The 210,238-nt window shown below is 39.5% G+C and overlaps 7 protein-coding genes and 2 long non-coding RNA genes across 9 annotated transcripts; 8 read left to right on the top strand and 1 right to left on the bottom strand.

Moving 5' to 3' along the window:
- Nucleotides 1-1,681: 1,681 nt before the first annotated feature.
- Nucleotides 1,682-16,104, top strand: LOC140930363 (polyunsaturated fatty acid 5-lipoxygenase-like). Its single transcript, XM_073380045.1, has 15 exons — nucleotides 1,682-2,377; nucleotides 2,735-2,779; nucleotides 4,456-4,581; nucleotides 5,353-5,450; nucleotides 6,068-6,200; nucleotides 6,405-6,500; nucleotides 7,375-7,471; nucleotides 7,587-7,704; nucleotides 8,274-8,366; nucleotides 9,007-9,067; nucleotides 10,180-10,285; nucleotides 11,572-11,657; nucleotides 12,356-12,529; nucleotides 13,092-13,255; nucleotides 13,865-16,104. The coding sequence occupies exons 1-15, from the start codon at nucleotides 1,883-1,885 to the stop codon at nucleotides 13,977-13,979; spliced, it is 2,007 nt and encodes a 668-aa protein (XP_073236146.1). The 5' UTR covers nucleotides 1,682-1,882; the 3' UTR covers nucleotides 13,980-16,104.
- A 3,959-nt stretch (nucleotides 16,105-20,063) lies between these two features.
- LOC140929894 (uncharacterized) lies at nucleotides 20,064-28,019 on the top strand. The gene is made up of 3 exons (XR_012164812.1): nucleotides 20,064-20,170; nucleotides 20,423-20,584; nucleotides 27,908-28,019. It is a non-coding gene; the product is annotated as an uncharacterized lncRNA (long non-coding RNA).
- A 3,863-nt stretch (nucleotides 28,020-31,882) lies between these two features.
- Nucleotides 31,883-33,211, top strand: LOC140929337 (uncharacterized). Its single transcript, XM_073379136.1, has one exon. It carries the CDS (start codon nucleotides 31,963-31,965, stop codon nucleotides 32,953-32,955), a length of 993 nt encoding a protein of 330 aa, XP_073235237.1. The 5' UTR covers nucleotides 31,883-31,962; the 3' UTR covers nucleotides 32,956-33,211.
- A 1,684-nt stretch (nucleotides 33,212-34,895) lies between these two features.
- LOC140930362 (uncharacterized) lies at nucleotides 34,896-74,383 on the top strand. Its single transcript, XM_073380044.1, has 38 exons — nucleotides 34,896-35,269; nucleotides 37,239-37,310; nucleotides 37,821-37,892; nucleotides 38,759-38,910; nucleotides 39,764-39,991; nucleotides 40,746-40,966; nucleotides 42,029-42,200; nucleotides 42,950-43,278; nucleotides 44,518-44,668; nucleotides 45,886-46,263; nucleotides 47,139-47,429; nucleotides 48,691-48,975; nucleotides 49,861-50,121; nucleotides 51,320-51,493; nucleotides 52,708-52,860; nucleotides 53,245-53,427; nucleotides 54,095-54,217; nucleotides 54,961-55,040; nucleotides 55,455-55,628; nucleotides 55,789-55,857; nucleotides 56,547-56,673; nucleotides 57,413-57,541; nucleotides 58,928-59,009; nucleotides 59,349-59,445; nucleotides 60,081-60,130; nucleotides 60,776-60,899; nucleotides 61,598-61,689; nucleotides 62,533-62,635; nucleotides 64,226-64,379; nucleotides 65,137-65,206; nucleotides 66,158-66,224; nucleotides 66,738-66,817; nucleotides 67,734-67,863; nucleotides 68,575-68,613; nucleotides 69,670-69,756; nucleotides 70,638-70,840; nucleotides 71,612-71,948; nucleotides 73,154-74,383. The coding sequence occupies exons 1-38, from the start codon at nucleotides 35,076-35,078 to the stop codon at nucleotides 73,385-73,387; spliced, it is 5,967 nt and encodes a 1,988-aa protein (XP_073236145.1). The 5' UTR covers nucleotides 34,896-35,075; the 3' UTR covers nucleotides 73,388-74,383.
- Nucleotides 74,384-77,716: 3,333 nt separating this feature from the next.
- LOC140929336 (homeobox protein rough-like) lies at nucleotides 77,717-82,859 on the bottom strand. Its single transcript, XM_073379135.1, has 2 exons — nucleotides 82,383-82,859; nucleotides 77,717-78,265 (listed from the first exon to the last, which is right to left on the bottom strand). The coding sequence occupies exons 1-2, from the start codon at nucleotides 82,672-82,674 to the stop codon at nucleotides 77,895-77,897; spliced, it is 663 nt and encodes a 220-aa protein (XP_073235236.1). The 5' UTR covers nucleotides 82,675-82,859; the 3' UTR covers nucleotides 77,717-77,894.
- An 11,796-nt stretch (nucleotides 82,860-94,655) lies between these two features.
- On the top strand, nucleotides 94,656-97,644 carry LOC140929335 (homeobox protein EMX2-like). Its single transcript, XM_073379133.1, has 2 exons — nucleotides 94,656-95,015; nucleotides 97,254-97,644. The coding sequence occupies exons 1-2, from the start codon at nucleotides 94,751-94,753 to the stop codon at nucleotides 97,544-97,546; spliced, it is 558 nt and encodes a 185-aa protein (XP_073235234.1). The 5' UTR covers nucleotides 94,656-94,750; the 3' UTR covers nucleotides 97,547-97,644.
- Nucleotides 97,645-99,029: 1,385 nt separating this feature from the next.
- LOC140929334 (uncharacterized) lies at nucleotides 99,030-101,102 on the top strand. The gene is made up of 2 exons (XR_012164716.1): nucleotides 99,030-99,090; nucleotides 100,976-101,102. It is a non-coding gene; the product is annotated as an uncharacterized lncRNA (long non-coding RNA).
- Nucleotides 101,103-104,877: 3,775 nt separating this feature from the next.
- On the top strand, nucleotides 104,878-177,994 carry LOC140930359 (uncharacterized). Its single transcript, XM_073380041.1, has 68 exons — nucleotides 104,878-105,086; nucleotides 106,658-106,677; nucleotides 107,894-107,938; nucleotides 108,518-108,580; nucleotides 109,693-109,797; nucleotides 111,010-111,054; nucleotides 112,020-112,073; nucleotides 112,920-112,973; nucleotides 113,080-113,133; nucleotides 115,105-115,212; nucleotides 117,956-118,000; nucleotides 118,764-118,817; nucleotides 119,361-119,405; nucleotides 120,805-120,903; nucleotides 121,649-121,702; nucleotides 123,275-123,319; nucleotides 123,746-123,799; nucleotides 124,837-124,881; nucleotides 125,445-125,498; nucleotides 125,963-126,016; nucleotides 127,044-127,097; nucleotides 127,652-127,705; nucleotides 128,189-128,242; nucleotides 129,144-129,188; nucleotides 129,995-130,048; nucleotides 132,280-132,324; nucleotides 133,708-133,761; nucleotides 135,297-135,350; nucleotides 136,482-136,535; nucleotides 137,100-137,153; nucleotides 137,267-137,320; nucleotides 138,712-138,756; nucleotides 139,672-139,770; nucleotides 141,130-141,183; nucleotides 141,307-141,360; nucleotides 143,111-143,164; nucleotides 144,125-144,178; nucleotides 144,912-144,965; nucleotides 145,324-145,377; nucleotides 146,416-146,469; nucleotides 147,797-147,850; nucleotides 148,721-148,774; nucleotides 151,005-151,058; nucleotides 152,529-152,582; nucleotides 153,071-153,124; nucleotides 154,500-154,553; nucleotides 156,261-156,314; nucleotides 156,629-156,682; nucleotides 157,862-157,915; nucleotides 159,228-159,281; nucleotides 160,278-160,331; nucleotides 161,316-161,423; nucleotides 163,753-163,806; nucleotides 164,524-164,577; nucleotides 165,583-165,636; nucleotides 166,266-166,319; nucleotides 166,949-167,002; nucleotides 168,017-168,052; nucleotides 169,062-169,079; nucleotides 169,644-169,661; nucleotides 170,071-170,097; nucleotides 170,367-170,534; nucleotides 171,434-171,457; nucleotides 172,229-172,367; nucleotides 172,771-172,874; nucleotides 174,611-174,694; nucleotides 176,019-176,243; nucleotides 177,409-177,994. The coding sequence occupies exons 1-68, from the start codon at nucleotides 105,002-105,004 to the stop codon at nucleotides 177,544-177,546; spliced, it is 4,233 nt and encodes a 1,410-aa protein (XP_073236142.1). The 5' UTR covers nucleotides 104,878-105,001; the 3' UTR covers nucleotides 177,547-177,994.
- Nucleotides 177,995-184,086: 6,092 nt separating this feature from the next.
- Nucleotides 184,087-185,987, top strand: LOC140930358 (dickkopf-related protein 3-like). Its single transcript, XM_073380040.1, has 3 exons — nucleotides 184,087-184,628; nucleotides 184,771-185,144; nucleotides 185,408-185,987. The coding sequence occupies exons 1-3, from the start codon at nucleotides 184,464-184,466 to the stop codon at nucleotides 185,454-185,456; spliced, it is 588 nt and encodes a 195-aa protein (XP_073236141.1). The 5' UTR covers nucleotides 184,087-184,463; the 3' UTR covers nucleotides 185,457-185,987.
- Nucleotides 185,988-210,238: the final 24,251 nt, after the last annotated feature.

Raw genomic sequence — 210,238 nt, 5'->3', positions numbered from 1 at the left:
GGGTAGCTGCTTTGTTGATGACAAGTGCTGCAGCATTTGTTGATCTGAACCGTGTGTCACTATTTTTGGTTCGTGTCTAGTCTGCGTGACAATTTAGGGTGAAATTACCTGGCGAGCCCGAAGACACGCCCTCGTAGGAGAGGTACAACGCTTATTTGTTGCTGTTTTTTTTTTCACCCTCTCACCACCTTATGCCCTCATCGAGACAAACACTGCTTAAAGGACATTATACATTATTATTCTACACAAGAGATGTCTATTCTGATTAATATTTCCTCCCGTGCTCCATACCTATTTTTAGTTTTTATACACATGATGTTAACCAATGTTATTAGTAAATGAAAAACAACAAAGAAGCGCCCTGATCTCTAGTTCAAGCGATGAAAATCGAAATCGAAGAAGGAACTTTTCGTAGTTCATATGTTATCGGTCATCTCCTCTTCGCCTCTTTCAGAATCAGTTTTGTGCTATGGCGCGGTTCATTTGTGACTTCTTTGCTGACCCAGATCTTTCCCAGTGACCTGGCATAACAGCTTGTATATTAGTTTGTAGTCGTGGTTCTGACGTTTAATTTTCAAACTTGCTGATAGTAAACTGCGGAATTCCTGTGAAGTTGCAAGTTGCTTTCGGGTGGGGTTGGGGGCTACGCAAAAACGTTTAATACAGTGGGGCTCCCCCCTGAAGTTTAATCCCCTACCCCTTGATATACCAATTTTTTTTCACTGAAAGGGTACCCCTTTCGGATACCTTCTAATGGTAGCCCTTTCACATACCTACTAACAGTAAGTTTTTGGTCTATGTAGCTTTTTTTAAAATAACTTACCATACGATGATGCAGCTAGCGTCTGTTCAAAACTGATTTTAATCTAAGGCCCTTTTGAAGACCTAAATGACAAATTTCTCTTTCTTTCTTAAACTTCAAGTGATATCCCTTTTCTTTTATATACCTGAAGCCTTCTGGGCGGACCCGCCCCGTATGACTCCTAAAATGCATTCAGTTTTGACCGTATGTGATTCACAGATTCCAAAATTACTCAAAGCTTCAAGCTACCAACCCAAAAAAAATTGTTGTTTACTTCCCTCCAAATGGCAAAAACGGGAGTGAAAGATGATACGGTGTTCAATACTGGCTTTTTTCCAAACCGGAATCACCACTGGAATCAGCCTTCTTGGGAAGTTGTACTCAAGTTTCCAAAATTGAGAGTTTTGCTGAAAACAACAAATCGCTGAAAAAAGAAAGATAGATCCGGTACTCCTGATTTTACATGATCTTAAGATTCTTAACGTACCGTAAAACAAACGGTCATATGTGTTCCTCCTTTTCGCAGAACTTAAGTGACGTCAAATAATTCGTCACGATCATGAATATACAATTTGACCTCAGTTGACTCTTGCCCGTTGAAAAATGATCACGCTTTATTGAACTTTTGTATCGTTTTACGTACTTTACATAGAATGTTTAGTTTCTTTAAAAGAGTGGAAATTTGAAAAAGGCTTCTTATTGCCTCCTAAGAACAAACAAGAATGTTATGCTTTTCACAGTTGGAGATAAAATGCATTAGACAAATGAAAAATCTATTTTCTTGACAACGGAAAAACACGGTCGTAAGATAATCCCTCGTGACGTCACTAACACCTTCACTTGACAGATTCCGTAACAATTTTCCCACTTATTTGAGTTCTGTGTGCGCAACAAGTTGCCAGGGAAGACCTTCGCGAAGATAGACGAAAACTTGTCACTGAAAACTAAATTGATAGGGCTGTTGCGTTCTTTTTCAACTTTTTCGTAAAGTCTTTTCTGAGGAGTTTAAACTCATTGACAACGACTAATACTTTGCGGGAGTTAAAGAACTGCTGGGGCCGATCTTAGCAAAACAAGAAGATGGGAAATTCTTGCAGTGGTTTGCCTCCAGATTGTGAGATTATTGTGAAAACTGGAGATGTTAAAGGTGCAGGAACAGATGCAAATGTATACTGTGCTCTTTACAACGAGGACAAAACTCGCTCGCGTGACTTAAACCTTGACTGCAAGTGGAAGAACGACTTCGAAAAGGGTGCTATTGATCGGTTTAAAGTTCACTGTGGACTCCCTCCTGGTCCTTTGCACAAATTGGAAATTTGGAGAGATGATAGCGGCATCGGAGACGACTGGTACGTCGAGTGGATCAAAGTGAAAAAGCTCAATAACCCGGACGAAGAAGAACCAGTCATCTTTCCTTGCAATCGCTGGGTGAAAGCCGAGCGCAAGTTGGTGTTGACCATTTACGACTGTGTTTTGCCTCAGTTTGACGAGCATGTTGAACAGAGAAAGCAAGAGCTAGAAGACAAGCGGGATGTTTATCGAATGGCTCGCAAAGCCCCTGGCATTCCTAAGCAGGTAGAAGTTTTCGTGTATTCAGGTATAATTAATCCGTGTAATTTACAGAAACGATTAATTTTTCGAGGGTTACACAACAACAACAACAACTATGCAACGCGCCTGTTCGAATTGCGTGTCAAAAATAGTGTAATTCCAGAGCGAGAGTTTTAAAAAAGCTTGAGCGAGATATTTACTTCTTTCTTTTTCCTAAATTGAGAGAAAAAGTATCTTTTGCTCTTGTTTGTTATGCAATATTTATCAATCGATGAACGGATAGCTGCTAATATTATTGACATTTCATAAAGATACCGTAAACGCAAATGTTTTGATTTTGTTTTGATTACTTCTTTTCTAATCTTTTCCCAACTGTTGTAGATCGAGAGTTGTCCAAGAGACGAGAGTTTTAGCAATGATTACAAGGTATGTTGTGTTTTTATAAGGAAGACATTTTTATTTTAATTCACGTGTAAATACTAATGTGAGTAATTGAATTTCCTTTTAAAGAGATGCGTTACGTAATGACTGTGTTAAAGTTTATTAGTGGCCAAAATATTTATTATTATTATTATTATTATTATTATTATTAAACATTTGCTTCATGGTACCTTTGAGGATTGTTTGTTGCTGTGCAAGCTTCTTAATGTCTTTTTTGTGGCACAGTTGTCAGCTTTTCTGTGTTCTGATTGTCCTAAATTTTTGGATTTCTTGAATATATGATCTAAGACACTAGCTTAGTTCAATAGATCATTGACAAAGGGGCACACAATCTAATTTGAAGAATAATAAAAGTAATGAACTAGCTCTTATTCTTTGTGCAACTTATTTGCATATCTCCAAGGAGAGTTTTCTAAAAACAATAGTATTATATGAACAATAGGATTGGACGATAGAACATGCAAATAATAATAATAATTTATTGCCTGCTTAAAAATAATGCCTTTACTTCTCACAGTTTAATGGCAAACTTGAGACTTTCAAATTTAGATAGCTCCACTGAGTTAAAATCTTCTGATTCCTTGAGCAAAAACTTGCTATCTTTTACTAGCTGTAAATAAAACAATGATGAAACATTATCTGTGTTATCCAAGTTCAGTTTAGACATTATAATCTCTTACAAGGCCATAAAAACCTAAGTGGTTTAAGGTCACATGCCCATCTTAAGATAATTTTTTGATCTGATAGCAGACTAACCCTCCAGGCTATATAAGGTAGTGCCGGATCCAGACGAGACAAGGTGGGGGGGTCAGTCATCCAGACTCTTTGATAGGGGGGGTCTCCGAACAAAATTTTTGACTATAAAAAAAGTGATGACTTAAATTACAAATAACTTTCTTTATGTTTTGAGACTTGAAATGGACATATCTTGTAAATTTTAGACTGGAATGCCATCTGACGAGTAATCTGCTGGCTCCATTTAGCTTTTGCACTCACATGTATCAGTTAACTTAAAGAATTATGTACTACGTGTTAACCTAGAGTGAGGTCACTACAGGGAAATCTCAGACCAAGGCCTGGGATTTCAACACCTCAAGGCTGAGGTCTGAGATTTCTCTGTAATGACTGAATGGATGATGTTAGTTATTTATTTATTATATGGTCAGTATTTAGCCCTATATTCTTAAAATGAATACAATAAAAAACACGGCAAGTTTTTTTCAACATTCCTGCATAAGAGGTCACTCAAGGTCATTTTCACTGAACTGAAATGAACCTGGTGATGCAATTGAAACCACGCGACACAGTTTCTTTGACAATGAGAAATTTTGGTCCAGAGCCCACGATCAATTTAAAATGAATAACTGGTCAGTCGAAAAACACGTCACATCCATGAGTTGTACGCTTGAGCCCACGATACAGTCATGTGACACTAGTCAGTGGATAGCCTTTTTTAACAGCTGTCATATGGATGTCTGCTATCAAGTTTTGTCTTTAAAAACCTAGATTGCATATGCCTTGGACACCTGGCTAGTAATGCCCGGTCATTGTAGGGAAATCTTGGCCTAGCAGCCAATTAGAGTGCCCATACTACAAGTATATAGTATTGTAGTCATAAACATGTAATAAATACTAACAAATCAATGTATTGCTTTTTGCAGTGGAATATTCAGCAGACAAAGTATACACTAGCTGTCAAATGCAAACTTGCAAAGTTGACCTCAGATCCTTGGGAAACTTTGGATGACTTTGGTAATCTCTACAAAGGAAGTCTTAACAAACCTTATGTAAGTTGGTGTTTACATCATGTGATTTAAATTTGGGACCAGAAAGAGGAGGGAGAAAACTGGGAAATGGAGGGAAGAGTAGGAACTTGTGAAATGAAAGTGCAATATTTACAAAAACATGAATAAGAACTGTAAGGAAACGGGTTGGGAACCAAGCCAGAAAATTATAAAGTAGGTGTTTGTAAGGCCAGCAGTTTGAAAACCAAGATACAAAAAATTTATTACTTTCTTCAAAAACTGGAAATCCTTTGAAACCGTGTCCCTCCAGTTTGTTTCTTGACTGTAAAGATTCCTAAGCTGAACTGGGTGGACAGGAGCTTAGAAAGAGAAGGAAAGTGGGTAAGTATAATGTAAAAGAGGCCAGCCGGGTGGGGTCCAAAACAGAATCACTAGAGGAAGTAGTGAAGATTAGGAAAAGGAAACAAGAGACTGGTAGATGAATTTGTGGTGTAAAGAAATGGAAAGTGAAAGAAAGTGGAGTGGGACTGGGAAATCAATGAGAAAAATTATCGGGTGTACAGGGAATGTAAACTAGGAGAGGATGGTTGCGAACCTGCGAACTGAGAAATGGAGTTGGGATGGAGTCTTGAGAAATACAGGAGTGAAGCAAAGAGAAGACACACTAGGATTTTTAAATATTCTTGTTAGTGAGGATCCTCAGGTTCTTATTAAGCTTGACATTAATAATGAGAGCAAGAATTTCACAAAGGATAACCTCCACTTTGCAAGCTCATTGGTGATATTGTACATTGATGTCATTTGCTATTCCAGGGATATTTCAACTGGAGGGAAGACTCCAACTTTGGCCGTCAAAGACTGCAAGGCTGCAATCCCACTCTCATCAGACTTTGCACTGAAATCCCAGAAAAGTAAGTACTGGTATCTTATTATTGCTTGCAGGGCTGTAAATAAGGGCCAGTACCCGGCCAAAAGTGCCGGCTAGTTAGCCATCCTTAGCCGGCTACTTTCATCCCCTTCTACCATAACTGCTAACAAAAAATGAGCATCATCAAATAATTGTAAAGCATCCACGTTCCAGTTTAGAATGACATTGAATGCATATTTAAACAGGTTTGTATCCGTGAAATGTTAGAACCATGTAATGTCGTGGAATGCCTGTGACATTTCATTGGCATTGTTCCTAGTGTTGCGAGTATTCTGACGAAACAAAATAGCATCTGCAGTGGAAAATACCTCTTGAAACCCCTGGAAATGCCATTTCTGAGGCTCCAAATTTCAAAATGTCCCTAGATGCCTCAGCCCTCAAGAACTTGTGCCTTTGGTGCGAGTTCCAAAGCTACCTATGGTTCATTATCAGCCCGCTACTTGAAAACGTTTTGGCAGCCCTGTGCTTGCAGTTTACATGTGCTTTTCTCATGCCTGATTGACTTTTTCCTTGCAGCACAGAACACATTTCGAGAAATATTTTTGGTGATCAGCAGTTTTCAAAGTTTCATGGCAAATTTTGGTATTTTTTTTTTCGTAGTTTTAAGGTCACTGCTGAACTTGTTGAACCTTTCCTGGAGGGACTTACTTTAGAAGAAGCCATGAAGAAAAAGAAAGTGTATATTGTGAACCTGAAGAGACTCAGTGACATAATGTGCAGGTTTAACCGAGTGGTGAGTGTCTTAATAACTGTGTGTCACTGTATGTCGTAAACCCACTGTGAACAAAAAGCCCAATTTCCTGATAAGCTGTCCCTTCTTGAAGCATGGGAGAGTGGTGCTGTCTTTTTGTCAGCATCAAGGCTGTCATCAGCTGAGTTTTACACCAGTGATTTTGCCCCTTACACATTTGTTTTGTTGTCCTTTTTCTATTTTCAGATCTGCAAGCCAATGGCATTATTCTTTGCCAATGGCAGAAATGAGTTGATGCCTGTTGCAATCCAGTTGTTCCAAAAGCCATCAGATGATAATCCAGTAAGTAAATTGTAGTACAATGTTCTGACTTGAACTTTTTGCAAATTCTATCACAATCTTGAGCAATGCCTATCCAGGTTTAATACATACTAAAACAGTGGTTAGTGTTTTTTGCGCACTCTGATTGGCTACTCAAACTCGGGATATCCAGTGCCATTTACCTCTGAGCGATGCCAAACTTGCTTAAGTTATGAGCAAAAGGGCTTTCTGGTAATAATAATAATAATAATAATTTAAACATATTTATGCAGGATTGCTGCTTCAGTTTTAGGAAAAAAAACTGCTATCAATGCAGGTCCTGGTGTGCTACCGCATGAACAAACAAAGAAAGTTCAAAAATAAACGAACAAGCTGTTCCCAAAAACAATGGCCGTTATCTCACTCTATTATTATATACTAAAACAATATTACTCACCTCAGTTTCATCCACCACAATGACTAGATCGCTAGAAAAAGAAAAAGAAAGTTCTTGTCCTGTGTTCGGTGCATAACTGTTAATATTCACCACTTCTCCATAACTCTCTTTAATTCTTCCACACTTTGTCGTGTTTCTTCCTGTGACCCTTAACCCTTCAGTTCCCAAGAGTGACCAACATCAATTTTCTCCTGACAACATCAGCAAATCAGGAAGAGTAAAGGATATGAGAATTACTAAATTGATTACCAAAGGGAGAATGCTTTGATATTAAACCAAATTCTCTCAACTGTTCTTTAAAGAAATGTATTGAGATCAGCCAGGAGAATTTGTATGTGGATCTTGGAGCTTGAAGGGTTAAAGGCTCAAGAGTGATCAACACCCGAGTGATCCTGACCCTGATCATTGCAAAGGATCATACCCATATTTAATATAAATTTTGTGTTATGATGGTTGTAGGTGTTTGTGCCTAGTGACCCAAAATACACCTGGATGATGGCAAAGATGTATTACAACAATGCTGACGCTGCATTTCATCAGTCTTGCACTCATCTTGGTAAGTGATGGATACAAGGGACATCGCCCCGTGGTTTTTATTCTGTTACAATATTATTAATTTTGCTGATTACACTGAGCCTTTTTATAGTGGTTGTTGATTTTTTGAATCGCAGGCTTTACCCATCTTGTAGCTGAGACAATCTGTGTAGGAACTCATCGTCAGCTTTCACCTTCTCACCCGGTCTTCAGGCTACTAGCACCTCACTTTTTGTACCTCCTAGCTATCAACTCGTAAGTATGCAGTTAACGGGCGTGTCTGTAGTGTTACTGACAAAGCAGTGTTGATTCAGCAGCTGCCAGTTTGGCCAGTAGATTGACTGTCTCCTCCGTGACTTTGATGACGTGGATTCATTTCTCTCTCTTGATTACTGTGATATTAGTTGCACTGCTTCTCTCTTGATCACTGTGATGTTAGTTGCCCTGCTTCTAGGTTTTTCTGTTAATATGGATTTTCTGATTTTCGCCCTCCACAAAGACTAACATAAATTTAGAGTCGGTCAGGCCTTTCATAAAGTAAGGTTGATTTTGTAATCATTTATAGTTCATTTGAAGAGCTAGGATTGCAACTGTCCTGTCATGCAATAATCATGTCGTCTTTTGTAGTTTTAACTCAGATTTTTCCTATTGTTTTGCAATAGAGTGGCCTCTAATCCCATTTTAAAACACCCTTTTTTCATGATTTAGTCCACCTCCACATCTCACACCCCAGGTTTTATATTTAGTTCTAACAGATATTAAAACAAATAAATATGTACAAAATACAAGCAGTTCTAAGATGTTGTGATTGTTGTGTTTTGTAGACTTGCCTTGGCAAGACTAGTTGCGCCAAATGGATGGATTGATAACACCATGACAACAGGAGCTGGAGGGCTGATGGAGCTCGTTAGTCAGACGTGAGTTGAGTAGGAACAGAATCGACTTTTAACCCTTTAACACTCTATGCTGGACTAAATGAACATTATTTTGTTGGGCTGGTTGTGCTCTAGCAGAGCCCGGTTACCCCTGGCAACTCAAAAATATTATTTTTTGCATTAAAATCATTATGCTGGGCACCTTGGATTTCCCAAGTTCAGAGTGCCATTAGGCTCCCTTTAATTTTTTTCTTAGAGCATGGCCTTGATTTGTATTTTCTGCATTTCACATAATCTTTATTCCATAAAGTGAACACTTGCAAAAACACCCACCCACATTCTGAAAATCTCACAAATCCTTCTAGTAGTACTGCTAATTTAAAAAGGATGACCAAACCATATGATTTTCTGGACAGACTCAAAGTTAGTGGAGCATTTCATCTCAATGTGAACTAAGTTAAGGAGTAAAGGAGTTTCAAAGGCAAGGTTGTACCAAAGAAGTCTGTAAGCAAATCGGCCTTGATTATAGCTCTACACTGTAATTTTCGAGTGATGCACATTTCACATTTTACAGTACAATTAAAGCCAGGATACAGATAATTAAGTTTCGATCAAGCTTACTTGAGGCTGGCCATTTTGCAATGTAAATAACATATGACCACAACTCTTCTTTAATTTTTAGTTGGCAGCACTGGCGAATGGACACAGACGGATGGCTTCCTGCTGATTTAGCCGCCAGAGGGGTAATTATCACTAAAGAATATGGGAGATTTCTGTATTGATATTTGATTTTTGAGGCCCATGATTAGTCTAATTTTTTTTTGTTTGAGTAATAATATTACTGTTTTGTGCGTGGTAGACTTTTCCTTTAATGTGTACTTGTAGGCTCATGGAATCTTGTACCAAAGCAAACTCTCTCTCAATAGAGAGGAGAAGTGTGTTGTCACGTTACCATGGTAGCAGAATTTCTGGATCACAACATTAGGGAGCTTAACCGACGACAAAATCGAAAGCAACAAGAATGGTGAAAAGGCAATAACAAAACAAAAACAAAACCAACAAAAATTTTCTTTTTCTTTTTCTAAACTTTTGGATTCAATCCTAGATAATTTTGCCAACTTTAAAAAATTAAATAAAATTGAAGAAGATCAATAATGTTTGAAACAGTGCGAATTCACTTTTCAAGTGACATTTTCGGTTTGATGTCATACAGAAAATTTGCTACCATGGGAACATGACTTAACGACCTCGCTGTATAGAGTGATACAGCTTTAACAGGGTGTGTACTCAGTAGGGGCGAATAGGGCGGGGGGGGGGGGGGCCTTGCCTGCTGTACCCCCACATCTTATCATCTTATCTTAGGGTCTGGATGAATGCAACCCCCGCCCCTCCCTCATCCCCAACTTACCTGAAGGATGGATCTTCCAGTGCTCTGCACTCAGATTGTGGAAACCTTCACATCACAACACGGAGTTAAACATTAATTTGGTTTTCAACAACACAACTATATTCTACATAAAAAATCAGTATCAGAAATGAATTTGCTATCATGAATGTACATTACGAAAAGTTTCATAGAAATCTACTTTATACTCTGCAAAAAGTTCAATGGTGAAAAATGCAAAAGAAATAAATTGCGAAGAAATTCCAGAATTAAGTAGTCAATTGGCTGTACATGTCTTTTTAATAATAAAGTTGCTAGTCTATAAGGTTCCCCAAGTTTGAAGCGGTTGTGACAAATTGCTCATAGCAAATCTACCACATTCTTGAACTTGGTTTATGTTCTAGCCACAAATTGTGTAATTTTATTATCCATTGTGTAGATTTTTATTGTTTTTCTTTTGTTATTCTTGAGATGGAAGACACTGAAGCATTACCAAACTACCCCTACAGAGATGATGCTTTGCTGATTTTTGAGGTCATTCACGACTATGTGCGAGAGGTTCTGGAGGCATTTTATGGTACGCTCAGGAATTGGGTTTTAAATTTGCTTGCAGTGAAAACTGAGAATGAAAATCGGTGTCATATCGGGGCTGTCAATAAAGCACCAGCTAGTTAGCCATCCTTAGCCGGCTACTTTCATCTCCTTCTACCATAACTGCTAACAAAAAATAAGCACCATCGAATACAATTGTAAAGCATCCGTTTCCCAGGTTTGAATAATGACATTGACCGCACATTTAAAGAGATTTAGATCTGTGAAACGTTCAAACCGTGCGATGTCGTGGAACGCCTGGGACATGTCGATGGCATTGTTCCCAGTCTTGCCAGTATTCCGTCAAAACAACATGGCATCCGCGGTGGAATAAATACCTCTTGAAAACCTCGGGAAAGGAGATTGCCGAGACTCTAACTTTCAAAATGTCCCCAATGCCTCGGCCCTACGAAACTTGTGCCTTTGGTGCGAGTTCCAAAGCCACCTACTATTCATTATCAGCCTGCTACTTAAAACATTTTTGGCAGTCCTGGTCATATATACATATCTTTTGCAAATTTACTGGTATATGTTCAGTACAGTCCATTTGGAGCCCTTCACAAATTTTTTGCATTGCTAGAAAGAACTCTGTCAGTGCAAATGTTTCTTATGAGTGGGAAGACTGCAAAGTTAAACTTGAGGAATAGTTGTAATTTAAAAGCTGTTTTAAAGTTATTTTTCGTGGGAACCTTTGGAACAACTTCAAGTTAATGCGACCTCTATTAGGCCATAACATCCTGGTCATAATAACGAGAATCAGATGGTCGTATTCACGGGATGGTCATAATAATAAAATGACCAGTGTTTCTTACGTTTAGATGGAAAGACCTGTGGTCGTAATAATGAGGTGGTCGTATAAAGGGGGTGGTTGCAAGGTGGGGTTCCCACTGTATTTCCATCAGGTTCATTTTCCATGTATCCATCAGGAGGGGGGCGTAACGGGGGTACGAATACTTCAAAACCGCACAGAAATAAGTATGCACACCGCATTGAATTTACCCGAAAATTTCTAAATACGGCAAGCTGCTTGGTTTTGTAAAACAGCAATACCGCAACTTAAAATAAAAATTTCCGCAAAACCGTATCACCGCAAACCCTTACACGCCCCTCCATCAGGCCCCGCCATCCGTTGGATAAATCACTATCCAGCGGATAAGTATTAGGGGAACCCACTGCGTTATCCAGTGGATAGCGCTATCCATCATTTTAACATCTGGGGAAGATGATGATGAAACAAGGTTTCATAAACCATTTACTGCCTGAATATTTCAGATTCCCCTGAAAAATTAACAGATGACTGGGAAATTCAGAACTGGGGACATATGCTGGCAGATCCTGAAGATGGTTTGGGAATCAAGGTAATGTTTTTGAAACACAGTAGCATTACGGCAAACAAGTGAGTTTCCGCAGTAAGTAGCTTGTTCAGTGGTAGAGTTAGTGAGCAGATAGTGAGCTGTGACTGCTCCTTAGTAGGAACAGGAGAAAATTGTGTGTGCTGATATTAGGTTTTATAGCGTTAATAGGGAGTTTAACAAACGATGTTATTGAGCAATGCATGTTAACCGGAGCTGAATTTTTGCATTCTTGGACCATGATTTTGAGAAAATCTTCAGGCAAATCGTCTATATGAGATTAAAAAAAAACTTAGTGATACAAATTTGGTAACGTCAAGGCATACCGGTATTAAGAGAGGAAAGGCCTCACTTCCGGCTGACGTGCGTTGTTCCAAAACTCCTTTACTCAAGCTGTACTTAACAACCGCAGAAAGAGTAGCACAGTTAGTAGAGCACTTGTGTGCAGAGCGGAGGTCATGGGTTCTATTCCAGGGCCGAACCAATACTTAAGGTGTTAAAAACAAAAGAAAGTACTGCCTTTTCCCTGCAAATGGCAAGACCTTCGCGTGGCTCCTGTGAACACGTACAATAACGGTCCCGTCTTCGGACGGACACTAAAAAAAAAACCGCCCTCAATTAGTACTTTCGTGCTAGAATCATTGATACACAGACAAAGTGCATTTTCCCCCTAATGTTTCAACGTGTACAACTGTAACTTTCAGGGTGTGTTCGGAGATGGCAAGTTCAGTGACTTGGAAGACTTGATCAAAGTGGTAACCTCAATCATCTTCATCAGCAGTGTGGGGCACTCAGCTGCTAACTTTGCTCAGTATGACGAGTATGCCTTCCCGCCCAACTATCCTGCTTTCCTGCGGGGAAAACCACCAACATCAAAGGTACTTGAACCTTTAACTCTTCAAGTAGCCTGCTTGGTAGGCACATAAATGGGAGGAGAGGGAGGGCGAGAGGGACCAAAGTGCTGAGGAGAATAGGAGCCCTTTCCCTCTCTCCCCACCCCTTTATCCTTTTCGACGCCTGCTACACAGGCTACCATTCGAAGCCCAAGAGTGACAAGCGTTAATTTTCTCCAAACAATCTCAACACATAAACAAGAGAAGAGGTTATGAGAGTTAACAAAATGATCACCAGAGGGAAATTAGTTTGAATTTCTCTCAAGCATTAGAGCTGTCCACGTCTCTAAATTGATTATTAATTTGATAAAATTTAAAACAAATAAAAAGAAAATATTTAAATAATATAAATTTATCCAGGTCTTTAAATTAATGTGCCCAATTTTACATGTTACTGTTGCGTGTACCGTTATATAGGAACATTGAACAGAGCATTTAAATTTCTCTGACCATGTCCAGTTCCCTCGCTTTAAACTTCTGTAATAAGGACAGTTATTCCACAAAGGATAAACGAGTTGATAATTGGTTGATTTTGTTCTGATTACAGGAACCTCTGACAGAACAGGATATCATTGATGCTCTTCCAGTCAAGGACATGACACTTGACATTATCATTGTGACAAAAATCCTCAGCGATCGCGGCACTAACGCACTTGGTGACTTTGAAGTTCAGTACATGTACGATCCTAGAGGAACCAAGCCAGTTGAAAAGTAAGAAAGACTACCAGAGAATTTGTTCTCGTTGAGAACCTGTGTTTGCACTTGTCTTGCATAGGCTTCAGTTAACTGTAGATACATGAAGCCCTACGATCTTGGACAAAAAGTGTTAAGAATTTTGTACTTTGTTACCCAATGACCCCCCTCTTCACCCCACCCTGGTCGTTATTGTTTTGTTGGGGTCGGAAATGATCCAGCCGGACTTCAACATTTTTTTTTTGGTGGGGAGGTGGGTGGGGGAGAGGAGGGGGAGTATTTCTTTGTGGTTGCCATTGCTTTCAAGAGCTTTATCTTGAAACATGACACGGCAACGTCCATTTTTCTTAACATTTCTATTCAAGATTGTGGCTTTTACTTGAAAATAATAAACGACATCAAAGTATAGCTTCGTTAGATTTTGCCCTCTACTCAAGAAATACAGCTCGCTCACAAGTGAATGATGAAACTCGAGACGACCTCGTTCCCAGGTTCTCTCTCCGTAGGGACGGATAGGAGAGAACTCTGGGAACGAGGTTGAACTTGAGCTGGTATTATTCTGGTGGTAAATGGATCAATAGACACCAAAAAAACTCACTAACCATGTACAAATTGCTCTGATTGCAGGTTACGGAAACGATTACTTGAAGTTAGTGACATCATTGCCGAGAGAAACAAGAGTCGTCCATTCCCTTATCCCTACCTGGACCCTAAAGAAGTCCCTAATGCTATCAGTATTTAGATCCTTCATCGCCCGGAAATGGCTAGGAATTCAGTACACTAAACGCTCCAAGAGAACAAATATAAGACGCGCGCTTCTCGAAACTCACGAAGACATTTTGTGCCAGAAAGGAATTTCTGAGATTCAGTTGAAACTTTGTACTAGCCCGAAAACAACGCAATTTGTTTTTAAAATGTAGAAGGTGATTTTTTTGTATTGTAACGTACATTTTTTGGCGCGAAATGTGATTGTGATCTGAGAATCGCACTTTGGGTCTCTTCTTGTAAATCACATTGTATGTATATTAATTTTAGTGAATGGAAACTGTCGGAGGAATTACTATAGAAAGAAATTCTATTTTTTTTTTTCAAAGTTGCTCTGTTAAAAGCAAATTTTGGCAAATTTTAAGGTGATTCGACACTGAAAATCTTGGGATTCAAATTTTTTTGTCACTCCTTCGACTGTTTAAAATTCACATCCAAATTGTACGGAGCGTTTACCATTTGTATGAAAAACCCGGTAATTCCGGGGAGAATTCAAATGGAACTGTTCATCCCGGTGGAAATTTTCCGGAAAGAAAGGAATACCTTTCGAGGTATTACCTTTTTCCCGTTCTTACCAAACGACTGAAATTTTTCGTACCATTTGTCTGGTTAATCAGTGCCGGGCTTCCTCTTGAGGCGGAAGGTGAAAAATGGCGATCTTTTCCCAGGAGGGCCATGGTGTTTCGCAAATAGTACAATTCTAACCAATGCCTCTTTTCGGAAACGTTTTCAAGTCCAGTACCATTTGTCAGAAATTTTTGCCGAAGTTTCCTTACAAATGGTAAGCGCTCGGGGTCTATGACACTAGGAATTGCTCTTATTGGTCAATTCTGTGCTGTAGTCATTTCTCAGTGCTTGTATACTGCTGTAGACTAATGAAGATATTAAACAAATTTTATCTGGGAGCACAAACCATAATAATTTTTTGGTGTGTTTATTTTTGAAAACGTTGACCTATTCTTGCCATCTACAGTATGTCTATTCTTGTCATCCGTAGTAACAGACGATAGCAAAGATGTTTTGATAGTAAAATATAGTCTTAAATAACAAACCTGGGTAGAGTGACAGTCCCTGTAAGTACTACTATGGCATGTGCATTTCAAAGATACCCGTTACATATATAACGAAACTAAAACTAATATGCATACTTCAACCACCGTTCTAGGACTCGGATTACGGTTATATTAATAGATAAACTGATGGATGATTCTTTTGCGTAATCGCGAAGTTTTTGTACAATACCACATGGAAATTATAGTGACAAATATGCTATGCGTTCACTTAACTTTTTTACTAAAAAGTTCAGATATTCTTTATTCTTGTTACCATTTGTTATGCATGTACTATTAAATAGTTTATTTTGTATTTTTATTGTCAGTACTTTACACTATTTGGCAAATGGCTTTACAGCCCTTGCACATGCCTAGGGTAACAGTAGTTGCAATAAATATTTATTATTCTTCCACGCGGTGAAGAGGGTTCTCTTTACATAGATTTAGAAGGATTTAGAACACAGTCAAGTTGTGAGTGGTTTCCAGTCGAAGATGGAAAAAAACGTTTAAGTTTGCCCTGGTTTCACACTTCTCCTGGTGATTGGCTATTTATGACTGTCGTGATTCTTTTTTAACCAATCTCCGAGGCGAAGCCAAAAGCAGTTGTCAGTTTGCGTTCGTATTTTCCCGCGCTGGGAACCAGTTACAAGTATTTTCTCAGTCGAATTCTGATTGGTTTTACATTACTCCTTGTGATTGGCTGTCTGAAACTATCGCGATACTCTTTTAACCAATCACTGACGTGTGACAAAAAGCGGTTATCACGTCGTTTTTTCCCTCGCTTTTATTCCCGAATTCTGCTGTTTTCGTTGTTCTTGTTGTTGTTGTTTTTTTTTTTTCGTCTTTAGAGATTGGTTCAATAGCACTTAACTGGAGACCACTCTATTTGTAGTGAATAAGGAAAGTGACCGAAGCAAACACAACGAATCATAGCAGTTAGAAATGAAGTGAAGCATTTGGAAGTTAGTGAAAGTAGATAAATGTGATAGTCACTTTAGACTTTGATACACTTTATTGAAAATAAAGAAACTGCCTACTTTGTATAAACAAGTTACACTCTGGTGTATACTGAGTCTGCACACGTTACATGTAACAGGCTACCTCTTGCACTTTCTAGTTACACGTTTTATGCAGGAGATGTCGTATGTATTATTCTCACAGAAAATTTTTTGCTTGTGTTCCTGCTCGCTTTCTTTTTCACTGCCGATCATTTTCACCATACTGGCCGCTAACATTTTTCGTTTCCTCACAACCGTCTTAATATTTTTATGTTGTGTTTCTAACGTTATACTACCACAGGAGAAATTTCTGCAATTTGATTGGCCTAGAGCAGTCGTATTTCAGCTTAATTTGAAATACCTACATGTGAAAATTACGAACCTTTTTGGGGAGTAGTATAAACAAATAATCATGATTTGTACGCGACATTTGGCATAAATACTACTCGTGATATTTCGTAGGCTTAATGAAACAAGAATATATATAATATTGGCAAAACACCCTTCACCACTCAAAAAGTAGAATTTTTTAGATCTTTTAAAAGCGATCATACCACTTCTAATTACCAAGACTTAACGAGAGGAACAGCTGAAAGTAAAATTACGAATAAGTAATCACAAACTAATGATAGAACTTGCTAGGTACAATCAAACTACCACAAATAATAGGAATTACCTTTTTTATGGATCCAGTCAAATCGAAGACAAAATTCACTTTCTTTTTAATTCTTCTAAATACTCTTTCATTAGGAATAATTTTTACTATAAAGTTAAGATTCTGATTCCAGATATTACCCAGTTATCTGTGAACGCATTGATCAGTGAACTGATAAACACATCTATTATTATATTAATTTACAATTCATGAAATATTTTTCAGCGTGCTTTAACTTTCGCGACGAATTATTAACAAAGTAGGTTAAGGTGGCTCGATACAGTTTTCAGGGTCAATACCTCCCAAGTTTGAGCATAAACTGCGTCGCCATAAACAAAGATTTGGAAAAATTGGCACCACGTTGTATTAGATAAAGACGGAAATTTGTTATGATCAGGGTTGCAACGACATCGTAGTTGTCATAGCAACTAAATTACGCTATTACCTTATTTTACTTGCAGCAGCATATCTCGGCACTGAGAACTGTTCTTCCAAAATCGTTCACGGTAGCTTTTTCCTCCAATAGCCGCCTCGATGTTCGTGAGGTTTTAAGCGAAATCTCCCCCTTCATTCCTTTTTTGAGCTATTTTTTCAAAATAGCTCATATGTCAGTGATGTGAGCGTACGTATCTTTGTGGCTTTGTATGTTCGGATGTTTGTTGCAAGAGCCAATAAGGTTGAAGGTACTATGAGTTGATACTTAGGAACCAATGAGATCTTGGCATCTATTGAAAGATGGCATTGCTAAAGGTCGAACAAGGGCAGCTTGAGACCGCCATCTTGATTCTTCACAATTTTTTCGTCTTTTATTACGGCTACAGGCGTTTGGAAGCATTACATTAAACATCTTCATGATTCAAACGCTGTATACAGTGATGCAGCTGTTTAAGGGTTCATATTTTAGTGTGGATGCTGCTTCAAGGCATTTCTGACCTAATTGGGCTATCGGTACGACGCACGTATTTATGAGTTCTGTTTTACCTGCTTCAACTGGGTAGAGTATAAAAGATCATATATTTGCAAAGCTCTTTCAATGAAGCAATAATTGATATTTAGATATGGACTTTAATTCGAAAGTATACGCTATAAAATTTAGTTTTAGAAGTTTGAAGGGCAGCTTATTTTTTTGAAAGCTGTACCGAGTATTGTCAATTCAGTAAACAAGCTTTAAAAATATTATTCTCTCGCTTACAAAGTTCAACAGACCTTTTACGTTCTGGTAAAACAGAAAAAAAGAATAATAAGTGAACAAGATGATATATCGTTCCTGCATACTAAGTATTATAGTTATTGAAACGAATTTTAAAGATGCGTAACTTAAGTAGAAACAGTAGCGTTAGGAAATAATTGGAAGAAGCTAGTTGACACAATAATTAAATACTGCTTTATTGAGTGGAGTGACATGATATGAGCAGAAATTTATTTTGACAGTTTGATAATTTTCTTGGAAGTTAATAAATGTTAGGCTATCAACCTTGACGTTGCATGAAACATAATTTAATTGTAGATGTTGTAATGAAGCCGAGGTGATTTCTTAAAATCGTTTGAGAAAATTTTGTAGTAAACAATTTGCTTTTTTTTTACGTACGAATTGTAAAAGGCCAAAGACCAACATCTTCACATGCAAATTGTGTGCATCAGTTATTTTTATAATTCTGTTTACTGGATTACTGTGTGATAACTCGAATTCCCTCTCGTACGAACCACAAAAGGGGGCAAAGTCCAACACTTTCACCTGCCAGCTGTGTGACAGTACATCTCATGCAGATTGGATTTTCACAATAATAATGGTAACTTGAACGTATGAAGAGCTGTTTCGTTTTGTAACCAATGCCTTAAAAAAGGCTCTTGTCTTTTAAGAAGCAATAGCTTTTAAAACATGAAGAAATATGTTGTCGGAGTTAAAGACTGTTTCACTGAGTAGAATCGCAGGTGAAAACCTCGTGAATTATGATGATGCAACTATCTACCACAATGATAAAAATCCTGGTATTTCGTAACTATTCAGTATTCGATGAGTCACATTTTGCCTCAAGAAACTCCGAGGAAACCTTAGAGTTTTCCTTCTAATCAACGTTTGGTGAGAAGGTATTTATTTTACTTTAACAATTTGTTTAACTAACACCAGATGTAACAGGGAAAGACAGAGGAAAGTGAATATGTAGCATGAGGATCGACTCAGCTGAGCGTTTCGCGTTTTCATTTATGTAGCGCAATACTCAATTTCGCACAAAAACCCAATCTACATTTAAGACGAAAAACGTAGATTCATCACTCTTGGCAAGGTTACGCCGAAGCATTAAAGTTACACTGAAGCATTCAAAATAGCTCATGCACGTTTAACGTGCCTATGTTTTTTTTTTTTCGCTGTCGTCCCAACTTGCTCAACGAACTCATGCGGAAACGCTTGCTACGCAGGCTAACGGTCACTTAAGATGACTTTTGAAAATATATGTTAAATAGCATACGAAACATAAAGTTTATAAACATGCAAAAACTCACAATGTTTATCACCGCTGTTTGTGTTTTATTTTTGATCAAACTACGATGGCCCAAGGACAAAAGTCTCAATGATAAACTTGTTGTTGTTGTTTTGTTGTTTCAAATTTCACTCGCCTAAAGGCTCTTAAAATTACGTATAACAATTTTGAAATATCACTCGTGGTATTTATGCCAAATATCACTACAAATCATGCAATTACCTATACAAATTAAGTAATGATCCGGGTAAGATAGATAGTAATTTCTTTTGTTATGGGGCAACGGTGCTTTCCCCACATAGGAATGTTCTCATTTTTACACAGATAATGCATAAACCTACATGAAGGCCGTTTACGTAATAAAATGCATTTGCAATCCACTTTGAAAGGATGTTTTTTTGTGTTAAAAGATTTTGACCAATCATAAGAGTTGAAAATAATAGCCAAGAAAAGTTCACAAATTAACATGTTCCCCACATAGGATTTCTTTGTTATTCAAACTGAGACCAGATTTTGTTATATGGAAAAGGGTTGGAAAGTAAAGATGAATATATGTACTGCTTTATGAAGTTTTGTTAACTTTTGCTGTTTAAGCCAATCAGAAGTAAGTACAGACAATAGAAAAGTTAGCACCTTTTTTGCATTCCAACATGTTCGTTGCCGTTCAGTGCTATCGTTCTTATCTGGACCGCTTCTTAATCACCTTTGTTTTTTTTTATCTTTCGCTCTAGCTCTTTCCCTGTTATCGACGTCAGCGTAGACATTAAAAGTAAGTCGGAAAAAAAAGACTGAGCTTTGTTGTTGTCTTTTCTGGGTGGCCAAGACGACCTTAATAGACGTCTATCAGCATCCAGGCTCCACACAAAGTAAAAAAATACCCATTTCACATTGGTTTGCCTGTGGTACGGACGGGCGTACGGTCACGTGACTACCCAAATTTCTCGGAAGCCGAGAGGAAAGGTGACTGTATTCGCAGGCTCATCGTAATTATTTTTAAGTCCATGACAGTGATGAAAAAAGTATGACATGATCTGTATTATTCTCAATTTACTCAAGCTAAGTTTACTCACAATTCAAGTCGCGCTATCATCATACAAGCAATGTCTGAAGAAACTCTTCCGATTTACATTTTTTGAATGTGCGGTGAAGTGTACATAAGCAGATAAGTATAGGTCTATTACAGCTTGAAAATTAGGGCAATGGCACCCTTCAATATGGATTCTTTTTTCTTTCAGAATATCCGTCCCCAACAAACTGTTTAGTTTGGAACAGAAGCCGGTGAAAAAAAAAACAGAAAAGCTTGCAAGTGAACCAGTCGTCGGAAGATGCCCTAACAAGAGAAAACAGATGTTAAACATTCTAAAGGTACTTGGCATTTGAAAGCTGGAATCAGTGTGGTAATAACTAAATAAATTAAGCGACACTTAATCTACTTTGTTTACGACGTACCAATTAGTCCTCTACCGTAAACTGTTGCTTATACTAGCTCCTGTCTGGGCTTATACATCTTCGTAAGGGGTTTTAGGGGGCTTCTAAAAGGAGGGGCTAATATCCTAGGGGTTTATAACCGGAATAGAAAAAGCGCTTCGAAACAAGCCATAGCAGTGCTGCTCAAAATACGTTTTGCATTTACGGGTTTTTAATTAACCTCCAAATCGTCACAACAAATCGAATTCGTTTCAATACATTTGGAGGAGGGCGGTTATCCGTCGAAGGGCCTTATAATCGGATAATTACACGTACAATATGCCTGTAACTGGGAGGAAGCTTATAAGTGGGGAGGGATTGGGACTCACAAGGGGCAGTTTACAGTACTCAGACAACCGTCTGACAATCGGCAAAAATGCTGATTACTATTAACCGTCAAAAAGGTTCAAGGGACTTCAGTCCCCACTAATTTAGGTGATCATCACGGGATTCTGGCTCTTGAAAAATATGAATCTCTAAACTGGAAAAACAAGCAAGTACCCATGTTTTCAAAAAACACTCTTTTTAGACATCACAAGACCTTACAACTTTCTTTAATCTGAAAAACTTTTGAAATTTTATAGGTGAAAAGCCAAGGCAACCTCAAAAGCTCTAAAATTTACCGTCAACCGTCAAAAGTGGAAAAAATTTACCGTCAAGCGTCAAAGCTACCACCCCACTGAGACCGTCTCAGTTACGAGAGTGACTCATGGAATAAAGTTCTTAACAATAAAATTCATGAGAGAGGGTTTATGAAATTGCTATGATTGAACTTTGGAAGTTTTATACACTTTCTTTATTTATATAGGAGCCATAATAATATGAATCAAACGATGATAACTGTGTCTTAGGCTTAATTTTACATTATTTTGTATATACAACTTATTTCCCTGTTTAGAGAATCACTTCGTACAGGTATAATACACTTATACTACCCCCACGGAAAATACTAGACATGCCAAAAAACCATTGTGTGGTTCCAGAAAATATCCAGACCCCCACCACGGAGGGAATTGGAAATTCCAGGGGGGTGGGGGGGTCAGAGGCTCAGGAAATTCCAGAAGGGAGGGGGGTTGGACCATAAAATCACTTTCCAGGGGGGCAATATCATTTCCTTTTCGACCTGAGTTCGAACATTGCTTCTTACCGACCTGGTAGATCATTTTTAGGACATGAATAACTTGAAATATGTCACTTAAGATTGTTCCTTTTGATCTTAACCAGGTTTCCTCTCTTCCAAAAGCGTTTTGGATGTAATTTCAAAGGAATTAGACCGATTACAACTCGTTTTATCGCATCGTCGTATATTCGGCCGCCATTACCCGTTACCAGTCTTCCTCAAAACATCAACGCGTGCAACACATCACGCAACACATCTCGTTGCGTCAGTCGATTGATAGATCAGAAGAGTGGCAATTTTGCCTCACGAAGCTCAAGCTATACATTGTAACTATTTTAGAATGTAAAGTTTTTATTCTCCTTTTCATTTTCCCTTAATTTTGTGGTTGAACGTGTGGCATGTTCATGATCGATTCTCGCTGAAATGGTGTCGATTTCACCAAACACTTATACGGCCATCGCGCATCACGTCGCATCAGTCGATCGAAAAACAGTAAATTGAACTTGGTTTCCCTTCAAGTACCTTCAAGATGCAGGGGTTATTCATTGTTATCATTTCAGAATTCAGAGTTTTTATTCTCCTCTTTGTTTTGCATTCATTTTGTGGTCGTAAGTTTGCACTGAAGTTTGACATTGACATTTCCGCACGAAATTAATTCTATCAACATTACGTCCTTGAGATGAATAACAAATCGTAAGCTTGCCCTGATTAAGGTAAATTCACAAATATAACCGACTTATTAACTTTCTCTGTTTCATTAAAGTAAGAGATGAGCAAAAATTACAGATCAGGTTACTTTGTGGTGGTGCATGTAGTGTGTTTAAATGTTGCGAGATCACTCAAATAAATGGAAACTGAAGCATACAAGCTTCTGATGGAAACCGTTGGGTACTAACCATAAGTTGCCTCATTCTTCTCGCTACTTTAATAGTCTTTTTTCGTGAAAATGAACTTTTCCAGAGGGGTTGGGGGGTCTTTATCACGCTTGTGGAAATTCCGAAGGGGTGGGGGGTCATCAGTTCCCTGCAAAAATGGAAAATCCAGGGAGGTGGGGGGGTCCTAAGTGAAATTCCCTCCGTGGTGGGGGTCTGGATATTTTCTGGAACTACACATTCATTAAAACTGGTGAAGTCAATTAAAATTAAATTGAGCGTTTTGTCAAAAGAGGTCATTACTTGTGATCTAAAATACTAAACTTTGACGGGCTGTGCAAGAGCTCCAGTAAAGGAAGACAACACTTTCAGTTACACGAAAACTGGTTAAAGTTATCGCCAATAGTGCGCATTAAATACATAGGCTTTTTTGGAGACTTCAAACAATATCCTCGACTTACTTACTTAGCCATTTCTTTCGTCATTTTCCTGAGGTTGTGGGTGCACTCTACTCTCAGCCCTTCGACGGACGTTTTCCGGGCTTCGTGTTCGTAATATGCGCCTGTTAAGATCCTCTTCTCTTTGTATCGCTCTCTGGTTCCGGGCGTCGATCATTCCAGAACCCTGCACTATCAAAACCCTTCGTTCACGGTATGTTATTACAGCCAAACAAATCTTTGTGAAAAAGTACAGAACAATACACATCAGTGTAGTTGAAAGGACGTTTTCCATCACTCGATCGGCAGAACAAGCACTGTTCTTTCTTTTTGTTTACTCGGACCTGTCGAACCAACAAATCTCAATTGTAAAGTCTTTCTTCGCTCTGACTGGAGTGCAAAGTTGTATTTAGCACTATCTGCCACCTTCGCCCAGCTTTATGACCAGTCTTCGTATTTATATCTTCTTGGCCGAAGTGACCGGCAAAGTGTCTTGACTGGAAGGTCTAAACGGCCAATGCAGATGCGGAGCTGGAAGCACTGGCTTAAGTGGATCATCAACGACTTAATTCCATCTGGCTGCCTCCATAAAAATGACGTTCATTCGAATTCAACACTTGTCGTAACACCGGAAGGACTAAAAACGGCCAATGCAGAGCTGGCATTTTTCAATAGCGGTGTGTTTGTAAATTATTCCAGTAGTGTGGAAGCGCAATTAGTGTGGAGGAGAAGATACGCTTCTGTCGTTGTTCTCTTATTGACTTGTCCAATTAATCTCTCCTGTTTAACGTTGATTGGCCGGAGAAGGGCAAAATCCCAGTTATTGTTCTTTTCGTGTCTCCTGGTCCTTCATTGCCTTTTTCCTTGTTTTTATCAGCAGTACAAAATCGCGACGCAGCTAGTTTCAGTGATAAGCTTAAGGCTATTGATTCTTTATTGTTAACAACAAAGAACCAGTATCCTTTTCACAGAAACTGTATTAATTGAGTGGTTGTTTTTCCCCCAAGAAGTTCGAAGACCTTTTATAATTCTTTGTCTACCAATGATGAACCTCTTAACCACAAAAACAACTTTTTTACGTCACGAAGGGAAATGTATACGTCAAGGAGCTAGACGGTAAGCAATTAATGAATAGTTGTCTTGAATACATATTGTTGCCAACTGGTAAAGCTGGAGAGAAAAACAGGATGAGGGAAAATAAGTGTATTATCGGCCGAGGCTGATAACGAAAGTATTTTTTCTCTTTTTGATATGATTTTTGGCAAATTTCTTATTTAAGTCACCTTTTTAAGAAACTATAATTTAAATAAATGACTATTACGAACCCCCCTATGACATGTAAATTTAATTTAGCGGAGATGTAACTAATTTTCTGACTTTTCGCACGTCAACTTCTCGATGACGACGTTAACTTTGTTTATGAGGTAACAGTTATGTTTTTTGTTGACCAAGTACGTTGAATTACTTTCAAGATTAACTAATCTATTACAAAGTGTGATGGAATCATCGGAAATTGCGGCAGGAGTTACAAAGTGTTATTTTAATTACAACAGTACCGAAAAAGAACGAGTGCGTTTAAACAAAAATTTTTAGTTTTGTTGCAATTCTAAGAAAACAGAGAATCAAAGAAAGAAATGTAAATGAGTTAAAATCATAGCATTATTTTGGTTGATTGACAAGAGCGTGATGTTCGGAGAGACTTCATTTGGCTAAAACGGACAAACTTAAAACTGCATTTACTCAATTATCGGGGGTAAATTTTAAGGCAAGCTTAATCTCTGAAGCGGGGACGCTTTAACCCGATTTTTATTTTTATTTTTTCTATTTCGAGTAATGAGTGTTGAGCATCCGAAAAATTCTTCGTACAGGTTGGTTATGTCCTGCTTGGTGGCTTGTTATTACAGTATTGCCCTTACTGTCTACTTTTATGTAGCTTTTGAAGTCTTTTGTTAATACACCAATCACTGAGTTAAAAAAAATCGCAACCGGGAAAAAGCGCACCCGTAAAGTCACAACTTGACCTGAACCCACAAGACGGTCAAATGACTGAGGAGAAAATAAAAACGACGCAAAAAGTAATGTTGTCAAAGTCTTGTTTTCATTTGTAAATTTTTCAGCCGATCCAATAATCGTCCGGTGCCGTGTGAACCAACCTGAGTTCAAATTTTTTTTCAAATCAAATCTTTTAGATCCGCAGTAACAACCCAAAGTAGGATTTCAAGATATAATTTCACTTATGAATAAGTTCTCTGGGGCTTTTATTTATTAGATGACTATTTTAATAATAATAATAATAATAATAATAATAATAATAATAATAATAATAATAATAATAAACAATTATTGCATGAGGTTTTTGAGATATCCAGAATAATCAAGGTCGAGGTATGGGTTATCGGCCAAGACATAGATGATAACTCTTACAGAGACCTTGATTATTCTAGATATCACAAAAACCGAATCTAATAATTGTTTTATTATACATTTACCGAATTCTTTCTTTCTTGCTTCCACATAAAATGTTTTCAAAGTTTGTGCCAACTCTTTCTTTTCCTCAGGTTTTCTCAGTTTTTTCTCTTTCACGTAATCAGCAAACAGCTCCTTTGCCACCTTCGTCTAGCTTTTTGTGTTTGGTGAGTCCTTGTCGTCAACTATTTTTTCGGTGTCAATCAGAAAAGAGATAGTGAGTTGAATGTATAATAATCACTGTAAAATCAAAGAAACATTGCTTATGTAAGAACTGAAGCCGGCTTTCAATGTAATCTTCAGTAGCGGGAAGCTGATGCTTTTATTAATTAGCTGTTTTTTTATAGATTAACTTTTAAGTTTTGTGCTTAATCTTGGTCCCAGACCTTTTTCTCTATTATATAAGTAAAGTTTTCGAAATTGTAACGGGTGCTTTTGAAGATCCAAGAAGGAGAAATCCAAAGACTACTGCAAAGCTGATTCAGAACAACGAGTATTGTTTTTTTAAACATAACAATATTTCGGCTGGCCATACCAGCCTCCTTCAGGTTTACAGATGTTACTGAACTTATGTAGGGATCAATATTATATAGATGGAGAATGTCGCAATAAAAATTGTTTAAAAGGGAGAGGCGGAAATGAAGTACAACACAAAAACTGGAAAGGAAAAATACTAAGGATATGGATTACAATAATTCGTCCTTGCGGTTTAGGCCATGAGGTTCAAGAGGCATGGCCTTACCTATCAAATGCGACTCCCTGGCCTTACGAACTGAGTCACGTGAAGAATGAATTTTCTCTAGTGGGATTTACTGCATGTCAGTATGACAATGGTTAGAGTGAGAGAAAAAGTGTTCAGAAACAGTAGTGGGTTTAGATTTCATGTTAGTTTTGTCGACTGCACGTCTGTGTTCGTTACATCCTTGTCCTTGAGACGTCGCTTAGTTTCACCTATATATTGTAAATTACAACGGTTACATTGAACCATGTACATCATAGCCTGCAATGCAGGCGGTTTCTTCGGGCGCGCGAATGTTTTGCTGGCGAAAGCGTATGTTGAAACGCGAAAAGAGGGGAGAAAATGGGGCGAGTCACTGCAAGCAAATCTTGTCCTGATGCCAGTGTAGAAATCGCTTTGACTTTCTTATTGCGTAACACTCGCGACATCCCCAACCGTTCCAATTCCAAAAGACTTAATTCTTGTTTCCACAGCAGAGTTAAAAATCGCTCTTGCGTCTGCCATTTCTGAATTCAGAATAATTCTTTCCCACAGTTGCATACAAACGAAAACGGAATAAACAATATAGACTTACATTTGATTGACAGGCATCAATCTACTTCCCCTAAGCCGCACCAATCAGGGGCTCCGTTTGCCAGCGTACGGCGTTTCCCAAAAGAACAATGATATCGGGCAAGCGTATTTTTTTCTCCCCTCCCCCTCCCCTCTGTACTTCTTTCGCCCCAGCACCTACCCTTAGGGTTACTATTTTTACTACTCTCCCTAATCTTCCTTCATCATAACAAAGGCATAACAAAGATGGCGGTTACAACAGTACGAACAAGCAGCTTTCGCCTGCCCAAAACACGCCTGCACTGCAGGCTATGTAGACCACGTTTTTACTGTTACAGGTAAATTTTTGAAGTGATGGATCGTGTTTCACCTGTAGCGTAGAAGGTATAACTTGACTTCTTGTTCTTGGGTTCTTTATATTTTGGCTGATTAGATCTCTTTTCTAGAGATCTAACGTTTACAACTAGCAGGATCTTCGTCCAAGGTTTTTGCAGTTAATTTAATCCTTTGCTTTTGAGGATGTATGTTGAGTAGCATACGAAACGTCAAGTTTATAAAAATGATTAAGTTTAGTATGTTTGTCACCGCTGTTTGTGTTCTGTTTCTTATTCTGCCGCTTATAAACTCTGGGCTTATACATATTCGTAAGGGGTTTTAGAATGGCTTGTAAACGAAGAAGAAACTAACTACAGAAATTCTGATCAAAGTACGCTTTGTATAGTGGTTTAAATTAACCTTCAAAACGTCATAATCAATCGAATTTTTGGAAGCGAGGGCTTATATATCAGGGGACTTATAATCGAATACATTTTTGGTTTACCGGTTGATGCCGGGCCTATAACCGGGGGGCTATTAGCGACGGTTTACGGTATTGGCCATTACGGAGTTGCGGAGTAACCTGGGTCAAAGTTTGTCTCCCAAAGCAGTCCCATAGTGCAATTCGTCACGACACAGACTCAGGCTCACACCTGGCCTCACACGTAGCCTCAAAATAATGAACAACGGAATAGAAAGATCTTGTTTTTATTCTGTTTCTGAGACAGTTATTTTTTACGTTCGTTACGTAGAATATCCTGTTTCATTCTCTATACGCTGGTCTTGAATTGGTGGTCGCCACCTGCCTCACCTGTGTTCAAAGTGTCCACAAGAGTGATGATTTACGAGTACTATTTAACGACCTAGCCCGGGTTGCTCGAAGCATGGTTAGTGCTAACCAGCGTTAAATACCATGGAAACCTATACATTTTGATACCTCTTAACCAACGGTTAGCGCTAACCAGGCTTCGAGCAACCGGCCCCAGGGAAGTGGTTCATTCGGGGAGAGATATTACTTCTTGTGTCAGTATGGCTGCTTGTCAATGCCTGGATGCCTTTCCTTTAACTTTGGTGAAGATGTCAGGCTCTGTGAGCTTAACAATTCATCCTCAACAAAACACCTTCGAGACTTCACTGTGCGACTTGGTTTCGTTTATGTTCATTGGATTACGCTACCCATAAGTCAGTAAGTCTTCACAACGCTCGGTGCGCAAGGTCCAGTCGGTCTAGACACAGGCGGCCCAAATGTAGTATGTGTCAAATGAATATATTAACATTCGTCGAAAGTCCCATGAACTAAAATTGTCCAAAAGTCAAAATATAACAAAACAAAGCTAAGATACCTTTAACTGAACGTATCCTAAGATACCTTTAACTGAACGTATCTCTTGTCTTTCGTCTTACTCTTGAGCAAACGATATAGAGAAATTCAAATCTGCGGAGATGGTTAGACAAAAATGTTTAGCGTCGAGGCAATCAGTAACACAAACATTTCTTCAAAATCACACAAATGCTATTCCTTTCATCAAGAAATATGTAGACGAGTTACAGCCATAATTTTTCTTGATTGACAGGGTCAATATTCGGAGAGAAACCATTAGCTATCAAGACCGACAAGCCCAAAACTGTATATATACCACTCAATTATTATCGTTGACATTTTAAACAAACCTCTCTTCTGCGTCGAGAAGTTTTGGCCGTATTTATGTTATCTCGAGGAATGGGTGTTGTGAATCAGAAGAATTCTTCGCACAGGTCAGTTAAGGCCCGTTTCCGAACGTCGTTGTACTGCCGTGCCGAGCTAAATCGATTGAATGAAATTCGACTTTAGCACGGCAGTAGCTAGCCTGAGAAAACATCCGTTTCTTCTCGGTCTTCGTCGATGGAGACGTTTCGCGCGTTTCCTCCTCGCGAAACTTCCCCGGCAGCGAAGAGCGAGGAGAACCCGGGGGGGGGGGCACTTGGGTATTTTTTGGGTGGGTATGTGCCACCCGGGACTCCAAATTGGCACTCCGTTCTAAAAGAAAAATTCCCCTAAAATTGATACCCCGTTCTAGAAATGGGCCCATTTTTTACACCCCGTTCTAGAATTCGCCGTAAAACTGATACCCCGTTCTAGAAATGGGCCAATTGTTTATACTCCGTTCTAGAAAGTCTGTAAATTGAAATAGCCCTGTTTTTTAAAAAGATATTTCTTTATTTGTTCGACTTATACGTCAAATAAATGCTTCTTCATAATCAGCAACAATTTTAAGCAGAAGATAAAGCCGCGATCCACAATTTTTTATACCCCGTTCTAGAAAACGCTTCTGAAATAGATACCCCGTTCTAAATCAGGAGCTTCAAAATCACGACCCCGTTGGGCGGCACATACCCGTATAGGTAATGTATGGGAGTACCCCCCCCCCCCCCCGGGGAGGAGAAACGGATGTTTTCGCAGGCTAGGCAGTAGCGCGACGTTTGAAACCAAGTCGAGTGCGACTGCCGTGTAGCACGGCAAGCTTTGCCGATTGCTACACGACAGTAGCTCGACTTGGTTTCAAACGTCGCACATCTGCTGTGCCGAACTCAATTCATAAATTATACATACATTAGAAGTAATATATCAAACATGAGACGCTGTGTTTCATCACCAGATGAAACACCGAGAAGAGAGTTGAAAATACGACGCGTAGCGGAGTATTTTTGACGAACTTCGAGGTGTTTCATCTGGTGATGAAACACTGTGTCGAATGTTTGATATTTCTTCTCAAACAAAATCATTTTTGAAGGAGAAATTAAGGATGCAAAAATGAGCAGTTTTTCATCCGATATCCAAACACTCATTAAACATTAATTTCCTTTGAATTTTCTTTGTGAATTATTAATGAGTTTGAGAACACATTTTAAAAGTTCACTAACCGCTTTTTTTTATTTTAAGTTTTGTTTTCCGCAACAGCTATTTTATTCGACTGAGTTAAATTCGACGTCTAAAACCAAGTAGTGCTACAGCCGTACTGAAGAACGGCAATAGCACTACGTTTGGCCTTTTTAAGTCTAACTTAGTTGCTTGTTATTACTATTGTTGTCGTCACTGTTTGACATTTAGAGTTTAAGTAAATCGCGATAAGGACTAAGCGCAGCTACAAAAAAACAACTCTGATGAAAAAAACGGCGCTAAAATTCTTCTTGCCGGAGCCTTGTAAATGCGTTTGTGGGTGCTGCCTCGTCCATGGACGAAGGGCGAGCGGTAGATTTTTTCTGTTTTCTGCAGCAAAAGTGAGCAAGGGAGCGAGAACTCGACTTGTTTCCCCTGCAAAAAATCGCATCAAGTGACGTCATTTTGGCGCGAACTATTTGCGTCCCTGTCTCGTGTGTTGTCGCGTGCGTGTGTCGTCGCGAGCTGTCAAAGTATGTCAAAACAAATAAATAACGGGAAAGAATTCGGAAAAGAGAAAGTAAATAAAGGAATGTTCAATACAAAAAACGAACAAAAGTGACATGTTGTGATATTTGCGAGCTTTGTCTCCAGACGTTTCGGGCTCGTTGCAAGGTTTGCACACGCCATGAAAGAAAACATAAAAAAAAAATAGGAATTTTGTAGTGCGCACGCTCAAAAAAAAACAAGTCGGTAATGTTTTTTCGCTCCGTGGCTGCCAGGAAAATCCGACCTTGGTAAAGTACTCAAATAGAGGAACGTAATTATAAAACGCCCCCTACAGCTTTGTATTTGAATACGAGCGATAAAACGAAATCGAAAAAAAGCCCGCAAAAAATACACAGTTCAAGTGATTAAGTCACGTTTCATGTGGAGTGATCGGGTTTGATTAACGGCGCATCAGTAAAACCGTTGGTGATCGGATAGAACCTACAGGAGGAAAATTCCTCATGTAAATTTGGCGCGCTGCAGGGGATAAAAGTCCTTCGCGCTGGGACCAACTAACCACTTATGTCTAGGATCGATCTTGTTAGCAAAATTTGCCAACAAGTTCTTTTCGCAATTGCCGCAAAAAAGATTTAAAGAAGACTGTTATAAGAAAAGTATAGAAGAAATAGCAAATTTCGCAAAAATCGCAAAAGTAACAAGAATTTTTCTTGCTATGTGAAAAGATTGAGTAACAAATACGGCAAAAAAAGAAAGAACATCGAATTTAACAAAATTCTATACTTACAAAAAGAAAAGGTCAAGAAGGGCTTCGAGAAGTCCGCAAATTTCCCAAAAATCGCAGAAGTAACAAGAATTTTTCTTGCTATGTGAAAAGACTGAGCAACAAATATGGCAAAAAAAGCAAGAACAACAAATTTGACAAAATTCTACACTTAGAAAGAGAAAAGGTCAAAAAGGGCTTCGAGAAGTCCGCAAGTTTCGCAAAAACCGCAAAAATAAAAACTATTTTCCTTGCTATGTGAGAAGATTTTATTACAGCATTTTGGAAAGAAAGATAACTGAAACAGCCCTTGACAGTCAAGATTATAACCAGAGAGAACTAAGATGTCAAAGTAAGCAATCTGTTTCGAAAGAAAGACAAGTAAGTGTAAATTCGTTTTCACCGTTCACAGAAAAGAGAAAGCGAAAAAATCCTTTTGAAGTGGATGAAACAAAAACTCTGGACTTAGATTATTGACAATCAATTTAATACTACTTTTGAAGGTCCATATAGTAACTTTAGTTTCTGAGACGTTTTTATGTTCGTTACACAGAATATCCGGTTTCATTCTCTACACGCTAGTCTTGGTCGTCGCGACCTGTGTTCAAAGTCTACACACGAGAGATGATTTTCGATCGTCCTATTTAACGACGTGGGAAGAGCACGCCTTACTGGGTCACATGATAGTGGCTAATACGGGGCGGGATATTACTTCTTGCCTTCATGGCTGCTTGTCAACGCCTGGATGCCTTTCCTTTAACTTTGGTGAAGATGTCAGTCTCTGTGAGCTTAACAATTCATCATCAACAAGGCACCTTCAATACTTCACTGTGCGTCCTGGTTTCGTTTATGGTCACTGGATTACCCTAGCCGTAATTCAGTATGTCTTCACAACGCTCTGTGCGCAAGGTCCAGTCGGTCCAAATAACGCATCCGGGTATGTGGGAACGTCCCTCGAGGGCAAAGTCCAACTTAATAATGGCATTCAAGAGTGGACAGTTCCTTATACAGGTATGTATTCCATCGAGGTGTTTGGTGCTTCAGGAGCGAACGGGACCTGTACTAACTGTTCAGGTTGGAAACATGGAGGGCTGGGAGCAAGAATCGCGGGATTATTTGAACTGAGACTTGGGCAGAAGCTAAAGATATTGGTTGGACAACAGGGACAGGTCAGCTTTGATTTCCCAGAAAAACCAGGAGGAGGTGGTGGAGGCACATTTGTCACACTTATCGACAATTCGCCACTACTTATTGCCGGAGGGGGAGGAGGTGGAAGTATTTCATTGGACGGCGATCCCGGGCAAGCTGGGCAAAATGGAACAAGGAACGGCGGCGCATCGGGGTCTGGAGGTCGGAAAACAAATCCAGGAATAATATCTGGGACTGGAGCGGGCTTATGGGGCGATGGTGAAGGTATGTTTGGGCAGGCACGCAGCTTCAGAAGTGGTGGCCAAAGTGTCCAAACAATCGGCTCATTAGGGGGATTTGGTGGAGGGGGCTATGGTTTGGTTCTCCCCGGGGGGGGAGGCGGATACTCCGGTGGAGGAGTGGAAGGGACTTTCGAAATAGGAGCCGCAGGAGGAGGAGGCTCCATAAATAACGGCTCCGCGCAGATAAACGAGAGCGGGGTTAACAAAGGAGATGGGAAGGTCATTATAACTCTCAGCACTTAAAAACTCGAGCTGTTTCAGTTCACCACTTTCCTAATGAAACATGTCAGGAACTTTTTGCCGAAGACGGATAAGAAAACTATAAAATGTAGTTCAGTAGTCTTTATGGTGATATGGTTAAGGAAGACGAAATAAAAGAGATATAGAGGAATATACCTTGTCTAGTTCTTTCAGGTAGTCTACGTAAGAACTCACTTAGCTCATTCGACTGTGGCTGGCTCTATGATTAAACGAAGAGGATAGTTTCTCATCAAACTTCATCAACAAAAATCACGGATTATGGGAAAAATAGACCCTTTTCCTGACAGAGGCGGCGAAGTGTTTTGAAACGTGGTGGGGGGGGGGGGGGGGCGGGGATGCTTATCTTCTACTAAGCCAAGATGCTCTTTGCGTTGTTTGTTGGCACGAGCAATCTTCACAGTGTTTAGTGTGTCCGTAATCGATTTGCAACAATGCATCAGTAGGTAGTTGAGGGTTCAGGCGGTTCTGACGGCTCTGCTTCATTGTGCTTCTTTGGTAGTCCTTGAGTCGTCTGAGGACAGAAAATGTGCGCTCTGAAGTCGCTGATGTCACAGGTATTGTCAAATACATCCGTAAAAGTTTTTTTCGGCTCAAAACGGGGGGGGGGGGCTCTGCCCTACCCAATTTTTTTTTTGAGGGGGCTACGGATACCCCTGCCCCCCTACTTCTCCGCCTATGCCTGAGTCAGACTGAAGTAAAATATATGAACGTCATGAACCCTTTTTCCAGAGATAAAGAGTTTGAAATATGATTTTTATACCCTGTTTTAGAGTCAGGCTAGAGAGGCAAAAACCACATGCACATCCTGTTGAGAGGTACATCTGTACACGTACTGAGTGGAACCTCTATATAACTGAACGAAATCCTCGTTATAACGAACGATATTCTTCGCTCCAGAAATTGTATAGGGGCGCCCAAGGTCAATTTTCGGAAATTATCTCTTCGGAAGACGATTTGAGATCTAGAATTTTCGCGAACATTTGTTGTAAAACTTCTTGCCTGCCTGCCTCTCCCAGGATTTTCGAACATCTAAAAAATGGTATAATTCCCTATTTCTAACGGATTTTTACCCTAAAAAGGTCGCCTAGAATTTTCGGGAGCCATTTTTCTGGCTGAAATTTTCGAAAAGGTAAGTTTTGATCCCTCTAATTTTCGGATCACTAGACTTTCAGCTTGGAAATCCGAACAGATGAAAAATTTTTAGGGGATAAAAATATGCCTATATCTACCGTTTAAATACTAAAATACGTATAACAATGCTATGTGGTTTTGAACTATATTCTCGTTGGGTGCCCCTGATTGTAAAATATGTTTATAGAAAAGAACCTTGATATAACGAAACGAAACCTCGTTATATAGCGAACATATTTTCGCAGTCCCTTGGCCTGTCGTTAAATTGAGGTTCCACTGAAGTCCCACCCGACCTCAAAATCTCCGCAGCCTTTTTAGGCTTTTTTAATTTCGGCATCTGATGAGCCTAGTTTCGATTGTGTGAGCTCCGTTCCTCCTAAAGTCCCAAACTTTTTTCCCGTCAAGCTATTGGATTTGCAGTCTAGGTATCAATGTCTATGCAAGCCTTAACTTGGATTTTACCATTTCGCACCTTCCTCTCTAAAAAAGATGGACTCAACCGCATACTGTCCACACGTTTCACGGATCGATTTCACTAAGTACTGTTTCGATGTCTTTCCGCTATGCCCGCAACTGGAATACAATTCATTCTTCTTGCGAGGGTATCGATATCAAGCGCCATCTTTAAAAGTAGATTTAATAGCTATAGGTGATAAATGTTTACTTCCTTTAGTTTTCAAGGAAGCAAAAGAATTGCGTTACGCGGCTATCAGATAAAGTCACGCTACCTTGTTGACACCATTAACCTCTCGATCTCGCGATCACGTTCAAGAAATTGCTCTTTAATTTCTTCTCGGGTAATATTTCATCGTCTAGTAACCGTGGAGATTTCATTTAAAAGCACAAGAAATTCAGAACTGGCAGATTCTAAAGTCTTATTGTTTTGGAGAGTTCATGAAAATTACATCCGAGTGTTTGTTTGAGTAGTGATTTGCATATGATAATTGACGCCTCTATTCACTGAAACAAACATGGCGCTTCGCTTGCTGTTGTGGCTTGTTGTTTTTATTGTTCCTTCTCCAAGTTTTGCTTGTCCAACGAAATGTTTATGTACAGAGCAGGGCAGCAGAGGATCGGCAGACTACAAAAGGATTGTCGATTGTGCAGGAAAACTCGGTGATTTGAATAGTATTCCTTGGGACATACCAGATGACACAACGAATCTGTGAGTGAACTGTTTTTGCGTCCGTAAATATTTTATCATGTTACTTTATTTTTATTATCAGGTGGGGTATTTGGTGCTTATATTTTACAGTTCTATGTTAATATTTAATTTAAATCTGGTGCGTAGTCTTCGAGGTAAAATCATGCTACCACGAGCAGTTAGTAAAAATAACGGTTGTTACTCGACGCTATATTGCTTGTGAAAATATATCGTCACAAAACTTCGTAAAATTTTCACCTCACGTTCATCGTACATTTTCATTTTTTAAAAGCAATTTGTCGTAATTTCGTCTTATTTTGTACTATGAATCTGATGAATGTCGCACAGGGCACAGGCATACTCTGTAGATTTCCCGCTGTTTTGAGCTATTGTAGTTCGAGCTTGATTCTGAAAACCGAAAACTGCTAAAACGATCAAAACAACTTACAGCACAAATCAGCAAATCTGTAACCAGCCACATAACTTTCGTTACCTATTTTAAATTCCTCGAATGGAAGAGATAAATTTGAAATATATTCTCTGCGTCCAAAATTTTATTCGCGTAACAAACAGGATACCGTAAAGGAGATAAATAAGTCGTCGATGATAATAAATATGACAGTTCGTGCTAGTTTGATAGTTTGTAACTTTCACACTGTGTTTTATTTGAAAGTTACATCTCATCTGAAATGAACAACTTCAAAGTTATTTTAAAACCTAGTGAGGAAATCTTGAAAAACCTCTTCGCTGTAGAGGGCTTTTTATTATTTTTAGCCTATTCGCACTATCCAGGTATATTTGTGTTCTTTATTCAAATTTTCTTTTTTGGTGGCCTGAAAGTCAAACGCACGCGTTCAAAAATCCGGTTTATACCATATAGAATATTTTATTACATTTACAGTAACATTAGATCAAAAAGTTTTTAATCCATTGTTCAGTGGTCGATGATGTACGTGTTTAATGGTCCGTTTTAATCTCTTCCGAGGTTAAAACCATGGGAATGCAGACCTTCCCAACTTAATAAAAGAATATTATCATATCAGGTATTTATTGTCCTCGAGTTCCGAGATAAAGTCGAGTTATTAAATCGCGTGTCTTTCCAAGTGCTAGTAACTAATCAACGCCAAAGGGGTACGATTGATTATTGTACCCGAGCCAACCTCACCGCGTACGTGACAATGCGCATTTTCTTTGTGCCAATATCATGAATATAGCGCTTTGATAATCGTCCAAAATGTTGGGCCAGTATTGGTGCGATATATTTAGTCCAACTTTCTCCTGCTTCTATTTACTTGAATCTTATATTAACTTTGCTGTGATAGTCAAGCCAATACACGGCCCGTAGTCACTCAATTTGTAGGCGGTGTGCATCAGCTTTTGATCGTGAGTTGTTTTTCTATCCAAGGCGTTATTTTTATGTTTCTAAGTCAAAACTGTTCCATTTAAAAAAACTGCTTTGATAATATCAGCCTGGAAAAGGGTAGATTTTCATCCAAGTTTCATTTTACATGTAACAACTTCCCAGCAACTTGTAAAAGGTGTTTATAAAGATCATCTTGTAAAATTTAACGCGTCATTAAACAACATGATTAGTTTCCTAATAAAATCTTTTTTTTTTTCTTTTAACACTTACTTTAAACAAATTATAGCTGCAATCAATCTTATCTGAATCACGGGTGTATCATAAGACATTCAAATTTCAAAACATGCGTGTTATAAATTTGACGATTCTGCCTGAAAACTATTCTACAAAGCTTCTGAGCTAATCTCTCCTTTCCTTGCTGTTGTAACATATTGAACCACGTTTAGTGGCATTTGCATGATATTCGTGAATAGGTCTTTAAATAATGTAAGAGAAAGCCTCCTCATTTATACTACTACCTTACCCTACTCTAGACGGGCATCACAGCCCCCGCTCCCGACACTGATCTACTTCTGCTATTTGAAACGAGTATTTTGAAATATGTTTTCTTATTTTTACTGTTTATAGAATCCTAAAGGACAACAAAATTGAACAACTCAGTGAGCAAGCCTTTAAGACCTTAACAAAACTTGTTGTCTTGTAAGTGAAAAGTCCATTGACTCCCAGTTCGCTCGTTCATTTATTTCTATTTTAATATAAAACCTTGTTGCCATCTGTCCACAGACTTTTTTCTTTTCTTTTTTTTTCGAGGAATTTCAGGACCACAACCAGTCTTACGCTGTCGGACAAGAGATCCCACACGCGCGCTTTTTCGACTAGAATGTCTGTAGACAGGCTACCATGTTAAACAATAGAACCATGCGATGAGAATTATAAAAACCAAGTTGGCATTACTGAAAAACAAGCAACCGGTGCCTTATGAAGTTGGAGAACATACGATCAGCCGTACCAAAAGCGGAGCTAAAAGCACGTGACTTGTGCCGTCAAGTGTGGGACTGTGGGCAGAACAAGCAATATGCACTAAGCATAGACCTAATGCAAAAACACAACCAGCGCTGAACCATTGCTGAGAAATACACCTAAGCGCTTAAAAACTTGTAACACCGTTTCGTTTAACAACCGTTTCGTTTAAATCTGTTTGCTTTTCAGAGATCTGAGTAACAACCGTATTACAGCAGTAAGGTCGAAGATTTTCAGCTACCTACCGGCTCTAAAAGAATTGTAAGTACTAGTGGCGGTTTCCGCTTGTGGGTTTCGTTTCTTCCTTGATAGTTTGTCCAAAAAGATTTGTAGACTACGAGTAGTCCTCCATTTTTCCTCGGGGATAGTGGAGCGAGCGAAACGCGATCACGCGTGAAAATCACCCCACGCGTGTCGCCTTTTCTCGCGTAGGGTGATTTTCACGAGCGCTCGCGTTTCGCACGCTCTACTATCCCTGAGGAAAAATGGGGGACTACTCGTAGTCTAAAAGTTTTGTCGCCACTGCAGTTTCTGTTAGTATTTTTCGCTTATATATCAGTCTTTAAGGAAACTTGTCAATGTTGAAGGTGCCGAAAATCAAGCAACTGGTCATTGGTGCGGCCAATGCCCCCCCCCCCCCCCCCCCCCAACACACGCCTCGAAGTGAAAAACTCGTTTTTTCCGGGGCTGTGGAGGTTACGGAAAGAATTAAGCATTAAGTTGGAGCCAAGCTAAGAGAGAAAACACATCAGCCTTATCTTGATTATTGGTTTTTGCTCCTAATTAGTCTTGAAAAGTTAGTTTGTTGTGTCAGAAGTCTTTAGACCTTTATAGCAAGAATTCGAAAACTTCTGTCGCCAATTTTCTGGTCTGTAGAGAGATTTGCAGATGAGTGTCGTGACACCAACAGGCTGGGACGTAAGTAACTACTCTGACTTGGGAAATCGCCAAACCAATCAAAACCTGAGGGAAAATGATGGAAATCTCCTGTAAGAAAGTCACGTTTTTTTTATTATTTTAAACCTGATTGGTTGAAAAAGTGGCGCGAGAAAGCGTGACAGAGTAAATCTTTCTTTCCACATGCAAGTAAAGCGTGCCCTAAATCGGATCACTTTTTGCATTTACAGGTACTTAAGTGGAAACCAGTTGACCTGCGACTGTAAACTGTATGGAGTGTTCAATGCTTCGCAACACTTACCAACATTTACAGGAACTTGTTTCAAGCCGGATGAATTGCGCGGCAAGAATATAAAGTCACTCAAGCTGTTGGAATTCTGTCGTAAGTACTTTAAAAGCGGCACACAGACTACTGGCGGGAAACGTATGAAAGAGTTTCCTTTTTGTGGCATGTCAAGACCTCAGACCTCGAGGGGACAATAATGACAACGCGTGCTGTTCCGGCACAAACTCCAGTGGGCTTGAGTTTTCGACATGTTTCGAAGCCCAGTTAGTATTTATTTTAGGTTAAGAATCGCAGCATATGAAATCTCGGTATGATAACTAACCTAATCGTCTCTTTTAAACCTCTACACAGCTAAGTATATAACATTTTTACATATAAAATAGCCATTGGCCTAGGGTTAGATACATTATGCAAGCATAATCATGTTTTGGAGCATCGAGCATAATGCCCATTATTTTCAGCAAAAAGAGAATGATAATGAAAAAATATATATATTTCCGTAACTATGATGAGACATTTTTACTTCCAAGTGCTTTTAGTAAGGATAAACGTATTTCAAGGTTTGATTGCTGCTTTCAATGTCTTGTTGCAACGTTGCATCATTTTGTTAGGCTGCTAATTGTCTATCCATAGCTGCCAGTTCGAAATTTGTAACTGATGCAGTAAAATGTTATATTCATGTCTGCGGGAATGGATAAGGGAATCAAATACAGCCAAGATCAGTCGAGAAAAATGGTACTTTTCGAGCATAATTTTAAAGCATAATGGTGTCGTTTTGAGGGTGACACCCAAAAGCATAATGCTCAAATTTTCGAGCATAATATATCTAACCCTACATTGGTCCGGAAAAGTTCTTACTCTTATACAAGCCCTTGCTTTTATATGTCATGGATGATTTTGTTCACTCCTATTCTGTTTTTTTTTTTGTTGTTGTTGTTTCTTGAAACAGGTGGCTGTGACGCGGAAAAAGCGCAAACAAACGCGGATGCTGACGGAGAGTACTTCATGCAAATCGGCACGGACTGTGATACGCGTGTGCGCTTGTATTGTCGAGGAATGAGCACGGATAGTCCTACAGAGTACATTTCACTCCTTTCTGGTCCGAAAGACAACTATGCCTATGTGTATGGCTACAAACAACCTTATGCATCTAGAGAAGAGTGCGTAAAGGCAGACGGTAAGTTTGTGTTCGCTTTTTGCGCGGCAATACTGTTGTAGTAAGATTAAGAAGGTTTTTTTGGCTAGTACGAGGATGCTCGAAAAACTGGACCAAATTTCGTCCTTCCATCCCATAGTGTAATTCGACACAACTATAACTTAGTCACACGTGCCAACTCAAAATGTCTCTTTAACGTTGTTACCCTTATCAAAGTGTGTTTTCTTCCCTCTTTCAACTTGTACTTATACCATTCATGCAATATTATCTATCAAGGACGCTAGTCGAGGAAGGGAGATTAGAAAAAGTGAAAGGCGTATGTTCTCTGTAAAATGAAATAGTGCATTTGCGATTTCATCTGTTAGAGAGCTTTAGATTCAAGGACGAGGACAACATTTCTGCGTATTCTCAAAAATAGTCACCCTTGAATAATTTTACTTTATTTCACCTGAAAAGTTAACACGGCTATTTTTGTTGCAGGAAGTTAAGCCCTGCCCCAATCGCAAAGTAAAAAATATTTGATAACTTTTTCCTGCCACTAAAACTCGTAGTAGAAGGTCGACGGCTATCGCGTTTTCCCGCCAAAATGACGCTGGTTCCCGCGCGGATTTCAAAGGTCTCCATCTACTGTGATGATAAGGCGTCATTCACTTCTTTCTTTACGAATCGAGGCTGAACGTCATGAGCGTCAGCAAAAAAGGCTATAGCACAGGGACAACAAGCTTTTTTTCAGGGTAGGATTTTTCATACTTATATATTTTTTTTTCTCTGTTAGGGGCCTCAGCTTACTCGGAAGCTGGATTCACAAACTTCACTAAAGTTCGTCTGGATCTCAGTACCATGACCTTTGTAGCTGACGACTTCCATTACTCAACAACAAGCTCTGGTAAAAAGATCAAATATGGCGAAGCTGGGGATTGCTTTTCTGCTAGTAAAGAGTACTGTCGCAAAGGAGAATTTAAAATTGATCTTACAGGAACTGGCTTTCGTCTAAAGGCGAGTTTTCTTATTATAAGTAATTCCTATGAAAAATAGAAACGAAAGTCTTATTTAAAAGAAGGCACATTTCTCTTCCTCATTTGTGAATAGTTTTCTTCAGAATTGGAATAACGCTGTAAAAAGGTGTCGTTGGTGTTAGTGTACTCAACAGTAGTTTTAAATACGAAATTGAAATACTAAAAAGAGAATCACGTTCGCAATTGCTAGGGATACCCGTTTTCTAGCTTGCATAGCAAGCTTTTTCAATCGCGTTTTTGGGCAAAAGTTGGAGCGAGAGTAAAAAAAGTTAAAGAGGGGGGAAGGGAAGGGAAGAAGAGGACACTATTCTCCCCTCTCCTCCCCCATCATTCCCTTTTTTATGCTCTCGTCCCAATTCCCCACTCCAGAAACTATAAGGGGAATGGGTACAAGCTTTCGGTGCAACGATCTCTGGGATCGTTCGGGTGCACAAGCGTTACTTCTGATTGGTGGATGGTATCCAAGGCAACCATTAACCCATCTCCCTATAGTTTCTAGAATGGCGAATTTATTCGACGAACTCGCGCCTAAACGCTTGCTACGCAGGCTACCAGTTTTCTTAAGATTATAAAATTTCTTTCAGCAGGACTTTCGTTTTCGTGTATTTTAAAGAGTTGGTGGACCTAAGGGAGAGACCTGGGGAGTCAGCCCTCGCTCCTTAAGTTTGAGACTAAACCGAGGCCTTACTTTGGATACACCATAAAACGTTTCATTTACAATACAAATTGCAATAATAGAACCGTCATCTTCGGTTTGTTCTATATGTTAAGGTACAAAGACCCAGGGTGTCGGTTGTAAGAAGACAATTCAAATGACATAACTTACCGCTTTCGGTCATTTTCTTTATTTTAAACCTGGCACTCCAAAACAAAGAGGGTTAAGGTGGATTTCCCGTGCATTCAAGCAGTCGTTAATCACACTTTGTAGATGATAATCAGTTAATTTTGGCTTTATTACTCTTTTTGTACAAAAAGTGATAGAAATCATTCAGTTTATGGGAAAGTTGCTTGTCTCATCCTTAATTTTGATTTGGCCTTTTAGGACGACGTGGTCTGGGAACCATACGGCACTCCGTCAGGTATGAAGAATCTGCTAGACGTCGATGAGGATCGCAGGCGCGTGTTTGGAGAGTGCGGGGGCTACTGTGGAGGTTGCAGGGCTCGTGGTGGAAAATTAAAAGTGGAAGTGGAAAACTGTCAGAAGGGGTTCGAATGTAAGACATGTGCTGCCTGTCAACCTTTTTTAAAACAGTGAAAGGCTAAGAATGTAGTGTTTCCCTTATTGCGTTCGACGTTAGGAGAACGCAACACCTAATCTTGGAATTCCTTGGTTATCCTGGGGTACACGGGGTTGAACTTTTCAGCTAGATTTTTTCGTCGTGTGTCCGCATTTTGGGCGCCATTTTGAATTACGTCATAATGCGCGTGCGCATCACTCTGGCTCGGTCAAGCTCAATCAAACGATGCAACTGGGCGTCGAAAGCACAGAGATTTATTAGTTCGGCGAGGGAATGAAATTCGAAGTTGTTTTTTAAAGCATAATTATACTGATAATCTATGCCATCCTTTTTTTGGAAAAGCACGAGCGCCAAAACCAAAACGAAACTGGAACTTCGATAAATCTTGGAACCACAGCAAACCGCGTCCAACCAGCATGACTGCACATTTTTCGAAAAAGGTTTGATTCGCCACTTTAAAAACGAGGAGACTGGCCGAGTTGACTTTCGTAAGGACTTCTGGGGCTTACTTGGGACAGAGAAGAATTGGCCAATAGCTGACCGGCCTGTCCCCAGTAACGATCGCATAAACAATTGCGGGACACAGTTCGGCACCAGTCCCCTTATCGTTTCTAAAGGGGTGAATTGCAGATAACTCGAATCCATTTAACATAGGAAAGGTGGACTTTATTGGTTAATTGATTCATTGATCAAACACAACTGATTTTCTCTTATTGCCCTTGCAGCTTGTTATAAAGGTCTTGGAATGGAAGATCGCTCCATTATAGACAGCCAAATTACAAGTTCAACCTTCAAGACTGACGGAAGCAAAAGTTACAGACCAGAGTATGGCCGATTAAACAACAAACCTTCAGGGCTGATGGGTGGGGCATGGTGTGCGGCAAGATCGGACACGTCCAAGTATCTTCAGATTGATCTGAAAAAGGAGATGACTCTATCTGGAATCGCTACACAAGGTCAAAATGACGAACCTAACTGGGTTGCAAAGTATTCCATTGAGCACAGCAAAGATGGAAACTATTGGCAACCTTTCAAAGAATTTGGAATTAAGAAGGTTTGTGCTGGTTCTGTTGTTATCACACTTCAATAGCGGGATGGTTGGCCTGTGCACTGTCATTTAAAGCGGAAAACATTATGAAACGGGACGAAATTTCTCGTGCGCATCCTAGTCACAAGGCCTTCTCGGCTCGGTCAAACCTAGACTCTACCGTGAGCTGTAGCGGCGACCGCACTCTTCCAGACTTCGCGTGTAGAACGGGGCAAGAAGAGAGAACGCCTAGGGACTTGGCTGCATTGTGCGAACACGTTGTGTTCAGTATTGATGGGCGGGACAATTCCCTGATACTACAACCAGTCTCCGAGAACTTTAGACTGGTCTTATAAGATTCATAAGATTTTACGTTTTGTTGGTTTTCGTAGGAAATTTTTCGAGAATTGCGCCCGTAAAACCAACCTTTTCGCCTCTCTCATTTTCTAAGGGAAACGCCCTGGGTACGAGGTTGCAGTAATACCTGACGAGAATTTTCTCAGGAAAGGTACTCTAACACCAACGCTGCTAAAACAGGTTATACTATTTTGCGCTTTTTCTCAGGAGCGGTACTCAGATCTCTAACAACAACTCTGCTAAAACAGGTTATGGTATTTTGCGCGTGTTTATTTTCGCCAATGAGCCAATATGGCTGGAACTGAATGGACAGTAAACGAGACCAATGTTCTTAAAGTCGTTTACAGTCAGTTCCTCAAAGAAATAGTTGGAAATTTGATAAATGATAAAAGAATTTCCTCTTAGGTGATCATTTCGTTAATTCTGAATACCATTTTTATTGATGATGTATGGATATTGTTAGGAGAAAATTGATGTTGGTCACTCTTTGGAGTTAAAGGGGTAATTCCAAAGCAGTTTAGCCGCAGCCCACTGCTCTTTATAACGATAACTCGGGTGCGCAAGCTACAACCCCGGACAAAACCTGTTGAAGCAAATCGCGAAAATGCCTATTTTTTCCTGTCATCCTGGCAAAAACTGAAACCTCCGCCAAATGAATGCCCGATTTCCCCCCTCCCCTTATCCAAAGTTGTTTAGGATAGCATGGCAATTACACACGTTGGTTTGTAGTCCAAGACAACTTTGAGTATGGGGTGGGGAAGGAGGCCTAGTTTTTCTGTTTAGAGGGGACGGGAGTAGGACGCAAAAGTTAGAAAATAGATGGAATTGTCTCAACAGTTTTGTCCGGGGTTGTAGCTAATGAAGTTGATTGCAAAAAAGTTAACGACGGTTCCTGTTCGTTACTTTCAGGATTTTCAAGGAAATGTTGACCAGAACAACGTGGTGAGTCATTGGTTCAATCAGCGGTTTCGTGCACGCTACGTGAAAATTGTACCAAAGTTAATCAGTAGTCCCACGAACTCAATCTGTATGCGCGTTGAGCTCTACGGATGCGTTACAGGTAAAAACATCTTGTGAATTCCCGTAGAAGTAGCCTGTTCCAGACTTCAAGATAGAAATTTGCCGAGTTTGGGAAAACTGACGCGAAAAATAGGGGGGAGCTGGGGAGAGGGGATCCCGCGCGTCTTATTTTCGCTTAGTTTGTTTTCGCGACGTCCCAACTATCTGAGAGCCTGGCAAAGGCTTTTCTGGGAAACTGCCCACCTACCTCTCCCCTAAGCCAACATTTTGCCTTAAGTGAGAAGCAAGTGTTAATGTTGGCTTAAGGAAGGGGTATGTGGGCAAGTGATCCCTATTGTGAGGGACAGTATTTTACCGAATTTAAATCCTTTTTTCCTTCTAACGTACGCTAAACCAACCAGACAAGAATTCAGAATGTTTAACATTGACAAAAAATGAATACGAAATATGCGCTCTTGTCAGAGCAGCGATTTCGTTCTTACCTCGACATATTTAATAGCCTGCAAAGCGGACGATTTTTGCTCAAAATTGTCCAGTTTGTAGGTGCGCTAAGCTCCGACGTGCGAAGCTTTATGCGCGCAAGCCTTCCACATGTGATTCGTGATTCGTGAGAAGAGGAGAATTTTCTGCATCTTTCTCCAGCCCCACTCCACGTTTTGACCCTCGCTCCAGACCTTTCCGTTTGACTATCGCTCGCATTCTTGACCAACCCCAAAAAGAGCTGTTTTCCAGTCTAAACAGAACTTTAACAGGAATTGAAAAACCTGAATGGCAACTTTTAGCTATTGAAGTGTACGAAAGCAATTGGGGGTTAGGAACTCATTTCAGTGATAGTAAAGCGGTGATAATATTAAAAAGCGTTAGAAACTGATAACAGTGAGCTATTAACTTTCGTAGTTTTAAACCCGTATCATCTGAAAAACGGTAAAAATAATTTTCCCTTTGGATTCCAATAGCCTTCGCTATATTTTAAAGTTAGTCTTTAAAATTTTCTTCTAGTGTTGCACAGAGGGTTTGCGTGGTAACGGAACGAACCGCAAACTCGTTCCCAGGGTTTTTACCTCAAAGTGGGAGCGCCGGGGAAAGGGGTGTGGGAACGATGTCGAACTTAGCATCATTGAATAACACTCACATTTACGTATGGGTTCACAGAGGTTATTTTTTTCTATTCCTGACATTGTGTTGCGAAAGAAATGCTTTAGATAATTTAATTGCCTTTTTGAAATTATACAAATGCCTCTTCGTTTTTTTTTGCAGATGTCGTTTCCGTCGTAATACGTAGCTCAACAACGAAAAACTGCTGGAGTCCACAAGCCAGCTCTAATCCTTGCGAACCTGGGGATGGGACCCAGCTCTCATTGAAGTCTTTCTGTCAGGGGGAGGGTGTGATGATGTCTTTGCGCCGTAATGGTTCTATAGCGCACAGTTGTAGTGGAAAGTGCGTGTATCGTAATGAGGGCTCGTTCCTCGCCCTCAGAGATGGACCATGTGATACTTTTACCAAGCGGGAAGAGAATTCTGGAACCTTCTGGCTTATCCACCAAGCCAGTGGCTTGTGTGTCAACTTGGATGCTGCGAACAACTTGGTTTTGTCCAGCTGCAATGCGAAGTATTTGTTTGAGATCACGCAGTCAGGTATGGTCCCAGACAGCGTTGCGTGACGAGACAAAAACGGCTGCGTGAGACCCTTTTTTCCTTCTCATCGTTCCTCGCGCTCTTTTTCTACCTCTCTGCTCAACCTTGAAGTGGCAGAACGGAGGCATCTACGGGGGATTGACAGTAGCCAAGATAGTAGTTTCTTTCCAAATTGTTAAAATAGCGCTGGTATCCACACTCTATCTCCGATAACCACTGGTGGTTGAATTCCAGGGCCCAGTTGTTCGAACGCCGATTAGCGCTTAACCCGGGGTTAAATTTAACCCGGGTTTCTCCTTCTTGTGTTCAAAAGCATTTTCTCGGATAATTTTCTCTGTTATAATTAGAGCTTTCAATCATCAACTTGTAGACAAACAGAATTAAAACTGAACTTCTTTTTAAGCTTTCAAAACTGAATTCAAATTTCGCACTAATCCTGGGTTATCTTAACCCGGCTTCGAACAACTCGGCCCTGATCTATGACGTATTCTACATTACTAGACGTGACCCCCTCCACCCCCAAGGCGTTTAAGAGGGTAGTGGAGAGAGATAGCATAATAATGAGGGGTATAAATGATTGACAACTATCTCATTCATGTCAGAGCAAAGAGATGGCGATGATGATACTCAAATCAATCAACGAGTCAATTGATTCAAAACAATGAAGATGTGAATTTCTTATTTTTGAACTGTGGGATGAAGAAATAAATGTAAGGAAGATCATTGTAGTTGAAGAAACAAGTTATAAATTTCTTCAGGCTTTCTTTTCGCAACTGCATAAGTTGCGTCTTCAACTCGGATGATCTTCCTTAGATTTATTTCAGACTTAGTTCGTTAGAAGGACACAGGCTTATTACTGACTTCTTCTGCCACAGGTCTCCAACCAATTAAGCCGAAGTCCAAAACGGCTAGTGACCAGTACCTCACGCTCAACAAAGCAGGCTGGGTTCATTGTAGCGTTGCCGCAGATCCACGCGCGAAGTTCTTCTGGAGTAAAGCAAACCCCTGGCCATTTGGAGAGCGCCTTGACGAGTTTGAATTTGTGCCATTTTCGAACGGTTCGCTCTTTGTGAGGAAGGCTAAGAAAAGTTATGAGGGTGATTATTATTGCACGGCTGTTAATTCAGGAGGATATGAGTCTACAGACATAAGTGTCAAAGTGGGAGGTAAGAACACGGAGATTAAATTTTTGACCGGTCGAAAACTCGTGTGTTTAGGTGCTCCGTTCACACGTAACTAAGCTAACCTTACGAAAATTTGAACGCTAAAATCGGGGTCCAATTTTTGGCCGGTTAGGCGCACTCAGTTGCACTCAAATTTGACCGGCGTGGTGTACACGCCATAACCGGCTTTATTTTTTGTGCGGGAAAGGCGCGGTTGCATGGATGCGTGGTTACTAAGCTGGGAGCACGCCATTTTGGATTTGCTATAGTAACGCTCTGCGCATGGACAGGTGGTAAAACCGCTGACAAAAGTTAAAATTCGACATGGTTTGTTAGTTCCGTGTGAACAGAGCAAAAAAAATTGAACTGTTCCCATGTGAACGAAGTTTCCGGTCAAATTTTTTAGCCGGTCGAAAATTCGTTCAGTGTCATGTGAACGAAGCCGCGAATCAATTTAGGTTTTTGGGAAACTGCCCACCTACTCCTCCCCTTAGCTAACATTAACACTTACTTTTCATTTAGGGCAAAATGTTGGCTTAGGGGATGGGTAGGTGAGCAGTTTTTTGATTCGCCTAATTAAGGGTATTATCTTGCTAATCTACCGTCGGTCCATTGGTAAACGCACAGAGAAAGGAGTATAGTGCAGAATTCTCTCTTGCTGTTCCTATATTCAAATTAACATGATGATCAACGGAACAGATATTTGTAACTAATATTGTAACCTTGATGAACAACAACATATGCAACTCATTAGGTTCTAAGGAAACAGAAAAAAGTCTGACAGATTTGCTTGGTGCAGAAAACAACCCTATGCCTCTTGTGTTCAAAAGGTAGACAGCGTTATCGACTGGATAAATCTCTATCCAGTTTTCTCTATCCGTAATTGGTTTCCCTGATACTTATCCATCGGATAGTGACTTATCTTGCGGATAGCGCAATCAAACGCATTTCGTCAAACGCCCAGAATCACAAATTACAAATTTAAAAGATAAAAATAAAGTTATCGGAAATCTCCCAAGAGGAGACTAAAACAGAATGATATCATGAAAATTTCAATATATATTCTTTTAATCAAAACGTATCGAAGAAAGGCGCTATGCACACTTGCTTGTTGGCTTTGTCTTTGGTCTATTTCTTCTTTTCGCGTTGCAGTAATGTTCTCGCGTGAATGTTCAGTTTACCTTCTGGTTGGAAAATTGTGTAAATTTCTCAGTGAAAAATAGGCAGATTATTTGTAAGCTTATTGGTTGTTTTTCCATTGCAGAGCCACCCGTTTTTATTGAGGTTCCGAAAGACTTGCAGACTTCAGTCAACAGGACCGCCATGTTTAATTGTAGAGCCAGTATTGGAAGTCAGATCACGTGGTTTAAGCGCATGAAAGGATCTTCTTCGCTATCATCTGTACAGAAGCTGGGCAAGCGTTTTAACGTTTTCCCTAATGGTTCTCTGAAAATACATCCAGTTCAGAAAATAGACGAAGCCTTTTATCGGTGTCGGGCCGAAAATCCAGTAGGATATAATAATGCTTCGGCTTTCCTTCGTGTTCTGGGTATGTACGACTTAAGACCTATTCTCGATTGACTTGGGAGCCTTTAAAAAGCAATGTCACCTAAATTTAGTGCTACTTAGCGCGCTAGCAAGCTTCCCGTCTCTAAAGGCGAGTTAAGCGAGTTTCGATAGGACGCGCGAGCGAGCAGCTCTCGCGTCGCCTTTCCCGTGTCACTCGCGGGTGTCTTCTCACGAAAATTCCCAAAAGGAGATATTTCTCGCAGTCTTAGCGCTACTTGGGAATCCAACGGAAGGGTTTGTGTCAGTGGATATTACAATGGTATACGAACGAAAACTTGACTTAAAAAAACCTTTTAAACCGAAGCATATACAGTGAATCCGCAATAAAACAATTCCACGCTAATATATCCTTAAATTCCCATCGAAGGACCACGGAAGAAAAACCTTTGGTCCAAAGAAAGTTTCAACAGTTTTTGCGAAAAATTGGATTGAAGGAGGCCGAGATATTGTCATTCAAAGCTATTGAATTAAAGGATTTTAGCGTGGACTTTCTGGTTTATCGGCTTTCTAGCTTTTTTCTGCGGAAAAAGGAAAAGGGAAACCTCTCACAAAGGCGGGAGGGATCAAGGGCATACCTGCACCCCCCCTCCCCCCGCCCTTCTCGGTATGGCATCATTCATATAGTAGGGGGAACTGAACTCTCCGACCCTACTCTCCAAATTTTGTACAACCGTACTTAGTTGAAGACACTTTCAAGAGTTTTCGTCTACTAGTATAGTATTATTAGAAAAGACCTGACTCCCACTCTAAGAATTTCCAAATATACTGAGAATATTCGAATGTTTGTAGGCGTCCAAATCTTCGCTTTTTATTATAATAGCTTTGTTTATTGAATTTGAAAACTATCTGTTCTTTTTGTTTCAAGTTCCTCCAAGATTTACAATCGTACCTCGCGATGCCGAGGTGCCATCTGGAAGTAGTCCGATGTTCAACTGCCAAGCGAGTGGGGACCCTGTGCCGATAATACGCTGGAGTAAAACCGGTTGGAGAAAGTCTCCAACCCAGCAACTAAAGAATGGCAGTTTGTTGATTAGGAATATTCAAAAGGCAAACGAGGGACGTTATTCTTGCTTAGCATCCAACATTTTAAAGATAATTAAAAGGGAATTCACTATAACAGTTTACAGTAAGTTTGACTTCTTCTGTTGAGATTCTTGAGGCTCAAGAGAATTAAGTGTAAATCAGTCAATGAGTCATGAGTCATTGGGCGTTTTCCATTCAACCCAAAATTCCGGACATTTTGGTTGGTACATCAAATGGAACGGACCACTTCGGTTTGGTCCGACCGGAATATTCGGGACCGGCTTTAAAGGTAGTCCTCTTCGACCGATCTGGTCATTTTGGGCGGTCGGACCGAGAGGTCCTTTTCCATTTGGCAAAATTATTGTCCCCAGTACCGCTCTTTTGTATCCTGCTTACAAGAACAATAACCAAACGCGCGGTGGATTGGGTCGCGTCTGTGCAACCGGAATGTACCGTTCCACTGGGCACGTGGAATTTCCGAAATTTCAAATCGGAACTTTGTTGAAAGGAAAGCACCCAATATTTCGAATCTCTCGGTTTGGTAGATATAGCGACAAACCACTTCGGTTAACCCTGATCACTAATATCAATATTTATCCCCAATTACTATTGTCAGTGCTTACCCCTAATCACTATGGCGTCTTAAACCAGACCTGACTTATAACTTGACTCATGACCCATTGACACATTTGGCACATAAAACAAGATTTTTCAAGGCTGGAACGTTTATTGTAGTGTTTAAATACCCTGGGTGGCAGGCGTCGATAGGCCGAAAAGGGGAGGAGGGGAAGTAGGAAAAGGTTTGGGAGAAGGGGCCCTTCTCTCCTTTATCCTTGTTCTTTTTTTCTTTCCCTCCCCTCGCCCTTTTTGAGCCTTCCACACAGTCTGTTTTGACCGCTTGATTTCTGACGTGTTGTTTAAGTAGTAAGATCGTGATGTATTTTATCAATTTATTTCTGAAGCTTGCTTACTTGTCTTAAAGCATGACATAATTGTAACAAAATTTAGAAAACGTGTACAGTTATTAAGGTGATGGCTATTAAATCAGGGTGGTAGTTACAATATTATTAGCCACCGATCGCAAAATTTTTTTTCAATCTTTCGAACTATTATCCTGTGATCAGGCGGTCTTTCTTCCCTTTTGTTTGGGAGACGAGAAAAAAAAACGCATGATCGCAGGTTATCAAACTATAATCTACTTCTACCCAGCAGATGTTTCTAAGAATATTTTGATTTTGGTAGCATTTGCTAGAGGCTTAAGATTTTGTAACTGAAATAACGTTTTCTTTGTCAAATCGCAGCCTCATGTAGAATAGACCCTCAACAAAACGCATTCCACGAACCAGATAAGACGTTCTTTCGCGTTGGTGAAAAGGTCACTTTTCGCTGCAATCCTGGGTTTGAAACGAAACAGGATACAAATCTAACTTGCCAAAATGATGGAAATTGGGATAAGAATCTTCCGCAGTGTACTGGTAAGTTTAGCTTGTTCCTGGCGTACAGATAGCAATGATGGTGAAAAGAGAGGGGAGCAGGAAAAAAACATCGAGGGGGCTTAAAGAGAGGGCGTGATTATGCCGTTCTCTTGTTTTTCCCTCTCCCTCTCTGCCGCTTTTGTTTTTCTCTCCGCTCTCTATTTCGCGCCACACTATCCAGTGGCGGAACAGAGTATCGGGGGGGGGGGGGGAAGGGGCGGTCATCAGGACCCTGAGATAAGGGGGGGCGGTCTCAAAACAAACTCAGTTTGGTCTAAAAATAAGGGGGGGCACGGACCCCCTGGCTCCTCCCCTGGATCCGCTACTGCTATTGGAACGTCTGTAAAAGGCTATGGTTACTGATAAAACAATGAAGCAAAGACATATGTTGATAGATTATAATCCCGGGGTCAATACAGAGGAGAAGTGTGACGTCACGTTACCATGGTAGCAAAATTTCTGGATCACAACAATAGGGAGCTTAGGCACCGATGACGGCGACGGCAACAACTGACATTGAGGGACATGGGAACGACTTAGTCAGAAATTTAAATATTCTGATGGCACGGTTTAGAGCGCGCAGAAGCTCGTGGGATATTTTCGGACTATTTATGAAATTGTCGCGGGATTTGCGGCATTCTACGTTAGCTCAGTCGTGGTGTTCGCTTTCGTTTTGTTATGCAAAGTTTCTTTTCCGGTAGTTTATATTCCTACTTACGTATTCAGATGTGTATGTTTTTGGAATAATCTTAATTCGGTATATAGCTTATGCAATTAGGTATTTTTTGGACTAACACTTCCAGCAAACCACTATTTTATGTTCTAGGCTAGAACGTGTGCCATGCCAGATACGAAAAATCACTAAAAAAAAAAAACACCCTTGAGTGGTGGCCAAAAAATGTGTGGAAACGTATTCCTCTCCTATTTTTCATATACTGTACTATTACTGGGGCAAAAAAAATCATTCGTTATACCGAGGACTTCGTTATCTCGAGGTTCCACTGTTGAACTGTGAATACCTTGTCACACAGACTACTCCAAAAAGTGACTAATTTCTAAGAATATGACATTGATGTAACTTAACTAGCCTGCATCTGCATCAGATGACTGATTGTCGCATCCTAAAAATAAACTTTTGGCATTGAATGTCTCGTGTTAGTGGGATCAGAATTTGATTCTTTTGTTAAGTTTGTTTGATTTGTCCTCTTCGCCAGACATTGACGAGTGTGCAATCCTTGCCTCCATCCTTTACAAGAATTCCACCATACTTCGGAGTTGTCACGAGAAAGCTCGTTGCCTGAACACCGTTGGCTCATATAAATGTCAGTGCACCACTGGATATGCTGGCGACGGATTTGCCTGTGTTGGTAAGGCTTTTGTTCTCATAATTATCATTGCTCGTTATACATCGTCCGTCTGAACTGTCATCTCTCTCCAGGCTTCTCTCCTTTGACGTAAACAGATGAAGAGAAGCACCTCGATAACAAGTTTGTCTACGCTTCACACAAGGATCCAAGGGCTCAAATTGCAATTTTCCCGCGCTTTTCATTAGGTGTATGTTTTTCCGTGCTTTGGACCGGCTGCGTCTTATCGGCTCATCGCGCATGCTCGGCTGCTCTTCCATGTTTGTTAACGGCCGCTTATTATTCCTCTAGTTTTGAATAGTTTGTTACGTTACCTACTCGCTTGTATAAAAGTTGTGGTCGCTTGAAAACTTCTTTGTTTACTTTATGCCCACTTTTTATTTGTAGCTGTTTGCATGCCACCAAACCAACAACCGAACGGAAAATGGACACCAATGAAACCTAACTACCAGATCGATGAAACAGTTTGGCTAGAGTGTTTGACAGGGTACAAGCTCGCAGATCAAACGCTTTCAAGTGTTACGTGTGGTAAAGACACCCTATGGAGTATTCCTGGTCCAACTTGTCTTGGTAAGGGGAGAGTTTTCTTCCTATAGGAAACTATGTTGTGTGAGTTTCAGGAAATTGACGAATCAGACGGCTAAGTCACAGAGAGGCGTAAACCGCGCGGCGATGGCTCCTGGATAAACCGCACTTGCGTAATCACTTGCGCGATCTTCAGTCGTCTAGGGCGTCGTTTTTTAAAAAAGGGTTTTCCGAGTGTAGGATAAAACTGCAGTAGAACACACCTCGTCCGAAGGTCTGGCCATCTCTGGGAGTTATTCAACATGTTGTTTAATTGCAGAGTAGTTGTTGTTACGTGACTAAAACTGCTAGATGTCCTTCAGGATTCTCTTGCGCATTTACCTCACTCGCGCCTCGCTCGCGCGACAATCCCGAGAGACTGATAGCAGTCTACCCGCGACCTAGATCCATGATGCTCAACTACCTGCGAGGTCTTGGAAAACTTATCCTTGTACAGAAGAGTATGGGTGGCGCTCTGCGATAGCTAGTAAAGAGAAATCCAGCGTGCTTGTTTACACAGACACGATTTTGTGGGTCATTTCGGTTTACTTCTAGAGTAGTGTAAAGAGAGATTGGCCTGCGGACTGTTGAATCAGTTATCCGTCGCATACTCGTTGTATCCTACCCAGAATACACTCAAAGATAACACTGCTTGATTCTCTGTTATTTCTAGACATTGATGAATGTACAGAGGGATCTCGCTGCCACAAGAATGCTGATTGTAAAAACACTCCTGGTTCGTTCACATGCACGTGTAAGAAAGGGTTTGAAGGCGACGGCTTTGTAGAATGCGAAGGTAAGAAAAAGAATATAATGGTCATTTCCCTCCCCAAACCATATCATCATGACTTAGTGGTACCATAACTACCACGCTACCACACGCCAGATGTTCTACGAAGCAGAGCACCTTCGGTTATGTTCACACTACACGGTCGGCACGGAAATTACACCGGATAGGGCTTCTGTTCCCACATAAGAACGTTGAGCTGCGCCGCGCCATCTCGTTAGCCGTGGAGAGTCCGATATCTGATAGGTTCTGAGCCACACTTTGGTGCAGTGTGAACAGCGGAAGTGAATGAGCAGCCAAGAGGACTGGAACCCACTGAGTTGGAAGTAAATATTCTTTAGTGAGTACTGGGATTTAGAGCACCAAACCCTCCCGGCCAACTGCTTTATTTCCTTATCCTAAGTACCCCAAACGCCTGCATGTGTACTGCACTTATCCTGGTCGATTTTTTTTTTCACTCAAGGATGTTAGAACGTTAGAGTGACGAACCGGTCTTTCAAGTACGGTTTTCGGGTAGATGTTATTATGCTTAAAGAAATAATATTTTAAGAGTAACATACAAACATGCAAGACAATTTAACTCAAAACAAGAAACTGAAACCCAGGTGTCTATCATGCAGTTTTTTTAACTGCCACGTTTGATTTTTAGACACGAGGAAAGACAATGACACAGACCGAAAGTTAGGTTTCGCACTGTTGATTGATCTTGAATGATATAGTTCATTGATTATAACAAAAAAAATATTTTTCAGAGGAGAGAACTCGATTTCTTACCGGAACAACTGGGAAGACGTGGTCATTTTCTGGCAAGATGGACGTTTTAGTCGAAAAGGTAAAAGTAAAACCGCATCCTTGTTGAGGTAATGTTAAGCTATCAATATTATATCCAGTTTTCTTTTCCCTGTGGTTTTTCTTCCAGCTTGTTCGAAGAGAGTTGAACACACTCACAAATTGTAATTATAACGCGACGGGATTAGCTCTGTCCGTAGAGCGCTTGACTACAGAGCAGCGTGTCATGGGTTCAATTCCCTGGGCCTGCTAATACTCAGAGACTTAAAATAACTGAGAAATGAAGGTATTGCTCTTGCCCGGCAAATTATTGTTTCAACTTTACTCGGGGGAAAGTTAACTTCGTGTTAGGTTTACTTTTTTATTTTCTCTCCCTGTACCAAAGTCTTAAAAGCCCTCGTAAATGCAGTGTCAGTAACGTCCTATGACGGTGTTCGTGTGTTTTATTCTTTAACAGATAAATCAATTTCAACGAAACAATATCACAGCTGACGATCTGCTGGGCGTCGTGCTGAACTCATCGGCTCCAGGCCCCCAGCAACTTCTTCCAGGTGACCTTCTGGTTGCCGTTAGAGGAATGCGTGTTGCTCTAAAAAGCATGGACCCTAAACAGAAACTGTCCTCTGCTAAGGTACTTTAAATCTGACCCTTGCCACTCAAAATGGATAGCTTGCTCGCAGGCTAACCAAACACAAGAGGATAACTTATAAGAGTAACAGCTGAAAAGTGCTCAAAATTAAATGTCAAATGCTATCGCTGACGTTAGCCTGTTTTATACTTTCTTCTGTCAGCCTACTCTTCAAATTGCCAGTAATCTTTTGGATGAGCGCCATAAGGAACAATGGAGTGAGTTACAGAAGGTAATTACCATGCAATACGTTAGTGCATATTGACAAGATCTAGCTCTATCACCCGTAAATCTTCTTCCTTTCCTCCCCTCCCATGGTTACATTTACAGAAGATTAAAATTAAGATACTCCGCCTAAGCCGAAATGCAGAAAAGATGATTTATCACCTCATTTAAAGAAATTAACGGGACAAAAAAGTGTAGTCTTTTCTTGGTTTTCTATAAATAAGAAAGGTTTCCCCCCACGCAATTTGAACGTTGCGCTTCAGCTCCAAACCGGAAATGACGCAGAAGTGAAGAACGCAGTCACACGATTCTGCAACATTACAGGAGCCGATTACTAAACGAATGTTTTGAAGAGTTTAAAAGAGATTTTCTAGTCGATATTTTACCAAAACATTTATAACGCCACGCTATTGTATCATTGGTCGGATGGATGTTCTGACACCCCTGACTCGTCCTCAGTCGTCTTCGTAACGTGCACGGTAGCAGAAGCAGGGGTTGATGGGAAGAGAGAAGAGATCTCCCTCGCTTTCCTCCTTCCCATCTAACCCTGCGCACAACTACGGAGAGGTGAGAGAAGACTGGGGACGAGTCTGCTGGCTCCCCTCCCCTCCCTCTCGCCTTATGATCGAGTGTATCAGTTATCTCTGCGTTTGTAAAGAAGCGATACAACTGAACTTGAATGTGATTTTTTTCTAGGAAACAAAAGGCGTCACTGAAGTCATGGCCTTACTAGATGAATTTGCCATAGAACTGGCTGATGGTCTAGAGAAACAAAGTTCGACGAATGACAGTTCTGACATAAATATTAAAACGGAGAACATTGGTGAGTAAAAAAAGTGTATAGACCTTTAGATTCGGGGATAAGATTTGACGTAAAGATTTGTCGCGTATTCTCAAAACATCGACACTCCGAAAAGCTTCATTGCACTTTTTTTACCAGAAACGTTTGCACAGTTATTTTTATTGAAGGGGGCTAAACCCTTTCCCAGTCGCTGGATAAAACTTCCAACATTTGAAAACTTGTTTCCTTTACTACGACATTGACACTAAAACCCATAGCAGAATGACGAAAACTATCAGCTTTTCCCGCCAAAATGACGTTGGTTCACGCGCGCACACTACTTGTGAAATTTCTCGCTCTCGTAGTCGTCCTCATCGCAGAATTTAAATGTCTGTATTAATAGCGAAAAGGAAACTATTGTCATTAGGATGTTGTAAGGGTGATAGAGTCATCAAAAGAAAAAAATCAAATTTGCCTTCGTGAGTGTAACCGTGAAATTTCTCAAATATCTCGCACTGAGGGGGCTTTCCGAAAGTCAGAACTGGCCGGCGAGACCGTTTATATTGAAATGAAATATTTCGAAATATAAGTCTTTTCTGGAACTTTTTATTAAACCCATGTGCCTTGCATACACCATTTAGAATTAATCTGATCTCGCTGGATAGTCCTGATTAATATTGGAATTCTCCTGACGACTGGATTTGTCTGGCCAGCAAGTTCTGACAAATGGAAAGCACCCTGAGTCATTTTTTTAAAGTTTTTCTTCTTTTCTCTTCTTTAGAAATGAAGGTGATGGTAAAAGAAGCCAAGAACATTTCAACCGATGTCCAGTATCCTGAACTAGGGAAAAAGGACAACGGACCTTCTGCGCAGGTTGTCTTGCCCCGAGAACTGTTCACAAAATACGAAGGTAAAAAATTTTTTTTCCCCGTAGAGGAAATTCAAGTCCCGTCTTTCATTTCTCCTTTATTTCAGCTTACGACTTTCACAATTTTCGTAGAGCGCACAAATCTGTTTGTCAGTGTGCCATTGAGTTTTTCTGTCGACTTGGAAAAGTAGGTTACTACGTCTTTCATCGCTATTACGTAACACTCGGATGCAACCGCGACCACGACCTGCAGCTGGAACGTGAAAAAAGAAATACCTTATTCTCACTTAATTTCGCGAAAAATCGTGAGCCATATTTCGCGAGTATTTAATTTCGCGATTTTTCCCAATCCGCGAAAATGGTTACTGCACGATCACGACGTGAAACTACTAACAATGTGACGTTTTGTGGAGTACGTTAACACACACTTTTTTTTTTTTCTCTTTCAATTCCGAAACTGAATGAGCTCTCTGAATATTTGACTCTAGGAAAACTCGCCTGCATTTTACAAATTTGGAATAATCACGATAACGAACGAACGCGAGTGCACTTAATTAGTGATGTTTTCGCTGCCGTCCTTGTCGTGGTTGCTTAAACACCGTGCTATTCGCTAGTAACCCTTCGCTTCTTTGAACCCTGATTTGTGCGCTTTATATTCTGCGAATGTTCGTGAAACTAGGCTATTGCCAGCAATTTTCCAGCAATTGCCAGCCTTGCATTGTCATGTTTTTGTGATTGGTTCAACAATCTCTTTTTAAGACAGAGTAAAGTGCACAAACTACAACTTTGCTTGGGGGCGAAGGGGAAAGGGAGGAAGTTAGGCCTAGGCCAAACGTCGAAATTTTCATGAGACGAACCAAACTCTTATTTGGGTCGACCTAAATCAAGTTCGTCTGTTGGGTCAGACGTCGAACTTTGGACGCGTCAAACCGATCAACTGAATCAGATCAGTAATAAATTTTCTCCCGAACGAAGCTGAAGTAGACGGATAGAACGTCATTTTACGTTTCTGGGAAACTGCCCACCGACTCCTCCCCTAAGCCAACATTTTGCCCCAAGTGAGAAGTAGGTGTTAGTGTTGGCTTAGGGGTGGGGTAGGTGGGCAGTTTCCCAGAAACGTAAAATGAGCTATGTGTTGGACGATCCACACCCACTCAGACGAACTTAGCTGAGCCAGACGTCGTACTTTTCATGATTTAACTCAATCTCGACCCAGAGCTCTTCTGCGCATGTAGAGGAGAGAGATATTGAGAATGGATTTTATTCACTAAGTTTGGTTCGTCTCAAAAAAAGTACAACGTTTGGCCTATGCCTTAAAGGCGTATCGTGTTACTGAAGCGTCTTAAGACTTTTGACCTCCGTTGTCCATTATTAATCTAAATGTTTTCTTGTTTTTTTACTCTTGTTTCACCCTTGTCTTCATTTCAGGTGACAGTGTGGTCAAAATAACCAGCTTCTTCTTCAAGGACCTGGCAAAACTAATGCCAAAGAGAGCAGAGGGGTTCAAAAAGTAATTTCATCCGAGCAATAGTGTTAAAAATAACTTTACTTTTATCGTTATAAAACTAACCGAGAAACGGAAGTGACTTTCCCTGAAACGACCACGCGCCTGCTTAAAATCAGCCTGTAACCACTTTTTTTCAGTGTTGTAAACTGAGAAAAACTCAACTAACTTGACTTATGTCGTTGTAAAACTAACTGAGAAACGGAAAATTACTTTCCTTTAAATGGCCATGTGCCTGCTTAAAACCTACAACCACTTTTTCTAATAAACTTGATTTGAAAAAGTCAAGGTCTTAATGAGTCTGTTTATTTGTGGTAACGATTCATGGTATTTGTGTTTTTACAGATTCGATGCAAGTTCTCCGATGGTGTCCAGTTCACTGTCTCCGCTTCCGTCGGGCGGGAAACTGGATCCGCCCGTCAGAATAACTCTGTCAAATCAGGTACTGAGATCTTACCAAGTTGGGAAGAGACTCGTACCCATTGTAGATGGTTTGAACGCAGGAAAGTGTTGTGTCACAAGTACAATAGGTGAACAAAAATCATTTCCAACACTTTGTCCTCAGTTACAAGATTTCTCAAGCTTTACCGATCTTATCTACTTCAAGACGGAAAAAGCAAGCTTATCCTCCCCTCACCTCCCCCAAACAATGTTGTGTCACGCCACCTGCAGCAACAAACGAGTCAACATAGGTCGGGGGGAGGGGAGTGGGGGATGGTCCAGATTGTATGTATTTGCGAACTCGCCATTTGGCGACAGTGTCTGCGGTGAACGATTTTTTGGTCACTAACGTTTCGACGACATGTGCGGATGTCATCATCACAGCCATAGTGACAGACTCTCACCTAGTCGCCGTTTATGTGTCTTTTTTTTTTGCTGTTTGTGGCGGATGCTATTTTGTCTTCGCCCTTTCCCTGACCCTCCGCGTGACGCGATCGAACCCCAATCTCCGCCTACCCCTAAAACACATTTATACATGTTTAAATAGTAATAATTAATATTTGCGTGTATACTGATAAGAGACTACTCTTTGACAGTAGCAAGTTGCTTTCTAACTGCGTTTGTGTTGTTTTTAAGCCCGTAGAGAAAGAAGCGGTCACCAGATGTGTTTACTGGGACTTTGAGAAGTAAGTTGTTTTGTTTGGTTTTGTTTGGTTTTGTTTGATTGAAGCGCACCAATCGGTCATACTCCACGTTTTCAACAACATTTTGCAAACAATCAAGTAAGAATTACGGTGGATGCTACCTATGCGGCATTTTCGGTACGTCGAGTAATTCAATGCGTTAACACATAGGAATGCTTTATCCTATGATTTTGGGCACAAGGAGGGGGCGTCTCTTTAATTTAAGGGAGTATATCCTTCCTTATATAGATATTTATACTTACTCGTATCTGCGACGACAAGGGCGGTTAGCGAGAGGTGGAGAGAGTGCAACTGGTGTGATAAGAAGGGTGTATGTGAACCCAAGTAGTACCCCTTGGATCCGCCCCTACTTTACTACCTGCTTGCGTTATTAGAGGCCTTGCTTGATACAATTCGTCGACGTTGACGGCGATTTCGGATCGCGCGAGGAATTGGTTTACGTCGTATTGTGAGATTTTGCTGTCCTCTCCGTTCAGCCACTTTGTTGCGTAAACGCCTCTGTTTTATCTTGCGTTCTCCTGTTTCAACGGCTGCGATTATCCCGTTCATTGTTATTTTTTTAATAGAGAAGCTAATAAAAAAGTTACTTTTAGAACACTGATTGTATGCATGGGATAATGTTTTCAGGTCCAAGGAACTAGGTGGAAGCTGGTCTGCCGATGGGTGTAAGGTGGTGTCAAGCGCCAGTAATGGTACAGTTTGCGAATGTAACCACCTCACAAGCTTTACTTCGATTTCTGTTTATGACAAGGTACAACCTGAACACTTAAACTCGCTTCACATGCTCCCTACTTTCTATCCTGCAAAGCATGCGTTTTCTATTATTGTTTGAGTGGTAGAATTTGCTAGGGTTATGTGCGACTACCATGCTAAGGAGTTAAGGAACCGGGGCGAGTCAAAGGACACAGATAAGCGGGTGAAAAAAAGGGTAGAGCTGCCTCTCCTATCTCCCACATAGTTCTTTCAGCCAAACGCACACCCAGGATTTACCTTCCCCAGTGTTCCTCTGTCTTTAAAGTGTTTAATGACTGATATCCATAGGAGATACTGTAAAGCTCCCTCTCTCTCCTTCCCCCTACCCCACCCCCCTCAATAAAAAGCCTACAGTGTAAGCATGCGTTTTCTATTGTTGCACGCGTGGTTGAATTTGGTCCGGTTTTGTACAACTACAGTGTTGAGTCACCAAAACCTTAAGGAAATGGGATGAACGAGTCAAAGGGCACAGGGAAGAGAGTGGCGCCTCCCTACTGTCCCCTATATAGTTATTTCAGCCTAACGCACACCTTTTACCCTTCGTAGTGTTCCTCTGCCTTTAAATCGAAAGTGACGGATACACACAGGAGATACGGCAAAGCATTCGTTCACCACTCCTTCCCCTCCCCCAAGAAAAGTATACAGTGTAAGCTACCCATTTTCTTGACGTTTCGTCGTCTTTAATTTCTTTACCAGGAACTCGCTCTTACTCTCATTATTTACATTGGCTGTGGAGTCCTGTTGTTAGCCGCGCTAATTGCAATAATCAGACACCTCTACATCTACTGGTTAGTAGCTTCATCATACATTTGTACTATCTGTCCTCATATTGGCTAACAGCCTAGAGTTAGTTTTGTAAAACAGCAAAACTTTCAGATTAGTTCAGTATCTTCTAGCAGATAACTGAGATGAGTAATCTGTAGATTGTGCGCAATGCAAATTTCTAAGAGCAATGCCAAACTGCGTTCCGTTCTATGGTGTGTTTGTCGCTATTTTTCTCAAAACAGTGTACAAGAAAGAACTACTGGATTCGGTTTTGTGATATCCGGAATAATCAAGATAAGTGTTAACACCCGAATACTTACCTCGGCCTTGGTTATTCCGTAAATCACAAAAGCCTCATCCTTTAATTGTTTATCATCTGCCTTGCTCATTAGTTCTTGTGACATCTTAAGTTGGTTGACAATGACAGATCCTTAATTTTTAAATCCAGTTTCCTGTTAATCATATCAGTGATAGTTTAGGACTGGAATGAAGGCCAACGTTATGGTGCACACAAGTTAAGCATTTTCGAGAAGAAAAAAAATTGGCCTGACTTCTGTAATGTACGCCGTAGGCTTTGTAAGAGACGCTCTCCCCGCCTCCCTCTTTTGACGCTTTATAGGAAAGAGCAGAGAGGAAAACTTGGTAACGAGGTTGAAAAAGAATCTCCCCTAAGCATGAAAATACAAAAGAACGTCCTCAATAGACAGACACAGTAGTCGTCCTTACAGGGTGGTCGGAAATATACGGCCATGGGCTGTATGAAGTTTGGCGTCTTGGGAACAAAAGAACTGTACATGTGTGATAGTTTTTTGAGAGCTGCCTTTAAAATACGATTGTAACTAATTTCCCATCTTTGTATTCTTTAGCAAGTGCCACGCGGAGCGTTCAATCATTCACGTTAACCTTTGTTTGGCAATTGCCGCTGGCACAGCTCTCTTCGTTGGCGGGCTCAAACTGACATCAATGAAGGTGAGTGATGACAAGAAGCATTTTTCAAAGTAGCTTTAATCTCTGTCTCGTTAGCCTACATCACAAGACTGTAGCATAAGAGAGGTCGCGGGAGCAAATCACCATTGAGATAATGGCATCATTTGGTATAGTGACGTCAAAGCGTCACTTTACAAAACCAAATTTATTATTATCATTATCATCATCTCTCAAGGCCGCTATTACAAGTCAAATGTTTAATACTTGTCTTTACTCAAAAGCTCAGTATAACCCCAGATTTTTTAGTCTTCGGAGTCCAGATAATGAGCCGCGATAATTGTTGCGAGTTGCTGTTATCTTGAGACTCTCCTGGCGCTTGCAAGTTTTGACAAGCTGATCATAGTTACAACACCAGATTTCTGATCTAACCTTAATTTTCATCGGCCAAGGATAAGCAATAATTATGGAGCTGCCACTTTTGCTTTTCTTGGATCTAAAATCTTAGAAACCATTCCCTCTGAATTGAAGAAGCTTTGTTATAACCTTTTTTATAAGCAACACAAACTTTACCTTTTAAATATCCAGTAAGTAGATTGACTTCCCTGCCAACACTACCAATAATCATTTCTATTGTTTTATATAAGATCGTAAGTACGACTTTTTGCACTTTTAATTTTCCTTTCTCCCCTTGTACGTTACTCGTAGTTTTATGTAGGTGATTAACGCCAGTTAATTGCGCGTGGCAGTGACCAAATCGATAGCCCAAGCTCCTTTGGTCACTGCACACATTTCACCTTTCATGATTGATTTGTTGTTCTATTTGTTGTTCTTGCTTTTGTTATACTAGTAACCTCTTGTAATAGTGCAAAAAATAAAGAATCTGAATCTGATTAACCATGTGGCTTCATCGCAAATTTGATGCACTCCTTGATACTGTCTTATCAAATAAAACAGCAGTAATAACTATCCCAAATTTACGGTAACACGCGCGAAGCCGTGCAAATAACTCAAACCCAGAGAGAATAATGTGGCATAGAGGGAAACGCCCAGTCTAGCCCTTGGGATGTGTAAATTTTACCAAAGTTATTTTTAGCCCAATTAAACGTTTGAAATTAATCGGAAACTGGTTTCTGGAGAGGTCCACAAAATTTTATTCAATGTCACAAGAGGAATAATGGGACATAATACTCTCTTGGTGTGTCGCCATTACAATATTCTGCATTGTTTGATTTGAGGCAGTCGTGCGTGCATTTGATGACGTTTCAAAAAATCGATTAAAATGTGCGGACGCCCCAAATAAATAGCAATTTGATTCACCCCTTGATGATTTCTTGTCAAAGAAAAAGGCTTGAATAACTCCAAATTTACAGTAACACGAGGCCGTGCAAATAGCTCAAACCTATTCTTAGCCTGAGTAACATGGCGGTTTTGTCGGGCACACTACTGAGCGGCGGAGCGGCAAAGCGCGCGCGAACTAGCCCCAATCTCCTCGCAGTTTCACTGCCCCGACCTTGGCTTGTTTGTGCACCCAACCAAAACCGCCACGCTACGCAGGGTATCCTATTCTCCCACATCATGTGAGGTTTTGTCTTCTATCTAATGAACGCCACTTAACCAGCTTTTCTATTTTAGGTGGTCTGTCTAGTGATCGCAGCATTGCTTCAGTATTTTTTTATTGCCATGTTCTGTTGGGCCGTGTGCGAAGGACTTCAGTTCTTTATGACGCTTACAACAGGAAAGAACAAGAAATCATCCCGGCTAAAGTACTTCTTTATCATTGGATGGAGTAAGTTGAAAAGACAAATTTCTATTGGTGGCTCACTTGTCTGCGAATACAGCCGCCGCTCATCGCTCCCCGTCGCTGGGACGTTTCGTGACTTGTTGCATTCTATCCTAAAAACACAATCTTTTCTTCAAGGAAAAAGCGCTTTTGACCCTTTCTTTGTTGATTTGTTTCGAAGTCTTCCGAAAACAAACGACTGGGTATCATGTGGTTTTTTATAATCACTAAGATCGTTTTTTTGGTTTTAAAGCCAATTGTATAATTCCACGTGGGGCCTATTGTTTTGGGAAAACGACACTAAATGGTCCTCGAAGGGTTTTATGAGTATCAAACTTACCGGGGAGGGGGGGAGAGGGCTGAGTGACTGGTTAGTAGGTCGAGGAGGCGAAGAAAATATGGTATGGTAAAATAGAGGACTGTAAACAGTCTCTTACCAACAACACTTAACTACAGTCTAACCTCTCCTTACGGAAACCTGTATAATAACGACACGTCTCCATTACGGGCAGTTCGTTTGGTTCCAGAAATGCCAAAAATCATACATTCCCTACCTCTATAATACGGACACCTCCGTACAGCGGACGCTTGGTTCTGTCCCTTTGGTGTCCGTATTAAAGAGGTTAGACTGTATTTCCAGAAATAGCATAAACGCCTCCAAGTAGTCCTCTCTTACAGTTTTGCTAGAAACACATATCAAAAAATTTTAGTCTTCTTTTTCCTCCGACACCGGTTAATTATGTCTTCGTTTCTTCTCTTTCAGTTTTTCCCTTGATTGCGGTAGGAATTTCGCTGGGAATTACCCGACTTAGTGGATACGGAGATGGTGATTGGTGAGTTATATTTTTGTTAATATCAACAGGGCTTACGGGTTGCCAGTGGGATGATAGACCTTCTTAGCTTGAATGTTTTGTTTTCCCATTAAGACCATGCGATTGGTTCTCCAGAGAACAGTTTCTATCCACGTGCACCTGTGTATATGCATGATTTATTAAAAGACAAAAAGCAAATTCCCTTGAGTACATCACCATCATCGTACAAGCTGAAAAGGTCTATTTCGCTAGGGGAGAGTGCTTTTCCGCTGCCCAGGGGAGGAGCGCAGGCGCATTTTGCCGCGAGGAAATTATTGACGAGTTGCGGACACAAGTCAAGGCGAAGCTCTTGCGCGCAAAATTCCGCCAGCTATTTTCAGTGATCCACTTTACCGAAACTCTATCGCCACATACAACACTCTACCCCCACTCGCCGAAGAGTTTTTGTGTGTTGGAGGGAGGGGGAGGGAGACAGACCCTCGTACAAGCTATACAATCAGGTTTCTCTGCTGGATATCTCGCTGCCCAACGTTTAAGAATTTGCGTACCGATTAATGAAGGTGGAAGTCAGCCACATATATTTTCCACAGAGTTATGCGTTGTATAATATGATCTGTTTTGAAATAGGTTATTGTAATCAGGCTGATGGTTTAGTTAGCCATATTCAGGGGCGGATCTAGGGGGAGGGTGCAGGGGGTGCGCACCCCCCCCCCCCACCTGAGATGACTTGCGGTTTTCTAATACAACTGGTATTCTGCAAAAAAAAAACTATGTGGTTTATTGGTGTTGAAGTACAGCAAGAGACGAGTGCACCCCCTCCTAAAAAAAAAAGGTGGATCCGCCCCTGATATTAGTCCTGGAATAGTTATCAACATATCGGGGAACCAGTTGGTCTGATATTGGATGGGTGTGGGTATAATTATTGGGTTTCAGTAACACTTAGATACTCTACTGTTCTAATGCTATTTGCAGGTGCTGGCTTGATTACAGCACTGTTTTGATGTGGGCCTATGTTTGTCCTGCGGCTGGATTTATCTTTGTAAGTACATATTTTCTCAATAAAGTGGCCTGTTTCCAATACATGGGTATTCATTGCTTAGTTGATAGAACACTGCAGCCCTAACGCAGGGTCCATGGGTTCAAATTCCGTTCAAGTGCCGAATTGTTTTAGAGTTAATTTGCAATTTATTAAATTTTTATTGCTCCGCGACGATCATATCTTCATTTAAATATTAATGGATATTAACATTGTTGATTATCATTACCGTAAGTCAGTCGGTCAGTCCTTCAGCCATTCAATAGACCTTCTTCTCGTCACTCACTCCTCATATTCGCCACCTTAGAAACGAGAAGGAAGCTTGGCCCAGCTAACTTTCGCAAAGAATTCTGGGACTGTTACTGGGGACAGGGCAAAAAATTGCCAATAACTGACTGGCGCGTCTAGTAACAATCCTTATCCCAGAAACAATTGCGGGACACATTTCGGCTCCAGTCTCCTGCTCATTTCTAAAGTAGCGAATGATTGACGGAAACAGTATTTAATTCATTTCAGGTTAGCCTCGTGGTGATGGTTGCGGTTTTCTGTGCAAGAGGAAGAGCAAATGCCGACCCCACTGACAAGAGAAAAGTGACGTAAGTCAACTTCAAACGAGAACTTCGATACTTGCAAGTCTTTTTACCAATCTAAATATGATCTTCATTGGGTCATTAACAAATATTTTTTCTAATTTAGTGCAAGGGTGATTAGAGTGACAAGCACGATCAGCTTTGCAGATTTCAATGTGTTTACTTGATATATTTTTGCTGATCAGGTCTTCTATACATCCTATGTTCTGCGGGATATAAGTTAGCGGTCCTTTGCAAGCGGTCCTTTGCAGCTAATGTTTATTTGATAAAAAAAAAATGTTTTATTTTCATGTTACCACAACCACCAGATTCCTTTTAGTTTGTTTTTTCTTCTTTAGCAAAGAAGGGCTATTTTTATTATATAACAATAAAAAAAGCCAATGGGAAAGAAAAACGGATAAACAAAAGAAAAGAAAGAAAGTATCTAAGAACTAAGTGATATCCGAAGTTGGAGTAACATACAAGATGGCTTATTTTTTGTTCGTTTGACGAGAAAAAATGTGTAACTTTTCAACGCAACAGCATCGGGGATTGTTTCAGTGCACATGCGTTAATTACCGGCAATTGGATAATTGTATCCACAGGAAACCATTAACTTAGCCTGCCTGCAGACTTGTCCCTTCTTATTTCCTTTATTTACTTGCTGCGAAATAGGAGACGTCTGCACACAGCCTACCATGAAGCTGCTTGTTTTGTCCACCCAAACTATCTTGTCAACCAATTTTCTTTCAGTGCACAGGGAGGTGCATTGGCCAGTTTTTGAATTATTAAAACTCATGGTTGGCAGTTTAGAAATGAATCGCATTGAGATTCAGGGAATAATAGTTCATACGTTTTGTTTCCCTTGACCTCGAAGAGAGGTATGAATTATGTTGTTTCGAAACTAGCTTTATGTAATCAGCAGTATTCTCTCTCTTTTTAGCCTCTCCATCCTGCTTCTTTTTATTTTGATCATTGCAATCGCCGGGACCTGGATACTAGCTGCTATACACGTCAAACATCATGAAACCAGCTACTGGCAGTACGCTTTTGCAGGTGCATGCGGGTTTCAGGTAATATTTCAGTTATGTCTTCGTTTGTCACGCAGTACAAAGTAAACATTACGTGGTTTCACTTATAGCCTCTTTTGCAGACGTACTTTAGCTCCATCACGCAATCCTCTCTAACGTGAGCATTGCATAAAGAGCCAACAGGACTTCGGCTAGACTGCGAGCAGTCTCTTATTTTTCTCTTTAGTCACAGTAGTTCGAGAGCGCGCGTGAGGAACGAGTGGCGAAGCCGCGAGGAACGAGGGCGCAAATCCGAGGGAGAAAAAAAAAAGAAACTGGGATGGGATCTTTGATCTGGCGATCTGCCGATTTTCACGCCTCCTTGATTGACAATTGACACAATTTCACTTGCTTTTACCTGTAAGAGACTGAGATTGTTTGTTGTTGACCAATTGAAAAGTGGCGAACCAATCGGGAATTCCTGTTTCACTATAATGGTAATTCAAAATACAATAAAAACGTCCGCAGTCGTCCTTTTTTCCTCTCTCCGCCCCAGTCTTTCATCCTTTTTGCCATCAATTTACATAAATTCACTTTTTCGCTCCCCGCGCATGGTCCTGAGGAACGCGTGAGGCTCTTAGTTGCTCTTACTCTCCTGTTATCCAATTTTGAGGAAAAAACCGACTGTTTTGCAGTCTATAATACACTGAATTACCTTACAATTACACTTTTATGACTTAATTTTGTTGCTTTTGTTTGTTTTTTTTTTTTCAGGGAATTTTGCTGCTGTTGTATTGCCTTATAAACCAGGAAGTGAGTTAAATCGATTAATTTAAAACCTGTACTACGAAGACACTAACTGGGGAAAATCTTTAAACTTAAGTAAAACCTCTTTGAGCAAGGACTTCTCGTACTAGCCTGGGACGGAAAACAACCGACATTTCGCGATGCCACTGCTGGTTTTCCCGCGAAATGAAATCTGAGGAACGAAGTGGTGCTTTTGATTGGTTAAGGCAAATTTCCCTCGCTGCACGACCAATCAGAAGCACCACCCAGATTTATGTATTGACACGTCATCGGTATGGAATTTCTGCTGTCTTTCCTCAGACCTCATTTCGCATGGAAAACCGTTGGTACTGTCGCGAAATTTCCACGATCTGATTTCTTGATTATGCGGCTGATTTTTATATTTTTGTTAAATGAAATTAACCCACGTAAGGCGAGAAATGGTAACCGTGCCAAAAGATAGATTTTTTGTACCCTTGTTTATGAAGGAAGCACAACTTTTAGCTGGTATTAAACCGTCAATGTCATCCCAGGAAGAACATATCCTCTTGACTGTTCTCAGAGGATATCAAATCTTAAATTTATTTGCTTAATCCCTAAACATCATTATTCCGTGCCGCCAATTCACTTTTTTTGTCACGTGTTTACCGAAGTGCGTGGTCGCGAAGGCCTGGAAAAACGCCGAACATTAAGGTTGTACACAGCCCTTTCTTTTGGTGTTAGTTTGGCTTGAGCGAGCGCTTGCTATAAGGGGCAGCCATCGTGGTTTCAGATGTACCGAGTGGGGTAAGTTTCGGGTTTCGTAGGGTCAGGGAGGGTAGTTTTTCGCGCCTCTCTCCACTCCACTATACTCACCAATGCCCGCCCTCTCAAACCAAGATGACCGCCAGTTATAGCAAGCGCACTATCTCACTGCTCTTAACGGAAATTGGATACTCTGAACAGTCGTCATGTTTTAAGGTAAACCGTTCAAATCTTCTTTAATAATCGCGGTTGATTTTTAAAATTGTTGTCGATGCCACTCTTGAAATTGTAATTTTGTAAAGACAGCTTACTAATTTCCATTTCTTTGATGCATTTCAGATCAAGAACTTTGCGTGTCTTTCCAAACCTAAGAAAAACCGACCAAAGGAGAAAAGGAATTATTACAGTACCACCGATACCGTCCAGGTTAGCTTCACCCTGATAACTACTCTGGAAGCATCAGAACTCAAATAATTCTCACTTTTGCTAAGCAACCCGGGGGGGGGGGGGGAGCGTCCTACCGGGAGGCTCCGCCCGAAAGGGGTACCTTTTTCAGGCTTCAGGTATATGAGAAGTAGGTGATTTATTGGTTGAAGTATCTGTCATTGCCGTCTGTGAAAGGACCTAAAAGGGCTAACGTCGCATTTTATAGCTGTGAAAAATACAAAAAAATTTCTGGTTTAGTCATTTATTTAAATTTAAAAGGGGCACCATTTCTCAATAATAATAATAATAGAATAAAAATATGAGAGGGGTTCCTTTTTTGTCGAAAATGGTTTCATTAATGGAAATTTTACCCAGCTTACATGAAAGGGTGGACGCATAGATAACCAGATTTTTTTACCCAGGGTGCTCCGCTGCGCGCGCTTCGCACGCGCTAGAGCTCCGCTAAAACGAGAGCCCCTCTCAAATAAGCGCTCACTCCCCTCCCCTGACCCCTTATTTTTTTAAATAGTAGGGATACAAAAGTAATGCGACGATCTGCGTATCGTTGGCGAGAATGATCTCGAGGATGATGAGATAATCGTTACCGATAGATCTGTGTGTCAAGTGTTTAATGTTTCTACGGTATGCTTGATTACCGACTGCTGTTTTAGCAAACCAAAGACATTAAAATCGACTTCACGTTTCATTTTTAGATAAGCTAAAAAAACCTATTCTCCGTTGAAAGGAAGACTTTATAAGCACCCCCTTTATAAAGCGCCCTTCTTTCAATAAGGGTCCCTCCTTTCAGCCGCAATTTTAAATAAGCGCCCGAGCACTTATTCGATGAAATAACAAAACGCTGATTTTCTTCTTTCTTCTAGTATTTCTCATCTGAAACTACCGCAGTTGATGGGAAAACATACACAGTCACTAGACCATCCATTAAGGAATCCAATACTGATCTGCGAGGATCATCCAAGAGGCTGTCCCGCATAGGTTCAACAACAGGGGTGTTTGAAAGTGAACCCGAATATCCCTCCCCCATAATGGACACACCAGCACACATGGACAGCGCAGTTAAAAGGTAATTGCCAATAATTTAGCGTAGGGAATCTCCCCCGCATTAATGCCCTGCGTCACCGAAATTACAAATGGTTTAGCCACCATCTAGGGCCTGGTAAGACCAAATAAGGTTATACTGGCCGTGTGTTTAAGATCTTGCCTCAATTCGAATGGTCGCTTCATTTGGCGCTGACTTTAAGCCGTTGGCCTTGCTTCTAGCCTGAGAAAACAGCCGAGTTTTCGCGAAGCTACCACAGGTTTCCCGGCGAAATTACGTAGAGTAACGAACGCAAAAATTCCTTATTGATGACGCGACTCTACTCAGTTTGAAATTTAGGTTAGTGCTTCCGATTGGTCGTACCTTGTTTCCTTCATCCTTTCGTGTTTTTTTTTGTTTTTTTGTTTTATTTTTTGCGAAGAGGGGTTGAAAGAACCCACACCGGTGTTTGAAAATGGTTGGAAATGCTTCCCCGCTGTTGTGGTCTACATGTGCCTCTGTTATTTTTTGGTTGGGAGTGTCGTGACGCCTTGAATGCTGACCTCCGAGCTTACGGCAAACAAATCTTACGACAGATACGACATGTATTTTTTGGCCTCCTCTCTTCAGTCTCTTAAGTCTCTGTTTCCAACATTTTCTATTCCTCTTTAAAGGCATTTCCCTGGTAGATTTTTCGGGTGTAGGGGCTTTTCTACTGTCGATATCCTTGAATAACTGGACACAGTTACTCTTAAGAGAAAGCAAATTTCAATTTTTTCGTACGAAAAAAGTGATCAAATTCTCATTTCTTCCAAGGTACATCGAAGACCAACCGATCCCAGAAACTCCCGCGGGTGAACTAATCCAGTTGCAATCATTCCCATTCCGAAAAGGAAGTTCATCAATCCCGGATTCGGTCAGGGATCGGCGCCCGGACGGTGCCGAAGAACCGGAAGTGTTTGTGACGAACTTCTTCGGGGAACGCAAAGGTTCGAAAAGCAGTGTGCGTAAAAGTTTGGATACCTTATCCAGTTGTTCAAAGCTGCAACAAATTCCGGAGCGACAGCCCCTGATGAGTGCATCGGACTACCCTGCAGCAGAGTCACCACCTCCTTACAACAGCAGACCGAGGCACAGATCGCAGGAGTTTAAGGTAACCTCACACACAGAATGTAGACCTTTTAACCGTTCAATTCCCAATTGTGACCAACATCGATTTTCTCCCAACACTATCCATACATTGTCAGAGGAAAAAGTTATGAGAATTAATAAAATGATCACCTAAGAGAAAATGGTTTGATCTTTGATCAAATTCTCTCAACTCATTCTTTAAGGAAATATATAGAGATCAGTTTGGAGAATTTGTATGTGGATATTGGGGCTACAATTTCTTACTGCCTTTACCCATACACAAAATACTCCTGTAGAGTTATGAAGAAGATGTCATACAAATTTAAGGGAGCACTGACCACAATAATTTTTTGGTGGGTTTTGCAGGCATTGCATTGAAATTTGAAAAGGTTGGCCCTACTTTTTCATGTTTCAATCCATGTCCATCCTTGCCATCCATTGCAGCAGACGACAGGAACAGGTTCCAAGCCTAAGTACAGTCTTAAATAACAAAACCGGCCCATTATTTTTTTTAGTTCAGTTGATGTAAGAATAGTTTTAGCGTTTTTAACAAGATGGCAAAGAACATGACAGAGTCCTATTAAAGAACACTATGCAAAATTGATCACAAGAGACAATCAAAGGGAGAGTTTTGAAGGCGACATCCAAATAGACTCAGAGTTCTCAAGATTACTTGAACCTTTAGCTTCGATTGCTATCCCTTAGCCATTTTGTACATCGTGCATTTCTTTTTACAAATTCTCAATTTATAACTTACCTGGTTTTTCGCCATTAGCGTTCAATTTACGACTTCGAAACCGGATGGTGGGGACAAGGGAATGTGTCCCCCAAAATTAAAAGACATTTACTATTACGTGTTGCGATTTTTATATTTACCTGTGCTTCAATTAATGGAAGCACAAGTCTGGAATCTCCTTATGGGTATGGCTTTTTGCTCATTTGGTCTTGACTGAACCGGCCACCTAATCGAGGACTATGCAAACCACATGGACCCAGTGCAAAAGTGGCTGCTGGGTTAATATTCTTTTGTTGTAATTAAAATTAGCCTGACTCGACCACGTTTGAGATAAGGTGTTCTTTTGAATTTTGTACTTAAGAACGAGGCTAGTAAGGCTGACTTGAATATGAACAAAAGAATATGAATTACTGAGGCCATTTTTGCGTATGGCCTACAGTATCTCCAAGGACATAACGTCCAGTCTTAATACTCGTTGCGTTTCTCCCTAGAAGTTAACCTCATTTGAAGAAGATCACTCCATCGATCCTAAAGATCCTGCCATGGATTCCTCACGCAGAAAGTCGCGTCGTTCTCGCCGACGACTCGAAGAAGAGTTTGGTAAAACCGATCGAGAATCGATTGAAAGACGCAAAAGGAGCCTACGGTATTCGTCTGGCTACCTCAGCGGCGTCACTGTCGAGCAAGAAGTTCCAAAAACGGATAAACCCCATGCAAGTCTTTGATTAGACTACAAAACAATAGTTCGTATTTATAGCGTAGTCAAGGATGCGTGAACAGTCAAAGGAATGGTCTGGATCGAGGCTGAAAACGAAGACTGTGACTGGGGAAAGACGCGAAAACTGCGAGGGTGAACTCGCGTGTGTAAGCCGACTCTGACCCGACGGCGTTTCGCGCCTTGAAAAACCGATTTTGAGAAAAAAAAAAAAAAGGAGACTGTTTTGCAGTCCAGCCTTTGATAAACAAGACTGACCTACAACAGTAGTTTATTTTTAAAATCAAAGAAAAAAGGACGTTTTGCGCCAAAGATGTGTGAACTAGGCTTGGTTTATACAGTTCAACTTGGTTGTGCGTACAAGTAATTGTTTAGTGAAGAGCACCTTACTACAGGTTTCTACATCCTGCTAACTGATTTCGTGTGCGGCATAATAATATCTGGGGCTTTTAAAAAAAGTTCCAGAACGTAGAAGGTATACGTCATATGTGTGTCAAAGCTCCGTTCCTCTCTCCGAAAACTACAAGGGGAATGGGTACAAGTGTTCGGCGCAATGATTCCTGGGATCGTTTCGGTTCACAAGCTTTGCTCGTGATTGGTTAATGGTCTCCTTGAATAACATCGACCAATCATAACTAACACTTTTCCATCCAAAAGATCCCGGTAGTCACTGCACCCAAAGCTTGTACCCATTCTCCCTAGAGAGTTTCTGAAGCGAAAAATTGAAGGAAGCGCAAGAAGACGTATACTGGGATCGTCATTGTGCTACAAGCTTTATTTCACTTGCAACGCGAGCTGTATTATCCGTAAGGAACACTAGTCGCCGGAGAAAATAGCACATAGCTGTAGCAGAGAAATTATTGCGTGAACTGCTCATATCGCAGAGGATGGTTCGCCTTGCTCGAGCACAGCTGGCATTTTGTTTCTCCGATTTCCATATTATTTATAAAGAAAATCAGGCATTTTTTTATTATTGGTAGTCTGAAAGACGATAAAATAAAGAGAGACTAAATTGGAGTGTACTTCTTTGAGTTATGTAAGTAACAGTTACTTCTCGAGCCCGAATGGGCTCTGAGTCAATAACGCATGAGGCCGAAGGCCGAATGGGGGGGTGGATAATTGTTTTAGTAAAATCCAATTAGTTGGTCAAAAATATCGACACAAAATAACTTAAGCTAGAAAAACGCGATTCAGCCGTCGTTGTTTTGGTTTTCAAAACCGGCGCTTTTCGCTACTGGTGGGTTATAACATAAAGTAGCTGCTCAACCAATCAGAACGCAGCATTGATAATACACCACTAGTTGGATTTCACTAATGTTTGTTATCGGAACGTGTATACTATCATTTTATTGAAATATTTTATAGTTGCATAAGATATTTAGCAAAGCGTTAGATCGGTCATAGGGCGCTTTCCAAAAGTAAGAACTGGCCGGCCGGACCAGACATTTTGGCAATGAAATAGGATTTTTTCAAGAGGTTTTGCTGAAAAACCATCTCCTTTGTGTATAATGTTTAGGATTTGACTGATCTGAATGGTTAGTTTTAATCAAAAGTGAAATACTTATTACGATGGGAATGGGCTGGCCGGTCATTTCTGACAAATGGAAAGCGCCCTTAATTTACCACTCCAGAAGTTATAGGGGGAAGTGGCAAGCTTTCGGCGAAACGATTTCTGGAATCATTTCCCGGTGTGGACAAGCGTTACTTGTGATTGTGGTTACTTTAAATGTCATCGACCGATCATAACTAACTCTTGTGAACCCAAACGATCCCTGAAATCTTTGCGCCGAAAGTTTGTACCCATTCCCCCTATAGTCTCTATACTGGGGAATGGGTTGTTTGTACAATGACATCATTTGACTAGAATTACCATAATCCTTCAGGTTATTGTTACTAAACTGTAATGAGAAAGTGAAAAGGAAGCGAACTCTGGTACTTGAAGTCAAATGATGTCATAGTGAAAGAACCCAATAGCCCATTTTCGAGTTGCCCCAAGCCTCTGTTTCAAAGCGAGGCTACGTGCGAATCTATTGATATGAAAATATTTTTTTTATTCTCATGCAAATAAAACTTATTTTCATAAGAAAGGTTTCGCACTGAGCCTTATTTTGAAAGTAAGAGTTTTTCGAACTAGAAAATGGGCTGTTGGAGGGCTGGAAAAAATTTCCCGACTGCTCTCGCTTAAGTTGCTCTGCTTTGTGACTCGTCAAAAAACCTTGCTCAATTTTCATCGGAAACCAGGAAAGAGAAGGTAAAGGTTAAACTGATAATTCATTGCTGGTTTACACGTGAAGTCAAAGTGGCGATACCCACGCTGATATCACTATTTCCAACCAGAAGCGTATGGGTTCCGGAAACAGACCATTCTATTTTATCACTCGTTGCAAATTTGTAATAAAAACAGTGAATGTTTGTAAAAGGAATGGGCTCATGCACAACCTTTTAGGCTGGATTCATTTGTAAACGTGGCGTATAGCTGTCGCATTTACCTGTTGGAATTTTTTTATTGTTTTTAGGCTTAAAAACAATAATTACTTCCAACAGGCAAATGTGACAGCTATACGCGTATGTTTACAAATGATCCGCCTTATCCGCCCTTACCTCGGTGTAAGAACCTGTGAACGTTTTCTTTGTTTCTCACCTTTTGTTTTTCTAGGTTCGATTGTGCTGACTTCTTTGTTTTCTTTGTTTTAAGTCAACTGTGAGTTTTACAGTACACTCAGGATGAGCCACATTTTATTTGTTGTGCAGGAAACTTTCGTCTTGGGTGCTTCGAAAACTTGCAACAGGCCCGTAGAACAAAACCACTGCGGATGTAGTCGTAGTAAACTCGAAAGGGGACCATTATCAATATATTACTTCCGAAGTTCATGGTCTCATAGCGACTTTGATAAGTGCGGTGCTAAAAGCAAGATGGCTACCAAACAGAGAGAGGAAGAAGTCTGCACGATGCACAATGCACACCGCTTAATTTAACAAGGAGGAAAGAAGGGACACCTCGGGACTAAGCAGGTATGGCTGTTTAACGTACAAGTTTATCTATACGCATTCAAATAATGGCAGTTCTTTGACACTTTTGTGTAACATCTTTTTTCTTTTAATATACAGTGTGTACAAAACGAAGGCTACGTTAGCACGGCGACGGACGGATTTTCAACCGGTTGAAAAATTTGACCGGCTACTTTGTTCACACGAAGCTATTCCATAATTTCGCTCTGTTTACACTGAACTTTGAACGGCTAGGCGTCTAAATTCTCGTACGGTTTAGGTCGAATTTTCGGTTACCGGTCGTTTCGATACAAGTTAATTCCTTCAAAGTCTTCGAGATGTAAATAGTTTCACGTACTTGGCTTAAAGAACGAAGAATGTTCACCCAAAATGTTTTTCTATTGCAAACTTTTCTTGAAGTGATCGAAATTTTTGTGTAGTTTAACTGCTTGAGTTCGTAACGAAACGTCTGACTTTGTATCGAAACGAACTGTTTCCGAATTTTCAACTGGTCGAATATTTGTCCGATGCCGTGTGAACTTAGTCGAAAACTGTCATTTTCGTGTTAATTGAAATGATATTTTACAATATAACTGGCAATACTTCAGAATACATGAAGCGAATAATTCTGGCCATACAATCTTCATAATATTTACACATTTTATGAGTGATATCTATCAAGTAATTGTTGAAAGGGACAATCTCGCGCCAAATTATCAATCGAAACTAAAAACTGCGATTCCGAATAAAAAACAACTATCATTCCTACGTACAAACCTAGATTAATTTTTGGCCAAATACGTGCTCTAAAAAGGCTATGATCTCAAAAATTTTTCTATTGTTCAACTTTTCAGTTTTTGTCTCTCTTCTCTCTTTTTTTGTTTGTTTGTTTGTTTGTTTGTAATTCTTTGCTTTGAAAACTCTTGTTTCTTTCGTAAATTATTTTTAGAGCACGTTCTTCGTCATATTCTCCTGATTGTTACAGCCTTCCCTAGAGAAATTGAAAACAATGCTCATGCAAAATTTTGGGGGGCAAATAAGGTTCATTATGGGAAATGTGCAAGTGGCGTATATGAGGTGAGACGGCCGATGCCTTGTTTCCCCGTAAAATTTCGTTGTGTTTGTACGAGAAGGCGGGCTGGCCTGGTTTGCCTAGATCCCCGGATGTTCGAGTTCGAGCCGAGATCTCGGCAAGCAGGACAGCACACGCCCCTCCCTAAATAAACACAACGAAACACAACGAAAACTTTAAGAAGAAACAAGGAATGAGCCGGACCAGACCAGTTAACAGGGCCGTCTCACCTCATTTAAACAGAGAATTAGAGGGAAGGGTTAACGATTCAGTTTAACGTAGGAGAGAGGGATGCGGTCACCAAAAATGCCTCTCATAAATGAGTTGTTTAACCCAGAAGTAATTCCCTGATGGACAATTGATAGAGAAAGGAATTCACTTTGGTTTAAGACGAAAACTGCCCACAATTTGCCAAATTTACATTTGAAGTCACTGTTCAAACATTAAGTCCCAAGACTTAGACAACTCTTTGGCCGATAGAACCAGGCACCTGTGGAATGCTGGGATTGTTCTTGTAATAGTGGGTAGAGTAGTAATTGAAGTAAGAAGGGGGATATGTGATTCCAGCACCGGCTGCGTAACTTGCTATTCTTAGCTGCTGGTCCATTTGAGCTTTTTCCAATCGCTTGTCTTTTGCGCGGCGATTTTGAAACCATATTTTCACCTGTGTTTCCGTTAAGCTGAGACAAGCGGCGAGTTCGAAACGTCTAGAGCGTGTTATGTACTCGTTCTGATGGAATTCGAGCTCGAGTTTTAGTGTTTGCTCGCTGGTAAAGGTTGTTCGCTGACGTCTCGACTTGCTTTCTTTTCTCTTGCGTCTTTGAGGAGCTGAAATAGAAAATTTAAGTCTGCTTGAATCAAAGTCGGTGAGTCGGTAAGCGGTAAATTAAGTAAGCACGATAACAGGGTTTAGATGAGGTTTACTCCGGTGTTGGTAGTAGTGGTGGAGGGGGTGGGGCGTTCAAAAGAAGTTTGGCTAGAGGTAAGCCTAAAATACCCTGAAAACCATGCAATACCCTGTTCAGTGCCACAAACCCTTTTAGGCCAAATAAGGGAGTGTCCCCGGGGGGTTACCGTCAGTGGAGAAAACCGAAGAACTCAGAGAAACTGCCTCAGAACACGGTCGAAACCCAACATAATGACAGAAGCTCGACTCACATATAAACGTAAGACGTCCTGCGATAATTGAAAATATTAATTCTAAGGTATCATTTCTGAAAATAGTCTTACGAATGAGAATTTTGTGGTGATTTCTTGAATGCCTCGAATTTTAACTGCAAAATCCGGTAAGGTAAAGTCTTTGTAACTCTTGCTATGGCTTCAAAGGTATATAAGAGTACTGGATCACTGAAACATCCTTGAGTGTCTCAATGGGGTGATAGCTTTAAAGGTTGTCGGTTCATTTTTGCTAATTTTGACGATTGACGGTTTAATTTAACTGTTGTGTATTGGAGGTTATCTTGGCCTTTCACTTATAGAAATTCGAAATATAATTAAATATAAGCCGAAGTTGTTAAGGTTTTGTTACGTCCAGAGTGTGTTTCTGAGAACATGGAGACTGTTTTTCCCGCTTTAGAGATTCATGAGGAGTTAGAAGTCCGTGAAGATCAGCTGAAATTCTGATATTTGAAATACCTAGAAAAATTTTTACGATAAACATTATTCTTCATTTTTCACAGTTGACGGTGAAAAATTACCTTTTTCGACGGTTAACGGTTAAATTTTAGGCCTTTTGACGACTGATGATGTATTTTTTACCCCATTGAGATAGACCTTCGCCCTTGCATTCAGCTGTTCTGCTGTCTCACGAAACTTATCAGCAAAACCTTTCCACTGGAACATATTTTCCAATTCCCACATTATAAACGAAAAATCTGTTGAAACCACCGAACTGAGTAAAAAAATAAAAATAACTCCTGTAAATAACACAGCAAATACAATAGGAGACACAGATGGACAAACTTTAGGAAGATTGAAACGGATTGCAATTTTCGTTTTTTTTAAAAAGATGTTAGAGCCCAACATTTTTTTCAAGGGGTCATCTTTGTTGTATGTAACGTTCTTTATAACGCGTGGGAGACATATTTGCTGTACAAGAAAGATGTAATGATTTTGTCATTCACAAGTAACTGGTTTCTCAAGTTCCTAGGGAAGAAGGACGCCCAATTAACATTAATAACAAAATGAACTAGACAACCGGGCGTGACATGGCCTCACGTTATCGGTTTTCTCATCTAAAAGTGTTGCTCCTCCCTGAGAAAGCGGAATTCTCTCTTGCCCTCTCTTTACTAGAAATACGTAAATCGCAGAACCTCGCGAGGCAGAAGCTAACGACAAGAAGAATCCAACAGGGAAAAGAAAATACACGAAAATAAAAACAGATAAGACGAAAGAAAATAGAGAGGGAGAGAAAGAGCTTTTGAAGGAAACTGTTCACTCGAGAAGGAGTAATCTATAATCTAAGTTCGAAAGTTAGTTAATGATTTTGTTTTGACTCTTGTATCAAAAAGCCAAAAAACTTTATTTACTATGTTATCCTCTCTTGTTCATTGACAATTAAACACTAAATGATCGCTTCAGCTTTTCGTATGACAGTCCGGAACTTGACGCAATAACTTTCCTTGCTTAAAACTGAACCTAATCTAAACTCTATTTTCTGAAAATTGTTAAGCGTGTCATATTAGGAAGAATCAAATGGTTTCAACAGATTTTTCGTTTATAATGTGGGAATTGGAAAATATGTTCCAGTGGAAAGTTTTTGCATCCGGAAATGTAAAAACAGTGAGAGCTCTTTGGGACTATTGTCCAATACAGGGAAAATTAAGGGGCTTAATATCGAGAAGAAAGACGAAGAATCTGTTTGTTTCAAGTATAGGGGAAACGATACAATAATTAGATGGAACAAATGCTATTAGTGTGTTGCCTATAACTTTTAACCTATTAAGTAGCTTGCCGTCTTCGGTGAAATCTGTGAAAAATTTAACATGTTTTTCCCATAATGAGCTGCCCATTAACAATTTTCAACTTTCCATTATCTACAGTAAAACAAGGAGAGAAACAACAAAAAGTCGCCACTTAATTATATCGATGAGAAACGGTGTGTGTTCGCTTTTGTTTACAAGCACGCGCGTTAATGGTTCTTTAAGAAAGCGCGCAGAAACCCGATAAAGAGATTTTTTACAAACAAAACTGTCCCTTCCTGACCTTGGAATTAAAAACAAGACGTCATTGCGTCATCTGTCATCTTTAAAACTGTTCTCAGGATGCAAAGACTATTCTTTAATGAAAAGGGGAATCAGAAAGGGTTGTTTCTTTTTCTTGACTAACCCAGTAATTGCTATGATTACGTGAAACGATTGACCTCAAATATAACGCACCGTTTTGTCAATATAACTGTTAAGTTGGGTCAAAATGTAACATCTATATTAAACACCCAAAGATTAAAATCATTGCGTTTAGACTTTGGCTTTGAGGCCTAAAATCCATCAGTATTCGATGGGAGTCAAACACTCTAAGAACTTTGAACTTAAATGACCGTGAAATTCCTGTAACATACACTTTTGAAACAATTAAAATACACTATATAAATTTCGCGTTACCGGGAGTCCAACTGTTAAACTAACTGTTTGATTGCTCTCCCGTTTCATGTGCTTTTAGACGCGATTAAAATTGAGATGAAATTTTAATGATGAGAGCGGTTAAACTCGTTTTCTGACTGTTCCAGTGGGTTGAGGACGGTTCTGAAATCTTTGCGGAAAACTTTTGGGCATATGTCATGTTCAGGAGAGTTAAAAAGACGTTAACTTACCGGATTTTGCAGTTAGAATTCGAAGCATTCAAGAAATCACAACAAAATTCTCATTCGTAAGACTATTTTCAGAAATAATACCTTAGAATTAATATTTTTAGCCTAAACCACACCCTAAGAAAATTCTGTGAGACCAAAAATTACAAACTTTAAAGCAGTTTGATCGCAAAATCTACAAAATACTGAAGCTCTCACTTCAAAATCAAGTGCTCTCAATAAAATGTTCGATTAAACTAGATATACATTCAAGTAAAAAGGGTTGATTATGGAGCTACATCTCATTTAGTAGGCTTTTGGTTTCGTGTATCGGTTAGGCCAATGATTGTGATAAACGAACAATTTAACGTTTAACTTAGCGATATATATAGTTGGCAAATTAAAGAAAGCAGTCGATAGTGCCCGTAATTTCTTGCTTATAATTTGTAGTCCAGTTTTATTCTTTCATATTTAGTCTATGACCAATTAATCAGAAATGAAAAAAAATCGTTAGTGCACTGAAAAGGCTAGATTAGAAAAAGTGTAGAAACAAAATACATTCTCGTTTAATTCATTAAGATTGTTTCCTAAAGATGGCTACTAAGGTAAAATAGAGAGAATATAGAATGGTTTTTTCATGTTAAGCAACTCTAAAATGTACCCAGAATTTTTAACTTTATTTTCCAACGAAAAAATGGTATATTTTTTGTTTCTTGGTTCACTTCTTGTATTGAATGTCGTTTTTCTATTACTGAGAAAAGAAACAGGCAAAAAAAGACAGCGTTTTGCAAATGTACTGACAAAAAAAGAGTGTCTGGTTATAAAAATCCAATTTGATACACATAGTATATTCTTTTATTGCGCCGTTGGCAACTTGAGCGGAACTAAAAATTAACCTTACCTAGCAAAAGTAAAACCGGCCACTTTCATGACAACGCGAAAGGACACTTGAAGACGTTGTTTTAAGAGTGAAATGAAAGAACAGAAAGAATTTTGGGGGGTTCATGTTTTAAAACCTGAAACGGTTGTAAAGAACTTTCATTGAGAAAATAAATGTATTGATTCTTTGTTTAAAGACTAGTTTAAGAGCTTCGTGTGCAGTGAAAACGGACGGAAAATGATAAGAAGAAATCGCTTTACAAGTAGAAAAAGGTTACTTACTTTTAGGCAGATAAACTGAGGGAGGCACTGAAACAGCGCCTGCCATGGACTGCAAGGGCATGAAGCGTGGCTCTGGCGGTACAGGCTGGCTAATGGCGGTGTAACCTGATACGGCTGTTTGCTGACAGGGTTGGCAGTTACATACACTCGGAGGAAACTCACGCTTTGGCAATGGCGGAGCCACAGAAAATGCCGACTTTCGTTCGTTCTCTTTCTCCAGATCAGCCGTCTTAGGGTCGAGGGATTTCTTCCCCATTAAGGAATCGACGCTAAACGCTGAGGAATTCTGCATACTGGCTTCTGGGAACCTGTTTGTTGCCTTCTTATGCGATGGGAAATATGTTTGCTCAGTTTGAGAAAGGACGTTTTATGTGGACAGGAAATTCAAAAGGAGCCTTTTATCGATATGATGGGATCTTTTGCGCGTTATTCACCATGGGCCACGAAGACAATGATTATGGTTCATTATTCCGAGACTTATTTATTAACAAAGATTATTGGTATCCCATGGCACTTATTTCTAATACTGGAGTGTTATTGTTCAATTCCAGGCGTCAAAAAATGACATATTAAGTTAAGATACTATCTTTATCTTTAAACTTTTATTTAGTACATATTCATGATAGGAATGCACAAATTAGCGAATGTGAGTGAGTGTTTTCCCACCGTTTGTTTTATTACATATGGAACGATTTATACCCTTTTAAGCTCAAAATGAAAGTCGCTTGAGCAGAAACAATTGTGTGGGTATCACTTGATGCAAATTGCGCTTTTCATGAAAAGAAGGAATTAAAAACAAGATACTTTTGCGATTGTTTTCATAACGTTTTAGTGCGTTTGTGACGCGAAAACCAGCGGTTCCGATTGGTGGAATTGGCCAGGTGAGATCGATTTCTTCATCTGATTGGCTTTTTTTGACGCAGATGGTACAGCTGTAAGAAGGTACAATGGACATTTGGGGATGATTACAGCAATTTTCGCCTCATTTTATTGTATTTATGCACTTCATAACAATTATCTTGTGCCATTTGCAAGCGAAAAACGAGAACCTTTCAGCCAACAGCGCATAAGCATTTACTAACTCGAAGTAAATCTCGCAAAATAAACATCTCAATTTAACACGCCTTCTCGCGACTTATGGCGCCGTACAACTTTCAGAACTTGGTCACAATAGTTTAAAACCGTTGATTATAATTCCACTATGGATTTATAACATAAATACTTTTATGAATACCTTTTCTCATATTTTTCTTAGCTAACCCAGTGAAGTGCTATTTTCTTTTATCTCGATTCAGCTCCAAAGCAACATATTTTGAAGTTTCTTTGCGAGATACGAATACTTTAAATCGTGCCATTTCTTAATACTGTATTTGCCTTCTCGAAAATGATCCCTTCGTAAAGGGTAATAAGTCTATATTCAAGTCATCAACTGAAACAGAGTTTATTTAGATATTTCATTTACTTAATGGACATCTCCTAATCTGCTAATTAAAAATGGAGGACTTTGTTTTAAATTTGTCAATACAACACTACTTCTTTTCGTTTAATATGCTTATTTCCGTTTTTGTGTTTACGAGAAATCCTTGTTTATAGCCATTCCACGCCTAAAAAGCAGAAAACGTTCCCCCGATATTCTTTCTAACAACGAGAAAAGAGAAACACAATATCCTTTCGAATAAAAGGCTACAAAAAAGTTTCCCCTTAATGGCCCGAATGTTTTGAACTGCCTACGGGGCGGAAAAAGTAAATTTACCAATTTATGTCGGAAGCTTTTTATTATTTATTGACGCAAAATTGCCCAAACGGAAATTTCACCTCTTTTTATAATTTTACAGACATTTTTTTAGCATTATACTTCCATGAATTACCAATAATCATTAAGTGACCCGACCTGACTAACTTAAAAGTTCTGTCGGCTGGTTTGTCAAAACCAAGAAATCCATACTCAGTTTTTCAGCTTGCCGTATTGTATCTGAGGTTTATCACGCCGGCAAAGAATCGAATGCAAGTTTGCAAAGCTAAGTTGTTAGACTTGATTATTCCTGAGGGTAAATTGTTTGATTTTGCTGGAGTCTATAGGGTTAAATTCAAAAAGAAAATTAAACAATTTCCTTTTTATTGGCATATCAAGAAGATACTAATTTGAAAAAGAGGTCGTTTTCCAGATTTTGAAAATTATGATTTCTTGGCAAGACTAAGATTGATTCACAAAACTGCCCGAAATTATTTTCAAGATGTGAGATTAAAGATTAAGCTTTTAATAATTATTGGGGACGGTTTTAAAAAATATTTAAATAAAGCGGAAAGAGAAAGATAAATTGCTTTGTATTTGTGATACGTGGTAGAAGATGAGGGACAATCGCTCCGCGGTCGTATTGATCTAGGCTTTGTAAAATAAATTCCGTATTTACTTCTCTACCTTTCCAATTATTTTATTCTAGCTTTACGAAATAATATGACCTAAAATCAATTATCAAAAAAACACATCCAAATATTTTTCTTCTGTATATCTAAAGTGAAATAAAGATCTTTAAGTTTTCTCTAATTTGCACATTTATACCCTTTTAATAGTATGATTTTTACTCAAGGAAAATCAAATAAGATATTAATGTGAATTAAAAAAAACACACAACTCGTAACTATTGAAGTTTAAGCCTCAATTAACCTCGCAGATATAGGTTTGAAAATTGATGGAAATTGCTCTTCTAACTTTAAATGAATGTTATTTTTTTTTCAGCGTTCGTGTTTAATGTAATTTTTTCCACACTTTATAGTGATCAAACATTTAATTTAATCCATTTCTTCAAGCTTTTATCATCACTTTCCGCGATAATATAATATTGCCTGCAATGACTCTGTTTTTGTTTGTGCAGCTTTTTGTAGGATCGCAAGTGAATGCGTAATAAAATAATATTAAACATGAAAGCTAGATAAATTACCGATTTGATCTCGATCATTTATTTCAAAAGTTAAATTAACGGCTGGTAAATGCGACTTTGTATAAGAAAAATGTTATATCGACTTTGCACTGAAGAGGATTTGAAACTCTTATTATTTAGTTGTGTTGTTTTCCAAGAGGAAGTGCTAAAATAAGTTTCTAAAAAAATACGTGATGGAAGCGACTCTAAACATAACACAAACATTTGTGCGGACTTTTGCTATTCTCTATGATGTTATCATTTAATTGATCAGAAGTCAGTGCGGTTTTAACTGATTTTAAAGTTCAAAGAAAAAGGTTGATAGCCTTTACACTCTGCGGGGTTCTTTTACTAAAGCTCGTCAGCTCATTATGTCCTAACAGACTGCTATTCAATCAAACTAATTTTGCATCACCTGGAAAGATCAGCTGAAAGCTGGATTTACGATTCTATTTGGGAGAGTTTTCAATCAAAACGTCTTTTATTTGTTAAGTATCAAAGCGTAGAAAGAGGAAGAAAACTCTTAAAAGGAGTTAATTTATTTTCGGTGTCTCTCTCGCAGTTAAGAAAAATATCAAAAAAACCTGATAAAGACAAGTGTTTTAGTGTTTGTTAAAAGTTTCAACTATATACTTCAAAGGAAAATGCACTGAATTGCAACATGTCGGTTCATATTATAGTTCATATGTTACTTTAATGACCCAAAGTTTGTTTTTTACAAAACATACCCCCTTTTACCTCCGTGAAGTTGCTTACTTATACCGAATAGTTCTCGCTTTAATATCAAACAACTCCCAGCACGCTGAACTTTTTTTCAAAAAGATCTACACCGCGGCCCTTCTTTATCTCTGCAAGCGTCAATTTTTTAAAATAAAATAACATGTGTGATATAATTTAGAACTAGTATCACTTAACGCGGGAAGTGGTCATACATCGCCGTGGGTCTCCCGGTAGTTTTTTTAAAAGCTTGCTGCGAAAAGTGCCGTTTTCACGCAGAAATAAGTGTTCAACTTTGTAGGCGAGTAAAAGGAGTCAATTGTAAGCCCTGCTGGTTAAAAATATTTTACTCCGCGGAATTTTCCTTGGGAGTAGATCGGGTCTAGACTGAAAGCTTTTAGAGTGATCTTGAAACTAAATAATCCAATACCCTCCACACAACAATTTACGTGCAAAGGGTCTTTAAAGTGATAAAGCGATACTTGCCATATTTCTCCTGGCTTATCAAATTAATTGAATTTGAAGATTCTGTATCGTTAGACCGTTTAACCTAATTGAATCCATATATCAAGCTGAGACGATGCCAAAAAGGGGATGCTTTTTGTCGTAAGGAGAGAGAAAACTCGAGTCTTAAGTCTTAACCCTTCAAAGATCACCAAGAGGTTCAGTTAACAACGTTTCATGCAATTATATGTTAAATGTAACATGTTATTTTATTTTTATGCCAGCAAGTTGTAAACGGAAAACCCAATACTAGTAGTTGTCTGACAGCGAAAATAATTGGAAAGTACTAGTGGTTTAGTGAGATTCATTAGAAATGACAGCTGCATCTTTTAGCCCATTAACCGCAAAATTGGCCCCCGTTAAGTACAATGCACAATTGAGAACTCATCGAAAAAAATCGGGATGGAATTATCTATGTGTTCTCGAGGTGATTAAAGAATTGCCGTTTTAAATAAGGTTACGTAAAAATAAATATCGATGTATATCTGACCAACAGTCACCCTGCTCTTAGCAAACTAACTGATAAATACTTGTCATTTTTCAGAGCGAAATGAATGCGTCATTAGATTAACGCAAGAATATTTTTTTGCCAGAGAGAATCGCAAAAATCATATTATTTGATTTATTTTTTGTTTAAAAATGAACACGCTTGCATCTGGCCGGCGTTTAAACAAAGAAAGCTTTAGTTATTAAGCTAATTGTCTGTGACGATCTTTTAGTGAGTGATTACCATTAAATCTGATCGACTTAAACTAAAAAACTCGTAAAATTGTTCTTTTAATAAACATTTTACGTTCAAAGTGCATTTTTAAATTTGAGTACATTTTAATGACGTTTTTAAAATGTTTAAAAATTGCTTTATAAAACAGTTTGCCAATCGTTCTTTTCTAGCTTAGTGTTTAAACAGTTTTTCTTTAATTTCGCAGGTTTGAAGAGTATCTCTCAATGAAAAGATTGTTGTTTCTTTGTTCGAAACTGACGTTAACATATTACCGATTTCTACTTCGTATTGTTATTGTGTCGACCTTATTGAGATTTAATTTCATCGATGTTTCGTCGATTCGTGATCAGTCAACATTTCAAACAATATAGTTATGAAACATTTTGATAAATAACCAAACTCCAGAGAAAAATTTCAAAAAAATGGTTTATTGCGTCAAAATGTAATTTTGTACTTCACGGTACAATGGAAGAATCACTGTGTTATAGTTTGTGCTTTTTCAGTTTTCTCGAGTGATACCTGAATTTACTCAGCAAATTTGTAACTCTTAGATGTGGTAAGGTGAAAGAGAGTCGCCTGGATTTGATTAGCAAAAGATCTAGACTAAGTTAAAATTAAAGCCAACTTAAAACGTTACTTTTCTCAGTTTTAAAAGAATTAACGGAAGTTTATTTTTTTTCTTTAACGTTTTATGTTTTGTTTTTGGAAGAACTACTTCTCCCTTAGAAAGCCTGGCGTCTCTTTAATTTGTGAGTCGCGTATATAGTTAGAAAAAAAAACATTTTATCCTTGAGTCTTTTTGAAACATAATTACCGTAACAAGGACGCTCAAGTGCCGTAATTTCACTATCAAGCACTATCGAGATTTTCAGTTCTACGAAAAGTACTGATTTATGATTTTCGATCAGAACAAACTTAAAATTTTGAATATCAAAAATGATTTTGTTTGAAACGATCCCCTTTACCATATATGGTCATATTGTTTATTTCCATAGAGTGTTTTGACTGTTTGAGGATAGGCTTTGTTTGAGAACTCTTTTTATCGTTAAAAAAAAAACATGGCCAGAGAAAAGCACCATTCATTGTGTTGTTTCAATCTTGTATGAGGACAAAATCCTTAAGTTTAAACGGACCATCATTTAATTAAAAACCGCTGAGAAGACTTTGCTGTTGTGGTGTTAGTTGATTCTTAACTTTTGAGCACAGTCTCTTGACGAAATCCACAAGTGAAAGCTATTCAACACTTGCTGATTCTAACTTTTGTTGTCTATTAATATAGACTATTAAAGGAGAATGGTCTCCTCAACCATTCTCTGCGAACATGCCGTTACTTGTGCATGCCGACTTCTAGATTCCGCAATTCCACAGTTCAAATTGAAAACTCTTGAGCAATTCAAGATTATTATGCTTGTTTGTTCGCTTATGTTTTCGGTAATATAAAAGTTAGATGTTAGATGTTTCTTTTATTTTAAAAGAGAATGTTTTAAGATGGATTGCCACTGTCGAGCAATTTTTACATGAGTACGCGTAAAAAATTTAAGTGCGTAAATAAAGGGGAAGCAAGGTATGAAATTTCACGCGTAAACGTAAAAGTTTAGTGAGTTCAGCTTTAACGTTTACGTGCGAACTTTCATACATTGCATCTATTTTATTTACGCACGAATAAAAAAACGCGACAGTGGAAATCCACCCTTAGAATTGAAAGGCCTTTTTAAAAACCGCACTCTCAGTTTTTCCTTCAATAGTTCCTGGTGCCAAAAGTCGAGTTTGTTTATCATAACTTGTCAGTTTGGTCTTCAATGAAGGAAATTAGCTCTTATCATAAGGTTAAAGCAGAGTATTTTTTTTTAAACGTCCGGTGTGAAACCTGCGGGCAAGAATCACATACGCGTACGAGAATCAGTGAACGTTTACACCGGATGAGATAATAAACAAAGTTCATTCATTGGCAGATTAATCATTTGCGTTTTAAACTACTTATTGTGTTTAATATTCCATACTGTTAGATTTTAAGAATGCAAAGTTGGCGGCTGGCGGAGAGCGATTTATTTTCTTGAAAGCTGGAACTCACCCTTGTCCCCAGGGTCTTCTTGTTTTCAAATATGGCGACGTGATATTGGCACCGCCATATTGAAAAACGAGAAGACCTGGGGACGAGGTTGCGAACAACTCAACCTAGTCTCCAGGGCCTTTTTCGCGTTAATTATGAAAAGGCAAGTTCAAAAAATAAAGATGTAGAGAGCGTTTTCACTCACCTGTCTGGTGGTTATGCAAATTTATTGGAACAAAAAAAAGTTTTTACATACGAAAAAGGTTGAACTTGCACAGTATTGATTTGGAAAACCAACATGACCGCCGTTTCCTTGTTTTGGAACACCAATATAGCGGGCATGGTGACGTCATGTAAAAACACTCTATTCACTATTTGCACGAGACTGAGAAAACAGCCGATATTTGGCGACGTTACCACTGGTTTCCCCGCCAAATAACGTCTGAGAGACGACCGCAGAAATTCCATACCGATGACGCGTAACTACCCAGATCTGGGTAGTGCCTCTGATTGGTCGTGCCGCGTGGGAAATTTGATTCAATCAATCAGAAGCACTACCCAGATCTGGGTAGTTACGCGTCGTCAGTATGGAATTTCGCTCGTTTCTCAGACGTCATTTGGCGGGCTACATTTGCACATCTCCTTGTTTTTCGGTATCACTTTAGGTTTCTGGGAAACTGCCTACCTACCCCTCCCTTAAGCTAACATTTTACCCTAGATAAGAAGTAAGTGTCAATGTTTACTTAAGGGAGGGGTATGTGGGCAGTTTCCCAGAAACCTAGCCTGCGAAGCGCAGACGCATTTCCGGTCGTCGCTTCTCTCCCTCCGAAAAATAGCTCCTCTCTTTTAGAATTGATAACAAGGATTTTGATGCGCTGAAAAAGAAGTCGAAAGATTATTACCTATTGATTAAAAGCAGAAAAGCACAGTTTCCAAATAATTCACGATTTCTGAAACATGATTTTAACTTAACCGATGATCAACTGAAAAAAGTTTTTATCCTGCCTCATAATCTAGCCTTCGAACCATATGTTAGAGCTTTTCAGTACAAGATTCTTAATTCTATATTATACACTAACAGCAAATTATATAAGATAGGTTATACTGCGGATGATAAATGTTCTTTCTGTGAATCAGAACCAGAAACGCTACCTCATTTCTTCTTCCATTGTGTGTACTCCCAGCTTTTCTGGAAACAGTTCGAATCCTATTACTATTCTTTAACAAAGGAATTCTTTCACCTTACTCTGCAAGACGTATTGATAGGAATAATAACCTCTAAATGCCCCTTACTCAATTATTTGTTACTGATTGCTAAGGTATATCTTTGGGATTGTAGAAGGTCTGAAACGCTTCCAAATATAACTGGTTTCAAGCTAAAGGTCAAAAATAAATATGAGACAGAGAAATATATATGTATTAAAAACAATACAATAGAAAAATTTACTAGGAAATGGGCGATAACCTCTGGCTCTGTGCTTCTATAAGTTAGGTTTAGTATTATTATAATTGTCGTTGCATTATATTGTTACTTTTAAGATACTGTGTACTAGTAAGTAGGCACTGTGTAATTGTTATGCTATGGTTACTGCGTAAGTGTGTAAGTAAGTTTACTTTAGTAAGTAGGCACTGTGTAATTGTTATGCTTTGGTTACTGCGTAAGTGTGTAAGTAAGTTTATTTTAGTATTCTTAGTGTAATAGTAAGTATGCACTGTGTAATTGTAGTTTTATAGGAAATAAACAGACATATTAAATAAATAAATAAATAAATAAATAAATAAATAAAATTTTTTCGGAGGGAGAGAAGCGACGACCGGAAATGCGTCTGCGCTTCGCAGGCTACCAGAAACCTAAATGGTTCCCATTTCTCTTTTATTTTTAAGACCCGGGAATCGAACCCGCCATCTCCCGCTCTGCAGTCGGGCGCTCTACGGACTGACCTGGTCCTGCTGTGGTTGAATGTAGAAATGCTTACTGAAGCCAGATGTCACTTTTGATGTGTAAATTAAAACAAAACTGGATGAAAGGGTGGCAATACGGCGAAGGGCTGATTTATTTTAGGTGGTTTATTTATCAGTTTACTTATGGCCCTGAGGAAGGCCAGGCCAATCCTTGTCAGCCAACATATTGGTCTCTACGAATTCAGCCCTTTGCCGTCTTGTCAGCCTTTCCGGCAGTTTTGGTTCAAGCCTTTATTTCAGCTCCGTGTTAGTAAAAGTCACGTTCCTTCACTGTTACCGAACAGATTGTTTAGGTTCCGTCTTCACATGCGTTTAGGTGTTCCGTCCAAACTAATTCGCTGAGCGTTTTCATCTAAAACGCATCGTTTGAAAACGCTCTCGAAAGTCAGTCAAAACGAAAGCGCCTACGTATCGTATTAGCCATTGTAGACCCCCCCCCCCCGGTCCTGGTCGAAAACGGTCGAAAACGCATCAAAATGAAAACAATGCCCAAAAATATCAAAGCCTTTTGTGTTTGTATAGAAGTTCAACTTACGTCACGACGTGAAATTCTATCGTTTTGGAACGTTTTAGTGTGGGCAGTTTGAAAAGCATCAAAACGGTTGTGTGGACGCGAATCGTTGGTCGATGCGTTTTTGATGACAGCGAAAACGCATACTTTTGAGAACACATTAGTGTGGACAAGACCTCAGATACATGTTTTCGTACTTGTGGTTTTATATAAAAAAGCATGTTCGTTTTAACTAACCCATCTTCTTTTACCATTTTTCGAAAATGAATGAGTTTCAACCAAGAGTAGCACCAAGTTGACTGGTGCTGTTTTAAAAGCTCTCTTTGTATATTTCCCAAAATCTCAAATTCAAATTGGATTGATCCTGACGATGAAAGCGATTGCGTGAATAAAAATAATGCAATATTACTGTACAAAGTTCAGAGACCTCGGCCTCCTGGCCTCCGCTGCACATACTAACAGAGGAATCGTTTCCATCCAGTTGTACAATTCACAGATTGCCAAATCGACCCTCACGCTTTTTTCAACTTTTGACATGTCCAGTTAGGAAAACGTCGCCGACACTGCTAAAAAGATCGCTTTAATATTAGTAAACTTGCCAAGTTTCAAAGTAACACGTCTTAAGCTTGCGAAGATACATCACCGAAAGTCGCGAAATTTTAAAGACTGTTTTATGGTGGAGGAACAAACTTGCTCCCCAACATACAAAGGTCTTGAAAAATTTACGACTTTGAGGGGCTATATGTTCGTTAGTTTTCAACAAATCACTTTCAAACTTTTTTGGTAACTTTATTGATTTAAAAGCGCTTTTTCCAGAGAAGTTGACAGATTTTGTCTTACTCGTCCAAAAATAAAACGTGGTACTGGTCTATTTTGCTGGCGGTGAACGTAAAGACCCAGCGGATATGCAAGAAGTCATATGCCGTAGATTAATTTGCCTTTGATTGCTATGACATTTTCATTTAACTATCCTGTTACTTCCATTTCTCATTTGAGATGTTCTAGTTAATTAATTGTTCGATCTCTTTAACAGTCTATATCCTTGTTCTGATATACGACGCCAAAAAAATAAAGGGCAATTACGATGTACAGATTGTCCCTTCAGGCGAGATGCTGCCGAAGGGCATTTAAAAAATCGAGACTTTTCTTGTTAAAGCTGCTCATCAAGAACAACAAGGAGAGCTTAAACGCTTTATTATTGCTTACAAATATTTTGTAATCTCCTTTTGTAAACTTTCTTTTTTTTACTTCTTCTTTGTTTGTAAGCTAGTGGTATTACTTAAATCAACTACGTTTTGTCACGAAGGCTCGCTTGCAAGTTCATCGAAATCTCATTAGCTAGGTAAAATGGCATTTCTGTTTGCAAATTAAACTAACAGATATGCGTTAATATTGAGTATTTTAGACTCGTTTAGATCATAATTACTACATAAAATTTAATTTTAGCGTTTGCTTTTCATCACGAAAGCAAAATTCAATAAATAAATGACCCGAAAAAAAGTCGAGACGGAGTTTCCTGTGCATGTTTCTCATTGAGCAATCACCGACGAGTTCGAAATAGAAATGATAAAATTACATTGCTAATGAATTAATCTGAATGGAAGATTGATTTTTGCCCTGGATACGCCTTTCAAAATAAAACGATTTTGGTTAATTAAGGCACAAATGATAGAAAACTCTTTAAAGTCTTCACCTGTACAGAAAGACAAAAGCTAATTAAAATTGAATTTCCATCGCTAATAAAAATCATAAAGAGCACGAGATCCGAGAAGAAAGAAATCTGTCGTGAACAAAGGACAAAGCTTATTACCAACGGATGATTAAAAGGAACGCGATTTCCTGTTTATGGCCTTGTCGTTACACTACTGTAAGTTAGACAAAGAAAGTAATTTCGCGAGCCCACGCTTTAACATTTGCATGAAAATCAAAAGAGACTAAGTTTGTCTCTTTGTGCGTGATTGTCGATCGACGTTTTAAGTCGCGGGTCTACAAAACAAACAACTTTTGTGTAAGTCCTCTAAATAAGGTATTCGAACTTTATGCATGTGTACTTTGAAATGTATACACAGTTTTGTAAAGTTTATTAGCAAAGACGGGCGGTGGAGTTTTGATTGCTGTTAAAGTCGCTTACACCTCTCAGGATTGGTCAACGGCCGATTGCTATTTTCTGAAATATCAATCACTTTTTCTTTGCATTTGTGAAAGCGTGAGATATTTATAATCTCAAATTTCGATGGTGAGCTTTTATATATATGATGCTAACAAAAAGTATGATATCTTTTGTAAGTCTCTCTAATGGTAACATTTCCAATGTTTGACTTTTTTAAACTGGCTTCATTTCACCCTCCCAAGTTGAGAATTTAAGTTGACGGGTATGTGCCATCTACAGGAAAAGGAAGGAATTTCATAGTGCGTGATGTTAACTTTGTTTAAAAATCTATCTAAATCCTAAGGCCAACAAAAGAATTTAGCAAACAGTAGTTCTTAATCCATGAAACTTAATCTTTCTTTCCTGGAATTAAAAGTGGCGTTGTCTGTTTAATTTGTCGCAAAAGCGTTTTAGAAACGCTTTAAAGGCGTCAAATTAGATTCGCGGTTCTATTGTTTAATTTCTGTGGCAAAAATAGAAGTTATTGATATTTTCATTGATACCCTTGCAGATCCACAATCAAAGTCACGATGTGGGCGATTAAGACCTTTAAGCAAATTATATCTAAATTAATGTTAATGAGGGCGTGATGGTCCTACTTTGAGCTTTATTCAAGGTTCATCTACTTTCATTAACAAAAGATTAGAAGCTAATTGTCGCGAACGCTGCCAATCACAGCAGCAGAGAGTAATTGAATTTGCGAATAGTGTGTGAACAAGAGTATAGTTACAATAACATTAAGTGAGTTTACATCCTTTCGTGAAAAAGACACCCCGTCAAGCTAGAGACAACCCAATTCGTTACTATGAGCGCATTCGCTTGACATTGCCGACAAAATGCAACACAGATCCTTTAGAATTGATGATATTTTAGGCGAAGATCTTTCCAAAGAGGCAGCGAAAGCGAAACAGAAGGAGGAAACTTCGCAAACCACTGCCGCTCGTAGACCGATTTTGTTGCCGAGGGTGCAGCCTATGATTTGGGGACAACATATGAGCCATTGCTGCAGTTCGCCGCATCCAAACTGTTCCAGTCATGTTAACGAGCCTAGCGCATTCTGCCCACCGTGGTATTACGACAGACATCTTTATGCTTATCAGGGTAAGATATTTAAACACTATCACCTCAATGTTTCTGATTTATAGTGGTCCATCTTCGTATCTGTAGTTAAACGTGGAAACCCGATTGGTAAAAAACAGCCAAGCCCACTCCAGCGCAGCTCCCTGCCGGATAGTTCAAAAGGCAAAGCTAAATACTATCAAGAACATCAATACAGCATACACTAACAAGAAGACGTTAAATTAAGCAAGCTTTGGCGGTACATTTTGTTCAAACAATTTTCACACAAACAATGAGAACTGACTAGTCACGGCTTCTCTGAAATGCGTCGTCATTTCATGGAATTCAAAAAAGTAGGATGACAAAGTTATGAGGTAGGCTTAATTCATGACATCAGGACAGGAGATTTGACCCAGTTCATCGGTTTCTGATAGTTATTCATTTTTCTTTTTTACAGTTCATTATAGATAGACTAGGGTCTCCATGGGGTGGTAGCTTTGACGGTTGACGATTACTTTTCTCCAATTTTGACGGTTGACGGCTAAATTTTAGAGCTTTTGACGGTTGACGGTTAGTTAGTGAAAATTTGGTCCATAAGTTAAAGTAAATATTAAGTTGTGTGTGAATTAATATTAACTGTTGTGTTTTGGAGGCTGCCTTGGCCTTTCACGTATAAAATATCGAAGCATTTTCAGGAGAAAACAAACTTGTAAGGTCTTGTAATGTTCAGAGAGAGTGTTTTTGAGAACATGGTACGCGGTTTTTCAAGTTGAGAGATTCTTCAGGAGCCAAAAGTCCGTTAAGGACGTGAAGATCAGCTGAAATAGTGAGACTTTGAAAAACCTTGAAACGTTTTGACGGTTGATATCACCCTGAATTTTGGACGGTCGACGGTAAAAAATAACCTTTTTTGACGGTTGACAGTAAAATTTTAGGCCGTTTGACGGCTGACGGTTAACCAAATTGAGCCCCTCATAGACTGCATATGAACTAAAACCCTTATTATATTCAATGTAGTAGGCATTGCTCCAGAGCAATGAAGATAGGGATTCTTAATGATCAGAAAACTACATCAGGCGGTTTTAGTACAATGTGATCGAGTAAGCTTTTTTCAAACTTATACAATAAATTAAACGTTGTGGGTGAATGATGGGGACATAATCTTCACGCAAAGCGTAGGATATCTAAATGAAACTGATCTATCGACATTTAGAACAAAGATGGTTACTTGTAATATTTTATGATTGAAATAGGATTGATTTTGAAGTAATGGGCACCAGAATACCAGGTGTTGATTTCCGATTTCAGTTTGTATTAATTACAAGCGTGGAACAAACAAGAGCTCACGAAAACCAACGAAACGGGTTGAGTTTACTAAAGAGAGAACAAGCTTGGTTTAAGGAGAGGATAGATTTCTTTGAATTATTCTGAATTATAACAAACTGTTCACAGCATAGACAAAGGTCATGGACAAAAATTAAACTGAGATAATTTGAAATTTGCACCATCTCGTTCAGAAGCATAGGACAAGCATATATAATGAATGGCTAAGCATAGTTAGTAAAATCCAACTAGTGGTCTATTATCAATGCTGCGTTCTGATTGGTTGAGCTACTACTAGGCTATATGTTATAGCCCCCCTATGAGCGAAAAGCGCGGGCTTTTTGGCTTAGCTTTAACTAGATAAAATTTTTTTATTCTCGATAAATTTGACCAGCTAGTTGGATTTAACTAAAACAATTATCCCCCTCGCCCTCATGGCCTCTGAGTTAATAGCTCATTCGGCCTTCAACCTCCTGGACTATTGCCTCAGAGCCCATTCGGGCTCGAGGAATAATTGATAAGTAGTTTATGATCATACCCTCCTTATATCGTATCTCTATATGTCTCTTCCCAGAAAAACAAAAAACACCTGCTAGCAGGCCAAGCGAGAGGGGTACCTAATATCGGGGTTAGAGGTTAGAGTAGAGGGAGGGAAAAGGAGAAAGAGCTCATCCGCTCAAATTCGCCTGCTTTCTTGTTGAATTTTGATTCAGACTTGTTCGTAATATGCTCGCGCTCGTTTACCAGTCCTGAGAAAACCCTAACGTTCTAATCTCTGACGCGACCGTGGTGAAAGCATAAAAAACGCTCAACTTATGAAAAAGAAAGACACTGCTAGCATAATTTGCACTTTGTTGGCTAGTATTGATGGGACCTGCACACAGTGGCCAGTTTAAGGCAAACAATTGAAAACATTCTCATTTACAAGAGCTAAAATTTTTCGTTTCTATTTGACAGATTACCCTCATCAACATTTTCACCAACGAAATCTCATCATGAATGGAAAACAGCGTCGTCCTCGCACAGCCTTCTCAAGTCATCAACTTCTAACATTGGAACGCCAGTTCCAGGCGCAGAAATACTTGACTCGACCACAGCGATACGAGCTTGCCACCAGTCTTATGTTAACGGAGACTCAAGTTAAGATTTGGTTCCAAAACCGCCGAATGAAGTGGAAACGTTGCGGCAAGAGCTCCGAAGGTAGAAAAACAAGAAAGGAAACAGATGTATCGGAACACGAAGATGACTAAAGGAAGTTTAATTATTTTCCCGATTTATTAACATGACACGGGCGCGGATGCTCGTGCCATGCGCTCATACCCAGTCTTCCGATTCACAACGCCGCGCCCCCTGCCAGCAGAGGGTTAGCGTTAGATGACATCGAGTGAAGGCAGATTGGACACCATATGAATTTTACACAACGCATTATTTCCATAATGGAACGAGACTGGAATATAGAATAGCTGAAGAAACCAAAACTACAGAGCGCAGGTTATGGAGAGAACACAGAAGAGAGTTAAGCACTGACCTGCAGTGATTAGGGTTAAGCACTGAACTGAAAACGGTTATTTCAAATATTGTAATGGGGTACGGCATAAGAACATGTATATTTTAAAAATTATTGGATTTGGCAGCTAGTCCTCGATGGTGTAGTGAATATGTATGTAGGCTATAAAGCAAGTGACCCGGGTTCAAAGCATCACAGTGGAATTTTTCTATTTCACTTTATATTACACAGTAAAGTTGGACTTAAGTTGTTCTTCATGTAATTTTACTGAAAGAAACAATCTGACTTCAGCCGATGTTACCTAATGCTAACCCCAGCAGAGCCTTTCGCCAACCTCGTTCCCAGAGTTCTCTCCTACCCGTCCCTACGGAGCGATCTGAACCTGTTCCTAGCCTCTCAACTGCATCACCCTTCAGAGAAGCGGGTTGGTCATAATTTTTTGCACATGCGCATGAGGTCACTCTTAAGACTGGACTGAAGAGAAAATTTAAGGATACTAAAATTATTTTTAGGCCTGCGAAAAGTGGACAAGTGAGAGATTGTGTGTTCAAGAGGTTGCCAAACATTTACCAGAGAGGACAATCCTCTCTTGACCTTTATGAAAATTCAATAAAGTGAAGTTTTCTTTGAAATCGCTGACTTTTTCGTGCTTAATCTGTGCTCTAAACCTATGTTTTGCTCAAAAATTGCTCAGAAAGACAAAAAATTGCTCGAGGTTGCTAGAACCGCAGAAAGTTGCTCAAAAGTTAGCGAACACAGTCGGAACCTGAGGCCTAATTGCGCTTGGCGAGGATGCGATTCCTTTGTTCACGTTCTCGAGAAAGGTTCCGATTGCTATGAAAAAGCTTTTCTTAAGTCACAGGCTTTCCCGGATGAAGTGTTTTTTTGCTCCGGTTGGATGAGACTCTCCTCATTATTCAAAAAATAGAATTTATAACTCTTTATTCGTGAGACATCGTCATCTTTAAGGCACGTTCGTGCTTCCGTTTTCCCTCGTGCAAGAGGAGAGACCCTGGATCGAGCCGAAAGAACGTTTGCTACAGTTGCCACACAGTCTTAAAATAGAGAAGATATCGCTACTGCTTTAATCGCTGGAAATACACGTAAAACCGTACTTTTAGAAACTAATCAATTCAACGATCTTTGAGGTCCAGGGGGTGCAAATGCGCCCACGTTGGAGGGTCTTTGATCAGCGGAGAAATATTTTTCCTTCCCATAATGCAACACCAAGCTTCGTTCTTTCTCTTTAGTGACACGACATCTTCTATTTTGTGGAGACTCTTTCCGGTAAGGAAAACTTTGAATTAATCGTTATTCTCTGTAGTAGTTGGTCTAAATTCACTTTGAAAACTCTTTCTAACCTCTACGTTAATATTCAAAAGGATTAAAGGCATAAAATGGATCAGATCACCAACGCTCTTGAACCATGCAAGCAGTTCGCCAAAGACTCGATGAGACTTGTGAAAAGATGTACAAAGCCAGATAGAAAGGGTAATTGTTAACTTGTTTTTTCAATTGTTAAGTGACGTTCCCAAAATCGTTTGTAATTTTCTTAGGCCTAAGCTTTAGCTGAGTATTTTGTTGAGAAAATGCTCCAATTTTTATCCTGATCGTAAGGTTATAAAGCTCTTTCAAACTTTGATATTTACCAGCGGTTTTTTGTTTGTCTTTTTGGTGGTCTAGTGAAAATCTTCTAGTATAATATGCTTTAGAAAGTTATCAGAATGCTTTTTTTTCAATCTAATTTTAGATCCTTTGTAATCCCATACCGTTATGGTGATTTAAACTCCAAGTTGCAGTTCTCTTATTCCTTTGTGTCCAACTTGGAACGGTACAAGTGATCAATTCATTGTCTTGGGTCTTGGATTATTAGTCCCAATAACATAAATGGAGTAATACCCTGCCACTTTCAAGCTGTATCCCTAAAAGAGCTGTTCAAGTTCAAGTTCAAGTTCATTTATTCACACTTATTCAATTATAATACAACAACAATAAGAAAAAAACAAAGTAAAAACAGAGCTATACATTGAATTAAACATAACAAAGGAAAAAAGTGTGTAGCAGCCAAAGGAGCCATGCTTTCGAGTTGGCTACTACCACAGAGCGTTTACAAGTGGGTGGAGGTCATACTCTCCACCCGCCATCTTGGTATCGCCATACGCTGAATACATGGATACACGATCCTTCCTTTTTCAGTGGCTTTAAGAACGACAAAAAGACATATTATGGGCTTTATTGTTGTTCTTAGTGTATATTGAAGTGGATACATTGATACTTCAAGGGCTTTCCAGTTGTCAGAACTGGCCACTCAGACTATGCCCGTCATATTAAGTATTTCATTTTTAATCAGAACCGTTTAGCCAGATCAGTCAATTCCTAAATGATATACATGGGGTTGATGAGTTTCAGGGAAAACACTTAAAAAGCGTATTTTCATATTGAATGACAAGTTTGGCTGGCAGTTCCAACTGTTGGAAAGTTCTCTTAGTCAGCATTTTGACAAGCAAAAAAAGAAGGAAACAGGACTCTTAAAACAGAACAAGAATAAACAGTGCTTATTATAGAAACACCAATGAAATACCAGGTGAGCTTTCGTGCAAAAACTCGATATCTTCACATATGTAAATAACATGTTATCTTCACATGTGAAAATATCACTATTACTATGGCTACATAATAAACCACACCTTTCACATCAATAAACTATTAAAGTAAAATGGTTTGGTATTTTATTGGTGTTTGTATAATAAATAGAACATTACATGGCCCCTTGGAGATACGAAATTTCTCTTCTCGTGTTGAAAAAATATTTCACTCGTTTGCCTCGCTCACTCGTGAAATATTTTTCAACACTTGAAGAGAAATTTCGTATATCCACGCTGCCATCTAATATCCTCTATATATAGTCTTGACTGAATTAGAGCTTTAGCAGGGTTTTCATTAAGAATTCTGGTAGCAGGAGAAAACTGTAATGTTACAGGAGAACATTTTGAAAGAGGCTCCACGTCTGAGTAAAAAAATAGTCATAGGCTACCAAACCTTAGTCTGAGAATTCTGCGTAGTAAACAGAGAATTCTCCAATCTCTGATGCCTAATGAACACCTTGCCTTAAACCACAAGAAGAGTTTTTCATATCTGGGCATGACAGTAAATCATCTCATTTTTTTTGCAGAATTTCAGAAGATTGCCCTTGCCACTGCTATTGGTTTTGCTATCATGGGCTTCATTGGCTTTTTTGTCAAACTCATTCACATCCCCATCAACAACATCATAGTGCAATGACACTTATTCACGGTTAGTAGCTTTCCTGTTTTACCTTCCAATTAATGAATCCAGTTATTGAGTTTACACTAACTGGGAACTTAAGTAACCACGACAGTGATGGTACTGAAAACTTTACTGTTATTAAATTCCATATTGATTCTTTACAATAATAATTAATGATGATGATGATGATGATCATCATCATCATCATCATAATCATCATCTTCATAATAATAATAATAATTATAATAATAATAATTATGATAATAATAATAATAATTAACAATTATTCTTTGAAATCGAGGTGAATAGTGGCTAAATATTTACCGAGCCGCGAAAGTGGCGAAGTAAATATTCCCAAAGCCACTATTCACCGAGATTGAAAAGAATAATTGTTTTAGTATATACACGCAAAGTGATCTCAACAAAATCAGAGAGGAAACCATTAAAAAGTACGATTTGATGGACAGATCAAATCACGCGTAAGTTTAAAAATAGATCTTTGCAGAATTTTCAAACATGGTAATTCACAAGTTTATCATTTCGCAAACAACAGCATAATGGCTTAAATAGAACCGCTAAAAGTTTGAACTCTTTCCTTACCCGAGAAGAAAAGTAGGGCTTTGTTGTGTTCTGTTGACTCGCCAAGTTTATAGCCAAAAGGGTTTGTTGTGTCGTCCTTCGCATGAAGTGCTGACAAAAGTGGCGGCTCCGTTGCTCGAGGTAAGACGTCGTCTTTCTGTATCATTTTTTTCCTGTTTACTTGAAACGTAGAATTTCTGCAAACATTTCCTTTTAAAATTTGTTTGTCATAAATAAACTTCGATTTTTGAGCCAAAATTTTCTCGCTAGAAAACGCTAAGTTCACGAACAGTTTCTTCAACGCAAATATACGGGAGTTGTAAACAATCCCGGTGAGCACAAAACTCAGCTACAGTAAATTGAAAAACGCCGTATTGAATCCTTCCAAGTCTTTTCTTGCCTTAAAAAAAGTCAGCACTAGGATTTTGTCGACTTTTAAAAGATCGTTCCCTCAAAAAATTTTCATTTCATTTTTTCACTCGCTAGGAGGTGAACATTGTTGAATAGCGATAGCGAACCAATCAGATTACTTAAATCACCAGGATCACTGAGTGTGTATATACTAATAGTATTTATTTACTTATGTAGTGCTATATCCAAAAGAATGCCCTATAGTGCTTCACAGAGATAAAACCTACCGGTACTGTATTTTTTCATTTATAAGGCGCACTTGGTTATGAGATGCACCCCAAACTTTTCAATGCGATTTTTCGATGTTTACCACAACTCCAACGACACAGTTTTCAGTGTCACTGATTATGGCCATACTGCATTTACCTATGTAAACAAAAGTAAAAAAGGTTACATGCATTGTATTTCTATCAAAAGGAAAAAAAATCACACCTATCAACACAAAAAGCAAATGTTTTCTAAAGCTGCGAATACCTAGGGAATCCGTTTTGTTCCATAAACAAGTCAGCCGTCTTGGTTGGGGCACATTGACATTGGTACATTCATTGGTAGGAGCAAGATAAAATTGATCACGTAGTACATGGCCCTGAATATTTTGTTAATTAAATGCCAAATATGGTAAAATTAAGCCCTTCTTTTTCAAAATTACTGTGATAAAAGAGCTATCACTGTTCTATTAACAGTTGTGGGAGCTCTGTTCAGAAAATAAAGGTCTGAAACAAGTGCAAGATCGCAGTGTAGAAATGACTGTCAAGAAACTGCCATCTTGGGTTAAGCACATGTTCCAAAATTTGCCTGGTTACCAAGCATTTACATTCAGTTCAAAACAATCGATGCCAGATGATTTGTTTTGAATACAAAATGATTCTTTTCTTCATTTAATAACAGCTTTAGAATATACAGAAGTCATTGAAAACCGATAGCAAAGAAGAGGATGAGAAGCTAGAGGTTTTAGAGTCAAAAATGAGACTCAATTTTGTTTTGTTGCTCAAAGATACTTGGTTTTACAATATGCACCCCGAAATCACAACAGATTAGAGCTATCAACCAACCTTCAGTCTCCAACTAAGTATTAAAAAGACTAGAAAAACAAAATTTACAACCATTATTATTAAAAAATTAGACTAGAACCTAGAGCTAGAAAAGGCTAGAAAAACAAAAATTTACATTTACTGTTTTTTTTTTACTTTTTTTTTCAGATAAGCAAAGTCAAGACTGTTACTGCTGCACAACCCAGCAACAGGCTTACCAGATTCCTCATATATTAAAATATTGTTAGAATAATATAGGTTACTCTTTTTTTTCATATCTAATGCAAGTGACGATTTTTAAAACTTTACTGTTAGTTCTACTGAAAAGACTTCATGTCTGTGACAGTTTGCTTCCGACACTATGTAAAATAAAGTGTGCTATTGTAAGATTTCTGCTTTTTATCTGACTAAAGGAAGAATAAGGTGATGGAAGCATGCTTTTTTTCTCAATTACACCTTCAAAATTACCCCAAAATTACCGTTTAGAACAGAGAGGACAAAGCAGAACATCTCCGTACAGGCGCAGGCCATTTAAGGAAGTATACCCCCCGGGCTTGTCTCTCGCCTCTCATATTTATTGTGGCTTTCCAAATCCTAGTTTTATCAAAGATAAAACACAAGCAGCAGTGATAAACATTTTGAGTTTTTGCATTTTTATAAACTCGACGTTTCGTATGCTATTCAACATACATTTTCAAAAGTGATCTTAAGTTATCGTTAACGAAAATGACGAGACTATTTTCAAAAATTGCAAGGGGACTGGAAATGAGATTAAGAATATTTTAAAAAATTCTTAACAATAATGAATACAAAAGGCAACAGCTAATAAAGCAACAGCTTTTTACTGCAGATGTTGACATTTTTTTTGTAATATTTGATTATATAGTCTCGTCATTTTCTTTGATCACTTTTGAAAATGTATGTTGAATAGCATATGAAACTCACGATGTTTATCTCTGCTGTTTGTGTTTTATTTTTGATCAAACTACGATGGCCAAAGGACAAAAGTCTCCATGATACAATCTTAGTTTTACTTAATTTTTTTTACCCATGAAAAAGTGAATGAATAGATTGAATGATACATTGGTTGTCCAAATCTATATTTTTGAACAAGGAAAAAAAAAAGATCACAAGCAGTCACGCAACGGTATCAAAAATACAAGCACAATCCGCCTTTCTTAATTGAAAGGCCCCTTCATCATCCAGAGTTTCATTGCACTATAGGAATTGTCACGACAGGTCAATGTCACGGCTCTAGCACTCGATGGCGGTCATGCAATCATGCCCGGCCTTTTTCTTTTGTACCCCTGTTATCTTTCACGCAATTAGAACACTTTGGATGGCCACTCCGACTTTGGTGAATAGAGGATTTCTTTATTGTGCAGAGCTAAGAGAAAAGAAAGGTCAACTGAAGAAGAGTGTCTGTCCTTCATCATATTACACAGAACGTCTGTTTTCTTTGACAGTACGATCCCGATAAAAAAAATTCCTGGATGTATCAAATGACCACATGGTAAAGAACAAAAGTGGTTTTTATGCCTTTTGGGACCTCGATTTTGGGAAAACAACCCAATATCTCCTCTTTTAACTTACTTTTTAGCTCCCTTACTTTCTGGATATTCTGTCCAATGGAAAATATCAAGAAAGGGCATAAATTTTTTGGGTGAATGGTTGTTGTGTTACATCGTTGTTGATCACTGTTAGTTGACACCTCGCATGTCGATCACTGTCTCAGACGACAACGGTGTGGTATTTCACAGGCAAAACAATACAAACCTTTATTGATCTCCGGGGTGTGATGCGATCTATCCGCGCGGCATTGACTGTCTTCATACACGCGCAAGGCAACACCAGAGGCTGTTCACAGAACCTTTATGTTTCAACCCTGTTAAGCTGCTTGGGTTGAAAAGATGGGGTTCTTCGCCTCTAGAATAGCGATTACCGTCTTTTTTACGTTATGGATTTGCAGAATACAAGCCCAACATGGAGAAATGAGTAAGTAATTTTAACTTAACAGTAGATTTGTGTCTCAGTCACGGAGAACGCAGCTTTTCCCAGAAATTCCTCAAATGCATATGCATGTTTATTTCAGAAATATCTATGCGCGACTTTTTAGTCAATTTTGTCCGAACGCGTTTATTTGCTCTTCTCCTCGTTTCGTGCAAAGACTTCGATTTTTTCTTTGTCAAATTCTAGCTCATTCTTTGGAAGTCGACCGATAATGAAAGGTTTATTGTATTCAGACCCACCATGGAAGGTCTTTTCTTTTAAGACGTCCTGGCTTTTTCGCCCTATTTTGTTTAGTAAAATCAGCTCAGTAGTTATTCTTTTTTCAATCTGTGGATTTCTAAGTTTGCTTCTTTGCAGATTTTAATTTTTAGAGTTATGTGTGTGCAAGAGTGATAAGTCTCGAGGTATAATGCGGAGTACTATAAAACAAAGCGGCATGGAAGCTCTGTGCTCGCATCGAATTCTCTTCTCAGGAAAGTCTTTTGATTTCTATTAATCTTACGTATAGAAAACAAAGCAAAAGCCCTTCATTTGGTTATTATAACCTTTGGAAAGCTGGAGAAAATGAATAAGATATCAGCATTCTCAGGGATGTTTCGGCTGGGATTTTTCTCCTATATCATGTTACGTTTTCGCATACCAAGTAAAAAGGACAATCGACCATTCAGTAAATTCAGGTTTTTGCACGAAGGCCTTACGGGGCCGTGGATGGAAGATGCTCCGTGTGATCTGATCACGAAAATTCCATTTTTGTTTGCTTTGCATGTATCCAGATCTTCACTTTGCTTCAAATTCTGAGATCCTGAAACAATTCATTGTTTTGTTCTTGCATATTGAAAATAAACGAATGAATAAAACAGGATAAAAACAAAACAGACATTAGTACATAACTGAGTGAACATAACTCGCAGAGTACCTTTATAAAATAAATGTAAATCGTTATTTTTAAGCAGCATTTTGGAAACAAAACTAATTGTATGCATTCCTTTTAGAAGACGTCTTTGCTGTTGCTCCACCGTCTCGCAAGAGACGTTTCTGTCCGTTTGATTTTCATTGTTTTCTGTAGATTTGCTTCTAAACCCAGAATAAATCAAATTATTATTATTAAGTACTCACAAAAAAACTATCAGAGAATTAGTTAAACGCGACTGTACTTCGCACAATAGAATCGCGTTTTCCCCGGGTGTTTTTTAAAAACAACGAGAGGCCACTGGGACCGAGCTTGATGCATCATCAAGTCGAGGCTGCAAGTGAAAAATGGCGGACGGGCATCGTGACTTAAGCTTTTGCGCTCTTGCTTTGAATTTCATGGCCTCTTTGCTTTCAAGAAGGTTAGAATTGGCTATTCTTTCAGCAGATTAATTGCTTATTTTGAAACAGTTGTGGTGTCTTTCAGAATGAAACACACACTCGTGCTCCCAGAACGTGTTTACTTGATTAAAGTTTGCGTTTTAGTGCAAAATTTATAATTAAACAGAAGACCTTGGGACATAAGCACTTTGTTATTTTGAAGTAATGTAAATATTAACTAATTTTGTTTGTTGTGTCTCTTTTAGTACCAACAGTGATAGATCCGGTAAGTACACTGTAAATGCTACATACAAAATGTAATACCAGGAAGAAGTAAGTTGATGTGCCTGGGTCATAGTTGTGGAAGAAGCACAAGAACTAGCAGCAGTTAAAAAAAGTAGCAGTATATAGTTTTTGGTGAAGTGTTTATCTCACACTTTTTCTAACTATTGAAGCCAACCGACCATCTAAGTACGATGAATCTACACTGTAGAAATAAATATTAGGTACAAGAAAGAAATGCTTGGAACAAAATGTGAGCTCCCAGTTGGAATCAAACCCACTACCTTCCCGATACTGGTAGGATGCTCTAACCACTGAGCTTCGGGCTTCACATAATTATAGCTGTGACTTCCCCAAAAACCTCCAACCCAGTCTACAGAGTATGGCAGGTGCACGCGAAAGATTTCTTAATAACATAAAAGAAAAACGGTCTAAAAACAACCTTGCATGCGCAAGATCTCATCGAGTTCTGCCATACTCTGCAGATGGGCCTTCGACCTGCTCAACATATGCCGCCCTGGAAGGTCAAGGATTTGATTCCCGCTGGGGGCTCAGATTTTTTTCAGAGCATTTTTTTGTTGTATCTAATATTTGTTTCTAGTTTTTTCTTACTAGCATAGTCTACTTGAAGTAATAATATTACTTCACTATGCTAGTAAGAAAAAACTAGAAATAAATATAAGGGTACAACAAAAAAAGAAAAGGGAAAAAACAGCTCCTTTGTTTTTTCCCTTGCTCGTGCTTATCTCCTTCAAGTTATACTGTATGCTTGTTGCTTAAGTATAAACTAGGCTTGAAGCTAAGTTGTTTGCGACACCTCCATTATGCAGTGCTGTCCCCAGTGATACGTATACAACCCGACAAAATTTATACAAACCTCGTGTCAGAACAAATACTGGTAGTAAAGGCAAATCAGTCCTTGGAAAACTACTCCACAATACCCAAGAGATCTGAATGAGTACGCTTTTCCAAAAAACATCAAACCTTATCTACTGACTGAGAAATATTTATTGTAACCAAACATTATCTTTAGTTCTGCTTTAACTCACTTCTTCCTCAAACTTGTCCATTTTTACTTTTTCTTATCTTTCTTATTTAACTGGAATTGTTACTGATTTGTTCTTTTTTTCACTTTTGGTACATCTAATTAATTTTTGGAATTTTTATGTTATTATAATGGGCTAAATTATGTAACAGTACACTGTGTTTATATTATCCAGGCATTGAAAGGTGAAGCGGGCCCAGCAGGAAGAAAGGGTCAAACTGTAAGTATGTAAATAACTATTTAGGATACTGTTTCAGTGATTTTGTTAACTCTGCATCCTACATGTACGTCTTGCGTCCCTGATACATTAAAAAACCCCAAAACAAAAATAATTCATGGCATGCACCCATAGGATGCAAAGATTGAACGATTTATCAAAGATGTTATTCTTATGACCAAATAATATTTTTATAGCCCAGTGGTGGCTGTGTTTAACATGGATCTACTATAGTAGTGGAGGCGTGTGTAGCCGAGTGATTAACACCTGGAACTCTGGATCTGGAGGTCCGGGGTTCAAGCCTCGCCCGTTGTGTTGTTTCCATAGAGAAGATACTTAACTCTCTCTTTACCCAGGTGTATAAATGGGTACCGGCAAGTTACTGTGAGGTGGGGGGGGGGGGAGGTTTAGGGTTAGGGTTAGGGGGTAACCCTAGACTAGCACCCCATCCAGGGGGGAGTAGCAATACTCCTAGGCATGCTTCATGCTACGGAAACCGGTAACCAGCCGTGTGGGCCTTTGGCTAGTGTGTGACTTTATCTTTGCTGTAGTAGTAATAAATTAAACTTTATATGTATTTAGGGAGAGCAAGGAGCTACTGGAGCAAGAGGAGAACCTGGTGCGCAAGGAGATGCTGGAGATGCTGTAAGTACTGGAGAAACTCTCCACGCCCTGTTGTTCCTTCTAACAGCCTATTGTTCTCCCTAAATTTTAGCTCAGCAGTTAACCGACCATTCATGGCTGGTAAGGCAAAAAATATGTGCCAGAGATGCACTCTCCTGGGGGGAGGGGGGTAGTGGAGTGAGGGACATGGTCCACCCTTGCTTGGAAATTTTGGAGCTAAGTTCTCTGGAACTTCATTCCCTCATTTTAGGACCTATTTTTATGCAAATCAGCCATTGTTATCTTTAGACAACCATTTAAAATGTTTGATTCCAATAATTTTACTCTGTCTTCAATGTTCTCTTTCCAAAATGCTTGGCCCATAAAAAGAAAAGCTGTGTATACTTTTAGTTTAGTACATTTCCATATATTAATTCATTTTCCTGTGAGAATCGGATCGGATCACAACTTGCATATTTTTTTAAAACAATTTATTTAATTTTAGTAAACCTTCAAGCAGTTGCAAACGCTAAGAAGTGTTGCTTCAGGTGGTAAATTTTTACCAGTTACCACCTGATAGGGAGAACACTGAAGGGCCTGGCTTTATTCCCTTCAGCCTTGGCCTACATGTAGGTCAAAAGTTCCAATACAGTAATAATTATTCTGATAGATATTGATTGTCTTTTTCTGATATCCTAAGGAACAAACAAAAGTATGCGAAATGTCTGCCAAAGAGGTTTCATTAATCCTTTAAGCCCCAATATCCACATACAAATTCTCCAAACTGATCTTTATACATTTGCTAAAAGAATCGGTGGAGAGAATTTGATAAAAGATCAAAGAATTTTCTCGTTGGTGATCATTGTATTAATTCTCATAACCTAATTTCTTGACAATCTATGGATATTGTTAGGAGAAAATTGATGTTGGTCACCATTGGGACTTGAAGGGTTAAATGGCTGCACTGTAGAATTTGGTCCACAGATTAAAAAGTAAGCTTGACAAATCATCTCCCCCTAACTTGGTCCACATGAAAGTGCTTTAATGATCTGAGTACATTCAGTGACAGCTTTCCAAGTGGGAATCATTCCTACTAGCTGCTACCAATTGGCACAATGACAAACTAACTGCTTTTGGGATTTTCTTCTCAACAGGGAGACCAAGGTCTCCGTGGCCCTCCTGGAGAACGTGGACCCATAGGTCCCCCTGGGCCACCCGGAAATCCTACCATCACTACTGTTGGTGTTCCTGGAGTGCCGGTATGTAGGAAGTTTCAAATGAAACAGATTATGGCTGCCTTTTGATAAAAACTATGCTGCTGTATTATTCACATGTGGTTTATTTTAAACTGCCCAACTCCGAAAATGAATCATATCGATTTCAAAATAATGCTCAGTCACTTTGATTTGAATGGTCACACTTTGGGATGTCATCCACAGAGTCAAAAGTTAGAGCCACCTTGTACAGTATTATAAACACTACCACTGGAAATTGTTCAGTGGCTTTCATATGAATGGTCACACTTTAGGATTTCATTCAGACTCAAAAGTTAGAACTACCTTGTACATGTACAGTATAGTAAACAGTACCACCAGAAAGTACTGCTCAGTAACTCATTTGAATGGACACACCATAGGATTTCATCCACAGACTCAAAAGTTAGAACCAGCATGTATGCATAATAAACAATACAACAGGAAAGTAATACTCAGGAACTTTTATTTGAATGGTTACACCGTAAGATTTTTTCCACAAACTTAACCCTTTCGTGCGCAATTGTACGAATTCGTACGATCAGAAGGGGTCTGCAGAAAAATGGTCAGCGTGCATTTGCATGAGTCCTGGGTAGCCTGTGTGGTAATGCGAAGCAAAATTTGTCATTTTACAAAGAAACATATGCAAATAGCGCCATTTTGTATCGACCAGTCAAAGGTTTTAGCCATTATTTCATAGTTTTAACACTGTTTATTCTTGCTTTCTTGGTTTCAAAATAAAGCTTGTGTGACATTGGATCGATGTTTCTTACTGGCTTTGATACATGTTGCTCTGTAGAGTAATCATGTGGTGATAAACTTTATAGGCAACTATTTTGAGTCATATTTTTGTCAAGTTTTTATTTGAAAAAATTCTCAAGAATAGGATATTTGATTTTCTGCTAGCGAATGCGTGGTAGCTTCAATTTAATGCATCCCCAAACAGTCTGCATCAGTTTTTGACTTCATACTATCAAGATTGATGCCAAGAAATAAATTTTTTGGTGGTAGTATTTTTAGCGGCCTTTTCCTTCCCAGGAACTTGTGCACAAAAGGGTTAAAAGGTTAGAACCATGTTGTACAAAATGACCAACAATGCTATAAATAAATCAACTACTGCCCAGTAGCATTCATTGAAATGTTTGTACTTCAGGCACTTAGTATATCTTCTTTATATGAGGGGCATAAACTCAGTAGCATTCTTTTCTTGCTGTACAGGGTAAACGTGGTGAAAAAGGACCTCCTGGACGAGATGGCCCACCGGTATGTATTTTGCAGGCATTGGTAATCCTTTGTAGAGTGGTAATTCTGTGCAAGTGGTTTTCCTGTGCACAGTGGGTTAATTTCTAGGTGAAGTACTATTGTTAACCGCCACCCAGTCTATTCAAGACAAATCCTAATGGTGCTAACAGTTTCGATGACTGACATTGAAACTGTCAGCTTCATTACGATTTTTCTTTTGGGCTATTAACCCTTTAAGCCCCAATATCCACATAAAAATTCTCCATACTGATCTTTATACATTTCCTTAAAGAATTAGTTGAGAGAGTTTGTTAACGGATCAAAGCATTTTCTCTTAAAGTGATCATTTTATTAACTCTCATAACCATTTCTCTTGGTAATAAATGGATATTGTCAGGAGAAAATTGATGTTGATCACTATTGGGACTTAAAGTGTTAAGAGCATTGGAATAAATATTTGAACTTGCTAGGCTAATGAATTTCTTCAAGAGTCAAAGCTGGGATTTTGGGCCTTCGTGATAAACTTAACTCTCAATCTTGAGTAACCCTACAGACTATGATTTTCCCAAAAGGAAAGAGTTATGTTACACACTTTTTTTAATTTCTATTCCCACTGGAAACTATAGCATGGTTAGTTGAGTTGAGTGGGAGCAAAATACACGCCAAAATGAAAATGTTTTCCTAAAGCTGTTACAAATACAAGACAAATAATGTAAGGGATTGCAGACTTGGAAGAGAAAATACTCTTAAAGTTGCTAGCTCAGAACTCTATCTTGGATCTCTCATTCCATTTGTAACTGGTGGACATAAATGTGAACCTTACAGGTTAGTCTATGGTATCTGCACTTGGCTATGCCATTTTTCAAGCAATCTTTTGACCACTACATTTTTTTACTTGTGCTTTCGATTTGGGTTATAATTTTTGTGTAATATTGTTGTGATAATTTTTGTCAGATTTAATAACAATTGAGTTATTTTCATTTTAGGGCTTACCAGGTGAGCCAGGCGCGATTGGTCCTCCAGGAATCCGTGGATTGCCCGTAAGTTTGAAATAAATAAATGTCTTTATTTTTTGCTTAATATAATAATATTATTTTATCCTTATTATTATTATTATTATTATTATTATCTTTTTTTTGTCAAATTGCATTAAGTTGAAATTTTAATGAGCAGACTCTGTCCTAAAAAAAAAATTGAAAAAAACAGAAAGTACCCTTGTGAGGCTGTGTCATGGCTGTCTAGTTCAGTTTTTTTTCCCAATTACTCCTTATTCACTATGGAACTTAACATTAGCCAAGAAATTACTTGCATGTTGAAATCACAGCTTCATGTTAAAAAAGTGACCTTCGTTGGGAAAACATACACCAATGATAATCCGTTATAGCTAATGGCTTTTCTAACGATTTGCCCAAATGCTCTAACGATTAAAAAAAGTAAAATTTGTCTCCCAAGCATCAAATCAATCATTACAAACAACAAAAATGAACTTTAAAAAACTGTTAACCTGACAAGTTTTCAAAAATCACAATTGCAATCCATTTTAATCTTCTTCAATTTTATCCATCCTTGCGTTTTTTTGTATAATTATACTGGGTTATTTATATCTTCTTTTAAATGTGTTGAGCAATGGACCATTCATGGCTGTTAAGGCAAAAAATATGCACCAGAGGTGCACTTTCCTGGGGAGGAGGGGGGCAGTGGAATGAGGGAATGAGGGAATGTTATTGTACAGTGTACTCAGCATAAATATTTTTGTTCAACAACTTAGATTTTCACATCATTCAGAGTCAAAAGTAAGTCTCCAGAGGGCGAGCAGGCACTGCGAGAGCCCTGCCCTGAACCTCAGAAGGAGAAAGTCTATTTATTTTTAATATTAACTTTTCCAGGGTGACCCCGGTGCTCCAGGCGAGAGAGGATCAGCAGGTCGAGCAGGATTGAATGTAAGATATTTGTCTTTGTCCATTATGGTCAGGTCTTCATTTCTTTGTGTTGTGGACTGTAAGTGTGTAGAATTTTATTTTCTAAGAATAATGTTTTATCATTTAGGGAACAAAAGGTCCTGCTGGATTACAAGGCCCACCTGGTCCACCAGGACAACCGGTAAGACCTCATAATCATATCTTTCTTGCCAGGTATTTTGAGTGGAGAGGATTGAGAATGTGCTTCACAGTGCACATGGTACATGTACTTACCTTATTATAGGAAATTAACACCTCTTGAAATGGATGCGACATTCGTGTTAATTTAAGTTGTGTCAATTTCTTGAATTAATGTTGATTTCCATGCGGAACGTTAATTTCCATTAATTTGGATACACTTCTCACAGTCTTACAGTGCGATGGGGAAAACCACGACACTTGAAATGTCTCAGGAATGTTTATTGTGTTAAGACCAATCACAGTGCAGACCAAGACACACGAACTGGTCACAAAACCATAAACTTGCGGTTTAGTTTTCTTATGCCTGATTGGCTCTTTCCTTGCTGGTTTGACTGTAACAGCTACCTACATGGTTTGTACAATCTTGAAAAAGTCTTGAATTTTAGTAGTTGTCTTGAAAAGTCCTTGAATTTGGGTTAAGGCCCTTGAAAAATACTTGATTTCTTTATTAGGTCTTGAAAAGTCCTTGAAATTCACTACCTTGTCTATGCCAGAAATCCGTTTTCTGTGAAATTATATTATCTTGCTGAGGAGGATCTGGCTCATCCTTGGTGTAAGAACCTTTAAAATTCACGGGTAACGTAAAAACATTTTTGTGCTTGAAGAATATTTCATTTCTGTTTCTGTATTTCAAATGCTATTTCTGTACCTCAGATGCAACTGCAAGGCATAGCCAGTCATTTTGCAAAGTGTTGTTGCATAAAGTAGTACCAAATAAAGTGATCAACCATGGCTGAAGAAGTTAAAATCGAAAAATGACTCCATGACATCTTTTAGCCAATAAGGTGTACAAAAGGGGGTGAAAGAATGCTGATTTATTGAATAAATATTACTCCTTGAAAACTGTAATTTGTCCTTGAAAAATCCTTAAAAAGTCCTTGAAATTTGTTTGTCTGAAGTTGTACAAACCATGTACCTAAGAAAGAGGAGCATTTTATCAGTGAAGAGGTCCACCAGTAACCGGGAAACTGTGGAGAACCCTTAAAGTGGTTAGATTTCTGTGTTTTACTGCCTTCATAAGTTTAGGGAAAGTACATGTACCAGGAACAAAGTTTTCATTTCAGATTACATGTTTAATTAACTTTGTTTCTGTTGTCTAAACAAGTTTTAGACAAGTTCTTTGTAAGCGTCGTGTGAATTTTCTTCATTTTGAAATGTTACCTTCTCTTTCTCCTTAAACTCCTTTATTTGAGAGTCTTTTTCCACTAAATTCGCGTTAATTTCCAAAACCCTAATTTCATGGAGCGTTAATTTACGATAATAAGGTATTGAAATTTCACATGTACACTTGAGTGTTTGCTGTTGGATTTTGGGAAGGCCAGGGGGTATTCTGACTGTAATTCTTTAATTATTTATTCAGAAAACACTGTCTAAAACAAGCTAAAACATGCTTACCCCGTCTTCATTTGCCTGTTTCTCAGCAAGTTCAGGGTATTTAGCAATTATTCCACAAGTGCACATTGGATTTGAGATGGTAGATAGCTACTGAAGCATGTAGCACCGAGTCCAAGTTGGCTATATTCATCTCAGATCCAACAAGCGCAAGTGGAGTAAGATTGTTTTATAAAAAATGCCCACGAAATATCGAGAATTCTTCAAGACTTCATTTGTAAAAACAATGATTTGCAGCTCGTTTTTAATTTTGAACAGACACGTACAGTTGCCATATTTGGAGGGCTGGTATAATGACCCATATACCATGATGGCTAAGCCAATCAGAGCTCTAGAATTGCATTATTTACTGATTCAGCTTTTAATAAAAAGGGATGCTTAGTTAAGCAGATATTCCTCAAATGCAGTTTTCATCCATTGAGTTGTATTCTTGCTGTTTTTGCCACTTTTAAGGCAGCTTAACCTTGTCCTGTAGGGTTCTCTTCTTTTCCTAATAAGCTTCTTATTGATGTATCTTTAGGGACCAACGGGTCCTGCAGGACCGAAAGGACAAGACGGGTTTAAGGGTGATTCTGGTTTTCCAGGACAGAAAGGACCCAAGGGTACCAGAGGTGCAGTGGGTTCTAAGGTAAGCCATGTTTCGCAGGTTATAAAATGCCCCACAGGCAAGGATGACAATCACATTTTTGTCCTGTGAGGATAAACCTAGCCACAACATTCCTGAAAAAGTGCCTAACAATCTTCCAGAATTGTTACAAAACTTGTCTAAAAACTCCTTTTTCATTCCTAAAAATTGCATGAAAAGCTCCAAAAATCCTTAAATACAGTGGAACCCCGCCTTACGACCACCCCGTTAATACGACCACCCCGTTATTGCGACCACTTTTTTGTGGCCCGAACAAAAACCCACTCATTTTCTTATCTGAAAATCCCGTTAATCCGACCACCTCGTTATTACGACCGACGACCACCTTTGGGAGTCCTGAATCGTTATTTTCTTTATAAAATTACCCCGTTAATACGACCAGTCAAAATGCTTGGTGGGGCTGCTGAATGAAAACAGACTGAATCTGACAAACAATAACCCATTACTAATATTTTATTGAATGTTTTTGGGCAAAGGTGTTAGTGGTGAGTATGACATCCGATAAATTGCTGTGTGCAGTAAAAAGGATGCATGAATAAATAATACAAAAGATTCGAAAGTCTTTACTTTGCAGCATTTCGAGGCTCTCAAAGTTATTTTGCCTTCTTGTTTCTGCTGCCTTCCACTGTGGCTTTTCTCTTCAAGTCCATTTCCTTATCTTTTCTCCCAGAACTTTGAACTTTGTAATAATTGTGAAAGTGTTGTAAGCTACAATATAGAAAACGGCTCTTTGAGACAAATATAAATCAACCTTTTTGCAGTTAATTAACAACCTTACAACCGCAATTCAATACAACTGAACAATGTAACAGTAAACGAAACCGAGTAATGAGAAAAAACACTGACTTCTTTCAGTTCCTTGTTATGAAAGGAAAGGGCTTGTGATGTAGTAGAATGTAGTTTAAAAGCATTTTGCACCATAATTTGACCCTACCCCGTTAATATGACCACCCCGTTAATACGACCAAATTTCCATGGCCCGAAGGTGGTCGTATTTACGGGGTTCCACTGTATTGAATGTTTATATATTTTTAATTATAGCATGGGATAGTCTTTAGCAAGTTCATTGTTCTAAACCCAAAAATGTGCATATTGATGGTTAAGTAAATGTCTATATAGAAAATTACTTTAAAAATAATCTAGGGAAATTTATAAATGCTCCAGTATATGTATGCTTTTACAGTAATCAAAGTAGTCAAGTTCAAATGAACTAAAGCTGGAAAACTGCAACTAGATTCATCCATGGTTTTTTCAACTTTTGACATGGATGATTTCGTGAGAATTCATTGTCGCTACTGATTAAGATATTTCACCACCAAATCACAACATGTGTGTGGCTTGTTTGGTGGTTGCTTACAGAAGCTTTGGCATTAACAGGGCTTCTGATGGATTGCGGAAAAAAAGTCAAATTTTGTGGGATTTTTAGGGACAAAATCGTGGAAAAATCAGCCGTTTTCGCAGGAATTTCACGGGAATTTTTGGGGACAAACTTGGCTGGAAAGCAATTGGTAAAAAACGGCGGATTTTGTGGTTATTTTCAGGCAAATTTTGCTAGAAATCAATCAGTTTTGCGCTGATCAGACCAGCATTTTGTACGTTTTTCTAACATTCTAACAAAGGTCATCATTTGCTCTTTCAACAACAATACTCTTCAGAAATGAACCAGTTTTTTGCAACATAATCTACGCCTGGTAGTTTCGGAACATTGTTTGCACATTTCAGTGAGGAAGTTTTGACGTAATATATCAAACATGAGACGCAGTGTTTCATCACCAGATGAAACACCGAGAAGAGAGTTGAAAATACGACGCGCAGCGGAGTATTTTTGGCGAACTTCGAGGTTTTTCATCTGGTGATGAAACACTGTGTCGAATGTTTGATATTTCTTCTCAAACAAAATCATTTTTGAAGGAGAAATTAAGGATGCAAAAATGAGCAGTTTTTCATCTGATATCCAAACACTCATTAAACATTAATTTCCTTTGAATTTTCTTTATGAATTATTAATGAGTTTGAGAAATAAATTTGCGAGTTTACGGCAAGTAAATACCCCCAGTAGCTGAGACAAGTTTCAAGATTGCTATAGAGACATGTATTTGATAACATTTCTACCGAATTTCGTTGTATTTTGCGTGTTCCTGTGAATTTCACGGGATTTCGCGGATTTAACCCAATTTCGCGGCTCTGCGACTACGCGAAATATCAGAAGCCCTGCATTAAGCAGCCTTGTAATTAGAGCCTGAAAGTTATAATTGTACAATATTAAGCAGCCCCAGCCACCTTTTGTCCTTCCCAATGAGAATTCTCCTATTATATTTCACCTCTATAATGTGGCGACCAAAATTAATGTTTGATGCACCACATACACATACAGTCAGAGACAGAAAATGACGACTGGTTGTTGACCTGGAATGGAACTTTCAGCTACAGACATTGGCACCTCAGTTTAAAATTCACTTGTTTGTTAAAATACCCCAGTAGTTTTGTTCAGTAGTAGAGATTTCTCTTGTATGAAAGTTGTGAGTACCTCTAAAGGTGTTTGTTTCAGAATAAAGTAAAGTTTCTTCTGAAGGTTGTGCTAATTTCTGACGAAGGTGCATTCAGCAACCAACTTCCACCGAGCAGTCATTTGCCGTTACCTTAAGGGTTGTTCCACTTAATAGAGGTTCAACTGTATTGCTGCAAGTAAAAATTTTAACCTAATGTTGCTTCCCCCAACATTTAGGGTGAACAAGGATTTGCGGGTGAGGCAGGACGTAATGGAACTGAGGTGGGTATAGGGAAATGGCAACTGGTAATATAAAGATCAGTTACCCCCAAAATCTGTCAGCCAATATTTGACAAACAGATCACTGACAGGCCACCAGCCGCTGGCCGATACCATTTGCCACTTTAGAAACAAGAACAAAGTTGGGTAGAATAAGGTTTCGCCAAGGCTTCTGCAACTGTTGCCAGGGCAGGGTTGTCACCAAGATTTCAAGGTGCCAGGTAAACACAACAAGTATGCGGGGAATCAAACAGCTAGGGATTCCTTTTGGTTCTATTTTTCTTCTATTTTCCAATAAAAGTAGCCGGGGGCCACTCTCTTAGTAGCCGGGGAAAATCCCCGGCCCTCGGCTCATAATGACAACCCTGCAGGGATAGCAAAAAAAGTCAGCCAATAGCTGACAGCAGGTCCCCAGTGTTTTATCCCAGAAACAATATTATCGGATGCACTCTAGTTCTCATTTTATACAGAAAAAAGTGGCCAATTGCAAAATGCATACTACATGTATGTCTCAGTATGTCCACTGTATAATGAATGCAAATCTTTGATGATTTAGTGTACAGTCTTATCTCATAGTTGGCTTGACTGCAAGTAATCTTGTATTTACATCAATTAGATGTTAAATTGAATGTAAACAAAGTTGTTTACCTCAAGTCAAACTTATGCTACGTACATTCCTTTTTTTAAAGAAGATTCACTGTATAAACTTAATGCATTTATGAGCATGAACAATAAAGTATTTTAAATTTTTGTTTATCATTTTTAGGGAGCAGAAGGTGAACAAGGAGAACCCGGGCCTGATGGCGCTGTTGGACCTACAGTAAGTTGCTGAACGTAAAAGTATGTTGTGTCACAGCTTGTTGCTATGCAGACTCCTATCCAGCCATGCTTGGTGTTGTCATGAAACACTTACTCATTCTGTGTTGTTTGCCATCTGTTGTTAGCCGCCCTGTGCTGTTTGCAGTTTGTTGTTAACGACCCTGTGTTTCTTGTAGTCTGTTGTTAGCTTCCCTGTGTTGTTTGCAGTCTGTTGTTAACTACCCTGTGTTGTTTGTAGTCTGTTAACTACCCTGTGTTGTTTGCAGTCTGTTGTTAACTACCCTGTGTTGTTTGTAGCCTGTTGTTACTGCCCCTTTGTTGTTTGGTATCCTGTTATTTTTCCATGGTCGTCATTTTCTTTAATAGTAAGGATAGAAGGAAGACCTGTTTGCCGTTTTGTTGATAACTCTGTATGTAAACTGTATAATGGGACTAAGGAATGCTTAATTACCACCAGGAGAACTTAAAGTGCCCCCCTCCGTCCCTCCCCCACTCATTGACGAACTGCCCTCCTTAATCCTTGTTGAATTTTTTCTTTTGACAGGGCCCCCCTGGACCAACTGGTGCAACAGGACCACAAGGCCAGCCAGTGAGTTTGCTTTCTTTGGCTTTTTATATTAAACAATACTGGATGACGCTGAGTTTGATGTGAAGAATTATGCAAATGGTGGAGAATGTTATCCACCAATGTCTTCAATATAAGCAGTTTTTGCTTGCTAACTTTTTGGCAATTGATTTTTCAGTTAATTCCGTGAGTTTGGCAAGACAGTATTTCATCGGGTCTCATTATCACGACTTCAGTAGGCAAAATATTTATAGGAAAAAAGGGCAGATTAATTTTGTAAATAAAGAGATCTCAATTGCATTTTAGTTTTTAAAAAGTTTGAACATTTAATTACATAAAATTTCTAGATAAACTCAAACAAGCAAAACACAGTTTAAAGATTCTCTTAATCTAGATTCTCTATTGTAAATGTGAAATCTCTGCAAATTAATTTTATTTCAGAACAGAAGATACAAAATAGAATGTACAAATAAAACCAGTTAACAATTTGTGAATTTGTCGATTCTGTGATTTGAATTTCCTATGTGGGTATTAAATTTTTCTTGTTAAACTTAATTTTATAAGTATTTTAATTCGGTGGTCTTTAATTTTGCAATTTTTTTTTACCATCGCTAAAAATGCGAAATTAAGTACTAATAAGGTACCCCATAATCAATGCTTAAGCCAAACTTCAAAGAGGACTCTTCTGTTAATACTTAAAGACAATTAACTTTAAGCATAATTGCAAATCAAATATCTACTTACAGTCAACTTGAACAGTTGATGTTATAATGGCCAGATTACATGATATGATGTAATGTTGATGTAGTGGCCAATTTACAAGTTAGCAGGGCCAAAAAAAAAAGTTGAATTACGGCTTGTCCTTTTGGCAAGCAGCTCTCACATTTTGCTAACTCAAGGCCACTTCTTTCTTGTCTTAGTGTATGATTATTTTTGTTAGAGGATGATTTGCCTGGTTCATTGCCCATAAGTAAGCTCAGGGTTGTCAGAAAGTTTTGCAGTAGATGGCTGAGTTGTCAAAGTAAGCGGCCAGTCCAGGGATATTTTATTTAAAAAACGCCATCCATAAAGAAATGCCAAGCAGAGTAGCCGACTCCTTTTGACAACCCTGGAAAGCCAATTAATAGTTCTTACCTAGCAAGAAAATCTTAACTGGTCCTGAATGTATTGAAAAGGACTTTCTTTCGAACCCTGGTTATTCTGTGGGCCCCAATCTTCTGTCTAAAGGCAAAGTACTTAACAGCTTAGCTTCAAGTGAAGTGCTGGTTGGAAATCCTCCTCTGTAGGGATCTTCTTTGCTATAGATTGTTACATGATCCATGGTGGTTCTTTAACGGGCCACAAACGAGTGCTGCAAGATGTGCTCTTTCCCTTTCTCGTCCTTTTCCAATTGTCTTAGCCATGAACTGCATTACCTCAACAGGGACCTCCTGGTGTTCCGGGAACAGCTGGCACCCCAGGAGAACCAGGTGAAAAAGGATCGCGAGGAGACCCAGGAGCGGAAGGAGAACCTGGAAAACAGGTTTGTGCATAACGTGCATTGCCTACAATGTCACCACCCTCAGAATGTGTGTTGTCAAGGTAACAAGGGTGGCACATTGGCAGGAGTACTCACTTCCCACCAGTGTTGCCTGGATTTAAGTCCTGGTGTCGACCAGACATCATTTTGTGTATTAATTTTTTTATTTTTTTTCTTTCCTTTGCCCTGAGAGGTTTTTTCTCCAGGTACCCTTGTTTTCCCCTCTCCTCAAAAAACAAATTCCAGTTTGACCAGGAATTGTAGACAAAGAATCACTAAGTAGATGTTCTACTTTTAAATCATTCTTTATTTTGTTATTCTATTTTATTTTATTTCATTTGCTTCATACACAGGAAAAAATAACGGATTCCCATTTTTGGATATTTTTGGGTATTTAAAGAATACCCATAAAAATCCCAAATTTGGCAAAGTGAGACAAGTCCCAACCAGGGAATTCCCAACCAAGTTCCCAGATTGGGACTTGTCTCATTCTACCAAATTTGGGATTTTTGGGGGTATTCTTTAAATATCCAAAAATATCCAAAAACGGGAGTCCGTTATTTTTTCCTGTGATAGAGGTTCTTTTTAAAAGGATTTTAAATTCACTTCTTTGTTGTTTATAATTTGTTACTTTCTTGACCTTGTTCATTAAGCAGTGATAGCTGAAGATGAGATACCTGGCTTTTAAGGATTAATATTCAATCCAAGGCTCTCATTTGTCTTTCTAATTTTTTTTCTGCACATACAGGGTTTACCAGGTCAAAGAGGCCCTCCAGGTCCCTTAGGAGAGTCTGGTGCAGATGTAAGTTATGTTGTTATTTCCAGCTTATTGTGTCTCTGTTACCCTAAGTAAGTTGTTTCTGTTTATTCTTCTCTAACCTTCAGTGCTGTTATGCACTCTCATTGAAGAGGCCTTCCAAGAATTAGAAGCAACAGGCGACATTCTGTTATGTTCTTTGGGACAGTGTCTAATTATAAGATTGTTCAAGATCAGTTCCTCTGGGTAGAAAAGTTAGCCATGATTCATCACAAAAATTTACACAGAACTGACAGCAACATTTTCGTCCTAGCTAAAATGTGACAGCCAAATTTTTCCGTTACCTAGCAACCAAGCAGTAGGCAGTCTCAGAAATCACCACAAAAGTGATGGCATACCCCCCCCCCCTCCCCCCACTCCCCTTTGAAGGTCTCACTGAAGTTTACATCATAAGGGACGTACCATTAGAAAAGTGATGGGGGGGGGGGGGGTGGGGAATTTTCAGCTTGCACAAATTTTTTTTTCGCTCACTGCTTGTGCAGGAATTTTTTTTCAGGTGAACCCCTCTGCACGAATTTTTTTTTCAGACAAATATTGCTTTTTTTTTTAACAGTGAAATCTTGATTCATCATCTATGTTTTTGTGCTTTATAAATTATTCTACATTCACAACAGATCAAAGGATACAGGCCACTTTAATGCAAAATCTCTTCGAAAATGTACACACAGTGAGAGAAGAGGAAGCCACTCAGAGTGGACGGCTTCCCTGTGCATTTTTTCAGTCCCTGCCCTCTGGAATTTCTCTCCCACAGCCCATCATAATGATGCCATACTCCATTCACCAATGAAAACCATACTTTGTGGTTCTTAATTTTTGTTAAAAGTACTGGTGGCAGTGTTGCTGATTATGTCGTTGACAGTTAAAGTTTTAACACTTACTACTACATGTGAATGCACTTTTTCATTGTATTATAGAATTCTTATTCATGGTGGTAAGACCCATCCTCTAATTTTTATTGTGGGCACAAATAATTTTATAGAATATTTACAAAGCTACCAAATTCTAATATTTATTTATTACAAATTTTATTTTATTATTTTTATTATAATACATGGAAACCTTGCCGTCAATGACTTAGAAAAAGCTATGTATACAGTGTATGTTGTAGGTACACTAGCTGCAATTTAAAACAAAAACAAGGTTCTAATATTGGTGTCTCCTTTCAACAAGAAGAAAGTGATTTTTGTTTATTCATATTGTGCCTGGTAATATTGTTGATTTCTGTAACTCAGACTTTCTGAAAGAAACTCAGACTTTCTGAAGAAGTCACAATTGGACCTTCCTTCTGCATGAATTTTTTTTCTTTACCTTCTTCTTTGCAAGAATTTTTTTTCTTGGCATTTTCCCTTGCATGAATTTTTTTTGGGTTCCCCCCCCCCCCATCACTTTTCTAATGGTCCGTCCCTAATCTCAAGCCCAAGGGTGTCCATGTACTGTAGGAGCTCAGGGAATGTCATAACCTACATGATATTTGGCTCTTTGTACAGGTGTTGCCTTGTTTTACTTAAGGAAAATGAAAAGTTAACTTTGATTTTTCTGTCCACATCTTATATTTAGGGTTCCCCAGGTTTGGATGGTGGAGAAGGACAGAAAGGAGCACAGGTACAAAAGTGAAAAGAGATACATTGTATAATTTTATTATTGAGTGAAATAATGATATTGTTTTATTAAAAATATTGAGAATTCTTCCCCAATTTATTTGTAAAAACAAACAATTTTAATTTTGTTTTTAATTTTGAGAAGACACGTACAATCACCATATTTGGAGAGCATGGTATGATGTCTCATATACCATGATGGCTGAGCCAATCAGAGCCCTAGAATTGCATTATCAAATGATTCAGTTTTAAATGAATTATATTAGAATAACATTAGTATTTCACTCATCAAGTTAATGTCCCTTTGTCAAATCCATCTACTGGTGTTGCATGCTATTGCAGAGGACTAAACAGCATGGGTTACATGTGAGAGGAATCAGCTATACATGTAATTTCACACTAGAGTAATTAAGTTTATCTTTCATTACAGGGTGATCCAGGACCAATGGGCCCACAGGGAATGCCAGGGCGTCCAGGAGCGCCGGTATGGAGAAAAAAACGTTGTTCAGTTGTTCAATGAGCAGTCTAGTTTCTGTTGCCCCAAGTTATGGAAAATAACTTTTCAGTGATCTGGGTTTTCTATAGGCACTGATGACCAACAAAATACATCAGCTAATAATTGCTCATAGAAGTCAGCTACTGTTTTTCCTGAAAGAAGAAGCAAATGTTGTTATTTAGGTCGTAGACAAAAAATTATTATTTATTTTCATAAAGGCTCACTGGTTTTATGTGAAGCTTAACACTGTATTTCAGTCAATTTTTCACACGTTTTTGCAAAGATATGTAATTTAATTATCATCATTTGTTAAAGGATTGTAGGTGATTGTGTGGCTAAAAATCAAAACTTAAAAGCCTTTTCTTTTTTAATGAAAAACGCGCTCTTTTCACTCAATTTTAGTCCCCAGATCACTGAAAATGGCACTTAAATGCTTTGAAATTTTCTAATGTTCTAGGGGAAAAACACCCCCAACCACCCCCCCCCCCTTCCAAGAACAGGGGTTGGTCACTCTATTCAAACCTGCTTTCTACTTCAATTTTTGCCGAAACCCCTGAGTGCATCCATTGCTTGTTCAATAAACCTAAACCAAAAGCCGCACTCAATAATCTCATGTTACTATTATGTTCTTTTTATGTTCTTTTTAGTTCTGTTTGTGTGTAACCCCTTGAAAACAAAATGAAAATAGTTTATGTTCAAAAATATTGAAAAAGTAGATCAAATACACAAAGCATATCACCATGGGACAGTATTAAATACACAGACAATTTAAGTTATGTCCACATTCAACACATAGATTGGCCTTTTCACACATTTAAAAATGACATTCACAACATAATTTTGGGCCACGGCACTGCTGTGATCCCTGCTTGAGAAAATTGGGCTTAATTAGATATCATAGCTGCTCACATTACACTAGATCAATTTCCAAGGCTTGGTCAAAGCTCACTCATGTTTAGTGTAAGTGTTTGAAGTCTCAGAATACCATTTAGCGTGTTTAAGTTAGCCTTCTGTTTTTATTTCAGGGAAAAGCTGGTGATGATGGTTCAGCAGGCCCTCCTGGTTCACAGGTTTGTAAACAGTGGCTTCTGCTGCCGCAACACTTTGCAGTGAAAGGGGAGGGGAAAGGATGGAAAAGGCAGAGGGATTTGGATTTAAGGAATGTCTGTTGTGCTCAATTACAGTATCATTTGTAAAGGCATTCTAACTGGACAATTTCCAAAAGTAATTCAGGGTTCGCATAGTCTTGAAAAGTCCTTGAATTTTAGGGGAAGTCTTTAAAAAGTCCTTGAATTCCATTTTTCCTTAAAAAGTCCTTGAATTTTCTTCACCTTTGAATGTAGCGGCCTGAATGTTTTCATGCTTTTTGGTTGTCCAAGACAGAATAATCATAGTTCAGAGAATTAAAGGTGGCTCGACTGGAATTCCCACGTTTACTTTTTTCAGGAATCAGTGTCTAATACAGGAAGTACATTGTAAAAACCTACACTGTAGGTGTGGATTTAATACTTGTTGATTAGCCATACTCAGATTCTTCAACAGACTGTTTACATTTGCAGCTCTTTCCACCATTCTCATTTTTAAGGGTTTAATTTGATTTGATCAAGTATTTGTTTATTCATTTGTTTTTTAGGGTGACAATGGACGACCTGGTCCCCCTGGACTTCCTGGTCAGACTGGTGAAAGGGTAAGTTGCGTTCTATTGGGTATTCTATACAAACAACAACAACAAGCCATAATATCTACATACAAATTCTTCAGACTGTTCTCTGTATAGAGCGTTTTCACTCACATGGTCAGCATCTATGCAAATTTGTGGGAACAAAAAGAAATTGTTTACATAAAAAAAGAGCCCAACTCCCATAGGATTTGTTTGGAACACCAACATGGCCACCATGTCATTGTTTTGGAACACCATTATGGCCACTGTGACATCATGTCAAAACGCCCTATATTTTCTCAAAGAACATAGTGGAGAGAAATATTATTGATAAAAGATAAAAGCAATTTTCCTTTTCCGTCTGTTCATAGTTTTGTCTTTGTAGGGCTGTGCAGATTATAGTGAATAATGCCTTGAGGGATCTAATCCCATACATGTAGGAGCTATGATCAAAATAAACACGTTTGTCCTTTGTGTACCTATTTTTTTAGGGAGATCCTGGAGCTGCAGGTGCTCCTGGACCACGTGGACCTCAAGGAAGACAGGTGAGTAACAATCAATATCATCCCTCTCAGTGTGCCAAAAAAGTTGTGTCCAGTTGCCTGCAGCTAGTGGATTTTGTTATCAGGCTGGTGAATTCTGGTCTTAGCTTGCCCAATGGGCAAGTGAAGTTTTGGCTTGGGGAATTTATAAATTATTACAGAAGAACTGTAATCAATCCTGCTCAACAAAAATTTTCTGGGGACGAGTTGAAATGACTTTTGGGCTAGTACATGCTAGCTATAGCTTGCTTGAATGGTAAGCTGTAAAACTGACTTTCTTTGCATGCTACCCTGTAACTCAAAGAGGTTGAATCATTAATAACCTGAAATCATATTTGATCTGTAAAATGTAGGTGTATAATTTCCATACCCTTGCGCTTGTCATGTAGACGTAACAGAGCAGTCCTTTCTGCTATAAACTAGTAATAACCAAAGGTTAGGGAATACGGTGAGATAGACAAAATGCTCTTGACCTGTGCTGTGCTTTGGTACCATTAAGTGCCACATGATAGGTCAAATTGCACATGATCAGATTACAAGTGGTAGCAAGTCAAAGTGCACGTGACCAGATTTCATTCTATGCATTCCAATCATTCTTAGTGGAAGTCCAAATAAACACTAGCTACATAAGTGTTTCTCGTGCATAAAAGCAACCCGGAGATTAGGATTGTGGGCTCTCCTGGAAACCCGCAATTATGCTGGAAAGTTTGCTTTTAACTTTAATGAGAGGAGAGATTTTTCTCCGGGTACTCCGGTTTCCCCTCTCCTCAAAAACCAACATTTCCAAATTCCAGTTCGACCAGGAATCAGGTAGATGAAGAACCACTATGTGGATGTGCTACCTCCAAATCATTATTTATTTATTTTATTTATTTATTTATGTTTGTCCAAGAAGGAGACCTTGAAAAAACATAACTGGTCCTTCAAAGGTCATTAAAGAAAGATCATAATTTCCTTATGTCCAAACTCTGTTGTAGTTGGGAAGAGATGTTATAGTGATGCTCAGTATTGAGTTTTATTTTGTTTCTAGGGAAGACGTGGCAAACAAGGACAAATGGGTGCAGCAGGAGCACAGGGTCCCCCGGTAAGAAATATCCACATACAAATTCCCCCAGCAGATCTCTATACATTTCCTGACAGAATAAGTTGGGAGAATTTGATAAAATATCAAAGCATTTTTCCTTTGATGGTCATTTTATCAATTCTCACAGCCTTTCTTGATAGACCTTTTCACAGTTTTTTTCAACTTTTGGCATGGACACGTTACAGAAGAGCCATCAACACCACTGAAAAGAGCTCCTTGAGATTAGTAAAATTGCCAAGTTTGAAAGTTATTTGTTGAAAACTAACAAAGATATAGCTCCTCAAAGTAAAGAAATTTTGTAGACGTTTGTATGGTGGAACAAACTTGCCCTCCACCATACAAACATCTGTAAATTTTCAGAGCTATATATTCGCTCACATTAGACATATCATTTTCAAATTTGGCAATTTTACCAATATTAAGGTGCTCTTTTCATTGGTATCGATGGATTTTCCCTAACTTGTCCATGTCAAAAGAAGAACAGATGCCACCAGTCTTGTGTGAAACATTATTTTGGTGTTACTAAAAGCCTGATGCTCTCTGTTTCTGTGTAGGGTGATACTGGTCCACAAGGAGCAATGGGACCCCCTGGAACACCTGGAACTGATGTAAGTATTGTATTAGGTGGATTTCTTGGTTGCCGTGACCCTTTGGCTACATGTACTTCCTCCCTTGTATTAAGGGGTAGAATTAATGGTAAAGATACTGTGCATGCATATGCAAAGGGACATTTTGTGTTTCAAGAATGCCTATCTTATATGTCAAATAACTACTCACCAGAAGACACCTAACTCCTTAAGAACAAGTATAGTAATAGCTAAATACATGACTGTATTAGTAATACTGTAATTCTTACTGTAAAATTCTAGATTTTTTGCAGCTTTGAGATATTTTTTTATTTTTCTTTGATGTGCTGGACCATAAAGGAGAACAATGATGAATTTGGGGTTCTTTTGGCCAAGAAAACTGGACTGAAAGTTTATCCATGTTTCAATGTTTTAATTCGTTGATGTAAAGGCCCTCAATAAAACGTTAATTATTATGCTCTTCACATTTTTCTTTTGAGTTATTTACAAGTTTTTAAAACATAGGGTCAACCTGGTGAGGCTGGATATAATGGACAGGATGGATTGAAGGGAGAAAGGGTAGGCAATATTAAGTTATTTTTTGTTAACGTGCACCACCCCCACCTCCCACCCCTGTCCCTTAAGCATCTTTGCAGCTTAAAAATCAGTCTCCCATCCGGCTGTGAAGGAGAGTATTAATGAAGAAGACTGGCTTTTCATTTTAATGAGGCCCTGCCAGGGGGGCGGGGGGGGGGGGGGTCCATGTCACCCGTCTGAATTTTAAAACATCTGGTGTCTGTGTTTATAAATGGCCGTCGCTTATTGTTGGCTTTGCCGTCACTGTCAAAATTTGGCCGAGGGAGGTTGTCTCTTGTTGCGATTTCATTTTACACGCTGTAGCTACTTTTTGGGCCATGTTGCTTGTCGGTATTTACCCTGGCAGGGCATCTTTAATACTTCCTTCTATTTAATGCAACACATGCCGCAAGGTCTAAATTAAGGACAAAGATAAAGAAGACAGTCAAAAATAGGAACTTTGAGAATTTCACACTCAAGTTCAAAGCTTCACCAGGAAAGCCAGGAGCTTCACAAAGACCAACTTGCGGGAAATAGCAGCTATTACTGACAAGGTTTGGTGACTGAGTCGATCTAACAGTTGTTTTGAATGTGGCCCAGAGGTTTTGCTTTGTTTGTATCTGTATCATGCTAAGGTTTCATCATTTATGCTTGATTTTGTTGTCATTTGTTATGCTTCTCCTCAATTCTGTGGGTTCGCCCGTTCAGTGAGCAAGGTATATTGATGTCAGCATTAGCAAGATTCATTAAACCTTTCAAAGTTCACAACTTGCGTAAAGTTTCTTGCCATACATACCTTTGAATGGAGATGTAAACTGAAGCCACCGCAAAATGCAAACTTAAATAATGCCAAAAATCCAAAAATAAAAATAATCCTTGTTAAAATATTTCTTTGTTTGTGCAGGGACCCGATGGCGTTCCAGGTGAAGATGGATTACCCGGCCCAAGGGTTAGTTTCATAAAGTTTGATTTGGGGAATATCGGTTCATTCTTGTGAAGCTTATGCAAAGCCTGGTTGGCAACTCTTCTCAAATCATTCGTACCTTTTACAGGTCCCAAGGAATGGCAAAAAATAATAATAATAAAAAAACTTAAAATCCAGCTTGTCCCTTGGGCAAGCAGCTCTCACATTTTTGCTCGCCCAGGCCCACTTGTCTTAGGGTGCTTTCCATTTGTCAGAACTGACTGGCTAGACCATTCCCGTCATAATGAGAATTTCACTTTTAACCAAAACTATCCAGCCAGATCAGTCAAATCCTAAATGGCATGCATGAAGGAGATAGTCTTTCAGTAAAAACTCTTGGAAAAAGCTAATTTCTTTGTCAAAATGACTGGTCCGGCCGGCAAGTCCTGACTTTTGGAAAGTGCCCTAAGTGAATGATTCAGTTTGAGGATGACAACTGCCTGGACACTTGTTCATTGGGCAAGGAAGCTTGAAAGGTTACTTGCCAAGCAAGAAAATCTACTTGTCCCGAATGACCAGATAGGAAATTTTTTTCAGCCTGGAGGTGGTAGCTTTTGCAAATTTCTTGATTTCCAAATTTCTCATGTTGATCAAACATGTTTAAGTTGTGGTTAATTTTTTATCTCAGATAATTATTTTTCGGTTTCCTTTTGTTTTGGGGTATGGTAGTGTATGCTAATGAAGTGTGTATGCTAATTCTGTTTTTAATTCCAATTGCATCCCTGATCATGAGAATAAAATGATATGGTAACTGTTTTGTTATGTTAAACAAGATTCTCTGTTCATCTCAGGGTGCTCCAGGACCTCCCGGTTCCCCAGGATCAGATGGCAGAGATGGAGATAAGGTAAAGTGATAAATAAATTGTCGATCTGGCCACGATTGTACAAACATTGGATAGTGCTATCCATGAGATAAATCACTATCTAGCAGATAGAATAATTGGCCTTCCCTAATGCTTATCTGCTGGATAATTATTTATCCAGTGGATAGCGCTATCCAACATTGAACAAGCGGGGCCTGGTCTAAGAAGAGGGAAGGAAGTCACAGATGTAAACAGAAGAGGTCAAAGGGAAACAAATATGCAGGGCCCGGTTCCCAAAAGGTCGACTATTCCTAACCCGGGATTAAAATTTTGTTCCACTTTTGTATTTCCACCTTCCGATGCATTGCTTAGAGTAACATTTTGTGTTATCATTTCTTTTTTTTGAAGTAAAGGCAGAACACTATTTTTGTAAGCTCGAGTTACATGTTCTTAGACAAGAAAACCTTGCTTAAAATTGGGCTTAATCCTGGGTTAAACTTGACCATCTTTTGAGGAACGGGGCCCAGGTGTTTTAGTGTCAGGAAAGTTAGATGTTGGTGACACTGCTGTTATTTTTTCTTCTGTATGGGAAGGATGCAACCCTCCAAGCTGCGACCACTTTAGGCGCAATGGCGACTAAAATTTTGGTTCTGGCGACATGATTCGGAACATAGTCGCCAAGTTGGCGACCAGGGAAAACTGATACTTGAACAAACGACATGGATGTTACTCGACATGGATTATAAGTTACCGTGTACACTTGTGAAAACAGTATATGCCGTTTAGAAACATTGTTTTGGCCGAACAATACCCTTCTTAAGCCCAAATTAATTCTTAACCAATTATTTAAACTTTAATTATTGATATATATTTTGGCGCCTAAAAAAATCCTTTGGCGACTGAACCTAAAAAGTTGGTCACCAAATGGCCACCAAAGGTAAAATTTAACTTGGAGGGTTGGGATGGATTGTTATGGTGCACTTTCCATTTTTGTTTGTTGAAGCTGGGCTGGTCTATGTTGGAACCGGATGTCCAGACCAATGAATCAATTGTTTTTCTGTAAATACTTAGAATTTAACATTATAGAAACAAAAGATAATTTTTACAAGGTTTGTGTTTGATAGGCTTTGCAATTTGAGCAAAAGGAAGAAAAGACTTGCTTAAAAAAATGCAAACCAAAGGCCCTCCTGCCTTTCTGCTTGTCTTTATCAGGCAAGGATTTCAGTTTGCTCTGCGCGAGAAGAGTGATTTTTCATGACAGAAGCAAGTCCTTTCTAGTGCTCATTCCTCATGTTGAACTCTTTGTTTGAACAAAATCTTGTTGTCCATTTGCACAAAAATAATGAAAAGCAGATTGATCCTTGCAAGGGCAAAAGGAGGCTTAATGGAGAGTTTTGCATATGAAGTGTGCTTTATTGTTGTGTGATGGATCCTAACTGAGATTGTCAAAAGAGATGTGCATATGGAATAATAATAATGACTCCAGTCTCAGTGGACTCTTCACAACTTAGCTGCCTGGAACTGCCCTGTACCTGCACAGACTTCTAACTTGTGTTGGAGTCAAAGAGATCCTCTAAATCAGGGAGGCAAGATAGAGTGAGAGCTGTAAATTGGAATCATGAGCAAAAACCTGTCGTGGTACTTTACTTGCAAACAACATTTTGGGTTATTTGAGGATGGTGACCAGAAAAAACCTTGACTATCTTTTATCTACATTTTTTGTTAAAATTTGAATGAGCTTACATAGGCACAAGAAAAATGGAACCTATTATGACAGAATCCATAAGGAAATTGAGTAATTTTAATGTTCAGTGGACAAAAATCTTTACCAGAATATTTTATGCCATATTGCATTCTTTTTTTACACTTTTTCAAGGGCTATAGATGTAATTAGTTATCTTTAATAGCACCAAAGACAATTTCTTATGGGAGCCAGAGAAAATAAATTTTGAAGTTCGCAGGAATTGAGAAAACACAGGTAAAAACATCATTCGTAAGATTTCATTTAGTGAAAGTTAAAGCTTTTGAAGTTTGTTGTCTCGAGCACCCATAAGAACTTAATCTTTGGAGTTATTTCATATAAGTTATTACAATTTATAGCCCTCAAAAAGTGTAAATAAAGAATGAAATATGCTTGAAGTTATTCTGGTACAAGGTTTTTGTCCACTTTATATTAAAATTACTCAATTTACTATTGGACTCTGTCTTAAAATGTATAGGTAAAAGTAGAAAGACTGAGATAGTTAACATGTCTAATTATTGTCTCTCATTAGGGTGCTAGAGGAAAAGATGGCGAGGCTGGTAAAGCAGGACCGCCGGTATGTATCATGAAATATTTTTTTGTTTTTGCAATAACTGTAACAAATTCTTATGCTCTCACTGGCTAGGATAAAGTCAAGCTTCCTTCCTGGCTTTTCTGAGAATTTTGACTTTGAAATGGCTTAAAGCTAAAGTTTGTAAATGTGTCATTTGAACCTCGTGCATAAATTTGACTACAGTCAACTCCGTCTTAGCAGACACCTCTTTTAAGCAGTTTGTTTATAAAACTCTCTTTATTTCATTCTCTATAAGATGGACACCCCTGTAAAACAGACACCTAGAGTTGGTCCCTGCCTTTCTTTACTCTCTTTATTTGACTCTCTATAAGATGGACACCTCTGTAAAACAGACACCTAGAGTTGGTCCCTGCCTTTCGTTACTGTCTTTATTTGACTCTCTATAAGACAGACACCTTTGTAAAACAGACACCTAGAGTTGGTCCCTGCCTTTCTTTACTCTCTTTATTTGACTCTCTATAAGACAGACACCTTTGTAAAACAGACACCTAGAGTTGGCCCCTGCCTTTCTTTACTCTCTCGATTTGACTCTCTATAAGACAGACACCTCTGTAAAACAGACACCTAGAGTTGGCCCCTGCCTTTCTTTACTCTCTCTATTTGACTCTCTATAAGACAGACACCTTTGTAAAACAGACACCTAGAGTTGGTCCCTGCCTTTCTTTACTCTCTCGATTTGACTCTCTATAAGACAGACACCTCTGTAAAACAGACACCTAGAGTTGGCCCCTGCCTTTCTTTACTCTCTCTATTTGACTCTCTATAAGACAGACACCTTTGTAAAACAGACACCTAGAGTTGGCCCCTGCCTTTCTTTACTCTCTCTATTTGACTCTCTATAAGACAGACACCTCTGTAAAACAGACACCTAGAGTTGGTCCCTGCCTTTCTTTACTCTCTTTATTTGACTCTCTATAAGACAGACACCTCTGTAAAACAGACACCTAAAGTTGGTCCCTGCCTTTCTTTACTTCTTTTATTTGACTCTCTATAAGACAGACACCTCTGTAAAACAGACACCTAGAGTTGGTCCCTGCCTTTCTTTACTCACTTTATCTGACTCTCTGTAAGACAGACATCTCTCTAAGATGGACACTTAGCGCCAGTCCCAAAGGTGTCCATCTTAAGAGAGTTGACTGTAACTGTAAAAAATACTTGTTGTCCCATGGGTTGGGATCATGTCATGTCTCCTGCCTGAAATTTTCACTTCAAAATGGTTTCAAACATTCAAACTTTTAATGTATCAAACCTTGTGCGTATTAACGACTGTACGATTTTTTCCCCAATTGTATAAGTTGGGCAAATTAAGTGAAACATTTAAAACGACCGGCATTCTTTTGTTGATATGTTTTTTTTTTCTAACAGGGACCTCCCGGACCAAATGGTATCATGGGACAAACTGGACAGAAGGGAGAGGAGGTTGGTTGGTGTGTCGATTAGTACAAAAGGGAACTTGATCTTTATTAAATTATGTAGACGACAGGGTTTTCCAGATGATTGGAGGTAGAAGGAGAAAAACAATAGGCACACTGTACATGTAGGTGTCAACTGATTATGTGGAAAAGTGCGTCTTTCTCATGGCAGAACTGTGTGTAGGGGTGATACGGGAACGGGGCAACTTCCCTTTCAATAAGGGAATCCGGGGGCCTCCCCTGGAGAAATTTTTATTTGTGGATTCCTAAAAAGTGCATTGCAGTGTAGTTTGAGCGACCAGGGAAAGAAATTTTAGCCAAGAGGATGATCACCTTTATTGACTCACTTTTTGCATCAATCAAAGGATGAAATAAGATGGATTTATTCTCTCAATTTAATTTTAAAAGGTTTTTTTTTATGAGTATCCGGCGCCTCTGTGTCAGCTAGACGGCAATTTTAGTTGATCGCCAGAGCTTCTGGGGAACCCTACTAAGACAGATCTCCACACTTTTTCCCACAGTTTTCCCAACTTTATAATATGAAGTATATTTTTGTTTTCTTAAAGTTGAAATAATCACAGTTTGGTAGAGGACTATTATCATCATCATCATCATCATCATCATCATTATTATTATTATTATTTTCTTGGTAACAATGCATTTAACCTTTGAAAAAGTGTTTTTTTAATCGAAAGGAATTGTAAATAGTGTTTTGAGGGAATATTTTTTTTAAGCGAGTTAATTTTAAATAAGGTTTTAATAGGGTTTTAACGCTTTTTCAAGCCTGTGTCTAAATGTTACTAAGATTGAATTTTGCCCTATAAACAGAGGCATAATTATTACCTTAAATGTGGCTATATCCCTTGTTACTTGTTCTATGTGCTTATGGTATTCCTCCTTTTAATTACCAGTAGTGTTAGTTATGTTTATTCTTTTAAGTAGACATGCAGTTATAATATAAGTTACGTTAGCGCCTCCGTCGCAAGTGGAGGTTGGGTGCCCATGGGCCAGGGGACTGCAACCGCAATTACACCCACAGGCCTACCAACCTGCAACCCAGCCACGAGCTCCTCCCGCACCCAGCCCCCCACTATAGCACCCGTCGACCTGAGGCCAGAAGCCCAGTGGAAGTAAAATGAACAAACCCCCGAAACAAGGAAAAAAAGCCGAGAAGAAGGGGGAGACCTTAAACCAAGAAAGCGGAGGGATGGAGGGGAACCAAGAGAAACGCTACGCTACTAGAACGCCACGCCACGCCACGCTAACAAAGCTTCGAGTACAACGCAAACACAACGTAGGCACATGGCCTGCGCATGCACTAAAGCGACATACCGCTGAACGGGATTCTGCCCCCATGCTCACGAACAATAATAAAGGCTACAAACGCAAACATAGTCACGCAACAGCGCTAGAGACGGGCAACACGCCACCAAAGAACTCCAAAAACGCTCGAGACCATAGCTCCTAGTCGTTAACTACATTAAATATGATTTAATAGTATATAACTAAATTAAGCTAAGTGCATTTTTTTTTCTATTGTAGGGTGCAATTGGAAAACCGGGTACTCCTGGGCCCCCAGGCCCTAAAGGACCCCAGGTATGAAGGGATCAATATATGTTTCAGGGAAACTGCCCACCTACCTCTCTCCTAAGCCAACATTAAAGCTTACTTCTCCCTAAAGGCAAAATGTTGGCTTAAGGGATGGGTAGGTGGGCACTGAATGGATTTGTGTTGTTTATCTTTTGCGCATACCGTATTTATGTAAACGCTGCGGCGTTAATTAAATTTTTGCGTTTTCAATGCGGCGTTTATCCAAGGACAGCGATTATTCGAGGGCGGCGAGTGTCGTCACGCAACGCTCCTCGCGTGACGACACTAAAAACGGCTGTGTAGCAGACTAAAAGAAGCCCAGAGGAACTTATTATCACCCCATTCATACGCGATATCAGCAGAGAGATTCTCCTGTTGTGGTCTTCATAAGTTGTATTGTACTTGTCAGACTCCTTGTTGAAAGTAACTAAAATAATTTGTTTTAAAGGCAGTCCGTCTTTTATGATGAAATCCCTAACTCTGGTGATTGGTCATCCAATGGCCGTACAAAGATTTGAAACTCAACTCCGCTAAGAGGAAAAGGCGATTTCGGACGCGCGAGGAGCTTCTCCCTCGCTCCCAAATTCCCTTTCCCTCCAACCCCTCCTACCCCTCCTCCGTCTCGCGTGGTCTCATGCCTAAATTCCCTACCCTTCCTCCATCGCGCGCGGTCTCATGCCTAAATTCCCTACTCCTCCTCCCTCGCGGGCAGTCTCATGCTTAAATTCCCTACCCCTCCTCCCTCGCGCGCAGTTTCATGCCTAAATTCCCTACCCCTCCTCCGTCTCGCGCGGTCTCGCGCCCAAATTCCCCTCCCTTTCCTTTTCGAACGCCCGCCATGCCGGCTACACAAGAGCATTCCAAGGCGCCCTATACCTTACCGGAAGTGTAGAAGAGCATTTCAAGGTGCCGTATATCTTACCGGAAGTGTAGAAGAACATTCCAAGGTGCCCTTTACCTTACCGGAAGTGTAGAAGAGCATTCCAAGGTACCCTTTACCTTACCGGAAGTGCAGGAGAGCGTAATCATCAACATGTTTATCCCGACTGAAAGCCAAGTTTTTCTATCCCCGTCACCTGTAAAAAGAACTCCCAATAAATATCGTTGTTTGGTTGATGTGTTGTGTGTTCGTGACAGGGAGCTCGTGGGGACTTCGGAGAACGTGGAGAAGCTGGACAAGCAGGCGCTGATGTGAGTAACGTGTTTGTTGGACTGTTTTTTAATCATTTGAAGGTTTTTTTTTTTTAATCAACCCATCTCCGGGTTTAGAACAAAAAATGTGCCACAACCCTCATATGTAAATACAGGTGAACCTCCGGCCATTTAAGTGATCGAAGATGTTTTCTGTTTTTTGGCTGTACATATAAGGGCTATCAACTCGATGTAGGATGTTTCACTCTAGAATAACTTAGTCTTTCACTCAAAAGTCACATGCATGTGCCTTTGAGTTAACTGATGTGTGGATTATAAATTTATTGTTTGATTTAAATGATAAATTTATTAATGGGAGCTTCGCTTTTAGCCCTGGCTAAATATATGTATTACACTATAAGGGGCTGCAGCTACCTCTATATACTTAGTTGCTAGTAGAAAAGCGGCCCTTCGTTGCTCCACAAGCAGCAGAGGAAATGGGAGATGTCTGTACGCACGCTATGTGATTGTGCCACTGTTAGTTAACTGTGTAGTGCAACTTCTAGTAACTATCTTTTTCATGGTAGGTTCATTTTCTGCTTTATTTTAATTTTGTGATCTCAGGGTGCACCAGGTCTTAGAGGTTTCCCCGGCCCAGTTGGTACTCCTGGTCTAACAGTAAGTGAAAAAGATGTTTTGATAATACATTCAATCCATTTGATCCATAATATGGCATTGCACCGTAAAAAAAAAATGTAAACTGACTCATGATCAATGTTTTCTGTGCACAGGGAGCCCAAGGAGAGCCTGGTCAATCGGGACCACCAGGACCTGACGGAAAGAAGGTTTGTTAATCATAAGTTTTAATGGGCACTGTCTTTGAAATCTAGTAAAGGAAGATGTTTTTATCCTGTCACTAAAGTGATGACTCTTAATTACATGTACTTGCTATTATGCTTCAGTTTTGCAAAACTGAACTGAAAGGAAAAATTTAAGATTATTGAAAACCAATGTTTTTCTGTCATCGTTACGGCATTGTCAATGCAACCAGTGTCACTGAATACAGCAGCATATCCGCATATCTGTTTATTGATGTCCATAGAAGTTTCAAATTAACTTCATACATACACATACATACAAAAATATTAATATCCTCGCATATAACATGGCTAATCGAGGCGGGAAGAGGAAAACATAAAGCAAATCACTAGGAAGGAATTAAGAAAAGGAAAAGACATGGAAGACATGTATATAAACAGTACAAAAAGATGAACTGAAGTTGTTATAATACAACGTTACAAAATTACAAACTTATTTTAAGGTGATGTTACACGAGACGATTCGCGAAGACGATTTTTAGCGCAACACAGCGTAGCAACATTGTTGCGACATTGTGTCGAATGGTTACAACCTTGTTCCAACATTGCAACGCTGTGTTGCGCTAAAACTCGTCGTGGCGAATCGTCCCGTGTAACATCACCTTGACCTTATGTTATCTTGCTTAATTTATTAATTAAAGTAGATGTGTCAACATAAGTATCCTCAAATTCTACTAATAAAAGGAGCTGATGTAAAGAAGCCTTAAATCTGTGTTCGTGGAGTACTCGGATAATTTGAGGAATCTAGAAAATGAATATCTGCAGCGATTTGTCCTGGAATAAGACTACCAGTCTCTGAAAACCTAGTATTGTAGCTATGCACTTCTACACATGTAAATCATCTGTTACTGTCCTCCAAATTAACATTGCAAAGCATTTAACAGTTAAATGTATGATTTAAAAACAAATTCTCTTTCGCAAATTGAATCTAGACTTGTGTTCGTAGAAAGTTAAATGAGTTTACCGTGTGGCACGAAATTTTTGTGGGGCCGGGTTCTTATTTCTGCGATTTTTCCAGCGATCCGCAAAAATTAGTTCCCGCAAACATTTTTCCGGTTAAAATTTACTCCAGAGTAAGTATTCTCTAACCTAAATTCGCTACACAAATATACAGTATTAAGAAATCGTGTCTGTTCAATCACAGTTTGTCTCTTTCATTCAGAAACAAAACGACGGTATACAACGAAATACTGGTTTACTGTATTGTTTGAAATATGTATTTCTTTTGCACATACTCGAAAATTCCGTGCCACACTGTTTGTCTCTTTGCAGATGAAATTATCCGTTTATACTGTACTTTTTGAGCCTTTTATTTGAAAATTGAGCCCTTATTAATGTTACTGATCATTATGTGGCAGGGACCACCCGGAGAACGAGGGCAAGACGGGCTCCCAGGAGACCCTGTAAGTGTTTCTAGTCCTTTCTATAAGCTGAACTGGTGTGAGAACAGAAGTGACCGGCTACAAAAGGCCTCTCAGTCTTAACTACTGGCATGCCTTGCAAGCGACAGTAAAGATCTGGAAGCGAAGGGGCGTGCACACTGTAACTTGTGAGCAACTTGCAGCTAACCAGCCTGCGCTATAGACGTTTGCAAGCCAGCGCCGAAATCCTGTACCATGGATGGCTTATTAGGGTGTTCATTAAGCATCGGAGATCGGAGAATTATCCAGTTACTACACTGAATTCTCCGGCTAATGTTCGGTAGCCTAGGACAGTTTTTTATTCAGACGTGCAGCCACTTTCAAAATATTCTCCGGTAACGTTACATCTTTCTCCTCGATTTGCCAATAAGTTTAAAAAGAAATTCGAAACTGACTTGCGATAATTCGTTGAGTCCACTTGGGCCCAGAACAAGAATCTTGGCACTGCTGAGCTGACGCTACTTGCGGGGATTACAATATACCGTAAAATTCCGAAAATAAGCCCCGGGGCTTATATTTTTCAAAGGCCCTTTTTGAGGAGCTTAAATTCGGGGGGGCTTATCTACGGAGGGAAATTTGCGTTTCAAAATTGATTGGACTAGCTTTATAGTTGGAAGGAAATTTACCGTTGTTGCTTTGTATTTGAGGGCAATTTCCAAGTACAAGCTCCGGGGGGGGCTTATATTTGGAGGGGCGATTTAACGGAGGGTTTTTTGCGTTACGGGTTTCTGGGGCTTATACATGGAGGGGCTTATTTTCAGAATTTTACGGTAGATTACGTTGGTGAGGCAGGCTACCAGGTAAAGGAACTTGTGCATTCCTTTGAACATCCTACAATACACTGTACAACAATAGCTTTGTCGTGATAAATTGTCATTATGCCATGTTATTTTTCAGGGTGCCGTTGGCCCTCAAGGAGAAAGAGGCCCTCAGGGTGAATCAGGTGCAAAAGGTGAAAAAGGAAGAGCAGGAGAAAATGGCGTTGATGGAACACCTGTAAGTTTGCTCATTCATCTTCTTTCGTAGCTAGTATATTTAAAAATTACTCCACGAGTGCGCGTTGGATATGAGATGGTAGATAGCCAACGACGCACGTAGTGCAGAGTTGGCTATAATCATTTCATATCCAACAAGCGCAAGTGGAATAATTTTTTTTTTTTAAAAAAAACACCCACAAATTATCCAGAATTCTTGCCGCAAAAACAACCTATTTTCATCTTGGTTTTAATTTTGAGCAGACGCGTACCGTTACTATATTTGGAGAGCAGGTATAACGGCTCATATACTGGGACGGCTAAGCCAATCAGAGCTCTAGACATTATCCAATGATTCAGTTTTAAAAAATAATGGTTAGATAATTATAATGTCACAAAAAAATGTAATGATCTTGTTGGATGAGTACTTCCGGAGTTCCCTTTGTGTCAAAATTAGGAACATTTAAACTACACGGGAATACAAAAGGAGGCCAGGAAGGACAAAGATTAATGCAGGTTGAAAAGGACTGCAGCTCGTATTTCGACTTCAAACTGCTCAACCTGTCAATTTTTTAAAGTTATCTCTGCTGTTTAAAAGTTGAAATTGGAAGTGATGTTATTTGGTAAACGTTAAGGTTCATAACAAGTGATTGGCAAAGCAAGCAAAATGGGGGTAAACTGCCATAGCACGTATACAGTGCCCTTAACCCTTAAAGTCCCAACGTTGACGAACATTTATTTTCTCCCAACGATATCTATACCATGTCAGGAGATAAAGTTATGAGAATTAATAAAATGATCACTAAAGAGAAACTGCCTTGATCTTTTATCAAATTCTCTCAACTAATTCTTTAAGGAAATGTATGAAGATCAGTTTGGAGAATTTGTATGTGGAAATTGGGGCTTAAAGGGTTAAGGTAGCTATGTCACGGTTGTCTCGTTCTTTTTGTTAACAATGCCAATAACGTGTCCTCATTTGCCATGGAACTTGCGAAAACTCGGAAATGGCAAACAAATCTGTCTTTCAAGCATTATAGAATAATCTTTTCACTGAGTGGTCATTTTTATGTGTCGCTCAGTTCTTTGGCAGTTCCTTCTTTTTTAATTTTGATCAATTTCGTGACACACTAGACTGCAAGATAGTCCGTGTCTTTGCGTATTCAAGTACGCGCGAACACTCAAACAAAAGGTCCTGAAGTGAGGCTGAAAACAGAGAGCAAGACTGGGGAAAGACACTAAAAAATACGCCTACTCGCGTGTGAGGCTTGCGCGCGTGAGACTCTTACACTATGCTAAACCGATTTTGAGAATAAAACCGACTATTTTGCCGCCTAGTTACACAGCCCCTTTAAACCTTTTTTCCGTTTTTGTTGTGTTTAAGGGTGAGCGTGGTGAGAGAGGATCACAAGGTTCACAAGGCAATGCTGGAGCAACGGTGAGTAGTGAAGTTTTTGTTTATGAAACTATCTGTGCTTACAAAAGGAGAAGGGTTGCACATCGTTCAATCAATAGCGAACAAGGAAAGCTTGTATGAAAAAAATCATGTTTATTTTTGCAGGGCCCTCCAGGAAGAACTGGCCAAACTGGTCCAGCAGGAGCCAAGGGAGACAGAGTATGTTATAACATCCTTGTACCGCATAGAGAAGAGTAGCGCGTGAAAGTACTGCTCAGTAGCTTTCGTTTGAATGGTCACACTTAAGGATTTCATCCACAGACTCAAAAGTTAGAACCACCTTGTACTGCATAATTAACAGTACCACAGGAAAGTGCTGCTCGTTAGCTTTCATTTGAATGGTCACACTTAAGGATTTCATCCACATACTCAAAAGTTAGAACCACATTGTACAGCTTAATAAACAGTGTCACAGGAAAGTACTGCTCAGTAGCTCTCATTTGAATGGTCACACTTAAGGATTTCATCCACATACTCAAAAGTTAGAACCACATTGTACAGCTTAATAAACAGTACCACAGGAAAGTGCTGCTCAGTAGCTTTCATTTGAATGTTCACACTGCAGGATTTGTTCCACAGACTCAAGTATTTGAACCACCTTCAACAGTACAATAAACAGTACCACGTGAACGTACTGCTCTGTAGCTTTCATTTGAATGGTCTCACTCTTGCATTTCATCCACAGACTCAAAAGCTAGAACCACCTTGTACAGCAAGGTAACCCGTGCCAAGTGAAAGTACTGCCCAGTAGCTTTCATTTGAATGTTCACACTTAATCATTTCATCCACAGACTCAAAAGCTAGAACCACCTTGAACAGTGAAGTAAACAGTACCACGTGAAAATATTGCTCATCACACTTAAGGACTTCATCCACATACTCAAATACAAGAAACACCTTGAACAGTACAGTAAACAGAACTACGTGAAAGTACTGCTCAGTAGCTTTCATTTGAATGGTCACACTTAGTATTTCATCCAAAGACTCAAAGCTAAACCAGCTTTAACAGCATTTAAGCAATATAAAACGTTTTCCGTGTTTGCATAGCCTGATATAAACACGAGAGGAGTTGGGAGAATGGTTCTCGAATTCTCCCAACGCCTCGAGTGTTTATATCAGGCTATGCAAACACAGGAAAAAAGTTTTCTATTGCTTTTATACAATAACTTTCCCGAGAAAAACGCAAAACTCTTTTGTATGGCACTGATTAAAAGAGAAATTCTTACCAGTCGCAAAATCTTGTCCACGAAGTCTTGAACGCGTAATCAGTTCTTGTTTTGCAAAAAGATGCTTTGCAAAGTACGGATTTTTCTCGCTTAAAATGTCAACTTAAGCGAAGAAAAATTGACTCACCTTCTTTGTAACGATTTTCCATGTTTCAGCCGACGAAGGAATGGGTAAATATAGTAAACTTGTCGAGTTTTGAACTCGAAAACTTTTTCAAATTCGTGCTTGCGTGATTAGCGCGCAAAAAACCAAACAACTTGACGCCACAACCATGTTTTCTCGTGCAAACACTCCTCTCGGCCAATCAGAGCGCGCGTACTATCTTAGTTATTTTATAAACTAGTATAGCACCACAAGAAAGTACTCCTCATTAGTTTTCTTTGGGGTCTATTGTTACTTTAATTACAGTATTTCGTGCTCAGAAAATAGTAATGACTCTTTGGAGCTTACGGCTTGACACAACTGCACTTCTTAAGTTGAGTGATGAGTGTTGGAGTGAAAGAGGTTTTGGCTCACCATTAGGGTTAAACAAAGCTCTTATTAATTATCGAAGTTAAAACTTTTTAAATCAGTGATGTTTTAACAAAAATGCTCTTGATATGTTTATGCTCTATGCGCCGTGACTTTGCCCCATGACTTTGTTATGTCTTGCTTTGCTAACTTTGTTTCTCGTGATTTTTAGGGTGACCCTGGTCAGCCAGGTCCCAGGGGAAACCCAGGAAGGGATGGAAAACGGGTATGAGCTTTCATTAATAGTGCAGTGATTAAGGGTACTGTATTTCTATAAGAGACTGTTAACAGGTTGCGCACACATGAAATCTTCCAATTCCAATATGAATAAAAAAAGTGTGATAATTTAATTCTTTTTACAAGCTTTCAGCCTGGTAGCTTCTTTTGGTGGACAGGGCATTTTTTTGCGGAATTTTAGTGGAATGTAACAAAAAGGCACATTTCCGTTTGTCCAAATAGATCTGTTTATCTTGTGGTTTTTGTTTGTCTGGACTGTTGGTCAAAGTGATTAGGTGGAGTGTTTAGGGAAATATTTATTACTTCTCAAGAAGTAATCAGTGAAAGAAAATAATTCCAGATGTTCTCACTATTTTCCGGCTGCCAAAATATACTCAAGGCTTTATAAATTTGCGTTGAACGTTTGACAATTTGGTGGAGTTGGTAATATCACTCATCCCAGTAAAGCCTCGTGCAAACGGACGCAACATTGTTGGCCAACAACTCCCAACATTGCTGGATGTTACATGTTGCGTCCGTTTGTACACCCTGTTGCATGTTGTTGGGAGTTGTTGCAACCGTGTGCACACCACTGCAACACGGACCCAACAATACGCAACATTGTAGGCGCAACAATGTTAAGAGTTGTTGCGTTCGTTTGCAAGTAGCTTAAGGTTATCGAAGTCAGTAGTGAATTCTGGACTCCAGGTACTGGATTCGGGATTCCTTGTCAGTGGACTTGGATTCCGGATTCCAATCATTCCTTGAGTTGAATTACGAAATCTTAAGGCCAGAACTCCGGATTCCACAAGCAAAAATTTCTTGGATTCCGGAATCCAGATAACCATACCCGAGGCGATATAACTAACAGAACAGAGAGTTGGTTTAAGTTGAGTTCCTTCAGTGATTGGTTTTGTATTTGATTTTTGGTATTGCGTGAGAGTGAAAACCATCTGTATTTTCGTTTTAGGGATATGCTGGAACACCTGGACCCCCAGGACCTCCTGGAGAAACTGGTCCACGAGTATGTAATAGAATAATGTTATCAATAAGAACACAGCTAAACCTGCAGTTGCACCCCTTTCACTCCCTAACAAGTTCAAAGTTAGACAAAAGTTTTGAATTTCGTCTTGCTTAATATTGGAAGGCCATATTTGTACCTTGTGAAAGTACTGCTCAAGAGGTTTTATTTGAATGGTCACACTGCAGGATTTGATCCATACACTCAAAAGTTAGAACTACATACTAAATAAATAGTACCATGTGAAAGTACTGCTGAAGAGGTTTCATTTGAATGGAAACACCATAGGATTTCATCAACAGATTCAAAAGTTAGAACTACAAACTAAATTAATAAAACCATCTGAAAGTACTGCTGAACAGGTTTCATTTGAATGGTCACACTGCAGGATTTGATCCACAGACTCAAAAGTTAGAACTATATACTAAATTAATAAAACCATCTGAAAGTACTGCCGAAGAGGTTTCATTATCCGTTATCCACTGTGGGAGTGTAAGGACAAAGTTAGATCAAAATTCCGATTTTTATTTTGCAAAATACTGAAAGACAAATTGATAGTACCTCGTGAAAGTACTCCCAAAGAGTGTTCATTTAGATGGTCACAATACCGGTTTTGGTCCACAGCCTAAAAAGACAGAACCATCTTTACAAGACATTTTTTTTAATGAAAACCTCCTCGATCGTGGGAGAATCTCGGCCCTGCTTCTTAATGTTTTTCTGTTATTTTTCCGTCTAGGGTGCCCCTGGCTTGTTTGGTACACCTGGAGTTCCTGGTGACGCTGGTCTTGCTGTGAGTTTATATATTTATTTATTTTGTGGAAAGTTTTCTGTTCAAACTAAACACTTTTCTTAAATTGTTTTTAATCGCGTTCGACATAGAAGAACGCATATTTCCTGACAAATGGTTCCCAGAGTGTTAACTTTAAACAGTGAAAGTGACAACCTTAGCTTTGACCTCGTACTTTGCTTAACGTTTGCAAAATCCCTCTCGTTTGACCGCGTTGAACCATAGTGTGATGTCCCTGAAATTGGAAGGGTAATCTGTAAAGAGGGATCTGAAGATAAAAAGATAACCTTTTGTTCCTCCCTTAAGATCCTTGATAATGACAGTATAAGTAGATTAATTTACTTTTATCTCTCTTTTGCAGGGCCCACGGGGACCCCCTGGCAACCCTGGACTTCCTGGCGAAAATGGTGCAGATGTGAGTTGTCATTATGGAATTTCTTTTCTTTTTTCAGTGCTTTGAACCAAGGAGATTTACCGGTGCTTATAGAACGGTTTTCAGGTCGTTTTCGATATTTAAGCCTCCTTTCATTAGTGATGTGAACACAAGCGCAAGCCTACATAAGAAGGCTCATGATGTTTGTCAAGTTAAAATGAATGCTGACGCAAGCAGTACAAGCGGAAAAAAATATAACATGGCCACCGAAGACGCGCTTTCACAGACTGTTGTGCTCGACTAACCTAAGGAACTCAAAAGCATTGACTTTGTTTAGAAGTAAGCCGGCGCAATGAATTAGTACAAGAATTTTTTATCGCATATTTAGCCAGTAATAAGTTTTGTGTGCAATCTATAAGTAGAAAAATACAATATACACTTAATGTCAGGTCCCAAGGGAAACAGTTAGTTTTGTTTTCCCGAGAGTCCTGATGTTTCCCGAGACGAAGTCGAGGGAAACATCAGGACTCGAGGGAAAACAAAACTAACTGGTTTCCCGAGGGACCTGACATTAAGTATTTTGTTATATTTCTAGACTTTCACTTCAACAGCAACAAAAGAATAACCGGAGCGAACCAAAACAGTCGACTCGGTACTTATAACAACACAAATTTAATTCTCAAAACCACTGAATGAATGATTTACAAACAAAAGTACTTTCCTTATATTATCTGCATCTTTTTCCTCCACTAGCTGCTGTTTTTCTTCTGGGAACTTCTGGGATAACTTTAAAAATCGTTGCTTTTTAGCTTGAGGCTTCGTGATTGTGTTGTTGTGTGCATTCACGAAAAAGAAAACTGGCAGGACCTGGCGGTGTTTTTGCCGCCTTTTGTCACGCCACTTTCCACCATGCTTTGATCACGTGCCGCAATGTATCCCGAGCGGGATACATTGTTTGATGTATCACGATCGGGATACATTTGTTTTTAGTCAAGGCCACGTGACCAAGAATCAACCAATGGCAGTCCCTGTTTAGTTGAGTGAAAGTCTAGGAATATAACAATATGATTTATCTTTCAGGGTTCCACTGGCCCCCCGGGAGCCCCAGGCCCAATGGGAGACCAAGGAGAGCAGGTAAGTACATAGAAAACATCCATACCACACTCTTATTTTTACAGCATAGTAACTAAAGACCTTTAGATTCCAAGACGAAGTGCGTTCTTCTACTTGGTATACTAAGTACTGTGCGTGCGTGAACCAGCGTCATTTTGGCGGGAAATTAGGATAGCCGTCGTCATTCTACTTCGGTTTTTAGTGGGAATGTCGTAGTGGTGGGAATACACCTTTGCCTCCTTCAAAATTAACAACTATGCTGTCTTTTTTTGGTGAAAATAGTAAGATGAAGCTTTCCGGGGTTCCGGTTTTGTAAATAAAATCTCATTTACGTAGTCATCCTGGTCTTCGAATCTTAAGAGCTCTATTGACCTCTTCGAACATGGGTCCTTTCTTAAAAGAAAAGTTTTTTGCAGGCTTACATCTGGCCAAAGCTGTCAATCCACGCCATCAAGGAATCTAGATTTAAAAACGTAATACAACTGGATACTGAGAAAGAACTTGGAAAGAAAATTTAAAGTTTACCTTTTCCCTCTAGTTTCTAGCACAAGATATACTGAATCAAAAAATGTATTACGATACTCTAGAAATGACCTCATATGATTAATATTACATCTTTTGACATGGAATGTTTTTGAAATGCAGCTTTTAATTCCTCTTTGGTGGCAAACTTATTAATCATATCAGTTGATAAAAGTACATTTTCCTTTCTCTAAAACAATAACCTTGGAATACATTTTTTATCCATTATTATGTTTCAGCATGGTATATTCTACAGTGCGGCCTTGCGGGATTTCCGCAATTTGGAAAAAAAATGCCGCATATAATTTACGTTGCCGCGTCAAATGGGGCGCAAAAAGAAATAGACCCAAGTATAAGTACTTTTTTTGAAATAGATCATTCGAAAACATCACTGACAACAACACTGATTCGACGGCCGCTCTATAAACTTTTATTGAACTTTTATAGCCTCTTACTGTCTCAATTGCCTTTCTCTTCTTCGTTTGAGTCATTGTTTCACCAGTCAAACATCCGGAATTCTGCAGTAATTCGAGCCCAGGTTTTTTCACTTGCCCAGAATGTTCCAATATGGCGGCAAAGCGTCCGGCGAGTCCGACCCGTTTTCCCATAGAACAGTCTGTACCAATAAGTTCAAATACCTTTTGGGGACCCCCTTTCTTGAAAAAGGGCCCCCTAAAATTACAGAAGTAGGCCCATTTGGCCCCCATTAGCCAATTTCTAGACTAAACCCTGTGTCAGGTTATTGTTGCCTCACGTTTCCCACAGAAATGGTGATCGCAAGTTGTATTATACATGAAGTGTCTCATTATGCTTTGACCTCTTATAGGGAGCTACTGGAGATATGGGTGAACCAGGACCTGAAGGAGACGTCGGGCCCCTTGTAAGTTATCTTACAACTGTTTAACTACCTCGTACCCAGACGTCTCTCTCTCGATGAAAATTTGCGCGCAAAGGAAGGCGGGAAAGAGCATAAGGTCGAGACGCGCTTCGCCTGCCTTCTTTACCCTTCCCATGGTCTCTTGCGTTTCGTCGCCAGTCACTCGCGTTTTGCGCTCGCCTTTATGCGAAACCGTGCGAAAAACGAAGCGTCTGAGGAGGAGGCTAGCTGTTTTGGATAACACGCGACCTACGTTGTCAAAAACGTTTCAAGATTTTGGGTTTTTCTGCGACGTCTCTCAATCAAACTGTTACCGTAGCATCCACTGTGTTTGCAAATAAAGTCGGCAATATCGAGCAGAAGCTGCAAAAGTAAATTTTAGAGGGAACGTACTGATTCGTTTTTACCCTCCCATATCTGTGTTTCTTCTGGATTTGGAAGCTCTATATGAACAATCTAAACCATGTTTCAGTATAAAGAAGATAAAAAAACTTAAAGCTGAAAAGGTAAAACTTATTGCGCTTTTCAAAAACACGCGACCGAACTCTGAAGTTCAAAAGCAACAAAACAGGAAGGTTTCAATGACAATTTGTAATTTTGATGGCTTTAAACTAAGTAGTGTATAATGACATTTGTTTGGATGTTTTGCGTTTTGTAGCTCTGTGGTGGTTTTAAGTATTGTGTACTTTTTGTATTCATTATTTAAGAGTGAAAACTTAATAAGAGTTCATAGATAACAAAAAAAATACTCCCAGCTGTGTGTGAGAAAAAATAATTCCCGCTTAATTTATTCCTTAGCCACCATAAAACCACACTTGTTGTTATTCTGTGAGATGACGTGTTCAAAGTTATTACCTTGTGTCTTACATTTAGGGACCTCGCGGCCCTGACGGATCCCCTGGTGCTCCTGGAGCTATTGGAGCAATCGTAAGTAAAGTCTATAACTAGTAAAAACCAAAGGTTACGGAGTGCGGGCGACAACGATCGAAGATCGAAACGCTTTTGCTCCAATGCTGTGCTTTGCGCAAGGTTCACGTGATAGATGGTCCAAACATGCGTGATCAAGGTCCAAACGCGCGTGATCAAATGTGCATTCCATTCATTCTTAGTCCAAACGAATGCTGGCTACATACATGCGACGCATGCGTAACAACAACCTGGAGATTAGGATTGCGGTCTCCTCTTGTCGTCTGCAATGACGATATTTAATATTGATTCAATTCTATTCCTTTCTCAGGCCGTGAAACCGAGTTAGGTTTTGGACTTATCTGGACTGGGCTCATCTAATTCCTTTGGGTGGCCCATTTATTTTATTACCCTTAGCACCATAATAGCAGAGCCTTTTTTTGCCTTTTGCTCGATTTTGGCATTCTCGTACTTTATGCGCATGTGCTGCAGGCTTGTTGTTGGGATATATTTTGGAACCCAGGCCTAATAGCCGTGCGCTTTGTACAGCGGGCTCAGGGCCCAAAATAACGGCCAGTCAACGGACAATGTCCAGCAAGAATGGCGTCTTGACCGGCTAAAAGCTTCACAGACCTTAATTTATGAACAGGCAAACAAATCCTCACCTATAAATCTTAGTTTTTGTCTCTTCGTAAAAATGAAATCACGTTCACTAAAAGAAAATTACACAAGGATTAGTTCACGTTTTCCCCCGCCCTAAAATTATTTTGAGCCCTGGGACTCGGTTATGATCATCAATAAACGGATGCTTGCACTTGGGAAACTAGTTTGACGATAGAGAGCATAGACCGATTTTCGTATGACCTTGAAATGAAAACGCGCGAACAAAACAGAAACAACAAACGAGCGGAAATAGAGCGATTTGATTGGTTTATCGAACGGGTACAAACGCGTGTGGCTTTTGGTTGGTGAAGGGAATGCTCTGGTGAAAAATCATTGCCTGAGAACTTTCTAGAAAACAACCGATACTTCGCTTTGACGTCATACTGTAAGACGATTGGCCAATCAAACAATGTCTTCTCCACATTAGGGTTTTCTTTTGCGGGAAAGCAAAGAAGCCATGTTTTGATCTTTTCATCCATTGGCTGATAAAGCAAATGACGAACATTTACCGAAGCCATTTTCAAGGTCATTCGAAAACCCGCTCTAATAGACTAGTCCCGAGGTTTGAGTTTCGGACTTCATTGCTTGACGGGATACAGGCAGAGAGCCTGTTTTTCTCCCCCTCATTCAAGAAGAAGACAAAAGGAGGCTCTGTTAACAGGGTGACTTTCTGGCGCTGTGGAAGTTTTAATAGCCTTCACCAATCTAACAGGACTGTGTTTTTCTGTCCTTTCGTGTTCTCTTTTTTCTCTTAAGTACACATGCTTTGACAAAACACTTCAGTGCTTCCACCGCGCTTGTTTTGAAGTCCACGTCGTTTTAGGAGAGTTTTTTATAAATGCTTACAACTTTTCCCCACTATTTTTGTACGTAATCTATGTGGGCAGCAAATGAGAAATTACATTTTGTTGTTAGGGTTTAAAGGGTTAACCTGAATCTAACGTTTGCTGCAGGCATGACTCTAAATCTATCTGTTACCGTAAAATTCCGAAAATGAGCCCCCCAAATTCGTAAGACAAAAAACCCTTCGATAAATCACCCCTCCAGATACAAGCCGTCGGGGGCTTTTACACGGAAATTGCCCTCAAATTCAACAAAATCAAAGCAAAAACTGTACAGTAACACATAAATATTTTCATTTGCCAAAGAGGTATAGCGTGTGCCAAACGACTGCAGTCAAAAAGTGTCACAGTATGTTGCTGTTTGCGTAGTTCACTCTTTAGTCTTGGCTTGGATTTTCTCGGTCCATGTAGACAAAGTACTTGCATGGCTGAGTTTTAGAAAGTTCTACGTCTTCGAGGCTAGTTTCAGTAAAAACTTGCTACAAATTACTGACATAAATTTACTTTCAATTATAAGCTAGCCCAATGGATTTTAAGACGCATATTTCCCTCCCAGTATAAGCCTAGCCGATTTTGAAAGGCAAATTTCCCTTCGAATGTAAGCCCCTCATAAGGGGCCTTAAAACATATAAGTTCCGAGGCTTATTTGCGGAATTTTACGGTATGTTAAGTGAAATTGCATGATGCCTTTGTCACAGTTTAACCTGACAGTTATGTCACACGTTCCCTTTGATTGTTTATGACAGGGTGTACAAGGACCGCCTGGAGAAAATGGAGCTCCTGGACCTATTGGACTAACGGTAGGTGGTTTTAAAGGAGCTATGTCATGATTTTTGGTGTAACTTTAACTTTTGAAGCCCCAATATCCACAAACAAATTCTCCAAACTGATCTCTATACAATTCCTTGAAGAATGTGTGGAGAGAATTTGATAAAAGATCAAAGCCTTTTCTCTTTGGTGATCATTTTATTGATTCTGATAACCTAATCTTTTGACAATGTATGGATATTGTTTGGAGAAAATTGATGTTAGTCACTATTGGGACTTAAAGGGTAAAAAGCTAAAAGATATATTGGAATCAAAGAAAAACCTGAAATGATGGTTCATTTTTATTTAAGATTAGTCTACTAGTGTACGTCAAGCTTAAAATTAATGTCTTTGGATTTCGATTGCCCGGGTGGAAACACATCTCATTTTGAAACAATCTTCAATGTTTAACTCGTGTGTTGTAGAAAAATGATCAAACACCGATGACTCTCTTTTATTGCCTTATAAATAGAATCATTTCATATCTTAACTTACCATCAGTTTGAGTCGTAAATGTTCCCTGTTCCCAAGGGCATGTATTAACCGAAATTCCATCGAATCAGTTCAGTGCGCAAAGCTACTTGGCGTTATGATCAATTCTAACTCAACTTGGAACGACCCCATTAAGGAACTAGTAGAGGAAGCATCTCGAAAACGCTACTTTCTAGTCCAACTGAAAGGTGCCCAGGTTCCATATGACGATCTCGTAGCGTACTACTGCGGCGCATGTATTAGATCATCCTTAGATTATGCATGTCCAGTTTTTTTCACTACGCGTTACCCAAGAACCAGCAAGTCAAACTTGACTTGAGGATGTTCAAAATAGAGCCCTCTCCTGTATCTTCCCTGGGGTTTTTTACAACGACGCTTTAAGTCTCGCTGGTATCGACTGCCTGAGAGTCCATCATTAAAAAATAACCAGTCAGCCTTTTCATCAGTTTTTAACAACGCATCCAATAAGATTCACGGTTTGTTATCAGAAAGTGCAGCGGGCCAACTTATAATTTAGGGAGACGCAAGGTTTTCGACCTACCCAAAACTAAAACAAAGCGATTTGCGGACACTTTCAGCAACAAGAGTAGCTCTATAGCTCTCTCGTGACTTACAGTTTACTTCTTAAGGTCTTTTTTAAATTACGATTTCGTTATCACTCATGTGTCATATTTTTAGATTTGTAAAGTTGCGCAATGCAGTTTATTCTGCAAAGTGACTGAAGAAAACCCAGTCTATCTATCTGTCTTTTCAAGTACTGTATGAGAATAGATGAATGAAAATACTTTGTGATAATTTCAGCTCAACTGTGACCAAAAAAAAAAATAGAACTTACCATGACCTTTAAGGGCAAATCTTTCAATCTTAAAATCACCCATTTCAAACATGTTTCAGCCCTCTCTCCTCTTAAATATCCCTCTCTTGTTACACGCGCTTCCTATCTTGATGTTTCTTGTATGTTTATGTGTCAGGGCCCAGTTGGACCTCCTGGTGCTGATGGTGAACGTGGTCTGGATGGATCCAAGGTAAAGTCTTGTATTATTCTCCTGGTAATAATTGTTTTCTCATTCGATCACCGAGTTTGTTTATAAATGAATATCTTCGGAAGCAAAGCAATCTGCCATTTTCACGCAAGAGCGATCGCAAGAGGGAGAAAATCGTGGTTTCATTTACGCATGAGCAGAATATTATTTGCAGCCAAGCACAGTTGGACGGCATTGCTCATGAGCAGACCATTATTTGTAGGCAGTTATTTGCAGGTAAGGTGGTGTGTTCTCGGCCAGTGAAAAGGAAGAAAAATCTGCATCGGATGATTGAAATATAGATTTATTTTCGCCTCTGGAAAAAACATTATTAGCTCGCTGATCTTGGCTTCAGCAACCACCCCCTCCCCCACTCCCCACTCCAAGCAATCCCATAGGTGCTTGCGCGGCCACGTTTGAACCCAGGCTGCCACTCTTTTCCAAAGTAAGCCGCCATTCTCATTCTGTTGCTGTTTTTGTTTGCTTCGTAGGGTGACCCAGGGGAGCCTGGGGCAGATGGAAAGAGAGGCCTCACTGGACAGGCTGTAAGTTTTACCATCAACTTTATGAACTAGAGTCACCCATGGGAAATAGTCAATTGACATGTTACGGTAAATGCTAGACTTGCTACAAGTCGACCTCTCATTAGTTCTTAAAAGTGAGCGAATCGAGCTTCCATGCATGAGGTCGCGCCGCGACCGAGCCGAGCGACAAAGTCTCGAGGTCGACTTGTTTCGCCTGAATGGATTTGAATCATATAAATTCACGCGGGAAAAAAATGATTGACATATGCAGTCTCGGGAGCGGCGTGAAATATCACTCACTGCCCTATTGGTCAATTGTCATGACGTCACCGGTAGAATTTTCGACCGATGAATTTCGCGTCAAACAGGTATAAAAAGTCCTTTAAAATGGCATGACCAACCAGGAAAACAAATAAAGGACTTTTAGAAAGTCTAGCTGAATGCAGAGCCATCAACCCCGGGGATCTCCCACATAAAAGTGACCGGGATGCTCGTCGGAACATGTAAATTAACCCCTAAGGGAGACCAATGTGGGTGTGGCTCAAGCTTAAACTGACCCCTACAGGAGATTTGTCCGTAGTTAGTGTCAGGGCCTTTGCTTTTGTAGATTTCTTTACGCACAGTACTAAGCGATACCCTGAATGGGCAAATATAGTAACCTTCCATCCCAAACACCCTAAGTGAGACCAAAATCTGCAATTTACACCCCAAAGCGAGAAGGGCCTACCGGGGACTTAACGATCCAACGAGGCGAGGGCAATGAGAACGTCGCTTAAAAAGTGAATTTGCATTCTTTCAGTCTTTATCGCGATTATTCCCACCCACTTACTTTGTCAAATGTAGGCGAACCCTCCTGAAGTTGAATTCCTCGGGACCACATCTAAGTTCAGAAAGAGAAATAAGTTTGCGTTCTCCATAAAACGCGAAAATAGCCATTTTCACGTCTTAGTCGTGCAGAAACGGCAAAAAAATGTACAAAAACGCGTGACGCACGTGCAAAGTTGTTCTTTTGCTTACAAACCCTGATGTTTCTTTTTTTTTGACGTTCTCGTAACGGTTGCGTCGTTGGATCTTAAAGTCAGTCCTTGATGACTCTGGTGGGCAGCTCCGCGGCCATGAGTTTTTTCTTTTGCCGGGGGAAGGGGAAGATACATTTCGTGTACTTTGACAAGGAACTACAGACCTTTCCCGTGTTTCTGTGAACAAAGTCAGCACTTCAAGACTTGGGGTGACAAAGTAAAGTGACTTATTCGTATGAATATGTCCACACAAGCCTTGAGCTCGTTTCATTGTGACTACTTACTGGGACGGAACGCCGAAAAAGTCTTATTCCCATTTCTGAACATTCTTTTCACATTATAGCCGAACTGTTTTTGCTTTTAATTTATCTCCCTAGGGTCAAGATGGAAGACCTGGAGCACGCGGCACTCCAGGAGAATCTGGCAAGCGGGTGAGAATTTACTAGCAATCACAGCTAGGGCGTGCCCCCCCCCCCCTCCTTAAAATTTGTTGCTTTCCCATTCGCCACTTAAGGAACTAGATAAAGACTGGGCCGAGTAAGGCTTCGTAAAGACTTCTGGGACTGTTACAGGGAACAGTGAAAAAATAGGCCTTTTGCAATAGTTGGTCATGTGATCAACTTTCTGTAAACACGAAGATAGCTCGCTTTTGGAAAAGTTTGTTAGCAGTAACTGAAAGAGCATATTCAATTTTGGTAACCTGTAGATTTTCAGCCGTATATCTCAAAAAGGGCGATTGCAGCGGCCGCTGAAAACTAGACAGATTTGTATGAGAAAAACAACTCTTACCACCCGTTAATTTTGAAGTTTTCAAACTGCCATTAAATCTTTCCCTTACGAATTTAAGGGCTCATATTGCCTGTTATGAATGAAAAGGAGATTTAAGCCCCATAATGCTTAAGGATATACTTTACTACAGTTTAAAAATTTCCAAATTTACAAGGATTTGTAGGGAAACCACTCAAGCCTGAATGGGTGGCAAGAGTTGTTTTTCCCAGACAAATGCTTCTAATTTTTGTCGGCCGTTGCAATCGCTACTTTTGAGATATAAGGCTGGAAATTTAGAGGTTACCTAATTTCGATAATATTCTCTTTCATTTACTGCTAACAAAATGTTTCAAAAGCAAACTGTTTTCGTGTTTACAGAAAGTTGATCACCTAATCAACTAATCCAAAAGGTCTATTGGCGAATAGCTGACCGGCGTATCCCCCAGTAACGATCTCATGTACAATTGCGGGACACCTCTCGGCTCCAGTCTCCTTCTCTTTTCTAAAGTCGCGAAATTCAAAGTCTATTCATTCATTTGCTGCCTGGTTAGCTCAGTTGGGAGAGCGCCGGTTTTGCTGAGCTGGAGGTCGCGGACCAACACTCAGGCTCTTAAAATAACTGAGGAGAAAGTGCTGCCTTTGCAATGACATCTGCAGACGATTAGACTTGCTAGTCTTCTCGGATGAGGACAAAAAACCGTAGATCTCGTCTCACAGCACTTTCGCTTTTCTGGTTTTTGTGAGACGTAAAAGAACCCGCACTAGTGTTTGAATAGAGTAGGGGACGTAGACGCCTTTTTCCCTTTCGTAAACAGTCGTTGCCATTTTAAACGGCCGATGCCACCATTGGTAACCAAGCCTTTAGTCATGGTAGATGAAACTGCAGGAATTTTGCCCAGAAGACGAAGTCCTGAGAAGGCATCCTAGTAGCTCGCGCGTATATAAAGGAAGGTACTCACAGTCAATAATATGCGCAGTCAGTATACCAGAAAAAATCTTGATTTGCATGAAAAGGGGGCGAGCGAAATCGTTGGGTAATGATGACGTTTTATTCCTAAACAATGCTCGAAATAAGGCTTTTTTGTGTTCAAGGACTTTTTACTTTGTGCTTAATAATTGGCTGAGCTCATAATTAAAGGTAGATTTGTGCCGGTATTTTTTCAAGGTGAAAATATTTTCAAATAATGCTGTATTACAGAAATTCGTGACATCATAATTCCTCTGAAAATATCAAACGCACCAGTCATAAAATATCATTGAAAACATACCGTAAAATGCCACCCAAAGTTTTTTTTTTTAATATCTTCGTTTGAAAAATTGAAGGAATGGAGCCATTGTCTCGTTTGATCATGTTTCTGTTTGATTGACAGGGCCCACCAGGCCCCCCCGGCCCACCCGGACCGAGGGGAGATCCAGGCGACTCTGTAAGTATTCATGTATTTATTTTCTAGTTTAAAAACTAAGGGTATGTGTAAACTGAACGAGAAGTCGACCGGAAGTGTATTACTTTTTTGTATTCTTGGGCAGTGGTTTCGCCCACATTTTCGGCCGGATTGTCTCTATGAGAGTAGAGACAGTTGGCAATACAAATTGTGTAGCGTCATCGCATATTAAGAGGGAAAAGGCCTTGCTTCCGGTTGGCGTACGTCACTCAACAACGCTGTTGCTTAAGTTTCCTAATGATGGCATGCGCCATGTCTTTGTTACCTTAGTCACTGACATCAAGGCCTCTTTGTAGGGTGCTGAGGGAGCCGCTGGACCCCAGGGACCTCCAGGACGCAAAGGACCAAGGGTAAGTTGCAAGTGGACATTGTTTTTTGAATCCTGGTTCGGTTCCTGAAAGGCCGATTAGCGCTAATCCAGGATTAAAAATTTTGTCCCACTTTTTGTATTTACCTTTCTGTGCATTGCTTAGAGTGACATTCTATGTTATCATCACTGTATCTCGCAATAAAGATACAACAGTATTTTGTAAGCTCGAGTGACATGTTTGTAGACAAGGAAACATTGCTTGAAATTTGGCTTTATCCAGGGCTAAACTTAACATCTTTCTGAGATTGTAAATGGACCTCAATCATTGAAAGGTCGTTCAGTATGGCTGGTATTAATCTTAAAGTTGATTGCGGCAGGACCAGCTCTGTCGGTAGAGCGTTTGACTGCAGAGCAGGAGGTAACAGGTTCATTTCCAGAGACCGGACAAATACTCAGGGTTTTAAAATAACTAGGAAACTTTGACCTGAAAATGATGACCAAGGAAAATAGCGGTCCCGTCTCTTGTTGGAGAGGTAAACATGGCGTTATTGACACCCAAATAAAGGACTTTTACTTTTTATGGCCAATAGGGTTTGTTTCACTGCTGATTTCTTGAGGTCTAATGTTTCCTGCTTGTGAAAAATCCTGATTGGATTCATTTGCCAATGCGTTTTCGGTTGCTCTTTGGAATTTCACTCATCAACAAGATGAGGATGAGTACCGGTGCTTTCAAAGTTGGAAGGCCCTGTAGCACAAAAGGCAGCATCGCCTTGAAGGTAACCATGGCAATCAAGTGAGCGCCAACCACCCGGCACCGTCACACTGAAAAATTTCAGTGGAATACTTACCACAAACGATACTTACCTATCCGGGGGTGGGAGGAGTGGGAGCAGTAACTAGCAGATACCATAGGCTGTCAATTCACAATGATCCGCAAAGTTATTGAGTTATACAATTCCCAACTTCAGAAACTCGAGGGAGAATGGGTACAAGCTTTCGGCGCCATGATTTCTGGGATCATTTGGATGGACAAGCCTTAGTTATGATTGGTCGATGGTATTCAAGGCAACCATTAACCAGTCACAAGTAACACTTGTCCAACCAAACGATCCCAGATATCATTGCGCAGAAAACTTGTACCCATTCTCCTTGTATTTTTTGGAGTAATGGACCACATGCCCGTTGAAATGTTTTAAACAGTTTTTTATTCATTTTTCAGGGAATTCCTGGAACGCCTGGTGAAATGGGAAACCCCGGTGCCCCAGGAGAAGAGGTAAGCAGAATTTTTTTCATTCACTTGCTATTAAAGTGCTGATATCCACATAAAAATTCTCTTCACTGATGTCCATGGGCACGGACACAAAGCGCGTGGAGGGTGAGGGTAGAAAGGAAAAAGAAAAAAACAAACGCACTATCTCGTGTTTTGCATTCACTCTTGCGTTCTGTTAGCCTTTTTAGTAAGTAATATATAGATGTAGCCGGGGCTTAAGGCGAAGTTCCCGTTAATAAATTTATAATTTACTTCAAACAACGATGAAACTTATAACCATTGCAAAGAAATCCACTCCAAGTTGAGCCTGTGACCAGTTGAAAACACGTCATTTCTCAGCGGAGAACTTTAAAAGAACACGTAACCTTGATGGTCGACACCTGAACCTGCGATGCAGTCACGTGATACTTGTTAGCAGATACCCTGTCTTGCCAGCTGTCAATTGACCATGGATGTGCAATATTAGTTTGCAGGCTCCCACACCGGCTAGAAAGTTTGACATTTCACCTCGGTTACCCTGTGGTGCGAACAGAAGGACGAGCCGACGTACGGTCACGTGATTACCATAATTTCTCGGATGGAGTTAAACAGATTGCCAAGTTTTCTTAGCTATGGGGCTCCGCTCACGCGCGTGTGTAGCTCCGATGAAAAGATAGTGTTAATGGTGTTAATGGAAAATATTTTGAATTCAGCTAGGGATTTATGAAACATAAAGTATTTGGAAGCAAGCCAAGAAGATAACACTCCAATTTACTTTATGATGTCTGTCACCGATTTTACTAACTCCCCCCGGCTGGATTGTTAAATTCACCGACATTGCTGTCTCTAGGGACTGGGATTTGGGGATTTCCTCCGCCTACTTTCACAGGAAACGAAAGGAAAGAACAACCAAAAGAAATTCCCATACACCCGTCAACTTGAAATCTTCGTGACAGCGCTTTGATTTTAAAGCACTCAAGTAAAATTTGCTGCTCAAAGTACTACTGTGTTCAAATGATGTGAATTTATTTTTGTTTACATATTTCGAATGTATATAAGTAAGTGTTACACACCGTGTCATGTTTGGAATAGAAATTCGCATTGGAAGTGTGTTGATTTGAAGTGTAATTTTCGAAAATTTCTGGCCGACATTACTTGATTGAAAAAATTACCGGGACACAAATTTGGGGGAGTTAAGGCGAGCTATGACGTCCGGCCTAAAGTATTAGGGGAAAAAACATCATGCACGGTGAGATTCTGGAAGCGTTTGGAGGTTCGTTCTTGTATTGTTCAAGGCTGTGGAAACGAAAGTAACGGTGATGTTTGTTGCTTTTAGGGGCCTAAAGGACCAACTGGCCCCGTTGGAAAACCTGGATTCCCTGGTCGAGATGTAAGTAAAGCATATAATCAACTTGTTACTGCGACCAAAATTAACATTTACATAACATTTAAATTTTCCATTTGTAAAATGCTTCAAAAAATAGATACCACGATGTGAACGTACTGTCTTCGAGGTTTTAGGGACCTTACGAAACTACGACGGCGACGGCAACGGCAACGTCAAAAAGAAATAGGTTCAATGTGAAAAACAACAACTCGGCACGTGCATCACGCTTTTTTGTACATATCTTTGCCGTCCCTGCACGACTACGTGTCTGTTTACATAGAGGTGGGGGACCCCAGGTGGGTGAGGTAACCCGCTCTGGTGGGTAACCCGCCTGTCCATATAACCTCTCATTTTAATTTGACCACGTTTACATGATAGGTGGGGTGACCCGCCGCGAGTTACCTCAGCTACCTGGCGTCCCCTACCTGCATGTAAACAGGCCCCACGACGTGAAATGACCTTTTTTTTTTTAGGACGGGAACGGCAAGGCGATAAATTCTACCATCTCTATCTGAATTCGGGTGCGGCCCCTCTCTTCAGCTCCAACATAAATTCCCTTCTTTTAAGCACCTGTCGACTTTGGATAGTCCGGAAATGGTTCGTTAGGATGCGGAGTCCATTTTTCAGCGAGGTTTTCATGAACGTAGCCGTTGTCGGATCGTATGGTCCCTTTTATTTGAATGATAGCCCCGTTGGAGTTCATGTACTGAGTCAACAGTAAAAAACATTGGACAATCTTAGGACCAGTCCCTGAGTAAATTGGTTAATTAAGGTGACACTCTCAAAAGTGGCGTGTTCAATCTTAAGTTTGATACATAATGTTATTGTAGAGTTTAAAACTGGCAAACTAACGAAAACAGCCGCGAAGTGCAAGGAAGATACCGCCAACTTCTGAAACACGTATAAATAATGACTCTTAGGTGAAGTACATTGAAATATTGTCATCTCGCAAGGTATGTGTGATCCAACATTTATTGATGTTGTTGATTTGTGTTTTAGGGAACGCCTGGTCTAGATGGTACACCTGGAACTCCAGGAGAACGTGGTGAAAAGGTAATTGTCTATGTATATAAAATTTCCCTAGATTGCTCTTCTTTCATTTCCTGAAGAATTGAGAGAAATTGTTAAAAGATCAAAAGCCTTTGGTGATCATCTCTTTTGATAATATGCTGATATAACGTTTGGAGGAAATTGATTTTGGTCACCCTCAGGACTTAAAATACAAGGTTTTCATTTCTTCAAATGGCAATCAAAATAGGTGGCATCAAAATAAAGGCATTCGTCGAGACAATACAACTTTCATACATGTTTCGCCTGTATATCCCTCATCATCAAGTTTAACATGTTTTGAAATCACGGTTAAACAGTATCGCGCGAGAGAGAGGCAAGTTCAAGAGGGGTGTGGAGGAAGAAAAAGGGGGAATAATTCTCTTTCCCTGCCCCACCCCTTCTTGCCGCTACCACGCAGGTTACATGCTCATCACATTGCATTTACGATACTCTTTTGTTAAAACTTGAGATATATACCGTAAAGGGACTTAAAGGGAGGGGGTTAGGTCTGTGTGATCTTTTCACATATTCAGGCACCTTTGGTGTTAAGACGAACGAAGCAGAAGTTAGTTTAAAAAAAATTTTTTTTTTTCTTGTGTCGTCACGTCTTTAACTCTTATAACTGGCATTTTTTTGTTTTTGTTTGTTTGTTTTTTCCAAGAAAAATTTCCACGAAACAGTTTTGCGATCCAGTTTCTTGCACTTAGGGCCTGCTAATATGCATGTATTTTGTGTTCAGACGAACGAACGTTAATGTTTTGAGCGGTAATTTTTATGTTTCACGCAATTTGGTGGCAACTCCCACTGTTTAAATATGACGAATATCGTGACACAGCAATCTAGTTCCCAGGTTCTATTTCCTACCCTGGGAACGAGGTTGGTGACACAGCTCCTCCAAGATCCTCCAGGGCCCCCTTGGGGGCTAGGGGCCTCAGCCAAGAAAAAATCCTGACAAGAATATCGTAAATGCCCTTTTTTGCATATCAGGGTGCAAGAGGTTTCCCTGGAATCCCGGGAAGTGACGGCGCGACTGGACAACGAGGAAGGCCTGGGCCGAGAGGTGCCATTGGAGACCGTGGACCAGTAGGAACAACGGTAAAATACAGTCACGTGATCAATTTTAACCTACTTCATCAAGGCTGTGCTCTAACGGCGCCCGGTCGCCTGAGGCGACTAACATTTAGCTTCGAGCGACTGAAAAAACGGTCCCGGTCGCCCGGCCGGGCACTCTTGCTTGCAGTGTTCAGTTAAGCGGGCAGAAAAATTTAACATACTAGTGTTGGCTTGTTGAGTCGGAGTTTACTAAACCCTACAGAAAATGTTTTTACTAATGTTGTACGAAAGAAACGGGCGCGCGTCGATGTTCAAAGGTCGTTCTGCATGATTTCACATGTAACATAATCCATCACTTTGAACGTGACAAGCGGCACGGATTTCGATTTGTACCGCTTCTTAAAATAGTTTTAAAATTTTTTGTTTGAGATAGAATGGTTCATTAGGTACAGTTTTTAGGAGAAACTGTCAATACTTTTCTGACAGACGTAGAGCGCGGATGGCGACGCGGAGTAATTTATTTTTATGTAAAACGGAAATTGCCGTATTGAGCAGTATGCGAATGTAATGTTTTTACGGTTTTTGGCTGCTGTGTCTGCTTGGCTAAAACATAACTTATGATTGTTTTCTTCCCTTTACACAAGATAGCGAAATATAAAAAGAAAAGATATGATCGTTCTGATCGTTTTTATTGTTGTTTTAGAAACAGGGCAGTTCCACGTTGTCTTGGTATTTTACGTATCGATAACTAAATTCGCATGCAGGCATATATAGGCTAAATTTAGCGGCCAAAAAAAAAAAACACGGAAAGAAGAGCTGGTTTACGCTTCGACCGTATCCACAAAAAGCTCAATTATCCTAAAAGATTCACTGATAATATAGAAAAGGAAATTAAAGATGACTTATTTTTTATTGAAACAATAGGTTTGGGGCCGCGGCGGTTTCACCGTTTCACGGAATTTTTCACGGGAACTTGAGTTCGATCTGCCCCGTATAAAACTCCGTCACATTATATTTCATGCCGCATTGATTCACCTTTTGAAAATTTATTTTTTAGTTTAGTATTACTGATAAAAAGCACAGTTTTCCTTGACCCAAAGATCTTAATGAAGTTTACGTAAACCTGCTGATTTTTTTTACTTTTCCCTCTTTAAGACCTAAACAATTCGGCGGCATTGCTAACGTTTCTGGTTTTAAATCTGAATGGCGCGAAAACTTTGATGGGTTTCATAAGACAACATGCGGGTTTTGGTCGAATCCAAAAGCTAAAATTACCGAGTTTGGTGATCAGCAGGCCAGTAAGATTCGTGTGCGTAAAAAATACTTGGTCATCAGATGTACTCGGGCGACCAACTTGAGAGGCCTGGGCACCCCTCCCCGAAAATTTTATTCGGGCGACCAACTTTGGGGTCTGGGCGCCTTAACTAAAATGCTTGGGAGCCCGAAGGGCTCCCTGAAATTTTCCTTAGAGCACAGCCTTGTTCATTCTAAGTTGTTTCTCTTTATTAATGTACAATTCGTGACATTAGAACTTGGGTCAATTGGAGGAATTACGTTGACATGTTGTGCTCGACGTCCCTTTCCCTGTCTCTTCCAATGATTATGTTGGCCTCGAACTTAAACAATTCCGCCGAAAAACCATTACAAAACAACATTGGAAGGGAGAAAGGCAGGTACCAGAGCTGTGTGACTCAAGTTAGTTGCCCTTCATTGTAGTAGGAATGTTTAGGAGAAGTTACTAAAAGATTAAAAATCCATTTTTCTTGTGACGTCATATCTTTAACTCTCATACTTGGCATTTTTTTAAGGAAAACTTGCGATTCAGTTTCTTGCACCTATTACCTCCTTCTAGTGCGTCAAATTTTCATGTCGCAAGAAGTGGACGTCGCCTCACGGTGTTTTGCACGTATTGATTTATCAATATACGAGTTGTACCAGTTCCTCGTATCTTCTCGTGATAAAGTCTGGTTTGCTGTGCAAGCACTCGTACATGTATTGTTATACTAGTTGAACAACCGACTACCTTAAGTGCCAGGCCTGCCTTTAAACCTTTTGAAGCCTATGTTTAAAAGCAGGTTCATTATACCTTTCTGGGAAACTGTCTACCTACCCCTCCCCTAAGCCAACATTAACACTTACTTCTCACTAAGGGGAAAATGTTGGCTTAAGGGAGGGGTAGGTGGTCAGTTTTCGAGAAACGTGTAATGATCCCAAAAGCACATAACAGACTTTCTTGGTTAGTTCCTTGATAGGTTATTTGAAAAGTCTCAACAGTTACTAACTGAGCATGCCTCACATTTGATGGCTGCTGACATGAGTGTAGACCTGACGGTTAGCAAACCGGTTTTCAACCTGTATTTCTTGTTCTTAGGGCAGTCCAGGAGAAAATGGAGGTGACGGCGAACGTGGTCTGATTGGAAACACGGTATGGTGTTAACGTTAAGTAACAACAACCATCTAAAGCTTCTTTCTCACTTGTGCTGAAATATGGTTAAAGTAAACAAGTTGACACGAAACTCGTTTATTTCAAACGTTTTTAAAACTACACTGTTCAGGTCACCTGCCGCGGCAGGATAAGCTCAGTTGATAGAGCGCTTAACTGCACAGCGGGGGGTCGCGGGTTCGATTCCCGGGGCTGGACGAATACTGAGGGTCTTAAAATAACTGAGAAATAAAGGTACTGCCTTCACCCTGTGAATGGCTAGATCTTTGCGTGGCTCGGACGACCACGTAAAATGGCGGTCCCGTCTCCAGTAGGAGATGTAAAAATAGTGTCCTAGATCATTACTTTCGTGCTAAATACATTGACACTCAATTTTTTTTTTCTTTTTTATTCTTTTCTTTTTCGACTCCAAACAAGTTTTCTGGCTAGTTCTATCGTTTACACTTGCCAGTGTGTGTGAAACCGTTGTTGCTCAATTTTGGTTGCGATGTTCTCTCAAATATTCTGCGTTCTCCTCTCTTGTATTTCTCCATCAAACCATTTTTGAATCAAAAATAGGTTAATTAATTCTTCTTTCCGCTTTTGGCTGCTTTCTTGAACGTGTCTCGTATGATTGAATTGAAAATTACCTCAGAATGTAGAATCAACCACGCTGAGAATCAACAGCTAATTATTAACTAAATGACGGCTTATTTTTAGGGACCAGAAGGCGCAAAAGGAGTCCGTGGAGTACAAGGAACCAAGGGAGGAAAGGTAGAGTTCGATCTTATTTATTTATTTATTTATTTATTTTTAGTTTATTTTATTTGCCACACAATAATTACAAAAAATATAGGAAAAGAAGAAAAAAAGAAGTGGCGAGGAGACCTAACAGAAACTATAGGAGCTTATGAGAGGTTAGGCCTCCTCGAACTATGAGCTAGAGCTGTTTCACATCAATTGAAGAAAAGAAGGCGAAAAGTCGAAGATGGAAAGACTTATGATATTCTTCTAGTGTTCTCTTTTCTATGCCGTTCAAGATTCTAACTTGACTTAGTAGAGTGAGCGCGATGTAAGAGTCACTGACGCTTATAACAAAACGTACTTGCAAACGACAAAATCACTGCTTCATGGCAATCAAATTTGTTTCCCTAGCTTTAAATCAAAAGTTACAGACAAAAAGAATGACCTTGAAAAACTGTCAGGCTCGCTGACAAGTTGTCGAAAAGTACATTTGCAATCTATTTCAATCATCTTGAAGTTTTCTTATCCTTTCCTCCTTTTGCATTTGCTGTGTTATTCATGTTCTGAGCAGATACTTTTGTTTCACTCAGTTTGATGGCGATTGCCACTGTTGAATTTTGATTGATTCCGTAGCGCAGCTCTTTTACAGTTGTGGGCTTAGTAACGTAGCCTTTGAGTGAACGTGAGGCTGAGGTTGACCTTGTTTTGATATAAACCTCTTTCCTTTTGTTATGGAAATTATGCTTAAAAAATACCAGTTCCTCAGGGCCAGAGCTATACCGAGAGAAAATGTCTTTTAACGGCTCCTAAAATTGGAATGTAAAATTCACATAAGTGGTTAATAATTAGCTACAATTATTAATACTAGATAGAATATTAATATACTGGTAAATGATTATACAAGAAAATTATAAATAGAAACAGTTCAATGTTCATTGTTGTTGTTTGTTTTGTTGTTTGTTTTGTTGTTTGTTTTGTAAAGTGGGCTATTGTCATCTAAAAATCTTTGCCTAATTAGTTGTTTAATAATTTTAGGGTGAGCGTGGTATTGATGGATCACCAGGTCGTCAGGGTCTGGCAGGTAGAATGGTAAGTAAGCAACGATTAAAGTAGAGTACTTAAGATTTGAGGACGAAAATGAGTGCGAGTACGAGATTTACATACAGTAAATAGAAAGCTGTAGATAGAAACCTGTAAATGGCAAAATGTAAATAATTTCGTGCAAAGTCGGAAAATGTTTTTAGTATCTTTTCGCTACTCCTTTTTTTCAGTTTGAGTTATATTATACACGACCACGTCAGCTACGCTGTAAACTGATCGTGTTTAAATAACAGATGTTGTTGTTATTGTTGTTATTTGACTTAAAGTTTTTGCGCGTGTTCTCAAAAAAAGGACACCCCGGAAAGCTTCATTTTACTTTTTTCACTAATATGAAAGACCTCTGACTCCGTCTCTATCTTTCTCTTCTTCGTCCATCCTCCATTCTCCTTCACTTCCTCCTTTAATTTACCTTCCTCTACCTTTATTTTCTCTCATTAAACTCCATTCCCCTTCATACACCTTCATTAGCTTTCTTTTACCTTGTGCCACTCGCCTTTATTTATCTTCTTTATTCACCTTATTTACCTCCATTAGCCTTCATTTTCCTTCATCCACTTTCATATACCCCTATTAGCCTCTATTCAAATTTAATAATTGTTTTTTTTTTTTTGTTTTAGGGCGGCGCAGGAGAACCTGGTTTCAGCGGTGGTCCAGGGCCCCAGGGAGCTCCGGTGGGTATTTTAAAGATCTCAACTAGTTTGCTGGCTTTATGTTTTACTCTTTTATTCTATTCATGGGATGATGTCGCAGCTCTCACAAGGCCCGTCACAGGATTGGTTGGGAGAATAGTAAACAATCAAAGTTAATAATGGGGAAAAAAGAGCTTCGACTTGGAGGAGTCCTATTGAATTAGAGGTTCCCGGCATCGTTAATAACCGGTTATCTATACATGGTTAATGGGGGTTGGGGGCCTCCGCCCCCCAGCCTGCCCCTCCCATTTTCTAAGGAAAGAGCCCTGGGAACGAGGTTAAAACCGTCGTCAACTCTTCTTTGGTCGGAAACGTTTTCGTTCCCAGCCTATTCTCCGTAACGTGCGGACCATAATCTCCTCCATTCCCGCCATTTTGGAGTTTTCAGAGTACTGTGAGGTTATGACGTCATTGTTTTCGAGACAAGGAGCGAAGCTCCGAGCATAGTCAGTATCAAAGCTAGCCGTTTGAAATCGAGAATGATTTTTGCATTTGTTTTAGTACAAAAAAAAACAAACAAACAAACACAGCAAAATTTATCGCGGCGTGACTGTCTTCCATTCAAATTTATAGCTTCAAGGTGTTTACTCACTTATTGCTTGTGTTTTCAGGGTGACCAAGGACCATCTGGTGAACAGGGACCGGACGGCTTCCCTGGTTTACCTGTAAGTTTTTTCCTTTTTTTTTTTTTAATTATGGAGGAGCTAGTTTTGTTCTCATGCAGTTCCTGGTGTCAGTGGCTTCCAACTGGGCCGGATCTGATATTCTCCTCCGCAGCGAGGCACGTTGTAAGATTTATTACCCCCTCCAATACGCGCTCTCTGTACAGATGCCCGATCCATCGCTAACTCAGTGATTTCCTCATTTTTTTATTCATTTTTTTATATATTTTTTTTGTGGCTGCTGCCTCTAAAGGCGTAGCCGCTATTTCCGTCCCTTGCGTCTCGTCCCGTATTCCCGTAAAGTGCGCAGGTAAGCACGTAACCGACATTACCGCCTTGGTCCACGACGGGTCTGCAATGTTATTAGCCTACGTCACTTACGAAACTTAACTCTGGTTAAGTCTGTCTGCGAAACAGCGCCGAAAGCCTTGTACTAGGTCCCCATCTGTGGACGAGGATTTGAATACGCGCCATGATTGGCCTGTTAAGAAAAGCCATTATCGATTTGCCAATCAAGGTGAAGGGGAATTCGAAACACACTTTCATTGATTCGTCGAGTCCGTTGGTGGCCCAGAACAAAAATATCGGCGTTGCTTCGCAGACGATAATATCCGAGGTTAAATTACGTCTGTGACGAAGGCTACAATGCTAGCAGCAAAAGAATCTAAGAAATGTCCCGTAAAGATAGTTATCTCCTTCTAAAGATGCTTCGTCGAGTCATGAAACTTGGTGGTTACGGCGATTCTGTTATCCGTTTTTTTTAATCGAGTTATAAAGGGATGTTCCTACATCGGAATAAGTGAAACGAGTGATCTCACGAAAAATTGCGTTCCGAGGGGAAACAGGACACGCGAGATGCGATCTTTCCTGGGGTTCCCTTGCTCTGCTATCGGAACGTTTTTTAATAAGCTCAAAGGGAAAAGATCCCACTTTGCCATCCACTTTAAACAAAAGTGTCTTTTATGTGATAATTCCACATATCTGCCTTCGATACTCATATCTTCCTACCTTCTTTAGGGTCCATTAGGAACCAAAGGTCTAAAGGGTCGACCGGTAAGTTGTATGAAAAAGTAATTCGCGCTGTTTGAAACTTCACTGCTATTATTCCATCTCGTTCAATTTATCAAATGGAAGCGAATTTTTCTGGAGCTGAATTTGTGGATCATATTAGCCGCTCACTTTTCATTAAACCGTCGCCGTCCGTAGCCTGAACAGGCCAGGGCATTATCCTTGTTCGGAAATTGCCTGGCAGTTAAATTTGAAGTTGGTCATGTGGATTGTACCAGGTCGAACACTTCTGAACTTTTTTCATAATAGGACGTTCTCGCTAGACTGCAAAACAGTTCGTATTTTTGCCTATTCAAGTACGCGCGAACAGCCAAACAAAAGGTCTGGAACGAAGCTGAAAATAGGGAGAGACGCCCCACACGCCCTACATGCACTTCCAGCGTGTGAGACTCTTCCGCTACCTGATTTGAAGAAAAAAACCCGACTGTTTTGCAGTCTACCGTCTTGCAGAATACGCCGCCTGGGTTTGGACGTCAGTTCCTACCCAGATTTCTCGCCCCTTCCCTTAATGTTTTTTTTTCTGGCGAGTTTTTCTGGCCTTCGTTCTAACCACGTTGTAGTGGTAATGAGGAGCCCAAACAACCACGACGGTGACGGAAACGGCAACCAGAAGGTCAAAAGAGCAGAAGGCGATAATTTTGCACGAGCTCACACGGTATAGCCTCCTACGCAGACTTTTGGCGCGTCACGCAATCCTTTCCTCCTTCGTGGGGCAGGAACGCGTGACGAACCTCTGCGTGGGAGGCTACACACGCTTTCGCACATTTCTTTGCCTTCTCTACATAGCCTGCGCGCAAGCTCTCCGGGGCGATCTTCCCACTCTTCCCTCCCCCACCCCCGGAAGTTCCCGGGAGAGCTTGCTCGCAGGCTATCTCTGCATGACTTCGACGTGAAATTTTTATCAGGAAACAGCTTACAGACACAAATTCGTAACTCATTCATTCCTAACTCTTAATCTAGAATTCTAACTTTTGCTTTCTTTTATTGTTGCCAGGGCCTACGTGGATTCGCGGTAAGTTAAGTACGATTTGCCCCCTCACCTACACACGACAAGATAGTGGACAATGATTTCAAGCCCAGTCTTTGTGGAACGTCACGCAACGATTTTTAATGGGCTGTGTCACGACTGTTTAGTTCAGTTTTTTAATAATGCCAATTATGCGTCCTTCTTCGCCATGGAACTTAAAAAAATTGCTAGTGAGTGACAAAAGAACAGCTTCGCGTCAAACAGATATATCTCTCGCGAAAACTGTTTTTTCATTTTTCCGAGAAACCGCAATTGCAATCCGCAATTGCGCAGCGCTGCATACGTTCCACCGCATTTTGTTCGCGACGAACCAAAAAACAGCTGCTAGAAGACCAATATATTTTTCAATTAATAATGTCTCACTCTAGCGGTGTTGATTTCGGTTTGAAATACAAGATTTCAACGAGAAACTTCAAGGAGTTTTTTATACCAAGGAAGGAATAAACATGGTATTTTTTTTGTCGGCGATACATCTCGACTTCTGTGTTATTTTCAACATTTCATGTTACTTAAATATTATACTGACATGGGAAACCTTTTATTTTGCAGGGGAACCCTGGCAGACCGGTATGTATTATTTCATTTGTTATGTTACATGTTCTCATTCACTCAAAACATGTCAAGTCCGATCATGAATGAATTATCTTTCACCAAACTTTGTGTTCACACGAAGCGTTCCGCCAAAATCGTGCTCGGATCATCCACACTATTACCCTATGATGTCACAGATTTTGCAGTGTTACCCGCTTGGAGACTTTGGGCGGGAAACAGTTTGTTTTTTTGGATATCATGTGACCTCGAAGTAACCAGTAAGAGCTCGCGATGTTGGAAAAATATTTGTGTTAAATAACAATGTCCATGATTTTGGCTTTTTAATTATTCAAAATGAGCTTGAGAACTTTGTGACCAACTTGGTGATCCTTATAACACCAAGACGAAGTGTATTGACAAATAATATGCGTTTGTTTCTTTACAGGGACCACCCGGACCTCCAGGTGATCGAGTAAGTCATGCTTTTTATGTACTCTGGTATTTAAAGTTAAAAAGGCATCCCTCTTCTCTATCACGTTTAACCCTTAAAACCACAAAATCCTCACACAAATTTTCCAGACTGATCTTCGAACAGTTCCTTTTACGATTAGAGGAGAGAATTTGTTCAAAGATCAAAGCATTTTCCCCTTGGTGGGCATTTACGTAATTCTCATTACCCTTTCTTTTGATGATGTATTGATATTGTAAGGAGAAACCTGATGTTGATCAATTTATCTTCAGGGCCAAGCCGGCTATCCCGCCCCATCACTGACGCGAGAAAGCCGTGGAGATCCAAGCAAAGGACCAAGTGGTGGTGGAGGTGGAGGCGGAGGTGGAGGAGGAGGAGGAGGCGGAGGTGGAGGTGGACCAGTACCATCCCCGATTGAAGATGAAGGTGGATTTAAGAGAGTGAGTACTCAATAGGACAATTGCACGATGACGATATTTGACTACAACTACCAGAATTCATTTCGGTTTCTCTTTGTTATTTAAATTTGTCAATCCCGCTGAGGATTAAAGAACAATAGCCTTAATTTGCACAAGAAAACAACAAACTCAAGGATTCTGGTAGTTGTAGTAAAATGACGTCATCGTGCAATTGTCCTATTTGCCCATTTGTTTGTCAAAGCTGTCCTACCTTGTTTCCTTATTAGAGCCCTTAATATGTTAAGGGCCGGCCTGTGTCGCGGATGTTTCATTTATTGGGTTGATAGTGCCTATAACGGGTCTGTTTTTTTCGCTATTGAGCTGGACATTAGCGCGGATTTTACCTGTAAATGACAAATTCACAGCTTCGTAGCAAACAAATATCGCTTCCCAAGCATTATACCAAACGTTACAAACCACAATAATGGACCTTGAAAAACTGTTAGGCCAACAAGTTTTCAAAAATCGCAAATGCAATCCGTTTTAATCTCTTTTAATTTTGTACGTATGCCTTCTTAATGTTTTGTGCCGTTATTTTTATGTTTTATTTAATTTGGTGGCAGCACGCAGCCAAAAGATTGCTTTTTGAACTATTTGGTTTGATACCTCTTTTCACTCTTTTGTTTGTAATTGCTGAACTTTCATTGAACTCAGCATTTAAACTTTATGAATAGAGGTAATAATGAATTTCCCTACTATTGAGCCTCCACTCCAGACTAAGGACTGTTAAAAATAAATTTTTATGTCACTCAAATGAACTAGACGTTCAAGGTAATAAGCCTGCTGTCATCACTCCAGCTCAAACGTCCAAGATAAGCTTAACATTTCTCGACAAAACTCTCATGTTTTTTCGTTTTCTTTTTTACTTTTTTCCTTTGCAGAAACGACGATCAGTAGAATCGGAAGTAAGTATAATGAGCACTTGTTCAATGCATATTAATTGGCGAGGATAAATCCAGTAATTGACAGTAAAGACATCGCTTACTTATTTGCGGGATTCTTAAAAGTTGATTATCAAAGTTACCCTAACAAACAATGTTACGTCTTTTCTTTTAGACTATTTGCCATTTGAATTCTTTACGTTCTTGGCCCCGTTTATATGGAGAAAAGTTACCTCGTTATACGTTTCTAGGAAACTGCCCACCTACCCCTCCCCTAAGCCAACATTAACACTTACTTCTCACTGAGGACTAAATGTTGGCTTAGGGGAGGGGTAGGTGGGTAGGCCTATCCGAGCTACCCTGGGCGTGCCAGCTGTTCCTACATTTCCTCATAAAATTTGGCGAACCGTTTACATGAGAAGCAAAAAGATGGCTCAGCTAGAAGGGAAACCCTTTTGTGACTTTTTAGCCCTACATAATTACGACCGTAATACCCCCATCTTCGAGTAATTTTCACCATTATACCTCATTTCCATTGCATAATGTTTGAATTTTTCAAGTTTAAATTCGTCGGTCCCTAGCACCGTTCGTACGTTTTCCTGCGTTAGACCTGGGTTGGAGGTTTTCCCGCGGTAAACACAGGCTGCCTGTTCTCCCGCGCTAGTCGATCGTCGGGACTTGGTGCCAGTCGAACCAAACTCCCAAACTAACACCACTGCTCAGTGGCTATTGCAAGTCCCAGAGGGTGGTACAGCGCAGTTAAAGTGACGACTGATGCCTCGTGTTCTTTTTCAGGATATGGAAGTCGCAGACCGTATCGCAGAACTCGGCGAGAAGATGTTTTTCCTTGAACGCCGTGGCAACTTATCACAGTTCCCTGCCAAGACATGCCGAGATCTTCAGCGATGCCACCTCGCTTCCTATCTCCCGGACGGTAACTGATCAAGTCTTTGTTTAGTTCAACCCAACAACAACAACGCTTCAGTGTGTTCTAGGAAACCAACCACCAACGCCTCCCGTAGACCAACTTAAACACTAAATTCTTACTTCGGTCAAAATGTTGGGTCATGGGAGGGGTAGGTGTTCAGTGTATTCTAGGAAGCTACCCACCTGCCCCTCCCCTAAACAAACGCTAAGTTCTCACTTAGAGCAAAATGTTGGGTTTGGGGGGGGGTAGGTAGGCTGTTTCCCAGAATCTTGTGGTTTTGTTTGAACGCAGAAAAGCCGCTTTAGAGATTTTCCTTGGTTGTTGCGGCCTTCCTTAAAAATTAACAAAGTGTTTATTATCGTTTGCATAGCTACTCTTGAAAATTTTGTTTCGATTTATTTCATAACAGGTAATTACGTTGTCGATCCAAATGGCGGATCCACGAAAGATAGGGTCAACGTGTTCTGCAATTTCACCAACCAAGCTACGTGCATCAGACCTAAAGTGAAGAGGGTTTGTGAGCAATTCATTTTTTAGAGACCTTTAGATTCGAAGACGAGAACGACTACGAGTGCGAGATTTAATTAAAAGATTTTACGCGTATTCTCAAAAAAATAAGCTGCCCGGAAAGCTTCAGTGTACTTTTGATTCACCAGAAAAGTTAGCACTGTTAGGTTTATTGAAGGAGGTCAAGCCCTCTCCCGATCACAAAATGATAAAAATTCTAACATTTGATTCTAACATTTGTTCCTCTTTATTATGGCACTGATTTAAAGAGAAATTCTTACCAGTCGCAAAGTCTTGTACACGAAGTCTTGGACGCGTAATCAGTTCTTGTTTTGCAAAAAGACGCTATTCAAAATAGGGATTTTTCTCGCTTGAACCGTCAGCTTAAGCGAAAAAAATTGACACACCTTCTTTGTAACGATTTTCCAAATTTCAGCCGACGGAGGAATGGGTAAATAAAGTAAACTTGTCGAGTTTTGAACTCGAAAACTTTTTCAAATTCGTGCTTGCGTGATTAGCGCGCGAAAAGCAAAACATCTTGACGCCACAACCATGTTTACATACTCTCATGCAAACACTCCTCTCGGCCAATGAGAGCGCGCGTACTATCTCAGTTATTTTATAAAAGAGTATAGCAAAACGGTGTTTTTTGAAAAGATGCGTTTTCAGTGACCGTTTTCACCGAATATAATATGTAGAAAAACGGGAGGAAAATTTTCGTTTTGAAACAAAAACAGATACGTGTGGAGGAGGCCTAAGCCTTTTGTACTTGATGCCGTAGTTAGTAAGGGTCGGTAATACCAGTTGTAGTGGATTCCCTGTTAGTTGTACAGTTGGGGCTTGTTTACATGGAGGTGGAGGACCCCAGATAGGTGAGGTAACATGCGGCGGGTCACCCCACCGAACATGTAAACGTGATCAAATTAAAATGAGAGATTATATGGACAGGTGAGCGGGTTACCTCACCTGGGGTCCCCCACCTCCATTAAACAGATCCTTATTAGGGAGCTTTGACAACGACGACTTCAACGTGAACGGCAAAAGTGCAATAGGTTTAATTAGCGTAACAAGGACTTTGCACGTCATCACACGGTTTTGTACATTACTTTGCTGTCACTGCACGACTATGGCGTGAACATGCCTAATTTCACGTTTTATGGAGGACGCGAACAAGCGTCAGGGAAATTTTCTTTCTCTTCCTAAACTTTAGCGCGCTCCCAAAGAAATCAAGTCCAGGGATATTCGCCTACATTTGACTTTCTCAGCGAATTGGAATAAACGCGACAAAGTTTGAAACAACGCGAATTCATTTTAAATGTGACGTTTTCGCTGCCGTCGCTGTCGTCGATGCTAAATCTCCCTACCAGGCCCAAGAGCTGTGGCCGTTTTCTACACAGCATTCTGCAGGGCTCGGTTCCTGAGAGACCGATCAGGGTTAATACAGGATTAAAATCTTGTTCCGTTTTTGTATTTTACATTCCTGTGCATTGCTTAGGGTAACATTATCATTATCATTAGGGTAACGTTATCATTACTGTATCTCGTAGTAAAGACTCAACAGTATTTTGTAACCTCGAGTTGCGTGTTCTTAGACTAGAAACCCTTGCTTGAAATTTGGCCTAATCCTGGGTTAAACTCAACCATCTTTCGAAGAACCGGGCCTTGAAGTACATTTGTTTCCGTTATGTCACTTTCCACACACAACAAAGCAGAAAACAGAACGTCATTATCATCTTTTTTAGCTTGATAAGACCTTATGGCAGAGAGGAATAGATCCCCATATGAAGGTGGCCTGGTTTGCCGAAGACTTGAACAATGACAAAAAGGTTTGTAACTATGTTCCCCTAAGTATTAAATATGTTAATTTAGAGAGTTTGAGCAGCGACGTTTTTGAGCGACGCACGTCAACCGGAAGTGGACTTGTTACACTTTTGAGCCGTAATTTTGAACACATTTTTATAACAAATCGTTTCTATAAGAGCAAAGAAACTTAGCAATACAAATTTGGCAGCGTCAAGGTATTTTAAAAGAGGAAAAGGCTCACTTTCGGTTAAAAAAACTCGCTCAAAAACGTCGCTGCTTAAACTCGGTAATATCTTATTGCCCTCTCACCTCGGGGCTTGTCAGAGATTATTTACGACACTGGTGCAGGTTGCGGCTTTTTGCCAAACCGCTCGTGGCGCAGTTTACACTCGAGTACTGATTTTATTAATGTCTCCGCCCTTATGTGAATATGGAGCTTGATACCGAGGATTACCTCCTCTACTCTTTACCAACAGTGTATGGGTTCTTAAACGTCTTTATGTGCTTTTGTTGTGATATAGGGCCTAGAAACCACCTTCACAGAACTGTTCCCAAACCTTTCGAGCTTTTGCAATGGTAAAGCCACAGGTGTGGCTGTGATTGGTTATGCTATCCCCCGTCTGTCAATCAAACCGCGTAACGCGCACGATTTAACCAATCATAGCTGCTTAACGTGGTTTTACATCCTTGCGCTAAATCAACAGGTTTTCGCGTTATAGGTTTCTCTCTCAGTCGGATTACTGATAGACCACGAAATCACTTCTCGTAGGCTATGCTAGTAGTAAAGTAGGGAAGACCTTTCCTAGCACAGTGATTAAAGAAGCCATTGCTAGCCTCGTTTTCCCTCCTCCTCCGTGCTCGACTTATTTAAAACTGATTTGGCATTATTTCATTTCTGTGTGAAATTCCCTTCTACCCTATGCCAGCCTGTTGTCAAATGTGTCAAGATAGACTACGAGTAGTACCCATTTTTCCTCAGGGATAGTAGAGCGAGCGAAACGTGAGCGCACGTGAAAATCACCGCGTCTCGCCTTTCTCGCGTAGGGTGATTTTCACGCGCACTCGCGTTTCACTCGCTCTGCCATCCCTGACGAACTACCTGTAGTCTAATGTGAAGAGGATGTGCGAAGTTATTTTCACAAATAAAGCTCAGGGCTCATTTTCTCTACCAACGCAATCACATGCGCAGGCATGTGAGTCCTTCTTTCACCGTAAAAACGGCCTAGAAGCCAGGTTAAGCGCACAAGGATCGAATTTTCTCCTTTCCTTGCGTTTGTGAGTACGTTTTCGTGGACACACTGGACGATATGTGCTAACAAGTTTCCTCTGCAAACGGTTATTTTTCAGATTGAATATGAGATTGACGAGATCCAACTGTCTTATCTACAACTGCTTAGTAACCACGCGCAACAAATGTTCACGTTCAAATGTAAAAATTCAGTGGCCTGGTACGACGAAAATTCGCGCAGCTTCAAGAAGGCCGTCAAGTTCGAAGGCGCCAGTGGACACGAGTTTAGCTCGAAATCTAAATCCAAGAAGGCCATGATCAAGGTTCCACATGATGGTTGCAAGGTAATACTGTTGGTCCACTCTTGTTTGTTCTTTTCCAGAATTCTAATGTTTCCTTGTTAGGGGCTGTTTACATGACACCGGAGCGACTTTCGCGCCGGAGTGAGTTCACTCCGGTTCCCTCTCATGGCTCTACATTTGTTTACATGATACCACCACAAAATGCCATGCCGACGCGAATCACCCCGGCGTGAGTTCACCCCGGTTGCTGTACCGGGGCGAGAATTTCACTCCGGTACGAAATCTCACAACGGTATCATGTAAACGCGAAATGACCACACGTTTCGGCGTGAAATCGGAAAGCCGGTAGACTGGAACGGATAGCGCATGCGTAATGTTTGTGATTTTGAATCTTACGTGTATTTTATCAACATGAAGTGTACCTTCAAAATGACCCAGTCATAATGTAAACGTGATACGAAATAAAAAAGTCATTTTGGTAAGAAACTCGCGCCGGTGCGAGTTTTCTCATGTAAACACCCCCTAAGATATGAGGGAGTTAAACATATCACGACAGCGTCGGGCGCGAAATTAGGGAGCTTAAGGTCATGCTTACATTATACCGGTTAGGGCTTCTCTTCACAGGTGATTTCGTCGCGATTTCTAAAAAACGAAGCGAAGCAGCGTCGCGCTGATCTATAAAGTGGAAAGTCGCATATCGAATACGTTGACACACTACCTTATTATAGGTTATTAACGCTGGAAATTCGCGTTAATTGAAGTTGTGTAAACTTTTGTAAATGGTAATTTCCGCGCCGTTAATCAAGAGGCATTTGAAATTTCCTGCAACTTAGAAACGCCTTGAACAGCTAAATGCAAATAATTGCGTTAGATTGCGGGAAACAGCATCCTAATCCCATCTTATAACTTCTATTTTGTATGTCGATACCATTTGATCGCCCCAGGTATATTTGCGGCGCACTGTCGAGTTATGTGTCGGTTTAGAACGAGTTCGTATCCCTCGAAATTTGCTGATCCTTTGTGGGGAGCGTCGATTCTGTGACTTCGTCGACTTCTGTGACGATTTCTTTGAGTTTTGTTTTACTGCGGGTAGAAATCTTTTTTCTCCGATTTTATGTCACTTCTTTCTTTGAGACGTTCTCAAAGGGACTCACTGTGCAGACAACAATGTTTCTAGCTCTTGTAACGTCATGTTTTTCGCCCCCAGATTAAGGACGGATCACTGCGTGACACACAATTCCTGTTTACTACAACTCAAGCCTCCCGCCTGCCCATTGTAGACTTTGCTGCCTATGACTTATCAGGAGAATTAGAGGTGGAAATCGGCGAAGTGTGCTTCTGGTGAACTGTGTATAATAGCTAGGGATTTTTTTCTCTTGCCGTCATAATATTAAATATTAAAGTATGTCTTGCCTAGTAGTATTTTGGAAGCAAATATACCCGCGGACTTTTCGAAGGAAGTACTCGTTATTAATAAGTATTGTTGCTCGTTTGCGTTTTGAAGTGTCCAGTAGCTCTTAAGCTTATCACGTAATAAAAGAGTTATTTTACAGTCGCAAACGATTTGTAATGAGTAGATGTATTTGCAAGAGTTATGATTTTTATGTTGTGTTATAATAATCTGCTGTTACCCAGAGATTATACCCATTCTTCCAAAATGGTACATGTCTTAAGAACAACTTGGTTTCTTAAGCCTTTTTTTAGTTGCTCTACATTTTTTCCTGTAAAGACGCTCTTGTATTCACAGGTCGAGTAATTTTGATATGAAATATTAAAGACTCTAGTGAACAAAAGATTTCAAGTGTTCAATCTTACGTCCATGATGCTGAGCGAGATTTCAACCTGTTCGTAGTCCATTACTTCAGGCGGAAAAGAAAACTCTTTTTGGATTGGGATTTAGTTCACCGCGCCACTTCATTCTCGAAAGTGGAGCACCACATATCGGATAGATTCTGTGCCACACTTTGGTGTAGTGTGAACAGGTATTGGGATCGTAGCGGAAGTGAATAAGTAGGAGCAAGGACTGGAATCTACTTAGACGGAAGTAAATTTTCAGGAGTAGGGGATTGGGATTTAGTTTACCAAATTCTCTCGGTCAGCCACTCTGACACGATTTGTGTGAACGACTTGTTCCAGTTCTGTGCTCGCGCTGTTGTTCATACCGTACCGGTTAGCTTTTTCGTGCTGGCACGAAAAGGCTTAACAGTATAGTGTAAACACAGCGCGCTCAACCATTCCGTTGCTTTCCGGCGATTTTCGATGACGACATACTTTGATCTTAACCCTTTGGTGGCGATCGACCGCCAGCGAGTGGCGAGAAGACTGCATTTTTCACCAATTAGAATGGGGATGTGTATAATTCTGCTTTTTACGAATCCATGGCGATCTCTCTTTCTCGCTATCATTTATTTCGTTTACCTCTTTCAATTAAAAGCCAGTTTTGTTGCCCACTTTATCGTCTTTTCGCATGGAATTGTGGCTAGCTAATAACTTTCTGGGAAAGAAACAAATTCAATCTGCAAAGAATATATTGAGGTGAATAGCGAAATTAGCGGTGGATTTTCACCAAAACGTTACCTCTTTTTTGTGTGTGAATTGGTCAGATTTCCAAAATGAGGTATCTGTGGGAAGATCTATCCTTGCTGATGTTGAGTGACGTTGCTCTAATTCTCGTGCACAATGACTTTGATATGGTCACTTGTCTTGAGGGTAATTAGAGAATGACCACCAAGAGAGAATTTGAAAGAAACTGATAAGAAACAATTTCACCATGATTAACCATATTACTTGACTGTGGTTTATTATACCCTCAGCGGAAGGAGTTATGACGTAAATTGGTCATTGGTAAAATTATCTCTTTTCTTCTAGATATTTAAGTATTCAAATCTTTAATTTCATTTATCAGTAGTCAAATCTTTGAAAAAACCGCTTCCAGTTGCAATGGTGGCTGAAGCGATGATTGTAGTTATTTCGAAATTGTAGCCAAAGAGTTTTATTATTATTATTTTTTTTGCTACAGTAGTTGCTCTCATTTCTATCCGCTTTAACCTTGTCTGGTATTGCAAAAATATTGCTGATCAGTGGATACTGGCAACTCTTTATTCTTAGAGTGAATGATGCTTCTTTTTTTTTTAATCTGTGGACAAAATATTGCAGTGTAACCATTCTAATGAAACCTCTTTAACATTACTGTCACGTGGTACTATTTATTAAGTGTGTTGTTCTAACTTTTGTGTATAAAATCCCATGGTGTTACCATTCTATTGAAAGCTCTTCAGCAGTACTTTCACATGGGACTATTTATTAAGTACGCACTTCTAACTTTTGAGTCTGTGGAAAAAATTTCGCGGTGTGACCATTCAAATGAAACCTCTTTAACAGTACTTTCACGTGGTACTATTTGTTTTTCGGCATTTAAAAAAATGAAATTTGGAATTTTTTGTCTAATTTTGAGCCTAGCCACCGCGTTGTGAGTGAAGAGGTTAGAAGTTTTTAGAACTTAGTTGTAACGTGAAATGGGGTCTTCCAGCCTTTAAGGTCGCCAGAATATGCCCTCCCACCTCAAAAAAAAAAACGCCTGATCTCATTTTGCGTAGTCAGATATTTGAAATACGCAGAACCATTATTAGATTAAAATATTTGGTTGATTGTTCTTTAAAATAGTGAGAACCTAGTTCTAATTAATGGAAACATTTGTCCCTGGTTTAGGTCAAGGGCTTTTCTTCTGAAATCGCAAGTGACAATACTTATGAACACCTTGAAATCTGCTTGCTTCATTTTTTGATAAAGGCTCAACAAAGCAGGAAGAGGAACAAGCAAGCAATGTAAAAACCACATGAAACGGAAGCAACAGACCCTTCCAGGAGGTTTTTTTCATCTCTTTTGGTAAAGAGCGAATAAGCGAATATCCATCGACACTGCTAGAAATAGCATAAGAAATAGGTTTCTTACCAAGTTTAAAGGTGGCTGATACGTCCAAAGAGAGCGAATATATTGCTCCCCAAAGTCGCGAAATTTTACAGACGCTTGTAAGCGGAGAGGGCAACGACGAATTTGCGGAGCTTTATTTTCAAATCACTTTCAAACTTGGCATCCTTACTTATTTTCAGGCGTTCTTTCTCGCTGTATTGACAGATTTTCGCTTTCTGGCCCTAGTCAAAGTTGAAAAAAACGGTGGAAGGATCTATTGGGAGCAGCCTTCATAAATATAAGCATTATTGATCCCTCCGGGGGGACTCCCATATGTAAGGGGCGGGGTGCTCGTCGTCTCGCTTAAGGGTGTAAATTTTGGATTTTGGTCTCACATAGGATGTTCTGGGCAAAACGCCATTATATTTAGCCGTAAGAGTCTCTTATAGGGTTGCAATTCATTTTTTTTTTGTTACTCGATTCATGTAATCATAGTTTAATATGGTCTCTTAGGGGCCAAAAAAGTTTGGACCACGCCCAGATTGGTCTCCTTTACGGGTTTAATTCACAATTTCCTACAAGCATCCCCGCCCATTTCATATGGGAGTCTCCCCCCGGGGGTGTTGATCAACCGGGAGGTCAAGATGGCTGGATATTGGACAAGTTCTTTGATTTATCTTATTATCAGATGTATCTATTTATTTATTTTATTTTTTATGTATGTCTTTTTTTATGGACCGTGCATAAACACGCAAGAAAAGAACGACGACAATATTCAGCCATTTTGACCGAACAAAAGTAAAGGATTTATTTATTGTATAGCCAGTGAAAATATTTCATTCGGGACAAAACGAGAACTCCCGAGCATCCATTCGGAACACTTCGTACCCAATCAGAAAGCAGGATTGGGCTCCTAACCTTGCCCGTTCGTGCAATCAGCCATATAAGTACGCAGAATAAGGTATGCTGTGCTTAGAATGAATTGCGTCAAATCATTATGGGCAATTGAGACGACAGTGGGTACTTGAAGGGACTTCAGTGACTCAAGTGGCGAACAAGTGTTGTACCTCCACGACCAGACCCCCCAGCTCAGCAGCAATTTGTCATTAGCGTTATTGACGGTAAGTGCATTGATCTAAGGAAAAACTACCTTGTCATTATCATTTTGTGTGTATCGAATAAACGAATTACTATAATACTTACACTATTGCTAGCAATATAGTTGTAAAATATGGCTCGGTTGCGCTGTACTTTAGTGTATACCATTCCCCGTTTTTTAAGCTGTAAATATCTTTAAAATGTAACCATTGGGGTGGAAGGAATTTGTTGATCAATACTATGTTGTTTGAGGTGAGGGTAGCCTTCCCACATAATCATTGAAATGAAAGGTATTCAACAATACTTTCTTGCGGTGCTGTTTATTATGTGGTTAGTCGAGTCCCGAGGGCGTAACCATTCAAATGAAAGCTACTGAGCAGTACTTTCCTGTGGTACTGTTTATTATGCTGTACAAGGTGGTTCTAACGTTCGAGTTTTCTGGATGAAATGCTGAAGTGTGACCATTCAAATGAAAGCCACCGAACGGCACTTTGCTGTGGTACTGTTTCTTATGCTGTATGAGGTGGTCCTAACTTTTGAGTTGGTGGACGTAACCTTAAAGCGTGACCATTGGAATGAGAGTTACCGAGCACTACTTGCCTCTGGTACGTTTTATAATGCCGTACAAGGTGGTTCTAACTTTCGAGTTGTTAGATCGATTCCTAAAGTCAAGTGAGAGCTACTGAGCAGTACTTTCCGGTGGTACTGTTTATTATGCTTTACAAGGTGATTCTACCCGGGGCACCCAAAGTTAATTTTCGGAAAATATCTGTTCGGAAGACGATTTGGGATCTAGAATTTTCGGAACATTTGTTGTAAATTTCTTGCTTGCCTGCCTCTTCGAGGATTTTCGAACATCTAAAAAATGGTATAATTGCCTATTTTTAACGGATTTTTACCCTAAAAAGGTCACCTAGAATTTTTTTGGGAGCCTTTTCTCTGGCTGAAATTTACGAAAAGGTACGTTTTCATCCCTATAATTTTCGGATCACTTGACCTTCATCTAGGAAATCCGAAAAGATGAAAAATTTCTAGGGGATAGAAATATGCCTATATCTACCGTTTAAATCAGGAGGGTGAAATCCGGCTGAAATCCTCAAATGCAAGCTCAAGTTCTCACCATGTTGTACAAGTGTTTCTACCTTTTGAAACTGTCGACAAAACCTAAGGATTAATGCGACCTTTTATGAGCGCTTTCCTCTTTAGAAGAAGTTGTTTTCAATATAACAAAAGACTACATTTGATGTGCTTGAATATGATTTTGGGCACTGTTGAGATCACAAGGGCCCTTTTAGCTGATCAAAACAACAACAACAATACAGCATTAAAATTGCGGTTGGGTTAATGATGAGGGGGCGTTTGACACATGCTTGACACCAGAAAGCCAAGTATCTGGTCAATACGAAACGCTTACTGTCAATATCCTGAAAATCCTGCTGGGACATTGCTTGTACGTACTTTAACGTGAAAGGGTTTGGTCCTGAGTATGTGAGAGCATTTATCAGTGAGCCCGGAATCCCTTATTTTTTAACCCCTAATATATAGGAAGAGGAAGTTGTTCGATTTATCGGGAGGTTCGACAAGCCGGCAAATCGAATCTCGGTATTCTACTGCGGTTTCACTGTAAAACAGGAAGGTTTAATCACCGCATTTGGCATTCCTTACAACTACTTTCTTACAACATTACATTCTATTTTGCCTTTCCACTTTTCAACACAATCCTGGCGATATAGTACTTGATCATTGCAGCCGACTACGTGCCAATAGACAAATTTCAACTTTGAGCGGCAAAGAACCGAAAATGACCTTAATTTTATCGTTCTGCCCCAATATTTCTTTAGATAAAAACACCCTCAAACCAAAACGTGAGAAATAGGCGGAAAATGCCAAAACAGAGGTGCCTTACTCGGAAAAAAGACAACAACAACAATAACAAGTCATTGAATTAGCAAGAACAGCAAAATTTACTTTCATAAGTCTGTGGTAGTAATCTTTGGTGTACTAATCTGATGACAGGGTGACATGAAAATATCACGCTACATAAAATGATTGATGCGCGTCAATGACACATTTCTTAAAACCTTTATCATATCTGCACGCCAAAAAATGGCTTTACTCAAATCACGTTTTAAAACACTTTGTCAAAACGCCAAACTTTCGTAAATCAGTGCACGCGTGCAAATTGCGGTTCAAGGAAAGCCGCGATGAGCTGTAATCTCTGTTTGTCATGCCGTACAAATAAACTGTTTGCGGTGGCGAGGTAATCTGATGGACCCGTTTTAAGGCTGTAAGGATATTTCGCTCTTTTTTGCTATGTGCGCGCTCATTTACATAGCGAATGAATTTGTTTACATGTCGTGTCTGTCAAGTACTTGAGAAAACAATCAATTAAAAGCTCAATCCACGGGTGTTTTTTGCCATGAATAGCACGAAAATCGTATTTTTGAAGTATGTTTATACCTATCGAGTTCTACTGACTTTGCGTGCACGAACTTCTTAGTATCTTTTGAATCTTGATAAAATACCTCAAGTAATCGTGCGTTAAATCGCGTATTAATTAGTTTATCGACCAGGCGATAATTGAAAGATAATTTTACAAATCACTAAGGACATTTTCTAGCTTGCAGAATGGTTTCTTAGTTGAACTGTCTTTACAATATTTCCCTGCGTTACGTAACTTAATGGGAAAGTTATTTATGCTGTCAACGTTAATATTTGTTAGCACAAAGTTAGAATTTCTTGAGTGTCTTCCATCATCATCATCATCTGCCACTGCAAAGGGCGCGATAGGGGCAGTTATAAGTACTAACTTGGCAGAGTTGAAATGATTTCCTTTTGCGCATGTTATAAAAAATCATTTTAAGCCGTCTAGCTGCGTCGCGATGTTGTACCGCCGATTAAAACAAAAAAAAGAGGCAATAAAGGACCAGGAGACAAGAAAAGAACAATAGCTGGGATTCTGCCTGCCTGCCAGTCAACGTTAAACAGCAGAGATTAATTAGTCAAGTCAATAAGAGAACAACAACAGAGGCGTATCTTCTCCTCCTTACTAATTGCCCTTCCACGCCCCTCGAATCCATTTACACACACACGGCTATTGAAAAATACCAGCTCCGCATTGGCCGTTTTTAGAACTTCGTGTTACGACACGTGTTGAATTCGAATGAACGTCATTTGTATGGGGGCAGCCAGATGGAATTAAGTCGTTGACGATCCACTTAAGCCATAAAGCTGTGCGAGAAGGCTAAAAGCGTCATGAAAAATTTCTTGTTGCTCTTCCTTACCCTGCTGGTGTCAGTCGAGGTGGTGGATAGCGTTGTGTACAGTTGGATACTCAGTGTGAATCCGGTCGACACGGATGAAGGAAAAGATGGCACCTCAACAGACAACAAAACTAAAGGGAACTCAACAACGCTGCAGGTATATTCAGTGATCTTGGATATGAATTGTTCAGTTTAATATGACCAAGTGTATCACCTTACCGAGTATTTTTTACAAGGTCATAGTTACTCAATGTGAATACTGTATTTAAAGACCTATGGGATGTTATTTCCTTTTGCAGGCCTGTAGAAAGGACAGACACTGTGGTCAAGGAAGCTACTGTCACAAACACAACGGACTATGTCATGCTTGCAAACCAATAGAATCGCCGTGTCGCCGCAATAACATGTGTTGTGGCGGTATGGAATGTGTGTTCGGATTCTGCAGAACGGCTCTTCCGCGGGGTACCAAGGGCGCTAGGTGCAGAAAGGACCGCAAATGCGATGCAGGACTGTGCTGCGTGAAAGTTCACGGAGAACCTATCTGCAGACAGTTGCTTCAGGAAGGCGATGACTGCTCCGTGCCGGAAGGCGGACTTGGTTACGCATTGAACCAGAAGTGTCCGTGCGCTGCCGGCCTAACGTGCAAGAAAGTCAAGCATCGGCATAGAAAGAGGTAAATCAACTATGGACTTTCATCCTTCGTGACGTTCTAAAAATCCAATAGGCGGTAATCAAAATTCAACATAGCAAAGCTGTACAAGAATTTGCTGAACTGATAAGCCTTCACAATCATTAGCCCTTTGTTGCGGTTATTGTGTTTTAAGGTTGTTTTGGCGTAATTTGATTTCCGTTCTCGATTTTACCTTTAAAGTTATCGAGCGTTATTCGTGTGTATTTTCCAATCGTTCTTAATGCTCGTCTGTTGTTTGTTTGCAGACTGGTAGCACCGCTTGTCAGAAAAAAAAGAACTTGCCAAAGACTTTAGTCATACAAGGTTAAAGAGGTTAGGAGCTGTGGAAGACAATCACCCGCGAAACACTTCACTATCCAAGTGGAATTCGTGCCAAGGAGTCGGGAGCCATTGACATACTTTGTGCATAAGCACACTAAATTGAATATTCCCACACTACAATATAGACCATACTATTGAAGTGTTAGTTAAATATAATTGTATGTATATAACAGAATCCACACTCAAAGAGAGGTAAAGTAGATTTTAAAAGATAGTATAAATTATCGGGCGTTTCCGTTCCTCATTTCACGTCTAAGTGTAATTTATAACGTGGGTTGCACTTGAAATAGAAGAAAGTGCGAAGTATATAGTTATATCAGAATGCATGGCGCAAGACTTATCAATATGCAAAGCCAGTGTAAACATCATTGAAACTTTTGTTAACTCGTACAAAGGCTTGAAGGTGTCAAACAAGACATTTATGATTTAATGGACCTAAAGCATTAGGTGAATTTGCAATTATTTTTTTCTCAACATTAAAAAAAAGTTTGGAAAAGTAAACAAGCTGTGTTATGTTGCCGTGTAAGAAAGATTTTTTACGCTCTATTAAGTTAGGGCGAAAGTATTGAGACAGTATAAAAGACCGCAAAGGCGTTGCGACTGTTTAGCGTTTGGTCATTATCAGAACCTCTGGATAAATCTTTGGGTCAATATTCACTTTAAAGCAGTGACGCAACTATATCTGGAGTCCAAAACAAGTCAAGAACAATTTGGAAAATGAACAAGTTTTGTTTTGTGTAGAAGAATAAATGCTTTTCGTTCCAAGCTCAAACGACATGTTAAAGACTTATTACTGAAATTACCGATTTGTCCCTCCCAAAGTCATTTTGCTTTCTCTACTGACTAATTAGCTCATTCACTGAACACAATGGAAAATTCCTTAACAGCAGAATACGACCGTTTTACTTCAGTGGCTAATGCACCCATATGGAGAAGGTGACAATAAAAAGCTAAAGAAATTGCAGAGACTAGACAATACCCATGACTAAAACATATTACTCTTGAGGTCTCGCTCGGACTGATAGACGGAATTTACATGAATTAAAAACTGGGTTTGTACGGCCTCTGAACAAGGGCGACGGTGCGCGACAGTAGATGACATTATATAACCTTAATTGAGCGCTACTGACTACTAAGATTTCAGATTATAAATTGCATCCTGATGATGTTATTTGTCATCATCCATCATATTCTTGGTTCAGAAAAGCTTGAGCAACCTTGACTAAAGTGTATACATTTACTTGCGTTTTGCCCCCCTAGAAGAGAATGCACGTGTAAAAATGATTTTGAGAAGTTGGAAGTTACTAAGAGCAATAAAAGAGTATTGTTTACTTCCTACCACTCGGTCAAAAGCGATTTTCAAGTTAACACTTCCGCTCCATAACAAAATATTAATCTGTTTAAGTAGAGTAAGTGTATTCATTGATTCTATCGTTTTTAGAATTTTCAAATCTGACATTTAAAAAGCTGGGTTCGATTTTCGCCTTAGAAATGATAAGCGTGTATCTCGCGTACGTGATATGCGCTGTTTACAACCTTAAAATAAAACCGATAAGTTAAGTGGCCTCTTCACTGAAAGTCACCTTATAATTAAGCTTTGGATTAAATAAAGGAAGCATTCAGCTGAACATTCCTTTATTTCTTCTACTAAAAACGGGCAAAAACGGCTTCTACATAAAGTAAATCATTCTGTTTTCTGTTTGGAAACAATTCATAGGTACTTTCCAAAGCCGGACAGACAATGGCAGGTGCTCAGAAAATAAATCCGTGTTAAACGATCATACATAACAAACTTTATGACTTACTCTATGTATACTACGAGTACAGTTATTACAGCACGTTTTTGTTCAGGAACTTGGCCAATTGCACGAGGTTAAAAGGTTTTAAGTGGGCTACGATGCGGCGATGAGTTATCCCGATAAGAGTATCTTAAGTTTGGATGGAACATATCTGAAGTATCAAATGGCAAAATACTTTTTTAAGAAAGAAAGAAAGTTTGCTTAATGAGTAGAGTTTCCTCAATGAAATTAAGGTCAGACTGTTCAGCACCTTAAACATTGCGTTCTTTGAAACTTCAGCTCGATTATCTCAACTCGCTCACTTTGTCAAATGTAGGCGAACTCTCCTGGAGTTGAATTCCTAACAAAAATATCCAAGTTAAAAAAAAAAGACAAAGATAAATTCTTCGTCCTTTGTTAACGTTGTCGCCAAAACGTGAAATTTGGCGTCTTTGAGTATGTCAGCACTTTTTTTCCTCGTTTGAATACTGTCAAACTTGAGGATTTATCCACTCGCTCAACAGAAAGAAGATGGGTTGAAAATTTTTGTATGCAGTTATAAAAAGAATCCTTACTGCTCAGCAGCTTTCATTGTTTAAGGTCATTGATCGAAAATTACTGAGATTATACCATTATAACACCATACTTGCAACGCAGATTGAATTTACTAAGGGGATTACCCCTGATAGTATTTACGAAAATTTAAGCGAATTAATTCCTCCTTCAGAAGTAACTTGATGAGTTAATGTGAACATAAAACGAAGTTTCAAACTCAAGGATAAAACTTTTAAGACACACAATCTTTCGATCTTATCTCCAAATCTTTACCAAGAGATGTTGCTTGAAGTTTTGTCACGTGATTTGTATAGTAAATCACGTGACAAAACGCCTCGGTAAATCGCGGGAAGCTCGTAACCAGGGTACCGATTCCATATTGGAGCCCGACAATAGATTTTGAGGCCTCCTTGACTCTTTTCTTAAACATGGATGGCGTAGTTATGAGAGCACTCGCCTCCCACCGAATGTGGTCCGGATTCAAATCCCGACGTCGACGCCATGTGGGGGTGGAGTCTCTCACTGGACAAAAAAATGGATTTGCACAAATTTGCTCCTTGCAAACATGTCCGCCCAAAAATGTAAAACCGCGGAGTAAATATGGGGCAAAGATGGTAAGTGCCACATTTGCATACCAAACAACAGGGAGTGTAAATATCTAGGCAAATGGGGTATTTGCCGTCTTTGTGCCAGATTTACTCCTCAGTTTTTGTACTTTGCGGCATATGTGCCGTCCAGTGTTTTGCGTTGAAAGGTTTTTCTCCGGCTTCTCCGGTTTTCCTCTCTCCTTAAAAACCAACATTTCCAGATTGCATTCTGACCAGGAATGGCAGACGAAGAACCATTATGTGGATGTGCTACCTTTAAATCTTTATCTATTTAAGTACTTATTTATTTTACATGTTGCCTTCCCTCGCGAGGATTGAGGGAGGGTCTGAACGGGGTTTAGTGTTAGTGTTATTTGCCCATAATTTTTATTTGCTGTTAAATTGGCCAATTTTTTTAATGTTTGCTGTTTCCGAAGAAAGTACTGTTAAGTCTTTGGAGGGTTCTTCAGACATCTTCGTCAATGGTCGGACCTCTTCGTTAGTCTTCGGAAATCTTCGTTGGTCTTCGGAAATCTTCGGTAGCCTTCGGAAACCATCTGAAATAAATTGTCGTAAAATGCATGGCCGAAAACTCCTAGATATACTAAACAAGCCGTTTTTGCTTCTTTCTGGAAAATATTTACTGCTTCAAAGAATTTTTTACTGTTAGAGTTAAAATGCCTAAAATTTCACTATTTCATGTTACGAAGCCAAAAAGTGTTATCAAAGGTGAGGTACCCCCATTCAGACTCCCTTGAGGAGGAGTCGGTTTCCAGTGTGTGAGGTACGTGGCCTGAATCAAGAGAGGTTTTTAAAACTTGCCAAAGTTTTAACCTTAGATATAGTGCTGACCATAAAAGCCCACTTTTGGACCTTAAAAGATGGGACGTTACAATCAGGAAAAAAAATGTTTACTCCAACAAGTTTTTCAAATCTTCACAAGTCAAGGTATAGGCAAAAAAAATAGCTTTTAAGACTATAAACTGATATAATTATTCTTCTTGTTCATCTGTGGCCCCCGCGCTTCGCACTTCGGTGGGCGAAGTTCCTCCAGCAAGTGAGCATGAACAGGTAACGGGTGATATAACGGACATGTTGCGCGTAAAAGGTATTAAACTTTTCAAGTTTTCGTAAGTTTGGTATAAAAATCAGTTTCAATGTTACGATCTTTGAACGCGCACTGCTAGAATCTTCTCAGTTGGGGGTGCGCACAGTAACGACTACATTTTCTCCCAAGTCGTTTTTACTCGGGTCACTTGAATAAATTTCCGTTCCTTAACAGTTATCATCTCTTTTGAGATTAGGACCTAGCTCTTCTTGCAGAAGTTACGGCTTTTGCGTGTAGGAGAATTGTGGAAAAACACCGCCGCATTTTGTGTTGAAAAATTATCTGAAAGAAGTTACAGCAGAGTAGGCCTGTCCCGATTGTGCTCGGCAACTTTTGAGCAACTTTTGGCGTTTGGAGCAACTGTTTGCGGTTCTAGCAGCCTCGAGCAATTTTCGTCTTTCTGAGCAATTATTCACCGTGAATTATTTAGTATCCTTAAATTTAGTCCCATATTTGCGAGCTATACTTTTAAGCTAAGTTTCAAGCTATTTTTCTTGACCAGTGATAGCAATTATTGTGAAGAACGAAAAATAAAGCTTAAAATGGACTTTTATATAAAAACAATCAGAAATTTCGGAAGCAACTTTTGAGATTTAAGAAGCAACGTTTTGGATTTCTAGCAATTTTTTTAGCAACTATCTAGCATAAAACGAGCACAATCTGGACAGGCCTACAGCAGAGTTTCATGAACAATTGAATCGGTTTTATTTTCCCTTTTTTTTCCAGCTATCCATTGTCTACCTCCTCTTCTTTTGCTTATCTCTGACGTTTTTTTCAGGGTCGCACATACTTACTGGCTTACAAGTAGCTTCGTTTCTGGTTGAGTGATGTCTTGGTGTTGAGAAGGGGACAGATATAGATAAGTAGAAAGATGTATTACAGGTAGGTAGCAGGTCGCAGGTATTAGGTATTAGCTTAAGGTATTAGCAGGAGTAAGAATTAGCGCATGCACAGTCGGTTGGTCCGCAACCTTCTGTGGGAGAGGTTCCGAGTTCGATTCCCAGGTGTGACCTTAGCACTTACTTCTCACTTAGGGCAAAATGTTGGCTTAGGGGAGGGGTAGGTGGGCAGGTTCGCAGAAACGTGTAATGATCCGAATTCCTAGGAGTACCCCCCGGGGGGGGGGAATATTATGAAATGTAAAAAACAAACTAAAACTTGCTTTCTTATTTAAATCTGTCAATCCATCTGAGGCTTAAAACACTGTAGTAATGTGACATCATCTTGCATTTTTCCTATTCATGACATAAAACGAAGATTTGCAATTCGTGTACGTGACTCTTTTACCGTGTTTTGGTTGTGCACAGAGCCCTCGTTTAGTTTGGTCAGTCTCTTAACTTAATTTAAGAGACTTTATTTCGCATGTAACGCAGTTCGTACAAACCCTGCGTATGTGTAATAAAATAAATTACAGAAATTACTCTAGCTGATGGAGTAGTGTACATATATAGCACTCTAACTCAAGGAAGTATAAAATCAACTGTTGACCTTGGATATCTATTTAATTGACTTGCTGTCTTTTGAGCAAGTTACTAAAGCACATTATTATTCATTCAAATTATTTCCCCGATTCTGTTTGACTAAAAGCACAAGCATAATTCACCATAACCAGCTACTGACCAAATTTAGCATAATTTTGCGATTAATCAACCGATGACGTCAAAAATGCAGCTTCCTTGCAGGTTAATGCACCGTTAACAGAGAAGACCTGGGGACGAGGTTGAGTTGCTTTGGTCGTGAAAACAAAAATGGCGGACATTTCACTGGTTTCAAGAGTAAGAACTAGGCGAAATAATAGCTAAAAACATGGCAGGAACAGCAAGAACACAACTCGAAGGGCGAAATCTGCTATTTGGAGAATATTTGGGGAGCTGAACAACCCTAAACGCGCACTATCGAAGATGAACTTAACATCGATGGAGGTAAGCATGTTTTAGCTATGTTGTAAACTAGGAATTATTTTGAATGAATAATAAAACAATTGTTGAATTCGGCTTTCGTATCATATGAAGAATTATGGAGATCTCGGGGGGTGTTATCCGCCTCGGCCTACGGCCTCGAAGGATAACACCCTCCGAGATCTCCATAATTCTTCATAAGATACTCAGCCTCATTTATTAATTGTTAATTATGGGTGCCAGCGGCTTACTCAGAGAATCGACTGGAATGAGTAGAATTTGACTTGCAAATTTCCGACTTAATCTCTCGTTTTCAAAACGAGGCAAAATGCAAAACCTTCCCTGAGTATAACAAGTTTTTTTTTGCCTGAGAATAAAAAAAATCATTTTCGCACTTCGCCTCGCCTTGAAACAGAGGCTTGAGAGGCAACTCGGAAATGGCCTATTTTAGGAGACGTATGTCATTATTTGTTGTAATGGCAGATCGATAATTGTGATAAATATTCCTTATGCATTGTACATTACCAATATGACGAATCAAATTTATGTTGTTTATATGTTACGTATTAAAAAGAAATTCCCCACTTTAGAAACGAGAAGGAAACTGTGCCCATTTTTCTTCACGGATAGTGGAGCGATCGAAACACGAGCGCGCGTGAAAATCACCCCACGCGAGAAAGGCGGGCGCGCGGCAGGGAGAGGAAAAATGAGGGACTACAGACAAAGCCAAAGCTTTTGAACTTATGCTTTGCTCTCACAACGCAAAACTACTGATTGTCTCTTCCATGGAAATTTGTCAACATTTGTCAAAACACGCCAGCTCTTCACGCGAAACAGCCGAGAAAAAAATTTGTATCTGGAGTTTTTTTTACTTGCTATAAATTAAACATCCCCCGCAATCTACCAATGACAAGAGCAATGACAGCTCAATGAGAAAAGGAAACCCATTGGATGCGCTCAATTGAATTGAAAGGCTATACGAACTTCACACTCCAAAATCAGTCGGCCTTGAACCGTGAACGGTCAAAAGCTTGAGCTTTGTCTGTAGTCCCTCATTTTTCTATCTCCGCGCCGCGTCTCGCCTTTCTCGCGGGGGTGATTTTCACGCGCGCTCGCGTTTCACTCGCTCTACTGTCTCTGTGGAAAAATGGGGACTACTCGTAGTGTAAGTAAAGTTTCGAAAAGACTTGTGGGACTATTACTAGGGACAATGAAAAAAATTGACCAATAGCTAACGGGCTCGTCAAAAGTAACGTTCCCAGAAACATGTGCGGGACGCAGTTCGGTTCCAGTTTCCTTCTCCCTTCTAAAGTGGCCAATTGAAGGCCAAACAAGTCCTTGGTGTAATCAGCTGAGAAAGAAAAATGAAAATGCACCAACATAGAGTTAAATTTAATTGATTGTAGAGAATGAGCAATGATATTTGTGATTAATTTTCTACTGCTATAAATCATAAAAATTATTTTGTCATTGGCGAGTAGTGAAACAGTGAATAAAGAATTGTAAAGCCTTTGCTAGTAAAGATGTGTTGTTTCTATAAGTTATCTTGGTTAGGTTCATGTCCTCGTCCCCAGTCCTCCTCCTCCCTCACGGTTCATGTCATAATTCCAGAAAGCGACTTTTGATATATAAGTTAAATCATGGTTAGGGTTTTCTAAGTGAAAAAGAGGGTAGTAACACTTTCTACTTTACTCCCTTTTTTGTGGATTGTGTCTAAAGGTACACACGAGTGACCACGAGTGACCGCGAATGACCACTAGTGAGAGTTCACTAAAATATGATATATGATATTTAAATATTATAATGGCATCATTATTACGTCACTTAATCAAATTTTAACTATTAAACCGGAAATGAAAAAAGAACTTGGTATTTGGTTTACTGTAACTAAGGGAGGGTTTGGATACCGTGAGATCGGAGGGGAATAGTGTAAACCCCTTTAATTTCGCTTCCCTTTTCTGGCCTCTTTGCCCTCACAAAATGTTACGAAATACTATATTGTTTCTTCCAATTGCGCCATCTTGAAAATCCCGCTTTCCACTTTTACAGTGCGACTTCCACCTAGCCAAAGTTGACCAATCGGATTACAAGAAAATAACAACGCATTCCGAGAAAGTTAGTTGTCAATCATAATCGAAATAAACAACATTTTTATTCATTCAAATTTGGAAGAATTTTATGTTTAACGAGGAAATGACGTCAAACAGGGGACGAGGTTGAGTTGTTTTTGTTGTGAAAACAAAAAACATTGGACATTTCACTCGTTTCAAGAGGAAGAACAAGGTGTAATTATAGCTAAAAACATGGCAAGAACAGCAAGAACACAACTCGAAGGGCAACATCTGCTATTTGGAGAATATTTGCGCAGCTGAATAACCCTAAACGTGCACTATCGAAGGTGAACTTAACATCGATGGAGGTAAGCATGTTTTAGCTTAATTTTTAAACTAGGAATTATTTTGAATGAATAATATAACAATTATTGAATTCGGCCTTCGTATCATATGAAGAATTATGGAGATCTCGGAGGGTGTTATCAGCATCGGCCTACGGCCTCGGCGGATAACACCCTCCTCGATCTCCACAATTCTTCATAAGATACTCAGCCTCGTTCATTAATTGTTAATTATTCTCCTGTAAACAGATTGGTCAACTTTGTCTAAGTGACCCCTGTTACAGTAGTCGCACTGTAACCTCTCTCGTAACCGTCCCAGAGTAAAAAGCTGACGTGACAACATGTAAGGGAAAAAATGGGCCAACAAAAAAACTTCAAAGAAACTTTTCCAGATGTATTAAACAGGGCTCGCAATTAACTCTCGCAAACTCGCAAAATGCGAGTGATTTTGATAATCTGAGAGTGAGAAAACTATCCACTAGCAAACGTTTGCGAGTTAGAATTATCCATGTCTCCCAAGAGAAATTTGCTAGTGGTCTCACTAGTTTGCTAGTGGAAAAAAATCTTACTGGCAGAACGTTACAAGTGCACTAAAAAGTTAACTCGGCGAGCCCTGTGTGAATAAACCAGGGGCCACTTGCAGAAATATTTACTTTCGACCGTCTTCACCTATAAATAACTGAAGACAGAAAATTAACGAGAACCAACTGTACTTGTCGCATGTAGAAAGAGAGCTATATAAATAAAAATTTGTTAGAAAAAAATCAACAACAGTAGTCAAGAAAAAAAAAACTGAGAAATTTGTTGTTGAGTTTAAAAAAAGGGAAAAAAGGATGCTTCTCCGTGCAAGCGATTTGAAATTCAGGGATAATTTAAACATTATCCAAAAAGTGTTGCTACTTCAGAAACCATTTTGTATACTTCGAAAGTGAGAGACCAAAGTCAAAGCAATGGATGAAAACCTTCTGATCATAAGTTAGGTCACGGCTGATCAAGGCTCGCGGAAAAAATCGCGGAAATTCCAGGGCCAAAAACCAGAAGTCCAAAGACTACTGAAAAGCTGATCAGAACAACGTGTATTGTTTTTTCATAACATTATTTCGGCTGGTCATACCAGCCTTCCTCAGGATGAGCGGGGGGTGATTAGCCCCCCTAGGATGGAAATTCTGAGGGATGGGGAGTTCTAAAGTGTCCAGCACTAGTGATTTGGGTATTCCTGTGACATTGCAAAATTGTTTCTTTCCCGCCGTGTGTCCCGAAAAATTGTTTCCCACCCCCCCATATTTTTGGAGAACCCAGAAAGCCCCTGGGGACAGGGGACAATGCCTAAATATGGTGTTAAATAACCTAATTACATGCGATCACGCGTTTTTTCCTTTTTTAAGAGCGGGCGAGGCGTGAGGGAAAAAAAACTCTTCCCGTGAGAGACATAAAGGAATAGTAGGGAGAGGGCGTGATCTCAGGCCAATATTTGCCTATTGACATCGTAAAAATGAAACCCTGCGAAATACTACCGTCTCATAAAAGCGCGAGATTACTGTAAATCCTATATTAAGCCCCTCTCTCAAATAAGCTCCCCATCTCTAATAAGCGCCCCCTTCTCAGGGGAAGAAAGTTAATCAGCACCCCCTCCATCTCTTTTAAGCCCCCCGCCCCTCCCCCTTATTATTCTTCACTAATAAATGATAGACTGTATTGATCAATCTAGACTGTAAAACTTCGTGTGGACTGATCCAGGATGGTTTATTCACCAGCTGGAAGTTCGAATTTTTATTTGATCCTCGGCTGCATGACCTCCAACTTCTTGTATTTGAGCTTTTTCCACCTTGTATTATGGTTCCTCATGGAGAACTCATACCCAAGACATTGTCTTGTCTTGTCTTGTCTACTATCGTCTTTGCTAGATTAAATAACCCCCCCCCCCCCCCCACTAAATAGTGAAATTTCATGAACAAGTTCCTACAGATATAAGAATATATGTTTTTCTGAGGCCCTCGAAGCTAGGGCTTTGCAGAAGACCACAAGACACAAAATAACTGGAGCGCTTTTACGCCCGAGTCGAGTGTACTCGAGAAACGCGCGAAATTATTATTGTGAAAGCTCGCGCGTGAGCCTCACGCGCCAAATGAGACTGGGTCCTAAAAAGAAACCAATATGGCGGCGGAGTGGACACGCCGAACACGTTTGTTTTTAAATTGGACACGAAGTAACATAATTAGACTTCAGGAACTCCGATTTGACATCCATCGTTTCTTTAACTTATTCGTCAACGCTTGGCCTCATTTGTGGCACAAAAAATTCACGGATGTGGCATAGCAGAAGTCGTGAAAATCAAGCACAGGTCCATTGAGGTATGCTTAACTTTGCTTAACTTGAGCTTATGTTTAAAATAATGATCATCAAGTAATACTGGGAGAGCCTTTTCCCGGGCTTTCAATCATCTCCGTCCTCTAATATGGGGTCCATGAGATACAGGTTTTATCAAGCCGGGAAAAACTAACTCCCGGGCAGAGTATGGGGTTGGACACCTTATGACGCCTAACACAAAATAATTGCTTTGTTAAGGAATGACTGTATTAGGGTTAAGCATTGAAAGAAGTGATTAGGGCTAAGTATCGATTAGGGTTAAGAACTGACTCAGATTTGGTTAGCTTTTATTTTTTGTTAGGGTTGTCACTATAAATGTCTAAATTAAAGCATCCCTGGGTAGCGATTTCCCCGTGGTCTTGTGGATAGGGTGAGCGATTGTGGACCGAGCGTGCCGGGTTTGATCCTGCTTGACGTAGCTGTTGACTTTCTTTTTTTAGTTTAAAATTGAAGAGACTTAGACTTTCATGAAATTTCTCTGGCAAGACTTAGAAATTTCATGTAAGCGTAAGTGAGAGGGATAACCCCATGCTCCGCCCGGGAGTTAACTTCACCCTATCAAGCCTGGGGTGGGGGTGGGGGGTGTGTGACAAACGCAGACTGCAGAATTGCAGACTGGCAGGTAAACGAGGAAACCCTTGTTGTGGAATGCTTTAACAGAGCCCCTATCCCTAAAGTTTAAGTCATTTAAAAGTCTAGTTTAGGGATAGGGAATCTGTTGGAAAATTCTACAACAATATTTTACTCCGTTTACCTGTCAGTCTACAGTCTGCATTTGTTGCACACCGGGGGTTGGGTGGGAGAACTTTAGGAACTTTTGGGTGAGGATGTGGTTCAGGAACGAGCCTGCATAGCAAGCGTTTCCTTTCGGCTTTGGAGCAAGGAACTGGGAACGAGAGTCAAAGACAGTGCGAAAAATGGTGCGAGTAAAAGAGTGGGGAGTGGGGGGTGGAGAAGAAAGGAAGGAAAAGCTTGCAGACAAACCCCAGAATTTTGAAACCGCCCACTTTTCATGCCTGAGTGCCCATACTGACATTTGATGCTGTCATCAGCTGTCATAAATTGACCAATAATATTTTTGGTCTTCTGTGGAGGGGAAATGAACTTTTGAGGACATTTGTGGAACCAAAACAAAGTTTCTTTGTATTTCAAAAACAATGCGTGGACAGCGGAAATGGTGAAATCTCAATGAATCTTAACGATCAAGGCAGGTTTCAAAGTCAAATTTATCTTTTTAATCCGTTTAAAAGGAAAGACGGCATGGGTGAAGCTTTGGCTCAAAACCTCCAGAAAGTTGGATATTTAGGTGGTAGAATGTGACAAGCACTGAAGTCTAGTATTTTCGATCTGTGGGTATTTCTACAAGGTCAAAGCTCCGCTAGACAGAAGCTTACCGTTCTTGTCATTGCACAGACAACTAGAGGTGCTCTTGTAAAAGTAGCTAAGAACAAAGCTAACGCGCCAACTGATGAAGTTCACTTGGAGAACCAAAACTATGGTCTTGCCTGATCAGAAAGTGGCAATAACAGAACAGTCAAAAGACTGTTAAGCTAATTCAAAAGTTATTACCAAGTAATCATTGCTTAAAATCTTGACTGAGTCACAATGCAATTTGCCATAGTTGCTGTAGCTTTAGTTTAAGGTGCAATCCATTCTTCGTAATTTGGATCTCCAAATCACTATCTGAGAGAATTTAACATCCTGCAAAAAATCACTAACGATCCAGCTGGGCCCAGCGTGACAGAACATTGCAGGAAACTATTGCGGACAAAAGAAAATAGCTTTTAGTGTTTCAGATACAGGAGGCACTTTGGAGAATAAATTAAACAACCTGAAACCCTTATTTGACTTATTTAGTCACAAGAAGTACTTTACATTTCAAAAGAGGTCAAAGAAAATGCTCTTGCATATTAGAGGGCAAATCTTGCTGACCAGAATAAACAATAACTGCAGGAAATTAATATGCTTGTCATGACCTCTCAGTATGAAACAAACCTTTGATTGACACATGTCAATGTTTTTGACTAGCCTTGCCAATCAGGTACTCCATTTGCTGGCAAGCAGAGGTTTTCAAAATCCTGGGGTTTGTCTGCAAGCATTTCCTTCTTCCCGAGGTCCCGTTCTTTCATTTTTTGGCTCTTTTTTAATATGCGCGCAGCAAAACTAAAAATCGATTTCCTCTGTTTTTCTTTTCTCTGAAATCAAATTGAAATGCTTGCTACTCAGGCTACTCAGGGACAGACACCAAGACTCCAAGATGTTGGTTGAAAAGTGAGGTGAAGCGGAATTGTTCAAGACCAACTTTGAGGTCCCTCGGTACTTTTCATTTTAGAAATGAAAAGGAAACCGCACAGAGTTAACTTTTGCAAAGATTTCTGTAGCCTGAATGCAAGCTCCCAGGGTGCTCTGGATGAGGGGTGGGAAGAGGAAGGAGAGCTTGCGACCGCGTCTCTGGAATTTGAATTCCACCTCTAATTCCCCTGTGGCTCCCCATTTACTGAGCTGTCAGATTTCCACCAATCAGCGCCAAGCTGAAATGAGCAAGAATGCACGTAAACATACATTGAGAAACACGTGCCATTTAAGGGTATTGAAGTCATTACTAATGACATCTCTGCCAATCAGCATTTCGCATCGCCTTTTTTGATGCAGATATTCAAATTCCAGCGACATAGTTGCAAGTTCTCCTTCCTTTACCCTCTTCGCTGCTAGACCACCCTGAAGAGCCTGCTTGCAAGCTAAGACTTCTGGGACTGTTACTAGTGACAAAAAATTGGCCAATAGCTGACTGGCGCAACTCCAGGACAGACCTTCCAACTCTCATGGTTTGACTGTGAGACTCACAGTTTGGGCTGTTAAGGACGGTGCCCACTATTGTTACTGCGCACATTTTCTGCGCATGCCAAGGTAGTCGCGCGCGACGCGAAAGAAATGCGCAACACGCAGGATACGCGGACTGGTTTTGTCTCCGCCAAGTCTGGAAGGTTCTAGTTATTTCTTGAGGAAAAGATGTGTCGTTTTTCAACAGGTGAAAAATAATTTTTATTTACCTTGTCAGTTCTTTGAAAACCCATGAAGTATGCGCATGTTGCTATTTCCCCTTTATGGTCGATCTTACCAAACATTTTATAGTCAAACAAAAGTCAATTCTAAAACATCAAAAGTTATTGCTTCGAGATGTTACGCTTGGAGTTTGAGTATTAAACAATCCCTTAATAGGTAAGGATCAGTAAATCAGAAGGAAAATAGCTCTAAGTCCTCCGCTTAATCTAGAAACTGCAAGCTTACCTTTCACTCAGGTCCTTCGCGTTTTATCGGCTAATCGGCTATAAACACTTTCCCGAATATTTCTTTAATTTTGTAAGATTTTATGTAATTATTCAGCATAAGATAGACTTAAAGCGTTCGAGTACATACTGATGTCCGTTTTATTGAGAGTCCGAGGCTTTTATTTGTCGAACAAACAAGAAAAACTATCACAAGATTGCTTGGATTATTGAGATCGCAGCTTCACAAATAGTTGCGGACCGCAAAGGAAACGCTTTCATCGCGGAGAAAATCGTAGAAAATTGTTACGCTTTTTAGTATTATCATTGTTATTTAAGCACTTTGGCAGTACTAAGCATTAAAATTATTGACTCATGGGCAGCTTGTCGTGTAGATAGTATTTCTTAAGGTTCAATTTCACGCCAGACATAATCTGGACATTTAGACATAGCTGCCATTTGGCTGTTTACGAACTAAAGATGGAAGGTAAATAAAGTATTTCCATTCTAAGACTTTCTTAGGTTTAACAGACACTGTTAAGCCTAAAATTAACATTTAGGAACCAAAAATAGTGAATGAACATGACACAGAATGCTACAGTAAAAAAATCACAACGAAATATATAAAATGATCATTATAGCCCAGTGCATTATGACGGTACATAAACGCATTTGGTACAACTACTTTCGCAGTATTCAGCTTTTTTAAAAGAGAGCTCATGATCATGTATGGAACTTGAGTCTACATATGCAAATAATTTATGTGATATGAAACTTGTGGCAAAGCCCGAAAGAGATAGCGCAAAGCACAGACATAAGCTCATTGAATGCATGCACGGTTTAATAACATATTCGATTGAGGTACCCGGTAAAATGATAAAAAACGATAGAAGGTTTACAATCCATATTACATCTACAGTTAAAAAAATCTTGAGGACATGTACAGGTAAGCAAACGATTGAAGGAGTACCTGTCTAAGAGTCTCTGTCGACTATTTTCCACTACAGTACAGTAGTTTGTTTACAGCGCCAGCGTTGCATCTTGAGCTCGACATACTACTCTATGTGCGCTGGAAGTAATCTTTAATTCCTTCGAGATTGCTCTTTTCCAAAAATTTTAGTTAAATTTTTGAGACGGAGAAGCTCCAGTTGAATGAAATAGCATATTTGTTTTCCTTATGGTCCATGAAATGTCCTGCTTCACTTTCCGTTTTTGCTCTCTTTCGTGGGTTGTTGTTCTCTGACTGTCGGCCATTGTGGATATCCCAGAGTACTCCGCGTTGAGTGAAGCAATAGTGAAACTGACCAGGGAGGGGATAGGAAAAATTGTAAATAGCCCCCAAAACGATTAAGTTAAGGCCGAAACCAACCAATTTAACTTCTAAAAACGCGTGGTAACCCCTATTTTTTATCTTACCAAATGAAAGTAATAAGCCTACTCAGCAAACGATCAATTTTTGGTTCGGGGAAAATGTCGTTTACACTATTTTTAAGGCAAACGCGTGGAGAGGGGTAACTGCTGACAACTTCCCAGTTGTGCTGATATTTCAAAAAAAGGCGTATAAAGAGCAGTTGTTATGTTATCATTTGTTGCTTATTTTGAAACCTTGTTGCAATTATCATTGCATTTGTGCCAGTTCACCTGTACACTCCGAAATTTTGGGAAAAATAACTTTTTATCATTTTTCTAAAAAATGCCTATTCAGCGTTTTTCTCCATATTGAAGCGCAGTTATCTCTGAAAAATGCGTGGTTACCCCCAGTTTTCTTTTTGGATTTCAATAGCCCCTGACATGATCTACTTGTCTCACATAGTCATTATTTGGGAAAAAAATACTTCCTATTAGTGGGCACCGTCCTTAACTCATGGTCTCATGATTTTTATGTGTAGTCAAATGGTGACCAGTGAAATTAGGGAATAATTTCACGCACGTTTTGTCCAAATCCTAATCGTTAGGATTTGGACAAAACGCGCGTGAAGTAATTCCCTAATTTCACGAGTATACCATTTGATTACCTATTAATATCATGGGTGACGAATTACGTTAGCAATCTTGGATTTTTGACATGTTTATGCTGGATCGTAGTGATCAAGAACTCCACTCTCTCAAATGTTTAGACCTTAAATTTGGCTTATAAATCTCAAAATTTTTCAGACTTTTTCGGCAAAATACCTGTTAGAATCCTTCTTGATGTTCTGTTGTGTGTTCAGGTTTTCTAAAGCATCTTTTTGTGCCCTGACATCTTCATTCACGGCATTTTAAAACTTCGTCGCCATCTTGACACTGAGACGTACAGAAGGGTTGCCATGGCAATTTTGTAATTTCACATGTGAAATTACAAATTAACGTTGAAATTTCACGCCAAAATTAAGGAGTAATATTCGTCACCTATGATATTAAGACTGCAAATCTCATGATTAATTAGAAAATCTTGAAATTGCCAGAAAATTTCGTTTGGAATCACGTAAATTACGATGTATAAAAATCCATTTTCAGTTATCATTATCCTCTTTTAAATTTGTTTTTTTTGCGGTTCACATCCTCATTCTACATATCCTCATTAGTTTTCAACAATTCATTTTCAAACTTTGCAACTTTTCTGATTATAATGCGTTCTTTCCAGCTGTGTGTTGACAGATTTTCACTAACCGGTCCCTGTCAAAAGTTGAAAACATTGTGGAAGGGTCAATTGAGCCATAATAAACTTTTGAGTTTCCAATAAACTCTTTTAAAACTCTATTCTTTAAAAAATTGTGCCAGTTCAAGTTAATTTTTATCAATGATATTTTCTTTCAGTGACAGCCTACATTTCATCGCATATACTATTATGTGGGAGTCTTGATGAAGAAGAATTGCATTGCAACCTTGAGGACAATGAGGTACAATCAGAAAACAAGATCAGCTAGAAGAGGCAGCTCTGAAGACAAGGTAAACAACTCTTCTGCAATGAGGGACAAAAGTGTTGACACACTTCCATAAAATGGCCCCTTTTTGCATAGTGGATATACTTATCTCCTTCCCCTGTCTACCCCAACCCCTTCCCCCCAAAATCAATGTTGAATTTTGGACCCTCAAGTCTTTTTTTTAACTTCAGACAACATTGATTCCGGGGGTGAGGGGATTTACGGCATTTAAAAAGAATGAAATAATAAATGAATTAAATGTTTGTTAAAAGCACCCATTTTAAACAAGTGTGTCAAATACTTTTGTCCCTGATTATAGCTTTCTTACGGTAATAATGTTGTGCACAGTTATAAAAATTATGTCACAGGACTAAATTAAATTCAGGTTAAATATTTTTTAACTAGTGTGATTCTCAATTTCCTTTGTCGCCCAGCCCTAACTCATGAATAATTATGGATAGAAGACAAAATGAAATAGAGAATCAACCAAGGTTAAAAAAAGTTAATATACCGGTATATAACCTGAATTCAATTTTGACTTGTAACATGATACCATTTACTGTGACATACTCAATTAGATACCATTCTCGATTAAATGCCACAGATACGTTAGAAGCAAAATATCAATAAACACCATGCTTGAAAAAATACTTAACCCAATGAGAAGAAAGGATGTTTATTTGTGAATTTTGAGAAAAAATTAATTCCATGTACGTTACAGCTGGTTAATCTATCACAAACCAAACAGTTGCGGTTCTGTACTGAGACAATGGAATTTTTCATTCAGTCAGTCAGTAAGTCAGTCAATGATCAACTAATCAGACATTAGCAACTTGGTCAGTCAGTCAGTCAGTCTATGAAAAACTAAGTCAATTATCAACCAGTCATTCAGACAAGGATATATCTGCCAAACAACACTGAATGTTTATGCAACTGCAAAGACAAACAGTTACATACTGCTTTCCCCCCAAATAGCAGAGGTTAATCTTGACAGGTAGAGCAATCTAGCCTGTTGAAACAAAAGTATAAAATGACAAGAAAAAAATGAAAGAAATAAAAAATAAAATGACAAGTCATACATGCATGTACATGTGTATTATACAATCAAAATAACTTAATTTTAACTGACAAAAATAACGAAGAACTAAATAGATGAATAACAGATTTTGATTTGTCAAAATTTAAACAGTCATTTATCCAGTCCCTTGAAAAGGTCAAATTATGTTATTGTAAATGCAGAGGAATAGTAAGAAATGAAATATGGTAAGAGTAAGGTGTTAATTTGTGAAATTATGGGATTTGTCAGGATATTCTGAAAAGAGCAACATCCAAGAGGCCTACTTGCCAAAAACTAGCATTTCGGGGCAAATTGTCTCCGAGATATTAGCCCAGTTATGCTCTGATGACTCTATACAAATCCTTCTAAATTTGACTTGGGTCTAAACGTTTAGACCGAAGTCAAATGTAAGGTTACTGGCGGTGAATAACAAGTCTAACAAAACAAACTGTGAAAAAAGAATTCTCTATTTTTCTTACATCAGGCTTCAAAAACAGCATATATAGCAGTCTCATGTACTGATTAAAGATATGTAAGGGTGGGGTAAAGAGTCAATAACGTTGAGCATGGAATGGGCTAAAACTCAATGTTATGAGTTCAATTGTTTTGAGGATAATTATTCACTTACTATCAGCATGCAGGGATGTCGGATTAACATAAGGAAGATTAATACCAAAAAAGCATAGTCTCTACAGAGCTTTAAAACACAGCATCCGCCAACACAAACTTGACTTGAACTTAAGTAAAACTAAACAGCCTCTGCCAATAATAACAAACTCTCACTTGAACTTCAGATATCTTACAGGTTCTGCCAATTTGTAAACACAGAACTTGAAAATCAACCTTTGTCACACTTGACTAAACACAGCACTCCAGCTCGTGGGAAAAAACTGTTTGTCAAAAGAACTTGTATACCGTTTGGCATAAGGTTCTAGAAAATACTAAACAAGTGAATAGTAGTAGCTTTTCGACATATTTTATGATTTCAGTAACTGATGCAAATCTGCTGACTCCTGCTGAAATGTAAACATGCCTAATTAATTATTCATGAATAATCCAAAAACGTAGAGAACGTTCGAGAAAGTCACGCAACACATGAAAGCAATTTCACTACGTAACACTGAACAAAGACAAAAATCTTTGTGCAGCATTTTGCAACTTTAAGCTCATCATAAAACAGTTCAAAGGAGCGCTCACTCGTGAAATGTTTTTCAACACTCAAAGAGAAATTTCATGTCTTTGCGTGGCCATGTAATATCCTCTATTTATTCCTCGAGTAAATTAAGGACTAAACTTGAAGTGATCTCAAGATAACACGAAGTAGTTCGGTCTCATTTTGTGAAATAGCCAAAACAAGCCGAAAAGTCATGAACTTGCGCGCCCAATTTTGTCCCGAAACTAGTGCATAATTTCATAGCAATTTTTCATATAAATCCCAAACTACCTTGGGCCACAGTAGCATAATCCCTCAACTTAGAGTCTCCTTTGATCTGACGGGTCACACAGGTGAGTCAGTTCAAACTCCAGGAAAGTCAAAATATTAATTCTTTCTTCCTTGAATAAGTTAAAGAATAAATCAAAGAAATCAAAGTGATCTCGAGACATCTCGAACTAATTCGGCTTTCACTTCGTCAAATAGCCAAATTAAACCGAAAACTTACAGACTTAGCATGCCCAATCTTGTCCAAAAAATATCCACTTTGATACATTTCTGAACATTGCGAACCCTTTACTTCGCACCACTCTGCCGAATTACCAGAAGGTGACTGAGATGACAATGATAACCGGGATGACTAAGCTAAGATGACTGGGATGACTGTGGTGACTGGGATGACTAGGACAAAAAGGGGGACTGGGACAACTAGCATTGTGATGACTTTAAACGGGGATAACTAGGATGACTGTTATCACTTGGATAACGATGATGACGGGGGTGACTCAGATGATTAGGATGACTGGGATAACTGAGATTAATTGGATGACTAGGGTGACTGATATAACTCGGTTTACTGAAATGGCTAAGATGACTCTATGACTAAAATGACTTTGATGAGTGGGATGTCTGAGATGACTACAATGACTAGTATAATAGGGATTACTATGATTACTGGGATGACTGTGATGACTTTGATTACCATAATAATTATTACTTTGATGACTGGGATGTTTGGGATGTCTGGGTTGTGTAGGATGATAGGGATGACTGGAATGACTGTGGTGGCTGGAATGACTGGGATAACTAGGATTATTGGGGCAACTGGGATGAGCAGGATGACTAGCATGACTTGGATGAATTTAATGACTACAATGACAGGGATAACTGGGATGACAAGGATAACTTATATACAGTTTAATATACAGTTTAAAAAGCAAGGAAGTCAGTCAGTGAAATACAAGCTCAGGTAACTAGTGGCCTTACTACAGTAATGTTGTAAACTGGCTTCATGCCAATTTTCTAATACTTAATCTTGAAAAAACAAAGATTATGCTTGTTGGTACCCATCAGAGGACTGCGGAGGCTGACGATCTAGTTATGGAAATCAGTAACACATGCAGGGTTGTCAAAAAGATTTTAAGTAGCAGCAGAATAAGAGAAAGTAGACGGCATGTATTTCCCGGCGGGGCCGGTAGTGGAAGACACATCACTATTGATATAAACAGTTCAATCCAGGTTAGTAGCAGCTGTCAAACATGAAAGCATCGATACTGCGTCTGAATTACTAAGTGAGACTTTGGTGGAAACATGCAAAGAAGCCGGATGGAGTAAAGTGAGACGCAGCAAAATTAAATGCAAACTACAAAACAAATGGTTCAATCAAGAATGCGAAACAGAAAAAGAAAACTTGCAATCCCTTGGGGAGAACATTTCTCACAACATTAATAATTCAGAACTGAGACAACTACTGTGAGACCAAAAGAAGAGGTTCAAACAAACTTGTAGATGGAAGAAACGGGAGTCTATCTACAATACAATACAATACAATACAATGTTCTTTATTTTGAGAGGGTAGATACATGATTAACCCAGTAAAGAGTTTTCTAACACATGGCCCTCTATCAGCAAAGGCATGTCTAATATCGATATATGGCGACAAATAGGAAAAATCTTTAACTAGGAAAAAGAAAAACATATGGAGCTGAAGCAGTGAGTACGGAACCGTTTTATAAATACTTTAAGCAACAGAATGCGACCCCTCTCAATAATATACTAGAAATGGAGACGAATATGGAAACCCACAGTAACGAAAGAGTGGAAGGCCCAATTGATTATCCAATAACTGATAAAGAGTTCGAAGCTGAAATTAACAAAATGAAGGCAAAAAAATCTCCAGGTATCGATAAATTATATATTGAATGAAGTAATAAGAATCGCATAGGAAGCCATTAAAGGGAATTTTGTAAATTTATTTAATCGAATCTTAGATACTGGCAAATACCGTGCTCTTTAAGTTTTGGCCTCAATGTACCTATTCACAAGAAGGATGATCGATCCAAAGTCGAAAATTACCAAGGTATCACTTTACTCTCTATGCTAGGCAAGCTCTTTACATCAATCCTCAACAATCGACTGTATGACTACATGGTTCAAAAAGGAATTTTTGAAAGCTGAACAAGGTGGCTTCAGAAAAATGCATGGCACAGTTGATAGCATCTTCACATTAAAAACGCTTATTGACAAGTACGTAAAATCTAAACCACAGAAGCACCGACATGCTCGTCAACTTTAGAAAAGCCTTCAACTGTATACCCCAACAGAAACTAGTCAACAAACTGAGAAAAGAAGGTCTCCAAGGAGGTTTCTTGGGCGTTTTAATATCCATGTACTCAAATGATAAATCGTCAGTTAAAATTAATGACAAATTAAGCCAATCCTCCACGTATAAAGGAAAGGATGAATGTTGTCACCAACTCTTTTTAATTTCTATAGGTAGGACAACTCATCTCACTAAGGATATGTGTTTCCCGGGTAGGGAAAAACATATCACTATGCATATGTGTTGTGCAGGTAGGAGAAGACATATAACAAGGAATATGTGTTTCCCAGGTTGGGGAACACATATCACTGATGATGTGTTTCCTGGGAAGGGTAACACATATCACTAGGGATATGTGCTTTCCAGGTCAAGCAACACATATCACTAGGAATATGTGTTTCCCAGGTAGGGAAACACATATAACTAGGAAGATGTGTTTCCCAGTTAGGGATACCTATTTCCAAGGTTTGGGGACATATATCACTAGGCATACATGTTCCCCAGGTAGGGGAACGCATATTACCAGAAATATGGGTTTCATAAATAGGGGAACACATATCACAAGGGATATTTGTTTTTCAGGTAGGGGAACACATACCACTAGGTATGGGGCGCACATATCACTAGGGATACGTGTTTCCCAGGTGGGAGAACACATATCACTAGTGATATGTGTTTTCCAGGTGGGGGAACACATATCACTGGGGATATGTCTTTCCCAGGTGGGAAAAACATATAACTAGGGATATGTGTTTCCCGGGTCAGGGAACACATGTCACTAGGGATATGTGTTTCCCAGGTGGGGGAACACATATTACTAAGGATATGTGTTTCCTAGTAAGGGGAACACATATCACTAGTGACATATGTTTTCGAGGTAGGGGAACACATATCACCAGCGATATGTGTTTCCCAGGTGGGGGAACACATATCACTAGGGATATGTCTTTCCCAGGTCAGGGAACACATGTCACTAGGGATATGTGTTTCCCAGGTGGGGGAACACATATTACTAGGGATATGTGTTTCCTAGTAAGGGGAACACATATCACTAGTGACATATGTTTCCGAGGTAGGGGAACACATATCACCAGGGATATGTGTTTCCCAGGTGGGGGAACACATATGACTAGGGATATGTGTTTCCCAAGTGGGGGAACACATATCAGGAGGGATATATGTTTCCCAGGTGGGGGAACACATATCACTAGGGATATGTGTTTCCCAAGTGGGGGAAGACATATCACTTGGGATATGTCTTTCCCAGGTAGGGGAACACATATTTCTAGGGATATATGTATTTGAGGTAGGGAACACATATCACCAGGGATATGTGTTTCCCAGGGCGGGGAACACATTTCACTAGGGATTTGTGTTTTCCACGTGGAGGAACACATATCACTTGGGATATGTGTTTCCCAGGGAGGAGAAGATATATCACTAGGGATACGTGTTTCTCAGGTAGGGGAACATATATCACTAGGGAAGTGGGAAAACACATATCACTAGGGATATGTCTTTTCCACGTAGGGGAACACATATTGCTAGGGATATATGTTTCTGAGGTAGGGGAACACATATCACTAGGGATATGTGTTTCCTAGGTGGGGGAACACATATCACTAGGGATATGTGTTTCCTAGGTGGGGGAACACATATCACTAGGGATATGTCTTTCCCAGGTCAGGGAACACATGTCACTAGGGATATGTGTTTCCCAGGGCGGGGAACACATTTCACTAGGGATTTGTGTTTTCCACGTGGAGGAACACATATCACTTGGGATATGTGTTTCCCAGGGAGGAGAAGATATATCACTAGGGATACGTGTTTCTCAGGTAGGGGAACATATATCACTAGGGAAGTGGGAAACACATATCACTAGGGATATGTCTTTTCCACGTAGGGGAACACATATTGCTAGGGATATATGTTTCTGAGGTAGGGGAACACATATCACTAGGGATATGTGTTTCCAAGGTAGGGGAACACCTATCACTAGGGATAGTTTTTTTTTAGGTACAGGAACACATATCACTAGGGATATGTGTTTTCAGGTAGGGGAACACATATCACTGGGGATATGTGTTTCCAAGATAGGGGAACATAAATCACTAGGGATACTTTTTTCCCAAGTGGGGGAACACATATTACCAGGGATATGTGTTCTCCAGGTAGGGGAACACACATCACTGGGGATACGTGTTTCTCAAGTGGGGGAACACATCTTACTAGGGATACGTTTTTCCCATGTGGGGGAACACATATCACTAGGGATATGTCTTTCCCAGATAGGGGAACACATATCACTAGGGATAAGTGTTTCCTAGGTAGGGGAACACATATTGCTAGGGATATGTGTTTCCCAGGTAGGGGAACATAAATCATTAGGGATACTTGTTTCCTAGGTCGGGGAAGACACATCACTTGGGATATGTGTTTCCCAGGTAGGGGAACATATATCACTAGGGATATATGTGTCTAAGGTAGGGGAACACATATCAGTAGAGATATGTGTTTCCTAGGTTACAGGTGGCAAAAGCTATAAAGTAGCCTGTGACAGCGCCAGTTGCCGGCACATTTTGACAACCCTGCACATCTTTAGAAAGAGTTAACAAGTTTAGTCCATAAGTGTCTTCATGGAATAGTGCCTTCGTACTTACTTACAGGGTTTAGGCACATGCACGTTTTCTATGGCTATAACACCAGAAGCCATGATTTGCTGCGCCCTCCCTTCGCAAAAAACTACTAAATACCAAGGTAGCTTCAGAATAAATGGTGCTCGGACCTACAACACCCTACCGAGAAGCATTAGCCAAGTAGAGACCCTCAGTGAATTTAAAATCAAGCTTAAGCGCCATTTTAAACAGTAATGCTTAGGGTACATGTTGCCTTTGTAACTTAATTAATTGGCTAGTGTTAATGTTTTAATGTCTTTGTTTTTGTGTTGTGTCAGTATAGCTCTGCTAAATTGGACGCCCCTGGATAAATATTGATTAAAATAAATATAAAATAAATAAATAATGTTTCAGCTTGCAATGTAGCTTCTTCTAATCAAGAAACCTGAAAAAGATTTGTGCTTTAAG

This window comes from Porites lutea, chromosome 3, assembly GCF_958299795.1.
Source record: "Porites lutea chromosome 3, jaPorLute2.1, whole genome shotgun sequence".
NCBI lineage: Eukaryota > Metazoa > Cnidaria > Anthozoa > Scleractinia > Poritidae > Porites > Porites lutea.
The sequence above is the reverse complement of the archived record's forward strand: the minus strand, read 5'-3'. Positions and strand labels throughout refer to the sequence as shown.

Bases quoted from the DNA above. Each gene is read 5' to 3' on its own strand.
- LOC140930363 (XM_073380045.1), top strand. From the start codon at position 1,883: ATGGGAAATTCTTGCAGTGGTTTGCCTCCAGATTGTGAGATTATTGTG. The intron at 7,472-7,586 runs GTAAGTGATGGA...TTTGAATCGCAG, and splicing joins TCAGTCTTGCACTCATCTTG to GCTTTACCCATCTTGTAGCT. The intron at 12,530-13,091 runs GTACTTGAACCT...TTCTGATTACAG, and splicing joins GAAAACCACCAACATCAAAG to GAACCTCTGACAGAACAGGA.
- LOC140929337 (XM_073379136.1), top strand. From the start codon at position 31,963: ATGATAGTGGCTAATACGGGGCGGGATATTACTTCTTGCCTTCATGGC.
- LOC140930362 (XM_073380044.1), top strand. From the start codon at position 35,076: ATGGCGCTTCGCTTGCTGTTGTGGCTTGTTGTTTTTATTGTTCCTTCT. The intron at 38,911-39,763 runs GTAAGTACTTTA...TTCTTGAAACAG, and splicing joins CAAGCTGTTGGAATTCTGTC to GTGGCTGTGACGCGGAAAAA. The intron at 57,542-58,927 runs GTAAAAAATTTT...TCTTCATTTCAG, and splicing joins ACTGTTCACAAAATACGAAG to GTGACAGTGTGGTCAAAATA.
- LOC140929336 (XM_073379135.1), bottom strand. From the start codon at position 82,674: ATGCAGAATTCCTCAGCGTTTAGCGTCGATTCCTTAATGGGGAAGAAA. The intron at 78,266-82,382 runs GTAAGTAACCTT...TTTCTATTTCAG, and splicing joins CTCAGTTTATCTGCCTAAAA to CTCCTCAAAGACGCAAGAGA.
- LOC140929335 (XM_073379133.1), top strand. From the start codon at position 94,751: ATGCAACACAGATCCTTTAGAATTGATGATATTTTAGGCGAAGATCTT. The intron at 95,016-97,253 runs GTAAGATATTTA...TCTATTTGACAG, and splicing joins ACATCTTTATGCTTATCAGG to ATTACCCTCATCAACATTTT.
- LOC140930359 (XM_073380041.1), top strand. From the start codon at position 105,002: ATGGGGTTCTTCGCCTCTAGAATAGCGATTACCGTCTTTTTTACGTTA. The intron at 118,818-119,360 runs GTAAGTTGCTGA...TTCTTTTGACAG, and splicing joins ATGGCGCTGTTGGACCTACA to GGCCCCCCTGGACCAACTGG. The intron at 166,320-166,948 runs GTGGGTATTTTA...TTGTGTTTTCAG, and splicing joins CAGGGCCCCAGGGAGCTCCG to GGTGACCAAGGACCATCTGG.
- LOC140930358 (XM_073380040.1), top strand. From the start codon at position 184,464: ATGAAAAATTTCTTGTTGCTCTTCCTTACCCTGCTGGTGTCAGTCGAG. The intron at 184,629-184,770 runs GTATATTCAGTG...TTCCTTTTGCAG, and splicing joins GGAACTCAACAACGCTGCAG to GCCTGTAGAAAGGACAGACA. The intron at 185,145-185,407 runs GTAAATCAACTA...GTTTGTTTGCAG, and splicing joins AAGCATCGGCATAGAAAGAG to ACTGGTAGCACCGCTTGTCA.